Source organism: Scyliorhinus canicula, chromosome 4 (assembly GCF_902713615.1).
Source record: "Scyliorhinus canicula chromosome 4, sScyCan1.1, whole genome shotgun sequence".
NCBI classification, from domain to species: domain Eukaryota; kingdom Metazoa; phylum Chordata; class Chondrichthyes; order Carcharhiniformes; family Scyliorhinidae; genus Scyliorhinus; species Scyliorhinus canicula.
Window position 1 is genome coordinate 152847223 of NC_052149.1, and position 276369 is coordinate 153123591.

The following is a 276369-nucleotide window of genomic DNA, read 5'->3' on the forward strand; positions in this document are numbered from 1 at the left end:
TTGGTGTCCATGACCGTCATGGAACAAGGCAATCATTTGATTTCTATCCTGTTGCGGGACCACATAAAGCTGGTCCTTGATGATCACACCCTCATGTGTGGTCAGAGCGTGTCGGAACTTATCATACTGGGGCACAAAAGTCTCTTTGAAAATCTCCCTGAGATCTTCATCCTGCTTCTGTGCCTCGGCTAAATCTTTAATGTCCGTCTGTGAGACTTGAACTGCACTCACAGGGGCGCTAGCTGGTGCGCTAGCTGGGGGTGTCCAACAGTGTCCTCGCCTGGAACCTGCTTTAGCCAGTGCGTCGGCTTTTACATTTACAGGGGGGGATGACCTATGGTGGCTTCTAACTTTGATAATTCCAAAGGTCCTATCGTTCGCTTTGTCTAGGATGTGGCGGAGTAAAGGGGCTGATGGAAGGGGTTTCCTGTCTGCGGAGACAAAACCTCGTGTCCTCCACAGGAGTAGAAAATCCGTTAAGCTGTTGCAAACGTATAGACTGTCCGAATATATGTCTGCCGGGCTGGGGAAAGAATCGGGGTGGTCCACTATGTAAGCTATGGCCGCGAGCTCTGCTGCCTGCGCGCCTAAGTGACCTGGCAATTTTAAAGCTATTTCTTCGAGTGCGCGACCCTGCGCGTCCTCGACATAGATGCCGCATCCAGTGATACGCTCACCATCTAATACTGTGGATGAACCGTCCACGTATATCTTCAGTGGGTCACACGTGTCTGTGTGTTGGGGGCTTTGTCTTGGGTTCCCTATCTTCCTGGGGGGTGTCTTTGCTATGAAGGGTCCTGTGTTGTGTAGGGGTGCTACAATTTCGCATTCATGGGGCTGTCCTGGATATTGGAAGTTGTCGGCTAAAAATGTGTGTGTCCGGGTCCGTTTAACCGTAATGTCCCGTCCTTGTAAAAGTAATGTCCACCTAGCTGCCCTAATCTGGCTAACTGAACCGTCCTTCAGTCGACCGTCTAGGAGTAACTGTGTGGGGGTGTGCTCGGTCAAAATGGTGATGGGGTTGAGTCCGGTAATGTAGGAAAAGTATTGAACTGCCCAGAAAACTGCTAGGAGGTGCCTCTCGCAGGCTGAAAATCCTTGTTCTACTGGGTCTAAAAGTCTTGAGGCATAAGCCACGGGTCGTTGCTGCTCGTGCCGTTCCTGGAGTAGTACGGCCGAGAGGATTAGATCAGTGCTCGCTACCTCCATTGCATAGGGGGAGAGTTGGTCTAGGACTTGTAGCGCGGGTGCTGCGCTAAGGGCTTTCTTTAAATCTTCCACAGCCTCTATATGCTGCGGAAGCCATTCCTATGGGGCTCCTTTCTTAAGGAGGTCTGAGAGTGGGGCTGCCTTTGTCGCGAATCCATCGATATGGTTCCGACAGTACCCAACCAGTCCTAAGAACGACCGGAGGGCTGAAACATTCTAGGGAAGGGGCAATTTGACAATCGAATCAATCCTTTTGAATTCGATCTCGCGTTTGCCGTGTGTGATGACTGTACCCAAATACATCACTTTGTTTTCTAATATCTGGGCCTTTCTGGGGTTAACTTTACATCCGATCAAGATTAAAAGTTCCAGGAGCTCGGCCAGAAGCGTAATGTGCTCTGCCTTTGTGTCTGTCTGCAGTAATAGGTCATCCACATACTGTACCAGACATTCGGGTTGGGAAAATTTTACTAAACCATTCGCCAGCTGTCGGTGGAAAATGGAGGGGGAATTGTGGAATCCTTGTGGAAGGCATGTCCACGTATACTGCTGTCCTTTGAATGTGAAGGCAAATTTGTACTGGCACGCCTTTGCCAATGGGATTGACCAGAAGCCATTGCTAATGTCCAATACCGTGAAATATGTGGAGTGGAGTCCCTGTTTGAGCATGGTCTCGGGACTTGTTGCTACCGTGGGGGCTACTGCTGGGGTTACTTTGTTGAGCTCCCGATAATCGATGGTCAGACGCCATGATCCGTCGGGCTTTCTCACTGGCCAAATAGGAGCATTATTGGTCGAGGCTACTGTTCTAAGTACCCCTTGCTCCAATAAGCTACCTATTACTTTCTCTATTTCTCCCTCTGCTTCTAGGGGAAATCTGTATTGTTTCTGTGGTCGGGGGTCAGGTCCGGTAACTTGAACTTGTCCAGTCATTCTGCCGCAGTCGTGCCGGTGACTGGCAAATGCTGTCCTGTGTTTGTTTAAAACTGCTCTCACTTGTCTGTCCATGTTTAGTGTAGTCAGGTCGAAAGAATATTCGCCTACTGCGCTAATCCGATTTGCGTACTCTCCTACTGTGAGAGTAGCGGGTGCTCTGTCTGACCTTGCCATTCGCCAGACACACTGGTTTACTGGGTCGAACGACAGGCTATGGGCATTCATAAAGTCTATTCCCAATATGTGTTCTGCTGTACGGGGAAGATTTACTAAAACGACGGGGTGTTTGGTAGAGATGTTCCCTAGCTGGATTGCTACGGGGGCTGTAATGTGTCCCTGCTGTGAGTGTCCTGTAAAACCGCTAAGTGTGATGGTGGAGGTGGTCGGCCACGTGTCTGCCTGTGCCGTGGTGGTGGAATTAATAGTGGTGTGGGACCCTCCTGTGTCCCAAAGTAACTCTATGGGCTTCCCCTCTAACCTTTGCTGTGACTACCGGTCTTCCGGATTGATCCCAAAGAGTGTCACAGACCCAAGTGGGGGAGCCCGAACACCGTCAGTCCGTTCCGTCCACATTGGTCTGTCCTGACTGTATCCCTATACTATGGATAGGCTTTGCTCTATTTCTGTTCAGAGTGCCTGTCTGCTGGCCTCTCTGTGATCTTTGGGGTGCATTGCATTCCTTTGCAAAATGTCCTAATTGGCCACAGTTGTAGCATTCGAGCGACTTCTGTGGAGGGCTGTTCTTCCCTTCATTTACCCATGCGGGGCTTTGGTGTGCTCTCACTGCCTGAATGTCCGCTGCAGCCTGAGCTTCATCTGGGGTCTTTATTTTAATTTTGCCCTGAACCGATTGTTCCCAAGCGCGGGACAATCTTTTCAGAACCCATTTCTCGTTATGGGCCTCTTCTGAGGGGGTCATAGCTATTGCAAGCACTCTGTCCTGCATCTGTGGCATGGGAAATTATGGTGCGCGTCCATTTAACCATGTTGTCACGGTTCAAATGCGCTCGGTTTAAATCGCCGAAAACTGCGTTGAAATGGATCCACAGCCTTCCTGCAAATGCTGTGGGGTGCTCTGTTTCCTTTTGTCTGCATTTGTTTAGTCCTTCAACTGGGTCTCCTCGGTTATACCCTATTGCATCTAAAATGGAGGTGTGCATTTCCTCTAGTGTGCCTCCTCCAACGTTCTGTGGGTCGGGGAGGGCTGCTACTACAGACGGGTCTAAGCTCAGAACCGTGAGCTTAACCTGCTCTCTCTCGTCCAGGCCGTACATGGTTGCCTGCTGTTTCACTTTCACGAAAAATTGGTGGGGGTCTGCGGTGGGGAGAAACGGAGTGATTTCTCACACGCGTCCCTGAGTTGGGTTACAGTTAAGGGGATGGTGTAGGTGATATCGGGTGCGCCTTCTGTAGTCGCTTTCCTTTGGGTGGTGACTGGATTCATAGGTGCGGTAGCTATTTGATCTGTGGGGGGTTGGGGTGCTTTCCTTTTCTGCTGCGCTGCTGGCGCACATGTTCCTTGAACATAGCGCTGCGCTGTCTCACTTAATTCCTGCCAGTCTGGGGCATTCTCCTCATCTAGCTGTGTTCCAAAAGTGCTTTGGAACCCATTCTGTACGGAAAGCAGAGATTGCAGCTTCGCAATCTGCTTCCTACATTTGGCATGATCCACTGTGCTTTGTCTTTGCTCAGTAGTGGCAGCATGGAGTGCTCTTAACGCTGCCTTAAGGTCAGAGCATTGCCTCTGCAATGCCTCTACCTGCTTTTCCGATTCCTCTCTTATCAGGACGGCACATTGCACGTCCTGATAGGCCTTTTCGTACTGGGTCTGGGAACTGCTCAGATGGGCTAGACATGACTGATGTGCCCTCTTGGCATCATCCACCTCTCTACCCTTCTCTGCCAGCTTCCCTCTTAGTTCCATGTTTTCCTTTTCTATGTCCCTGACATCAACTTTGCTCATCCTATTTCTCTCTTCTAATTCTGCTCGGAGCGTCTGAACGACCTCCTCAGTGCCTCGCAACTGTGCCAAACAGGACACGATTGCCATCGGCTTGCGTGCTTTACTTAAGTTCTTTTTATGAATTTGAGAGAGGTTCTCCCACCAAGTATGTCCTATACTTCCGGGACCTGTCTCCTCATTCATACTGAACTCGTTCCAAAGGGGCCATCCCTTTCCTTTCAGATACTTGCGGAGTTCCAGCTCCCACACGGGACACTTACAACCCTGTTAATACGTATGCACAAAACACACTTCCGAATTATCTTTATTGGTTTGAACACCTTGATTACTTGTGATTTTTCCTTTTTCTTTACTCAGATTTCTAATTCAAATTTCTGGGTCCTTGACGGAGTGGGGGTGCCACTTGTAACCTTGTCCCGTCAGGAAGTCGCCACTAAATGTTGCACGTTTTACTGGAGTGTGATTAACACGCCTCCGTTTAAAGGCCGTGTGCTTAACACTACTATAGCTCTGCACAGCGCCCGCGAGTTTGACATGCCATCTCCCGGACCATGTACACCCATACCAGGGGCAACTTTAGCTCCTTCCTGTCCGTCCCACCGAAAACCCCCAGGACAGAGCCCTATCCATGATAATATGGTGCAGGTCACTTTAACCCCCACTAACCGTGCCAGCCTCTGACCACACAGCTGAAAGCTATCTCTAATAGGGCGTTGGCAATGTTAGTAATGTGAGCACTTCAAAGCTCACAAGAGGATTGCCATAGTTTTTTTTTTTTAATAATTTTTATTGTGAAATTTTGATTTTATACAACAATAACGCACCTTAGTAAAATACCGAAAATAACAATAATATTAACAATCATATACATTTGCCCCATCCCCATGAACAACCCAACATTTTAACAACAACGCAAATTAACACACTATAAAGTTACAGAATAAACACTACAATAATGCACCCCCCCCCCCCCCCCCCCCCCCCCCCCCCCCCCCCCCGGGTTGCTGCTGCTATTGACCCAGTTACCTATCTCTGAGCCAGGAAGTCCAGAAAAGGCTGCCATCGTTTATAGAACCCTTGTGTTGATCCTCTCAGGGCAAATTTGACCTTTTCCAATTTTATAAATGCCGCCATGTCACTGATCCAGGTCTCCACGCTTGGGGGCCTCGCATCCTTCCACTGTAGCAGAATCCTTCGACGGGCTACTAGGGACGCAAAGGCCAGGACCCCGGCCTCTTTCGCCTCCTGCACTCCCGGCTCCACCCCAACCCCAAAAATCGCGAGTCCCCACCCTGGCTTGACCCTGGATCCCACCACCCTCGACACCGTCCCCGCCACCCCCTTCCAGAATTCTTCCAGTGCTGGGCATGCCCAGAACATATGGGCGTGGTTCGCAGGACTCCCCGAACATCTGGTGCACCTGTCCTCACCCCCGAAGAACCTACTCATCCTAGTCCCGGACATGTGGGCCCGGTGCAGCACCTTAAATTGGATGAGACTAAGCCTCGCACATGAGGAGGAAGAGTTGACTCTCTCCAAGGCCTCCGCCCACGTCCCGTCCTCTATCTGCTCCCCGAGTTCCTCCTCCCATTTAGCCTTCAGCTCCTCCACTGACGACTCCTCCACCTCCTGCATTACCTTATAGATGTCAGACACCTTCCCCTCTCCTACCCACACCCCCGAAAGCACTCTGTCCATCGTCCCCTGCGAGAGCAGCAAAGGGAATCCCTCTACCTGTCGCCTAGCAAACGCCTTTACCTGCAGGTATCTGAACATGTTCCCCTGGGGCAGGCCAAATTTATCTTCCAGTTCCCCCAGGCCCGCAAACCTCCCGCCAATAAACAGGTCCCTCAATTTGCTGATGCCCGCCCTTTGCCATCCCCTGAATCCCCCATCCGTGTTCCCCGGGATGAACCGATGGTTGCCACCCAGTGGAGCCCCCTGTTTCCCCCCGATGCCGTCTTCACTGTCCCCAGATTCTTAGGGTCGCCGCCACCACCGGGCTCGTGGTAACCCTCTTGGGGGAGAGCGGCAACGGTGCCGTTACCATGGCACCCAGGCTCGTACCTCTACATGACGCCATCTCCATTCTTTTCCACGCCGCCCCTCCCCCCCTCCATCACCCATTTACGCACCATTGACACATTGGCTGCCCAATAGTACCCCAGAAGGTTGGGCAGCGCCAGCCCGCCTCTATCCCTTCCTCGCTCCAGGAACACCCTCCTCACTAGGATTGCCATAGTTGACATGCCATGTCACAGGCGAGTGTGACTGCCCAGCATCCCAATCAGTTTTTGCGGCCTGGACACCTTGCCTGAACATTGAAGGCTGCACCATCGCAAGGGCAGTAGCCACCAAGCATATACCCTCGAGCTGGGCCACAGCACTGAGGATACTCCCGCAGCCAGAGAGTGGATGTGTATCGGGGAGGGAGATGGGGTACCCAGTTCTGTTCCCAGTGGGGTCTGGTGTCCAGGCTCTCAGGTTCAGTGCCTTGGAGCCCCTGCTGTTGCCGGGGGTGTGGGTGCAAAACAGGTTCCCCCAGCACAAGTGGATCGTTGGATAGCATCCTGAGAGATGGCAGGGAATGTAAGGATGGGGGAGGTTTGGGGGATTTGAGGGTAACGGGTGGAAGCCTTAATTAATTGTCAGTCTCACACCCTGTCCAATACCTTACAGATAGAGGCATACAAAATGATCAGAGGGTTAGATAGGGTGGACAGCGAGAGCCTTCTCCCGCGGATGGAGGTGGCTAGCACGAGGGGACATAGCCTTAAATTGAGGGGTAATAGATATAGGACAGAGGTCAGAGGTGGGTTTTTTACGCAAAGAGTGGTGAGGCCGTGAAATGCCCTACCTGCAACAGTAGTGAACACGCCAACATTGAGGGCATTTAAAAATTTATTGGATAAGCATATGGATGATAAGGGCATAGTGTAGGTTAGATGGCCTTTAGATTTTTTCCATGTCGGTGCAACATCGAGGGCCGAAGGGCCTGTACTGCGCTGTATCGTTCTATGTTCTAGATACCACATTATGGATGATATTGCGAACCTGGCAGCAGCTGCCCCGCTGTGGCGTTGGCAGTCCAGGCGGCCAGGCGGCAGAGAAGATGGCAGCAGCTGCCGACAAAGGCCCGAGGTGGCAGCCCATGTGCAGGGGCCCACCCTACACCCTGAGGACCTGACCGCTCATCAGGCCAGGGACGGACCCAGAGGGGGAGGCCAGCGACGGCCCAAGGTGTACAGGTCTTTCGAAGAGATGTCGGACAGCATGTGCCAGAGGAGGCTGCGTCTCGACAAGAAGAAGGTGTCCTTGCGGACTTGGTGGGCGTGAAGGTCACTGCAGCCATGAACCTCTATGCCTCGGGGTCATTCCCAGGCTTCATATCCCAACCAACAGCCCACAAGTTCATCCGTGAAGTCACGGATGCCCTGTAGGTCCGGGCAGCTGACCATATCAACTTTGACCTGGACCAAGCCCATTAAGATGTCCAGGCATCTCCACTATCGCCGGGTTGCCCCAAGTCCAGTGGGTAATCGATGGCACGCATGTCGCATTGCATGCACCGGGTGGATCTGGAGCGCTTTTCATTAACAGGATGGGGTTCCACTCCCTAAACATCCAAGCTGTGTGTGACCACCACCTGATGATCATGCATGTGTGCACACGATTTCCAGGGATTGTGCATGACTGCTACATCCTGGGGCAATTCAGATCCCCGACCTTGTCAAGGGGCACCCCAGGATGACCAGTTTGCTCTTGGGAGATAAGGGATACCCGCTGAGGACTTGGCATCCTTGAAGTTCCCCTTCGAGGTGTTCTCTTGGATGGCCAAGCCGGGGGGGTGGGTGCACAATGGGTGGGCCGGCACCTTTGGGTGGAGATCCTGTGGGAGAATGGACATGTGGCAGTGGGAGGGAAGTGTCATGATGTCTGGCATGAACACACATGTAACAGATCATCTGTGTGGGGGATGGTGGATACTCATCTCTGCGGCGCACGCCAATCTTGTCATTAGTGACCAATCTGTCCTCGATCACCCCCCAATTCTCCAGGGCCTGTTCCTCGAAGGATTGAGGACTCTGATGTCCGGCACACTGCCGCTCGTCTGGGCCCTTTCCCATCTGTTGTGGGACAACCACTCTCAATGAGGTACTTCCACTCTATCTGATCGAAGGACTTCTCTGCGTCCAGAGGGATGATTACTTCTGGTGACTCCTCCCCAGGTGGGGACATGATCACGTTCAGTCGGCGTCTGATGTTCACCATCAGCTCGTGACAAACACGATCTGATCTTCCACGATCACTTCTGACAAGCAGCTCTCCTGTCGTCTTGCCTGAACCTTCACCAGGATCTTAGTGTCAGTGTTGAGGAACATATCTAGCAAAAGCGGGACCAGTTGTCCAGTAAACTGTTCAGAAAATTCAACAGGGGAACACATCTGGTCCTGGTGCTTTACCCGTCTGCATTAACCTAATACAACTAATGATCTCTTCGAGCCCAATCGGTGCTTCTAACTTCTGCCTTTTCTCCTGTTCCACCTCTGGGAAGGTCAATCTGCCTAAAAGTTAACTCATTGATGTGTCCCCAACTTGAGGCTCTAATCCTTACAATCCACGATAGAAAGCCTCAAATACCTCATTCACCTTCTCTGGGGAGAAACAACCCCGGCCCGAGACCCTGACCTGTACTCCCTCCCAGGAAGCTGCCTGACACCTCAGCTGGCCTTCTCACCATATTCATAGAAAGTCCCTCTCGAATGACCCCCGTTTTATTTTTAAAATATTTTTATTAGGGTATTTGTAGTTTTTATAATAATAACAATAACAGCAACATAAACATGGGACAATAAACATTTCCATTCCCATCACATTCTTCACACCCCCACCAATAAAGCAATAGTCAGGAATACTCTAAGCTTCGGGCATGCCCACAACATGTGGACATCTGCCGCGCACCTCGCACACCTGTCCTCTACCCCAAAGAACTTACTCATCCGGGCCACCGTCATGTGTGCCAGTGGACTACCTTGAACTGTATCAGACTAAGCCTGGCACATGATGAGGATGTGTTAACCCTGCTTAAGGCATCCGCCCACAGACCCGCTGATGGAACCATCAATTCACTAGACACGTGCTTTAAGATATGAACAGTGGTTTTAATCTACTTACAACAGAGCCAGCCTGTTCCGCGTTGAACTCTCGATGAACTGAACGACTGGTTCTGAGCATTGGTATTTATACAGCAGTCCAGGGGGAGGAGTCGTGGGCGGAGCCAAGGGTGGAGCCCTGTACAAACTCCTAAGCAGTCCCAGCGCTACTCCCCCTAGTGGTCGGGCAACGCAACTGCGCTTACAAATGCATGGTCTCATTACATACAGTGTGAATTACGGAGTTACATTCACCACACCCGCCTCTATCTCTCCCCCAGCTCGTCTTCCCACTTGCCCTTTAGGCCCTTTCTCGGAGTTTCCACCGACTCTGTAAGTTCTTGGTAGATATCTGACACATTCCCCTTTCCCACCCAGGTACTGGAGACTGCTCTGTCCTGTATCCCCCATGGCAGCAGCAGCGGGAAGGCCGGAATCTGCCTTCTCAAAAAATCTCGTACCTGCCGATATCTAAACCCATTCCCTGCTGGCAATTCAAATTTATCCTCCACAGCTTTCAAGCTGGGGAAGCTGCCGTCTATAAATAGATCTCCCATCTCCGGAACCTATCAACCAGTCTGCCGGTACAAACTGATGGTTATTGTAGATCGGGGTCCAAACCGATGTTCCCTCCACTCTCTTCTATCTCCTCCACTGCCCCCAGATCTCAGAGCCGCCATTACGACCGGACTTGTGGAGTATCGGGCCTGCAAGAGCGGAAGAGGTGCTGTTATCAGTGCCCCCAAACTTGTGTTTTTACATGATGCCGACTCTACTTGCTCCCACACCGACCCCCCCTTCATTTACGGGGTTTTGCCCGGCCACACTGTGGTGAATGTAATATATATATATATGATAATTCACACTGTCTTCGTAAGCGCAGTAGCGCTATCCTACCACTCGGGGTAGTAGCTCTGGGAGTACTCAGGAACTTGTACTGGGCTCCACCCTTGGCTCCGCCCACGACTCCTCCCCCTAGTGCAGCTGTATAAATACCCTTGTCCAGAGTCAGCCTGAGTCCACTAAGAGTTCATCAACGGGTAACAGGCTGGCTCTGAAGTAAGTCGATTAAAGCCTAGATTCATATCGGAAACACGTGTCTGGTGAATTGATGGTTCCATCACACATAAAGCACCTCATTCACTCATTTAAAAAAGGCCTACTGGATGAAGATGGAGAGGCACTGAAAGACAAACAGGAATCTAGAGAGGACAGTCATTTTCACGGTCTGTACCCTCTCCGCCAGTGATAGTGGGAGCATGTCCCATCTCTTAAAGTCCTCTTTCATTTGTACTACCAGCTGGGACAGGTTTAACTTGTGCAATGTCTCCCATTCCTGAGCCACCTGGATTCCCAGATATCGAAAGCTCCTACCTACCATTCTAAACAGCAGCTCTCCCAGTCTCTTCTCCTGTCATCTCGCTTGGATTGCGAACAACTCGCCAATAATGTTCAATTTATACCCCGAAAACTTGCCAAATTCCCCTCAGATCAGCATAATTACCCCCATCCCTCCAACGGGTCTGAGATGGACAGGAGCAAGTCATCCGCGTAAAGCGAGACCCGGTGTTCCCCCTCCCCCCACCCCAGAATCAGCCCTTTTCAGTTCCTAGAAGCTTTTAATGCCATGGCCAGTGGCTCTATGGCCAGAGCAAACAGCAGCCGGGAGAGGGGGCACCCTTCTCTTGTCCCTCGGTGTACTTTCAAATAACCCGACCTCAACCGGTTCGTGCACACACTTGCTACTGGTGCCTGAGAGAGCAATCGTTCCCAGTCAATGAAGTCCTCACCGAACCCAAACCTTCCCAGCACCTCTCACAGGTAATTCCACTCCACCTGATCAAAAGCCTTCTCCCCATCCATCACCACCCCATCCATCACCACCTCCATCTCCCCTCCCTCTGAAGGCATCATAATAACATTTAAGAGCCTTTTAACATTGGCCGGTACAAACTGATGGTTATTGTAGATCGGGGTTGCCTGCCTTTTACAAATCCCGTCTGGTCTCCCCTATCACCCTGGGACACAATCCTCTATCCTTGTGTCAAGTCACCCCCTTAAGGATCACCACCTTAAGTCCCAAAAGACTTGCTTGTTAGGTGATTTGGACATTCTGAATTCTCCCTCAGTGTACCCAAACAGGCGGTGTAATGTGGTGACTAGGGGCTTTTCGCAGTAGCTTCATTGCGTTGTTAATGTAAGCCTACTTGTGACACAAATAAAGATTATTATTATTCCCCATTGTCAACAACTCAAACTCCATTTGCAACTTTCCGTTCACCAATAAATCTGGCGTGGGGCAATCGAGTAATGGCGATCCACCTCAAGAATGGAGTCCACCAGCCTCTGTCTCTCCACCTTCTCTGGTTTGTCACTATGTGTCTAAGACAAGATTATCCCACCCCGAACCACCGCCTTCAGGGCCTCCCAGATCATGGGCGGCGAGACTGCCTCATTCCTGTTAAACTTAACATACGCTCCAATAGCAGAGCTTACCCGCTCACAAAACCTCTCATCTGCAAGCAGTGCTGTGTCCAATCTCCACTGAGGTCTCTGAGAGTGGCCTGGATCCAACAACAGATCCACAAAATGCTGAACATGATCTGACATCACTGATTAACCCACTCCCTTCACACTCGGGCGAAGGGACCTACCCACGACAATCAAATCTATTCAGGAGTAGAAAAAAAGGAAAACTCCTTATCCCTCGGGACCATTTAACCTCCACGGGCCTATCCCCCACCAACTGCTCCATGAAACCAATAACTGCTCTGCCATCCCTGATGGAGTCTACAACTTGGGACTTGCCCTATCCAGGCTCGGATATTAAACACAATTAAAGTCTCCCCCAATAATTAGCTGATAAGAATCTAGGTCTGGGATCGATGCCAACACTTTGTTAATAAAAGCCGTGTCATCAATTCAGTGCATACACATTGGTCAGTACCATCGGTGTGCCCGCCAATACCCCACTGACTATTACATACCTCTTTCCTGGATCCACTAGGATATTGCCCATGAGAAATCCACCCTCCTATTAATTAACACCACTCTTCCCCTACAATCTCCCAACATGTGCCCAACAATCCAAACCTGAGTCGTATACCTTCCCCATCCATCCCTTCCGCAACATCTTTTGATCTTTAATTCTTAAATGAGTCTCCTGCAAAAAAATCATATCTGCTTTCAAACTTCTCAAGTGCCCAAAAACCCGTGTTTTCGTCACTTGGCCATTTAATCCCCTCACATTCCAGGTTATCAACCGGATCGGGGGTTCCGGCCCCATCCTAACCCAGGATCAACCATATCCACCATGTGAGGCATTCCCGCAGTGCCTCCACCTACGCCAGCTCCTAGCCCACTCAAGATGGCCACCACAGCCCAAGAACCAAGGAATCATTGCCGTTAGCAGTCTTCTCCTCCCCCTAGCCTTCATCTCTCTTCCCCGAAACCAACCAAATAACAATTTTTTTTTAAAACCCTCCCCCCCCACAATTTTAACCCCCTACCCAGACAAAGCCAAAACGGAAAGCTCATTACATTACAAAAATTGTTTAAGGCAGCACGGTGGCACAGTGGTTAGCATTGCTGCCTAAGGTGCTGAGGACCCGGGTTCAAATCCCGGCCCTGGGTCACTGTCCGTGAGGAGTTTGCACATTCTCCCCGTGTCTGTGTGGGTTTCACCCCCACAACCCAAAGATGTGTAGGATAGGTGGATTGGCTATGCTAAATTGCCCCTTAATTGGAAAAAATAATTGGGTACTCTAAATTTTTTTTTAAATTGTTTAATAAGGATTCCACATGATAACAAGCAGCAGGCACCCCCCCCCCCCCCCCCCCCCCCCCCCAGCCTCTGCTCCCGTTAACTAGCTATACCACGAGTCGGGTGACTCTCACACAGGGCAAAGTCAACACAATATATCAACGAACAACAGCCCCACCCCCGCAAACCAAATTTTAATACAGAACCCGAGAGGAAAAGGGATCAATGCCCAGTTGTCCTGCCCCAAAAATCAATACTCACCAGTACAAAATATCAACTCCGCCCCGTAAAAACACCCATTAACAAGCGCAAGCACAAACCTAAATCTTAACCCACATTACAAAAATTCCCTACCAGATACAAGAACAGATGGACTTAACCATAAACAAACAACAAACTCCATTATCCTCAATCACTTTAGTTCATTGTCACTCCATGCTTTCCTGAAAATTTGTTTGCCTCTTCCCGCACATCAAAGTAATCGTCTCTGACCTTGAAAGTTACCCGAAGACAAGCGGGTACACCCAGGGGTGGATTAACCATTAAGCAAAATAAGCACGTGCTTAGGGCATCAAGGGAAGGGGGCACCACAGAAATTTTCCATAGCCGAATTTACCATGGTCCATGGGCCATATGGTGCAGTACTGCAAATGGTGCAGCTGAACCAGGATCCGCAAAAAGGGGCCCCCACATTAAATGAAAAAATTACATACAGATATATACAATAATAACAAGAGCACTCAGAGAGTGCAGACCTCCGCCAAGGGTTATGAAATCGAAGGGAAAAAAAATCTTCCCCCCCCCCCCACATAAATGAAAGCAGGGGAAACTTTGTATGCAGTCTGTGAAATTTGTATACAATCTGTACGTCAGTGGAAAAAAAACAAACACACACATACTCCGACAAAAACATAACCTCCTTGGCGGAAGTAAAAATAATAATAATAGTAATGATAGAGGTTAATGATATACATTAATCTTGGGAATACAACAAAATTAGAATCTGGTAACGGCCCCACGGTCCACGGAGGCTCACGTGATCGTTCTTGTCTAAGTCTTGTTCATGTCGGCTGTCCCGTTCAGTCGTCCACTGGGAATGAGACTGTGCAGGGGCGCTAGTAGCTCACTCAGCGTCCAGCGTGCCAACAGGCACCAACACACGTGCCAACATTGTAACTTTGTAAGTAAGCTGATTCTTTTTTTTTTGTGACACTGACAACAAATAATGTAATTAATGTTTCATAATTTTGTGGAAGTGCTTATGAAATGTCGTGAAACTCGTGAAAATGGCCAAATGGTGTATAGTGCTGCTTTTGACTATGCATGTATTTTCTATTTTTTATTTATCGCATGGTGGTGGACTGGTGGTGATAACTGAGTTTGTATTTCATTATGTCTGTCAATTTACGTGGTGCTGGTGATGTCTCCATGTGCATTTTTTGTACGTGGTGCCATGGTGGTGGTGGTGAGGACAGCGAGAGTTTTTTTCTCACGGGGTGGTGGTAGTGACTAAGTTTATTTTATCACGTGATACAAGGCGGCCTGCATCCATGTGCTGAGTGCTCCTACGCGGGTTCGAGTCCTGCTGTCGCTACTAATTTATAACGCGCCCCCAGCAACTCCACTTTTCAGTTTACAAATTCTGAGACAAAATCTGTCTATATTAATTAAAGCACAAAAGCACAAGATTCAGCTGTAAGCCGGGAATTAAATTGTCCGTATGGTTCTGCCTATGATATGTGTAACTGTGTTGATTGCCGCATAATAATTCAAACAAAATATTCTTTTTATTTCTGTATTTTACAGACCCTTACAGTTGGAGAAACAAATTCAGGAGGAGTGTGATTACTGGGAACATGTCTTGAGGCGTGTCATAGCTGTTATTCGTACGTTAGCTGAACGTGGCTTGGCTTTTCGAGGAACAGAAGAAAGGTTTGGACCATTGCAAAATGGGAATTTTTTAGGGCTGCTTGAGCTCATAAGCCAGTTTGATCCATTTTTTTAGCAGGCCACATTTCGAAATATGGAAATTCTGGCAAAGGAAATCCTTCCTTCTTACCTGTCCAAAACCACCTGTGAGGAACTCATTCAACTAATGGCACAAAAGGTCCATGCGCTCATTGTTGACGAAGTAAAATCTTCTGGTTATTTTAGTTTGTCAGTTGATTCAACACCAGATCTATCACATATCGATCAGTTAAGTGTTGTACTTAGGTACTTAAAAGATGGACAGCCTATTGAACGCTTTTTAACCTTTCTGGAAGTGAAAAGCCATACCGGTGAGGAAATGGCAAATCAGGTGTTGCAGTACTTACGTGAAGCTTGTAGGCTAAACTTTTCAAAATATAGGGGTCATTCTTATGACAACGCTGCTAACATGTCTGGGCGTTATAAGGGGATGCAGCAAAATTTTTTAGAAACAAACAAGTTTGCTATATATGTGCCCTGTGCAGCTCATTCACTAAATCTGGAAGGCCGAAGTGCTGTTGACTGCTGTCAAGAGGCAGTTAATTTCTTCTCTACAGTGCAGTTACTCTATACCTTTTTTTCAGCCTCAAGCAGCCGGTGGAAAATTCTTAAAGGTTGTGTTGGAAATGAAAGTGTCTTAAAATCCCTCTCTGATACCAGATGGGAGGCACATGCTATGGCAACAGCAGCAATTTTGAAATCTTTCCTTAAAATTTTAGAAGCATTAGAATATATAGCCGAAGACCAGTCACAAAAGGGAGATGCTAGAAGAGAAGCAAATAATATTGCAGATAAGATGCAAGAGCTAGAATTCGTTTTTATGTTGAATTTTTGGAATGAGATTTTGCATATTTTTCACAGAGTAAGCCAAGTTCTGCAAAATGAGGATGTGAACTTAAAAACATGTGCAGATCTGTATGTATCATTAGCTGACCAACTGTGCACTTCACGAGATGAATTTGAAAGATATGAAGCAGCTACAAAGGAAATGCTACCAGATTGGGAGATTTGCAGATTGGGCAGCAGGGTAGCATGGTGGTTAGCATAAATGCTTCACAGCTCCAGGGTCCCAGGTTCGATTCCCGGCTGGGTCACTGTCTGTGTGGAGTCTGCACGTCCTCCCCCTGTGTGCGTGGGTTTCCTCCGGGTGCTCCGGTTTCCTCCCACAGTCCAAAGATGTGCGGGTTAGGTGGATTGGCCATGCTAAATTGCCCGTAGTGTCCTAATAAAAGTAAGGTTAATGGTGTGGGGAGTTATGGGTATAGGGTGGATACGTGGGTTGAGTGGGGTGATCATGGCTCGGCACAACATTGAGGGCCGAAGGGCCTGTTCTGTGCTGTACTGTTCTATGTTCTATGTTCTATGTTCTAGATGTTGATTACAAGGCAGCTACAACTCGCAAACGTATCAGAAAGAAGGTACCCAATGACGGAGATGCACCAGAAGTATATCTGAATGCCAGAGATAAATTTTGTATCACCATCTTTTACACAATTGTTGACAAACTTGAAACTGAGATGAAAAGAAGAGGAGAGATATACAAAGAAATAGCAGAGAGATTTTCTTTTCTAAGTGATGTGCCACATAATGTCACTTCATCATCTACTAACATTGAAAGGTATTCTCAGTGCTGTCAAAAGCTGATTGATGCTTACCCAGAGGACTTCAACAGTAATTTCTCAGCTGAGCTTCAGCAGTTTCATTCATATGTGCGCCATAAATTGAGTGCAACAAAAAATGTAAAAACAAGATTCAGTCATGCTGAACTTTATAAAATAATTGTAGAAGACTCCCGGCTGGGTCACTGTCTGTGTGGAGTCTGCACGTCCTCCCCCTGTGTGCGTGGGTTTCCTCCGGGTGCTCCGGTTTCCTCCCACAGTCCAAAGATGTGCGGGTTAGGTGGATTGGCCATGCTAAATTGCCCGTAGTGTCCTAAAAAAAAAGTAAGGTTAAGGGGGGGTTGTTGGGTTACGGGTATAGGGTGGATACATGGGTTTGAGTAGGGTGATCATGGCTCGGCACAACATCGAGGGCCGAAGGGCCTGTTCTGTGCTGTACTGTTCTATGTTCTATGTTCTAAGACAATATTGAGTGTGCCTTTCCAAATGTAGACATTGGCTTTCGTATATTTTTAACATTAATGGTCACAAATTGCTCAGCTGAGCGTTCATTTTCTCAGTTGAAGTATATTAAAAATCCCATCAGAACAACTATGCAACAAGGCAGGCTGGATGCCTTATCTCGATTAAGTATAGAAGCAGATGTGTTACATAAAATTAGTTTTGAGGATCTGATCAAAGACTTTGCAATTAAAAAAAGTAGGAGAAAACTTTTCAAATATAAATAAAGTGGAAGTATACAAAAATAAACATTATTTTCCATCTTACTGTAAGTTTTGTTTAATTTCGATAAATAAAATTTTATTTTATGGTTTATTATTGTTTATATTTTGAATTACATATATATGGGGGCACCAAAATCTTTTAAGTGCTTAGGGCCTCTAAGGGTCTTAATCCGGCCCTGGGTACACCACAGCAAACTTTGTTCCTGTACAGCGCAAGCTTGGCTTCATTATAAGCCACATGTCTTCTGCCAGCTTAGTCCCAAGATCTTTGGGAATTACAGGCCAGTTAGTCTTACTTCGGTGGTAGGCAAAGTAATGGAAAGGGTACTGAGGGATAGGATTTCTGAGCATCTGGAAAGGCATTGCTTGATTAGGGATAGTCAGCACGGATTTGTGAGGGGTAGGTCTTGCCTTACAAGTCTTATTGAATTCTTTGAGGAGGTGACCAAGCATGTGGATGAAGGTAAAGCAGTGGATGTAGTGTACATGGATTTTAGTAAGGCATTTGATAAGGTTCCCCATGGTAGGCTTATGCAGAAAGAAAGGAGGCATGGGATAGTGGGAAATTTGGCCAGTTGGATAACAAACTGGCTAACCGATAGAAGACAGAGAGTGGTGGTGGATGGCAAATATTCAGCCTGGAGCCCAGTTATCAGTGGCGTACCGCAGGGATCAGTTCTGGGTCCTCTGCTGTTTGTGATTTTCATTAACGACTTGGATGAGGGAGTTGAAGGGTGGGTCAGTAAATTTGCAGATGATACGAAGATTGGTGGAGTTGTGGATAGTGAGGAGGGCTGTTGTCGGCTTCAAAGAGACATAGATAGAATGCAGAGCTGGGCTGAGAAGTGGCAGATGGAGTTTAACCCTGACAAGTGTGAGGTTGTCCATTTTGGAAGGACAAATCTGAATGCGGAATACAGGGTTAATGGTAGGGTTCTTGGCAATGTGGAGGAGCAGAGAGATCTTGGGGTCTATGTTCATAGTTCTTTGAAAGTTGCCACTCAAGTGGATAGAGCTGTGAAGAAGGCCTATGGTGTGCTAGCGTTCATTAGCAGAGGGATTGAATTTAAGAGCCGTGAGGTGATGATGCAGCTGTACAAAACCTTGGTCAGGCCACATTTGGAGTACTGTGTGCAGTTCTGGTCACCTCATTTTAGGAAGGATGTGGAAGCTTTGGAAAAGGTGCAAAGGAGATTTACCAGGATGTTGCCTGGAATGGAGAGTAGGTCATACGAGGAAAGGTTGAGGGTGCTAGGTCTTTTCTCATTAGAACGGAGAAGGATGAGGGGCGACTTGATAGAGGTTTATAAGATGATCAGGGGAATAGATAGAGTAGACAGTCAGAGACTTTTTCCCCGGGTGGAACACACCATTACAAGGGGACATAAATTTAAGATAAATGGTGGAAGATATAGAGGGGATGTCAGAGGTAGGTTCTTTACCCAGAGAGTAGTGGGGGCATGGAATGCACTGCCTGTGGTAGTAGTTGAGTCGGAAAAGTTAGGGACCTTCAAGCGGCTATTGGATAGGTACTTGGATTAGGGTAGAATAATGGAGTGTAGGTTAACTTCTTAAGGGTAGCACGGTAGCATTGTGGATAGCACAATTGCTTCACAGCTCCAGGGTCCCAAGTTCGATTTCGACTTGGGTCACTGTCTGTGTGGAGTCTGCACATCCTCCCCGTGACTGCGTGGGTTTCCTCCGGGTACTCCACAGTCCCACAGTCCAAAGATGTGCAGGTTGGGTGGATTGGCCATGAAAAATTGTCCAAAATTCTATGATTAACCTAGGACAAAAGTTCGGCGCAACATCGTGGGCCGAAGGGCCTGTTCTGTGCTGTATTTCTCTATCTATCTATCTAGCACGGTAGCACAAATGGATAGCACTGTGGCTTCACAGCGCCAGGGTCCCAGGATCGATTCCCCGCTGGATCACCGTCTGTGCGGAGTCTGCACGTTCTCCCTGTGTGGGTTTCCTCCGGGTGCTCCAGTTTCCTTCCACAGTCCAAAGACGTGCAGGTTAGGTGGATTGGCCATGATAAATTGCCCTTTGTGACCAAAAAGGTTAGGAGGGGTTATTGGGTTACGTGGATAGGGTGGAAGTGAGGGCTTAAGTGGGTCGGTGGAGACTTGATGGGCCGAATGGCCTCCTTCTGCACTGTATGCTCTATGTCCTGATGGCATAACCCTCTCATCTACAGTCCCTTTGTCCCTCCTCAGGTCCCACTCCTTATCCAAGTAACGATGGAACCTGACTATGACCGCCTGAGGTGGCTCCCGGATCTGGGCTTCTGCCTCAGCGATCTATGGGCCCGGTCCAACCAGGAGGAATCGAAAAGACCTTCTCCCCCACCAACTTTCTGAACATCTTGGACATATAGTCCATGGAGCTGGAGCCCTCCCCCGGCAGCCCGACAGTCCTCAGGTCTTGTCAGCTGGAGCGTTTCTCCAAACCGGCAACCTTGACCTTGAGCACCTTCCGCTGCTCCGCCAGCACCATCATCTATGCCTCCAATGAGGGAATCTGATTACTGTGATCAGAGAACACCGCCTCCACCTTTTTAATCATCTTCTCGTGTACCTCCATCCACCAGTCCAACTTCTCCATGGTCACCCGGATTGGGGCCAAAGCTCCATTGCCTTCTTTAGATCCCCAATCATCTCCTGTCGCTGCTTCCTAAATTCATCGGCCAAGACGGTAACCGAAATCTTGGTCGTCCATTGAGAAACCGCAGCCTCAGCAGAAGCCACCGCCGCTATGTTTTTCCCCCGCTGGGGCTCTAAAAGCTCCAGACTCTGTCGACGTTCATTTGCCAGACTTAAGTTTGGAGCTGCTCCTACTGGACATGGTAGGAATGGGGGGTCCTATACTACTGAATTATTCTGTTTATACAAACAAAAAAGCCCGAACATCAGGCGGAAAGCGCCGCAAAACGAGCATCCCGTCGGGAGTCACCACATGTGCATCCACTCAACACTTTGCCGCCATCGGAGGTTATACTCCCATGTGTCAATCAACGCCCTCACTTCATCTGCCGTACCCATAAGACTAGTATTAAAATAAATGCCACCCAGCCTTGCCATACTGCTCCCCTCCTCCCCCCTTCCCCAACAGCCCTGCAGCCATTCAGTGACATCCTTGACCGTGGCACCAGGGAGGCAACACACTGACCCGGAGTCACGTCAACAGCTGTAGAAACAGCTGTCTGCAGCCCTTACTATTGAGTCCTCTAAAGAAAGAGTGATCAACACAGAAATTAATTCCCAGGGAAGTTATGGCACTGTCTGAAATAAAAGATTCTTTTAAAATTTAGTAAGGTCAAAGGTGAAATCACCATAGTCCCAAATGACCATAGGCTGCTTTCCCCTTTGATGTGTGAGAGCTGACTGGCAATGATTTAACCTGAGGATCACCACACCTCAGGCGAGGGCCAAGGTTGAGATGACGGCACCTTCATGAATAACCTCAGCCGGCACGGGAATTGAACCCACGCTGCTGGCCTTGCTCTGCATCACAAACCTTGTTTAGCCAAGTGAGCATAACCAGATTAAATTTAGCACAGTTTTGCCGAATAAGCGAAACTGCACAAGCATGATTTATAGTAACTGCATTAATAGAATACATGAGTCAGTGTCTGGAAATGGGTATTCATATTTTTGATGTTATATATTTCATATTATTCCAATGTTTTAGGACACCTATGAATTTGTTTACTGGGCATCTGTCATAAATAAATGCACTAACTGCGTGGTGATTGTGGTAAATTGCCCCAAAAGATGTCAGCATTTACTTTAAACATATGAATTGCCACAACCGCATTTACAAGGCATAATTTAGTTTCTTTACTGCAAACTGGTGTGATCAACGACATTGTAGATTTACCTTTCACAGAATAAGGTGGTTAATGGCAGCATTAAAACATAAAATTTGACTCCTAGCCACATAAGGCAATATGAGAGCACATGGCCAAATGCTTGTCATTGAGGTAGCATTTCAGGATCATCGTAGAGGAGGAAATAGAGTTGGAGAGGTTGGAGGTGAGGCAATTAAAAACATGGCTACCAAAGGTGGCAGCCGAGTGATTAAAGTTGGAGATGATCAAGAGGCCAGAATTAGATTGAGCAGAAACACCAAGGAGGTTTTGGAGCTGGAGGAGATGAGAGAATGAAGGGAAGGGCAAGGCCATGGAAGGATTTGAAAACAAGGATAAGAATTTTGAAGTTGAGGAATTGCTTGACCGGGAGCCAATGTCGACCAGAAAGCACCGGGGTGATAGGTGAATGAGATTGTTGAGGCTTGGGGCCTTGAGGTGAGAGTACTGGGCTTGGCAGCAAACGGACTGGGCAGTGAGGGCGAGATTTTGGGTTTCTATGTCTTGTGAGCTGAGGGTGGGCAGGGTCAGGAGGGCCCCAACATCATTGTGGGCGGGGCTCAACATCATTGGAGCAGGGCTCGACTTCATTGGGGGTAGGCCGCCATGTCACCAGGGGGCGGGGTGTGACATGGGGCCTCCACAAAGAGGGAGAGCACGGGGCCCCCAAAAGTGTACATCCGCGTCCGGTGCTGGAGCCACAATTATTTACATATATATTAATGACTTGGACGATGGAAGTGAATGCACTGTTGCCAAGTTTGCGGGTGACACAAAAATAGGTGGGTAGGCAAATGGTGGGGATGACAAAAAGAGTCTACAGATGGATATAGACAGATTAAGGCAAAGACTTGGGGAATGAATACAAAGTCGGAAAATGTGATGTTGTGCACTTTGGTAGGGAGAATTAAGGAGCTGAATATTATTTAAATGGAGGAAGATGGCAGAAAGATGCAGAACATAGGGATTTGGGAGTCCCAACGCTTAAATCACAAGAAGCTAGCATGCAAGCTCAGCAGGTAATATGGAAAGCAAATGAAATGTTCGCCTTTATTTCAAAAGTAATGGAGTATAAAAATACAGAATTCTTGCTAACGTGATACAAGGCACATTAGGCCATACCTGTGAACATTTTGCTCCCCTATGGAAAGATACACTGGCATTAGAAGCAGTCCAAAGAAGGTACACAAGGTTGGTCCTGGATATGGAAGGATTTTTTAATGAGGAGAGGTTGCGAAGATAGGGCCTGTACTCGTTGCTGTTTAGAAGAATGAGAGGCGACCTTATTCTGACATGAAGGATTCTCAGGGAGCTTGACAGACTAGATGCTGAGAGGATCGGCAGGAATCTCCATTTGGGAGACCGCGCAAAGCCTGGTATGGAATTCCCTCATCTTTGCCATGCACATTTATGCATGGCGGGGATCACGCAGGATTCCATCGGAATTCCAGTATAATGGAGTCATTTTGAGCCGGCCACCCAATACCGAGGTCCAGGGGTGGCCTCCCTCCCCCCCCGACAACGCAAATCCTTTCCCACCTTGCTGACAACTTGAGGTTTCCTCACCCCACCACCATGGGAATAATGGGTCACAACCCCACAGTACGCGTGTATCAGGGTGACCTCACCCCTCACCGATCCCCCATCAGACTGTCCCACCAGAGACCTCAATCAGGCCCCCAACAGAGACCCCCCCATCAGGCCCCCAACAGAAACTGCCCCGCTACTGACCTATCCCTGCAACCCCATAACCCCACCTAATCCGTACATCCCTGGACACTAAGGGCAATTTATCATGGCCAATCCACCTAACCTGCACATCTTTGGACTGTGGGAGGAAACCGGAGCACCCGGAGGAAACCCACGCAGGCAAAGTGCAAACTTCACACAGACAGTGATCGAGGTTGGAATCGAACCTGGAACCCTGATGCTGAGGGGCCGCAGTGCTAACCACTGTGGCACCGTGCCAACCCTGAATCTCGGCCGAGAGCCTGGAGCAGCACGGGGACATGGAGCATCGGGCTTCCTGCCTATTAATCAGAAGTAGATGGATGCAAATGATCCATTTACATCCTCATGCCGGTGCAGGGTGCGAAGCTCGCTGCCATCGCTGGTGGGGGACCAGAGCAGCGCCAATCCCATTTTTAGTCCAACGCTCTCAATTCTCCACAGGATCAGGAAACCCGCTACTGGCAGCGGCAGAGATCCGCCCCCTTGTATCCCCTTGTGGGAGAGTCTAGGAGCAGAGGGCATAATCTGAGAGTAAGGGGTCACCCATTTAGGGCAGATGAGGAGGAAATTCTTCTCTCAGAGGGTGGTTAATCTGTGGAATTCTTTACCTCAGAGAGCTGTAGCGGCTTGGTCATTAAGAATGCTCAGATTCTTAATCAGCCAGGGATTAAAACGTTATAGAACATAGAACATTACAGCGCAGTACAGGCCCTTCAGCCCTCGAAGTTGCGCTGTCCTGTGAAACCCTTCTAAAGTCCCTCTACATTATTCCCTTATCGTCCATATGCCTATCCAATGACCATTTGAATGCGTTTAGTGTTGGCGAGTCCACTACTGTTGCAGGCAGGGCATTCCACGGCCTTACTACTCTCTGAGTAAAGAACCTACCTCTGACATCTGTCCTATATCTATCTCCCCTCAATTTAAAGCTATGTCCCCTCGTGCTGGACATCACCATCCGAGGAAAAAGGCTCTCGATGTCCACCCTATCTAATCCTCTGATCATCTTCTATGCCTCAATTAAGTCACCTCTTAACCTTCTTCTCTCTAACAAAAACAGCCTCAAGCCCTTCAGCCTTTCCTCATATGATCTTCCCTCCATACCAGGCAACATTCTTGTAAATCTCCTCTGTACCCTTTCCAATGCTTCCACATCCTTCCTATAATGCGGCGATCAGAACTGCACACAATACTCCAAATGCGGCCGCACCAGAGTTTTGTACAACTGCAACATGCCCTCATGGCTCTGAAACTCAATTCCTCTACCAATAAAAGCTAACACACCGTATGCCTTCTTAACAACCCTCTCAACCTGGGTGGCAACTTTCAGGGATCTATGGACATGGACTCCGAGATCTCTCTGCTCGTCCACACTACCAAGAATCTTACCATTAGCCCAGTACTCTGTCTTCCTGTTATTCCTTCCAAAATGTATCACCCCACACTTTTCTGCATTAAACTCCATTTGCCACCTGTCAGCCCAGCTGTGCAGCTTATCTATGTCCCTCTGTAACTTGTAACATCCTTCTGCACTATCCACAACTCCACCGACTTTAGTGTCATCTGCAAATTTACTCACCCATCCTTCTACGTCCTCCTCCAGGTCATTTATAAAAATGACAAACAGCAGCGGCCCCAAAACAGATCCTTGTGGCACACCACTAGTAACTGGACACCAGTCAGAGTATTTTCCATCAACCACCACCCTTTGTCTTCCATCAGCTAGCCAATTTCTGATCCAAACTGCTAAATCACCCTGAATCCCATGCCTTTGTATTTTCTGCAATAGCCTGCCGTGGGGATATGCCAGGAAATTGGAGTTGTGGATTATCAGTTCAGATTAGGCAGATCTCATTGAATAGTAGAGCGGACTCGATGGGCCCAATGGCCTACTTCTGCTCCTACGTCATATGGCAGGAATGCAGAATTATTCATACCGATATAGGGGAAGGAAGTTCATGACTCACCCTCCTCTGAGCCACAGAACATGACTTGAGTTCCCCAATTCTGCAGTGGTCAGGCTGAACTGGGGCAACAGAGTTGATGATGAAGGGGATGATCTGCACCTTTCTCCTGGTGTCCCTGCAAATGGGTAAGCAACAACCCCACTAATCCCCCACCCACCCACCCCATCCTTAAAACCCCCCCAATCCTTTTGTTTCCACTCGTCCCTTTTTGCGTGGCCTGGAACATTTCTGTCTGCCTTCTGTTACAGGTGCAGTGTTATCTAACGCTAATTTGAGAATTACGCAGGCAATTGTGAATGGTCGAGAAGGAGAGACGGTGACCCTGGGTTGTGTGACCAGCAGGAAGGAAGATGATCGCTTGATGCAATGGGGTTATGTCCCCACTAACTCTACAAACATCAAGTTTCTCGTGTCCTTGAGTCCGGGATCTACAGATTTTAGTCGAATGCCTGGGATCGAAAGCCGTTTTTCCGGGACCAACGAGAGCAAATTAACCTTAAAAATCGACAGCTTGAAACAGACGGATTCAACCAACTATTACTGCCAGAGTAAGGATGGCAATGGGAATGACTGGTGCGGCTGTGGACTGTCCCTGAAAGTGAAACCAGGTAAGTGGAGGCTCATTGGTGGGAAATAGTGACTGGTCTCAAATATTTATTCCTTGTGCCCTATTTGTAGGAATGTGTTAACTCCCTCCAAACAGACTCTCTTTGCTGAGGTGGAAGGGTGCTCCCCAGAGGATGAATCTGCCTACTCACCGTCAGCACCTCACGATGTGGCCACTCCCCCACATTGTGGGATTAACTCCAACAACAGGAAACAGGGTTTATTTTCAATCCAGTCACGGAATAGTTATTGCTCAGTTTTGCTCTTGTCTCACGGAGTTCCTGAAGCAATTCACTCTTTACAAGGCATCAATTCTACTCCATCCAATGCTCTATTGTTCCTGGGGTGTTCTCTTATTGTGGTATCTTGGTCCTTTCAATCAGCCACTTGGCTGTGATTTATAAGGGACATATTAATCACCGAGATCTTGCTGTGAAGGAGGCAATTTCAATTTGGGTCAATACAAAACTTGGAAGCATTATAAATTGTGAGGAGGACAGTGTAGAACTTTAAAAGGATTTTGACATGTTGGTGAAGTGGGCAGATAGGTGGCAGATGTAGTTCAATGCAGAGAAGTAAGAAGTGATGCATTTTGGTAGGAAGAACTTGGAGAGGCAATATAAAATAAGGATAAAATTTTAAAAGTGGTGCAAGAGCAAAGGGACCTGGGTGTATATGTGCTTGGGTCATTAAAGATGGACGGTCAGGTGAGGAGAGCAGTGAATGAAGCATACAGTATCCTGGGCTTTATTAATAGGGGCACAAGGTCCAAGAGCCGGAAAGTGATGCTGAACTTGTACTAGACACTAGTAAGGCCTCAGCTGGAGTATTGGGTACAGTTCTGGATGCCACACTGCAGGAAGGGTGTGAACACATTGGAATAGGTTTACAAGAATGGTTTCAGGGATGAGAAATTTCAGTTATTGTTAAAAAAAAGAGAGTACTACCCAATTCATTTTTTCCAATTAAGGAGCAATTTAGCATGGCCAATCTACCTACCCTGCACAACTTTGGGTTGTGGGGGCGAAATCACACAAATTCTCACACGGGGAGAATATGCAAACCCAGAGCCGGGATCGAACCTGGGTCCTTGGCGCCATGAGGCAGCAATGCTAACCACTATGCCACTGGGCTGCCCGAAGAAACTTCAGTTATGAGGATAGAGTGGGGAGGTTGGGACTGTTCTCCTTGGAGAGGCCAAAGCTATGAAGAGATTTGATAGAGATATTCAAAATCATGAGGAGGCTGAACAGAGTAGATAAGGAAAAACATTTCTAGTTTGGTGGGGAGAGCGAAAGCTGACCTGGCAAGGTGGGATGGTCTCCCTCTATCACTGGCGGGTCGGGTACAGGAGGTTAAAATGAACGTGATGCTGCGATTTCTGTTTATTTTTCAATGCCTGCCGATTTTTCTGCCAAAGGCTTTCTTCAGAGAGATTGAGGGAAAGATGACTTTGTTTATATGGGGAGGGAAGGTGGCCAGAGTTAGAAAGGTGCTGCTACAGAGGGGAGGCAGGCAGGAGGTTTGGATTTTCCGAACTTGATGTATTACTACTGGGCGGCGAATGTGGAGAAGGTGTGGAGCCAGGTCAGAGGAGTTGATTCCCAGTGGGTCAGAATGGAAGAGTGTTTGTGCAGGGGGTCAGGATTGAAAGCACTAGCAACAGCGCCGCTCCCGATAGCCCCGGGGAAATACTCAGGGAGTCCATTAATAATAGCTTCATTGAGAATTTGGAGGCAGTTTTGCCAACACTTAGGGTTGAGGGCAGGGTCAAGGGGAATGCCGATTCGGGGGAACCACAGATTTGAGCCAGGGAGGTGGGATGGAAATTTTCGGAAATGGGAAGAGAAGGGGATTAGGACACTAAAAGATTTGTTTCTTAGGGGTCGGTTTGCAGGATTCAAGGAGCTGGAAGCGAAGTATGGGCTAGACCGGAGGGAAACTGATACACGCAGGTTCGAGATTTTGCCAGAAAGCAGATACAGAGCTTCGCGGTGGAGCCAGCCTCCACATTGCTGGAGGAAGTGCTGACAACAGGGGACTAGAGAAAGGGGAAGTGTCAACAGTTTTTGGAGCTATTTTGCAATAGGAGAAGGCACTACTGGAAGGGATCAAAGCAAAGTGGGAGGAAGAGTTGGGAGAGGATATGGAGGAGGGGTTCTGGTGTGAGGTGCTCCGGAGAGTAAATGCCTCCACCTTGTGCGCAAGGTTGGGGCTGATACAGCTGAAGGTGGTATACAGAGCACACCTCACGAGGGCGAGGATGAGCCGATTATTTGAAGGAGTAGAAGATGTGTGTGAGCGTTGGGGGGGGGGGGGGGGGCACTAATCACGTTCATATGTTTTGGTCCTGTCCAAAGCTAGAGGATTACTGGAAGGAGGTTTTTAGGGTAATTTCTAAAGTGGTGTACGTGAAACTGAACCTGGGCCCCCGGGAGGCCATATTCGGGGTTTCGGACCAGCCAGGGTTGGAAACAGGTGCGGAGGCAGATGTTGTAGCCTTCGCCTCGTCGATCGCCCGAAGGCGGATCCTGATGGGTTGGAGGGCAACCTCTCCACCCTGTGCCCTGGTGTTGGGGGGGGGGGGGGGGGGGGGGGGGGGGGGGACCTGTTGGAATTCTTGACTCTTGAGAAGGTTAAGTTTGAACTGAGGGGAAGGATATAGGGGTTCTACAATTCATGGGCATTATTCATTATGCACTTTCAAGAACTGGATAACATTGAACATTAGTTGGGGGGGTGGGTGGGAGGGTTGGGGGGAGGGGGGCTGTGTGTGTTAATGGCGACTATGGGTGATCACTAATTCCTTTTTGTCATTTGTTTATGTGAACATGCGGGCTAATGTTTGGGGTTTGGTGGGAGGATGGGATCGTTGTTATTGATATGGAGATTGACATATTTGTTCCTGATTATTGTTTATTGTTGGTGGGTGTAAATATGGGAGAAAATGTGAAAAAGGAGGAGAATAAAAATATTTTTTTAAAAATGAAAATGTGACGGCAAAATATAGTAAAGCTACACACAAAAAATGATATCAGTCTGCATATTTTAGTTTTACAAGGGAAGGAAATGAAGCTAACTATTCTTTGCCTTCTAACCTCAGCTATCACGCCTAAACCACCTTCAGTTTATCTCCTACATCCATCGGCTGAGAAAATGACCCAGCAGACTGACAGCAAACTTGTATGTGTAGTCAACGATTTCTACCCAGAGACTGTCTCTGTGTCTTGGTACATGGGCAGCACCCAGCTACCTTCGGGGATTTTTAACTCAGGGTTACTGATGGAATCTGAAGGCAGTTACACCATTATAAGTGAACTAGCAATATCAACATTTCAGTGGGTCAGTGGGCTTCGTTACACCTGTGTTGTTTCACATGAAGCCCTGTCTTCTCCTATCAAAAAAGTGGTCAGTATTGATGGTAAGTTAAATAAACAGGCATGTGAGATCACTCACATACTATTTTTTTTAAAAATGTATTTTATACCAACATATATGGAAAGAGGTTACAACATATGTGGTGCCAGGTCTGTTGCAAATTCCTTATAAAATTCCGCTGGGTACCCACCTGGCCCTGAGGCCCTCCCTGACTTCATACCCCTGATACTATCCAGCACCTCCCTCAGCCCCAGGGGCTCCTCCAATGCCTGCCTCTTTGCTTCCTCCACCGTGACCCCCTCCTCTCCCCCCCGGGTCTGCCTCGTAAAATCTCTGGCAGTATTCCCTAAACACCTCATTTATCTTCCCCAATTCCGACACCACATCCCCAGCCCCAGTCCGTATCTGCAATATTTCCCTGGATGCAGCCTGCCTCCGCAGCTAATGCACTAGCATGCGGCTCGCCTTCCCCCCCATTCTCGTACTGCACCCCTCTTGCCCTACGCAGTTGTCCTACCACCCTCCCCGTTGTCAGCCTGTCAAACTGCCCCAGCAACTTTTTCCTCCTCGCCAATCCCTCCACAGTGGGCACCCTCGAATATTCCCTGACCACCTCCACTATCTTGCTCACGAGATGGTCATGTTCCTCCCTCCTTTCCCTATCCTCATGAGCCTTAAACAAAATAATTTCCCCCCCCGGACCACTGCCTTCAGTACTTCCCAAAAAATGGCCACCGACACCTCCCCATTCTGATTGAACTCCACATAATCCCTAATTGCCAACCGCACCTTATCACAAAACCTCCATCCGCTAACAACCCCGAGTCAAACCTCCACCCCGGCCTCTGCTCTCATCCCATACTGACCCGAATCTCCAGCCAGTGGAGTGCATGGTCCGAGATAACTATCCCCGCATACTCTGCCCCCTCCACCCCAACCAAAATCTCCCAACTCACCACAAAGTAATCAATCCTCGAATACACCTTTAGAGACGTGTGAAAATACTCCTTTCCCCAGACCCAGCCTCTCCATAAATCCCCACAGATCCCTTGCTATTTGTACCCTACCCATTGACCTGGCGCTCGACCGATCCACCCTCGATTCTAGGACACAGTTAAAATCTCCTCCCATGATCAACTGGTGCATGGCCAAATTTGGGATCGCTGCCAACAACCCCCTCATAAAACCCACATCATTCCAATTTGGGACATATACATTTACCAACACCACCGGCTCCCCTTCCTATACCCCACTCACAATCATATATCTCCCACCCGGATCCCTCACCTCCTTCGCAGTGGCCACGCCATGCGCCTTGGCGGACTTGGACTGTGAACCCACATAAAGAAACTAGGCCCCCCCCTCGATCGGCCGCGTGCCCCTGCATCGGACCGGCCCGATCTGGGGCCGACCACCCATTCCCCCCACCAAGGCGTTCGCATACTGAGTTCACAGCCGCCATGCGAAAGTCCCAACCGGCCATACCATGTTGGTTCCACGCCGTCGCGATCTCGGCCAGTCGGAGGCGGAGTATTGCTGGCAGGCCTCTGGCAATGGCCCCTCAGCCACACAGAGGTTCGGGGCCCGGAAAATCGCCGGAGCTGCGCCGGGCCCAATTCCGTCGGAAAAGTTGATTCTCCGCCCCGCGTCCAACACGATTTCGACACGGGGCTGCGGAGAATCCAGCCCATGCTTGTTGTCCAGGACACAAAACGTTGTGTCAATTGGCTTTACATATGCAGATGTACGCAGAATAAACAGCAGAAATAAGCCCTTCAACCCAATCAGCCAATGCCACCATTTATGCTCCACTTGAGCCTCCTTATCTATCAATATAACCCACGATATCTTTCTCACTCATCTGCTTATCTAACTTCTCCTTAAATGTGTCAATGCTGCTCAAATCAACTACTCCCTGTGGTAGTGGATTGCACAGTCTCATCCCTCTAAAAACGTTTCATCACAATTTCCTTTTGGATTCATTAGGGTCTGTCTTCATTAGGGCCTCTAATTATGCTCTTCTGCAGAAGTGGAAACATTTTCTCTCTGTGCCTACTGTCAAAAGCTTTTATAATTTTAAAGCCCTCTAGTCGGTCTTTGTTTCAAACCTGTAATTCCAATCTACACAGCCCTGCTATTTCCAAACAATGTTTCACTGATTCTGTCATCTGGAAAAATTGTTCTTATAAATACTGCTTTGGGGCAGCACGGTGGCGCAGTAGTTAGCACTGCTGCCTCATGGCGCCGAAGATCCAGGTTGGATCCCGGCCCTCGGTACTGTCCATGTGAAGTTTGCACATTCTCCCCGTGTCTCGTCCCCATAACCCAAAGATGTGCAGAGTAGGTGGATTAGCCATGTTAAATTGTCCCTTAATTGGAAAAAAACAGAATTGGGTACTTTAAATTAAATAAATAAATAAATACGGTTCTTTGTGTAAAACATTTTAAAAAGTAGAAAATGTGTCTGAAGAGAATTCCCCTTTCTGTGCCAACTGAAAAAATGATTGATTCACTCACATAATCTACTTGCACCAGAAGTATATTTTGATGCTGTTCATAATGCGTTGTTGCTAATTTAAAACAATGTTTAAAATTAGGAAAGGTTTGAACTAATTGAGTCCAAGTAACTTTATCTGTCATGCACAGGATTAAAGCACAAGGTCACATGTACAAATTAAGGACAACATAAAAAGGGGAATGCAGGAGGAACCTTCTTCTTTACGAGTGCAAGCATGTGGAATAGATTACTGGCATGCACGGTGAAACAAGAAACCTGCATCGGTTTTAAGAAAGAGCGGACGGTTCCATCTGTACATGTGATCCAGGGTTGTTTGAAATGCCGCATAGGAATACTGAATTGATAAACTAGACAGAACCAAGACCTTCCCTTGCTTGGAACTGCTATTATGTTACTATGACATATAGAAGCTGTCTAGAAAATATTGCTTTGGTATTTATATCGAAGTTTAGTATTGGAATAATCAAACTAATAAGATTTTATTTTCTTGAGCTACCACTAAACATTCTTCCCATTGTTATTGTGGGATTTTACTGTGTGCAAATTACAATCCCACATTTGTCAACAAATGCCTTCACTTGTTCTGACGAGCTTTGGGATGTTCTGAAAAGATGGTTTGTAAATGTATGTTTTTCCTTGAACATGATCTAAGTTCTGTTAAATACTACTTTGACCATTAACCATCTCTATTCATTTAGACCCGATTCCGCCATCCATCTATGTTTTGCCACCAACATTTGAAGAGATTGATGTGGAGAAGACATCAACAATTGTGTGTCTGGCTGTTGGATTTTATCCTGAAAGCATTTTCTTTAGGTGGCTTGTCAATAGCCAGGTTAAAGCAGCTTCCAGATCACAAACTCTACCATCGGTTCTAAATACAAATGGGAGCTATACTTCCAGGAGTGAGTTAACAGTTGCTGTAGATGAGTGGGATTCTGGCTCTGTGTACACCTGTGAAATTCAACATGTTTCACTATCATTTCCTGTGAGGCACAGTTTGAGGAAAAGAAATGGTAAGGACACTGTAGCCTAATTTTCTTTAACTATTTACTCCATATGTTTTAATTAACGTTAAATGTTCTAAAACCAAACACAATTTTACTTTCAGTTTTTTCCAAAGATTTCACTTTCTCCTTCCTGCCAAACACTTCTTTCCCCTCAAAATTTTTTCACTTTTTCTAAAAAGTCTGAGTCCAGTTAAGCATGGAATCGTCCTACTCCTTCAGGTACAATGCCCTAAGAAGGGATTGGTGACTGTGGGCTTCCATTTGATTGGCCCATGTTTATGTTTGGCAAAATACAACAGTGGTTTGCTGTTGCCTTCTGCAGTATGGCTAACCCGCTTTTTACTGCCTGCAATCAGGCCTATTGGAGGGATTTCTTCTTGCTAGCTTCCCTGTCTCGAGAGACGATAGGTATGCGCCAGTCAGTCACTGATTGTTGTCAGCATCTGGCTCTCTTTTTGCGGTGTCGCCTCATGTCTTGCTGCGTCTCTTCTCTTCGCCTCTTTTCACTTCCACCTTCACTGCTGTCCATCAGCCCTGGCGAACGCTGGCAAATTGCTCCCAACACTTGTGGTCCATGTCACAGGACTTCTTGTTATGTTTGCAAACATTTTTGAAGCGAAGGGATGGGCGGCAAGTGGGCCCGGTGCCAGTGGCGAGCTCCCTGTACAATTCATCCTTGCCATTCCCCATGCAGCTCACATGTCCAAACAAACATGTCTCAATTGGAAGGATTTACAGACTGATAATCAACCTGTTTGGCCGCAGTATGCACACACCTTCCATGGCCATCAAATCCTGAAGAGGAACTTGAACCCAGAGCTTCTGTCCCAGAGGGAGGGACGCTACCCACTACACCAGAAGACTTCCCGAAGCATGGAATACCATTCCAATATCTGAGCCGATTGAGTGTCTGTTGAATTCCTGTACATGACAGGAAGAGAAGCTGAAGAGAAATCCTCTTACCACTCTGAGCAGTTACAACCTCTCTTGGCCCAATGGGATTTTAAATTCTGCTCTTGTTAACATTAATGTTTTGTTACCTGTGTGGCAGGTAACATGTGCTACTCAATCCTTGGTTAATGATGAGGTCCTCTGAATCTCGATGAAGAAGACTCAAACTCGTCCAGTAGTAACAAAAGGTTTATTGAGTAACTATAACAATAATTGCATGAGTTCTTTACTTTAACTTTGATACTAGTGATAAGGTTAACAAGACATAACTACAGTAACTATACGTAATGCCACTAGCCATCTGAACTGCACTGGTCACAGTGCACCCAAGAGAGAGGGGGAGAGTCACAATATGGTTGCTTTTTTATACCCCTGTTGGTCCAGCCCTCTAGTGGTCATGTGGTGCTACTGATTATACATTAACCCCTTATGTACATGCACATACAGAGATCACTACATCCACCTTTTTTTTCTTGTGTTACACATTTTCTGTATGTGGTAAAGAAAATTTAACAATCAATGAATTAATCAGTCAAATGTTAATACGTTTAGTCTCTTAGGTTTTTCTTCTCGTTTGCCTGAAACAGGTAGACAAATGATGTTATGTACAAATTGTGATGATATTGATGATAATACAAAGCCAATTAATATTTATGAGTCCAATCATGATTTTAAAAATTGTGAGTCCAAATTTTATGAATTTGTTCGGTTGAGTTGCTTTCCTCTTCTGTTGTCGAAGTGGTGATGTTGATGTCGTCATTTCTTTGTGAGCGTCATCAGTGTTCTTGCGTTTGAGTGACCAACAAGTCATCATGAGGTGTTCGAATGGTCGAATCGCTTTGTTGTCTGATTTAGACTTTTTTTTTCTCTATGCTTGTGGTAGCGATTCTGTGTTGCACCGTTGTCTGACCTGGACTTTTTCCTGTGCTTGTGGGATTGATCTTGTGTGTCGTCTGCCTTGAAAGCTGGTGTGCTTGCTTGTTCTGGAGCAGATGCGAATTCATGAGATTTTTTGTCATGCCATGGCATGTTTGTAGTCTTGTCATTGTTTTGCAGTGTGCTGTGGCATTGTCCTTCATGTGCAGAGTTGTACCATGTTGTACAGGTCGTTGTTTCATTGTTGTTGTTTTTGTTGTTTCTGTCTTTGTTGTTTTTGATGTCGTTCTTGTTGTTGTTCTTGTTGTTGTTTTTGTCGTGCCTGTTATTTCTCTTTTTGTTGTTTTCGTCGCTGTTCTTTTCGTTTTTCTTGTCATGCTTGTTGTTTCTGTTATGCTTGTTGTTTTCTTTGTTGTTCTTGTTGCGAGTATGCTGTTTTTGTTGTTGCTGTTGTTGTTCTTGTTTCTGCTATGCGTCTTGCGGTGTTTGTTCTTGGTGCGCTCAATTAGTGTTCCGTGTGGATGATTTGAGTCATTGTCACAGTTATTGGTGTCAGTGTCCGTTGTGATATCTGTTACATTGAGCATTTCTTCTTGAGAATTGTGAGAATGATCTGATGTTGCATTGATGTTGGTGACGTCAGTCATTTGTGGTGGATTTGATTCCTCTCCTTTGCTTCCTTGGTGCTCCTCTTTTGGACTCATTTCAGGTTCACTTGAATCATCATTGATTTCTTTGTGCTCCTCTCCTGGAGTTATTCCTGGTTCATTTGAATAGCCAGTGGTTTCTTGGTGCTCCTCTTCTGGAGTCAAAATCTTCAAGATTTCTATTGACGTGATCTCTCTGGACTCATGAGTAGCCCGACTCTGATTGTTGAGTGCTTCTGTGCAGACAAGCTGAGATATGTCAGTCTTGCTGTGATCCTGCACATCCTGTATGTCAATTGTGATCACATTGTCACTATTTCACATACAGTGGGTAGACAGTCAGTGTCTTCTTGTTGGTTAAATGAGCTGGGTAAACTTTCATAGTCTTTTTGTTGTTCACGTGAGCTTGGTAGACTTTCATAGTCTGCTGCTGGTTGCTCAAATAAGGTGGATAGACCTTCATAGTCTTGTTCATGCATGGCGTTCGCTATGGAGTGTTTGCTTGCTTCCATTTTGGAGTCTCAACGAGCTGTCTGTGGAGGCTTCTGTCGCTCTCTCTGTGGAGTCTTTCATCGCTCTCTCTGTGAAGTCGTGAAGTGTTCTCGCTGTGGAGTCGATCTGTGCTCTCTCAACGGAGTCGTTCTGTGCTCTCTCTGGGGCATCGTCCTCTTCTTGGGTATTTGACAGGTTGCTGTTATCCGATGTATCAACGATCTGCCATGGCATCATGATAGTGGATTCATCTACCATGAGTAGAGAAGTGTTGAGCTGAGCAATCGTGTTGCTGATGCTGTGATCAGCATATCCGAATAACTCAGCCATGTCTGAGCAGTATTGTGTGTATTGTTCGATAGACAAATCATCTCTTTTTGTTTCGGAATTGTTATTGTGCTCTTCACTTTGAGTGGTGCAGACTGCTTGTTCCAGGGTGTTGTGAAAGTTATTTTCAACTGTTCGTGTAAGTTCAGGCATTGTTCTGTCTTTTGATGTAAGAAAATTGGGTTTTGCAGCTTTAAATGTCGTTTTTAAAATTTTCGTGCATTTCCTTTTTAAGTGGGCGTGGTCCGGGTCCTCTGACGTCATGCTGCTCGTGACATCATGCGCAGGGCTCGCTTGCGCATGCGCAATCCGAGTTTCCTTTACTGTGCGCTCTTTTCGCAACTGCGCATGCGCAGAACTCTATTTTGCCAGTTTGCGTCTTTTAGGGTAGTGCGCATGTGTGTACTGGCCTGAACACTCTCGCTCAAGGTGGCTGCCAATCAAAAAGTGCTGTTGCATCGAGTGAGATTCTGCCTCGTGGTGAGTATTCGCGCCATTTTTACGGATTTTACTTTCTAGATAATGATTCTGGCTTTGTAAAGACTCAAAGTATTGATTTTGTTTTTGTTCATCACTTTTTTTGTGAAAGTTCTTCCCTCAAATACTTTTCAGATAGTCCATAAATTAATTGATCCAATATCATAGCATCTCTAAAATTAGCACAATTACAGCCTTGTACTAGTACCTGGAGGTCTATAATAAAATCAGTGATGGGCTCACCATTTCTCTGGCATCTATGCCAAAAGATAAATCTTTCCAGCATCTCACCAGACTGACTTTTACAGTGTTCTTCAAATTTTGTGATAATCACTTTAAATTTAGTTTTGTCTTCACCTTCCAAGAAATTAAAGGAGTTAGAGGTCTCTATAGCTTCCTGTCCTACTCTTCCGAGTAGTATTCCTATATTCCTTTCTTCAGAGACTGTGTTTAAATTATTAGCTGCCATATATACTTGGAACTTTTGTATCAATATTTTCCAGTTATTACTTAAGTTACCGTCAGTTTTCAGCTGCATTGATACTTGAACGTGATCCATCGAATCGTTTAGTTGTCGAGGATCCATCTGTGCGAAGTCCTTCAACAGTCGAATATCCGGTCTGAATTTTCCTCAATTTTTTTGTCTAACCTAATCTAGTTAGTTCTGTTAAAGCCATACGCCTGGTACCATGTTTTGTTACCTGTGTGGTAGGTAACGTGCTACTCAATCCTTGGTAAATGATGAGGTCCTCTGCATCTTGATGAAGAAAACTCGAACTCGTCCAGTAGTAATAAAAGGTTTATTGAGTAACTATAACAATAATTGCATGAGTACGTTACTTTAACTTTGATACTAGTTATAAGGTTTACAAGATCTAACTGCAGTAACTATACGTAACTCCACTAGCCACCTGAACTAATCTGATACTGCCCTGGTCACAGTACACCCAGGAGAGAGAGGGAGAGACACAATGTGGTTGCTTTTTATACCCCTGTTGGTCCGGCCCTCTAGTAATCCTGTGGTGCTACTGATTACACATTAACCCCTTATGTACATGCACATATAGAGATCACTACAATTAGTAAAGAAGCAGAGATAAATACACAGTGGGGCAATTATGGATACAAATTGTTAATTGACTATATTTCAGTTTGAAATCTTTTAATAAGGAATCATTTTTATTAACAACAAAGTTAGTTAAAAAACAAAGGCTTCTTTAATGAGTTACTCAATTGCCTTGAAAGTTGTAAGTTTGGTCATTATTCAGGGTAGTCACAAAGGTATGGGGAAAAATATAAAAATGATAGTCTTCTATGATTTGCAAAATGGAATAATGTTCCAATGACATTGATTTCCAGCAGATTTAATTGAATAAGTTAGGAAACGTTTGGAGGATTATTTGCTGTGTTAGTGATTGGTCAGTCGAGTGTTGACAAGAGGTAGGTAATCTGCACCAAACACTGGATTGATGGACTGACAGCGACATAGCATCATTTTGAACCGCGAGGCGTGCAGTGTAGAACTCCAAAAGAATATAGACAAGTTTGTGGAATGTGTGGGTCAGGCAGTACATGACGCTCATGCAGGGAAAACCTTTCCACACAAGGGTTGGGCTCTGGAATGCACTGCCTGAGAGTGTGGTGAAGGCAGATTCAATTGATGCATTCAAAAAGAGAAACTGTGCAGGGTTTTGGGGAGCAGATCGGGCAATGGACTAAATGAATTGTTCATGCGGCAAGCCAGTGCAGTCACAATGGGCTGAGTGACCTTCTGCTTTGTCACAATCCTGGGATTCTGTGAAGTAAGAAAGATTTTCATGTTATATCCATGTATTGGAGGCTTTACTCATTTACCTTCTGGAAGACAGGAGTAGGATCAAGAGGGAAGTTTTATATTTCTCTTCTTGTTCACATTCCTAACTGGTTTATGGAAATAAGGAAGTGTTAATTGTACGTTAACGGAAGGGAATGAACAGAAAAGCCCGTCCTCCCTCCATTCTACCATGCATTCTTAGCTTATTATTTCCCAATGAGTTGTCTATTTATCAGACACAGCATAGGGTGTGGTAATCAATTCATGTCACCTTACACTGTCTGTCAATTAATCATTGGCCCCGAATTCCATCGTCCCAGGTTGGCCATACAGAGACAGGAGAATTCCGGACTTTGCGAACCCAACCTGCAAAATGGCCGCCTGAAATGTCTGATTTTCAGGCAATGAGTTGCAGGCTGGAATTGAAGTTGGGGATGGGCCACCCAGAAACTGGTGAGGCATCAGAGGCAGAACGGGCACGGGTTTGGAGACTCGGACACATTAAAAAAGCCCCTTCAGAGTTGTCAGTTCAAATGTTACTACGAGAATGCAGCACATCTATGACCAGCATGGTGGCACAGTGGTTAGCACTGCTACCTCACGGCGCTGAGGACTCGGGGTTGATCCCGGCCCCGGGTCACTGTCAGTTTGGAGTTTGCACATTCTCCCTGTGTCTGCGTGGGTTTCACCCCCACAACCCAAACATGTGCAGGGTAGGGAAATTGACCATGCTAAATTGCCCCTTAATTGGAAAAAAAAATTGGGTACTCTAAATTTATTTTTAAAAATTGAATGCAACACATCTGGTAGTCTTGGAAATGTTATTGCGTTGTCAGGTGAGTGTCAAAGCTGCAAATGTTGTCCAACTGTTAGATTACCTTAGAACTGGTGGCCCATCATGGGCTTGCCCTGTGGGACAATTGTTAATAATGCTTCCTAATCAAAAGTGTGCTGAGGACTTTCTCAAGACACAGTCGTAGAGATGGCATTTGTTTGCCACCATGACGCGATACAGATAAAGTGCAGTTATTTAATAAGCTGGTTCGACTTGGTGGATGAATGGACAGCATTATCATGTCCATTATCCTGTCCACTTGTCCTATTGTGTTAGGAAAACAATGGTAGTTTTAAAGGATTTATATTTGTATTGGTAAACATTAGAAATAAGGTTTAGTTTTAAGTGGATTTAATTTAGTGTTTATGTGTCAGGGAAGGTAAACCTATAGATAGATTCCTGCTGGACAATGGTGTTTGTATGTGTGGGGGTGTTGGTTTTGATTCAAACTGTGCTTCTGTTGTGCTTAGAGAGGTTACGGCGTGAAAAGTAATGAAAAGTTTGGAGAAGTGTAAGGTCATTACTTAATAACCGGGGGCCCTTTTAAGATAGAAAGGATTTTTCAGCTTAGTTTTAGCTGAATATATTGCAGTTGGAAATGGGCAGTGAGCGAGAAGGCAGCTCCCACCGTGCTGCTGGACGCAGTTTTTAGAAGGTTAAAGAGGGAAGATTTCTCTCAGCTGTGATTGAAGAAAGCCATACCATGGAGTAGTGGTTAAGAAAACAAGCGCAGAGAGCTAACGTCCAGCTAGTTCAGGAAACTAAAGAAATGAAGAGATCTTTCCGAGAAGCCCGAGGTTAAAGGTTGTGGAAGGGAGAACTGTTCAGCAAAGACAGACAGCTGAGAAGAAGGGTGAAATGGCAGACGGATATCCGAAGTAATTTTCGGTCTTGTGAGACATTACTACAGTTTGTGAGACATAGGCCCCTAACTTCCGCCGAGTGGCAATCTCTGGTGGAGGGGGGTGGGTCCGAGAGGGAGGGAGGGAGGGAATGGGAGGAGTCGGACTGGGTTGCACCGGGAGGGTGGAGTCAGGCCCGGTTGGATGTGGGGGTGGTGTGGTGGGTCCCCTGGGGTTCTCGCATTTGTTGGGGCTGTCCCATGTGAAGCGGTTTAAATAGTTACTCTGGAGCTAGAAGGGTAAAACTGGCAGAACCATTTGAAGTTAGCAATTTAAATTGCTTCCGTTGGGTGGTTCCTAACCCAGGGCAATTCTCCAGAGCAAGTTAGCCCTTCTGGCCAATTGCCAGGTAAACCCTTACTTGGGAATTTCCGAGAGGACTTCCCAGCATCATTGGGATGCTCTCTAAATGCAATGCTGGGGATTCAGGTAGTTATGGGCCATTATTTGAAATAATCATGAAAATCGGTTGCTGCATCCTCAAGCATTTGGGACAAAGAAATCCTGAAGAGAGAGGTGTACAACCTGAAAGTGAAAATTTGACGGAATCAGCCAAGAGAAAGCATTGCTTAAACCAAGATTTGAAAGTGGATCATTTTGGAAACGGAATTTCAAAACATTCATGTAGAAGTCGGAGGTCAGTGAGACAAGTTGGCCCATGGTATAAGAATCATCGGGGGGGGGGGGGGGGGGGTGGGGGGGGGGGGGGGGGGGGGGGGGGGGGTTTGAGGAGAAATCCACAGACATTCCCTTGGGTTCAGAGTGGAGGGTGTGTCTTACCAAGTCATCTTGAGAGCTTAAAGGGACTGTATGTTCCTGAGACCATTATTGATTAAGATATACATTGTAACCCATGTTAACCTTAAAATCTGTGTATATTTGTGAAGCTAAGAGGGAGTGTTATAACCCTGCATGGGACTCATCCAGCGGAGGATGATTGTTCCCTAGTGCTGACTGGGCTGTGAGTTAACCAGCATTAGTATAACAGGAAGGAGTGAGGACCCTGAGGTGTGTAACTGCGTCCTGTGTAAATACTGCTGTTATTCTGAATACATGTCTTTCTTATGAACTCCTTGGACTCCCCTTTACTGTTTACTTCATGGAGTAAAGAAGTATTGTGTAGTCAACCTTTTCATGTTTAATAAATGTTATACATGAGTTAGTTAAAGCTCTTGGGCCTAAGGGATCAAAGGATATGAGGGGAAAGAGGGAACAGGTTATTGAGTTGGATGATCAGCCATGATCATGAATGGCAGAACAGGGTTGAAGGGCTGAAGGGCCTTCTCGCGCTCCTGTTTTCTATGTATCAATGTTTTTTTTTCCTGTTGTCAGAAACTAATTAGCAGTCCTGTGACACTATTTCTCTGTTTTCTAAAAGAAAATAAAAGCTACAGAGCGGGATTCTCCGTTTCTGAGACTAAGTGTTGACGCCAACGCAGAATTCGGGGACTTCACGACAGAAAAACTGGCACTGCCCCAGGACTGATTCCACTACTGCTAAAGGGCTAGCACCGGCGCCACGTGGACCACAGTCGATTCTAATGAGAAACGGTGCCGATTTTGTCATTTTCACAATTCACACTCAAAGGCTGACAAGCTGCAGCCGCACATATACACTGCACTCACCACGCACTCCATCCCAGCCAACAAGATGACAGCGAGGAGAGCAGCAACACGTTCCACGGACGCAGAGACCGAGACTCTCATGGGCGCATTGGAGGAGGGGCGGATGACCGTGTACCCTGGCCCGGGAAGGAGGCTGCCAGCTGCCGTCGTAGGCTTTGCCTGGGCGCAGGTGGCAGAGGCCGTAAGCACCGTGGGCGACACCGTTCGGATGGGCCAGCAGTGCCGGAACAAAATGCACAACCTCCTCAGAGGCGCCAGGGTGAGTAGGAAGCACTGTGCCCCTGGCAATAACCTGCGTCCCGCACTCCCTGTGGCCCCTCACTGTGGCCGAGCAGAGGACCCTGGATGTGGTCAATGGCCCGGAAGGACGGGAGATCGCCGAGGTGGAGCTCGGCCACGGGCGAGGAAGTGAGACCCCGCTTAGTTGCGGTTCCCTGTGACACTTGTGCTAAACCCCCACACTACCCTCACCCCCATAACGCCCTCACCCCACACCACCCACACAGCCAACACTACCACCTCCAACCCCCCTCCCCACCATCCCCTGGCTTGCGGTCGAATCATGAGTCTTCTCTTGTGTCTTGTAGGACCTGCTGGTGATGGGTCGGGTCCATCTGGCGTACCCCACCCCCCAGCCAGTGCCACAGCCGGAGCCCCCACGTGAGCTGAGCAGCAACGCTGAGAGCAGCCCGGACACCAGCCCTCCGCCCGAGACTCAGGAGACCCTGGAGCTCGAGATGGAGGATGACGATGATTTTCCACCACAGCTGTCTCCAACACCCTCCACCATCCCAGGGACACTCACCTCGGTTGGGCATGTTAGTGAAGAGGCTCCTGGTTGGCACCACAGTTGATCCGGTACAGCAGGTGGAGGTAGGAACCCAAGGGAGTGGACGGTCGGAGGGCAGGCTGATCCCAGGGACAAGCTGCCGTCCAGACGGGTCTCGAGCTTCGGGAACAACAGTCCCATCCATAGTGGAGAAGCAGTCACAGAGCCAGGGACTGCATGACGGGTTGCCAGCGGGCATCCAGCACCTGCCGGAGCAGTTGGAGTAGTCCAACCCCGTGCAGGAGCAGGAGGTGATGCCATCAATGTGTGCCACCCAGGCCAACACCGCACGGGTGGCGTCCACAGTGGAGGCATTGGGGCAACGGTTTTGGCTATGGATCAGCATGTCCAAGGCCTGGGGCATTCTTTGTAGATGCTGGCCGAGGCTCAGGACAGGGTTGCTGCATCAAACGTGACCATGTCCCAGAGCCATCTGGAACTTGCAGAGGCGCTCCAGAGCGTTGTCCAGTCACAGCAGGCCATGGCTGGGAACGTCGGCGGCAGTGTCGAGCCGCTCGCCGACGTGGCACAGACACATGAGGGAGGTGGCCCAGTCCCAGAGAGCGATGGCGCAGTCACTGGCTGATGTGACATAAACCCAGAAAGTGGTGGCACAGTCGCAGCATGATGTGGCACAATCCCATACGGTGATGGTCCGCTCACTGTGTTCCATGGCCGTGAGCGTGCGGACCTTGGTTGAGATCAGAGCGAGCCTCCAGGACTGGCGGGGGAGCCTCAGGGGATAGTACCTCTGGCACCCCCATCCTATGGAGTAGCACGGGGGCCAACGGGTACCCCAAGGGAGGAGGAGGTGTTGGGGCCCTTGCCGGTGACTCCTGCATGGGGAGGTGCCGGAACACTGCAACACCTCGCCCACCCCCCCCACCCCCCCCACCCCCTACCCCCCCGACCTTCCCCTGCCCCTCCTCTCCCTGCCGCATCTGGTGAGCAGCAGCGGGCAGAATGGAGTGGAACCACACTCCCTGAACAGCAACCGGGTCCGGTCGCCCCAGAAAATACCCGGCAATGGTGACCACGTCGCAGGGCAGGAGTCACAGCAGGCCGCCTCCACTCCTGCTGTACCATCTGGGGAACCATCTACACATAGCGTTAGGGCCCGCTAGACACCAGTTAAGTTGGCATGGGTGCAGGGCACAGTTTAGTTATAGGGGCTAGGGCACAAATCTGTACATATCCGTTCACGTTAAACACCTGTTGCCACTGTTACAACCTGCCTCGGTGCTCTGCCTGATGGGTGTGAGGAGTGGGCCGTTCTGGGCTGGCTGGTGGTGAGGGTAATGGGCAGACGTTGGGGGGGAGGGGGGGGAATAGGTACACCCTGTGGGTGGCTCGGGCTCCCCACCCCACCCCGCGGCCTTGCCCATCCCCACCACTGCCACCCCAGGGATCCGACGGGACCATGTGATGGACTGGCCAGCTCACATGCAAGGATCACCCAGGTCGATGGTGCTACCATGGGCAGGCTTCCGGCGGCGTGATACGATGCAGAGCACCAGAACGCATTGCAAAGCGGGTTGTCACCATCCTCCATCCCATGGACCAGGCCCGCTGTTACTGCCAACCCAGGTCCTGCACCCCATAGTGGGCATACCTTTAAGAAATGGGTGTTTATCAAATAGCTGCAGTGATGTCAGAGTTTGGGTGGAGCTGGGCTGTCTGTCTGTTTTTGCTTTCGTTTTTGAGCTGGCAGCTACCGTGTGTGTTTGGTTTTGTTTTCAGAGTTGGAGCTGCATCCAACCAAACAAGGTGTAATTTTGATCTCTGCATGCAAAGAATGTCTTCAGATCACTTGCTCAGTTAAAAGTGATAACTGCTCTCAGTATAGAATTTAAACCTGATGTCTTTGTTAAAGAGGGTATTTGTCTTATGAATGTTGCTAGGAAAGATTAAGGGTTACATTTGAGTACTGTATTCTTAGGGGGGCGTATTTGAGTTGATAGTTGCTAAGATGTTTACTGTGTGTTTATAAAATGTTAACTGGATTCATTTAATAAACATTGTTTTGTTTTTAAAAGTACTTTATATCTCTGTTGCATCTGATTGGGCCCTTGTGCTCCCCATAACCAAAATCTATTAAAAGTTGTGGGTCAGGTGAACTCCATGATACACTTTGGGGATCTCTAAACCATGGCCCGTAATACAGGTATGCATCATAGAGGGAGTTGCAGGTGCGGGGTGGCTGGGGGAGGGTTAGTGAGGGAGTGTGGGATGTAGTGTCTGTGCCCCTGACCAGCCCCCCATCCACACCCCCACCCCCAAGTCGGTGATCCAAGGAGGTGATCAGAGTATCCCATGCATGTTTGCCCTCTAGAGCGGTCCAGGCACCTGAACCGCATCATCAGGAGGCTGAAGCACCGCTCGATCACACTCCAGGTCGCTGCATGGGCATCATTGTAGCGGGTCTCCACGTCAGTCTGCGTGCCAGGATGAAGGCGTCATGCACGCTGTCTGGGTATCGGGCACTGGGAGCGTGTGTCTTCCCCCGTAGCCCGGTGGTCCCAGGTGCACCATGAACTGGCAGATATGTCGCACAGTCTGTCTGCTCAGCCGGAGTCTTCGATGGCATTCCCAGTCCAGCACATCCTCAAATGATAGGCGCTGCCAGTATACACGAGGCCTCATGCGGCACCTCGTTTGCAGCTCCTCCTCCTTGACTGTTGGGCAGTCTGCTCTCCAACCTGGGCGGCTGCCACCTGCCCCTCTGCTGCCCGCTCTGCTGCCGCTCGCTCCACTGCTGCAGCTTCCGCCTCCTCCTTGAGCTGTTCCATCTCGTACAGCCGCAGGGCATCTACCAGGGCTGCAGCGACTGCCATGAACGCCATCACTGCCAGTTGAATTCCAATATCGATTGTCTGCAGGGGGTGAAAGGCCGACAAGTTAGCATAGTGCGTACTTTCACATGTCCCTCCCCTCGTACCTTGGCTCTGTCGGTGGCTGGCACCATGAGGGCCTCTGGCCCTGGCACCCATTACTGATGCCAGGGATACCATTAGCTGGCATTGCCCCCGCTAGAGGTATGCACCGCGGCCCCTGTAGGGACTACTGTGGGTGTTGTTCTGGGTGGGCCACCGGCGGTTGGCGGCAGGGGAGGGGGGGGGGGGGGGGGGGGTCTGGGGGGCGCCTATATGCCGGTATCACTCGACAGAACCAGGGGCCAGGGTGGGTGGGCAGTGGAGTGTGCAGCAAGATGGCTGCCTTGCAGGCCGCGGGAAAGGCAGTCCATGCCTGGACACCGCCCCAGTGCCGTGATAGGTCACCCCGGCCACTCGGCCTGTTTCCCCCCTCCCTCGGGCCTGGCTGCCCCCCCCCCCCCCCCCCCCCCCCCCCACCCCGGCCAGCCTAGCCAGTGTCCAGCCCGGAAGTCCGCAGTCGCTCATCTCTGTGTCCTACCTCCTCTCTCGCTCCCTCCCTCAGTAGCCACGACATCGGTTTCATGACTTTTAAAAGCACAAGTGAATCACGCCACCAGGAACTCGGCTCTTCGGAGGAGGAGAATCACGGAGGCCCCAGAAAATACCAGGTCGGGCCCACTGATGATGTGCAAACGATGTTTACTGTACGTGCATTCCGGAACGCATTCGGCCACTGCCCAGATGACGGAGAATCGCGATATGGCGTCAAATCGCTGCCCCTCACAATTTTGTCATCGGTACCTATTCTCCACCCAACCGCCTTTCCTGATGTCAGCGTCGGACAACAGAGCATTCCTCCCACAGTCTTCCGAGCCAGGATTCCACTCTGGAATCTTCCTGTCCAGTTATAACATCAACTGGGATTATAACAATTGCCACTAGTCTCTTTGGATATGCCCACATTGTGGACCCTTGAGTCGGTCCCTCACATTTGCAGTGTAGTAGCATAACAATCTGATTAGGATGGAGTAAACCAGTAGGCCTTGGTTGTTGAGCACAGCCTGTCACCTTGAATTAATAGCCGCTATATACACGGTCCCAAGTGTATGTGCAAAGCCCGTCTCTCAACCACACCGTTAGGAATATTCATAGATAAGATGGTGTAACTGGTTCGTGCACATAAGCACACAAAAGGGAATTCAAGTAATTAATTAATATGGGATCATAGATCCAGTGCTGCAAAAGGTTCAGAGACCTGTGTTCAGGCAAGGTGAGTAGTTTGGCTCACAATAGAGAGATCCGAGGGAAGAGCTTAATAAGCAAGGTCTGGCACATTCAATGGTCAATGCTGAAGCAGAGGAATGTGTAAGCAGCTCACTTAGCTGCATTTAAAATGATAGTAAATGGGCAGTGTGCTGCACAGGCGCATTGAGGAGCATTATCTCTGCATGTGTTATGTCTGAGGTTGATATAAATTCATGTTGTGGTTACGGAACAAAAGAGTGAAGAACACGAAAGTGATGGTTTAGACTGGTGGTGAAGGAACCTACCCTTGGCCCAGGCATGCCAATGGAGCAAATGGCCCTGGAGGTTGCTGGAGTGCGGAAGCTGCTGGCTGTTATTGATGGTAAATCTCCAGTAGTTGGTGGTAAAGGTGGTGTTGAGATCGCCTTAGACTGGTGGTAATGGTAGAGGTCATGCTGAGCACGCTTGGACACTGGCATTAGGAAGAGTGGAAGCATGGGGTTGAGTCATGAAGGCAATGCAAGCATGGTCAAGGCAATGGGGTGAATCAGAGCTTGACTTCGTTGTGAGAAGAGCTATACCTAAGTATCTCATTTTGTGTCTCACACAGGCCCATGCTCTGCTCACCCTCCCTCTGGGTCCACATCATCCCTGGGGGTTCAAAAAGGAGGAAGAGATGGTGCATCATCGTGTCATTCCAGCCCACACTTTGCCAAAACAGATATGAGCACATTGGATCTGAGTAGTAGCTTGCAGTCGATGACACTCGGTGAAAGACACCACACCAGAGTGCAGGGCAAGGTGTAGAGTTAGAGACATCTGTGCACAGTCTCCCTTGGAGGAGAGAGGAAAGTCATGATGATGCTTCAGTGGGCAAGAACGTGGAGCCTCAGGGGTCAGCTTTAGGGTACAGTATTTGTCCACTTGGGAGCAGATGTGTCCCTAAGGCAGTGGGAGCTCTTGGACCATGAATGGGCGAATCCATTGCCGTCATGAGCTCTACATTGTCCCCAGAGACTTCACCGCATGAGTTTTGATAATGAGAAATACGCCAATCCTGGAGAGCAGTAACATTCAGAGTGAATGCAAGAGTAGTGTCATGGCCAGGATAGGGTGCAAACCTCCCTCAGTAGCCTGGATCAGTCCACTCAGAGTATGAGTCCGGACATCCATAAAATACATGAGGAGTTGCATACCCTCAACAGCACTGTTACTCTGTTTCCACATCACTTGTTGGATTTTCCCCTTTACCTCTTCCATGTTTAACTTCCCAGGCCCAAAACACTCATTCCAGGTTAAGCAGCATTTCACTTGCACCTCTTCCAATCTGGTCTATTGCATTCACTGCTCCCAATGTGGTCTCCTCTATATCAGAGAGACCAAACGCAGACTGGGTGATCGCTTTGCTGAGCACCTTCGGTCTGTGCGCATTCAGGACCCTGACCTTCCCATTGCTTGCCATTTTAACACAAGACCCTGCTCCTGTGCCCACATGTCTGTCCTTGGCCTGCTGCAATGTTCCAGTGAAGCTCAACGCAAACTGGTGGAACATCTCATCTTCCGGTTAGGCACGCTTCCGGTCTCAACGTCGAATTCAACAGCTGCAAATGATTAGCTCTACCCCATTTGTTTTCATCCCATTTCATTTTAACCGTCTTTTACCATTTCTTTCTCTCTTGTCTTTCTTTATATATATATATATATATATATTCACCCCCCCCCTCATCTTATCCACCTTTCGTTACCCTTTCTCCCTTTTATTTCCCCATCCCCTCCCCCACATCTCCATCTGTCACAGTTTACCCTCTGATGTTAGTTTCTCTGCTGTTTGGCCTTTCACATTTTTTGTTCTCTCTGGGACTGCCATTAGCAATCTTTCCCCTTGGTATCTGTGGCTATGCCTCATCTTTCATTCGCACTCCACAGTATAAATATTTCCCACTTTCTCTGTCTTTAGCTTTGACAAAGGGTCATCTGGACTCGAAACTTTAGCTCTTTTCTCTCCCTACAGACGCTGCCAGACCTGTTGAGATTTTCCCGCCCGTCCACCAACCGAAGGCTAACCGAAAGCTGTGGCAGTAACCGAGCAGAGCGAAGGTGCCGAGAGCTCCTCCGCGTCCTCATCTTCCTTCACTCCACCAGAGCCCATAGCTGCTGCATATGTGCCAGTGACCACAGCTACCCATGCAGAGGCCGCAGTCTTCGGAGGTATCACATAGATTCTTGCACGATGAGGCCCTTTTGGCAAATAAGTGTGCAACCTTTCTCTATCTCTTCCAAGACAACATGCAAGGGCACATCGTAGGACAGGGCACTATCTCACCTGGAGCACTAGTGGATCATACGAACATTCCAATTAGGAACAGGAGTAGGTTATTCAGCCCCTTGAGCCTGCCCTGTCATTCAATAAGATCATGGCTGATCTGATTGCAACCTCAGCTCCACATTCCTACCTACACATGATATTCTTTCACCCCTTTGTTAATCAAGAATCTATCTGGCTCTGCCTTAAAAATATTCAAAGACTCTGCTTCCACTGCGTTTTGAGGAAGAGAGTTCTAGAAACTCCCAACCCTCCGAGAAAAAAAAAATTCTCCTCATCTCGGTCATAAATAAGTGACCCCTTATTTTTAATCAGTGACCCCTAGCTCTAGATTCTCTGACAAGAGGAAACATCCTCTCCACATCCACCCTGCCAGTACACCTCAGGATCTTAAAGGTTTTAATCAAGTCTCCTCTTTCTCTTCGGAACTCTAGTGGATACAAACCTAACCTTTCTGATCTTTCCTCATAAAGCAACACGCACATTCCTGACATTAGTCTAGTCATTCTACTGCTTCGAATGTATTTAAATTTTTCCTTGAATAAGGAGACCAATACTCTACACAATACTCTTGATGTGGCCTCACAACTGAAGCACAACCTCCCCACTTTTGTAATCTATTCCCCTCACAATAAACAATAATGTACTATTTGCTTTCCAAATTACTTGCTGTATCTGTATACTAGCCTTTTTGTGACTCACACACTAGGACACCCAGATCCCTCTGCATCTCAGAGTTCTGCAATCTCTTGCCATTTAAATAAGCTTCCGTTTATTCTTCCTGCCAAGGTGGGCAATTTCACATTTGCTCACATTATACTCCATTTGCCAGAGTTTTGCCCACTCACTTAACCTATCCAAACAGGTGGATGAGGGTAAAGCGGTTGATGTGGTGTATATGGATTTCAGTAAGGCGTTTGATAAGGTTCCCCACGGTAGGCTATTGCAGAAAATAAGGAAGTATGGAATTGAAGGTGATTTAGCGGTTTGGAACAGTAATTGGCTAGCTGAAAGAAGACAGAGGGTGGTGGTTGATGGCAAATGTTCATCCTGGAGTTCAGTTACTAGTGGTGTACTGCAAGGATCTGTTTTGGGGCCACTGCTGTTTGTCATTTTTATAAATGACCTGGAAGAGGGTGTAGAAGGATGGGTTAGTAAATTTGCAGATGACACGAAGGTCGGTGGAGTTGTGGATAATGCTGAAGGATGTTATAGGATACAGAGGGACATAGATAAGCTGCAGAGCTGGGCTGAGAGGTGGCAGATGGAGTTTAATGCGGAAAAGTGTGAGGTGGTTCACTTTGGAAGGAGTAACAGGAATGCAGAGTACTGGGCTAATGGCAAGATTCTTGGTAGTGTAGATGAACAGAGAGATCTCGGCATCCAGGTACATAAATCCCTGAAAGTTGCCACCCAGGTTAATAGGGCTGTTAAGAAGGCATATGGTGTGCTAGCCTTTATCAGTAGGGGGATTGAGTTTCGGAGCCACAAGGTCATGCTGCAGCTGTACATAACTCTGGTGCGGCCGCTCCTGGAGTACTGCGTGCAGTTCTGGTCACCACATTATAGGAAGGATGTGGAAGCTTTGGAAAGGGTTCAGAGGAGATTTACTAGGATGTTGCCTGGTATGGAGGGAAGGGCTTACGAGGAAAGGCTCAGGGACTTGAGGTTGTTTTCGTTAGAGAGGAGAAGGCTGAGAGGTGACTTAATAGAGACATATAAGATAGTCAGAGGGTTAGATAGGGTGGACAGTGAGAGTCTTTTTCCTCGGATGGTGATGACCAACACGAGGGGACATAGCTTTAAATTGAGGGGTGGTAGATATAGGACAGATGTCAGAGGCAGTTTCTTTACTCAGAGAGTAGTAGGGGTGTGGAACGCCCTGCCTGCAACAGTAGTAGACTCGCCAACTTTAAGGGCATTTAAGTGGTCGCTGGATAGACATATGGATGAAAATGGAATAGTGTAGGTCAGATCGGCTTCAGATGGTTTCACAGGTTGGCGCAACATCGAGGGCTGAAGGGCCCGTACTGCGCTGTAATGTTCTATGTCCCTTTGTAGCCTCTTTCTATGCTCTTCACAATTTACTTTCACTGTGGTTACCATAATTATATTAGGCACTTGCGGACTATATTTATTCCACTTCTTTATGACTCAGTGTCTGTGTGTACATTAGCGAGTTCAAAAGGAATGATACAAATGTGAGGTTGCTTCTTACCAGTAACATTGAGGGTAACATGCGGAATCGCACCTCAATGTGGCTTCACCAGAAGCAATGTTGTGACTTAATTGGTGAGGCATCCGAGAGCTTTTTCTGTCTCTGTTGTATCACATCATACTCCAGAGATCAAAAGGTCAAGCATTAAGATGCTCCTTGTATTTTTTAGTTTCCACCTAAGCATGCCTCAAAGGGAAGCTTAGTGATCTGATTCCATGATTAGATGTTGGTCAGCAATTGCATCTCAATCATGAGTGCTGGGTGCAAGACAGTCATCTGCACGGCAGTGTTGCACTTTAGCCTTGGTGTGGGCATGTGTTGTCCGGTTAATATAGCTAATTTGCTCTCACCTCTACAGTTAATGCATTGGGCGGAATTCTCTGTAGCCTGACGCTGAGATCGAGATCGGCAATCAGGCGGAGAATGGATTCCGATGCCAGAATCGGGGCAGGTGCTGGTATGACGCTGGTTCGCGATGCTCCACTCCCTACAAATCAGCATCATCGGGATGTGCACCGCGCGCTGCCGCAAGGCCATTGGCGTGTCATCAGCCGGCCCACCCGCGATGCTCTACCCCCGTTGGGCTGAGTTCCCGACGCCATGGGCCACGTGTGGTCCCAGCAGTCAGGAACCTTCTGTGCCGGCTGCGGACAGTGTCCAGCGCCACCATACTCAGCCGTGATCCGTGCCGCTGGCCAGGGGGCTTCTGCTAGGTTTGGGGGCTAGCTAGAAGGTGGGCTGTGGGGTCAGAGTGGGCGGGTATGCGGTCCAGTAGGGTCGGAGCCATGTTTTCCGGCGCAACAGGTGCAGCGCATGCGCATGCGCGGCCTAGGACCCAGCGATTCTCTGGACGTTTTTCGCACAATTTGCAGTTTTCCACATGGCGCCGATGCTAGCCCCTCACCAGTAACGGAGTCAGTGAGTGGTTTGTGCCGATTTACCCGTCATGAACCACCTGCAGATTCTCCGTTGACACCGGCACTTAACCTCAGGAACTGGGAATCCAGCCCAATGTCTTTTCTGGTGTCACAGAATGTGCTTTGCGCAATTTGCAGAGGTACATTTAAGACAGGACTGATGGATATGGCATCCAGGTCGTATCCAGGACCATGGACTAGAATGGATGTAGTAAAAGCTATTTCAATGAGTGTTACAGCACACTTATTTAATTGTGTGTGAGATGCTATATCTGCAGGGATATAGGGTTTGACCTCTTCATTCGTGTCATTATCTGGATTGTGGGCATGAGTAGGATTCCCCTTATCTCTCGCCCATAAATAAGGTCTCAGTCCGGTTCAATGTGTATAAAGGAATGTTTATTTCTTTAAGAACTCATTTTGGTACATTCACACAAAATTAAATCAAAAGACTTTTTCTGCGTGCCTTGAAATGTCCTTTTTTTAAAAATTATTTTTTTATTCTCCTCCTTTTTCACATTTTCTCCCAGATTTACACCCAACAATAAACAATAATCAGCAATGAATGTAATGTCAATCCCCATATCAATAACAATCCCATCCTCGCACCAAACCCCCAAACATTAGCCCGCATGTTAACATAAACAAATGCCAAAGAGGAATCAGGAATCACCCATAGTCTCCATGAAATGTCCTTGAGACGCCAACGAGTGAAAGCAAAAACGTCAAGATAAAAGTGACTCCAGATTTACATTAAAAGACATTTCAACAAAAGGCCCCGAAAAGTAATTTTTACGAATGCTTCAAGGATTCTCCGACGGCTAAAATTCCTCCCTCTAATCAGTCAAATGGATCACATTCTGAAGGGAATCCGTATCTGGGTTTAGCCCCTTACTTAGATTCATTGGTTCTAATTCTCAGCTGAGACCCCCTTGATTCGTTCAGGAAAGCGTCAGTCACTTAACAGGCGATTGTTTTTTTTTCGGGAAATTGAGAGTACCCAATTCATTTTTCCAATTAAGGGGCAATTTAGCATAGCCAATCCTCCTACCCTGCTATTCTTTGGATTGTGGGGGCGAAACCCACGCAAACACGGGGAGAATGTGCAGTGATCCAGAGCCGGGATCGAACCTGGGACCTCAGTGCTAACCACTGTGCTACCGTGCTGCCCTAACAGGCGATTGGTTAATTAGACGTTAATCAATTACTCCAAATTAGTTAACTTTCCCACGACTCTTATCCCACGTTCAAACTCCCTACGTCACGTCTGGTCTCAGTTACGAGATTGTTTTAAACTCGTTGAATGTACCCTCATATCTCTTACTTTCAGTCAGAGGACTTGCAGTACATTATTCGTAACATTTGAGACAGTCATGGACGGACAGTATTCAAAAGATTAGCCAATTTTATAACTTACTCATTTTAGTGCCGTTATCTTATAGTGGTGAGTACTCTGCATTGTGGCCGCAGCAGCCTCTGTTTGAATCCGAGTCACGGCAACGTTACTGTTTATCAGGGCTGGTTTAGCTCAGTGGGTAGATAGCTGGTTTGTGATGCAGACCAAAGCCAGGTTCAATTCCCGTACCAGCTGAGAATTCTGAATTCTCCCTCTGTATCCGAACAGGAGCCGGAACGTGGCGACTAGGGGCTTTTCACAGCAACTTCATTGCAGTGTTAATGTAAGCCTACTTGTGACAATAAAGGTCAATTAGTTATTTATTTCTACAAATTCAATCATTTTCAAGAGTCATTTTATATTTCAGCTAATATTTTAAAGGACCCCCTCTATAATTGTTGAATCCAAGATCTCTCACCTTTTTATTATTTTAAACTTAATAAAATTAATCAATTAATAAATGAACAATATAATAATATTGGAATATAGGAATATAAGCTAAGGAAAACACATTCACAAGTGTCTTTGATGGATGCTGTCCTTCAACATTGGAATCAGTTACAAGCATTTAAAAGAGTTACAAGCCTTTACATTAGTAGATTTAGTTAATAATATCAGGAATAAGGATTCAATAAAAGGAGCCTCCCATGCCCTGTAAAGGTATTGCTATTTCAGGGTTTCTTGTCATTCTCTTACAGATACATTTGGTTGTCATTTTTGGCAAGATATACAGCAAAAATAAGTAAAGACATCCAAAAATCAAGGCGGCAAAATACATTTTTCAAGTGGTTATTCCTCGCCTCCGTTATTCCGTATCTGGTATCTTTTCCTTTGTCTTCTCCTGGCTGGCTTGCCAGGAGGATTCCCTTTATCTCTCGCTCATAGATATGGGGCTGGATTCTCCTTTTCCGGGACTATGTCCCCATAACGTCGTGAGAACTGCCGTCAAAAGGCCACATATTCACAGCCCTGCAGGGGGCTAGCAGGGAGCCATCGGGAGGAATGGGCTTCGCTCCCTTGTGAGGAATGGGCAGACCCTTGAGAGACTGTGGCATCATGGCATAAGCATCTTTTTGTGGAGGTATGTCACCAGGGACAGTCTGATAGCAGTTGTGTTTCTGGAGACCTTGTGAAAATCTACTCCGAACAAGGACTCATCTGGCAAGCAATCCTCCTGCACAGAATCAGCCTTGGATGCCTGTCCTTGCCCCCCCCCCCCCCCCCCCCCCCCCCCCCCCCCCACTCCCACTCCCACCCCGATGCTCTACCATTGATGGCTCATCATCCTCATCTCTTTTGGGATGGCCTGAAGTGCATGATCTTTCTCCTCCTCCTGAGGTTGCAGCTTTGCCCATGGCTTCATTGTCATCTATTTGAAGGCTCCTCTGCTGCTCAAAGTTGTTCAGTGTACAGCGCATAACAACTATTCCCGAACCCTTGCTGGGGAATATTGGACAGCTCCCCCTAACCAATAGAAGCATTGGAATCTCATCTTTAAAATCCCAACGGCCTAATCATCTGGTACTCCTGTTGATGATATGGCTGCTATTGTAACTTCGCCCTGCCACTGATTGGGGATTGCTAAAGGGAATCATTTGCCCTGTTCGTAGGGGGTAGCCCTTATCCCTTCGGAGTCATCCCCAGATCTGGGTAGGTGGCTGAAATAGATTGAGGAGTTATAAATTCCTTAATGTGAAGGAGTCATGGCAGGTGCCTGGGAAATTTGCAGACACATCAGGAAAGGCCTCATTGTGGTCACAAACCACCTGCGCATTGATCAAGTGAAATGACTTGCGTTTCATGAAGGTGTGCATTTGCTGAGTGGGTCTTTATGGAAAACCTGAGTGCAGTCAATAATGCCCCACACCCGACGGAAACCTGCAATTCTGGCAGAGGCAGTGGCTCAAAATCCTGGGGGAAACTAACCTGTTTTCCCACATGAGCTTCTCCGTCCTTACTCAAATACTGTCATCTACAACAGCCACTCCTTCAAAACAAAAGTCCAGGCTATTGTATGTTTGCCAGTTAAAGTAAGCAGGTTGTAACTGGAAGGCACCCATTCACCATGTCCTATCTCTACACTTCGGAATGTCTAATTGATTCTGCTTTATTGCAAATTTATTGATGCTATGTGACCAGGAAATTCACTGCCCTCTTCTTTCACTTAACATGTTTTAAATGCATTTGATCTGATGCATGTACAAAAGCTGTAAATATTTGTTTAATCTCATATCTAATGATCTGTTCCTCTGCTGTAGATGGTTACATTCAGGAGCCTGTCATCCAACTGGTCTCTCCCCCTCTTGACGCAGCCTCTGCAGGACTAACAGTTGTAATGAGTTGTTTGGTATCAGACTTTTACCCTGCTGATATTTCAGTGACTTGGAGAGATGAGAATGGCCCAGTGGATACGGGAGTGATGCAGTTTGCAGTGGCTTTGGGCAGTAACAGCACCTACCGGACTGTGAGCCAGCTCACTGTCCCAACAGCAGAGTGGGAAAGTTACTGCACTTACTGGTGTGAGGTGAAACACGTGTCCCTGGGACAGCCGATACGGAGAGCAGTCAGTAAGGAGCTGGGTAAGGTTTATTTTGTGTGTGCATATATATATATATTTATATTTACAGGTATCTGAATGGGAGGGTGAGGTGCCTGTGTGTGAGTGGCGAGGATTGCACTGCAAGTGTCAGGACGTTCGAGTTGGTGGGGTGTAAAAGTGGGGTTGGTTTGTGTCATTGGGGCAAGGGTGGTATTGTGGGTGATGTCTGTTAAGTGATGAGAGAGTTAATCAATAACCCTGGGCCTCATGAAAATAGCCATGGGAACAATTGTACTTTCTGCAGAAGTCTGTGGTTTGAGGAAAGGGCCTCTCAAAACTGTGGGGAGAAAGCTGCTGCTGATCAAGTGTGAATATAACTTCATACGTACATTGGTTCACACAAGGCAAAATTATTCAATTGTGGAGATTAATTTCTGAGGTTTTTCTGGTGCAGTGCTAGTGTCCCTATCTCTCAGCATGAAGCTTTGGGTTCAGGTTCCTCTTCAGGACTTGATGGCCATGAAAGGTATGTTCATAACGTGGTAAAACAGGTTGGTTAGCAGCCTGTAACCCTTCCAATACACCTGATGGCAGACAGCAAGAGCAGGAGAGTTACCTGGTCAGCCATACTGCAGAAGGCAATGGCAAACAGCTGTATTGCTTTGCCAAACATAATCATGGACCAGTGCAATGGGAGTCAATGGTTGCCAATGCCCTCTTAGACCATGGTACTTGAAGAAGAAGATCAAATTAATGACAGTTTGATTGACAGATATTAGTCTACCTAAAAGTCTAACCACTTAATCCTTAATCAGGAAATTATTTCATTTCAATCATAACTCTGCCCTGTCTTAAAATCGAAATATTTCAAAATATTGTCTCCTTTATTGTATTAAAAGCAGGTGGAATCCTGAGAATCATGGCTCCGCTGTGGATTGTTGCTGTTGTGGCAGGCTTACTTTTAATTATTGCTGCCGGTATTCTCATCCGCAAGAAAACCACTTCTTCCGCCCACAGCGAGACAGGTGAGATCGGTTTTACTGCCCTGCATGCGCAGTTGAAACATTGGCACAATTTAAAGTGTTGCACCACCGTTCCTGTAAGGATTCCATCACATTCTCCCAGTTTCCCCACATCCGTCACATCTGTTCCAATGATGCTACCTTCCGAAATGGATGCCTCTCTTTTTCCTGAAGTGAGGGTCATCCCTACCCCTTCCCAGTGGTTGACAATGCGCTCAACCGTGCCGCACCCACCTCGGCCCTCAAGCCTTCCTTCTGGAATCATGACAGAGCTCCCCCTTTTTTTTTAAAACAGACAATTTTATTGAGGTAATTTCGGCATTGTAAACAGTAACAATATGCATTAGTGTGCAGATACCAATTACAAAAAACATAGTGCAAATAACAGTACCACTCTCGCAGATAGACCCGCCTATTCTTCCCCCCTACTCTACACTATTCTACCCCCCCCCCCCCCCCCCCCCTCCTTTGCTGATGATTAGTTTCCCGCGAAGAAGTCGATGAATGGTTGCCATCTCCGGGCGAACCCTGATAGTTATCCTCGTAAGGCGAACTTGATTTTTTTTCCAAGCCGAGAAAGCTTGCCATGTCCGACAGCCATACTTTGGTCTTTGGGGGCTTCGAGTCCCTCCAGGCCAACAGTATCCGTCGCCGGGCTATCAGGGAAGCAAAGGCCACAATGTTGGCCTCTACCCCCTCCAGGACTCCTGGGTCATCCGACACCCCAAAAATCGCCACCTCTGGACTCATCGCCACCCTTGTTTTCCGTACCCGAGATATGACGTCCGCAAATCCCTGCCAGTATCCCCTGAGTTTTGGACACGCCCAGAACATGTGGACATGGTTCGCTGGTCCTCCCCCACATCTAGCACACTTGTCCTCCAGCCCAAAGAATTTGCTCATCTGGGCCACCGTCATGTGGGCCCGTAACAGCCTCCCCGAACAGGTGCCGGAATGTGGCGACTAGGGGCTTTTCACAGTAACTTCATTTGAAACCTACTCGTGACAATAAACGATTTTCATGTGGGCCCGGTGAACCACCTTGAACTGAATCAGACCGAGCCTGGCACATGTTGCGGTTCCATTTACCTTCCTCAGAGCGTCTGCCCATACGCCTTCCTCCAACTCCCCACTAAGCTCCTCCTCCCACTTAAGATTCAGTTCCTCAGTCCCCGTGTCCTCCGCTCCCATAAGCTCCTTATAAATATCTGACTCTCCCCTCTCCTACCTCTCCCCTGGAAACTACTCTGTCCTGGAACCCCCTTGGTGGAAGGCGTGGAAAGTACGGGACCTGTCTACGTACGAAATCCCGCACCTGAAAGTACCGAAAGTCATTCCCTCTCGCCAGCCCGAACTTCTCCTCCAGCGCCCTCATGTTCGGGAAGCTCCCTTCCAGGAACAAGTCACCCATCCTTCCCACCTCCACCCTCCGCCACGCTCGAAACCCGCCATCCATCTTCCCCGGGACAAATCGGTGGTTGTCACATATTGGGGACCAGACTGACGCTCCCACTTCCCCCGCATGCTTCCTCCGTTGGCCCCAAATCCGCAAAGCCGCCACCACTACAGGGCTAGTGGAGTACCTGGCCGGCGGGAACGGCAGGGGAGCTGTGACCAGGGCTGCCAAGCTGGTGCCCCTGCCCGAAGCAGCCTCCACCCGCTCCCAACCCGACCCCGTACCCACCATCCATTTCCTTATCATGGCTATGTTAGCCACCCAGCAGTAGTTGCCGAGGTTCGGCAACGCCAGCCCCCCCTCGCTACGGTTCCGTTCCAGCATCCCCCTCTTTACCCGCGGGGACTTCCCCACCCAAACAAATCCCAGGATGATTTTATTGATTCTTTTAAAGAAGGAACGCGGTAGGACACTGAAAAATAAACAGGAATCTCGGGAGGATCGTCATCTTCACCGTCTGTACTCTCCCCGCTAGTGACAGCGGGAGTGCATCCCACCTCCGAAACTCGCTCCTCATTTGCTCCACCAGCCTGGACAAGTTCAACCTATGCATCTTACCCCAGTCGCGTGCCACTTGTATCCCTAGATACCTAAAACTTTCCCCAACTGACAGAGCTCCCCCTTGTCCTCACTTCTCACACCACCAGCCTCCGCATTCGAAAGATCATCCTCTTCCATTTCTGCCAACTCCAGCATGATGGCACCACCAAACACATCTTCCCCTCATCCCCCACTGTCAGCATTCCGCAGGGACCGCTCCCTCCGTGACACCCTGGTCCACTCCTCCATCATCCACAACACCTCATCCCCTTCATACTGCACCATACCTATAACTCCTCACACCTCACCACCCAAAGCCCAAACATTCCTTTCAGGTGAAGCTTATATTAAATATCTCAAATTTAAATATAACACCAAGGTTACAGACAGCCTGATTCAGTCTCAGAGCTGCCAAAGAGAGGGGCTAAATTGGTGGCCTCCTTCTGTTCTATACTTTTGTATGATTCCACTAAACCACGAATTGTGAAGAGGAAGTTAGATAATACACACTTGTAAATTATTGTAACAACATGCCCTGAATGACAGTTTCTTACCATGTTTCAATTTCTTAATGCAGCAGATTTTAGGGAGACGTTAAGCCTGGGCCCCAGACAGGAATCCGTCTACCAAAATGTCTATTACAAGGTATTTGGACAAAAGCCGTATGTTTGAATCATGGGGGACCTGTGTCTGTATCATATGTTTCAGGGAAATCTCTTCAATCTAGGACATGATTGGCATGATGGCACAGTGGTTAGCATTAGCGCCAGGGACCCGGAGTCAATTCTGGCCTTGGGTGAGTCTGTGTGGAGTTTGCACTTTCTCCCCGTGTCTGCGTGGGTTTCCTCCGGGTGCTCTGGTCTCCTCCCACAGTCCAAAGGTTAGGTGGATTGACCACACTAAATTGCTCCTTCGTATCCAAAGATGTGCAGGTTAGGTGGGGTTATGAGGTTGTGAGGATGGGCGGTGGATTGGGCTGAGGGAGGTGCTCACTCAATGGCCTCCTTCTGCACTGTAGGAATTCTATGGTTCTATTCTAGTCAATGAAGTCACGGTGACTTACTTTACACTCTATCTTGCACAGATCTCGTGAACTCTTGACAGAGTTAATTTAGATAGCAAGACGTAACTTAATGTCTGATCAATTTTTAACTGAAAATTTTACACTTTACTGTATTAACTCAAACCATTGGATAATTCACACGTTAGTGCAAAAAACAGCGATTAATTTCTCACAGATGGTACAAGTAATGTTAAAGGTTTCTATTTATTAATTGCGCTGTCCAGTCATCTGATCAATTACGCTTTTGAATGTTGCTGTTCTGTTATTCCAGTGGTTCTGCAGGACTTTAGCAGGAGCTGGGTGTGGACGGGTGGTGTAGAAAATGGGAGTGGTCCACCACATGTAGTTTGCCTGCTCTCTAACCTGCCTCCTGCCTGAGGATGGGAGGGTAATTTAGCCATTGTGATCACAGTACATTTTGTGGAACACTGCCATTGTCTGCACCTCGCTCCCACCGGAGTCCCATTAACACTGAACATATTCCTAAAATGTTGTTCTATTCTTTGTCTTAATCATGAAAAGTGGGAAACAATAGCTTGCAATCAATGCAAATTGTAAGACCAGCAGTGGGCATAAATGCGCCACCACCATGGTGTGTTTCAGAAACTCCAAGCAGATGGCAGGCCTGCCGGCAAGGCGTTAGTAAAGATCATCCCCGCAGCACCCCGAGGGGAAATTTCATGGGTGGTATTTGCGGCAGACTGCTTTTCCAGAATCAACTTGTTCAGTCAGAAGTACAGCAGAAGATTGTACCTGACCACAAAGATTCTGAGGCTACACTCCCATTATTTCGAGCAGACTGATAAGATGCCAATCCTTTATTTTGAACTCAGGAGTTGCACAAATTATTTGAGATGCATTAACATCTCCACTAAAACAGGAGGCTAGGGAGTGTCATACAAATTTGCTGGTGTGTTTATTTCAGTCCACTTCTTTCATGGCTGTTGTCCTTTTAAATAACTTTGGTTCTGTTATATAAATGGTTGCATTAGATATAATTTGGAATTATCATGCTTTTCCGTGATGCAGGATGAAAACTGAAAGTTGGGGAACCCGTACTAAGTACAGCAATGTAAAAGAGAAGACATGTTTTGGGTGTAAACTTCCCAGAGTCTCAGAACTGATATAGGGTGGGATACTTGGGCCCTTCCCGCCACCAAGATCTTCTGTCCCACCGAAGATGATACCCCCACCCATGGCAGGACTGGTGAGCCTTGCGGGGGTGGGCTGGTGGAAGATCCCGCCAATGTCGAGCTGGCTCCGCCGCCCGAAAACATGCCGTGGAAGGACCGGAAAATCCCATCCCGTTTACAAATGCTGATTTACTGTCAGTTTCCAGCACTTTCTGCTTTTATTTCAGATTTCCCTTTGTGAGCAGCTGGGTTTGAAATCGCAGTGCTAATTATTGTTTTCTAGGTTTACTTCTAAAGATTTTCTTCTATTTCAGTGAAACAGACTTGAGGGACCAGCAAAGGTTGGTGACTTTGCCGGCAACCATATTTTGGAAATAGGAATAGGCTGCATTTAATTGTACAATTCAGTGGGAAATACAGAAATGTTTGCTGATATCTTCCGACCTGTTTTTATACGTCGTTTTGGAACAATAATGGATGGACCATTGAGCCAGTCAATGAGATCATGGCTGATCTGTGATCTAACGCCAGGTAGACACCTTTGCCCCTCATTTTCTGCGAAATATATACACAGGCATTGATGGGTTAGCCTAGCCTGCGCTTGGATTTCTTCGAATCTTTAATTATGTTAAAAAGGTAATCGGTGAATGTCTCTCGTTTCTAAGCTGTAAATTTATACTTAGTTTGTGTGGGGCCCACGTGCCCAGCTTCCACCCAGGACTCTCAACCAGCTTATTGTAAATATTTACTGGAGGTTATTTGCCTTGTTTCCTGAACCCCTTGTTAGTTTCAAGTTTTCATTGCGGAATTATAAATGTGCAGGAGCATTCAAAGAGGTGGTTGGTGCATTGCTGAAAACAACAGGGAATGGCACATTGATACAGAGCTTCTATTACCAGGATTTGATTTTAGATGATATCATCATAAATTAGATCCTACTGCCTATTAAACAGAATACTGTCTGCGTTTGAGGGATATATTAGCCACTGCTTGTTGGTACTTGCTCTGTTCACAATAAAGCATTTTTTTTGCGAGGAACAATGAATATTGATCTAGGATTAATTTTCCCATTTCAATAGATGTTTGCACAGGAGATGTTAGTTAAAAGACAGGGTAATACTTGTCATGATTAATAGAAAACAATTCTAGCCCAGACTGAAAGCCTATACCAATAGGAAACAAAGAGACTGCCCCCCTTCCCTAGATGGGTGGCACAGTGATTAGCACTGCTGCCTCACAACACCAGGGACCCGGGTTCAATTCTGGCCTTGGATGACTGTGTGGAGTTTGTGCGTTCTCCCCATGTCTGTGTGGCTTTCTTCCCACAGTCCAAAGATGAGCAAGTTAGGCGGATTGGCCATGATAAATTGCCTCTTAGCTACCGAGGATGTGCAGGTTATGTTGCTGGTATAGGGCAGAGTGGATCAGTGCAGACTTGATTGGCCGAATAATCACCTTCTGCACTGCAGGGATTCTATGAATAAAGCTTGGGTAACTGTTTAGAGGTCTTAAGGATTTGATATGGTAGATACAGAGATGTTTTCACTTGTGGAGGAGACCAAAAGCAGGGGCCATAAACAAAATATATTCATTAATCTGTCCAATAAAGAATTAAGGAGAAACCTCTCTGCCCAGAGAGTGGTTAGAATGCAGAATTCACTACCACAGAATAAGTGAGAGAAATACCATAGTTGCATTTAAGGTAAAACTAGATGAACACATGAGAAATAAAGATAAAGAGAATGTTAACGGGGTTAGGTGAAGTAAGGTGGGGCACTTGTGTAGAGCAAAAATACCATCATAGGCCAATTACACACAACCACAGCTATTATGCAGTTGAGGAAAGTTTCAATAGAATGGTGATGGGAATAGTAAACAAAGTTAGATCATTTGACTCAATGGGCCGAATGGCGTCTTTCTGCACTGTAGGGATTCATTGGTAGGTCAGGTGTTTTTTTCATGCAGCACGGTAGCACAAGTGGATAGCACTGTAGCTTCACAGCACCAGGGTCCCAGGATCAATTCCCTGTTGGGTGACTGTCTGTGCAGTCTGCACGTTCTCCCGTGTCTGCGTGGGTTTCCTCCAGGTGCTCCAGTTTCCTCCCACAGTGCAAAGACATGCAGGTTATGCAGATTGGCTATGATAAATTGCCCTTAGTGACCAAGATGGGGTTATTGGGTTACAGGGATAGGATGGAAGTGAGGGCTTAAGTGGGTCAGTGCAGACGATGGGTCGAATGGCCTCCTTCTGCACTGTATGTTCTGTGTCTCGGTGCAGACTCATTGTGATTCAATCTAGTGTGCATCTATGAATAAAGAAAGCAGTAATGAAAACTATTAGAAAAATTAATACTTAAAAGGAAAAAAATGAGGATTAGCGCTCAAACCCCAAAGTATGTACAAACCACACTGATGTTAAACATGAGGGTTTCCCAGAAGGGCAATGTGGGAACACCGGTTCATAGTGGTGTACGTGTTTCTTTTGGTATAACGTGACAAATGTAGAGCCCAATGAGGAACAGTCCAGTCCTTGTGTGAACAATTATAAAGAATATTTATTAATAGAATGTAGAACATTACAGCGCAGTACAGGCCCTTCGGCCCTCGATGTTGCGCCGACCTGTGAAACCACTCTAAAGCCCATCTACACTATTCCCTTATCATCCATATGTTTATCCAATGACCATTTAAATGAAAAATGAAATGAAAAATGAAAATCGCTTATTGTCACGAGTAGGCTTCAATGAAGTTACTGTGAAAAGCCCCTAGTCGCCACATTCCGGCGCCTGTTCGGGGAGGCTGGTACGGGAATTGAACCGTGTTGCTGGCCAGCCTTGGTCTGCTTTAAAAGCCAGCGATTTAGCCCAGTGTGCTAAACCAGCCCCTAAATGACCTTAATGTTGGCGAGTCCACTATTGTTGCAGGCAGGTTATTCCATGCCCTTACTACTCTCTGAGTAAAGAACCTACCTCTGACATCTGTCCTATATCTATCTCCCCTCAATTTAAAGCTATGCAGCCTCATGCTAGCCATCACCATCCGAGAAAAAAAAGGCTCTCACTGTCCACCCTATCTAATCCTCTGATCATCTTGTATGCCTCAATTTAGTCACCTCTTAACCTTTTTCTCTCTAACAAAAACAGCCTTAAGTCCCTCAGCCTCTCCTCATAAAATCATCTCTCCATACCAGGCAACATCCTGGTAAATCTCCTCTGCACCCTTTCCAATGCTTCCACATCCTTCCTATAATGCGGCAACCAGAACTGCACGCAATACTCCAAATGCGGCCGCACCAGATTTGTACAGCTGCAACATGACCTCATGGCTCCGAAATTCAATCCCTCTGCCAATAAAAGCTAACACACCGTACACCTTCTTAACAACCTTATCAACCTTGGTGGCAACTTTCAGGGATCTATGTACATGGACACCGAGATCTCTCTGCTCATCCACACTACCAAGAATCTTACAATTAGCCCAGTCCTCTGTCTTCCTGTTATTCCTTCTAAAATGAATCACCTCACACTTTTCAGCATTAAACTCCATTTGCCACCTCTCAGCCCAGCTCTGCAGCTTATCTATGTCCCTCCGTAACCTGCAACATCCTTCTGCACTGTCCACAACTCCACCGACTTTAGTGTCATCTGCAAATTTACTCACCCATCCTTCTACGCCCTCCTCCAGGTCATTTATAAAAATGACAAACAGCAGTGGCCTCAAAACAGATCCTTGTGGTACACCACTAGTAACTGAACTCCAGGCTGAACATTTCCCATCAGCCACCACCCTCAGTCTTCTTATAGCGAGCCAATTTCTGATCCAAACTGCAAAATCACCCTGAATCCCAATAGCCTACCTTGGGGAACCTTATCAAACGCTTTACTGAAATCCATATACACCACATCAACTGCTTTACCCTCGTCCTCCTGTTTGGTCACCTTCTCAAAGAACACAATAAGGTTTGTGAGGCATGACCTGCCCTTCACAAAACCGTGTTGACTATCCCTAATCAAAATCTAGATGATTATAAATCCTATCTCTTCTAAACTTTTCCAAGACTTTGCCCACAACAGAAGTAAGGCTCACTGGTCTATAGTTACCGGGGTTGTCTCTACTCCCCTTCTTGAACAAGGGGACAACATTCGCTATCCTCCAGTCTTCTGGCACTATTCCTGTAGACAATGACGGCATAAAGATCAAAGCCAAAGGCTCAGCAATCTCCTCCCTAGCTTCCCAGAGAATCCTAGAATAAATCCCATCTGGTTTATCTATTTTCACACTTTCCAGAATTGCTAACACCTCCTCCTTGAACTTCAAGCCTCCTTCTTCCTCTTGACAAGTGATTCAGCTACTTTAGTAAAACACGGTTCCCTCGCTCGACCACTTCCTCCCTGCCTGACAGGTACATATTTATCAAGGACACGCAGTAGCTGTTCCTTGAACGAGCTCCACATTTCAATTGTGCCCATCCCCTGCAGTTTCCTTCCCCATCCTATGCATCCTAAGTCTTGCCTCATCGCATCATAATTGCCTTTCCCCCAGCTATAACTCTTGCCCTGCGGTATATACCTATCCCTTTCCATCGCTAAAGTAAACGTAACTGAATTGCGATCACTATCACCAAAGTGCTCACCTACCTCCAAATCTAACACCTGTCCTGGTTCATTACCCAGTACCAAATCCAATGTGGCCTCGCCTCTTGTTGGCCTATCTACATACTGTGTCAGGAAACCCTCCTGCACACATTGGACAAAAACAGACCCATCTGAAGTACTCGAACTATAGCGTTTCCAGTCAATATTTGGAAAGTTAAAGTCCCCCATAACAACTACCCTGTTACATTCGCTCCTATCCAGGATCATCTTTGCAATCCTTTCCTCTATATCTCTGGAACTTTTCGGAGGCCGATAGAAAACTCCCAACAGGGTGACCTTTCCTGTTTCTAACCTCAGCCCAAACTACCTCAGTAGACGAGTCCTCATCAAACGTCCTTTCCGCCACCATAATACTATCCTTGACTAACAATGCCACCCCTCCCCCTCTTTTACCACCTTCCCCGAGCTTACTGAAATATCTAAACCCAGGAATCTGCAGCAACCATTCCTGTCCCTGCTCTAGCCATGTCTCCAAAATGGCCACAACACCGAAGTCCCAGGTACCAACCCATGCTGCAGGTTCACCCACCTTATTCCGGATGCTCCTGGCGTTGAAGTAGACACACTTTAAAGCACCTTCCTGCCTGCCGGTATACTCCTGCAACCTTGAAACCTTACTCATGACCTCACTACTCTCAACCTCCTGTATACTGGAGCTACAATTCAGGTTCCCAAACCCCTGCTGAATTAGATTAAACCCTCCCGAACAGCATTAACAAATATCCCCCCCAGGATATTGGTATCCCTCTGGTCCAGGTGTAGACCATCCCGTTTGTAGAGGTCCCACCTACCCCAGAATGAGCCCCAATTATCCAGGTATCTGAAACCCTCCCTCCTGCACCATCCCTGTAGCCATGTGTTCAACTGCTCTCTCTCCCTATTCGTCGTCTCACTAGCACGTGGTACGGGTAACAACCCAGAGATAATAACTGTTTGTTCTAGCTCTAAGTTTCCACCCTAGCTCCCTAAAATCCTGCCTTACATCCCTATCCCTTTACCTACCTATGTCGTTGGTGCCTATGTGGACCACAACTTGGGGCTGTTCCCCCTCAAGGATCCCGAAAACACAATCCGAGACATCACGGACCCTGGCATCTGGGAGGCAACACACCAACCGCGAGTCTCTCTCGTTCCCACAGAATCTCCTATCCCTCTAACTATGGAGTCGCCAATGACTAATGCTCTACTCCTCTCCCCCCTTCCCTTCTGAGCAACAGGGACAGACTCTGTGCCAGAGACCTGTACCCAATGGCTTACCCCTGGTAAGTTGTCCCCCCACCAGTATCCAAATGCGGTATACTTGTTACTAAGGGGAACGACCACAGGGGATTCCTGTACTGACTGCTTCCTCCCAGCCCCCCTCACCATCACCCATCTAGCTTAATTCCCAGGAGTAACTACATCCCTGAAGCATCTATCTATGACCACCCCTGCCTCCCGAATTCATCCAACTCCAGCTCCAGTTCCCTAACACGGTTTCTGAGGAGCTGGAGATGGGTGCACTGCCCACAGGTGAAATCAGCAGGGACACTGACGGCATCCCTCACCTCAAACATTCTGCAGGAGGAACATTGCACTGCCTTCCCTACCATCCCCTCTAGATAAAACAAGAAAAAGAAAGGAAGAGCTTACCTGATATTCACAGAAAGGAAGAGCTCACCTGATATTAACTTAAAAGACAAAAGCACACAAGGACTTATAATACATTATGACACAAGAACATTGATGACTATACATACACATTACATGAAACTATCCCTTGGTCCCCAACTACCTACATTACCTGAAACTCAAGACACCTCATTTTACGAAAACAAAACATCCACTATTAAGCAACTTTGAGTGAAATCTAGCAAATAATTACTGCACCCAAGTTAAGGTAGCCATGTCTGAAAAATAGTCTGAAAAAAAAAAAAGGTGGGAAAATTGGTTACTTCTTTTGGCAGACTATATCTGCCACGGCTGCAGTTCTGATTTCAGTTATTTCTCCTTTTCCCTTAGTGTTCGAATTCAGCTATTTCTTTCCCTTTATATTATTCATCCGGTGGAGTTGACGTTTGGCAGGTAGATGTCAATTTTTTTATCACTCCAGTTTGAAGTTACCACCTCGAAAGTCTCATTGTTTTCTCTAATCACAGGTAAAATACCTGTTTTTAACTGAAAGGCGAATTTGCATCTCATCATCTCTCCAGTCACCTGCCTCAAATCACCATTTTGGGTCTTTTAAATCTCCTACGTCTTAACTGGAAAATTAACAATCAAATCAAAATATGAAGGTAGCTAGGAAACTCAGATTTTTAATTATTATTGTACTTAAATTGAAAATTAAATTTCAACACAACGTGCTATTTTGGGTTTAATTTTTTGTTGTTAGCAGTCAACCAAATGAGTATTTTGGACAACACATCTTTTGTAATTTTATCTGTATAGTTGCTGTTCCGTAATATCCCATATTTTGGTATCTGACTTGTTCAAATAAAATGGAATTTCTCAAAGGTGTATACTTGATTTTGAAAATGTTATAACTACATGAAAAACATGAACCAATTCACAAGACTGTGAGAAACTCAAGATTGAAATTGCACAAGTGGAGTGCAGCTATCCTCAGAATATCTGGTTCTAACTTGTGTTTTGCATGACTTACATTAGAATGAACTTTAAAAAATGTGTTCATGGGATGCAGGTGTCACTGGTGGTGAGCTGCCTTCTTGAATCGCCATGATGTGGAGATGCCGGCGTTGGACTGGGGTGAGCACAGTAAGAAGTCTTACAACACCAGGTTAAAGTCCAACAGGTTTGTTTCAAACACGAGCTTTCGGAGCACGGCTCCTTCTTCAGGTGAATGGCCATTCACCTGAAGAAGGAGCCGTGCTCCGAAAGCTCGTGTTTGAAACAAACCTGTTGGACTTTAACCTGGTGTTGTAAGACTTCTTACTGTTCTTGAATCGCTGCAGTCCTGTGGTGTAGGTACATCTACAGGGCTGTTGGAGAGGTCGTTCCAGGGTTTTGATCCAGCAACAGTTATATATTTCCATGTCACGATGATGAGTGGCTTGGAGGACAACTCCCAGGTCGTGGTGTTCCCATGTGTCTGCTGCCCTTCTGCTTCTAGGTGGTAGCAGCTGAGAGTTTGTAGGGCCCTGCCCTAAGGAGTCTTGATGAGTTCCTGCAGTGCATCTGGTAGATGGTACACATGGCTTGTCACTATACGATGGTGGTGGGAGGAGTGAATGTTTGTAGATGGGTTGCCAATCAAGCAGGCTGCTTTGGTCCTGGAGGTGTCAAGCTTGGAGTGCTTTTGGAGCTGCACTCATCCAGGCAAGTGGAGAGTTTTCCATCACACTCCTGACTTACACTTTATAGGTGGTGGGCAGGCTTTGTGGAGTCAGGCGAGTTACATGATCTAATCCATTGGTTACAAACTCGCTAGCTCTGACTATTGCTTGCTACTTATGTGGTTTGGCAAGCAAATAGTCCTGTGTTGTTGGTTCATCAGCGGATGACAAAAAGATTGACTGGGTGGTTACCAGTGAGTTGAGTGTCTTGGGGTTACAGGAAGATATATATGGGATATCGAATGGGCAGAAAACTGGCAGATGGAATTTAACCCTGAAAATGTGAGGTGGGACACTTTGAATACTTCATTGTCACATTACTCCTTTCAATGAATGGCATGACACTGGGAAGTTCTGAGGAACACAAGGACCTTGGTGTTTGTCCATAGGTCTTTGAAGGTGAAAGGGCAAGTTAATAGGGTGGTGAAAAAGGCATATGGGACACTTGCCTTTATCAATCATGACATAGATTACAAAAGCAGGAAGATCTGTTGGAGTTGTACAGAACTTTGGTGAGGCCACAGCTGGAGTACTGTGCGCAGTTCTGGTCACCACATTATAGGAAGGATGTGATTGCACTGGAGGGGATGCAGAGGCGATTCACCGGGGTGTTGCCTGGGTTGGAATATTTAAGTTATGAAGAGGTTGGATAGGCTTGGCCTGTTTTTGCTGGAGCAGAGAAGACCAAGGTGACATTGAGGTGCACAAGATTGAGGGTCATGGACAGGATGGATAGTGAGTTGAAGGGTCAGTTACAAGGGAACACGTTCAAGGTCAGGTTTGGGGGGCTTGAGGAATAACATTTTTACCCAGGTCTGGAATGCACTGCCTGGGAGGGTAGTAGAGGCGAGTTGCCTCACATCCTTTAAAAAGTACCGTGGCACGTCGTAACATTCAAGGCCAAGTGCTGGCAAATGGAATTAGATAGGCAGGTCAGGTATTTTTCATGCTTCGGTGCAGACTCGATGAGCCGAAGGGTCTTTTCTGCACTGAATTATTCTGATGAGCCGGAATCCATATTTTTAGGGATGCCTGGTATGTCCTCCTGCATTCTTCATTGAACCAGAGTTGAGCCCCTTGCTTGGTGGTAATGGTAGAGTGGGTGACATGCCAGACCATGAGGTTACAGATTGTGATTAAGTACAGTTCTGCTGCTGCTAGCCCACAGTACCTCATGATTATCCAGTTTTGAGTTGTTAGATGTTCAGAATCTATCCCATTTAGCATGGCGATAGTGCCATGCAACACACTGGAGGGTATCCTCAATGTGAAGATGGGACTTAGCCTCCACAAGAACTGTGCAGTGGTCACTTGTACCAATACGTAATATTGTCATGGACAGATGTATCTGCGTCGGGAATATTGGTTCACTCATCACCTACCACAGAACCAGTCTAGCAGCTATGATCTTCAGGACTCGGCAGCTTGGTCTGTAGGAGTGGTACTGAGACACTCTTGGTCCCCTAACCAGAGCATGTTTTGCACCTCGCCACCCTCGACTTTTTCTCTGAGTGATGCTCAACACGTTTCCTTGCCCATGTTTTACCTGATGCCACGACTTAATTCAACATTAAGGTAATCCAGGGCAATTTCCATTCCACTGTATACCAGTGTGTCAACACTTCTGCTGGGTCTATCCTGCCAGTGGGACAGGACATACTCCGAGTTGATGATGGGACACAAGATATGATACCGCATAATTGTTAAGCAATTGCTTGATGAGTCTGTGAGACAGCTCACCCAATTTTTGGCACAAGCCCTCATATGTTAGTAAGGAGTACTTTGCCAAGTCAAAGGGGCTGAGTTTACAGTTATGGTTTCCGGTGCCTAGTTGAATACAGGGCATTATGGTTTAAATTCCTTTTAGACTTTTTTAAAGCAGTTTTATACAACTGAGTGGCTTGCTCAGGTATTTCGGAGGGCAAAGTGTCAAACATATTTGTGTGAATCTGGGGTCACATGTACACCAGATCAGATTTCCTTCCCTGAAAGACATCAGTAAGCCAGATGGGTTTTTGCACCAACTGATAAGGGTTCCATGGTCAACCAGATATCATAAGATTTTTAATTCCAGATTTTTTTCCTGTTCAATTCAAATTCCCCATCTGCCATGGTGGGATTCGAACCCAGGTTATTACCCTAGGTCTCTGGATTACTAGCCCAGTGACTATTGTGCCACCACCTCCCAGGTACTGAGACTAAAACAAACACTTCAAACCTACTTTAGTGTCAGCACTTACGGTGTGTAGATAGAGCAGGGTGAAGTTGAAAGCCTCATGAAGACCAACATACTATTACTTTACATTAATATTTAAGTCATAAATTGTAAACTGAATTTTGAACATGTAGCATTGAATTAGGAAAGAATCCAGAAAATATAGATGAGTGGTTTTAGGCATGATGCAGAAAGGAACTGCAAACTCGATACTAGTCAGAAATGGGAAACTTAAAGCTCGAGGGATTGGGGATTGTAATTAATAGTGCAGTGTGGTGCTTCAGCTAATGGAGAATTAGCAAAGCTCAATGATGAAGAATTACCATTTTAGAAAAAGGCCTGACTAATTTTGAATATTTGATCAATTACTAGTGGGAATGTTTAGAAGTGTTGTACATGGAAAACTAGTGACGGAAGAAAATCAATCTGAAAAACTGATTTGGAGTCGATGTGAAACATAAACTTAGTAATAAGGCAGCCAAATGGCGATACATTCACATTTCCGAAAGATGGATAGGCAAGCACGTGTTTTTAGAGATAAAGGATGTCGCATTTATGAGACTCCATGTGAATATAGGTTGGCTAACAGAAATTTTATATTGAGATGCAATAATTAGAGAAGGGGATTGAATGGAAAAGGACATACAAGGACGAGTTGATTGATGAAAAGTATGGTGAAAGAACTTGCATTTATATGGCATGCTTCACATTTTCAACTTGTCCCAAAGTGCTTCATTTAAATTAAATACTTTAAAAGAGCTTACCAACAACAATAAATGTATTTTAATGATGTTGATTGAAAGGTTAACATTGGTTAGGACACCAGACGCACCCCAATACTTGTCTCCAAACTGCATCATGGGATATTTTACGCCCACCAGTAAAATGTACTCAAGCCCTGGTTTAACATTTCATCCAAAAATGGCACACCTCCAACAAGTGTAGCATTCTCAATGCCGCACTAAACTATCAGCTTAAATGCTTCAAGCTGAGGTGCAAGAATGTTGCTAAGTCAAGATTGACATTTGATAACTGGTGGTGAGAGAACCAGCAGAAAATGAAATAATACGGTGCATAAATACAAAATTATTTTAAAATATGACTGATATAAAATAAAAGAGCCAAGTATTTTCAACTGCCTGAAACACACTACCAACTAAATAAGCAAAGAAAAACTTCACTTCACCCACCTGATGTACTGTAGTGTGTCCAGCTCAAGAGGCAAGTCTCTCAGGGCTAATCTTTTTCTCTCATTTCTTTTCATACGGAAGTACATTGATATCCACTTACCTTGACAGATGGGGCATGTCAGGAAGCATGAAGTTATCCATCTTGATAGAAAGGGAGCAGTTTTTTTTTGGAAACAAGTCGAGATCAATAAATGTTGGTAGCCAGAGGGATTTGTGTCCTTGTACATGAAGCACATTAACATGTAGGGATAGCAAGCAATTAAGGAGGAAATGATGTTAGCCTTTATTGCAAGGGAATTGGGGTAAATCAAATCAATAAGACTGTCTTACTGCAGGGTGATACAGGCTTTTTAGCAAGGTCAAACCTGGTATGCCATGTACAATTTGGTCTCCTTACCTACGGAATGATATATTTGCCTTGGAACAAATTCACTCTGACCTATGAAGAGGTTGAGTAAAAAGGGTCTATATTTTCTAGAATTTGGATGAATGAGAGATGATCTCATGAAAATGTACAACATGCTTAGAGGGCTTACCAGGGTAGATGCACAGAAGCAGTTTTCCCTGGCTGGAGAGTCTAGAACTAGAGGACATGGATCATAGATCGGCCATTTAGGACTGAGGTGAGAAGTGCTTTCCCTTAAAGGATTGTTAGTCTTTGGAATTCTCAGCCCAGAGGTCGGTGGATGCTCAGTTGATTGGGAAGGCTGAGATCAAATTAATTTTGGGTACAAAAAGAATCAATGGAATATCTGAATGGAGGAGCAGGTTCAAGGGTTCATGTGGCGTACTCCTGCTCCTATTTCTTATGGAGAATTCAGAATTGATCAATTCTTCTTGATCTTTCTTGATTCGCTAGGCTTGATGTGTTTGTGACAATGTCCACACCCTGAGCTTTTTCTGGGCATGGCTGGAATATCAACCAGTTCTGGGAAGAATTCCCATAATTCTACAAATTAGGTCTCAATATTCCCTCAGTCCCTTTATCTGGACACAAAGGTCTTATGATTAAAACATATTCCATCCTCTAAGTATCATTAATATGCTCTCAATTAGTCCCAGACAGGGTGGATCCTACTCATATACAAGACTAGAGTTTCCACTTGGCACGTCTGATAACAGCATAAAATATTAGAGAATTTTAAGCAAGTTACAATGAGCATTAATCTAGTTTCTATGACTTTTAACAGTTCTACAAAATATTACACTGAAAGGGCCCCATATGGAAAAAAAAGACTGACTGTGCCTGTTAAAAAGAAGACATTTCATTGTCAATAACTTAAAATCAGATTACTCTCAGGCAGTGAGCTGAACCCTTATTAAAAATTGATTTTCTTCTAATAATCCCATTTTCAGCTGTAAAAACAATTATTCTATTTTGCTTACCGATACACTGCTTCATGGAAGATTTTACTTTTGTGATAATGCAAATGGGTGGAAACTTAACTTCACTTTGAAAAACCAACACATTTTATACCCAGATTGCCAATTGCACCCAAAGCAAAAAACTCTAGCCTGCCACTATTTTGAAAGATTTAAGTAGCTGGTTGATGCCTAAATCTTCATATGAATGCATGGGGTTATCGTTCAATTACCTCTTCTTTTGCTCCCATCCTATCCTTCATTTTCTGTAACTAGTTTAATACAATTTCTAATTTGCAGTACTGCTATTTATTAGACATTTATTTCATCCTTTCAGAGCACAAACTAGAGCAGTGTGACATTGAGTAATGTACAATAACCAAATAATCCAGATAAGGAAAGAATCTTGGCTGGGGCTCCAGAACACCATGCTCTTTTGCATAATGCCATTAATCCAACTAAAACAGGCGGACAAGCTGCAGTGTAATGTCCCCTCTGAACAGTGCAACACTAGACTCAGTGCTAGATTGAAATGATAGCCAACATTACATTTCAAATTCTGCAGTGGGGTTCGAATTCACACACTGTTATTCACTGCAGAAAAAACAGAACAAAACTAAAATATGAAGCAAGGACCATGGGTCTGTTTTGTTTTTGATATTTTTGGTTTCTACACAAACAACTTAAAATGTCCTCCCAATTCTTGCCATCTTTCTCAGCACTACAAGATTTATCACTCTTACATCTGCTAGGTAAAAAAAAAGAGATGATTCACCTAACACCATCTTTCACCAATAACAATATAAAATTTTATTGTGTAGTGTTCAGGCATAACAGGTTCTCCATTCCAGCCAACCTTCTCAACAGCACAATTTTAAACAAACAAAATAAACCAACAATTTCACATTTTATCATTTAAAGCTTGTTTTCCAACTGATCCTGGACACATCAAGGTTGAAGAAATAGTTTAAAAGCAAACAGTTTTAAACAACACTGCAATCAAACATGAAATAAAAGGAAGCCGGCCCACTTCATTAACTACCCCATTTTTCAAATCACTAATCTACTCTCCAATTTACTGCTTGTTGCAGTATCCTGTGTTTAGCTGGTCTCAGAATTTTCATATCACTTCCGAGGGGGAACAACTTGCTTTCACATGCTGCCCAAGAACTGGGAACACTTCCCTAACTAGGCCAGACATATGCTACTGATGGACAGTATAATTCTGGCCATCTGTTTGGAAGGCAAGTGATCTACCAAGGCTTCTTTGTACAACATTTGGTTCATTACAGATCAAAATCAAGGAAAAATGTTTAAACAGTTTGAATACAAAACAATGTCTTTACTAAAGATCACAGATTTAAACGAGAAGCAAGAGTACATCACAGTTCTAATCGGCAATGATTTAGTATGTCTGAATACTTTAAATACCAACACCATCTCTTAGATGTTTACTAAATACACTTGTAGATTGAAAAGACAAGAAGCTTGCTCTTAGAAATGCAAAAGCAAGTACGTGAGTTCAACTGCAGATGAAGACAAGGATCTGGATTTGACTCCAAGGCAAACTAAAAACAAGTCACTTTGCAGAAATTTAGGACAGAGGTAGAAACCTCAATGTTCTCAAATTTGATCGTTGACACCTTATCAACAGTAAAACACAATAATCATAGCTTTTGCAATAATTGTCAGGTATTAGCATTTTAGTACGCCATTGTTGTATGTTCCGCAGTTAAAATGTTTTAAAATATCTGTGCTTAAATTTTCTAAACTTTCTAAATAACCCACAACAGTATTTAGAAAATGTGCAACCAACAAAAAAACAATGTTTGAGGCTTAATTAGTCCAAAGGTGTCAAACTGTTGAGTTATTTCGGTTCCCTTGGAATTTTCAATTGTTTATTAATTTGCAAAAATATTTTGAATATCCTTACGACACAATATGCAAAACTTTAGTGACCTATGAGTCCATGCATGACACTACTGATGCATCAGTAACATGAATATCTAAAATGGAGTTGCAATTGCACAAGACTTTGGAAAATGTGACATCTGAAAAAAACATCATTCGTGCCTCTTAATTATCCATTTGGCAAGTCCATACATTGACTGCAGCACACAATACAGTGAAATACATTTAGCAATGTGACCCTCACTTTTCCATTCCTCTTCTGTCTTTGTGGGTTTTCAAGTGCCTACAATTCCAATATCCAAATTCTCTAAGGCAGTCATGTTATATGGAGACCTTGATTTCACCATGCATGTCAAATATTTTGCTGCAATCAGTATGAATGAACTGAAGTTCAAAGATCTCAAGAAGCCAAATGGAGTGCCCATACCAGAGATAACACCCTCAAAGAATCTACTTCAGCCTACAAAACACAGTAATGGGGGCTTCCAAAATACACTTTAAAAAAAATTGCATTCCAGTTTTAGAATGTTGATTTGCCCCGATTCGGTGAGGTTGCCACACATCAGTTTAGGACTAGACAAGTAAACGGAAACTGCAGTATCATGTACAGTTTAAAATCATACATTAGAGATCTTAAAAAACTGTTCCACTATTGAATCACTGACCAAACCGTCTACAATTATGACAATATGCCGCAAAAAATGGCTGTTACGTTAACTGATTCCTTGGTCCTAACGGTAGTCAGTAAAATGAGCTAAATAAGATCCGGTATAAACAAAATTCATATGACCAAGAATGATATTTGTGAAACACTCTTAATTGCAGATTGAGAGTTTGCTATAAATTATAACTGCATGTTTACCTAACATTACACCAAGTGTTGAATATGCTCTTTCAGCATGCTTACAAAAGTAAAAATGATAATGTACTTACTGTACAGAACCTTATTTCTCTGAAAAAAAAAATGAACGTTCACAGAAAAACATGAATTACTGCCAATCCATGGAGAGCGGTTTGGGGGAAGAAGAGAAGAGACATTTGCACTGTGTACATGAAGATCGCCCAGACAATGACATTACTGGTAGCTGATTTATTTTGCAGGGTGACCATAATTCTTAAATTGTTGATGGAAATTCACTGAATAAATGAGCAACTATTTTAAGACAAGAAAACAGAATGTTTTGTATTTTTTCAATGTTTATAGGTGTGTTAAAGAAAACCCTAAAAAAATTGGTTAGTTTGGGTTGGATGGATATCAACGTTGGTCCAGTATATCACAACCCAGATTACAAACCCCCTACTTATGGTTTTACAATTGAAAACATAACCGGGACAACTTAATATTCCAATTTAAACTGACATGGAACAATGATGGATGAGATTTATTCTCATTTAACCTTTCAATCATTCTCATTTGATTTCTCAAAATGGATTTCTTTCTAAAGAGTATTTTACTTTTCTCGTCACAAGTGTTTCATCTCGCCACAAACCATTCCAGATGTTTAACCAGAGACAAATACTGCATGTTAAATGTATTGGGCTTTTTAAAAAATATACAGCTGTTAACAAATCAACCTTGTAAAAATAAAAGTTTTGAAGCTTCATACTGTTAGCACTGAAGGCAACATCACTACTTTATAAAATATTTATGTAGGTTGTGGTGAGAAGCAGCTCATAGTAAGAGATGACACAGCGTTCAAGGTTGCAGCATTGGGACCTGGGTTTCACAGCTAGAGGGATATGTGGTTTGCTGCTATTGGAGTTACACTTAATGAAGCTTCAAAACGAAAAATAAACATGAACATTAAAGTTGTGACATATTATCAATGCTTCAAAACTCAAAACTTTCTTGTAGCCCCAAGTTTTTCAACATTAGAGCACAATACTCATATAAATGTTTCCAGTTTATAAACTGCAAAATGACCATATCCATCTGGGCAATCAGTTTATGTTCAATGTTTTGGGTAATACTGGAATTATGCTTCTTCATTGGTTGTTAGGTTCTTGTTCAGTTACTCCTGAATGATTTGCTGCTTCTTTTCTCTCCAGTAGTCCATAGCTTGCTTGGCCAGAGTTTTCTTTAAAAGTACAGCAGAAAAAAAAGTGTGTTAAATAGTAAAACGCCACTGCCGCAGAAAACTCTCACCATATCTGGTTGAAAGAAGATGACAAGCAAGGTCAATGGTTACAGCACACAATAAATCAAAATCCGGTTTTATTACAAATATTCATGATGAATTTTATAGTAAAAATATGAAAACACCTTTTATGAGAATTTATACAGCCAGATAGGAACCCTGATCCGCAGCAAAATGCATTGAGGATTGCATCACAATTTGCCCATTTTTTTTTTAAATTGAAGGGATAATTTAGCGTGGCCATTCCACCTAGCCTGCACATCTTTGGGTTGTGGGAGCGAGACCCACGCAGACGCGGGAAGAATGTGCAAACTCCACTTGGACAGCGACTCGGGGGTCGGGATTGAATCCGGTTCCGTGCCATCCCACATTTGCCTATGCAACAAACCAGATTTTGTTGAAACGGGCATATAAACAAAGCATGTGGCTAATAATGCACAAATAAGCCAGCAACCTGGAGCAAAGATGAGATATCCCATAAATTGTGAACTGCCACAGGTTTCTGGCAGATTTGTGCCCATTCACTTTAAGCTTTATGAAAACATCTCATGCTTAAACTCCATAATTTTCATAATTTTGGAATCTTCATGCTGATTGCCGGTAAACGTAAAGTTCAGTCTAGTAATTAACAGTGCAACGATCCTTTTAATGGTACAATGATTAATGGCTGCAAATTAATATTACTTCAACAGAGAATAAACAGTTAAAAGTGCACACTCTCATTACTTCAAGTTGAAAACTGTTTTAGGAGATTTAAAATATCGAATTTTATGGCAAATTTCTTTGTCTTTTTCTCTCATGTCTCTCAATCCAACGTTTCCATCTCTTGTACCTGACGTGACACTGAATTCACCCACCCAAATTCAATTTCTTAACCCTTCCTCTCAATCCTTTAATGTCACCGATCTTAAAGAGAAGATATATTTTGCTTTATGTTCATCAAGGTCCCAGCTGACCTTGCTGAACTATTATCAGCTCACACATCATGCAAATTTAAAACGTAAAACATAACTAATGGTCCATGCTTTACTGCAATAAAAGCAGACATATATATATATATATATAAAATTTGAGATGTTTCAGTGACACAATAGTGGGCGGCACAGTGGTTAGCACTGCTGCCTCACAGCACCAGAAACCCGGCTTCGATTCCACATCGGGTGACTGTGAAGTTTGCGCATTCTTCTCATGTCTGTGTGGGTTTCCTCAGAGTGCACTGGTTTCCTCCCACAGTCCGAAGTTGTGTTATGCTAAATTGTCCTTAGGTGGAGTTATAGAGATAGGGTAGGGAGGGAATTGTGTCTAGGTACGATGCTGTTTCAGAGGGTGGGTGCAGACTCAATGGCCGAATGGCCTCCTTCTGCAATGTAGAGATTCTATGGCAAGGTAGCACAAATACAGATGCACATTTTTACATTTCCATAAAGGATAAAAAAGTGCTCAGTTAAGCTTTTCAGTTTAACTTTTGTTGCGTTTAATTGTGATAATCCAGGTGGAAACAGCTTCTAAAACCTGTGGGCACCATGGTAGCACCCGAGCGGGTAGCACCATTGCTTCACAGCTCCAGGATCCCAGGTTCGATTCCCAGCTTGGGTCATTGTCTGTGTGAAGTCTGCACGTTCTCCGTGTCAGCGTGGGTTTGGTAATGTGTTGTTAGGTAATTTGGACATTTTCCCCGTGTACCCGAACTGACGCCAGAATGTGGCGACTAGGTGCTTTTCACAGTAACTTCATGCTGGATTTTCCAGATTTTCCAGCATTTTCTCTTCATTCAACTTCATTGCAGTGTTAATGTAAGCTGCCTAGTGACAATAAATATTATTATTAAAACCCTATCTCACCAAAAAGATATTGTTGCCAAAAAGAATGCATTGGTGATGTAATGGTTGTCTCAGGGGCGGGTTTAGCTCACTGAGCTAAATCGCTGGCTTTTAAAGCAGACCAAGGAGGCCAGCAGCAAGGTTCGATTCCCGTACCAGCCTCCCCGGACAGACGCCGGAATGTGGCGACTAGGGGCTTTTCACAGTAACTTCATTGACGCCTACTCATGACAATAAGCGAGTTTCATTCCATTTCATTCTTCAAACTGTCACCCCCCCTCTACTAGGATCACAGAGATGGTCTGAGGTATTTTATTTTTTATATGAATTACATGACTGCCCCCTTATAACAATACGAAAGTCCACACTTGGGCTACCTCATAGGGACTACCAGAGATGACAGTGTTCCATATTCTGAAACTGCCTGTTCTTATTGCCTTGCTCAAGGTGCATGAATAAAATTAGGAACTGGAAAATATTTGAGGTTTCAGTGTTTCTTATTCGGAGTTAAACTCAGGGCAGCACAGAGGTTAGCACTGCTGCAATCACCAATGCCAGGGACCAGGGTTTGATTCCAACCTCGGTCGACTGTGCAAATTTGCACATGTTCCCTGTGCCTGCGTGAGTTTCCTGCGGGTACTCCATAGTCCAAAAATGTAGTTAGGTTGAATGGCCATGCTAAATTGCCCCTGAGGGTGGGGTTACAGGAATAGGACGGGTATGTGCCCTCGTTAGGGTGGTCTTTTGAAGGGTCAATGCAGACTCGATGGGTCGAATGATTCTTTGATAAACTTCTTCAAAACAAGAGACATCTCCAAAAAGGGACACATATGGGGAAAAAATAAAAACCTACTTTCCTTAACAGCCAGGCTTACCTTAAGTCTCTGATAATGATCAACGGTGCCACAGTGAGTCTGTTTTGCTGTCTCCTCACTTGTGTAGAAGAGACAGCAGAGTTTGCAATAGTAGCCAGTTTTTGGAACCACATAATTTAATCCTGAAAGAGAGCATAGTGTATCATTGTCCTTCTGGTCTTTCTAATGCAAGTACTTAAAGAGTGCCAAAGCAGACACTGCAAATATCATTCCCGGATATGTTGCACCGCAGATACTAAGCACGTGGGTAGAGAATATATTGGCAAAAAGTTCAAAGGTAACGTAGCTCAGGCATTGCAGGCTGCATGCCATTTTACAGAAATTGCAAGCACGTAGGGAGTATTTATTAATATCTACGAGTTGGTCGGGCCAATGTGCTTCTCAAGAAGCATACATTTTTTATGAAAAAGGGAATTATCTAGGATTGCGATGAAGAAACATTTCTCCATTTTGGCACATGAATCGTTGGAATTCCCTGCTCCAGAGGGTTCTGGATGCACCATTATTGAATATATTCAAGAGTTTCCCAGAGAAAATAGAAAACCATGAAAATATTCATTTGTGTTATTGCTATATGGGTGATGTGGCAGATCATTTTACAAAATACTAAAAACAGTACCCTACTTTGCCTGACACTATGAAAGATGAAGAATTACCATTAGTGTGGAGCTTTTACCAAGCACTCTTTATTCAATTATTGACAGCATTTTTGAGCTGTAAAACTCCATTTTAACTATGAAGAATTTGCTTAAATATCTGGAACATCCAGGAAACAAGCCCTGCTTCAGATCTTGGATGGGACAAATTGATCTTTCTGGATCAAAACAACCTTAATATTAGGCTATTACTTCTTAATTCATCTGTTACTCAATCTGTTCAATGAAGAATCTATGACTGAGAAACCAGGTAAGTAAGTCTACAGCTAACTCAAAAACAGATATCAACTATGACAATGGAACAAAGCGTTTTGTCCTCTTAAATCTCGGATTTCTATTGTGTGGTCTGGTTCCTGCTCGGTGTGGTGCCATTCAAGATACACATAGAGGTTCAATTGGTATAAGAATCCCAAACAATTAATTTGGTTCAATTAAATTCAAATTGCACTCTGGAGAAAAGAACTTTACCCTATGGCCACTTTCTAAAGTTACACTGCAATTATCCCATCAATTACTCTGCAGTCGGGCTCGAGCCAGGGTTTCTTGCTCGTTCAGTTTTATTGCCGGAAAATAACAAATTGTAAACATATCAGCAGAAATCTCAGCCATGACCTCCACTGTTCTTCTAGGAACCTGCTGGATTTTGTTAAAGAACGTTGACATTCTTTTCAAAGAGATTTCAAGAGAAAATATCAATGAAACCAAGATACACCGCTATTTTTACAAGATATTTAGTAGAGGCAATTTAAGACACCCATTAGCCACAAGAATTAGGAATAGGAGTAAACTATATGGCCCCTTGCGCCTACTCCTCCATTCAATTCGATCAAGACAGTTCTCTTTTCCATCTGCTCCCCAAATCCCTCGATTTCCTGAAAGATCACAGATCTATCCATCCCAGCGGAATTGCGTTGCGATGGAGGGGGCCAGTCGTCAGACCTTGTTATTGGGCCACCTGCTCAAAATGGAAGCCCGATAGGGGGATTTGCGACGGAATCTCTCACAATCCCTGCCATGTAAAATCTGCATGACAAGGGATAGAGAATTGCCTCTGATTCGTGCTCCAACCGCAAGTGCAATACAGAGGGCGTTACATCTCCAGTGGAAAAACATAGGGCGAGATTCTCGGGTCGCCGGCGCCGAAATCATGTTCGCCAATCGGCCGTAGAATTCCTGTTCACGACCGAGTCAGAGGGGGCGCCGTTTTAGCGTTTCTCCGCACCCTCCAAAGCAGCTGAGAGAGTATGCCGCCAATCGTATCGACGCCCTCAGGACATTGCCTAAGGCCCCAACCCCGATGCTACGCCCCTGACCAGCCGAGAACTTGACAACGTCAGTAGTGTGTGGTCTCATCCGGTGGTGGCTGCAGACTCATTCCAATGCTGCCACAGTCGGGGAAGGGTCGATTCGCAGGCAGGGGGGACTTTGTCAGGGGGAGTTGTTGGGGGTGGTCCGGTTGCGTGCGCGAGCCATCCAAAACGGGGGGCACTATTCCGGTCCCTATCGGCAGTAGTCGGGTGCTCTTCACTGCCTTGGTGCTGGTCCCCAGCAAAAGGAGGATCGGTGGCGGTTTTACGCCACCATTCCCACGCCGGCGTGAAGACATAGCCCATAGTCTCCAAAAGGAGAATTCCGGCCAAAGTCTCTTATGGACAAATATTAAAATGCCATGGAATGGATTTAACTTACCACTATTTCTCTGGCAGTTTTTTGCTTTGGAGTCTTGAAGTCAATCATGACCAGGAGTAATAAGGAAACAGTAGCACTTTGCTTGTCATCATACTACCAACTTTAAGGGGACGTTGGTGGCGTGGTATTATCACTGCACGAGTAAACCAGAGACCGCGGAGAAATCGTCTAGGGACCCCAGTTCAAATCCAGCCACTGCAGATGGTGAATTTGTATTCAATGAATAAAAGTCTATTGGTGACCATGAAACCATTGACAATTTCCTAAAAACCTATCTGGTTCACTAATATCCTTTAGGCAAGGAAATCTGCCATCTTTACCTGGTCTGGCCTACATGTGACTCCAGATCCACAGCAATGTGGCTGACTCTTAACTGCTTCCTATGGGATGGACAATAAATGCTGGCCCAGCCTGTGATGCCAACGTCCAATGAAAAAAAAAATGTTTGAAGCTGTGAGCAGCTCTCTCTCCACCATACAACCAGAAGTCCTAGGTTTGACTTGGTCAGTGCTGAATTAGTTGATCTCTGGCAGGGAAAAGGAGGCAGTTATAACTTGCCCCTGAAGGTCAGGGTTAGGAAAAGGAAAATCATTCAAGGTTTATCATGTGATTGGTTATCACTGATCCTGTTGAGAAGTATGCTTGTACAGACTGAAAACCTCCAATACTGTGTAGCTTACCATGAAGGGTTAGTTTTAGGCAAGGTGCAATATGACCATGAGCACTGCTAAACCCCACTTGAAGAATCAGTGCTTTGTATGGAAAGAAAAAAACTAAGGAAGGAATTAATTAGTGTTAAGAATGCTGAATTATGTGATCCTCAGAAATTAGTCACAAATCCCACCACAGTAGTTAGGAAAATTCAATGCCTTAAATAAAAAATCCAATAAAAGGTTAGCACGTAACGTTGATTATAAATGAACGGAATTGTGGTGAAAAAATCTGGTTCACTAGCATTTAAGAAAGAAAGTCTGCCATTCCTAAATGCCCTGACCCAAGTGTGACTTTGTAACCCACAATGCGATTGACTCTTAACGGCTCTCTGAAACAGCTTAGCTAACTACTCAGTTGTATTCAAGGTGGTTCACCTTCTCAAGGGCAGTTAAGGATAAGCAATAAACGCTGGCCTTACCAGTGACACACACATCCCATGAGTACAGAAGAAAAACCTACCTACAGGATTGTTGGGTTTATATGGCCCAAGCTTGTATTCATCTGGAAGAGGAGAGAGTGCCTGGATCTGTTCACTTGATGGTTCTCCACATGTTGTGGAACTGTTTTCCATTATTTCAGTGTTTTCATCCACATTGTTTCTTAGATTATAGCTGTGCCTTTCACAATCTTGATCACCTTTGCTGACATCATCCATTTTGTCTGTTTGGACAGATTTTATTTTCTGAGCCAGGATACCCTGAGGATCATCAACCTTATCGAGGGCAAAAAACTCACCCATATATTCTGGACACCGTATGCCTTCTGATTTCTAAAGTGAAAAAAACATCACAATAGTACAAATGTCACAGGTTCACAGAGCGATTCAACAGCTTTACTGTACAGACAAGTTCACTTCTAAGATCTTTGGCTGCTCCAATGTCATTTTTGGCTGCGGTAACAGAATAATGGGACACTGGTCTTTTTGAGTTTGATGGTCCAAAGAGTCCTGTAAAGATGCATTTGTCTCAAAACCATGACTGCATAAATGTTATTTTGGGAGTTAAATCACAGCCATTCTGAAAGCAAGCAAATGAGCAAAAGTCAAATTCACAGAGCAGGAAGAACTCAAACAAAACAGGCAGGGAAAGAAGGGATGTTTCTACAGAGGGTGAAAACCATATAAAAGGTCATTTGGACTTTAGTGTTGAAATTCAGCTGGATCAATGCTGGAGCGGAGGTCATTTCTGCTAAATAGTGCTAAAGACTCCACCAACAAGCAATGAAATGGTCCAAAGGTGAGTCCACAACTGTTATAAAATAGAGATGGAGGGTCACGTGATGTGTTGTCCTGCATCATGTGGGAGCTGGTGGACCCCAGTGACATCTGTAGTAAGTGTTGGTTGTGTGAGGAACTCTGGCTCAGAGTTGATACGCTGGATTCTGAGCTTCAGTCGCTGTGACACATCAGGGAGGGGGGGGAGGTACCTGGGCACTGTATTCCAGAAGGCAGTCATACCCTTGCTGCTAACTACCTTGAATTTGTCCAGTGGTCAGGGACAGGAGGGTGTGGCTGCGAGTGAGGCAGTGGAAGGATCCTACGTTCAGGAATGGGGGAGCCTCGGCTCTTGACCTTTTCCAACAACTACAAAGTCCTTGCTCCTATGTGGATGAGGAAAAGGACTGTAGGGAGGATGAGCTAGCTGACCATTGCACAGTGGTACAGGAGGCCATTCAAGCAGGGGCGGGGGCAAAAAGACAAGTGGTAGTTGTAGGGGATTCTATAATTAGGGGGACAGATAGCATTCTTTGTAAGCAGGACAAGACACCTGCATGGTATGTTGCCTGCCCGGTGCCGGGGTAAGGGACATCTCTAACTAGCTTGAAAGGATATTGGAGTGGGAAGGGGAGGGTCCAGTTGTTGTGGTCCACATTGAGAAGAACAACATAGGCAAGAATAGAAGAGGATTTGGAACTAGGAACAAAATTAAAGAACAGGTCCTTAAGAGTTATAATCACCAGATTACTACCCGAGCCATATGCAAATTGAGATAGGAATGTTAAAATTACGGAAGTAAACAAGCGGTTAAAGGAGTGGTGCGGGAAAAGAGGGGTTCCATTTCATGGGGCACTGGCACCAGTATTGGAACAGGAGAGATCTGTACCGTTGTGACGGTCTCCACCTGAACCAGTGTTCTAGCGGAAAGGATAAACAGGGTGGGCACAAGGACTTCAAAAGAGCAAATGGGGCCTGAGGGGGGAGGGGTGAGACTACACGAAGTATAATGGTCAATGAGAACCAGAGCAGCAAGTCAGCATGCGAGGAGAAGGTAGAGGTTAATAGAATAAACAGGCATGGCCAATCTAACGTCTGCAGAGGGATAAGAAAATGCAAAAAATTAAAATATGTGGCGACTGTGGGAATAAAAGTTGGAAATGAGGCTCAATGTTATCAGAGATTAATGAAGGAGGTGAGAATATTTGAAAAGCATAGTGCACAAGAAAATCCTGTAAGGGAAAGACAAATCAGTAGGACATATTTAAAAACCTTGTACCTAAATGCACGCAGTGTTCTGAATAAGGTCAATGAGCTGACGGCACAAATAGAGACAAAGGGATATGATTTAGTGGGGATCACTGAAACATGGTTCCAGGAGAACGGGACTGGGAGTTAAATGGCCACAGGTACTCTTTTAAAAATAAATTTAGAGTACCCAATTCATTTTTTCCAATTAAGGGGCAATTTCGCGTGGCCAATCCACCTACCCTGCACATCTTTGGGTTGTGGGGGTGAAACTTGCCCAAGGGTACTCAGTATTCCAAAAGGATAGGCTGGATAGAACAGGCAGTGGAGTTGCTTTATTCGTTAAAGGTGACATCAAGGCTGTGGAATGATATTGGCACTAAGGGCCAAGATTTCGAATCTATATGGGTGGAAATAAAAAAGGGGGAAAACTCCTTGGTAGGAGGAATTTACAGCCCCCCCCCCCCCCCCCCCGAGCAATACTTCCAAAGTGAGGTATAGTATAAACCAAGAAATAATGAGGGTTTGTAAGAAGGACACAACGGTAATCATGGGTGAGATTAATATGCAAATGGGCTGCATTAATTAAATTGGCATGGGTAGTCTCGAGGAAGATTTCATAGTGAGGATGAGGGATTGTTTCTTAGATCAATTTCGGGGAGCCAACCAGAGAGAGGGCTATTTTAGATTCAATGCAACAAAGAAGGGTTGCTAATTAGTCTTGTCGTTAAGGATCCGATCACAGCATGCTAGAATTTCAATTCAAATTAGCATTCGGCAGAGGTAATTATACAGGCCTGAAGAAAGAATTGGCCCAACTACACTGGGCGCAAATAATTGAGGGTAGGACAGTTGAGGAGCAATGGAGGATGTTGAGGGAAATATCAAACACCTCTCAATTAAAGTATATTCCTGAGAAGGAGGAGGAATTGTAAAAGAGAGAAAAACGTTCCATGGTGAAACAAGAAGTCAAGGAGGACATAAAGGGAAAAACTAGGGCATACCATATTGCAAAAGCTAGTGGTATGCTGGAGGATCGGGAGAACTTTTGGGGGTCAGCAAAAAGCTACTACAAATGGAATCAAAAGGCGAAGTTGAATTACGAAAACAACCGAGCAGAAAACAAGTACATAAAGAGGAAGAGAATAGCTAAAATAAATGTTGGCTCTTTAGAGGACGATACTGGTGAGGTAATAATGGGGTACACATAACTGGTGGCGGAACAGAACCAATATTTTGCTTCTGTCTACAAGGTAGAGGATAATAAAAAAAATTCCAAGAACTGCAGTTAATGCAGAGAATCTTGGTGCAATAATCATCACTAGGGAGAAGGTATTGAATAAACTAATGGGACTAAAGGCGGATAAATCTCCGGGACCTGATGGCCTGCACCCAAAGTATTAGGGGGTGATAGCAGAGACAATGGATGCATTGGTTATGATATGTCAAAATTCCCTGGATTCTGGAAAGGTCCCGGTGGATTGGAAACATGCTAATGTACTCCCCTGTTCAAAAAGGGAGAGAGACAAAAAGTAGAAAACTATAGGGGCCTCACGGTAGCATGGTGGTTAGCATCAATGCTTCACAGCTCCAGGGTCCCAGGTTCGATTCCCGGCTGGGTCACTGTCTGTGTGGAGTCTGCACGTCCTCCCTGTGTGTGCGTGGGTTTCCTCCGGGTGCTCCGGTTTCCTCCCACAGTCCAAAGATGTGCGGGTTAGGTGGATTGGCCATTCTAAATTGCCCGTAGTGTAAGGTTAATGGGGGGGGTTGTTGGGATACGGGTTACGTGTGTTTAAGTAGGGTGATCATTGCTCGGCACAACATCGAGGGCCGAAGGGCCTGTTCTGTGCTGTACTGTTCTATTCTATTCTATTCTATAGCCCGGTTAGCTTGACCTCTGTGGTGGGGAAGTTGCTGGAATCAATCATTAAGGAGGAGATGACTGAACATTTAGAAAGACAAAACTCAATCCACCACTGTCAGCATGGTTTTATGAAGGGCAAGTCATATTTGACAAATTTGCTTGAGTTCTCGGAGGATGTAACCAGCAAGGTGGATAATGGGGAACCTGCGCATGTGGTATATCTAGACTCCCAGAAGGCATTTGACAAGGTACTGCAAAAAAGATTGATCCAGAAGGTGAGATTGCAGGGGGTAGAATACAAGATTGGATTGAGGATTGGCAAACTAGAGAAAGCAGAGGGTCGGGTTAAATGGGTCCTTCTCTGGCTGGCGAACTGTAACTAGTGGGACGCCGCAGGGTTCAGTCCTCAAACCTCAACTGTTTACAATCTATATAAATGATCTGCACGCAGGGACAGAGTGTAACATAGCAAAATGTGCAGATGATACTAAAATAGGTGGGAAAGCAGGCAGTGAAGAGGAGATACAGATTTTACAAACGGATATAGATAGGCTAAGAGATGGGGCCAAATTTGGCAGATGGAATTTAAGTCTGAGGTTATCCATTTTGGTTGAAAAAAGAGTCAGGCAAATGATCTAAATGGAAAGCAGATTCAAAATGGGTCTGGGCAGAGGGATCTGGGTGTCTTTGTTCATGAATCACAAAGTCACCTAACCTGCACATCTTTTGAGTTGTGGGAGTTGGGGAGTGGGGGAACCCACGCAGACACGGGGAGAATGTGCAAACTCCACACAAGACAGTGCCCCTGTGCCAGGATCAAATCCACACCACCGTGCCGCCCAGGCTTGCCCATTCTAGTGTTGAAGGCTGTTCCTAATCAAAGGCATTTGCCAATGTGTTCCTCTCTTTTTATTCATTCTCTTTTTAATTTGTAGAACAATCAAAGGGGACTGTGGGGCTATATTGAAACTCAATCTAAATATTGAAACTGTGGGAAACTATACTGTGAGAACACATCAGCTTTTCTGAATAAAAGTGGGGAAATATTAAATACTGAGACGATGGAAAAATATACTGTGGGAACACATCAACATTTCAAAGTCCGGACCACAAATATAATAATAATAATTGCTTATTGTCGCATGTAGGCTTCAACGAGGTTACTGTGAAAAGCCCCCAGTCGTCACATTCCGGCGCCTGTTCAGGGAGGCCAGTACGGGAATTGAACCAGCACTGCTGGCCTTGTTCTACATTACAAGCCAATAACAATATAACAAGCGCAACTAATAAGTTAGATACAAATGCAGGTATAAAATGCTGAGATGGAGCACCAATCAGGATTCACAATTCAGAACTTGTAATCCAATGGGGGCAAAGAAGGGGCAATACCAAAAACGTGCATGCATAAAGCTTGACCCTCTGTGTGAGTGGTTCTCTTCCTTGCTTTCTCTTTGTTCTCTTTCCATTGCTCTTTCTTTTGCTTCTGTTGTTTATGTTTGAAATTGTATTAACCAAGTTTATGCAGAGGACGGCGACGCTGATTGGTTGTTGCGGGGAGTGAATTATGGAATGCTGCTGTTCGATGAGTTTCTAGAACTAATATATTTCAGGGAGTGGCTAAACCCAAGACATTACACACGTAGTGTCTCCCACCTATCCTCCTTCTCTAACCAAAAAAAAAAGACTGTGGGGCGAGTTGGCGAGGTAAGCTTTTCTTTCCTTTTCCTCTCTCCACCCTTCCACCACCTCTAACTTGCGGGGAGTGTGAAAATCAGGTAAGTTTTTTTTTCCCTCTCTGTAATTGTCAAGTGGATAAATAGAAGGGATGGCAGTGCAATGTTCCCCCTGCAGGATGTTCGAGGTGAGGGACACTGTCAGTGGCCCTGCTCAGTTCACCTGCGGGAAGTGCACCCATCTCCAGCTCCTCAAAGACCGTGTTAGGGAACTGGAGCTGGATGAACTGAGGATCATTCGGGAGGCAGAGTCGGTTATAGATAGAAGCTACAAGGATGTCGTTACTCCTAAGAATGAAGGTAGCTGGGTGACGTTTAAAAGGAGGGGGAAGAAGCAGTCAGTGCAGGGATCCCTTGTGGATGTTCCCCTCAATAACAGGTATACCGTTTTGGATACTGGGGGGGGGGGGGGGGGGGGCTACCAGAGGTAAGCCACGGTGACCAGGTCTCTAGCACTGAGTCTGTCCCTGTGGTTCAGAAGGGAAGGGGTGAGAGCAGGAGAGCATTAGTTATTGGAGACTCTATAGTTAGAGGTACAGATAGGCGGTTCTGTGGCAACGATAAGAGGCTCACGGTTGGTGTATTGCCTCCCGGGTGCCAAGGTCAGTGACGTCTCTGATCGTGTTTTCAGGATCCTTAAGTGGGAGGGGGAGCAGCCACAAGTCGTGGTACACATCGGTACCAACGACATAGGTAGGAAAAGGGACGGGGATGTAAAACAGGAATTCAGGGAGCTAGGGTGGAAACTAAGAGCCAGGACAGACCGTACGGTCATCTCTGGTTTGCTGCCAGTGCCACGTGCTAGCGAGGTGAGGGACAGGGAGAGAGTGCAGTTAAACACGTGGCTACAGGGATGGTGTAGGAGGGAGGGTTTCAGTTACTTGGATAATTGGAGCACATTCTGGGGAAGGTGGGACCTGTACAAACAGGACGGGTTACACCTGAACCAGAGGGGCACCAATATCCTGGGAAGGAAATTTGCAACAGCTCTTCGGCGGGGGGGGGGGGGGGGGGGGGGGTAAAAACTAATTTGGCAGGGGAATGGGAAACTGATTTGTAGTCCAGAAGATAGCGTTGCTGGAGTTCAGGAAGTTGAGGGTAGTGCAGTACTGAGGGAGGTACCAAGGTCACAAGAGTGAACCTGCAGGCATGAAGGTGGTTTGAAGTGTGTCTACTTCAATGCGAGGAGCATCAGGAATAAGGTTTGTGAGCTTGAAGCATGGATTTGTACCTGGGACTACGATGCTGTGGCCATTACGGAGACGTGGAAAGAACAGGGGCATGAATGGTTGTTGGAGGTTCCAGGGTTTAGATGTTTCAGAAAGATTAAGGAAGGTGGTAAAAGAGGTGGAGGAGTAGCACTGTTAATCAAGGATAGTATAATGGCTGCAGAAAGGCAGTTTGAGGAGGATCTGGCAGTTTGAGGAAGATCTGTCTACTGAGGTAGTGTGGGCTGAAGTTAGAAATACGAAAGGAGTGGGCACTTTGTTAGGAGTTTTCTATAGGCCCCCCAAACAGTAAGAGATGTGGAGGAAAAGATTGCAATGCAGATTTTGGATAGGTGTGGTCATCACAGGGTAGTTGTCATGGGTGACTTTAACTTTCCAAATATTGATTGGAACCACTATAATTCGAATAGTTTGGATGGGGCTGTTTTTATCCAGTGTGTGCAGGAGGGTTTCATCACACAATATGTGGATAGACTGATAAGAGGCGGGGCCACATTGGATATGATACTGGTTAATGAACCGGGCCAAGTGTTAGATTTGGTTGTGAGAGAGCACGTTGGAGATAGTGACCACAATTCAGTGACTTTTACTATAGCAATGGAGTGGGATAGGAACATACGGTAGGGCATGGTTTATAACTGGGGGAAGGGTAATTACGATGCGATTAAGCAAGAATTGGGGAGCATAAGATGGAAACAGGAACTGTCAGGGATAGGAACAATTGAGATGTGGAGCTTGTTCAAGGAACAAATACGGTGTGTCCTTGATATGTATGTCCCTGTCAGGCACGGAGGAAATGATCGAGTGAGAGAACCATGGTTTGCAAAAGAGGTTGAATGTCATGTCAAGAGGCTTATGTAAGGATGAGAAAACAAGGTTCAGTTAGGGCACTTGAGGGATACAAGATAGCTAGGAAGGAGCTCAAGAAAGGGCTTAGGAGAGCTAGGAGGGGGCATGAGAAGTCCTTGGCGGGTAGGATCAAGGTAAACCCTGAAGCTTTTTACACTTGTGAGGAATAAAAGAATGACCAAGGTGACGTTAGGGCCGGTTAAGGACAGTAGTGGGAACGTGTGCATGGAGTCTGAAGATATAGGAGGCCCTAAATGAATACTTTTCTTCAGTGTTCACAAAGCAGAGGGACCATGTTATTGAGGAGGATAGAGGATAGTGTGATACAGGCTGGTAGGCTGGAGGAGGTAGATATTCGGAAGGAAGATGTGTTAGAAATTGAGAAGCCTGAGGATAGATATGTCCCCTGGGCCTGTTGCAGGGCCTTTGGCTTTGATCTTTATGTCCTCACTGTTTTGTTATGCTCTTGATGTAGCATAAGCTGCTTCCTTGATGTACACTCTGACAAAGGAAGGTTCAGACTTGGAGATAGCTTTAACACGTTTATTGAACGGTTAACAATTCTCCTACTTGGATTCGACTCTCCTGTTAATCCTGCTATAGCTACTCAGACTATCTAACCAGTCTGCTACAATCCAGGTTGTGGGTGTGATGTGTTTCAAATCAACCCTGTGTACTCGCTGAGAGCCTCCACTGGAAAGAGGCTGAGCATGTGTGCCGTATCCTTTTATATGGGTTGGTGTAATGCTCTCCTGTGGTAGTGTCACCTCTGTGTGTATCGTGAATGCCCATTGGTCGTATCCTATCTTACTGACCTATTGGTTGAACGTCTGTGTGTCATGTCTCTGGTGCTCTCTCAAGTGTCTATCTAGTCTACGTGTATTTACATTAACCCCTTGCCTATTTACAGTGATGCATATCACCACACTCACTGTCTACAGGAATAGTGCCAGAAGACTGGAGAGAGGTGAATGTTGTCCCCTTGTTCAAGAAAGGGAATAGGTATAACCCTGGGAATTATAGGCTGGTTAGTCTCACTTCGGTCATAGGTAAATTATTGGAACGGGTCCTGAGGGATAGGAGTTATGATCATTTGGAAAGATACAGCTTAATCCAGGATAGTCAGCACGGATTTGTGAGGAGTAGGTCTTGCCTCACAAGTTTGATTGTATTCTTTGAGGAGGTAACTAAGTACATAGATGAAGGTAAAGCAGTTGTTGTCGTATACATGGATTTTAGTAAGGCATTTGATAAGGTGCCCCATGGTCAGCTCATGCAGAAAGTAAGGAGGCAGGGCATAGAGGGAAATTTGGCCGATTGGATCAGTAACTGGCTATCACATAGAAGACATAGAAGGTGGTGGTAGATGGTAAATTTTCACCCTGGAGCCCAGTCACCAGCGGTCTACCACAGGGTTCAGTGCTGGGTCCTCTGCTGTTTATGATTTTTATCAATGACTTGGATGATGGAGTTGAAGGTTGGGTTAGTAAATTTGCTGATGATACCAAGATTGGTGGAGTAGTGGATAATGTGGAGGCTGTTGTAGGCTGCAAAAGAGACATTGATAGGATGCAGAGCTGGGCTGAAAAGTGGCAGATGGAGTTTAACCCTGAAAAGTGTTGAGGTGATTCATTTTGGTAGGTCAAATTTGAACATAAGAACATAAGAACATAAGAACTAGGAGCAGGAGTAGGCCATCTGGCCCCTCGAGCCTGCTCCGCCATTCAATTAGATCATGGCTGATCTTTTGTGGACTCAGCTCCACTTTCCGGCCCGAACACCATAACCCTTAATCCCTTTATTCTTCAAAAAACTATCTATCTTTACCTTAAAAACATGTAATGAAGGAGCCTCAACTGCTTCACTGGGCAAGGAATTCCATAGATTCACAACCCTTTGGGTGAAGAAGTTCCTCCTAAACTCAGTTCTAAATCTACTTCCCCTTATTTTGAGGCTATGCCCCCTAGTTCTGCTGTCACCCGCCAGTGGAAACAACCTGCCCGCATCTATCCTATCTATTCCCTTCATAATTTTAAATGTTTCTATAAGATCCTCCCTCATCCTTCTAAATTCCAACGAGTACAGTCCCAGTCTACTCAACCTCTCCTCATAATCCAACCCCTTCAGCTCTGGGATTAACCTAGTGAATCTCCTCTGCACACCCTCCAGCGCCAGTACGTCCTTTCTCAAGTAAGGAGACCAAAACTGAACACAATACTCCAGGTGTGGCCGCACTAACACCTTATACAATTGCAACATAACCTCCCTAGTCTTAAACTCCATCCCTCTAGCAATGAAGGACAAAATTCCATTTGCCTTCTTAATCACCTGTTGCACTTGTAAACCAACCTTCTGTGACTCATGCACTAGCACACCCAAGTCTCTCTGAACAGCGGCATGCTTTAATATTTTATCGTTTAAATAATAATCCCGTTTGCTGTTATTCCTACCAAAATGGATAACCTCACATTTGTCAACATTGTATTCCATCTGCCAGACCCGAGCCCATTCACTTAACCTATCCAAATCCCTCTGCAGACTTCCAGTATCCTCTGTACTTTTCGCTTTACCACTCATCTTAGTGTCATCTGCAAACTTGGACACATTGCCCTTGGTCCCCAACTCCAAATCATCTATGTAAATTGTGAACAATTGTGGGCCCAACACGGATCCCTGAGGGACACCACTAGCCACTGACTGCCAACCAGAGAAACACCCATTTATCCCAACTCTTTGCTTTCTATTAATTAACCAATCCTCTATCCATGCTACTACTTTACCCTTAATGCCATGCATCTTTATCTTATGCAGCAACCTTTTGTGTGGCACCTTGTCAAAGGCTTTCTGGAAATCCAGATATACCACATCCATCGGCTCCCCGTTATCTACTGCACTGGTAATGTCCTCAAAAAATTCCACTAAATTAGTTAGGCATGACCTGCCTTTTACGAACCCATGCTGCGTCTGCCCAATGGGACAATTTCTATCCAGATGCCTCGCAATTTCTTCCTTGATGATAGATTCCAGCATCTTCCCTATTACCGAAGTTAAACTCACTGGCCTATAATTTCCTGCTTTCTGCCTACCTCCTTTTTTAAACAGTGGTGTCACGTTTGCTAATTTCCAATCCACCGGGACCATCCCAGAGTCTAGTGAATTTCGGTAAATTATCACTAGTGCATCTGCAATTTCCCTAGCCATCTCTTTTAGCACTCTGGGATGCATTCCATCAGGGCCAGGAGACTTGTCTACCTTTAGCCCCATTAGCTTGCCCATCACTCCCTCCTTAGTGATAACAATCCTCTCAAGGTCCTCACCTGTCATAGCCTCATTTCTATCAGTCGCTGGCATGTTATTTGTGTCTTCCACTGTGAAGACCGACCCAAAAAACCTGTTCAGTTCCTCAGCCATTTCCTCATTTCCCATTATTAAAACTCCCTTCTCATCCTCTAACGGACCGATATTTACCTTAGCCACTCTTTTTTTAGAACATAGAACATAGAACAGTACAGCACAGAACAGGCCCTTCGGCCCTCGATGTTGTGCCGAGCAATGATCACCCTACTTAAACCCACGTAACCCGTATACCCGTAACCCAACAATCCCCCCATTAACCTTACACTACGGGCAATTTAGCATGGCCAATCCACCTAACCCGCACATCTTTGGACTGTGGGAGGAAACCGGAGCACCCGGAGGAAACCCACGCACACACAGGGAGGACGTGCAGACTCCACACAGACAGTGACCCAGCCGGGAATCGAACCTGGGACCCTGGAGCTGTGAAGCATTGATGCTAACCACCATGTCTTATATATTTGTAAAAACGAATGCGGATTACAGGGTTAACGGCAGGGTTCTGAAGAATGTGGAAGAGCAGAGATCCCAGAGTTCATGTCCATAGATCTCTAAAAGTTGCCACCCAAGTGGATAGAGCCGTCAAGAAAACCTACAGTGTGTTAGCATTTATTAACAGGGGGATTGAGTTTAAGAGCAGTGAGGTTATGCTGCAACTGTACAAGACCTTGGTAAGACCACATTTGGAGTATTGTGTGCAGTTCTGGTCACCTCATTATAGGAAGGATGTGGAAGCATTGGAAAGGGTGCAAAGGAGATTTATCAGGATGCTGCCTGGATTGGAGGGTAGGTCTTATGAGGAAAGGTTAAGGGAGCTAGGGTTTTTCTCATTGGAGCGATGAGAGGTGACTTAATTGAGGTGTATAAGTTGATGAGAGGGATAGATAGAGTGGATGTTCAGCGACTTTTTCCTCGGGTGGATGTAGCTGTTACAAGAGGGCATAACTATAAGGTTCATGGTGTCAGAGGTAGGTTCTTTACTCAGAGTGTGGTTGGGGCATGGAACGCACTCCCAGCGATGGTAGTGGAGTCGGACACTTTAGGACAGGGGTGGGCAAACTACGGCCCGCGGGCCGCATGCGGCCCGCCAAAGGCATTTCTGCGGCCCACCAAGTCATTAAAAAAAAAAAAAAAAAAATTTTTTTTTTTTTTTTTTTAAATTTTTTTTTTAAAGGTTAATAGGTGGGGGGGCTGTTGGGTTACTTACTGGTATAGGGTGGATACGTTTACTTGAGTAGGGTGATCATTGCTTGGCACAACGTCGAGGGTCGAAGGGCCTGTTCTGTTCTGTACTGTTCTATGTTCTATATGAGGCGCCCAGAATCATAACCGGGTGACGTAATTATTTTACTTAATATACTATGCGGCCCTTTGTGAATTGTGAATTTCTGAATGCGGCCCTTGCACGGAAAAGTTTGCCCACCCCTGCTTTAGGAGCTTTCAAACGGTTATTGGATAGGCATATGGAGTGCACTAGAATGATTGAGAGTAGATTGATTTTATCTTTGTTTCAGACTAGTTTGGCACAACATCGTGGGCCCAAGGGCCTGTACTGTGCTGTACAGTTCTATGTTCTAAGTTTTGCAATAAACTGAATCTCAACCGACCACTGGACCCTGACTCTTATTAGAAAATAAGAGATCCCACACAAAACCCAAGTTGAGCTCAAATGAAGGGAAGTGGCAGGTGGAAAACTGAACTGTTGATTGGATTTTTAAAATGCCTCATGCCTTTGAAATGATAGTGGAAATATAAAGCTGATAAATGTGATATTAGTCGGTTTTTGAAAAGGATCCATAAAATCAAAGCAAACCATTAAGTGAGCTGGAATGGCCTGATGGCGGAGGTGTAGTTGACGCGAAAACATTAATACAGATGCCCAATACAAAGGGATGGATAACGTAATCTCAGCCAATAGCTGTGGGACTGCTTCCCTATGGATATTCTGCCTGCTAACTGCTGACCGTATGCTGTAAAAATGCATAGCGAACTCACTATAACAAGTCATCAAGATTCCTAGCATATGTGCTGCAAGAACCATGAGGCCAGGTTATTCAGTGTAAGGAGCTCGCAGAAGGCCGAATACGTGTACAGTTTTTCTAAACTGATAGAACAGAATTTTGAAAGGAGGCAGAAAATTAGAACTGCCCCATCTAGTGATGTAACCTCAGGAGAACTAATGAGAATGATGGCTTTTTGGAAGTGGGGATACCTCACATCAAAAGAACAGTGGCAGAATCATATGGGGAATCAGAGCAATTCTCATCCACTGTTTACATCTAAGTGAAAGGAAATTTGCTGGGCATATAAGATTTCCAAGTTAATTATGCTACAAGATCACAACAAGGTGAATTTCTTAAAAGAACAACTTCTTACATGTCCACCCCCCTCCCCAGAAATGTTGGTAATATTCAATATGTATGTGAAACCTGCATGAAAAACATTGGGTGTGCCCTCAACAAGAGATTGGTGCTGCCATGTTGGTATTTAGGAGCAGCAACTCATTTCTGGCTTCACAACAGCAGAAAGATAAAGTAGATCTTGTAAAAGGGAGGGGAGAATAGGCAGATATTCTTGTGTAAAAAAAACTCTATTTCATAACTGCTACAATGAGTTTATCTTCTTAAATCTTGATTTTGTTTCTCGTGTAGAATATGGCATTACACTAAACTGAATCCAGATGGAAAAGCGTCTGAATGTAAGAATTCAAAAGCATTGATAACGCCCAAATAAAAAGGGTATGAACACTGTTAGGGAAACATCGTAATCCAAATAATGGAATTTAACACTTTAAATTGTCAGAACATTTAATTAAACTATGCACAAGCCTTAACCATTTGAACTTGATGCTTACCTTTCCTGAAAGTTGTGCTGAGATTTGAGAACCCGGCTCTGTATCATCAGCTTCCTTAGTTTCACTTTTGTTGAAGTGCCCAACTTCCATATCTGGTTCCAATTCCATCTCCATATCGTCCTCTCGGTCACCAGTTTCAGACTTGGCCTTCACTGATTCATCAGATGCCAACAGGAAGTCTTCTGCTCCATCTTCTTCGTCATTTTCAGTGTCTGGGGAAGGGCTACCTTGTGACTTTATTTTTGCAGTATTTTCTCCTTCCATCTGTTTGGAATTTTTGTTTTCCTCTAGTGAAGGAGAGCCCACCTGCGTACTTTCAAGGCCGTTTCCATTGAATTCTTGGATTTATCTTGAGCCTTTCTCTTAATGCTGGGCGATCGTGCTCTTATAGAAGGACTGTGACGAACGACCCCTTTTCCTGAAATCAAATTCCACAAAATTATGAAATGAGTATCAGATATTTCAAAAAGTACCACCATTAGTGTTTTCCTAAAGAAAAAGGTCAGAGTTTTGAATAAACTGTTGTTTGTATCAGTGATTACTTGGCTTACAAGCCCCTGGTTTTAGCTGGTATTAAGAGAACAGATTTGCCAACAGAGGGAAATTAATGAAATCCAATACACAATGGCTTTCATGCATTCATTGTAAGTTGGTAACATTGCCAGAGGCCTGGTAGCAGGTCACTCACTTGTACCTTCAGTTCATGATCACTCGAGGTATTAGGAAAATAATTAAATATAAAACAAAAATATACTCATTCATCAGCAAACCTGGGTTTGAATCGACTCATGATTGATTATATTCTCTTTGTACTCCTGTCATAAGACTGCAGTATCAAATTACAACACTGGCAGGTTGAAATCACTTTGAATTCAAAGTTGACCATAATTATGGGCTAATTAGTAATCGCACATATAAACTCTCAAGATTTAGTACCCCACCAGGGGCTGTCACCCCCACTCATTTGTGATTAATCAGCTGACATACAAATAGATGCCTTGATGTTCCATGAGAGCTCAGTGCTCGAAGGTTCGCAATAAATCTATTAATTAACCTGAAAAGAATTGGTGGGTAAGTGAGTGGAGAGTTGCACCAATTTTTAACGGTCTTTAATTTTTTCTCTGCTTTCCACATGCTGCAATCAATCTGTGATGGCTGTCACCAAACCCACAAGTCTTCACCAAAGATGCCCTGAAATTAGCAACAGAGATGCATACAACAATGCTGCTTTTGTTACCTCTGCTTAATTGCTAATATTCCAGTGACAAACTACCATCATACTCCAAAATGCGATTTACAAAAATCTTACACTGGATATTTGCAACGGTAAATTTCTAAATTAATACCTAAATAATCAGAAGTTATTTAAAATGCAGCTTAATTACATTTCCTTAACTGTCCATCAAACAAGTTTAAATAGTTACTATTAAAACTTAGCCGACATAGATCAATCGAACTGTTGCATATTTAAATACACAGCTTACCGGGTTTCTCGTTCTCGGTTTCTTAACAGCTCATCAACTCCTTTACCTTGTTTCTAAAAGAAATAAAACATCAATTCCGCTATTGTCACCCAAGTTAATTCTTGAAGCAGGCAGAGAACTCTCAAAGTACAATATTAACTCCTTTATTTAGATGAAGAGGGGCCTGCACAGTGGCACAGTGGTTAGCACTGTTGCCTCACGGCACCGAGGACATGGGTCACTGTCCGTGTGGAGTTTGCACATTTTCCTCATGTCTGCGTGAGTTTCACCCCCACAACCCAAGGATGTGCAGTTTAGATGGATTGGCCACACTACATTGCCCCTTAATTGGAAAAAAATAATTGGGTACTCTAAAATTATTTTCCCAAAAGAAATTTGGATGAAGAGGCTTTCACAATTTTCATCATTTAAATAACTTGCTTGTTAAGAGTATCACATAGTAATTTTTGAAGTTGCGGCGGAGCCGGAAGTGCAGGAGGCGAAAGAGGCCGGTGTCCTGGCCTTTGCGTCCCTCGTAGACCGGCGGAGGATCTTGCTGCAGTGAAAGGATGCGAGGCTCCCAAGTGTGGAGACCTGGATCAGAGACATGGCGGGATTTATAAAATTGGAGAGGGTCAAATTTGCCCTGAGAGGATCAATACAAGGGTTCTATCAACGGTGGCAGCCTTTTCTGGACATCCTGGCTCAAGATAGGTATTTTGGTCAATAGCAGCAGCAACCCGTGGGGGGGGGGGGGGGGTGTTCCTTTATATAGTTTCTATATTTTTTCCTACGGTTATGTAACTTAACATTGTGTTAATTTAAGTTGTTGTTAATATGTTGTGTTGTTCATTGAGGAGGGGCGAATGTTTATGATTGCTATCATTATTGTTGGTATTTTATTATGGTTGGATGTTGTACAAATTCAAAATTTTTCAATAAAAATTATTTTTTTTAAAAAAGAGCATCACAAAGTACACTATAATTCTACTACTACACACCAAACCCAGCAGCAAGCTCCACATTTGTATGAGGAGGTCAATAAGTATGTCTAGGCCAATTGTTCTAGTACACGATTTGAATATCTAATTCAATTATTTAGCTATTTAAATTACGAGTCAATGCTGCCTAGCAATACTGTTTATTGGGAAAGCGCTGGTTCTGCTCAGGCAGCAGTTGCAAGGCTTGGTTGAAGCAAATTATGCCACGGTGGCAATGCAAATTGAAACTGTATTTTTGTGTATCAGCAGAACAGTCTGATTTTGCTATCCAAATGCCAAAGTTTCAACCATATCCAACTACTCACCGGCTTCAATCCTAATAATTACAATTTAACATTAACCATATGACTTACCCTCAATACTAGGTTTCTGTATTTTTGAGACAAATATACTTTCAGCTCTCTGCCATGGAACATTAGAGGTATTTTCTTGAACTTTTCAATCATGGACATTGCCAGTTGATGTGTTTCCATTTCCAGGAAAACCTGTCATTGAAACAAAGGATCATTAGGGAAATGTAACTAAGACCTGAAAGAAATAGATGACTTATTTATTACAGGCAGCCATATAATCAATCTTTGAAAGATGTTCACTTATAGTTAGGAATGGCCATTTACCGTACCAGGGAAAATAGTATTAACACCATCTTTCCAAGGAAATATATCTTTGGCATTCCTTTATCCCATTGTTAGTTCATAGTCTATATATTAAACAGGCCTACATTTGAATCCTTTATTGATTTGCACTTCTGTAACTATTTTTGGCTTTGGGCTTATTATTACATGATACAATAATCCTTAGAAAAGATTAAAATATTTACTAACAATCAATTGTGAATAATCAGTTCTTATATCTAACAAGCATCATGCCCAATATCCCTTTATAATGCGCCTTGAGAAACAATTAATTTTCACCTCACTTAAAACGCTTACGCTTTTACATGTCTTTGATTATTCATCATAAAATGCATGGCGTTGTAAATAAATGCCTATAAACATGTGCCTCGGCCATATTGGGGAATGTAAAATATGTATGCCGGTTAAAGGGGGTGGCCACAGTTGTTATTATGAAGATGCTTGCCTGTAAATATACATGTTAATTTTTGCGTGTTTTTTTCTAATACCGTATATACTCGCTCGATCTCGCGTATCATGCGACCCCTAAATTTTCGTCCCCAAAACATGATTTTATGGTATACCTCATGTATCATGCAAGTCACTTTTTTGGAAATTAATTTTGGAAACTAAAACTTCCAAATGGTATCATTGTGTGTGGTTTCTGCAGAGTGGATTCTGCTGTGAAAGCTGTTCGCGATCGAACAGCTTTCCAGCTGGGCTTTACTAGCGTCGTTCAGCCACTTGCCGTTTCCATTCATAAAAACATGAATGGAAACGTCAGTGGCTGAACATCTTCCCATCAGAATGCTGTGGTCAAAATCTGAAGAGTAGTATTCTGATGGGAAGATGTTCAGCCACTTGACGTTTCCATTCATGTTTTTATGAATGGAAACGGCAGTGGACTGAACGACGCTAGTAAAGCCAGCTGGAAAGCTGTCGAATCGCGAACAGCTTCACAGCAGAATCCACTCTTCCCATCAGACTACTACTCTTCAGGATTTTACCACAGGCATTCTGATGGGAAGATGTTCAGCCACTTGACGTTTCCATTCATGGTTTTTATGATGGAAACGGCAAGTGGCTGAACGACGCTAGTAATGCCAACCTGGATGCTATGTGACTTATCTTGGCCAGCATTTCACACCCGCGATTTTTGTACCTCGCGTATCATGCGACCCCCGAAATTTAGGCTTCAAATTAGGTGCTCAAAAGTCGCATGTTACGCGAGTATATACGGTAATTTGTAATTTGTTGGATATAAAATATGAAAACTCAATAAAAAACATTTCCAAAAAATAAAAATAAAATGCATGGCTCAGTTGTAACTGAAGACTTAGTTCTATTGTTCCTACTTTTGAACAGCGCTGATGTCATACCACATCAATATAGATACTCTTCCATAGTTCAATGTATCTAACGATTCAAATATACTTTTACTCCTTCCCACCCCCATTTTCTGCTTACGTTGTGATGTGAATATTTCAACTTGATACTTTTTTTAAAAGAATTTACGGGATGTGGAAGTTGCTGGTTAGGCAGCATTTATGATCATCCCTAGTTGCCCTTCAGAAGGTGGTAGTGAGTTGCCTTCTTGAACCACAGCAGTTCTTCAGGTGTAGGTACACCCACTGTGCTGTTAGGGAGGGAGTTCCAGGATTTTGTCCCAGCGACAGCAAGGGAACGGCGATATATTTTCCAAGTCAGGATGGTGAGTGACTTGGAGGGGAATCTCCAGGTGGTGGGGTTCCCAGGAATCTGCTGCTTTTATCCTTCTAGAAATGGTAGTGGTCGTGGGTTTGGAAGGTGCTGTCGATGGAACCGTGGTGAATTACTGCAGTGCATCTTGCAGATGGTACACATGGCTGCCACTGTTCATCAGTGGTGGAGGAGTTTGTGGAATGTTTGTGGAAGGAGGAGCAATCAAGCGGGCTGATTTGTCCTGGATGGTATCGAGCTGCTCGAGTGTTGGAGCTGCACTCATCCAGGCAAGTGGAGAGTATTCCATTACACTCCTGGCTTGTGCCTTGTAGATGGTTGACAGGCTTTGGGGGGGTCAGGAGGCCAGTTACTCATCGTAAGATTCCTAGCCTTTGACCTGCGCTGGTAGCCACAGCATTAATGTGGCTAGTCCAGTTCAGTTTCTGATCAATGGTAGCCCCCAGGATGTTGATTGTGGGGGATTCAGCGAAGTTAATGCCACTGAATGCCATGGGGCAATAGTTTAGATCCTCTTGTAGGAGATGACCATTGCTTGTCACTTGTGTGACACAAATGTAACTTGCACTTGTCAGCCCAAGCCTGGACATTGTCCAGGTCTTGCTGCATTTGGACACGGACTTCTTCATATTTGCGGGAGTCGCAAATTCTTCATATATCCTCTTTGCCAATAATGTAAATACAAAACTTGTAGCAAGGAAGCTATTTTCTGTGATGTTGCAATAGGTAGTGCAGATGAGTGAATCAAATGCCAATGGCTCAAAAGTAAAGAGGGGAGAGGGTTGGATGGAGCACCTCCCATTTACAGTACTGGGCATATGATAGCACCTTCAGGTCCTCCTCCAAATTGCATGCCTATCCTGATTGGGATGCATTTAGCCACTTATGTGAGTGGGCGTCCTGATAACCAACACGTCTTGCACGATCAAACCAGACCTCAAGAGGCAACACGATTAGGAACCTGCCCACAATTGATGGGACTAGGTCTCTCACACCTAAGTAAATATGAAACCCGCTCCCAGCATCTACCAGCCGGCACTGTTCAGTACTAGCCCACATTTGAGGAACAGCACCCTGGGGGTTGCCCAGGCCATTGACCCTCCCCTCTCGAACGTGTCCACCTTGGCACAGTCACTGGCACTGGCAGGAGCACTGCTAGGGTGTCAAAGGTAGGGTATGGTTTGGTTTTCTTGACCAATGTGTGGAGGAGCCAACTAGAGAGCAGGTCATCTTAGACTGGATACTGTGTAATGGTTGATTTGGAGACTAGGGTGCTGAATCTTAATAAAGGGAACTATGAGGATATGAAACGTGAGCTGGCCTTGATAGATTGGGGAGAGTTACTTAAAAGGATGACAGTGGATAGACAATGACAAACATTCAAGGAACGCATGGAGGAACTACAGGAACTGTTCATTCCTGTCTGGCACAAAAGCAAAGGGGGTAAGAGGACCAATCCATGGCTTACAAAGGAAATTAGAAACAGTATCCGATCCAAGGAAGAAGCATACAGATTGGCCAAGAAAAATAATAGGTCTGAGGATTGGGAGCAGTTTAGAATTCCGCAAAGTAGGACAAAGGGATTGATTAAGAAGGGGAAAGTTGAAAGGAAGCTTGCAGGAAACATAAAGACTGACACTAAGAGTTTCTACAGATATGTGAAGAGAAAGAGATTGGTACAGAGAAATGTAGGCTCACTGCAGACAGAAACAGGGGAATACATAATAAGGGACAAAGAAATGGCTGAGCAATTAAATACACACTTTGGTTCTGACTTCACAAATAAGGACACAAAGCAGATCCCAGAAATGTTGGAGAATGAACGGTTTAGTGAGAGGGAAGAACTGAGGGAGATCAACATTAGTAGAGAAATGGTGCTGGGAAAACTGATGGGATTGAAGGCGGATAAATCCCCAGGGCCTGAGAATCTGCATCCCAGAAAGCTGAAGGAGGTGGCTCTGGATATATGGGGTACCATAGGGATCGGTGCTGGGACCCCAGCTATTCATAATATATGTTAATGATCTGGATGAGGGAACAAAATGTAACATCTCAAAGTTTGCAGATGATACCAAATTAGGTGGGAGGGTGAATTGTGACGAGGATGCAGGAATCCTACAGCAAGATCTGGACAGGTTGGGCGAGTGGGCAAACCAATGGCAGATGCAGTATCATTTGGATAAGTGTGAGGTTATTCATTTTGGAAGCAAAACAGGAAAGCAGATTACTACCCTGAATGGTTGTAAATTGGGAGAGAGGAATGTGCAGTGGGACCTGGGTGTCCTTGTGCACCATTTGCTGAAGGTAAGCATGCAGGTGCTGCAGGCGGGAAAGAAGACTAATGGTATGTTGGCCTTCATTGCAAGAAGAAGTCTTACAACACCAGGTTAAAGTCCAACAGGTTTGTTTCAAACACGAGCTTCGGAGCACGGCTCCTTCTTCAGGAGCCGTGCTCCGAAAGCTCGTGTTTGAAACAAACCTGTTGGACTTTAACCTGGTGTTGTAAGACTTCTTACTGTGCTCACCCCAGTCCAACGCCGGCATCTCCACATCATGGCTTCATTGCAAGAGGTTGAGTATAGAAGCAGAGATGTGTTGCTGCAATTGTACAGGGCCTTGGTGGGGCCACACTTGGAGTATTGTGTGCAGTTTCTCTGAGGAAGGATGTTCTTGCTCTCAAGGGAGTGTAGTGAAGGTTTACCAGACTGATTCCAGGGATGGCGGGACTGTCATATGAGGAGAGATAGACTAGGTTGGGATTGTTCTTGCTGTAGTTCAGAAGAATGTGGGGGGATCTCATGAAATTCTAACAGGACTAGACAGGGTAGATGCAGGGAAGATGTTACCAATGATGGGAGTGTCCAGAACCAGGGGTCACAGCCTGAGGATTCAGGGCAAACCATTTCAGACAGAGATAAGGAGACACTTCTTCACGCGAAGAGTGGTGAGCCTGTGGAATTCATTACCACAGGTAGTAGTTGATGCTAAAACTTTGAATATATTCAAGAGGTGGCTGGATATAGCACATGGGGAGAATGGGATCAAAGGCTATGGGCAGAAAGCAGGATTAGGCTATTGAGTTGGATAATCAGCCATGATCATGATGAATGGCGGAGCAGGCTCGAAGGGCCAAAAGGCCTCCTCCTGCTCCTATCTTCTACGTATCTATGTACCACGACCAAGTCAGGGCCTAAGGAGGGCCAATCTCACGAGGACGGCGGAGAGGTGCAGGGTGGGCATGATGGGGCCTCCAGAAGGTTGGGGTGAGGTTTGAAGGGTATAGGTCCTGGCGGCGGAGTGCAAGGGGGCATGGGAAGGCATGAAAAGAGGAGCCCTCAGCAACCCCATAGCGGGGTGTCATCACTTGGGGACGGGGGAAGTGCCTGTGTGTGCATGGGGGGAGGGCACATTGCCCAGGGGTAGGGGACCCGTAAGAGTTTCTGACGAGCCGATCTGGCCAGTGAGTTCAGCTCCCCAGTAATGAAAATAATTCTACGTCTGGGCTCGCCCAGTGAGAAACTCCCCAGGCTAAAAAAGTGACTAAGTGTGGTTAGATAGCGGTGGGGAACTCGCCGACAGCCGGGTAGAAACTCCGGGCAAAACCAGCCACAAATTACATTTCGAAACTTTTCCTTTCGATTGCGTCCATTGGCTTTCACATTGTTCACCGTCTATTACTGTAAAGACTGTGGACCAATACATTTGTTTAAAATCACCAAAGTGACCTCAGCATTCATTGCAGTTAGTACATATAAAACAGGGCGAAGCCCTTCATAACAAAAGAACATTACCTTATTTGGACTTTGTACATGCAAATGAAGCAAGGGACAAACCATTTTCCAACATGACCCGTTTTAACTAACCACACCTTTCGCAAGGGGAATTAGGATAGGCAACTAATGCTGACCTTGCCAGCGATGCTCGCATCCCATGAAAGAACATATAGTTAAAAAAACGTGCCTTTTCCCTGCACTACACACATGCCCCACTTCCCAATCCCCCACACTCACTCACTCGACAGCCTCTCTTCCCAACCCTTCACCCCCACTCACTGATTCACTCATCAACCCAAAACTCAACACCTTCCCCACCCCACCACTACTCAAAGCAGCCCTTCTTCCCAAACCATACGGAAATTCAGGCTCCACTGCTCCCCTTCCACATCTGGACCCTCACAGAAACTCAGACTCTGATTCCCCTTACCCCTCCCTCCAAATCCAACGGCAACATGGGCTCCACAGATTCCCCTCCACATCAACCTGCCAGCTCCCGCAGCTTGACCAAATGGCCAGCAGCAGAGTGCACTCTCCCGGTGGGTGGGTGACAGCAGCTGGGTACAGACTGGTGTGCGGTAACAACCCCGGACTTGCTCTCAGCATTATTGAGAAAAATGTTCTGGGATTTCTGAAGCTCTCTCCTCCCAGTGTTGGCGAGACAGAGGTAAGAAACAAATTAAAGGGACAAAACTTCCTATTCCGAAAGTCAGAATTCCACCAAACAATGCGTGTTTCTCCTCCCAGTAAGTACCTGGTCAGTTTTAAAACCTGAATAGCCAAACAAATCCTGAGTTAAAATAAATGCTAATTAAATTTAAATGAATGCAACTGTCAAATCCTAACAGAACAAAGAAGCAAAATCAAGGAACTTACAACACAGTAACTCTTTACAGATAGCCTGAAAGTGAACAAGGCGAGTCCTGTATCATTTGGATCATACAGTACAGTATCTATTAAAATCTTACAACCATTGAAATGCCAACAAGTCACACACCAGTATTTATTTGGAGGCTATTATTTAAAAAGCCATCTCTAAAATAAAGTACATCAATATACAGTCCCATTAATTTAATTGTCTTTATTACTCAGTAGTAAAATATTTCACATTACTGCTAATATTTTGAATTCCACAGTACCTGATTCTTAACTCTCATCAGTAGATAGTTGGTCACTTTTCCAAAGGGAATGCCAAGGCATACAACTTCTGAATCAGTGTAGCCAACAGAAGGTAAATTGCTGATGTGGACCACCCGGCTGCGTACTTCACCTTCTTTGCCCTGAAAATAAAAGAGTGGAAAATAACATAATTTCAACTACACAATATCCAGCACCTTAACTTAACAGGAAGGGAGCAATCACAATGTTGGGCATATAATTACAGGACTCCCAACTGCCAGCGAGAGACAGGTAGAGAGATTTTGGATAGGTGTAAAAGTAACAGGGTTGTTGTGGTCGGAGATTTTAACTTCCACCATATTGACTGGGACTCAATTAGTGCTAGGGGTTGAGATGGGGCAGAGTTTGTAAGGTGTTTCCAGGAAGGCTTCTTGATGCAATATGTAGATAGTCCAACTAGGTAAGGGGCAGTACTGGACCTGGTATTGGGGAATGAGCCTGGACAGGTGGTTGAGATTTCAGTAGGGGAACCTTTTGGGAGTAGGGACCACAATTCCATAAGTTTTAGGGTGCTTTTGGATAGGGATGAGGGTAACCTTGATGCTAAATTGGGGAAAGGCAATTTCTGATGACAGTAGACAGGAATGAAGAATTTGGATTGGGTGCGGCTGTTGGAGGTAAATCAACATCGGACATGTGGGAGTCTTTCAAGGGACAGTTGATTAGGATTCAAAAAAGTAATGTTTCTGGATTCCGGTGGCGACCATGGAGTGAGTGGTCGCACATTTGGTGGCTCCCATTCGTGGTGATTTATTCTGACCGTTTCCCCAGTTAACAGGTGGATATGAGGTGGAATATAGATGCAGGAGCGTAGAGGAAGAGATTGACCCTCTGGTGTATGGAGCTGAGGGCCAGAACCGGTCGAAAAAGAGGGAATCAGTCAGTTGGAGCTGGTACGGCACCTACAACGTACGTGGAGATGGCGGAGGGACAGGTAGCAGCCCTACCGACTCAGTGGTCGACGGACCAACTGGTGAGCTTCTGAACTGAGAAGTTCACCTAGTAATGGAAGGAGAGTCTGGAGGACCTGGCCCAGGTAGTGGATTCGATCAGGGCGGTGGTCGACCATGTGGAAACGAAGCTGGCGGCCCAGGGTCAGGCGATCCAGAAGATGGAGGAGGTGGCAGGGGAAAATGAGGAGCAGTGCGCCTCGATGGCAGCAGAGATGGAGTTCATGCACGATCAGCAGAAGCAGCTTCAGAAGGTCGAGCACCTAGAGAATCGGTCACGCAGGCAGAATATAAGGATCACAGGCCTGCCGGAGGGAAGTGAAGGAGCTCATGCTGGCACGGTATGGGGGAGGATACTGGAGAAGCTGCTCGGAGAGGATGCATTTGCACCGCTGCTGGAGGTGGATCGAGCGCACAGAGTACTAATGAGGAAGCATCAGGGGATAGAGCTGCCGAGGGCGATGGTGGTCCAGTTGCACCTCTTCCTGGACAAGGAATGAATTATGAGATGGGCCAGGTAGATGAGACGTTGTACCTGGGAGGGCAATGAAATCAGAGTGTACCAGGACCTGGGTGCAGAGTTGGCCAAGAACAGAGCGAGCTTCAACAGAGTCAAGGTTGCCCTTTAGAAGAAGGGGGTGAAGTTTGGACTACTGTACCCAGCAGGTCTGTGGGTGACCTACGAAGGCTGGGAATTGTACTTTGGATCGGTGGTAGAATTGTCAGACAATGGATGGGCAGAAGGTGGAGTTTGAATTTTGGTGGAGATTGCTGTTATGATGTTACAGTTAATTTATGCTTAGTGCCATTTCTTCCTTTTTTGGCTTCAGGTTTGTTTTTTGTCCTTTGTTAAGAGGTCTCTTTGTTTCGGTTTGGGGAGGGGTTGATTTTGGTTTGTTTGCACAAATGTTTGAGTGGGGGGGTGTAGGATGCTAGACGCCATGGGCGGGGACCGCCAGGCTAGCCGGGCAGGCTAGTTCACTGAAGCGCAATGTTTCATTCAGGGGTGCAGTTTAAAACGAAAGAGGTGGCTATTTTGGTCAATAAACAAGTGGCGTTCGAGGTGGGAAATTGCAGGGGCAGTGAATGTCAAAAATCCGGCAATAGGGGCTCGCTCTTCGCGCACTATCTGCTCCTGTACATATCGGACCTGCTGGGGGGGGGGGGGGGGGGGGGGGTGATTGGAGGGAATATGGGGTTGTTAGAGGAATTTGGCCGGTTTTCGGGCTCTCCCGAATTTTATTAATTATTACCGGTCAGCGAATATTGCGTTGGTCAGGAAGTGGGGGAGGGTTCGATATGGGAGTGGGTGGAGGCAGCCTCATGTAGGGACACAAATTTGGGGGCACTGTTAACGGCACCTCTGCCGGCCTTGCTGGCTCACCAGTTTCAAATTCCTAGGGGTACACCACGTCGACGCTCCACCAAGAAAGCACAACAGCGCCTATACTTCCTCAAGAAACTACGGAAATTCGGCATGTCCACATTAACTCTTACCAGCTTTTACAGATGCACTATAGAAAGCATTCTATCTGGCTGCATCACAGCCTAGTATGGCAACTGCTCGGCCCAAGACCGCAGGAAACTTCAGAGAGTCGTGAGCTCAGCCCAGTCCATTACAGAAACCTGCCTCCCATCCATTGACTCCATCTACACCTCCCGCTGCCAGGGGAAAGCAGGCAGCATAATCAAAGACCCCTTCCACCCGGCCTACTCACTCTTCCAACTTCTCTCATCGGCAGGAGATACAAAAGTCTGAGAACACATACAAACAGACTCAAACAACAGCTTCTTCCCCACTGTTTACCAGGACTCCTAAACGACCCTCTCATGGACTAATCTGATTAACTTACACCCCTGTATGCTTCACCCGATGCCGGTGTTATCTAGTTACATTGTGTACCTTGTGTTGCCCTATTATGTATTTTCTTTTCATGCACTTAATGATTTGTTGAGATGCCTCACAGAAAATACTTTTCACGCATTTTTGGTAGGTCAAACATAAGAGGAGAAATATACAGTAAATGGCACCAAAACACTTAGGAAGTAGAAAGTCAGATAGATCTTGGACGTACAGGTCCACAGATCTTTGAAAGTGGCAACACAAGTGGACTAGGTAGTCAAGAAAGCCTATGGAATCCTTGCCTTCATTGGACAGGGCAGCGAGTATAAAAACTGGCAAGTCATGCTACAGTTGTATAGAACCTAAGCCCGATACAAATTAGAACTACACAACAAGCACTTGGAATATTGCGCACAATTCTGGTACATTCTGGTTGTGAAGCAGATACATTAACGGCTTTGGAGAGGGTGCAGAGGTGGTTTACCACGAACTTCCCTGGTCGGGAGGGTGTTAGCTATGCGGAGGCGCCGAATAGACTTGGACTGTTTTCATTAGAACGATGGAGGTTGAGAAGTGGCCTGTAAAGGTCTACAGATTATGAGAGGGCACTCATTCCCAGGGTGGAGGGGTCAGTCACTAGGGGGCATAGGTTTTAAGGTCCATAGGGCAAAGGAGATGTGGCAGACATGTTTTGTTTACACAGAGGGTGGTGAGTGCCTGGAACCACGCTGCCAGGGGAGGTTGTGGAAGCAGATACATGAACGGTGTTCAAAAGGACATCTTGACAAATACAGGATACGTTGGGTATAGAGGGATACAGCACTGGGAAGTGCTGAGGGTTTTGGCCATGGGTGGTATCATGACCTGCACAGGCTTGGAGGGCCGAAGGGCCTGTTCTTGTGCTGTATTGTTCTTTGTCCTCAAGAAGTATGCCTTCACAAAAAAAACAATTTATCATCCGTTTCTCTCACTTCACAATCATTCCAATATTGCAAGTGAGATGATTAGATTTTGATCCCAATTGATGGACACTGGAGTCACCAAGTTTTTATCAGTCATTATCAGAGGCGTCTCGTCAGAGAAAGGCTAGCTATGAAAGCAGCTATGAAAGGGGCAGCACGGTAGCATTGGGATAGCACAATTGCTTCACAGCTCCAGGGTCCCAGGTTCGATTCCGGCTTGGGTCACTGTCTGTGCGGAGTCTGCACATCCTCCCCGTGTGTGCGTGGGTTTCCTCCGGGTGATCCGGTTTCCTCCCACAGTCCAAAGATGTGCAGGTTAGGTGGATTGGCCATGATAAATTGCCCTTAGTGTCCAAAATTTCCCTTAGTGTTGAGTGGGGTTACTGGGTTATGGGGATAGGGTGGAGGTGTTGACCTTGGGTAGGGTGCTCTTTCCAAGAGCCGGTGCAGACTCGATGGGCCGAATGGCCTCCTTCTGCACTTTCAATTCTATGATGAAAGCAAACCATGGTCTCAATAATTTTGCTGGCTCCCATGACTTTTGTTGCTACTGCTTGGGATCACAACATAGTACAACATTATGATCTGCTGTTGCCCTGGGCTATTAAGTATTGCAGGCAGAACTGCTGAATACCAATTATGTATCATTTCAGGGGACAATTCATTGGTTTTTCTGATCATTTTTTTGAGTTTTGAATCCATGCCAATTTGATTTGAAATATGATTTGTTTAACACAGTTGTATCACGGCATGTTGGCAGTGGTTAGCACTGCTGCCTCACAGCGCCAGCGAGCCATTAAACTCCGGCCTTGGGTTTCCTGTGTCTGTGTGGGTGTCCTCCAGGTGTTCCAGTTTCCCCCCACAGTCCAAGGGTGTTCAGATTAGATGGATTGGCCATGCTAAAGTGTCCTTTAGTGTCTGAAGATGTGCCGTTTAGGTGGAATTGTGGGGATGGAGCTGGGGAGTGGGTCTAGATGGGGTCGGTGCAGACTCAATGGGACAAATGGCCTCCTTCTGCACTGTAGTTCCATCTTCTATGATTGTGATGTTTTGAGACAAAATTTGTTCAAATCCAGTGAGTTTTATTGCAGACTTCATGGACCATTTAAGAAGACCTGCTCCTAAGTCATAAAGTCTAAACGTGCATAATTGTTTTGTGTCACTTCTTTAAAATATCCACTTCAGACCAATTTCAAAACATAGGGCGAAATTCTTCCAACGGGAGACAAACAGCCGACGCCGGAGTGAGCAGCGGCGCGTGAATTTTGGGCGCCAGGCCTTGACGCTTGCGTCAAAGCAGCACGGCTGGAATGACGCAGCCGGCGGCGCCTAAGTGACATCACCCGCGCATGTGCAGGTTGGCCGACGTTAACCCGTGCATGCGCGGTTGCCGTCTTCTCCTCCGCTGCCCCGCAAGACATGGCGGCTTGATTTTGCGGGGCGGCGGAGGGAAAAGAGTGTGTCTTTTATTTATTTTTTTAAAATAATTTTTATTGAAATTTTTACAAATATAAACATCTTAACTCTATTAACAAACAACCGCGGTAACACCCCAAGAACAATACCCCCCCCCCCCAACTTCAAGAGCAACTTCAAACAAAAGGAAAAAGAAAAAAAAAACAAAAGAGCACCCAAACAACAAAAGGGAAAGAAATAGCACCCGCCACATCCCACAGACCCATGTACACAGTTTTTCCTCCCCCCAATCCCCCCCCCCCCCCGGATAAACCCCTCCCCAAACCTCTCCAACACCTCCCACAAATACTCCCACTCAACCCTATCAAAGGCCTTCTCCGCATCTAATGCCACCACTATCTCCGCCTCCCCTTCCCACAGCCGGCATCATAATAACGTTGAGGAGCCTTCGTACGTTTGTATTCAGCTGCCTTCCCTTCACAAACCCCTTCTGGTCCTCATGAATGACCCCGGGCACGCAATCCTCTATTCTAGTGGCCAGGGTCTTTGCCAGCAAACTTAGCATCGGCGTTCAGCAGCGAAATCGGCCTATATGATCCGCACTGCAGAGGGTCCTTGTCCCGCTTCAGGATCAAGGAAATCAGCGCCTGACACATAGTTGGGGGCAAAGCCCCCCCTCCCTTGCCTCGTTAAAGGTCCGGACCAACAGGGGGCCCAACAGGTCCAAATACCTTTTATAAAATTCCGCCGGAAACCCATCCGGCCCGGCGCCTTCCCGACTGCATGCTCCCTATCCCCTTGACCACCTCCTCCAGCTCGATCGGCGCCCCCAGTCCCTCCACCTGCTCCTCCCTCCACCCTCGGGAATCGCAGCTTGTCCAAGAAGCACCCCATTCACCCCCTCCACCGGGGCTCCGACCAGTACAGCTCCCATAGAAGTCTCTGAAGGACCCCACCAACATCCAACTCCCTCCGCAACACCCTCCCAGCCCCATCCGCCACCCCCCAATCTCCCTGGCCGCATCCCGCCCCCGGAGCAGGTGTGCCAGCATCCTGCTCGCCTTCTCCCCGTATTCATACACCGCCCCCTGTGCTTTCCTCTACCAGAAAGGCGGAGGCTCGGTGGTCAATAGGTCAAATCTGGCCTGAAGGCTACGCCTCTCCCCCAGCAATCCCTCCTCTGGGGCCTCCGCATATCTCCTATCCACCTGCACCATCTCCCCGATCAGTCTCTCCCTCTCCTTCTGTTCCCCCCTCTCCCTATGGGCCCGACTGGAAATCAACTCCCCCCTCATCACCGCCTTCAATGCCTCCCAGACCGCCCCACTCGAACTCCCCGTTATCATTGGCCTCAAGGTACCTCTCGATACACCCCGAACCCTCTCGGCCACCTCCCCATCCGCCAGCAACCCCACCTCCATGCGCCAGAGCGGACGTTGGTCCCTCTCTTCCCCCAGCCCGAGTTCCATCCAGCGCGGGGCACGGTCCGAAATGGCAACGGCGGAGCACTCCACATCCTCCACACCAACCCCCTGCTCAGGACAAAAAAAATCAATCCTCGAGTAAGCCTTATGTACGTGGGAGAAAAACGAGTATTCCCTGGCCCTTGGCCTCGCAAACCTCCAGGGGTCCACCCCCCCCCATCTGGTCCATGAAGCCCCTCAGCACCTCAGCCGCCGCCGGCCTCCTACCCGTCCGGGACCTGGATCGATCCAATGGGGGGTCCAGTACTGTGTTGAAGTCTCCCCCCCCATGATCAGGCCCCCCACCTCCAGGTCCGGAATACGGCCCAACATACGCCGCATAAACCCCGCATCGTCCCAATTTGGGGCGTAAACATTCACCAACACCACCCGCTCCCCCTGCAGCTTGCCACTCACCATTACATATCTCCCGCCACTGTCAGCCAACACATTTAACGCCTCAAACGATACCTTCTTCCCCACCAGGATCGCCACCCCCCTACTCTTCTCATCCAGCCCCGAGTGAAATACTTGGCCCACCCATCCCTTCCTCAGCCGAACCTGGTCCGCCACTCTCAGGTGTGTCTCCTGGAGCATGGCCACATCCGCCTTCAGGTGCGCAAACACCCGGGCCCGTTTGACCGGCCCATTCAGCACCCTCACATTCCAGGTTATCAGCCTGATTCGAGGGCTCCCTGCCCCCCTCCCCTGTCGATTAGCCATACCCCATCCCTTGCCCACCCCCGGCCAGCGTCCCCCGCTCTGCCAGTTTCCCATGGCGGCAACTCCCCCCCCCTCCAGCACCCCCTGCGTCCTCCCGCTCCTTCCTGACCGTTTTCAGCAGCAACCCAGTACCCCGCCCCCCCTCCCCTCGCAGGCTAGGACCCCTCCTAGCCGCGCCCCTCCCTCCACAGCACTCCCGTGAACCTGCTAACTTCTGCTGACCCCGGCGACTCCCGCCCTACCTTCGACTCCTCCCCACGTGGGACTGCCCCTCCTCCATTGGGCCCGTCAACGGGCCCCCCTCCCCCGCTCTTGCGCGGGAAAGGAAAACAGCCAGCAACGACCCGCGCTTCTCAGCCCCGGCCCCGCCCCCCACCATCTCACAGCGCGGGAAACCCGCAGAAGGCCCGCGCTTTCGCCCTGCCGGGCCCTGCCTCCTCCAGGGCCACTCCCATTGTCAGTCCCCCCCGCCAGCTCCCCGAACTCCCCGTTTACCCCTCTGCCCGAACCCGTCCACCCGATCCCTGCTTAAAAACCCATATAGAAAAAACAGTACGACATCACCCCACCCACCCAAAGGCCAATCCACTTCTTACACGAAACCAAGCAAATGCAAATACAGTAAATATAGTATTACACAACATCCCCCATCCCAGACCCTCAGTTTGAGTCCAATTTCTCGGCTTGCACAAAGGCCCACGCCTCCTCCGGGGACTCAAAATAATGGTGCCGATCCTTATAGGTGACCCACAGACGCGCCGGCTGCAACATGCCGAACTTCACACCCCGTCTGTGAGGCACCGCCGTCATCCGGTTAAACCCGGCCCTCGCCTCGCCACCTCCGCACTCCAGTCCTGGAAGATCCGCACCTCCGTGTTCGCCACTTGCTGCTCCGCTCCTTCTTGGCCCACCGGAGCACACACTCACGATCCACGAACAGATTAAACCTCACCAACACCGCCCGCGGCGGCACGTTCGGCTTGGGCCTCCTAGCCAGAATTCTGTGGGCCCCCTCCCATCGCCGCCACCGGAAGTGTCGAGTGTGTCTTTTAGAGACACCGGCCTGACGATCGGTGGGCACCGATCGCGGGCCAGACACCCCCCCGAGTGTCGATCCTCCCTCCGCCCCCCACAGGCCCCACATGCAGCGGTCGCGCAATGTTCACGCCGGCAGCGACCAGGTGTGATTGGCGCCGGCGTGAACCGGTCGGGTTCGGCAGGCCGCTCGGCCCATTCGGGTTGGAGAATCGCCGGTCGCCATTAGAAACGGCGAGCGGCGACTTCCGGTTGCGGCGATGCAGTGCGAAGCCGCAAGTTCGGTGGCTCCCACTATTTTTGGACTTTCGGGCTCTTCTAAGGGCCTGCAACGGCGCTGTTTTGACTTTTCCCTGGGTGGGAACGCAGCCTCTGTGCTTGGCTGCCGGTGGATGGGCTGGACTAGAAGTGGAGCGACCAGAAAATCAACTTTGCAGCAGAAGAAGGTGCGAGGCAGAAAGGACAAGATGGCGGCGGGCGGGGAACCGGCAGCGTGGCAGCAGTGGGCGAGGGAGCAGCAGGAGCTGCTGCTGCGCTCCTTCCAGGAACTAAAGGCTGAGATCCTGGAGCCGTTGAGGGCATCACTTGACAGGCTCGGGGCAACTCAGACGGCTCAGACTGCGGAGATTCGGGAGCTGCAGCAGAAGGCTTCGGAGAACGAGGACGAACTCCTGGGCCTGGCGGTGAAGGTGGAGTCGAACGAGGCGCTTCACAAGAAATGGTTGGCAAGGATGGAGGAGATGGAGAATCGCTCCCGCCGGAAGAATCTGCGGATTTCGGGCCTCCCGTAGGGGCTGGAAGGTTCGGATTTGGGGGCCTACGTGGTCCCGATGCTGAACTCGCTGATGGGCGCGGGGTCGTTCCGGGGACCCCTGGAGCTGGAGGGTGCCCATCGGGTGCTGCTGCGGAAGCCCAGGCCGAACGAGCCGCCCAGGGTGGTGCTGGTCCGCTTTCAACGCTTGGTCGACCGTGAGTGTGTGCATCGTTGGGTGAAGAGGGAGAGGAGTAGCAAGTGGGAGAATACGGAGATCAGGATCTACCAGGACTGGAGTGCGGAGGTGGCTAAGAGAAGTGCTGGGTTTAACCGGGCGAAGGCAGTGCTCCACAAGGGGGTCAAGTTTGGCCTGTTGCAGCCGGCACGCCTGTGGGTCACGCAGCACGGTAGCATTGTGGATAGCACAATTGCTTCACAGCTCCAGGGTCCCAGGTTCGATTCCGACTTGGGTCACTGTCTGTGCGAAGTCTGCACATCCTCCCCGTCTGTGCGTGGGTTTCCTCCGGGTGCTCCCGTTTCCTCCCACAGTCCAAAGATGTGCAGGTTAGGTGGATGGCCATGATAAATTGCCCTTAGTGTTGGGTGGCGTTACTGGGTTATGGGGATAGGGTGGAGGTGTTGACCTCGGGTAGGGTGCTCTTTCCAAGAGCGGTGCAGACTCGATGGGCCGAGTGGCCTCCTTCTACACTGTAAATTCTATGATACAGTAGTCCCCCTATATAACGCGGGTGTTGGGGTCCAAGACAGCCACCCGCGTTGCATCCGAGCCGCGGATATCCACGATGGGGGTTTTAAATTATTTTAAAATCTATGCATGCGCTTCCCATTGTGAGTCTACGGGGGGCGGGGGGGAGAGGTCAGGACCCCCTTAGATTCACAATGGGAAGCGCATGCATAGATTTTTAAATAAATTTAAAAACCCCCATCGTGGATCTAATTAAAACAGCACAGCTGCATTTTTAACAACTTAAAAGTTGGATTGGAGGGAGAGAGCAGCCGGTAGTGTCAATTTCAGCCGCCGGCTGATTGTTTCAGTGAGGAGAGGCAGCTTCCCTCTCCGGATCAAAGTGAGCCGGCCGCTGAAATTGACACTGCCGGCTGCTCTCTCCCTCCAATCAGCCGGCAGTGTCAATTTCAGCAGCCGGCTCACTTTGATCCGGAGAGGGTTAAACGATTCCACGGACGGATGTTAAGGGAAAGCTGAACATGTTTTTTTTTAAATGCCAAGAGGACATTAATCGGCTGCTGTAAAGCGGACGTTTGAAAAAGTTGATGGCGGCCACAAAAAGTCAAATTTCATTTTGTATTATTGATTCATCTGGTAAGGTCTCCGAAACGTCATTTTGTGCCTGGGACGGATGTGTGCAAACTGAGCAAAGATTCTTCAAAAAAAGTAGCGGCCGGCTGCTCTCTCCCTCCAATCAGCCGGCCAGTGTCAATTTCAGCGGCCGGCTTGATTGTTTCAGTGAGAGAGGCAGCTTCCCTCTCCGGATCAAGTGAGCCGGCCGCTGAAATTGACACTGCCGGCTGATTGGAGGGAGAGCGCAGCCGGCAGTGTCAATTTCAGCAGCCGGCTCACTTTGATCCGGAGAGGGAAGCTGACAGTTGGGGTCATAAGCCCCCCCGCCGTATATCGCGAACCGCGGTATTGCGGAGCACGGTAATAACGGGGGACTACTGTAATAAAGACCCGCCAACTTTATTTCGACTCCCCGGAGGAGGCCTGGACTTTTGTCCAGGCAGAGAAGCTGGACTTGAACTGAAGACTGGGGAACGTTGTACGCAGCCCGGAGGTTTTGTCCTCCTTGATATCCTTTTGCTTCTTTTGGTTCTATTGGACGGTGTTTTTTTGCTGTTCTGTTTTTTCTTTTCTGCTTTTCGGACTGTTATCTGTTACTTGGGTGTTTTATCATATCATGTTGGGATTTTATTATTTTATTGGTTGCGGGTTTGGGTGGGGTTCGCGGCCCGTTGGGTCATGTGCCTGTCTTCCCGCATTTTGGGTCGGGGGGCGGGGCTTGGAATGGGCCGCGGGCTTTCTCCCGCGCTGGAGAAGCAGGGGGCAGGGTCGGCCTTGGGGGAATGGGTGTGTGACACTGGGGAGGGTAATTGGGGTGGCGGGAGTAGCCGGAATCGCAGAGTCGGCCTGACTTACGGAAGTACAATGACTGGAGGTTATGCAGCGGGGGCGGGGGGGGGGGGGGGCCTAGCTTGGGGGGCGGGGGGGAAGAGGGAAGGAAACCGGGTTGCTGCTGAAATGGCCAAGGAGGAGCGGAGCGTGCAGAGGGGGGTTGGGATGGGGGTCTGTCGCTTTGGGGAACGGGCCTGAGCGGGGGGTGGCACGGGCACGTGGCGGATTATGGAAGGGTGATGGCTAAGTCGTACGGACGGGGGGGGGGGGGGGGGGGGGGGGGGCAGGTGGCCCCTCCGATCCGGCTGATCACCAGGAATGTGAGGGGACTGAATGGGCCGGTCAAACGGTCCGCGTGTTCGTGCACCTGAGGGGCTGAAGGCGGACGTGGCTATGCTTCAGGAGACGCACCTGAGGGTGGTGGATCAAGTTAGGTTGAGGAAGGGGTGGGTGGGCCAAGTATTTCCTTCGGGGCTAGATGCAAAAAAAACGGTGGGTGGCGATTCTGGTGGGGAAGAGGGTGTCGTTGTGAGGCTCCCGTTCGAGTGTGGTGGCAGACAGCGGCGGGGCGGTACGTGATGGTGAGTGGCAAGGGGAGCGGGTGGTGCTGGTCAATGTATATGCCCCGAATTGGGATGATGCGGGTTTCATGCGGCGCCTGTTGGGCGGATTCCAGATTTGGAGGCGGGGGGGGCCTGATAATGGGTGGGGGATTTCAACACGGTGCTGGATCCGCCACTGGATCGATCCAGTTCCCGGACGGGTAGGAGGCCTGCTAAGGTGCTGGGGAGTTTATGGACGAGATGGAGGGGTGGATCCATGGAGGTTCGCGAGGCCGAGGGCCAGGGAATTTTCATTACTTCTCCCATGTGCATACGGCCTACTCCCGGATCGATTTTTTTTTCGTTTTGAGTAGGGACCTGATTGCGAGGGTAGTAGACGCGGAGTACTCGGCGATAGCCCATTCGGACCATGCCCCGCATTGGGTGGACCTCGAGCTGGGGGAGGAGAGAGACCAGCGCCTGTTGTGGCGCTTGGAGGTGGGGCTGCTGGCGGACGAGGTGGTGAGGGGGCGGGTTCGAGGATGTATCGAGAAGTATCTAGAGGCCAACGATAATGGGGAAGTCCGAGTGGGGACGGTCTGGGAGGCGCTGAAGGCGGTGGTTCGGGGGGAGTTGATCTCCATTCGGGCCCACAGGGAGAGAGGGGAGCAGAGAGAAAGGGAGAGATTGGTAGGGGAGATGGTGAGGGTGGACAGGAGGTACGCGGAGGAGGGATTGCTGAGGGAGCGGCGCCGTCTTTGGGCTGAGTTCGACTTGTTGACCACCAGAAAGGCAGAGGCTCAATGGAGAAAGGCTCAGGGTGCGGTGTACGAGTATGGGGAGAAGGCGAGCAGGATGCTGGCACACCAGCTCCGTAAGCGGGATGCGGCCAGGGAGATTGGTGGTGTTAAGGATCAGGGAGGAAATGTGGTGCGGGGGGGGGTAGACATTAATGGGGTTTTCAGGGACTTTTATAAGAGATTATATCGGTCCGAACCTCCGGCGGAGGAGAGGGGGATGGGGCGCTTTTTGGACCGGCTGAGATTTCCGAGGGTGGAAGAGGGACGGGTGGAGGGTCTGGGGGCGCCAGTTGAGCTTGAGGAGCTGGTCAAAGGGATAGGGAGCATGCAGTCGGGGAAGGCGCCGGGGCCGGTTGGGTTCCCAGTTGAATTTTACAAGACGTATGCAGACCTGCTGGGCCCCCTGTTGGTTAGGACCTTCAACGAGGCAAGGGAGGGGGTGGCTTTGCCCCCGACGATGTCTCAGGCGCTGATCTCCTCGATTCTTAAGCGAGACAAGGATCCCCTGCAGTGTGGGTCAGACAGGCCGATCTCACTCTTGAATGTGGACTCCAAGTTGTTGGCGAAGATCTTAGCCACGAGGATAGAGGACTGTGTGCCGCAGGTTACACACGAGGATCAAACGGAGTTTGTGAAGGGGAGGCAGCTGAACACTAATATACGGAGGCTCTTGAACGTTATAATGATGCCGGTGGTAGAAGGGGAGGCGGAGATAGTGGTGGCGCTAGATGCGGAGAAGGCCTATGATAGGGTCGAGTGGGGGTACTTGTGGAAGGTGCTGGAAAGGTTCGGGTTTGGGGAGGGGTTTGTCAGTTGGGTGAGGCTGTTGTATGAGGCCCCGATGGCGAGTGTGGCCACGAATAAGAGGAGGTCGGAGTATTTTTGATTATATCGAGGGACGAGGCAGGGGTGTCCCCTGTCCCCCCCTACTTTTTGCGCTGGCAATTGAACCCCTGGCTATGGCGCTGAGGGAGTCGGGGGATTGGAGGAGGCTGTTCCGGGGTGGGGAGGAGAACCCAGTGTTGCTCTACGCGGACGACCTTTAGTTGTATGTGGTGGACCCGGTGGGGGGAATGCCGGTGGTGATGGGGATTCTCCGGGAATTTGGGGATTTCTCAGGGTATAAGCTTAATTTTGGGAAAAGTGAGCTGTTTGTGGTACACCCAGGGGACCAGGAGGGGGGGGATTGGGAGGCTCCCACTGAAAAGGATGGAGAGGAGCTTCAGGTACTTGGGGGTTCAGGTGGCCAGGAGCTGGGGGGCATTGCATAAGCTAAACCTCACAAGGCTGGTGGAGCAAATGGAGGAGGAGTTTAAGAGGTGGGACATGCTGCCGCTGTCTCTGGCGGGCAGGGTGCAGTCAGTCAAGATGACGGTGCTGCCGAGGTTTCTGTTCCTGTTCCAGTGCCTCCCCATCCTTATCCCGAAGGCCTTTTTTAGGCGGGTTAACAGGAGCATTATGGGGTTTGTGTGGGCACACAGGACTCCAAGGGTGAGACGGGTGTTCTTGGAGCGGGGCAGGGATGGGGGGGGCTGGCGTTGCCCAACCTCTGTGGGTATTATTGGGCTGCCAACGCAGCGATGGTGCGTAAGTGGGTAATGGACGGGGAGGGGGCAGCATGGAAGAGGATGGAGATGGCATCCTGTGTGGGCTCGAGCCTGGAAGCGCTGGTAACGGCGCCGCTGCCTCCAACGAGGTATACCACGAGCCCGGTGGTGGCAGCTACCCTCAAGATTTGGGGGCAATGGAGGCGGCACGGGGGGGGGGGGGGGGGGGGGGGGGAAAGAGAGCCTCGATGGGGTCCCCGATACGGGGGAACCACCGGTTGTTCCGGGGAGAATTGATGGCGGGTTCCTGAGTTGGCACAGGGCAGGTGTCAGGAGGTTGGGGGACCTGTGCATAGACGGGAAGTTCGCGAGCCTCGGTGAGCTGGAAGGGAAGTTTGGGCTCCCCCCGGGGAACACCTTTAGGTACATGCAAGTAAGGGCATTTGTCAAGCAGCGGGGTTCCCTCTGCTGCCGCCGCGTGGGGTTCAGGACAGGGTGCTCTCGGGGGTGTGGGTTGGAGAGGGGAGGATCTCGGAAGCGTACCAGGTGATGCAGGAGGTAGACGAGGCCTCGGTGGAGGAGCTGAAATGTAAATGGGAGGAGGAGCTGGGTGAGGAGATTGAGGAGGGGACGTGGGCGGATGCCCTGGAAAGGGTGAACTCCTCCTCTTCTTGTGCGAGGCTTAGCCCCATACAGTTTAAGGTGCTGCATAGGGCTCATATGACCGGGACAAGGATGAGCCGGTTTTTTGGGAGCGAGGACAGGTGTATTAGGTGCTCTGGGGGCCCAGCAAACCATGTCCACATGTCCTGGGCATGCCCAGCACTGGGGGAATTTTGGAAGGGTGTAGCAAGAACGGTATCGAGGGTGGTAGGATCCAGGGTCAATCCAAGCTGGGGACTCGCAATATTTGGGGTTGCAGTGGAGCCGGGAGTGCAGGAGGCGAAAGAGGCCAGTGTTCTGGCCTTTGCGTCCCTGGTAGCCCGGTGGAGGATTCTTCTTCAGTGGAACGATGCGAGGCCCCCAAGCGTGGAGGCCTGGATCAACGATATGGCGGGGTTTATTAAATTGGAGAGGGTGAAATTTTCCCTAAGGGGGTCAGTGCAGGAGTTTTCAGGAGATGGCAACCATTCCTAGATCTCCTGGCAGAACGGTAAAATCAAAAGGTCAGCAGCAGCAGAAACCCGGAGGGGGGGGGTCTCTTTGTTTTTGTTTTGGGTTGAATCTTTGCCAACGATGGGCATTTATTTATTATTTCTCTTTTGTATATACCGGGGGGGGGGGGGGTGTTCTTTTTGTTTATAGAATTTTCTATTACTGTTTCCTTTTTTGTGAAAATTTGAATAAAATCATTTTAAAAAAAGAAACGGCTAGCGGCCTGTCGCAAAACGCGACACGCCATTTGGGGGGGGGGGGGGGGGGGGAGAGAGAGAGAGAGAGAGAGAGAGAGAGAGAGAGAGAGAGAGAGAGAGAGAATTGCGTGGGGGTGCCAGGGCGGCGTGGCGCGATTCGCCCGGCACTCCCGCGATTCTCCCACCCGGCGTGGGGGTCAGAGAATCGCGGCCATAATCTGTACTTTTTTGTACATTTTGCTCATGGTCTCCTGAGAGACACCAGATGTATTTTCTAATTCAGGCTGTGATGTTGACCATTTTTCCAGAGCAGTGATAACTTTGTGCCTGTATTTCAAATCTAAAGATTTTTATACCATTTTCCAAAAAGCAGCTGCCATGGGTGCTAACATATTGTACTGTTACAGCATCTATTAACCATCCGATCAAGCCACTCCATGGTTGTTAAAATTTGTACACAATTAAATATATTGAATATATGGCACAGAAACCACCAATCAGTCCATGTTGCCCTTTATGCTCAACTCAAGCCTCCTCACGCACTTATGAGAACACCCTTCTATTCCTTTCTTGCTCAAATGCTTCTCTTGCTTTGCCTTTAATACATCTGTACTACTTGCCTTAACTACTCTTGTGACAGCGAGTTCCACAATCTCACCACTCCATGGGTGAAGAGGCATCAAAATTTCCTGTTGGATTCATTCGTGAACATCTTATATTTATGGTCGCTAATTTTGCTGTCACACTGTTGGAAGCATTCACTCTCCATCTATTCTCTCAAATCTTTTCCTAATTTTAAAGATCTGTTACATTACCCCTCGGCTTTCTTTCTTATAATAATAATAATGATAATCACTATTGTCACAAGTAGGCTTCAATGAAGTTACTATGAAAAGCCCCTAGTTGCCACATTGCGGGGAGGCCAGTACGAGAATTGAACCCATGCTGCTGGCATTGTTCTGCATTACAAGCCAGCTGTTTAGCCCACTGTGCTAAATAAGCCCCATTCATCCTTTCCTGACAGGTATACAGGATTAGGCTATTCAGCCTATCAAGTCTGCTCTGCAATTCAATACCATCACAGCTGACTACCCACTTCATTGCTCTGCACACCATTCCCATAACCCTTTACACCAGTGTAAAGAAATGTGAATCTCTCCTTTAAACATACTCTTTTTTTTCTTCTTTTTTTTTTAGGTCATTTTCTCCAGTCCTTCTCAGTAAATGTTCCAAATAACACAGGGGTATAACCTCACTGTAACTGCTACCAACCACTCTATGCGGGACAGACTTGCAGTGATTAATTATCACAGCAGCATTACAAAAAGTCAAATCTGATGCACAAACCACATCCCCATTTTCCAGCAGGAGCATAATGGATAATTGGATAACAATCAGCAGAAATCCTGGTCAACTTTTCCCTCAGGCCTTGAGAGATGGGACTTGTTGCATTGGGTGAAGTGAGCTAACTCAACATTACCAGAAACTCTAGCTGTATGAGTTAGGTGCTCAGTCAAGGCAGCAGTCAAATTATCCATTCAGCATGAATGCTCAAATGACAAAATGCTGGGGCCAAGTACAATAGTGAGTTTCGTCCACAGGAGACCTCCCTTCCCACATCTTGATATGTACCAAATATACATATTGAAATGTTAATTCAAACGATACTGATATAATGCACCGATAACAGCATGACAAAACCATCCAGCACTGGCAGTCTCAGGTGAGGTAGTGACTAAAAAACCCTCAGTATTTAATCAGGAAGAGTGATCCTTTAAACATACTCAATGACTGAGCTTCTACAGCCCCTCCCGAAGTAGAGAATTTCAAAGATTTACAACCGCCTGAGTAAAAAATGCTGTACTCATCTCGGCCCCAAGTGGCATCTCCTTATTTTTAAAGCATGTCCCTGATTCTACAGAATAATACGGAAAATGTGAAGTTACCCACTTTGGTAGAAGGAACAGATGTGCAAAGTACTTCTTAAATGATAAGATATTAGAAACTGTAGATGTACAAAAGGACCAGGGTGTCCTCACCAATAAGTCACTGATAGCTATAGTGTGGTTCAGCTCATGTTATGTTAGCCTTTATCGGAAAAGGGTATGGGTACAGGAGTAGTGAAGCCTTACTTCACTGGCAAAGAACCTTAGTTACACTACACCTGGAGTAGTATGTGCAGTTTTGGTCCACTGACCTGAGAAAATATAGTATTGCCAGAGGGAGTGCAATGAAGGTTCATCAGATTTGTTCCTGGGATGTTGGAACTGTTCTATGAAGAGAGATTTGGGAAAGTGGACCTGTTTCGTATGAGAGGCGGTCTCATTGAAACCAACAAAATACTTAAAAGGAATATACAGGGTAAATACAGGTAACGAGTTTCCCCAGTTGGGGAGTCTAGCTTCCACCATCTTTTCAGAGAGTTCCAAAGACACACGACACTCAAGAAAGAATTTAGCCTAATCTTTAAATGGATGGCCCCTTATTTTTAAACAGTCCCTTACATCCCATATTAAATAAAATACCTTTATAGTCAACTTTTTATATTTCTGAGAGAGTTCTGCTCTGATGACATTGCCATCAACGAAGGTAGGTTTCATCTGGTAAAACTTCACCATGGCTTGAGCCGCTTCAGGATAAGCCAATTCCACAAATCCCTATAATTAAAAATACACATGTTGAATTCACAATCACCCACAATTTATTTTGTATGGCTAGCTCCAAATATAGATATTCGAACCTAATGGCAAGCAAGGGATATATCGTGGGAGATGGGGCAGGGGAAAGAACATCACACACGGAAGAGATGGAATTAGCACAGGGAGAATTTCAATGGTATTAGACGGATAAGTAGACCATCAGTTCTAATGTTGAAACAAAAGTAAAATAATTGTTTTTTAAAACTACATAATTGTCGTTTGGTAGCATAGAACTTGAGTACTGCTGAAAAAGGAGATCTTTTGTTGAAACCTTTCAGCTTGCACTCATCAGGACAATTTGCAAGAATACCAAATGTAAACGGAACAATAATTTATACTATACAAGAAGTAATGCTGACTGGTTGGCAGGTGGACTCTGATTGGTACAGTGCAACTGAGAATGCACCAGTTGATGGTGACTTGACAGTTAACTGCCAGACATTGTTTGAAAACTCAATCAGGTAGTTTGACTGATTAGTCACAGCATTGCCCTGAGGAATAGTTGTCAGTTATTTTGTTAAGTTGAAACAGGTGGAATTTGTGTATATGTTCTTTCTGTCTGCGAAGAACAGAGCTCTGTGTATTAATATATGTAGCTTCCAGTACAGGCAAATGCTCATACAGCAAGTCCGGTTGACAATCTTGAAATTGGTTGTCAGTGTAATTTGTAGCACACAGGATTGTCGACCAATCGCTGAATCACATCTAATGTTGGACACTGTTTTTATGTTTGCAAGCATATGCTAGTTGGTATGGTGTGTACTTGGCCAATTGCGAACAGCGGATGGGAATTACCGTTTGACAGGGCATAGTGCATGATTCCAAATGAAATGTCAGATTTTCATAAGCAACACAAGTGTCTTACAGCCTTGAGACCAACCAGGACATACTGTAGCCATGTAAATGGCCACCTGCAAAGGACCATGGAAATTGTGGTCAATTTGGGACACAGACAGGTACACAGCCTCTGTGTATTGTGCAAATAAACCAGACTTGGCTGAAACTTGCATCCATTGAGAATCAATTCCCATTTTCCCCAAGACAATAGCATTTGCATTAAGGACCATCAACAACTGCAAACTAACCGGCGCTGCCACCCCCCCCCCCCCTTTTTTGGAAAGGCCTACGTGCCTGGGACAATGATATCTAGGACCTGCCCAACCATCGAGGTATCCGCCCCCTAATTAGCTGAGATCGATGAGGGTGATCGAAAACCCTATTGATCCATTGGACCTGGAGTAAGGACCGCCCAATAGGGCGCCAAAGAGACTAAGGATTAAAAAGCCCTGCACACTGAAGATCGGTCTCTTTTGTGGGACCGGCCTGTGCGCGGCCAGCTGTAGCAGAACAACCAAGTTCAAGGACCCGTGACCATTTCCTGAAGTATGAGTCCAGCTGAGACGAACCCAACAACTTCCAACTGACCACGTGGACCCGGATAAAGGCCTTATCTCGCATAGTGCCGGTCACTCGAAGTTAAGTAAAGGTCATCTTAGTTGTTAGGTGTAGTTTAGTACGGATCCGCGTGTATTATTCGATAGAGATACAAGTGTTATTAATAAACTGTGTTTTTGAGCTAACATAACTGGTTGCATGGTCATTTGGTCAATATAAGAAACAGCTTGTGGTTCACGTAAAGGGTAAAAAGGCAACAATACACAGCAGTAAAGGACGAGAATAGTCATCATTAACTAGCATGACTATATCAACAAAATGCATGCCTTTCTTAATGATGGTCTATATTTGTATCCATTGGACCTGCCGCTCAACATGACCTTGCTCGAGAGCAAGCTTTAAAAAAAAATGCACGCTTGGCGCAAGAGCTGAGCTGCCACGTGATATATATGACAGGATTCATCCGCATGACTCACTGTGTTCACGTATGTATGGGCTGCCTGAGACACACAAAGTCATGGCCCTTTACGCCCTATTTTGTCTTTGACCAATTCATGTTGGGCAGATGGTTGGCCAAATTTTCTTTGACTGGTTCTGCACAACATGATTTGGGAAAAGGGTTGGCCGAATTGCTACAACCAGTTTTGAGCACGTTTTCCACACACACAATGAAGAATTCCTTCATATTTGCAAAGACCACAAATGACTTGCATATTGATAGCAATGTTGCATCCATGTGCTCATTTAACATTGCTAGCTCATTCACCAATGTTCTACTTAAGGAAGCCCACAGATATTAGCACTATATCATGGCGATCTAGACCCACCATCATTGTGTGAATAAGTATTTATCAAACTTATAAACTTTGCAACAGGCGCCGTTGAGCTCAGTTTTAACAACGCCAAGTACACCCCCACAGATGATGTTGCCATGGGATCCCCTCTCGGTCCATCTCTTGCAAACATCTGTGTTGGATTTCATGAGAAATGTGCCTTCAATGGAATGTCACCCAACCTCCTACCCCTTGCAGATTTCCGATATGGGCTACATTTAAATCTGCAGCTGCATACAATAATTTCCTTATATGGCTTAATGGGCTCCATCCTGCGCTCAAATTCACCTTTGAAATGAAGCAGTCAAATGAACTCCCTTTCCTTAAATCTCCCTTTCCGGTTGAGAAATCCACCAGGGGGCACTCAACTGGTGTATTCTCCATGGCAACCAGTCAGAATCCACCTGCAAACGCATCAGCACTCTCATCTCTTACAGTAGAAATTGCTGTTCCCTTTACGTTTGGCATTCTTGCAAAGTGTTCCAATAAGTGAAAGACAAAATGCTTCAATAAAACAATGTCTCTTTTTAAGCAAAAAAAATAGATGTTGGCATACCCGTAAGAACTGTAGAAAAAAATTAGGTTTATTGATGAGGCCACACCTTTCGAGCACTTCGTAATTTTAGTTTCCACACTTCAAAAGGGAGATACAGATATTGGTGAAGGGTCAAAAAAAAAAGAATGATGATAACAAATGTAATGTAAAATGAGGCAAGATTAACAAAATTTTAAGAAAAATTAACCAAATTTGCGAAGTATTAAATGGTTTAGATAAGGAGAAAGCAAGCAATAAATCAAGGTTAGGCTTGCCAGTAGAAGAACAGGACGGGATTGCAGCTGAAGTGGAGTCAACGAGAGTCTAAGTTATTGGCTGCGTAAACTGGGAATATATTGCCATTCCTTCACCATAGCTGGGTCAAAATGCTGGAACTCCCTTCCTAACAGCACGGTACTTACACTGCATGGATTGTAGGGGTTCAAGAGGCAACTCGCAACAACCTTCTCAAGGGATATTAGGGATGGGCAATAAATGCTGGCATGGCCAGCGAAGTCCACACCGTTTGAATTAATAAGAAATGCACCGGCAAGCTGAGCTTCAATGAGTTTTCTCAACACTAACACTAGATGGGATTGGCCAGCTCTTTGAGGGGGTAGAAGATGTGTGTGAGCGTTGCGGGAGGAGGCCCGCAAACCACATTCATATGTTTTGCTCCTTCTCAAAGCTGGAGGATTACTGGAAGGAAGTTTTTAGGATAATCTCAAAAGTGGTACACATTAAACTGGACCCGGGCCCTCGGGAGGCCATAATCGGGGTGTCGGACCAGCCGCAGTTGGAAACGAGTGCGGAGGCAGATGTTATAGCCTTTACCTCATTGATCACCCGGAGGCGGATCCTGTTGGGATGGAGATCAAGTTCTCCACCCTGTGCCCAGGCGTGGCGGGGGGACCTGCTGGAATTCCTGACTCGAAAAGGTCAAATTTGAACTGAGGGGAAGGTTGGAGGGGTTCTACAATTCATGGGCGTTATTCATTACGCACTTTCGAGAATTGGATAACATCGAACATTGGGGGGGGGGGGGGGGGGGGGGCTGACTGTATGTGTTAATAGTGACTATGGGTGGTTCCTGATTCCTTTTTGTTATTTGTTTATGTTAACATGTGAGATGCTGTTTGGGGGGATGGTGGGAGGATGGGATTATTGTTATTGATATGGGGATTGACATTGCATTCAATACTGATTATTGTTTATTGTTGGTGGGTGTAAATTTGGGAGAAAATGTGAAAACGGAAATAAAAATATATTTTTAAAAACACTAACACTTTACGTTCTTATATCATAATGATCAAACTTTATTTAAGGGAATATGTCCTTTCTGACCACCCTCATGACACTAACTTATAAATACATTCAAGAACCTGGAAGATTATGAAATTTCCACAGGCTAAACACAATGAAACTGAATATACTTACCTCACCCTTTGACTTTATCAGCAAGCAGTTTGTCACCTGTCCAAAAGGTTCAGCCAGCTTGATCAGGTCCCGATTCATACATTTCCCTCGCTGCAACTCGCTAATGTGAACCACTCGACCAGGCTCATCATTCAAATTCTACGATACAAGAAAAGGATTAGCAGCAAAAGGCATTTATTAAGCTTGAGTGCTTTGTAACATTAAGTTGTGTACTCTTCCAAATGCAATGTTCTAACCAGGTCAGGCAATGTCTCTGGTTGCAGAACTCCCAAGGTACACTATTATTAGGCATGATCACACAGTGACAATTATTTCTGCCCTTCACCCAAATTCATACCTGCAATGTGCTTAGGTCACACTGTGCTTCCCAATGCAATTGCATATATAAACCACATAGCATTTTTCATATGCGACATACTGTTCAGGCACAAAATGCTTCCTGTGCAATATTACAGTAAAGTGCCTTCTGTCACGTAACAGACATACAGGAAGTAAATTTTTAACTATAAAGAGCAGAATGTCAGAACGGTACACTCTCCCTTTTATGTTCTTTCAATTAAAGATTGAACTAAAAACTTGGATATCTATATTCACTTCTAGTTTCCAGACATAGATCTTAAAATTTTGATTCATTTAATGTGATAGAAAGAGGTTTAGTGCAGGGCTCTTCTTTAACTTTTTGCTGATGTTCACAGGTTTGTGGAAATAAAATTTAAAAATCCATCTCTCTTGAAAAATAATCATTGGCATATTTTCTTTCTTTCCCCAAAACCCTCTGAACAAACCATAAAACTATAGAATTCCTAACAGGGGCTGTTTAGCACAGGGCTAAATCGCTGGCTTTGGAAGCAGACCAAGCAGGCCAGCAGCACGGTTCGATTCCCGTAACAGCCTCCCCGAACAGGCGCCGGAATGTGGCGACTAGGGGCTTTTCACAGTAACTTCATTTGAAGCCTACTCGTGACAATAAGCGATTTTCATTTCATTTCATTTTTTCAACAGTGTAGAAGGAGGCCATTCGGCCGACCAAGTCTGCACCAACCCTCTATAAAACCACCCTACCGTAAGCCCACTCCATCGCCCTAGTCCTGTAACCCCACCTAGCCTGCACATCTTTGGACAATGTGGCGAAATTAGAGCATGGCCAATCCACCTAACCAGCAAGCCTTTGGACTGTGGTGTGGGAAGGAGAGAGGGGGGGGGAGAGAAAGAGCGAGAGAGAGAGAGAGGAAGTGGGAGTGAGAGAGAGAGAGAGAGTGTGAGAGAGTAAGAGAGAGAGAGAACTCATGCAGATATGGAGAGAACACGCAAACTCCATACAGACAGTGATCAAGACCGGAATTGAACATAGGTTCATGGCGCTGTAAGGCAGCATTGCTAGCCACTGTGCCACGTACAGTTGAAAATATAATTTGTCAAAGGAAACTGGTATAATTTAATGGCTTCCTAGTGTTGTTCAGAGTTGATACTTAAAATAATGGAATTGTTAACCAAATACAACTTCGACCTCAATGGGCATGCAACTTTGGAAAATATCATGTATAAGCATATCAACAAGCTGAACATCAGGTATATCAATATTAATAGTAGCTATCTAGTTACACATTAACTTGTCCAAACAGACATTCACCCACAGAAGTCTAATCATTTCCACCTTTTTCACAAAAGATATGAAGAATGACCACTGTAAAATGATGATGCTAAATGAAGTATTCTTTGATGCACACAAAACCCACCATTCCGTGTTCCTTCATACTGCATACACAATTTACTGCATACACAATTTTGGGGAGATAGAACATGAGAAAGCTGTGTAGATATCTGTCAATTCTGTTCTCTATTTATGCTCAATAGGCACAGAACAGTGGCTGTGACTCACCACTTGATCTTTCTTCATCCCAGACACACATGCTGAGCATTTCAACCACAATATAATTCAAGGTCAGACACTGACCACATAGATAACTACGGATATTCAGACATGATCCAAGGTATTGATCATAACCAGCACCACTACAGTGGCACCCACCTCACTATGTAAATTAGTTAAAGGTACTGATAATATAGCCATATCTCTCATCAAATCATTAACTAGCTTCTCTGAAATTAGATCTTATAAATGACAATTAGTAACTTTCATATAAGAATCTTACAGGAATATAAACACTAACCATTCTGAGTGGCTTCTTTAGCCTCTGAATGCTGTTCCCTTGCTGGTTATCCATCGGGCCTTTGCGATTTGGTGCTAAATCAGAGAAAACATCATTACCAAAAGATTTGTATTCAAGTATTTGTGTTCCTTTTATTTTTCCCTTTGTTGTCTTTTATTTTCGCTTCCCAAATAACTTTTTTCATTAAACATTGTGGCACAGTGCCAGCAGTTAGGTAAAAATTATGGACAATCAAACAAATCTAATTAATTATATCATAGCTTTGAACTGTTACATGAAGTTGATCTCAGAGGTACTAGCTTAGCAAGGTGTTGAAATACATTTTAACGTAAGATAAAAGAACAAGCTCAAAAAGATTCAACAAAATGGCTACATAAACATGCATAAAGAAGCACTATGAACCTACAGCTATCAAACTGGAATGGCCACACCGTGCTGCATATTACTTCCTGGCTGATTCACAGGGAATTTTTGAATAAGTCATGACAGTAAGCCTGCCTCTTTGGAGCAAAATAAGGACCGGCCACCTCCCCCACCTTCATTTCATCTACAGGGTATTCCCCTCCCCCATCAACAAATCATGTTCCCCCTCTATTTCATGGATTGAGGGTAACCTTATCAGTTGCTTGTCCTGCTGAGTAACAGAAAGGCTACAGCACAGTTGGATGTTTAATGAACATAGAACAGTACAGCACAGAACAGGCCATTAGGCCTTCGATGTTGTGCCGAGCATTGTCCCAAAACAAGATCAAGCTATCCCACTCCCGGATTTTCTGGTGTGCTCCATGTGCCTATCCAATAACCGCTTGAAAGTTCCTAAAGTGTCCGACTCCACTATCACAGCAGGCAGTCCATTCCACACCCTAACCACTCTGAGTAAAGAACCTACCTCGGATATCCCTCCTACATCTCCCACCCTGAATCTTATAGTTATGCCCCCTTGTAACAGCTACATCCACCCGAGGCAAAAGTCGCTGAACATCCACTCTATCAACCCTTCTCATCATCTTATACATCTCAATTATGTCACCTCTCATCCTCCTTCGCTCCAATGAGAAAAGCCCTGGTTCCCTCAACCCTTCCTCATAAGACCCACCCTCCAATCCAGGCAGCATCCTGGTAAATCTCTTTTGCACCCTTTCCAATGCTTCCACATCCTTCCTATAATGAGGTGACCAGAACTGCACACAATACTCCAAATGCGGACTCACCAGGGTCATGTATAGTTGCAGCATAACCCCACGGCTCTTAAACTCAAGCCCCATGTGAATAAACGCTAACACACTATAAGCCTTCTTTCCGGCTCTATCCCCTTGAGTGGCAACCTTCAGAGATCTGTGGACATGAACCCCAAGATCTCGCTGTTCCTCCACATTTTTTTTTTTTTTTTTTTTGCACTGAGTGCTGAGCTTGTGGCATTTGAGTGCTACAGTGAGAGTTTGGTGACTGAGGGAGTTAGGTGAGGAGGGAGGAGTAAGGTGCTCCTTACATTTCATTTCCTATATTTATCAAAGAGCGTGAAGGGAGCCAGGAGTTTAGAGTACAGCTGACTGGAAGTAGAGTCGGAGGGCGGAGGTCCAGTTGGTCCAAGGGGCAGCTAATTCTGTAAAGTAAGAGGGGATGGAGGCTAGGGCAGTTGCATGCTCCTCCTGTAGGATGTGGGTGGTGAGGGATACCACTGGTGTCCCCGCTGACTATACCTGCGGGAAGTGCACCCAACTCCAGCTCCTCAGAGATCGTGTTAAGGTACTGGAGCTGGAGCTGGATGAACTTCGGATCATCCGGGAGGCAGAGGGGGTTATAGAGAAGAGTTACAGGGAGGTATCCACACCAAAGGTACTGGACAAGAGTAGCTGGGTTACAGTCAGGGGAAAGAAAACTAACAGGCAGACAGTGCAGGGATCCCTCGTGGCCGTTCCCCTTCAAAACAAGTATACCGTTTTGGATGCTGTTGGGGGGGATGACCTACCGGGGGAAGGCCCCAGCGGCCAGGTCTCTGGCACTGAGTCTGGCTCTGGGGCTCAGAAGGGAAGGGGGGAGCATAGAAAAGCAATAGTAATAGGAGATTCAATGGTTAGGGGAATAGATAGGAGATTCTGTGGTCGCGAGCGAGACTCCCGAAAGGTATGTTGCCTCCCGGGTGCCAGGGCCAGGGATGTCTCTGATCGTGTCTTCAGGATCCTGAAGGGGGAGGGTGAGCAGCCAGAAGTCGTGGTGCACATTGGTACCAACAATGTAGGTAGGAAAAAGGGTGTGGAGGTAATAAACAAGTTTAGGGAGTTAGGCTGGAAGTTAAAGGCCAGGACAGACAGAGTTGTCATCTCTGGTTTGTTGCCGGTGCCACGTGATAGCGAGGCTAGGAATAGGGAGAGAGTGCAGTTGAACACGTGGCTGCAGGAATGGTGTAGGAGGGAGGGCTTCAGGTATTTGGATAATTGGAGCGCATTCTGGGGAAGGTGGGACCTGTACAAGCAGGACGGGTTGCATCTGAACCAGAGGGGCACCAATATCCTGGGGGGGGAGGTTTTCTAGTACTCTTCGGGAGGGTTTAAACTAATTTGGCAGGGGAATGGGAACCGGATCTGTAGTCCAGCAACTAAGGTAGACGATAGTCAGGACGCCAAAGCACATAGTGATGCAGTGGGGAAGGTAACAATGACAAAGGAGAGTACTTGCAGGCAAGGAGATGGGTTGAAGTGTGTATACTTTAATGCAAGAAGTATCAGGAATAAGGTGGGTGAACTTAAGGCATGGATCTGTACTTGGGACTACGATGTGGTGGCCATCACAGAAACTTGGATAGAAGAGGGGCAGAAATGGTTGTTGGAGGTCCCTGGTTATCGATGTTTCAACAAGATTAGGGAGGATGGTAAAAGAGGTGGGGGGGTGGCATTGTTAATTAGAGATAGTATAACAGCTGCAGAAAGGCAGTTCGAGGGGGATGTGCCTACTGAGGTAATATGGGTTGAAGTTAGAAATAGGAAAGGAGCAGTCACCTTGTTGGGAGTTTTCTATAGGCCCCCCAATAGCAGCAGAGATGTGGAGGAACAGATTGGGAAACAGATTTTGGAACGGTGCAGAAGTCACAGGGTAGTAGTCATGGGCGACTTCAACTTCCCAAACATTGAGTGGAAACTCTTTAGATCAAATAGTTTGGATGGGGTAGTGTTTGTGCAGTGTGTCCAGGAAGCTTTTCTAACACAGTATGTAGATTGTCCGACCAGAGGGGAGGCCATATTGGATTTAGTACTTGGTAATGAACCAGGGCAGGTGATAGATTTGTTAGTGGGAGAGCATTTTGGAGGTAGTGACCACAATTCTGTGACTTTCACTTTAGTAATGGAGAGGGATAGGTGCGAGCAACAGGGCAAGGTTTATAATTGGGGGAAGGGTAAATACAATGCTGTCAGACAAGAATTGAAGTGCAGAAGTTGGGAACATAGGCTGTCAGGGAAGGACACAAGTGAAATGTGGAACTTGTTCAAGGAACAGGTACTGCGTGTCTTTGATATGTATGTCCCTGTCAGGCAGGGAAGAGATGGTCGAGTGAGGGAACCATGGTTGACAAGAGAGGTTGAATGTCTTGTTAAGAGGAAGGAGACTTATGTAAGGCTGAAGAAACAAGGTTCAGACAGGGCGCTGGAGGGATACAAGATAGCCAGGAGGGAACTGAAGAAAGGGATTAGGAGAGCTAAGAGAGGGCATGAAAAATCTTTGGCGGGTAGGATCAAGGAAAACCCCAAGGCCTTTTACACATATGTGAGAAATATGAGAATGACTAGAGCGAGGGTAGGTCCGATTAAGGACAGTAGCGGGAGATTGTGTATTGAGTCTGAAGAGATAGGAGAGGTCTTGAACAAGTATTTTTCTTCAGTATTTACAAACGAGAGGGGCCATATTGTTGGAGAGGACAGCGTGAAGCAGACTGATAAGCTTGAGGAGATACTTGTCAGGAAGGAAGATGTGTTGCGCGTTTTGAAAAACTTGAGGATAGACAAGTCCCCCGGGCCTGACGGGATATATCCAAGGATTCTATGGGAAGCAAGAAATGAAATTGCAGAGCCGTTGGCAATGATCTTTTCGTCCTCGCTGTCAACAGGGGTGGTACCAGAGGATTGGAGAGTGGCGAATGTCGTGCCCCTGTTCAAAAAAGGGAATAGGGATAACCCTGGGAATTACAGGCCAGTTAGTCTTACTTCGGTGGTAGGCAAAGTAATGGAAAGGGTACTGAGGGATAGGATTTCTGAGCATCTGGAAAGGCATTGCTTGATTAGGGATAGTCAGCACGGATTTGAGAGAGGTAGGTCTTGCCTTACAAGTCTTATTGAATTCTTTGAGGAGGTGACCAAGCATGTGGATGAAGGTAAAGCAGTGGATGTAGTGTACATGGATTTTAGTAAGGCATTTGATAAGGTTCCACATGGTAGGCTTATGCAGAAAGTAAGGAGGCATGGGATAGTGGGAAATTTGGCCAGTTGGATAACAAACTGGCTAACCGATAGAAGACAGAGAGTTGTGGTGGATGGCAAATATTCAGCCTGGAGCCCAGTTATCAGTGGCGTACCGCAGGGATCAGTTCTGGGTCCTCTGCTGTTTGTGATTTTCATTAACGACTTGGATGAGGGAGTTGAAGGGTGGGTCAGTAAATTTGCAGATGATACGAAGATTGGTGGAGTTGTGGATAGTGAGGAGGGCTGTTGTCGGCTTCAAAGAGACATAGATAGAATGCAGAGCTGGGCTGAGAAGTGGCAGATGGAGTTTAACCCTGACAAGTGTGAGGTTGTCCATTTTGGAAGGACAAATCTGAATGCGGAATACAGGGTTAATGGTAGGGTTCTTGGCAATGTGGAGGAGCAGAGAGATCTTGGGGTCTATATTCATAGTTCTTTGAAAGTTGCCACTCAAGTGGATAGAGCTGTGAAGAAGGCCTATGGTGTGCTAGCGTTCATTAGCAGAGGGATTGAATTTAAGAGCCATGAGGTGATGATGCAGCTGTACAAAACCTTGGTCAGGCCACATTTGGAGTACTGTGTGCAGTTCTGGTCACCTCATTTTAGGAAGGATGTGGAAGCTTTGGAAAAGGTGCAAAGGAGATTTACCAGGATGTTGCCTGGAATGGAGAGTAGGTCATACGAGGAAAGGTTGAGGGTGCTAGGCCTTTTCTCATTAGAACGGAGAAGGATGAGGGGCGACTTGATAGAGGTTTATAAGATGATCAGGGGAATAGATAGAGTAGACAGTCAGAGACTTTTTCCCCGGGTGGAACACACCATTACAAGGGGACATAAATTTAAGATAAATGGTGGAAGATATAGAGGGGATGTCAGAGGTAGGTTCTTTACCCAGAGAGTAGTGGGGGCATGGAATGCACTGCCTGTGGTAGTAGTTGAGTCGGAAAATTTATGGACCTTCAAGCGGCTATTGGATAGGTACTTGGATTAGGGTAGAATAAGGGAGTGTAGGTTAACTTCTTAAGGGCAGCACGGTAGCATTGTGGATAGCACAATTGCTTCACAGCTCCAGGGTCCCAAGTTCGATTTCGACTTGGGTCACTGTCTGTGTGGAGTCTGCACATCCTCCCCGTGACTGCGTGGGTTTCCTCCAGGTACTCCGGTTTCCTCCCACAGTCCAAAGATGTGCAGGTTGGGTGGATTGGCCATGAAAAATTGTCCAAAATTCTATGATTAACCTAGGACAAAAGTTCGGCGCAACATCGTGGGCCGAAGGGCCTGTTCTGTGCTGTATTTCTCTAATCTAATCTAATTCCTCAGAACCCTGCGTTGATCCTGTAATCCGTATTCAAATTTTTTGTACCAAAATGAATCACCTCGCACTTATCATGGTTAAACTCCATCTGCCATTTTTTGGCCCAGCTCTGCATCCTATCAATGTCTCTTTGCAGCCTACAACAGCCCTCCACCTCATCCACTACTCCACCAATCTTGGTGTCATCAGCAAATTTACTGACCCACCCTTCAGCCCCCTCCTCCAAGTCATTGATAAAAATCACAAATAGCCGAGGACCCAGCACTGATCCCTGTGGTACACAGCTGGTAACTGGTCTCCAGTCTGAAAATTTTCCATCCACCACCACCCTCTTCTATGTGATAGCCAGTTACTTATCCAATTGGCCAAATTTCCCTCTATCCCACACCTCCTTACTTTCTTCATGAGCCGATCATGGGGAACCTTATCAAACGCCTTACTAAAATCCATGTATACGACATCAACTGCTCTACCTTCATCTACACACTTAGTTACCTCCTCAAAGAATTCAATCAAATTTGTGAGACAAGACTTACCCTTCACGAATCCGTGTTGACTATCCCGGATTAAGCTGCATCTTTCCAAATGGTCATAAATCCTATCCTTCAGGACTCTTTCCCATTAACGTACCGACCACTGAAGTAAGACTAACTGGCCTATAATTACCAAGGTCATTCCTATGCCCTTTCTTGAACAGAGGAACAACATTCGCCACTCTCCAGTCGTCTGGCACTATCCCCGTGGACAGTGAGGACCCAAAGATCAAAGCCAAAGTCTCTGCAATCTCATCCCTTGCCCCCTAAAGAATCCTTGGATATATGCCATCTGGCCCAGGGTACTTGTCGACCCTCAGGTTTTTCAAAATTGCTAATACAGGTCTTAGGCATTGAGATCAGATTAAGTAACAATATTTTTATGAGCTTTCATAGGTTAGAAGTGTTTCAAGTCCTTGATAAACTAGTACGCAGAAACTAGTACTAGGAGTTCAACTTTATGTAATAGGTCTATTGCAAGTGCACCTGCTAATTTGAGAAAATCTCTCTGAACTAAGTGGGAGTTTACATGCCAACTGACGCTAACCAATAGTGCTATCAATTCCTGACTATGGGAAAAGATTGGGACAGTTCCTTAGTCGTTTGGCTTAATTTAGGTTTGCTCCAAAGGACATTGCTTTTTCATTGATATGGATTTAAATAGCTTATTTAGCTAATTGCTAACATTGATTCCATTCACAGGATCCATTGGCTGTTTCTTGAAACTTTCCAGTATTGCCCTGTCCTGCTCCCTGTTATCTTAAAGTGGGTTAAATTGATCAACATACATTAAAACTGATACATGTTTAAAAGCCACTCAGGCCTGAATCTGAGCAGAGATTATTGTTGCGGACGAACAACCCAAATCCTATGTCCGTATAATCTTTTGTTGTTTGTTTCCAAGGGAACAACTCAAAACATAGCCAAGAGGAGTATCATTATTAGATAATTCTAAATATTTTAAAGTCTGGATTAATGGTTCATGATTGCTTGTTAAGAAAGTTTGCAAAGCTCGAGTATTCCAGCAGGTTTCTTATGCAATGAACCTGTTTTGACCCCTTTGAGGAGACTCTGAATTTTGTTCGCAGGGGAAATGATGAGGAAAAATCAATGCGTGTCTATGCTAAGATACCCGATACTATATTTGGGTGGGTATGATTGAGCAAGCTATTGAGAACTAGCTGGCAAGTGCATCTACAATGTCCAGTATGGCAACTTTGCTATTTTCCACTTAAGACTGAGGTCGCATCATAACTGGAAATTGCTTGCCCCTCCAGCCAGACTGAATAGGCAGAGATACCTTTTGGGGGGAGGTGTCATGTTACTATACCTTTAAGAAAAGTGTGCTTTATAAATGGCTGCAGTGATGTCATTGGGTGGGTGGAGCTGAAAGCTTTTTTTGGCTGTGTTTAGTTTCACTTTCAGTTGGAGAGCTGCATTCAAACCAAGCAGATGTGTATTGATTTTTCTCTCTGCAATCTAAAGAATGTCTCCAGATCACTTGATAATTTCAAAGTAATACCCGTTTCTGTAAGGAATGCAAACCTACTGTCTTTGTTACAAATGGCTTTTTGACATATGGATGTTTGGAAAGTTATTAAGGGTTATCTATAGAGTACTGTATCTTTTTGGGGGGTAATCAGTGTTGGTAGTTGGCAAGATGTTTACTGTGGGTTTATAAAATGTTAATTGGATTCATAGAATAAACATTGTTTTTGTTCAAAATACTTTTACTTCTCTGTTGCATCACACCTGTAAAGTGGGCCCTTGTGCTCTCCATAACCAAAATCTATTTAAAGTTGTGGGTCAGGTGAACGCCATGATACTTTGGTGTTCTCTAAACCCTGGCCCATAATAAATGCAGAATTTTTTCATATATCTTACATCTGAGTAATCTAGATCTGATTCTCAAAATTGACTAAAGTCATTAATGTTTATCTAGACTCTTGAGTTGCCTGTTGTGGTTGTGTAGAATAGTTGTGTCTATCTGTTGTGTGCAGCTTGGAAGTACAGTCTTTGTCGCTGGTACCAAGCTCCTCAGCTGTTGCAGGTGCCCATAATGTGTTAGCTTTGGTTTCAATGTTCTTTGCCTTGATGAGGAAAAAATCCTAGTTATGGGCTCCAGGAAAGGGGAATTAGTTACGTAGATGAGCATACATTAAGTACAAATAGCAAACACACTTGTATTGTAATAATAATTGGGCCAGAGAAAGTTAAGACTAAGTTTCATAGAAGTATTTGACATTTTGATGGTTTAGATAAGAGAAACTGTCTCCATTATTTGAGGACTTGATAACGAGAGGACACTGAAATAAATTGGCAAAAAATCCAGAGACAACATTAACTTTTTTATGCAAGGACTGGTGAGGATTTGGAATGCACTGCCCCATAGGCTGGTGGGTAGAGATTTAATGAGTCTTCAAAAGAGAATTGAAGAAAAAACTGCAGGGATATGGGAGAAGAGTACGGGTGTGGGATAATTAGAATGCTCTTTGAAACAGCCACTGTAAAATCAATGGGCTGAGTGGCCTTCTTCAATGTACTATTTTATGATTCCATTTGTGAAATGCTTACTCAGATGAGTTGATCAGCAATCATTTACATATTTAAGTTTTGGATTCAGACTAAAATATTCAACTTCATTTTTTCTTTCCTATCTCTAATCTTTCAATTTCTCTTTCTTGCCTTGCTTACATTTTTTATTGTTCATTTACGGAATGTGGGTGTCGCCGGTTATGCCAGCATTTATTGCCCATTACAAGTTGCCCTTCAGAAGGTGGTGGTGATTGAGCCGCTGCAGTCCCTGAGGTGTAGGTATACCACAGTGCTGTTTGGGAAGGAGTTCCAGGATTTTGACCCAGCAACAGTGAAGGAACAGCGATATAGTTCCAAGCCGGGGTGGTGAGTGACTTAGAGGGGAACCTCCAGGTGGTGGGATTCCCAGGTATCTGTTGCTCTTGTCCTTCTAGATGGCAGTGATCGTTTGGAAGGTGCTGTCTAAGGAACCTTGGCAAGTTTCTCCAGTTCAAGTTGCAGATGGTACACACAGCTGTCACTGTTTGTCGGTGGTGGAGGGATTGAATGTTCATGGAAGGGGTTAGCAATCAAGCGGGCTGCTTTGTCCTGGATTGTGTCAAGCTTCTTGAGTGTTGTTGGAGCTGCACTCATCCAGACAAGTGGAGAATATTACATTACACTCCTGACTTGTGCGTTGTAGATGGTGGATAAGACTTTGAGGTGAAGGGAGATGAGTTATTCACTGTAGAATTCATAACCTATGACCTGCCCTGGTAGCCAGAGTATTGCTATGTCTAGTCCAGTTCAGTTTCTGATCAATGGTAATACCCAGGATGTTGATTGTGGGGGATTCAGCAATGGTAATGCCATTGAATTTCAAGAGCTGTTGATTAGATCGTCTCTTGTAGAAGATGGCCATTGTCTGGCACTTGCATGGCGCGACTGCAACTTATCACTTGTTAGATATTGTCCAGGTCTTGCTGCCTTTGGACATGGACTGGTTCATTATTTGAGGTGGTGCGAATGGTGCTGAACATTGCGCCGTCATCTGCGAATAACCCTACTTCCGACCTAATAATGGAAGGGAGTTCATTGATGAAGCAGCAGAAGATGGTTGGGCCTAGGACACTACCTGAGGAACTCCTGCAGTGATGTCCTGGAGCTGAGATGATTGAGCTCCAACCACCACAACCATCTTCCTCTGTGCCAGGTCTGACTCCAACGAGCGGAGAGTTTTCCCCCTGATCACCATTGACTCCAGTTTTGCTAGGACTTCTTGATGCCATACTCTATACAATGCTGCCTTGATACCAAAGTGGAGAAGGCGCTGGTTGAACAGGAGGAACATCAAACATCAGTGGAGCTGGAGATGCTGAGAGACCAGCAGAAAAGCTCCAGGAGCAGGTGGGGGACCTAGAGAATAGGTCCTGCCAGCAGAACTTGAGAATTGTTGGTCTCCTGGAGGGGTCAGAAGGAACGAACACAGGGGCGTACATAGAGGGCATGTTCGAGAAGTTACTGGGGGATGGGACGTTCTCCCGACACTTGGAGGTGGACAGGGCTCGTAGAGCGCTCGCGAGGAAGCCGCGAGATTTGAACAGGGCTCTACTGACGGGGGTAGTGGACACGGGTTATTCGGCGATCACAATCTCGGATCATGCCTTGCACTGGGTTGACCTACAGGTTAGCAAGGAGAGTAGCCAGTGCCCGCACTCGAGGCTGGACGTGGGACTTTTAGCTGATGAAGAGGTGTGTGGGCGGCTGAGGAAATGTATTCAGAACTACATGGAAGTTAACCACATGGGTGAAGTTTCGGCGGCGGTGGTCTGGGAGGCATTGAAAGCGGTGGTTAGAGGGGAGCTGATCTCGATACGGATCCACAGGGAGAAGGCAGACAGAGCAGAGACGGACCGACTGATAAAGGAGATATTGCAGGTCGACAGGAGGTATGCGGAGACCCCAGAGGCAGGGCTTCTGAGGGATTGACTGAGGCTACAGTCGGAGTTTGGCTTGTTAACTACAGGGAAGGCGGTGGAGCAGCTGAGGAAGGCGAGGGGGGGGCGATTTATGAACATGGAGAGAAGGCCAGCTGAATGCTTCTGCAGCAGCTTAGAAAGAGGGAGGCAACCAGGGAGATAGGGAAAGTAAAGTACAGGGGACAGGAACCTGGTTGGAGACTCAGCAGGGGTTAAAAAGGCATTCAAGGAGTTTTACAGCAGGTTGCATGAGTCGGAACCCCCAGCTGGACCGGAGGGGATGAGGCACTTGTTAGGGGGGCTGAAGTTCCCGAAGTGGGGTGGGGGGTTGGTAGAAGGGCTTGGGGCACCGATCGGGTTGGAGGAAATAGCAGAGGGTCTGAAGGCCATGCAGTCGGGTAAAGCCCCGGGGCCGGACGGGTACCCAGTGGAGTTTTATAAAACGTTCCCTGGGATATTGGGTCGCTGTTGATGAGGACATTCAATGACGCAAGGAAGCGTGGGGCGTTTCCCCCGACGATGTCACAGGCCACGATCTCATTGATCCTGAAGCGGGACAAGAACCCGGAGCTATGCGGGTCCTATAGGCCGATATCCCTACTAAATATGGATGCCAAACTGTTGGCCAAAATCTTGTCCTCTAGGATTGAAGATTGCGTTCCGGACGTGATTGGGGAGGACCAGACGGGATTTGTTAAGCGTAGGCAGTTGGCGGCCAACGTAAGAAGGTTGTTAAATGTGATTATGATGCCCCCAGAAGATAGGGACAAGGAGGTAGTGGTTGCAATGGCCGCAGAGAAGGTGTTTGATCGGGTGGAATGGGAATATCTGTGGGAGGTACTGGGGCAGTTTGGATTTGGGCGGGGCTTCATTGACTGGGTCAGGCTGCTGTATCAGGCTTCTGTTGCGACGTATGGACGAACAGGTCAACATCAGACAATTTCAGGCTGCATCGGGGTACGAGACAGGGATGTCCCCCTCTCCCCACTGCTGTTCGCATTGGCCATAGAGCGCTGAGAGCTTCAAGGGGCTGGAAGTGGCTGGCCCGGGAAGAGTGGAACACAGTCTCGCTATACGCAGACAACCTGCTCTTATATGTTTCGGACCCACTAGAAGGGATGGAAGAAATTGTGAAGATTCTGGGGGTATTTGGCCGGTTTTCTGGTTATAAACTGAATATGGGGAAAAGTGAGATGTTCGCGATCCAGGCAAGGGGACAGGAAAGGCTATTGGAGGAGCTGCCGTTTAGGGTGGTAGGGGGAAGCTTTCGGTACCTAGGCATTCAGGTGGCGCGGGAATGGGAACAGCTACACAAGTTAAATTTGGCCCGATTAGTAGTCCAAATGAAGGACAATTTCCGAAGGTGGGACCCGCTCCCTTTGTCACCAGGTGGGAGGGTGTAGACAGTGAAAATGACGGTCATCCCGAGATTCCTGTTTGTGTTTCAGTGTCTCCCCATCTTTATTCCGCGGTCCTTCTTCAAACGGATCAATAAGGTGATCACTGGCTTCGTATGGCAAATATAGCCATGGTTAGGAAGTGGGTGGTGGGCAGAGGGTCGGTGTGTGAGCGTGTGGAGGCAGCATCATTCAAGGGCACTAGTTTGGGTGCATTGGTAACGGTGCCTCTGCTGTTCCTGCCGGCACGGTACTCCACCAGCCCCTGTGGTGGCGGCGGCCCTGAGAATCTGGGGGCAATGGAGAAGACACTTGGGAGCGGAAGGAGCATCGGTCTGGTCTCCAATCTGCAATAATCACCGGTTCGCCCCGGGAGGAATGGATGGATGGTTGGCAGAGAGCAGGGATTGAGAGGATGGGAGATCTGTTTATAGAGGGGAGCTTTTCTAGCCTAAGGGAGCTGGAGAAGAAATTTGGATTGACGAGAAGAAATGAGTTTTGGTACCTGCAGGCGCGGGACTTCCTGCGCAGGCAGGTCTCAACCTTCCCGCTCCTGCCGCCAAGGGGGGGTACAGGACAGGGTAGTTTCCAGAATGTGGGTGGGAGAAAGGAGGGTTTCTGACATTTACAAGTATCTTATGGGGTGACTTCCGGTGGCTGTGATGGATCAGTAAGCCACACATTTGGAAGCTCCCGTTTTAAAGAGATTTTTCGGCTCTTTTGAGAGCCCAAAACGGAAATTTTTCGACGTCTCCCGGTGGGGGAAGGTGTGCTGAACGACTTTCCCTGCAGTCCATGACTCGAACTCGGAGTGGAAAGGGGGAAAAAACAGCAGCAGCTCCTCAGAAAAAACGGGGGAAGGGATCCAAGATGGCCGCCGACAGAGCTCCAGAGGAATGGAGACTCTGGGCCCAGGAACAACAAACTGATCTCCTGCGCTGCTTTAAAGAATTCAAGGATGAAGTACTGAGCTCTCTGCAGGAAACGAACAGAAGGCTGTCAGAGATTCAGTCCACCCAGGGTGCTGCCATCAAGAAGTTGCAGACGTAGGCCATTGACCGAGAGGAGGAAGCCGTGGTCCTCGTGAGTAAGGTGGAGGGGCACGAAGCACTCCACAAGAAGTGGCAGGAACGCTTTTAGGAGCTGGATCACCGCATGAGGCGGAAAAACCTGCGGATCTTGGGCCTTGCAGAGGGGCTGGAGGGATCGGACCTGACAGCCTATGTGGCTGTAATGCTGAATTCGCTAGTGGGGGCCGGATCTCTCCATCTGCCCTTGGAGGTGGAGGGAGCGCACAGGGTGCTGGCCAGGAGGCCCAAGGAAGATGAACCCCCGCGTGCGGTGCTGGTGAGGTTCCACCGGTTCAGTGATCGGGAGTGCGTGCTGCGCTGGGCCAAGAAGGTGAAGAGCAGCAATTGGGAGAATGGGGTAGTGCGGATCTACCAGGACTGGAGTGCGGAGGTGGCTAAGCGGCGGTCCGGATTTAATCGGACGAAAGAGGTGCTTTATAGAAAAAAGATAAAGTTCGGAATGTTGCCGCCCGCGCGCCTGTGGGTAACTTATTTGGACCGGCACCATTATTTCGATTCCCCGGAGGAGGCGTGGGCCTTCGTGCGGACGGAGAAACTGGACTTGAACTAGGGGTTGGGGGTTGCGAGGTCGGCTGTAAGATATTAGTGCTGGATTCTGCTGTTGCTGTGTTCTCTTTTTCTTCTGTTGTTTTCTTCTTGTTTTAGTACTTTTGCAATTTTGATATGGTTATTTACGGAGGGGTTGTTCTGCTATGTTTTTGTTTTTGTGCTGTGGGACATTGTTTGGGCTGTGTATCTTGAGGGGAGGGTCGGGGGGGTATGTTGTATTCTATGCCGGAGTGGGGGTATGGAGTGGGGCTGATATTTGGGAGCTGCGTCAGAAGGGTGTGGTGGGGCAGTGCAAAAGCGCGGGCTTTCCTCTGGTTTCCCGTGCTGCGGGGCTGGGGGGTGGAGATGGTGACGGGGGAGGCGGGGCCTTAACTGGTTCTTCCCCGCGCTGGAGCGGTGCCAGGTGAAGGGATAGATTGGGGGATGATCCCACTTCGGGAGGGGTCGGGCTATTGGCGGGAGTTTCCGGGGTCAGCAGAAGTTAGCTGACCCACGGAAGTACAATGGAGGACGGTTCGCGGCTGGGAGGGTTCCTAGCCTGGGGGGGAAGGGAGGGGGGGAAAGGGGAATACCGGGTTGCTGCTGGTAGGGTCAAGAAGGAGCTGGTGGGGGCTGGGGGGACAGAGGTGAGGGGTTGTCGCTATGGGGACGGGGTCGAGCAGGGGGTGCTGGCCTGGGGCGGGCAGTCGACGGGCTATGGCTAGTCGACGGGGGAGGGGGGCGGGACGCCCTCTGATCCGGTTGGTCACCTGGAATGTGAGAGGGTTGAATGGGCCGGTGAAGCGGTCGAGGGTACTGGCTCACCTGAAGGGGCTAAAGGCGGATGTGGCAATTCTTCAGGAGACCCACCTGAGGGTGGCGGACCAGGTCCGCCTGAGGAAGGGATGGGTGGGGCAGGTTTTCCACTCGGGGTTGGATGTGAGGAACCGGGGAGTGGCGATTCTGGTGGGGAAAAATGTGTCGTTTGAGGCATCGGAGGTGGTGGCGGATAAGGGGGGTAGGTATGTGATGGTTAGGGGCAGGCTACAAGGAGAGAAGGTGGTACTGGCTAGTGTGTATGCCCCAAATTGGGACGATGCGGGCTTTATGAGGTGTATGTTGGGACGGATCCCGGATCTGGAGGCGGGAGGTCTGATCATAGGGGGGGACTTTAATACGGTGTTGGATCCTTCACTGGATCGGTCCAGCTCTAGGACGGGTAGGAGGCCGGCGGCGGCCAAGGTACTGAGAGGGTTTATGGATCAGATGGGTGGAGTGGATCCATGGAGGTTTGTGAGGCCGAGGGCACGCGAGTACTCTTTCTTCTCCCACGTACATAGGGTCTACTCTCGGATAGATTTCTTCGTGGTGAGTAGGGGACTGATCCCGAGAGTGGAGGAGGCCGAGTATTCGGCCATTGCAATCTCCGACCACGCTCCGCATTGGATAGAGTTGGAGATGGGAGAGGTGTGAGACCAACGTCCGTTGTGGCGGTTGGATGTGGGGTTGTTGGCGGAGGAGGTGGTGTGTAGGAGGGTCCGGGCAAGTATTGAGGGGTACCTTGAGGTGAATGGTACGGGGGAGGTTCAGGTGGGGATGGTCTGGGAAGCCCTGAAGGCAGTAATTCGTGGGGAGCTGATATCCATCCGGGCACACAGGGAGAGGAGCGAGAGGAGTGAGAGGGATAGACTGGTGGGAAAGATGCTGGAGGTGGACAGGAGGTATGCAGAGGCACCAGAGGAGGGACTGTTGGGGGAGAGGCGCAGCCTGCAGGCTAAATTTGATTTGCTGACCACTAGAAAGGCGGAGGCACAGTGGAGGAAGGCACAAGGGGCAGTGTACGAACATGGTGAAAAGGCGAGTAGGATGCTGGCTCATCAGCTCCGTAAGCGGGATGCGGCTAAGGAGATTGCTGGAGTGAGAGATAAGAGTGGGAATGTGGTGCGGAAGGGGGTAGAGGTGAATGAGGTCTTCAAGGATTTTTACGGGGAACTGTACCGGTCGGAGCCAACGGGGGAGAGGAGGGGAATGGAGAGGTTCCTGGACGGGCTTTCTTTCCCAAAGGTGCAGGAGGAGAAGGTGGAGGGGTTGGGTGCGCCGATTGAGCTGGAGGAGCTAGTTAAGGGGATCGGGCAGATGCAGTCAGGGAAGGCACCGGGGCCGGATGGGTTCCTGGTGGAATTTTATAAAAAGTTTGTGGATCTAGTGGGCCCCTTGCTGGTGCGAACACTCAATGAAGCGTGGGAGGGGGGGACTTTGCCCCCGACGATGTCACGGGCGCTGATCTCGTTAATTTTAAAGAAGGACAAGGACCCCCAGCAGTGTGGTTCATACAGGCCCATATCTCTCCTCAATGTGGACGCTAAGGTGCTGGCAAAAATCCTGGCCACCAGGATAGAGGACTGTGTGCCAGGGGTTGTGCACGAGGACCAGACAGGTTTTGTGAAGGGAAGGCAGCTGAACAAGAATGTGCGGAGATTGCTGAATGTCATTATGATGCCGGCGATTGAGGGGGAGGCAGAGATAGTGGTGGCACTGGATGCGGAGAAGGCCTTCGATAGAGTGGAGTGGGGGTACCTATGGGAGGTGTTGGGGAGGTTTGGATTTGGTGAAGGGTTTATTAGATGGGTGAGGCTGCTATATGAGGCCCCGATGGCGTGCGTGGCCACGAATAGGAGGTCGGAGTACTTCCGGTTTTACCGAGGGACCAGGCAGGGTTGCCCCCTGTCCCCCTTGTTGTTTGCACTGGCAATCGAGCCGCTGGCGATGGCATTGAGAGATTCAGAGAGGTGGAGAGGCTTGGTGCGAGGTGGAGAGGAACATAGGGTGTCGTTGTATGCCGACGACCTGTTACTGTATGTGGCGGACCCGGTGGGAGGGATGCCGGGAGTGATGGAGTTACTAGCCGAGTTTGGGACCTTCTCAGGTTATAAATTAAACTTAGGCAAGAGCGAGGTGTTTGTGGTGCACCCTGGAGACCAGGAGGAAGGAATTGGTAGGCTCCCGCTTAGGCGGGCAGGGGAGAGCTTTAGGTACCTGGGGGTGCAAGTGGCCAGGGACTGGGGGACTCTCCACAAGCATAACTTTACCAGGCTGGTAGATCAGATGGGAGGAGGAGTTCAGGAGGTGGGACATGCTGCCATTGTCGTTGGCGGGGAGGGTGCAGTCCGTCAAAATGACAGTGCTTCCGAGGTTCTTGTTCCTTTTTCAGTGCCTGCCCATATTTATCCCCAGGGCCTTCTTTAGGAGAGTGACTAGCAGTATTCTGAGTTTTGTGTGGGCACATGGGACTCCGAGAATGAGGAGGGTGTTCCTGGAGCGAGGAAGGGATGGAGGTGGGCTGGCACTGCCCAACCTTCTGGGGTACTATTGGGCTGTCAATGGTGCGTAAATGGGTGATGGAGGGGGGAGGGGCGGCGTGGAAAAGAATGGAGATGGCGTCATGTAGAGGTACGAGCCTGGGTGCCATGGTAACAGCACCGTTGCCGCTCTCCCCTAAGAGATTTACCACGAGCCCGGTGGTGGCGGCGACCCTAAGAATCTGGGAACAATGGAGACGGCATCAGGGGGAAACAGGGGGCTCGATGGAGGCTCCACTGGGTGGCAACCATCGGTTCATCCCGGGGAACACGGATGGGGGATTCAGGGGGTGGCAAAGGGCGGGCATCAGCAAATTGAGGGACCTGTTTATTGGCGGGAGGTTTGCGGGCCTGGGGGAACTGGAAGATAAATTTGGCCTTCCCCAGGGGAACATGTTCAGATACCTGCAGGTAAAGGCGTTTGCTAGGCGACAGGTAGAGGGATTCCCTTTGCTGCCCTCGCAGGGGACGATGGACAGAGTGCTTTCGGGGGTGTGGGTAGGAGAGGGGAAGGTGTCTGACATCTATACGGTAATGCAGGAGGTGGAGGAGTCGTCAGTGGAGGAGCTGAAGGCTAAATGGGAGGAGGAACTCGGGGAGCAGATAGAGGACGGGACTTGCGCGGATGCCTTGTAGAGAGTTAACTCTTCCTCCTCATGTGCGAGGCTTAGTCTCATCCAATTTAAGGTGCTGCACCGGGCCCACATGTCCGGGACTAGGATGAGTAGGTTCTTCGGGGGTGCGGACAGGTGCACCAGATGTTCGGGGAGTCCTGCGAACCACGCCCATATGTTCTGGGCATGCCCAGCACTGGAAGAATTCTGGAAGGGGGTGGCGGGAACGGTGTCGAGGGTGGTTGGATCCAGGGTCAAACCAGGGAGGGGACTCGCGATTTTTGGAGTTGCGGTAGAGCCGGGAGTGCAGGAGGCGAAAGAGGCCGGTGTCCAGGCCTTTGCGTCCCTAGTAGCCCGTCGAAGGATTCTGTTACAATGGAAGGATGCAAGGCCCCCAAGTGTGGAGACCTGGATCAGTGACATGGCGGGATTTATAAAATTGGAAAAGGTCAAATTTGCCCTGAGAGGATCAATACAAGGGTTCTATAAACGATGGCAGCCTTTTCTGGACTTCCTGGCTCAGAGATAGGTAACTGGGTCAATAGCAGCAGCAACCCGGGGGGGGGGGGGGGGGGGGTGCATTATTGTAGTGTTTATTCTGTAACTTTATAGTATGTTAATTTGCGTTGTTGTTAAAATGCTGGGTTGTTCATGGGGATGGGGCGAATGTATATGATTGTTAATATTATTGTTATTTTCGGTATTTTACTAAGGTGCGTCAATGTTGTATAAAATCAAAATTTCTCAATAAAAATTATTTTTTAAAAAAAAAGTATCTTATGGGGTCAGAGGAGACGCAGACCGAGGAGTTGAAGCACAAGTGGGAAGAGGAGTTAGGAAGAGAGATAGAGGATGGTCTCTGGGCAGACGCGTTGAGTAGAGTCAACGCGTCCACATCATGTGCCAGGCTCAGCCGGATACAGTTCAAGGTCATTCACTGGGCTCACATGACAGTGGCTCGGATGAGCACGTTCTTTGGGGTAGATGCTCGGTGTGCAAGGTGTGCAGGAGGGTCAGCGAACCATGACCTTATGTCCTGCGCATGCCCGAAGCTTAGGGGATTCTGGCAGGGTTTTGCGGATGTCATGTCCAAAGTATTGAAAACAAGGGTGGCACCGAGTCCAGAGGTGGCGATTTTCGGAGTGTCGGAAGACCCGGGAATCCAGGAGGCAGACGTTCTAGCGTTTTGTTCCCTGGTAGCCCGGAGACGGATTAACCATCAGCAGGGTTTAAGTAGGGGGTTAGTAAAGGTGGGACCTGCAAGGGAGGAAGACGGCTTTTGCACTATGTTTATATTTTCACGTACATTGTTTATTCTGTTGTTATAAAACCATAAATGCCTCAATAAAATGAAATGAAAAGAAAATCGCTTATTGTCACAAGTAGGCTTCAAATGAAGTTACTGTGAAAAGCCCCTAGTCGCCACATTCCGGCGCCTGTTCGGGGAGGCTGATACGGGAATCGAACCGTGGTGCTGGCCTGCCTTCGACTGCTCTCAAAGCCAGCGATTTAGCCCTGTGCTTTATATTTAAAAATACTTTATTTTCTGTATTTTTCTGTTTGTGGGAGTTCCTAATATATTGGACATTATATATTGGACATTTGCTGGTTGCCCAATTATTATTACAATACCTCCGTGCTGTATCACTGGCCTGCTATTTGTACTTTAGGTATGCTTCGGTATATGTGACATCTGAACACTAAAAACAAGATTTTAATCAAAATAAATCATCCCAACGTAGAGTCATAGATGTTGACAGCATGGAATCAGGCCCATCTTGTCCATGCCGCCCAGTTTCTATCACTAACCTAGTCCCACTTGCTCAGAAGTGATGGAGTGGGAAGGGGTCCCAATTGGGGAGGTGAAGAGGAAGTGGGAGGAAGAGCTAGGAGGAGAGTTGGAAGTCAGGGTATGGGAGAAGACCCTGAGGACAGTCAATGCATCGTCGTCATGGGGGGGAGGGGGGGGAGAGAAGAGAGACAAAGAATGAGTGAGAGAGAGAAAGGGAAGGCATTGAAGTGACTAATAAGGAATAAGGAAAGGGAATATAATGTATGGGTAGTTAGGGTTCAGGGCTGGGGGGAGTTGGGTATGTTATTGTGGGGTTTTTGCGTGTGTTGGATCTCTGTTGTTTAAAATGTTCAAATTATAAATGCCTCAATAAAATATTTTTTTTAAAAAACAATATATTTCCTGTAATAGGGTGACCAGAACTGGATACAATATTCCATGTGTGGTCTTACCAATATCATGTACAACTTCAACAAGGCGTCCCAACTCCAGTATTCAATATTCTGACCAATAAAACCTGGCATGCTGAATGCCTTCTTCACCCTGTCCACCTGCGACTTCACTTTCAAGGAGCTATGAACCCTGTATTCCTAGATCTTTGTTCTGTATCTCTCCCCAACTCCCTACCATTAACTGAGTAGGTCCTGCCCTGACCTAATCCATCAAAAATGCATCACCTCACATTTACCCAAATTAAACTCCATCTGCCATTCATCGGCCCACTGTCCCAATTGGTCAAGATATTGTTGCAATTTTATATAACCTTCTCCACTATCCACTGTGCCATCAATCTTAGTGCCATCTGCAAACTTACGAACCGTGCCTCCTATATTCTCATCCAAATCATAACAGTGGACCGAGCACCAATCCATGAAAGCCAATTTTGTATCCAACTGGCTACCTCACCCTGGATTCAGTGAGATTTAACCTTTTGCAACAACCTAACATGCAGTATCATGTCAATGGCCTTGCTAAAGTCCATGTAGACAACGTCAACCGCACTGCCCTCATCTACCTTCTTGGTTACCCCTTCAAAAATTCAATCAAATTCGTGAGACATGATTTTCCCCTTACAAAGCCATGCTGACTTTTCCCAATTAGCCCTTGCCTGTCAAAATGCCTGTAGATCTTGTCCCTCAGAATACTTTCCAACAACGTACCCACTATAGACGTAAAGCTCACCGGTCTGCAGCTCCCAGGCTTGTCCCAATAGCCCCTCTTAAACAAGGGCACAGCATTTGCTACCTTCCAATCTTCAGGCACCTCTCCTGTGGCTTTCGATGATTCAAATATCTCAGCTAGGGGACCGGCAATTTCCTCCCTAGCCTCCTACAGCGCCCTGGGATACATTTCATCAGGTCCCGGGGATTTATCTTTCTTGATGCGCTTTAACACCTCCAACATCTCCTTCACCTAACAGCATTTAATAAGTGCATCTGCTTACTTTTATAGTCCCACTCCCAAATGCAATGTTTATACGCAAAAATAAGTTATCCACTGTGCACAATAGCTGTTATAGCACACCAACACAAATAAATCATAACATAAATAATATTTATGTGCAGTAAGTCTAAATTAACATTATTCTTAACCTAAACATGAGCACAAGAGAGCCCTTCATCTCTTCCATAAGTAGGAAGAAAATAAGAGAAAATAACTGATCAACAGTCTCCTGAGCGAACAGAAATAGTTTAGTCTAAGCTAATGCAAGACTTATTCTGTGCAATCAACTATGAAGTGTCCAAAAGATTTTACTCTTTGCAAGATTACCTGGCATTGTTTTGCACCCACAGCTGTAAACAAGTCACTTTAGGCAATGGATACCGCATTTAGTTTAAAATTATATCGGTATAATTTCAATGGCAGAAAAATAAGGTTTTCTAAAAGAATACTCTTAATGGAATACTTAGATTGCCAGAGGTTGTTTTTATTACATTTGGTGCACCTTAACAAGATGCTGACATGATACAGCTATTTCTGACAAAAATAAATGGAACACTTATGAAACTATAACTGGCAACTGTGAAATTAACTTTAATGTAAAAAGTATAATGGTCATCCTTTTTTGTCTAATAAGCTTTTAACGGTGGATGTTTTGAGTGATTGGGACTATACTTCCAACTTGCTTTTTGCAATAACTACATTCAAGTTTGCAGATAGAAGCTTAAATCTGCTGCATAGTTTTCTCCCATCATACATTTTCTCATCTGGACAAATGAATTACTTAAGAGACAGCAAAGCATATTAGTTTTCAGCACTCAGAACAATACTGAAAATTACACTGTCCCCTTTAACTATAAAATGTAATAAAAGAGTTGATGATTCTTACCCCCATGGGATTCCATTCCTCTGCTGGATGGAAGGAAGGATCCAGATGGTGGGGGGCCCAGAATGCCTGGAGCCAGGTTTGTTGACTGTAAAACCAGTGGATCGGCCCTGGAAGCAATGAAGAAACTAAGTTCATACCAATACGCACAAATCATGATGCAATTGAAAATTGGGTTAGTAAATTTGCTGATGACACCAAGATTGGTGGAGTAGTGGATAATGTGGAGGCTGTTGTAGGCTGCAAAGAGACATTGAAAGGATGCAGAGCTGGGCTGAAAAGTGGCAGTTGAAGTCTAACCCTGATAAGTGTGAGGTGATTCATTTTGATAGGACAAATTTGAATGCGGATTACAGGGTTAACGGCAGCGTTCTGAAGAATGTGGAGGAGCAGAGAGATCTCGGAGTTCATGTCCATAGATCTCTGAAAGTTGCCACTCAAGTGGATAGAGCCATGAGGAAAGCCTATAATGTTAGCATTTATTAACAAGGGGGTTGAGTTTAAGAGCCGTGAGGTTATGCTGAGGTTGTACAAGACCTTGGTAAGACCACATTTGGAGTAGTGTGTGCAGTTTTGGTCACCTCATTATAGGAAGGATGTGGAAGCATTGGAAAGGGTGCAAAAGAGATTTACCAGGATGCTGCCTGGATTGGAGGGTGGGTCTTATGAGGAAGGGTTGAGGGAACCAGGGCTTTTCTTATTGGAGCGAAGGAGGATGAGAGGTGACATAATTGAGATGTATAAGATGATGAGAAGGGTTGATAGAGTGGATGTTCAGCGACTTTTGCCTCGGGTGGATGTAGCTGTTACAAGGGGACATAACTATAAAGTTCATGGTGGAATATATAGGAGGGATGTCAGAGGTAAGTTCTTTACTCAGAGAGTGGTTGGGGCATGGAATGCACTCCCAGCTATGGTAGTGGAGGCGGCCACTTTAGGAACTTTCAAGCGGTTATTGGATAGGCATATGGAGTGCACTAGAATGATTGGGAGTAGGTTGATTTGATCTTAGTTTCAGACTAGTTCGTCACAACATCGTGGGCTGAAGGGCCTGTACTGTGCTGTTCTATAAGTAGTTTCATAACATCAACCCAAAGGCAAAAATAATTAAAGCAAAAAGTGTCTGTATATCTGTTACTTTTATGCAATATAATATAAAGTTTTAAAATTGGTTACATTGAAACAAGGTAGAGCAATGACAAATGACTTGAGGCTGGTTAAAGAAGGTTTCATAATTCAGCTGTTTTTACAGTCCTTCCTCTTAAGCAGAGAAGCTGCTGCTCACTTAGAGACAGCAAGATATTATGGACTCAAATGCCATTATTAAAGTCAATAAAATTTTGGAAATGCAGGATCTTCTCTACGTTTTGAGAAAAATCTACTGCTTGAAAATTCTGCAAACAGAATTAAAGGCAGTTTTATGAAGAACTCAAGTACTTTTCTCCAAATTTTTTAAATGTCATGTCCATTGGGGTGGCACGGGTTAGCACTGCTGCCTCAGTGCCAGAGATCCGGGTTCAATTCTGACCGTGGGTGACTGTGTGGAGTTGGCACACTCTCCCCGTGTCTGCGTGTGTTTCATCCAGGTGCTCCTGTTTCCTTCCACAGCCCGTAGATGTGCAAGTTAGATGGTTTAGCCATGCTAAATTGCCCCTTAAAGTATCCAAAGATGTGGGGTTACAGGGTAGGACCTAGGTAGGGTGCTCTTTCAGAGGGTCGGTGCAGACTCAATGGGCCGAATGGTATCCTTCTGCACTGCAGGTATTCTTCAAGCATCAATTACACAAAACATACACATCATAAATGTAGCATGTCACTGAAAGGGGCAACATGTCACTGAAAGGGGCAACACAGGTGGAGAAGGTAGTCAAGAAGGCATATGGCATGCTTGCCTTCATTGGCCGGGGCATTGAGCATAAGAATTGGCAAGTCATGTTGCAGCTGCACAGAACCTTAGTTAGGCCACACTTGGGAGCATAGTGTTCAATTCTGGTCGCCACACTACCAGAAGGATGTGGAGGCTTTAGAGAGGGTGCAGAAGAGATTTACCAGGATGTTGTCTGGTATGGAGGGCATTAGCTATGAGGAGCGGTTGAATAAACTCGGTTTGTTCTCACTGGAACGACGGAGGTTGAGGGGCGACCTGATAGAGGTCTACAGAATTATGAGGGACATAGACAGAGTGGATAGTCAGAGGTTTTCCCCCAGGGTAGAGGGGCCAATTACTAGGGGGCATTGGTTTAAGGTGCAAGGGGCAAGGTTTAGAGGAGATGTACGAGGCAAGTTTTTTTTTTATATACAGAGGGTAGTGGGTGCCTGGAACTCGCTGCCGGAGGAGGTGGTGGTAGCAGGGACGATGGTGACATTTAAGGGGCATCTTGACAAATGCATGAATACGGTGGGAATAGAGGGATACGGACCCAGGAAGTGTAGAAGATTTTAGTTTAGTCGGGCAGCATGGTCAGCATGGGCTTGGAGGGCCGAAGGGCCTGTTCCTGTGCTGCACTTTTCTTTGTTCAATCTGTGCAAACTTTAATAGATTAAACTCTGTTGCGCTGCGGTGCAGGAGAGTGATAGTTATAGGGGACTCTATAGTAAGGGACACAGGTGAGCGCTTCTATGGATGTGAAAGAAATTCCAGGATGATATTTTGCCTCCCTGGTGCCAGGGTCAAGGATGTCTGTGAACAAACACAGGACATCCTGAAGGGAGAGGGTGAACAACCAGAGGTCGTAGCACATATAGGTACTAATGACATAGGCAGGAAGAGTGATGAGGCCCTGCAGAAGGAATTCAGGGAGTGGGCCATAACCTAAAAAGCAGGGTCTCTACGATTGTAATCTCAGGATTACTCATGTGCCAAGTGCCAGTGAGACTAGAAATAGGAAGATAGTGCAGCTAAATACGTGGCTGCATTGGTGGTGTAAGAGGGAAGGTTTCAGATTTCTGGACCACTGGGATCTCTTCCAGGGCAGGTGTGACCTGTACAAGGACTGGTTGCACCTAAACTGGAGGGGCACCAATATCCTGGCTTGGAGGTTTACTAGAGTCACTTGGGAGGATTTGAACTAGTATGGCAGAGGGGTGAGAGCCACAGCGATAGCTGAGAAGGTGCAATAACTGATGGGGAAATAGGGAACAAAAATAAGAGAACAACATCACCCTGTCTGCTCAAACGCAGTGGGTTGAAGTGTATTTGTTTCAACGCCAGAGGTATAGCAGGTTAGGCAGATGAATTTAAAGCACTTATCAGTATTTGGAACTACTTGTGACTATCACAGAAACATGGTTAAAGGAAGGGCAGGATCAGCAGCTGAACATTGGAGGATGCAAATGCTTCAGAGGAGATAGAGGGGGATGTAAAAGGGCTGGGGGAGGTGCATTACTGGTTAAGGAGAATATTATAGCTGTGCTGCGGGAGGATAGCCCGGAGGTCTCATACAAGAGGCAATCTGGGTGGAACTCAGGAACAAGGGTCAATCACAATGTTGGCCGTTTATTACAGGCCCCCCAACTGCCAACGATAGAGGAGCAGATAGGTAGAGAGATTTTGAATACGTGCAAAAGTAACAGGGTTGCTGTGGTAGGGGATTTTAACTTCCCCTCTATTGACTGGGACTCACTTAGTGCTAGGGGTTTGGGTGCGGCAGAGTTTGAGAGTTTTATCCAGGAAAGCTTCTTGATGCAATATGTAAATAGTCCAACTAGGGAAGGGGCAGTACTGGACCTGATATTGGGGAATGAGCCTAGACATGTGGTTGAGGTTTCAGTAGAGACTGATCCTTTTGGGAATAGTGACCACAATTCAATAGGTTTTAGGGTACTTTCGGATAGGGATGAAGGTAACCTTAGCATTAAAGTGTTAAACTGGTGAAAGGCAAATTATGATAACATTAGACAGGAATTGAAGAATTTGGATTGGGTGCGGCTGTTGCAAGGTAAATCAACATCGGACATGTGAGAGTCTTTCAAGCGACAGTTGATTAGGATTCAGGTAAGTCGTGTTCCTGAGAGAACGAAGGATAAGTATGGGAAGTTTTGGGAACCTTGGAAAACGAGGGATAGATAAGTCTCCTGAGCCTGATGGGATTTACCCCAGAATACTGAGGGAAGCAATGGAGGAAATTGCTGGTGCTTTGATTGGCATTTTTGTATCCTCATTGGCTACAGGTAAGATCCCAGAGCACTGGAGAATAGCTAATGTGGTAACGCTGTTTAAGGAAGGTAGCAGGGATAATCCTGGAAACAATAGGCCGGTGAGCCTCGCGTCTGTAGTAGGTGAATTATTGGGAGAGAGTTCACAGGGACAGGATTTATACCCATTTGGAAACAAATAGACTCATTATGGTTTTGCGAAGGGCAGGTCATGCCTCATTAACTTGATCGGGTTTTTTGAGGAGGTGACAAAGATGATTGATATGGGGAGGGTGTTGGATGTTGTTTACATGGACTCCAGTAAAGCCTTTGACAAGGTGTCTCATGGCAAGCTAGTACAAAACGTGAAGTTACACGGGGCCAGAGGTGAGTTGGCAAGATGGTTACAGAACTGGCTCAGTCATAGGAAGCAGAGGGTAGCAGTATAAGGGTGTTTTTCAGAATGGATGGTTGTGACTAGTGGTGCTCCACAGGGATCGGTGCTGGGGCTACTGTCGTTTGTAGCATGCGTAAACAATTTGGAGGAAAATGTAGCTGGTCTGATTAGTAAGTTCGCAAATGACACCAAGGTTGGTGGAGTGGCAGATAGTGTTGAGGATTGTCAGCGGATACAGCAGGACATCGATAGGTTGGAGACTTGGGCAGAGAAATGGCAAATGGAGATTAAACCGGATGAATGTCAGGTAATGCATTTTAGTAGATCTAACATAAGAGGGGAAATATACCGTAAATGGCTTAGGAATATATAAAGTCAGATAAATCTAAAGATAAAGATGCATGGCATTACGGGTAACCTAGTAGCATGGATAGAAGATTGGTTAATTAATAGAAAGCAAAGAGTGGGGATTAATGAGTGCTTCTCTGGTTGGCAATCAGTAGCTAGTGGTGTCCCTCGGGGATCAGTGTTGGGCCCACAATTGTTCACAATTTACATAGATAATTTGGAGTTGAGGACCAAGTGCAATGTGTCCAAGTTTGCAGACAACATCAAGATGAGTGGTAAAGCAAAAAGTGCAGAGGTTACTGGAAGTCTGTAGAGGGATTTGGATAGTTTCAGTGAATGGGCTAGGGTCTGGCAGATGGAATATAATGTTGACAAATGTGAGGTTATCCATTTTGGTAGGAATAACAGCAAAAGGGATTATTATTTAAATGATAAAATATTAAAACATGCTGCTGTGGGGCAGCACGGTGACGCAGTGGGTTAGCCCTGTAGCCTCACGATGCTGAGGTCCCAGGTTCGATCCCGGCTCTGGGAAACTGTCCATGTGGAGTTTGCACAGTCTCCCCGTGTTTGCGTGGGTTTCACCCCCACAACCCAAAAGATGTGCAGAGTAGGTGAATTGGCCATGCTAAATTGCCCCTTAATTGGAAAAAATGAATTGGGTACTCTAAATTTGAAAAAAAACTTTTTTTAAAAACATGCTGCGGTGCAGAGGGACCTGGATGTCCTAGTGCATGAGTCGCAAAAAAAATTGGTTTACAGGTGCTACAGGGCAGCGAATAGAGTTTTGTCCTTCATTGCTAGAGCGATGGAGTTTAAGACTAAGGAGGTTTTGCTGCAACTGTATACGGTGTTAGTGAGGCCACACCTGGAGTATTGTGTTTTGGTCTCCTTACCTGAGAAAGGACGTACTGCCACTGAAGGGCGTGCAGAGGAGATTCACTCAGTTAATCCCAAAGTTGAGGGGGTTGAATTACGAGGAGAGGTTGAGTAGACTGGGACTGTACTGGTTGGAATTTAGAAGGAAGCGGGGGGGATCTTATAGACACATATAAAATTATGAAGGGAATAGATAGGATAGATGCGGGCAGGTTGTTTCCACTGGCGGGTGAAAGCAGAACTAGGGACCATAGCCTCAAAATAAGGGGAAGTAGATTTAGGACTGATCTTAGGACGAACTTCTTCATCCAAAGGGTTGTGAGTCTATGGAACTCCCTGTCCAGTGAAGCAGTTGAGGCTCCTTCTTTAAATGTTTTCAAGATAAATATAGATCATTTTTTGAAGAATAAAGGGTTATGGTGTTCAGGCGGGAAAGTGGAGCTGAGTCCACAAAAGATCAGCCATGATCTCATTGAATGGCAAAGCAGGCTCGAAGAGCCAGATGATCAACTCCTGCTCCTAGTTCTTATTATGTACTTATGTACAGGTCCACAGATCTTTGAAAGTGGCAACACAGGTGGACAAGGTAGTCAAGAAATCATACGGAATGCTTGCCTTCATTGGACGGGACATAGAATATAAAAACTGGCAAGTCATGCTACAGTTGTATAGAACCTTGGTACGGCCGCACTTGGAATATTGTGCACAATTCTGGTCGCCACACTACCAGAAGGATGTGGAGGCTTTGGAGAGGGTGCAGAGGAGGTTTACCAGGATGTTTCCTGGTCTGGAGGGTGTTAGCTATGCCGAGAAGCTGAATAGACTCGGACTGTTTTCATTAGAATGACCGAGGTTGAGGGGTGACCTAATAGGGGTCTACAAGATTGAGGGGCATGGATAGAGTGAATGGGCCAGGGTCGAAGGGCAGTCACCAGGGGGCATAGGTTTACGGTCCATGGGGCAAAGTTTAGAGGAGATGTGTGAGGCAAGTTTTTTTCAGAGGGTGGCAAGTGCCTGGAGCGTGTTGCCTGAGGCGGTTGTAGAAGCAGATACATTAATGCCGTTCAAAAGGCATCTTGACAAATACATGGAAAGGATGGGTATAGGGGGATACGGCACAAGGAAGTGCTGAGGGGTTTGGCCACAGTTGGCATCATGACCGTACGGGCCGAAGGGCCCGTTGCTGTCTGTATTGTTCTTTGATCTACTTTTGGCTACTACTGTTAAAATGTCATTGTAGTATATAATCTAACATTCTCATTTGTTCCACCTCCAAATTGTTCAAAAAGAACTAGTCATAATAAATATTACTCACACCAAATCATAAAAACTGTTTAATATAGTGATTTATAGGTCATCTCTGAAATAATCTTCCATATATTAACCCATGAATGTATGTATAAAAAAAGCTTTGTTTCCCTTAGTAAACTTGGTTTTACTGCTGAGCTCTGCCCTGTCAAGGACATTAGGGTCCTAATGCAAAACAAAACATTTGTTCATTGATGCCAGCTTCAAACCATTTGATTGTGATTAATTGTACCGCTTTGATAAATGTTACTTGATGATTGACTTTCGGCAAACATTTTTAGTTTGCATTGCAAGAAATAAAAGGTTGCATCTTTCTGTCATAAACAGAATACTATGTGATTTATCCTCAACAATGGTCCCTTCTGGATACAAATGATAGAGAGAAAAGCAACACATTGTAAAATCAGGCTAATGATACTGCTGCACCTAGGATATGCTGATAAAGCAACACTTATGTTCACAACTGATTATGGAACTTCAAACAATCAGTTTCTAATCCTGAGAAGTACCATAGTGCACGAGATGTCATCCCAACTATCACTTTGTATTGACAACATAGCTTGATAATGTTGAGCCTTAGAAATTCTCTCAACACTATCTGAAATAGATATCCTCAAAGTAACTATAGCACATTAATTTATTTAGCTATACCTGAAAGATTGATGAAAGCTCAATATTTAAACTCTTACAAGGTCACAGGACCTAGAAAAGGTGGAAAGCACCTTTCCCACAGTACCTTCACAAAAAAAAGTCACTGGATTAAAACAAATATTCAAACATCACTTGTGTATGCATGGAGTGAACACTTACATTTGGGGTGGGAAGGCGTCTGGGTTCCATTCTGGATATCTAGAAATGAAGATATTATATATCACAACAAAGCCCCCATTATTTAACATACAGTAGATATATAATGATCATCAGAAATGAACAGCTGATACTTCAAATTTAAGTATATATCACATGCATCTCAACTTTACATCTTCGAAGAACCAATCAGATGCTGAAGAAAACATCATGACCATAGGATGACTCAAACCATTGTGTAAAATAGGGGTGAGGAACCATTGGCCCCAGGACCGATCTGGCCTGTGGAGAGATTTCAAAATCCGGTCCTACCCCTTACGTGCTGCATCCTGGGCCAGCTGCCGCCATGTTCTGATGCCTGAGCCTTGGCTGCAGTGATCAAGGCCCAGTGTTTGAGTAGAGAACAAAGCCTGAGATCCAGGAGCAGGGCAGGGACAGGAAGTTGTCGGCTGGGTGAAGTGAGTAACCCAGGGCAGGGGAGAAAGGGAGCAGGCCACCTGGCTCCATCTGCAACTGATCCACTCCCCACCCTCCCAGATCCACTGATGTCCCTGAGCAGCGGCTCAGTCCCTGCAAACTGAAGAAGAGTCCCAAGCTCCAAGCGCAGATGTATCTTCGGACTGAGTTGGCCAGAGCCTTGGGTTGTTCAGTCACAGCCCTGGCTGGGGGGTGAGATTGGGGAAAGGCGGGGGGTTTGGGGGGGGGGGGTGTGAGATAGAGACAGGGTGGGAAAGAAGAAATAGAGAGAGAATGGGGAAGAACAAGCAAAAGATTGAGCTGAATTTCAGGAGTGCTATGAATGGCACACAGAAGCTGCGCTATTTTTCATGTGTAAGTTGGCCCATGACCAATTCTGTTGATGTCTGAGTGATCCTTGGTAAGAAAAAGGTTCCCCACCCCAATGTAAAATATTTACACCTAATATTTTCCAACAAACTCTTTTTTTATATCTCTATAAGGAACCAGGTATAATTAACTAACCACACAATTCAACAATAATGTGGTTGATTAATGTGCTTAAGTTAGTAAAACTATACTGCACAATATGATCAGCACAAAAAAAAACTCCATACATTTCCACAAGGAGGTCACAAAGACGTATGTGTGTTGTACTATTTTTGTGCTGGTTCCACTCCTGTAAAGAAAGAAAAAATAACATTAAGAAACATATCAACAGGACTTAAAAATCCAATTTGCAAGAAGAAAATTTACAAGCTTTGTGACTTCCCAGAGCTAATAGGTATTAAAGTATGATATTTATTTTTAAATTTTTACAATTAAAGGGTAATTTAGCATAGCCAATCCTCCTACTCTGCACATCTTTGGGTTGTGGGGGTGAGACCCACACAGACAAGGGGAGAATGTGCAACTCCACATGGATAGTGACCTGGGGCCGGGATCGAACCCGGGTCCTCAGCGCCATGAGGCAGTAGTACTAACCACTGTGCCACCCCCATAAGGTATGATAATAAAGTGAAACTACAAAGGCAAAGATTTCAAAAGGCATTTGAATCATATTTCACCATTAGGAAGGAGAAAGGTAAATTCATCTTGAGCCATGTTCCTCACCTTAAATATTCTCTACATATTGCTAATAAAGACAAACTAATAATTTCAGTGATAAATTAGAGGAAATGTCAAGGTCTCCAGGGATTCAGTTACCCACACTGTTATTAAGGTAACTGCAGGCCACCATTGTTGCTTGCCAATCACAAAAAGCTAGGATTGACAGAATTAATCTGATTTCATGAATTTTACATGAGCTTCAGGAACTCGACAATTCTGCTTTAAATGTTTAAATCTTGCGGAAGCATAATATTCTCACCAATTTTAGAGATCACATCCTACGATATCACACACCATTCCACAATACAAGATCATCGAATTTACAGTGCAGAAGACGACCATTCGGCCCATCGAGTCTGCACCGGCTCTTGGAAAGAGCACCCTACCAAAGGTCCACTATAACCCTATCCCCATAACCCAGTAACCCCACCTAACACTGAGGGCAATTTTGGACACTAAGGATAATTTAGCATGGCCAATACACCTAACCTGCACATCTTTTGGACTGTGGGAGGAAACCGGAGCACCCGGAGGAAACCCACGCAGACACGGGGAGAACGTGCAGACTCTGCACAGACCGTGACCCAAGCCGGGAATCGAACCTTGGACCCTGGAGCTGTGAAGCAATTGTGCTAACCACAATGCTACCGGCTGTCCTACAATGCTACCACGCTGCCCTACATGCTACCGTGCTGCCGTACAATGTTACCGTGCTGGCAGCACGTGTATCCCGTGAAGGGATGTAGTATGAAGGAGAAAATCACAATAGGATTCCATTTCCTCAACTCCCTTCACAAACCACAATGAATACACTTATTAACCACTTATCTTTCCAAACCAAGTCCAGAATATTCAATTAATACTTTTTTTTTTAAATGCTTCAAAAGGATGGCCATCCAAGGGTTACCTGACTTATTGATTGAAACATTCATCTCAAGAGAGAACAAAAGGAACTTTCCAGGCTGATGTTGACTCTGAGCGCCATGTCCCAAAGTGGATTAAAAAGGATAGTTTCAAATTGAATGGGTCTTTCGGATACAAAGACACTGTTGCCTCCAGCTTTCATGGCGTTAAAACTTTCACGCAAGATATATAATTGACGGGAGCATGGTGGCACAGTGGTTAGCATTGCTGCCTACGCGCTGATGACCTGGGTTCGAATCCCGGCTCTGGGTCACTGTCCGTGAGGAGTTTGCACATTCTCCCAGGGTCTGCGTGGGTTTCACCCCCACAGCCCAAAATATGTGCAGGATAGGTGGATTGGCCACGCTAAATTGCCCCTTAATCGGAAAAAATTATTGGGTACTCTAAATTTTAAAAAAATATATTTTTAAAAAAGATATATAATTGACTTCTCCACCCAGAAAACAACTTTGGACTTGGCTCTCTGACCATACATGCTTGTTTTTAAAATAGCAAGCTGTTCTGCAAAAAACCCCATTAGGCAGCCATAGCACCAGTTGCAAGTCAATTAAGTGCCCAAGAGTCATAGATGTTTACAGCATGGAAACACGTCCTTTGGCCCAGTTTGTCCATGCCGCCCAGTTTCTATCACTAAGCTAGTCCCATTTGCCCACATTTGGCCCATATCCCTCTATACCCACCCTGCCCATGTAACTGTCTAACTGCTTTTTAAAGGACAAAATTGTACCCGCCTCTACCACTACATCTGGCAGTTCGTTCCAGATGCTCACCACCCTCTGAAGAAATTTTCCCTTTGGTCTCTTTTGTATCTCTCCCCTCTCACCTTAAACCTATGCCCTCTAGTTCTAGACTGCTACCTTTGGGAAAAGATGTTGACTATCTTCCTTATCTATGCTCATTGTTTTATAGACTTCTATAAGATCACCCCTAACTCAGACCATCAAATCCTGGTAGCATCCTTGTAAATCTTTTCTGCACTCTTGCTGGTTTAAAAATGTCCTTCCTATAATAGGGTGACCAGAACTGAACACAGTATTCCATGTGTGGTCTTGCCAAAGTCATTTACGACCTCAACAAGACATCCCAACTCCTAAATTTCAATATTCTGACCAATAAAACCTAGCATGCTGAATGCCTTCTTCACCACACTGTCCACCTGCGACTCCACCTTCAAGGAGCTATGAACCTGTACGCCTAGATCTCTTTGTTCTGTAACTCTCCCCAACTCCCTACGATTAACGGAGTATGTCCTGCCCTGATTTGATCTACCAAAATGCACTGCCTCACATTTATCCAAATTAAACTCCATCTGCCATTCATCGGCCCACTGGCCCCAAGGTAATAGGTAATCTGGTCAAAGATAATAATAAACAATCATAGAAGGAATTTCCATAACCTGCTCCAACATCAAGTTCACCTGAGAACCAACCTCCAAGAAAAATGACAAGAGGCGTCAGAATTTACTGAAAACCGTTTGTTGTGGAAGACGTTCAATTCAACTAAAGCATCAAATGAAGCTGAAGGCCTGCCATGAAAGAGAAACCAAGACAACCATATTATGATTGTATTGTTTTTTTCTTATCTATATCTAATCTGTGTGAGTGATAATGTGGATGAATAGAGTGAGTCTCTATGTTTTAAACTTTCTGAGCAAGTGTGTTGTAATAAATAACCTTTCTTGACGACATGGGGCTTTTCACAGTAACTTCATACTTGTGACAATAAAAGATTATTACTACTAAATTCGCGAAAAGTTTGCTGTTGGAAGTATTTAAATTGGGGCAATAACGCTGATGACAAAAAACACATACCTCACTTGCAAAACACACTTATCATGGGCAGTAAGGAAACACAAATTCTGACTGCGCCGTCTATATTAAACGGAGATTAACAAGTTTAAACTATTCCACGATGAGGTAGTGGAAAAGATGGTGTCCGACCAGAGTGACCAGATCGTATCTTTGGAGTTGGAGGTGGGTATCCTGGGAGATCAATGCAAGTCACTGCTGTCGAAGGTGGAGGAGCAGGACCACAGAACTTGCAGATTGTGGGTCTGCCGAAGGGAGTGGAGGGAACAATGAATTGTCGGCGGCCACGTTTTTGGAAGCTTTGAAGGCAGTGGTCCCTGGTGAGATTATTTCATTCAGGCGCATAGGGATAGGAAGAGGAAGAAGCACCAACAGCTGTTAGACAACGTAGGTGAGGTAGACAGAAGATACTCGGTGGCGACCACAAAGGTGTTGCTGACGGAAAGGAAGACGTTTGTAGGGGCAGTATGATCGGTTGAAGACAGGCAAGGTGGTGGGGCAGCTGCAGAGGGCGAGGGGCAGTATGAGCATAGGAAGAAGGCACGTCATGTTGGCCCACCAGTTGCGGCGTTAGGCGGCGTCTATGGGTATTTTGCAGTTAAGGCGGAAAAGGGGGAGTTGGTGTCAGGTGGAAAAAAATAAATGTGGTGTTCAGGGATTCTACAAGAAGTTGTACACGGCCGAGCCAGTTGGAGAGGCGGGGGTTATGGGGCAGTTTCTGGATGGGTTAGAGCAGGCATTTTCAAAGTCTGGTCGCGGCCTACGGGTGGGTGCCGGGAGGGTCGCAGAGCCGTCCATCGCGGCGCACCCGATTGCTCAGATTCGCGCACAGCAGCCGGCTTTTAACAATGTCAGTGGTGCAGTGGTTAGCACTGCCGCCCCACTGCACCGAGGTCCCAGGTTCGACCCCGATGGGGTGGGGAAAGTTCAGAAAATGACACGGAACACAGGATCCTAGGTTTTATAGAGAATAAGAGTACAAAAGGTTATGATGAAACTTTATAAAACGCTGGTTTGGCCTAAATTGGACGCTGTCCAACTCTGGGCTCTGGAGTGAAGGAATAATGTGAAGGCTTTACAGATAGTACAGAAAGGTTTGATAAGAATGGTTCCAAGGATGAAGGCAATCAGCATCCGAGTGGACTGGAGAAACTTGGGATATTCTCCTTAAAGAAAGGCAGTTCGAAAGGAATGGCGTTCAAAATCATGAGAGGTCATGGACAATAGGAATAGAAGCAAAGTGTTTCCTTTGACAAAGGGGTTTGAAGCAGAGGATTCAGGTCTGAAGTGTCCCAAGATATAATGAGAATTCTCACACAGCTGGCGGTTACAATCTAGAATGCACTGCCTGAATGTGCGCTGGAGGCAGATTAAACTGGGGCTTTCCCAGGGAATTTGGAAAGCACCTGAAGAGGGACAATATCCAGGGCTACAGGAAGAACAGGGAGTGTAAATAGTTAAATGACTCTTGCAGCAAAATTCCATGCTGCTTTGTTCTCTCCACAGTGATGTCAGTGGCTCGTGAATGGAGTATTTTTTTGAATTGTTTCTCCCTCATGTGCTTACCTAGACTTCCCTTAAACACATCTATGTTCGTCACCCGTAACTATTTCCTGGGGTAGGAAGTTCCAAATTCCAACCACTCTCTGGGTAATCTGGTTCCAAAACTTCACAATATCCTAAATTCTCCTTTAGATTCATTTTATTTTTTAAGATGGCTTGATGCAAATACAACAACGTATGTATGAACATAAAGACTTGAAATTAAGTTCCATCATAACATCCTGGTTACATGGCTGACATTTGTCAGAAGAATAAATCAGTGCATAGAGGCCTCTGAGCAAAGTACTGCTATAAATAAGCAGTTGCAACAGTGTACCTTGAAGCAGGTAAACAACAAATTCAAATTTATGTCCTAGCACTCGGCAGTGCACATAACTGCATGGACCTACAAGTGACCGAGCCGCCTTCAAGGGAATTGTTTTCAGCCTGTTTGATAGATAACCTTACCTTTCTTTACAAGCTCTAGCTCTGAAGCAAGTACCCGCTGCCTGAACAACAACTATCTGGAACTGCCAACCAACAAACACACCTCTCCTTACAAGAGGCAAGCAAAAAGGACTCTGGAATCCTGCGCATACTACTTGGCCAATTACAGCTGCTGTTCTGGCAGCGCCCAAAGTAGACATCAGCATTGGCAATGGATGGAAAAAGAAAACCTATACTGGATTTTGGAAACGTGATGTGAAGCAAACAATCACAGGAGAAAAGGAATGTCAGGAAAACATTGAAAATCGCCCGAAATCAGAAAAGTCTCATCCCAGACTTTATAAATTGTCACGACTTTTCAATCACTCTGGCGCCTTTTTGGGGGAAATTTCCATAATTATTCCAGGTCTGGAAAATCATTTACAAATTCCATGTCTTTTCCAGGTTTTAAATGACCTGTAGGAACACTTTGGAGAGACGTGGAGTTAACATTTCAGGTTGATGATCTTTCAACCAAAATCTTTCCATGAACTTAGAATTGTTTCCATAGAACTCTGCATAGTAAAGACCTCCAGTCTGTTCACCTCACATATCGACAAAGTAGGGCACTGAAAATCTGTGAACTGTTCAGAAACAGTACTAGATTTTTTTGTCCATTGGCAATGAATATTTTTTTGGAAATGCAGCCACACAATCTTCCTCAGAATTAGAGAGAGGCAGGTTTTTTGGGGGAATTCAATTCATTCTCAACAGTCTAACAATCAGAATCGAAAGCAATTCTACCACTAAGCGGGTATAATTTATTTGTTCATTGCTGAGGTGACCACAACCTGTTGCACATATTGAATTCCTACACTGCAGGAGGTCATTCAGCCCATCGGGTCTGCAACAACCCTCTGAAAGAGCACCCACATAGGCCCACTTCCAACCCCACCCTACCTTACCCCACCTAACCTGCCTATCTTCAGACACTAAAGGGCAATTAAGAATGGCCAATCTACTTAATCTGCTCATCTTTGGACTGTGGGAGAAAACCGCAGAACCTAGAGGAAACCCATACAGACACAGGGAGAAAGTGCAAAGTCCACACAGTCAATCACCCAAGGCCGGAATTGAATCCAGGTCTCTGTCCCTGTGAGGTAGCAGTGCCAACCACTGTGCCACCCAGCAATGTTACTTTGCAATACTGTTGAACCAAGCCTTCTCCCAGCTCACTGACAGTCCATGTTGCTTGACTCACAATAAAACATGATATTGGTACCCAGCTTTCTTGTCCTGGATTCAAGGCATTACTTTTTCCTCTGGCTCCTTATCTGGGTCCCTGAAATTCTATCAAGGTCTCTTTTGAGTCTCATCCAGACACTCCCTGTCCATTTTCACATCCTGCTTAAATATCTGCTCAGCTTTCTTGACCATTTGTTTCATTTTAACATTTGGGGGGTCAATAAAACATTTGACGAATGAAAATGCTGGCCATAATTTCTAATGACATCACCTCTCAGCAGCTTCTAAGCAGGGCATATTACAAGAGGAGTTAATAAAGTTCAGAGTAGGAATTATCATCATAACCAGGGGCGGTATGGTAACACAGTGGTTAGCACTGTTGCTTCACAGCTCCAGGGTCCCAGGTTTGATTCCCGGCTTGGGTCACTGTCTGTGCGGAGTCTGCACGTTCTCCCTGTGTTAGCGTGGGTTTCCACCGGATGCTACGCTTTCCTCCCAGTCCAACGATGTGCCGGTTAAGTGAATTGGCTATGTTAAATTTCTCTTTGTGTCCAAAAATGGTTAGTTGGGGTGACGGGGATAGGGTAGAGGTGTGGGCTTAGTTAGGGTGCTCTTTCCAAGGGCAAGTGCAGACTCGATGGGCCGAATGGCCTCCTTCTGCACTGTAAATTCTATGATTCTACGATTGTATGATAGCCATTGAAAAGTCGAGCAACATGGTGGCACAGTGGTTACCACTGCTGCCTCACGGCGTTGAAGTCCAGGTTCGATTCCAGCTCTGGGTTACTGTCCATGTGGAGTTTGCACATTCTCCCCGTATTGCGTGGGTTTCGTCTCCATCCCAAAGATGTGCAGGGTAGGTGGATTGGCCACGTTAAATTGCCCTTTCATTGGAAAAAATTAATTGGGTATTCTAAATTTATTTTTAAAATGAATAAATAATCATTGAAAAATCTTAATTTTGTCAGTCACAGTATTTAAATTGGCTTTTGTTAACTCGAAAAAAAAATCCTAAATAGGAATTTCCTGGGATTCTTCTAGTGGGACTTATTTCCTCCATTCAGATCCTATAAAAGCAAAAGCAAGAAGAGAATAATCGGAAAAAAGCACATAGAAACTTGGTACAGCAAACTTCTTGTCAAGTAATTTTCAATGGGATATAAGAACAGAGAGCCGAGAGTTCACGTATGGATCTCTGAAGGTGTCAGACCAAGTTATGAAGTTATTAAAATGCATACAGGATGAATGTCTTTATAAAGAAAGACAAAAAGCACAAGAGCAAGGAAATTATTGTAAATCTTACAAATCATCTGAATGGAGGAAATCTTACAAATCACTATCTGGGCCTCAGATGAATGATTCCGTTCAATAATGGGTATCACACTTTTGGAAGGCTATCAAAACCTTTGGGGATGACGTCTTTAAAAGAGTAAAATATCCCAAGGTACTTTGCAAAAGTAGTCCAAAATAAAGGAGATAGTAAGATAGGCAAGCAACTTTATTCAAAGGGAGAAGTTAAAAGGAGAACATTAAAGAGATGTAGAAAAACAGGAGTTTAGAGAGGAATGACAGACCTTAGAGCCCTGACACGCACACCAGCAATGAAAATCAAGGATGCTTCAACAGGCTAGCTCCATTAAAAAGCAAACATCCGTACTTAAAGTGAGTTTGAACAACATAGTAATTGACATTTCCACTGATTTTGAGGATTACTGTGTGTGCTGCCATCACTGCTGCCAATTAAGATGGCCGCTAATGTTGCACTGTGCGTATGCAGTGGTTCACATATGCGCTACGCAGTCAGTCATTCCAAAGTGTCCAGGATGGAAAACCATCAGCATTGATTTGTGCATGCGCGAATAACATCATTGTGCATCATCTGCAAAACGTGAAGTCAGATGCCTGATCCATTCAGTGAACCAAAAGTGGCTATGTGGCCGAATGGAAATAAATCATGGTGATGTCAAGAGGATTGCAGGTTTAAATCTTGCTCCAGTCTTTTACGCAAATATCTGGTTTAACTTCATGAAACCAAACGGTGTTCTTAGCCATGAGCTGAAAATGCTGATTTTCCTACCAAACATTGCAGGGCCCTTTGGTAAAATAATATTTTCTTTCGGTTTGTGCATGTATTTCTCAATCATGTTTTTAATTTTGTTTAGTTTCGAATTTAACAAAATCTAATTCATACCAATAAATTGTGATTAGTGTGTCAGCCATGTCACGGTCGGTAGCACTCTCACCACATCACAAAAATAGATTGTCGTGTTCACATAGTGCTATTTGTGTTCTTAAGAGTGAACAATTGAGCTGCACCATCTTACTTACTTATGCTGAATTGTTCAACTCACAACAGTGTGCCACCTAGCAATTCCTCTGGTGTTAGGCGCAGTCTTCTAGGATAATTCATGTCCATGCTCGAATGCAACATTGGTCCAGAGAAATGTATTCATCAAGGTGCGATAATCTCCATTTGGTTCCTATTACCAGACTGCTATATCAGGAAATTCGTTGGCTAAAGGTAAAAGTTTACCTCTTTTCTTTAAAAATTTTTAAAAAAAATCTTTATTGTCACAAGTAGGCCGACATCGACACTACAATGAAGCCACTGCGAAAAGCCCCGAGTTGCCAGACTCCGGCGCCTGCTCGGGTACACAGAGGGAGAAACCAGAACGTCCAAACCACCCAACAGCCCGTCCCTTGAGACCCACGGGAGGAAACCGAAACACCCGGTGGAAACCCATGCAGACAGGGGGGAGAACGCGCAGACTCCGCAGAGACAGCGACCCAAACTGGGAAAGTTTTCAGCAAATACAAAGGCAGAAGAGACCATTGCTTTCCATTCTCCTGTACTGATCACATCTGACTTTTGTCTTTCCTCTGCTCTGCCAAATACAAAGTGTGCCATCTTCTGCTTTTAAACTAATTTTAGCTGAAGATATTTGACAAGTGGACTCAGATACATTTGGATGGGAGGGGAGGGGTGAGAGAGAGAGAGTGTGTGTGTAGGAGAGAGGGAGAGGGAGAGAGAGAGAGAGACAGACCATCAGTTTTTATGCAGCTTAGTTGGTTTGAAAGCATGTTTTCCCTTCTTTATCTTTTCCAACAGATATTAATTATTTTGTAATGCTATTCAAGGAAGCATGGAGTTCTCCAATAATAATAATAATCTTTATTATTGTCACAAGTGGGCTTACTTAACACTGCAATGAAGTTACTCTGAAAATTCCCAAGTCGCCACACTATGGCACCTGTTTTGGTATACGGAGGGAGAATTCAGAATGTTCACTTCACCTAACACGTCTTTCGGGACTTGTGGGAGGAAACAGGAGCACCCGGAGGAAACCCACACAGACACGGGGAGAGCGTGCAGATTCCGCACTGACAGCAACCCAGTTAACTGCCTCACTGCCAATACTAAAGCACATACTTCATCGTGACTTATTTTATTTCAGCTTTATTAATTCCTCACCCATCACCCTACGCAACAGAAGGGCAAAGCATTGTTTAACAGCTCAATTTCTTTCCCATCTCATGCTTAGTGTCCCAACACAAATCTGATTTAAGGCACAGCCATGTCCGTGACTTTGTAATGTGTCGTTTAACATGGTATTTTCCCTTCATCATTCCTTGCAATGAATATTAATTTTCTTTGACAATTACTAAAGAAGTAGCAGACCACAAACTGGGCTGAGGGGGCAAGATGGCCAAATTGGTTAAGAAGTGGCAGGAGGATTTTACAGTTAAGATATTGGAGCAAACAGAATTCACAGTTGAGAACACATGTAAAATTTGCTTAGAGGACATTGAGCCAGCTAGCAAGTGAAAGTGGAGACTTTCTTTTAAACTTAGTTCTCTCTTTTTGAAAAGTGAAGACGACTCAAAAAGATTAGAACTGTGGGATCACATGGCACCTCCAAATACATATGTATGCAGACAAATGCAAGAATGGAAATTACAACCTGTATCATAGTATCATCTGCAAGATCAAGATTTAAAAAAAAAACAAATTTAGAGTACCAAATTCATTTTTTCCAATTAAGGGGCAATTTAGCATGGCCAATCCACCTATGCTGCCCATCTTTGGGTTATGGGGCGAAACCCATGCAAACATGGGGAGAATGTGCAAACTCCACACAGTGACCCAGAGCCGGGATCGAACCTAGGACTTCGGCGCCATGAGGCTGCAGGGCTAACCCACTGCACCACCGTGCTGCCCTTACAAGATCAATAAGAAATATGTATTTGAATGATGACAAAATTGAATAATCCGAAGTTAAAATAATTAGGCGCACAGGTAATTTGCAATTCATTGAAACTAATGTTCTCGTTTGTGCTTTGTATCTAAGTTTAAGGGAAAACATAAATAAATCTCAAGAGACAATAAAAACTATACAGGTCACATAACCTTTGAAAGTGTTGAACAAATGCTTCAAGGAAATTTTTCCTCATATGTTTGGATAAGTGCTTAGCAAACAGGCCACTTCAACTAAAATTGTACTGATACTATCTTCATAATCAAGGAAATATTTCCATAAACAGGAATTTGAAGTTTTCCATCTTTTAGATGTTTTCTTAGTCTGCTTTACCAGAATTATATTTTTAGTATGCACCATGCGAAGCAAATCTGAACAAGGCAATTGACAGTGATACTCATTCTAAAACATGGGAGCTTATGTTAGCAATTGAGAATGTTGCTGGCTCTATCTTAGTTAGAAAAATCTTAATGACATCAACCTCCAGAGCAGGGGAAATAAGAGTAGCAACCTTGTGTTGTATACGGTCATTCAGATAAATATATTGACAGTCAATATTAGTTCCAATCTCAAAGCAAACTGAAAGCTTTTCAAGACTAATCAACTATGGACTATATGGACTGTCGCTGTTTTTAAATTCCGAACCCCATGTAACATTCGCTCAGGCATACAGTCGGCACTCTTAGCCAGTCTAGTAAGGCACACATATGCTGTTCTTCTTTACTGGCTTACCATACAGCAATAGTTGTGGAGATGTCAACAAGAACCCAAGGCCTGCAAAGAGGGTTAAAACATTTTTGGAATTTTGTCGAGCAAACACAGAAGTTGGAAATGTTGCTCCAATTCCTTTTTCAATTTTATTTTCTAATTATTTATATGTTATCAATTCAGCTGAAGGAAGATCAGTCCGGTTCATTCATCAGGCACAGAAATCATGAAAAAACAGGGTAGATAAAGATAGATGTTTCTACTGGTTGGAGATTCTAGAACTGGGAGGCATAATCTAAAAATTAGGGCTAAATCATTCAAAAGAGATGTAAGGAAGCACCTCTACACACAAAGGGTGTTAAGAGGTTTGAAGTCTCTTCTACAAACGGCAATTGATGCTCGATGAGTCGTGAGTTTTAAATCTGAGATCAATACATTTTTGTTAAGCAGAAGTATTAAGGGATATGGGCCAATGGCAGGTATATGAAGTTCAGCCACAGATCAGCCATGATCTCATTAAAAGGCGGAGCAGATTAGAGGGCTGAATTACCTACTCCGGTTCGGATGTGCGTAAAATGCAAAGAAACCAAATCAGGTATGATAAATGTAGGATATTATCATATTTTATATTTTCTGGAGTAATGTCATTAAAACCCAGGTTAAGATGCATACAGAAAGAATTGCCCAGGTGCTAACAAAATTAGGATCACTTTTCCAGAAAAATGTAATTCTCTATTTGGTTTGGGATTATTGAATTTAAAGACAGAGAGTGTGAGGGCTGCTGTTTTCAGGTGACGATGTCAGTTTAATAGGAAGTGACTTGTAAAATGGCTGTTTGAGTTTCCTGGATGTTGAAGAAATAACCCTGGGTGGCTTACAAAATGTGTTTAAAACAAAACTTTTGGAATTGACCGACAGGTTGCAGTTGAATTTACCTGCAGGGACGAGGTAGTTAAAGCAATAGCCCAGCATTTAAATTTGGAAGAGATGCCAGACACACAGCTTGAGTTGTGCAAGAATCATTGAATTTAGCCACGGTCCAGTTGCAAATTAAACAATTATAATATGGTAAAGAAATGAGACAGCTAGAATCAGAAGCAAAGTAAGAAAGAGAGACAAAATTGTGAGAGGAAATGGCAAGAGAAAAGGAAAAAGGGCAGTGAAGGCAAAAGGGAGGCAATGGCAAAAGAGAAGAGTAGAGAATTTGAACTTCAGAAAATAGACTTGAATGAGAGAGGAATGAGAATGGAAAGGCCTAGAGAATATCAACTTTAAAAAATTGGAGTTAAAGGCAGAAGATAAGGAAAGTCTGGAGATGGAGAAATACCCTTGCTAGTACATCCTAGTTGGAATATGTCTAAATATATTCAATCACTGCCACAGCTTGACGAGGAAGCTGCAGAAGCATGTTTTAATCTCATTTGAGTAAGTAGCTAAACAACTGAATTTGGCCAAAAACCATGTTGGCATTGTTGGTTTAATCAAAATTAGTAGGCAGAACGGGTGAAGTGTTTGCATCATTGTCAGAGAAGGTACCCAAGGATTATGATGAGCAAGAACTCATGTGGAAGAGCAAAGGGTTAAAACTGCTTAACAGGCAGCAGAAATGACAGGTGATTTTGAATTAGTTCATAAATCAAAAGTTTGGTTTTCAGGCTAATTTTCAGTCTGCGAAGGATAGAAATTGTGGAAATGAAGAATCCACAGAAGGTCAAGGCAAAGGACATATAGTTGGAGATATTATAAAGATTTTGCCTCAGGTTAAAAAGGAAAAACATTCTCAGCCACGCTGGCCCGCACCTGCAGGAGATGTGCAACGACTCACTGAAAGGGGACACTGCCACCCATGCCTTGATCTCATTGATCTCCAAAAAGGACAAAGACCCAAAAGAGTGGAGCATACAGACCCATCTCTGTCCTATATATGGATGCAAAAGTCCTAGTGAAAGCACCGGCGATGCGTCTGGAGAGCTGCCTGCCAGAAGTGATCACGGAAGATCAAACCGGGTTTGTCAAGGACAGAAACTAACAGCAAACATCAGATGCCTGTTGAATGTAATAATTACCCCATTCGGGGAGAGGACACCAGAGGTGATGCTGCAAAAGCCTTCGATCGAGTAGGCTAGAGATACCTCTTGGAGGTGCTTGAATCATTTGGGTTCGGGCAGGGTGCATTGCGTGGGTGAAGCTCCTATGCAGTGCTCCTTGAGCGATCGTGCGGACGAACGCCACCAGCTCCGAATACCTTTGGCTGCACAGGGAAATCCAATATTCCCGCTCCTGTTTGCACTGGCAATCGAATCGCTGGCTATGACCCTTAGATCGGTGGACTGGTTGAGGACCTTCGGAGAGGAGGCAGAGAGCATAGAGGCTTGCTCTATGTGGATGACCTGCTAATCTATGTGTCAAACCCCCTAGCCAGGATGGGAAAGATAACAAGGCTCCTTCGTGAGTTTGGTGCCATCTCGGGTTACAAACTCAACTAGGGAAAGAGCATATTCTTCCCAGTGAACCCCCGAAAGCACTGGCCATCGCACCATTATCGGTCCCCCCGCCACACACTCTCCAGGTGTCGAATGGTAGTAGCTACCCGAAGAACATGGAATCCATTGAGGCGCCACTTCAAACTTGCAGAGATGTCCATAGAGGCCCCCACCTGCAGCAACCACAGGTTCACATCAGCAAGGATGGATGCCACATTTGGAACGTGGCGGGAGGAGAGAGGGACAGAGTAGAGGACATGGAAGTGATCGATAGACTACCGGACCTGGAGAAACTGTCTGAGAGGCTCCGACTCCCAAATGGGAACGAGCTACCGACCCTGGAGGAACTGTGAGAGGCTCCAACTCCTGAAAGGAACCAACTCGGGTACCTGCAGCTGCTCGACTTTCTCCGTAAGGAGACAAACACTTTCCCCCACAGACCCGGACACACATTTCTAGACACAATGGTACAGCTGGACTAATCAGGGGACAACAAGTATGGCGACATCTCCGGACTAGACCAGACGGAAATGGGGGGAGGAGATGGGTATGGAGACAAGGGAAGGACTCTGGATCGAGGCACTGTACAGGATCAACTGCACCTCCTCCTGTACCAGGCTCAGCCTGATGCGGCTCCAGGTTGTGCACAGAGCACATCTCACGAAGACACGCATGAGCGGGTACTTCCCAGAGGTGGAGGGTAAGTGCAAGTGGTGTCAGGGGGACCTGGCCAAACACATCCACATGTTCTGGCCATGCCCCAGACTCGGAGTCCTGGGCAGAATTTTTCGAGGCTATGTTCAGGGTGGTGGGGGTGAAGATGGAACCATGACTGTCTATGGTAGTCTTCGGGATGTCAGAGCACAGAGCTCTGGAGAGGGATGGGGAGGATGCCCTGGCCTTCACCTCACTGACTGCCAGCAGAGACTTCAGGTTGAAGCCACCAGTGCCACCCAGGGCCTCGTAATGGCTCTCTGATTTGGCCGAGTTCCTGAGACTGAAGAAAATAAAATTTGCAATAAATGGGTCTGTGAAGATTCCATGTGGAAAACGTTCACAAGCTTCTTCAGACATGGGTCACGACCAGCAGCTAACTAGGAGGAGAAGGAGGGGGCAGGCAGGGAATGCCGCAGGGATGAAAAGGAGCTCACAAACAGCAAAGAAGGAACAAAGAGCATGATCACTCCCAGGAGGGGACACAAGCCCCCCCCCCTCCACAGGCCAAACCGAGAAGAGACCAGCCAAACCTCTGTCGAGAACTCAAGGTGGGGGAAAACAGGACTTCCTCCCCACCAGCAAAACAAAGACAATCTGCAAACGAGGTGATGGGTCAATTTCTGGATTTGAGAAAATTTTTGCTAGGGTCTGAATCCATTGCATTGGACCGCTTCCTAAAACAAAAAGTGGGAATCAGTATTTGTTGACTCTAATGGATGCGTGTACGAGATCTCCAGAGGCCATTCCGTTAAGAAATATTACAGCTGGCTTCCAGTGGCAGTGATGTGCTGTAGTCGCATGAAAGGTGGCTCTCCCCAGGAAACTTCAACTTAGGCCCCTTTAACCCGGAAATCATTCACTAACTAACCCAACAAATCGCCCCTCATCCTGAACTAACAACCACCCATGGAAATGCCCTCAAATCAGCCAATGAGCCAGAAAGACAGGAAGAGCAGCAAAAGACAGGCGGGGAAGATCCAGACTGCAGACAAGAGGAGTGAAACAGAGCACTACATGGTGGACAGAGAGGGACCGCCAGTGCAAACGCCAGCCCACCCACTGACAGAGTATTGGATGGAACCACTAAAACATAGGGACTACATTAAGGAGGACCTCATGGTGACTGTGAAGTTGGCCATAGCCCCGTTCAAGGAAGCACTGGAGAGGGCGGAGTGGGGACTGGAGACCCAGCAGGCGCTGGTGCGGGAATTGGAAAAGTGGCCACTTACCGGAGGGATCAGATCACCTCACTCGAGTCACAAGTGGCAAAGTTCATGGCTGCCCAGGGAGCGCTCAAGGAGAAGATGGAAAGACCAGGAGAACAGGTCTCACCGCCAAAACCTCAGGACTGTCGGACTACCTGAGGGCACAGAGTAGAAACCCAAAGAATATGTGTCACAGATGCTCGGAAAGCTAGTCAGGAAAAAGCTTTCCCAAGCCCCCAGAGGTGGAGAGGGCCCACAGATCACTCCGGCAGAGGCCCAAAACAGGAGAACCACTGCAGGTTCCGTAAATTCCAAGACAAGGAGTAAATCCAGAACCGGGCTAGAAGCAGGAGGTCCTGCAAATGGGAACGGCATACGATCTGCATGTGCCAGGACATTGGAACCGGCCTTACCAAGCACGGGCAGAGTTCAAACGGGACATGGCGACTTTATTCAAGAACAGGATGCGGTTTGAGATTCTGTGCCCGGTAAGAACCTGGGGACAGACGGCAATAAGGAACATTATTTTAACATGCCAGCAGAAGCAGACGGGCTTATCCGGGAAAACGGGCTGGGAAGACAGTAATAATGGATACACATGGACCAGCAGATTAGGGATGCACCTGATGAATCAACTAAATTGTTCCTGCAAATTTATTATAAGTAGAAATTGTTGAACCAGAGCTCTGAGACAACAATGTTGGAACAAGTGTTAAACTTTCGTGAGAGTTTAAATAGGACTGTTGAGTTGGCTAGAAAGCATTTAGAATTATCACAATATGTGTTGAAAAAAAGAGGAAGGTAAGAAATCAAAACCCTGTAGTTTTCTTAGTGTGGAGAAGTATTTGCGTTATCGGTGGTAGATGAACCATTATAAGCAAGATTTAGTGGGCCTCATCAAATTGAAAGGAAATTGAGTGATGTAATGTTATTAAAACCTGGATTGAGAATGCATACAATATAACTACCAGAGCTATGATTAAAGTGTCGTAAAAGTGAAGTAATCATTGAAGTGTTCTGCTAATAAATCATGAGAACCATTTTTTTGATTAGATAGCTAACTAATGGGATATTGTTTATGTTTGAAGGACACCTGGAATGGGGTGTTGTGTCTGGTCCTGGCTAAACAAGTTAAGGGACATATTTCAGGAAGAGACAAAAGAGTGCTCTATGGTTCGATAATGTAGTTAATGTGAGGAGCCAGTGTCTGAAAAAGTCCTAGAACACTCACATGAACAGAAGTGTTTCAGTTTGGTCCAAAACAGCTCTCTCTCCAAAGATTCTGCACAGAGTAAAGCAAGTAGAGACCTGGCTGTTCAATACCACTCATGAATAAAGTTGAGATTCTGTTCGGGTCAGGTCCCGAGCTTCCCTCGCCTTCCACTAAAGGGGCTACTGGATAAAGTGATGTCAAAAGCAGGGGTTGGCGAGGGGAGAAAATATATATGGAACTGATGGAATGGGAAGGGGTTCCAATTGGGGAGGTGAATACGAAGTGGGAGGAAGAGCTGGGAGCAGAGCTGGAAGTTGGGTTATGGGACAAAGCCCTGAGGAGAGTCAATGCATCATCATGTGCCAGGCTTAGCCTGATGCAGTTCAAGGTGGTCCACAGGGTTCATATGACCATGGCCCGGATGAGGAGGTTTTTTCAGAATGTGGAGGACAGGTGTGGGGGAAGTCCTGCGAACCATGTACATATGTTTTGGCCGTGTCCGAGGCTGAGGGGATTTTCAGATGTCATGTCGGGGTGGCACATTTTGGCCTTTGCCTCTCTTGTGGCCGGGAGATGGATTTTGCTGGGATGGAGGGACTCGGAGTCTCCAAAGTCGGGGGTTTGGGTCAGTGAGATGGTAGTTTCTTGGGTTGGAGAAAGTTAAGTTCGCCTTAAGGGGTTCATTGCAGGGGTTCGCTCGGAGGTGGTGACAGCCATTCATCGACTTCTTCAAGAAGAATTGACCGTCAGCGACACGGGGTGGGGGCATGGAAGTGCCAAATAAGGGCTGGGAATCTAATGAATCTAATGTATGGGTAGTTCGGGTTTAGGGCTGGGGGGAGTTGGGTATGTTATTGTGGGTTTTTTCTGTATGTTGGATCTCTCTGTTCTTTAAAATTTTAGAATTATGCATGCCTCAATAAAATATTTTCTTAAAAAACTGAATGAAGTTGAAATAGATCGGTTTGTTTAATTGTAATATAGTGGCAGGTTTAGGAAGCCATGGTTTTCTCTTACTTGAGAACTGTTGTAACTGTCAACTGTAAAGCTATTTCTTTGTTACTAATGTGGTTAATTCTGTGTTTAAGTTAGTCTGTTTAACACAAAAGATACCTACGGGTCTGTGTTTACACTCCTAGTTTTAGGTAAATCTATAAATAACAATAAAACTTAAAAAATAAACATACAAAATTAATTTAAAAATAGTTTAAATAAAGAATTTAAAATAAATATCCTAAACACACATGTGAATTATTTATGGAGGTACTAGCATTGAATAAGCACAGTTAATTACAGTAACTAAATAACAGAAGCAACAATGACAGGACAGGCGTTCTGCTGCAGCTGTGAAATGTGAGTATCTTCGGATGCCAAGCCAATGCAGGACAAACACGTCTGCAGAAAATGTAAGTAGCTAGGAATTCTGGATTAGGATTATTGACATGGAATCTGACAATCACAAGGGGAAGAAATACCTGGATATTTTGTTCCAGAAGAATTCTTAGAATAGGGTTTTTGGTTTTGGCCAGCATCAAGAGACAGGAGAATGTGACTGCGAGTGAGGTTGGTAAAGGGACCTAGCACACAGGAGTGGAAGAGCCTCAGACTCCACAATTGTTAAATGGTGCTCAAACTTTGTGTGAACGAAAGCAAGGTCTTCAAGGTAGATGCCATGTCACTGCACAGGTTCCATTCACGAGGGGGTGGGGATGAAATTAAAAGAAATTCAGCGGCAGTAGAGGATGGTATAGTGAGGGGGTTTGACACTGTTCTCTGCAGTTAACAGCGTCAATCCAGAAGGTTGTGTTGCATACCCGGGGCCATGGTTCAGGACATCTTCTCAGGGCTGGAGAAGAACTTGGAATGGGAGAGGGAAGGTCCAGTTGTCATGGCCCATGTAGGTACCAATGACATGGGCAAGGCCAAGGAATTAAGAAACAGTACCATTTTGAGCCACCTGCAAATTGACACAAGGCAAATATAATTATAGAAACAAATGCACTGCTCAAAGACAAGTCTTGGAGATGTGGGTTCCGGTTTGTGGGTCACTGGAATCAGTGCTCAGGAAAATGGAGGCTGCCATTTGGGCCCTGAATAGTGAGTGGCATAAGACATTCAAGAAGAATAGGAAGCCAGTGGAGGGATAGTACTGTTGATCAAAGAAGGCATTGGTTCAATACTTAAGAGATGATTTTGGTTTAGGAAATCAGCATGTAGAATCGTTTTGGGTGGAGATGAGCAATAGTAGAGGAAAAATGTCATTAGTGGGAGTGGTCACAGGAACAGGACTAGGTCATTCAGCCCCGGAGCCTGTCCCTCCATTCAATGAGATCATGGCTGATCTGTGGCCAAACTCCATATATGCCTTTAACCCATATTCCTGAATATCTTTGACAAACAAATCTCAGATTTAAAATTAACAACTGTTCTAGCTTCGACAGTTCCAAACCTCGAATATTCACATCTCTCCTGAACAGTCTCGTCCTAATGTTTAGCTGCTGCCAGAGTTTTAATTTCTCCAACCAGTGGAGATAGTTTTGCCATGTGAGAGTACCTTTAAGAAATGGGTGTTTATCAGTGATGTCAGAGTGTGGGTGGAGCTGAGCAGTCTGTCTGCTTTTACTTTCGCTTTAGGCTGTCTGCTACAGGGTGTTTAGTTTTGTTTTGCAGATTGGAAGCTGCATCCAACAAGACAAGGTGTGATTCTGATTTCTTTCTGCATGAAAGGAACGTCTTCAAATCACTTGTTAGTTTAAAAGTGATAACTGCTCTCAGTAGCGAATTTAAACCTTCTCTGTGTTAAAAAGGGTCTTTTGTCTTATGGATGTTAATAAGGAAAGATTATGGTTTATTTATAGAATATTATATCTGTGGAGAGGATTGGTGTTGATAGTTGTTAAGATGTTTACTGTGGGTTTATAAAGTGTTCACAGGTTTCATAAATAAACATTGTTTTAATTTTAAAGTACTATAGATTCCTATTGCATCACACCTGGAAGGTAGGCCCGTGTGCTCCACATAACCATAATCTATTAAATGTTGTGGGTCAGGTGAATCCATGATACACTTTGAGGTTCTCTAAACCCTGGCCATAACAGTTTATCTATATCTACCTTGTCTTTTCCTGTTACTATCTTGAAAACTTCAATCAGATCACCCCATAACCATGTAAAATCCAGTGAAAACAGACCTAATTATGTGATCTCTCCTCGTAACTCAACTCCCATTGTCCAGGTATCATTTTTGTAAACCCAAGTTGCACTCCCAAGACCGATATATCCTTCCTAACATGTGGTGCCCAGAACTGCTTGCAGTATTCCAAGTGGGGTCTAACCAGGGCTTTGTAAAGCTGCAGCATAATTTATGTGTCTTTATACTCCAATCCTCTAGATATAAAGACTAACATTCCATTAGCCTTTTGAATTACTTTCTGCACTTGTTCGTGGCATTTTAAAGATCTGTGCACCTGAAACCCCCCCCCCCCCCCACACTTAACTTCTTCCCATTTACGAAGTACCCTGCTCTATCCTTTTTTGGTCCAAAATTAATAACCTCACATTTGCTTACATTGAATTCCATCTCCACAATTTTGCTTATTAACCTAGTCTGTCAATATCTCCTTGTAATTTTATGCTATCATCTAGACTTCTTGGATAAATGACTTTCTATGCCATCATCCAAGTCATCAATTAATGAGAATAATTGAAGCCCCAACATTGATCCTTGTAGTACACCACTAGTCACATCCTGCCAATAAGAGTAATTACCCATTATCCCCACTCTGTCGCCTGCCACTCAACCAATATCCTCACCATGTCAATAATTTACCCTCAACTCCGTGGGCTTCCACCTTAGTTAACAGTCTCTTGTGTGCGATTGAACAAATGCCTTCTGGAAGTCCATTTAACATCCATAGGCATTCCCCTGTCCAGTCCCTTGGTCACCTCTTCAAAAAAGTAAATGAGATTTGTCAGGCATGCCCTTCCCTTCAAGAATCCATGCTGACTCCCCCTGATCGGCTGAAACTTTGCGAGTCGCTCAGTTATGCCATCCTAAATATAGACTCCCGTAATTTCCCCACCACAGATGTTAAGCTAACTAGTCTCTAATTCTTTGGTTTCCCCCTTCTTAAAAAGTGGAGTGCCATGCAATTTTCCAATCCAGAGGCGGCATGGTAGCACAGTGGTTAGCAGCTGTTTCACAGCTCCAGGGACCCAGGTTTGGTTCCCGCTTGGGTTACTGTCTGTGAGGAATCTGCATGTTCTCCCCGTGTCTGCGTGGGTTTCCTCCGGGTGCTAGGGTTTCCACCCTCTGTCCAAAGATGTGGTTAGGTAGATTGGCCATGCTAAATTGCCCTTAGTGTCCAAAAGGTTTAGGTGAGCTTACTGGGTTACAGGAATAGGGTGGATGTGTGGGCTTGGGTAGAGTGCTCTTTCCAAAGGCCGGTGCAGACTCGATGGGCCGAATGGTCTCCTTCTGCACTGTAAATTCTATGATTTACTTCTGGTCTAAGGAACTCTGTGGATTATAGTTAGGGCATCTACAATATGCTCCCCTACTTCCTTTAACAGCCTCGGATGAAAACCGTCAGGTCCTGGAGATTTGTCGCTCTTTAGTTCCATGAATTTCCTAGTTACGATGCTATATGTTAGTTGTATTAAGTCCCTGTCCTCTATCGACTATTACTTTCTTTTTCGGGACTTCGAGCAAGTTATCCTCCTTTTCAGCTGTAAATACTGCGGCAAAGTAATTGTTGAACATCTCTGCCATTTCCCCATTATCAATGGCAATATCTAAATTTTCAGCTTTTGATGGGCCTATATTGCTCTTGACCACCCGCTTTCCCATTATATAACCATACACCCTCCTCACAATAACCACAATGGAGGACAAAGTTTACAAGAAGAAATATTAGGTGCCTGCAATAAAGGAACGGCAATAATCACATGTAATTTTAATCATACAAACAGAAAAAAATAAGACTGGCAGTAGCAGCCATAGAACATTTTCAAGATAGTTTCTCAGAGCAACACACCCTGGAACCAACCAGAGAACAGGTGATATTAGACGTGGCATTGTGTAATATGATAGGATTAATAAATAAACTCAGAATGAAGGCACATCTACATAGCAGCATTGAATTTTACATCCTGCTTGAAAAGGAGAATAGTGAGTCTGAGATTAGTAGTGGTTCCCAAACTGTGGTCCGCAGACCACCGGTAGTCTGCGAATGTACTGCAGGTGGTCCCCGAAAAAAGGTGCGTGGAGAAGAAAAAAACAAACTATTTTTAACTATTGTTAACTATTTTTGCATTTATTTTTGGAATTAAACCCTGGAATTAAAATAGTGCGGCCAGAGTTCAATGAAACACACAATCCTGCTGCAGGGTGGTGCCCTGGCCAACTGGGGGCTGGGTGGGGGGGGGCATACAGAGAAGTGACTGTTATAGTGGGAACACCAATCAGAGCTCTAAATTTGCAATACAGATCAGGCTCTGATAGGTAGGCTCGTCTTTAGAGCGGACAATTTCCCAGAAGTTTAAAAAGGTGGAGACTTAGGGCAGTTCAGACAAGTATCTCCTGAATTGGTATCAAGTTTCTCAACTTTCAGTGAGTAATGATGCAAAACAGCAACCAGGTTTCTGGTATTCGGTCTAGCAAGTAGCCCGAAGCAAAAAGTGAGATCGCTGACATAGCATCAGGGTGCGAGTCTGCGTAGCCTTTAGCAAGGTGAGGAGGTAGGACTGGGCAACAACAAAGTGACCCTCTACCTATTGGCCAGGGCTACGGATGGAATGCGACCAACCAGGCAAAAAGAATGAGGCCGTCGGGCCAGACAGCCAGAAAGGAGCACACACAGTTGTCAAGGGTCGAGGCCCGGCCACCCGAGTGAGAGCCATTTCAGCCATTTTCAGGGGCATGCCAAAGCGGCATATCTGGCAGATATTTTTGGTCACTTAAATAGGTTCAATCGGAGTCTTCAGGGAAAATCTGTGACAACTTCTCACGTGCGGGACAAAATAGAAGCAATGACCAAGACAATAGAGTTGTGGGCCAAATGACTTGAGCATTCAAATGACGACTCATTTGCAAATCTGTCCGATTTTCTAGCCAAGGCAGAAATGCAGCTTCCAGGCAGTGTAAATTATGACATCTGAGAACATCTGCAAAGTTTGAAAGCACAGCTATGTGTGTCCTTCCCTGTTCCCGACTCAAAAGTTCATCTGGATACAAAATCCCTTTTCGAGCCACGATGTTGACATCCTCACAGGCCTGGCCTCAAGGGAGCAAGATGGCCTTATGGAACTGTCTCGTGACAGTACATAGATTACATAGAACATACAGTGCAGAAGGAAGCCATTCGGCCCATCGAGTTTGCACCAACCCACTTAAGCCCTCACTTCCACCCTATCCGCGTAACCCAATAACTCCTCCTAATATTTTTGGTCACTAAGGGCAATTTATCATGGCCAATCTACCTAACCTGCATGTCTTTGGACTGTGGGAGGAAACCGGAGCACCCGGAGGAAACCCACGCAACACAGGGAGAACGTGCAAACTCCGCACAGACAGTGACCCAGCGGGGAATCGAACCTGGGACCCTGGCGCTGTGAAGACACAATGCTGTCCATTTGTGCTACTGTGCTGCCCCCTGTGCGATTGTGCTGCCCTACAGTGCTTATAAAGCTGGATATCTTTCAGAACTACCTGACTGACTTTTGGTTTAAAGCACCCAAAGGCAGTAAAGCTTCTGGTGCCTTTTCCTACAACCGACCTTTGCAAAACTGGATTTTTAGGACTTGTCGCACTGAAGACCAAATTTGGGAATAAACTTAACATTGAACCAGATCTCCGATTAAGACGGTCATCCTTGGAACCTGGCATCCAGCATTTGAAGTCTGAGAAACATAAGCCTTCTTATTAAGGGCAAGTATCTCCTGAATTGGTATCAAGTATCTTTTTTCACTGGTAGGCCCATGTCAGGTAAATGTGCTGTGACAAATTCAATGTATTTTGCAACTGTGCATCATAAACTATTAGAAATAGCTGTTTTTCTCTTGATATGTTACACAAGTTCAACATTCTTCAGGCATAAGCTACGTAGAAAATGTTTAAAACAGCTTGCGGACGTGGTGGTTCCCTTAAAGGAAAAATCTGGCAACTAGTGGAATAGATCAATAGAGCAGTGGCAGACATTTAAAGTGATATTTCAGAACATTAAGAATAGAATTTTTCTTTATAGTCAGAATAAATTTCTGGAAAAGAAATCTATGGTTAATTAACATTATGGAAAACATCACACTTAAGGAAAAAGCAAATAACACAAATGTGAGTGGCAGATCAAATGCTTAGTCGGAATATTTAAAAAAAACAGCAGAAACTGACTAAAAGGTTAATCGGGAGAAAGAAATTAGAATACATGAGGATGCTAGCTAAAAATGTATAAATGGATAGCAAGAGTTTCTACAGGTATTTAAAACTGAAAATAACTTGTTCCTTTATAGTGACAATGGGGATTAATAGCAGATAATAAGGAAATGGCAGATGAAATGAGCAATACTTTGCTTCTGACTTCACTGTACAGGATACAGAAACATTCCCGTAATAGTGGTAAATCAGGAGGAGGAAGGGAGAGACTGTGAAATTACAACCATCAGAGAAACCTTATTGAGCAAACTGATGGGAGCTCCAAGCTGACAAATCTCTGGGATCTGATGGACTTGATACTAGGGTCTTAAAGTGGTGACCAAACGAAGTAGTAGCTGAATTGCTGTTAAGTTTTCCAAAATTCGCTACGGGAAGGTTCCTTCAGGCTAGAAAGTAGCAAATGTGACCCTTCTTAGGGAGGCAGAAGACAGGAAACCATAGGCCAGTGTTAAGATTCAACCACTGAGGTTATAGCTGCGCGATGGGAAAAATTCAATGTAATCGGGAAGAGTCAGCATAGTTTTGTGAAAGGAAAATCATGTTTTACCAATTTATTGGAGTTCTTTGAAGGAATATGTGTTGTATATAAAGAGCCTGTAAACATATTATACTTGAATTTCCAGACGGTCTTAAGGTGGCACATCAAAGGTTATTAGGAAAAATGAAAGCGATTTGAGTCAGGGGTAACATATTAGCATGGTCAGAAGGTTGGCTAGTTGGCAGAAAACAATGAGTATGCACATAATTGGCAGTATATAACGAGCGGAGACGCCACAGGGGTTTGTGCTGGGGCCTCAACCTTCTACAATTTATATCAATGACACAGGTGAAAGGAACAACAGCATGGTAGATAAACCTTTTGACACAAAGGTAGGAAAATACATTGTGAAGAGAACACAAACAAGGTAGATAGATATAGTGAGTGGGCAAAAATCTGGCAGACAGAATATAGTGAAGTTGTTCACTTTGACAGGGAAATTAGAAAAGCAGAATGTTACTTAAATGGAAAGCACCTGCAAAATTCGGATGTTTAGAGAGACCTAGCTGTTCTAGTCCATGGGTCACAAAAACGTTAGTGTGCAAGTACGAGTAATTAATTAGGAAGGCAATTGGAAAGGTATTCTTTTTTATGAAAGGAACTGAACAAGGAAGGATGTTATGCTTCAGTTATAAAAGGCATTGGATTGGAGGTGAGGAAGCGCTGGTCAACTGTTGCTGAGGGGAGGACTTCAGGTGACGGAGGGCGAGAGGCAGCCGCACATTGGAGGGCTCCCGCTCGGGAACGGCATTTTCGGGGTCAAATGCACGGTCCCAGGGGTAACAGAGGCGGCAAAAGCAGGGAGAAGGCACAGTGATGAAGGATGTTGAGAACGAGTTAAAAAACAGCCGTGAAAAAAACAGCTGAAAAGTCTGGCGGGGAGTGGAAAGGTCACCGCGGGGACGGCAAGGAAAATTGAGGCTGGGGCACCAGGAGACGCCGCATTGCCCAAGGCTGAAGAAATGACGACGGTGATGGCCGCGGAACTCGAAAGGCAGTTTACAAAACACATGGAGGCGATGAGGAAGGAGATGAGGGTAGTATTGAAAGTGCTAGTGCAGGAGGCGATTGCCCCGGTGAGGGCGGCGGTATTAAACGCAGTGGCGGAGGTAGGCAAGGCAAGGCACTGAAGGAGTGGAAGAGACACTGTTACAGCACAGCGATCAACTTACCTCGATGGGGAAGGAGATGCGGAAGGTGATAGAGATCAACGAGGATCTGCGAGCCAAAATGGACGACTTGGAAAACAGATCAGGCGACAGAATCGGAGGATTGTGGGTCTTCCCGAAGGAGTGGAAGGCCCGAGGCCGACTGAGTATTTTGCCACGATGTTGGCGAAGCTATTGGAGGAGGGTGATAATCCCTCCCGATATGAACTGGATCAGGCTCATCGGTCATGGAGGCCTGTACCAAAGGAGAGTGAGCCGCCAAGAGTAGTGACTCTGTGTTTTCGTAGGTACAGTGTGAAGGAGAAGGTCCTGTACTGGGCAAAGCAGAAGCGGGTGGGCTGGAGTTGGTATAAGCATATATCAGGACTTTACGGTGGAGCTGGAAAGGAGGCGGGCTGCCTTCAGCCGGGTGAAGAAGGCGCTGTACATCAGTAAGGTGCAGTGCGGCATAGTATACCCAGCTAAGTTGAGGGTGATCTACAAATCCAAGGACTTTTGTTTCGGGACGGCGGAAGCAGCGGAAGAGTTTGCGAAGGCAGGACTGTGGCTGAATTGAGAAGTGGTCATGTACTGATGTAGCCTCATGTAACTGTATTTTTTCACTGCGGCGAGTGTATGGGCTAAATGAGCCAACGTTGTATATACTTGGACATGGGAAGAGAGGGGACTTTCACTTGCAATGAGTGTTCTTTGGAGCTTGGGTGTGTATGCAGGGTGCTAAAGGGGATTTCTTGATTTTCCTGGGGCCGGGCAAGGGGGAAAGAGACCCGGGCGGGGGCTCCGCAGTGACCGGCTACAGGAGTGAGGTGGGGGTTGGGGCTGCGGTCATCTGAGCCTGGCAGAATAGGGCCCGATGAGTCTTGCCGGGGTGGAAAGATGGGGGGAAGGCACGGAGGTTGGGGGGAGGATTTTTGTAAGGGGGAGTGGAGGGGAGGAGCCACTGGAGGGGGGAGTGGCTTGCAATGCATGGGTGTCATCTACAGTCCTCTTTCAGGGATTGGATGGCATTGAATGGGAGGGGGAGGGACTCTATAGGTTAATGGTGACCATAGGCAATTCCTAATTCCTTTCTCTTTTATTTCTCCTTTGTTTGTCCCACAGTAGGAGGGTTTGTTCTATTTGATGTTTATATTGTCAGGTGGGTCGTTGCTTGGGCTGGTGGGAGGATGGGATCGTTATTGTTGATAAGGAAATTGACTTTGTATTTGTTACCATTTACTGCTTGTGGGTGGGGTGTAAATTCTGGGGAAAATGTGAAAATGGAGACTAAAAATATTTTACAAAAAAAAAGGCATTGGTGAGACCACATCGCTAATTCTGTGTGTAGTTTTGGTCTCCTTATTTCACAAAAGATATAAATACATTGGGAGGCATTTCAGAAGTGTACTAGATTGATACCTGAAATGAGTGGGTTGCCTTATGGAGTTTAAAAGAGTCAGGGGTGACTTGATTGAAGTATATAATATCCCGAACAGTTTGACACGATGTGGAAAGGATATTCGCTCTTGTGCACGAGTCCAAAATTAGGGGACACTGTTCTAAAATTAGAGATCAACCTTTTAGGATCTCTCTCTGGTAGTCCGATTTCGGAACTCTGTCTCAGAAGGCGGACGAGGCCATGGTCACTGAATATTTTTAAGGCTACGGTAGATATTCTTGTTAGGCAAGGGAATGAAAGGTTATCAGAGGTAGATGGGATCATGGAATTAGAAACACAAACAGATCAGTCATGATCTTATTGAATGGTGGAGTAGGTTTGAGGGGCTGAATGGCTGACTTCTGCTATTTCATATGATCGTACATCCATCCCATTTTAGACCATGGAAATATAGCTGCAACTGAAGTAGAAAAGGTGAAAAAGCAAAACCTCACAATCTCATGGTTATTTGACGTTATGTCATCATGTAGCTTTTCTAAACCAGTCTTGCCATAATTTAGTTGCGTCCATGATACTTGCAATAAGTTAAAACTTCATTCTCTCAAATTATCTGGCAAATTTAAAGTTGCACAACTGCATCCATGTAATTATGAAGTTTCAAAACATTAAGAAAAATCTAGTTTCAAATCAATTTTCCTCTAAGCTTTTGAAATCACAGAGAAATATAGACCTTGCAGCAAGACATTAAAGGCGTAGTAATGAACCATTTATTTCCACCAAAAGTGCTGACATTGTTATATGCAGAGATCATGGGTTATTTATCGTGAATACTATAATCACTCACCTCTGTTGATGGGTTCAGTTTTACCACTACTTTATCACACGATGTATTAAATTGTCACCACTGGCTCCTCAACAGTCCATCTGATTCAGTTCTTACCATTTAAGTTTTAGAAGCCAAATGCTTATGCAGCGAAGTGATAATGTTTCAGGGACAAATAGTCTAATTTAATATGGACCTATGCTAAAAATATCACAATAATAGAATATAGAAGTGTTGTACTGTAAACAGAAATTCACAATTACATTCCCTTTACATTTATAAACCATGATAAATGTAAGTGGCAGAATGCCAGCCACTGGATATCCTCTTTTTAATATGACTCATTTTAGCAAAGTTTTGATTATTTTCAAAACATTTCCCCCACGTCCATGAATCTGCAATGCAAAACAATGAAAGCATCACCCATAGATCTTGGTGCAGGTGAAACTCTAATTCCTAGCAAGCAAGTACACCTATGCTAAGCAGCACAGGGAAGAAACACCATCACTGCAGATGGAAGACTTAAAGGGGCAAGACAGAAGACGGGAGAAAAGAGGTTGAACAGAAAATAGACAGTCATATAAACTGTCAAATAGTCAAATATAATGCCAGACTTTATTTTGTACAGCAAATTTCAAATGTTGGTAGCTTTGGAAAATGATTTCTGCTACCACATAAGACAGAACAGAAAAAAGTTTAAAAGGATGATAGAGCCCTTATATGGAAATATGGCTATGCTGACAGGACATCTGGTAATACTGTCTGCTCAACAAAAACAAAATTATATCTTAAAACAGATCAAAAGTAGTGACTTAGAAAACGTCATAAGGCTTTCTGAGTTTCTATACTAGTTTAATTTCAGTGATGTTGAATTACTCAAATTTGAATAAAATGAAGTTTCGTTGAAAGAAAAGATGGTGTAGAAAGATATAATTGCATTATATTTTTGAATAATGCATCAGAAGCAAAGATTATCCAGAAAGAAATCGGAGAGAATCTAAAAACCAAATGATGTTTTCCAAGTCCAAGGAGAGCAGTAGTTGTAATAGTTTTTTTATTAAGCAATTCTTAAAGAAGTTAGAGGTCACTCACCTGTACAGAATGAATGTTTAGATCACACAGCGAGCACAAATAGGGGAACACTGCTGGCAAGAAACCATGGTAATCGTTTATGTTGTTCAACGAAGGAGATCCTCGTTTTCTCTCAAAGAGAGACCTTTCATGTGTACGAGGAGAAGGAAGACGAGCAGCTCTTCCATAATCAGAATCAAATTTATTGAAATTGTGTGAGGGGTCAGAGAGATGCATTTCCTCTCTGGAGAAATCATCGGTGCCTCTTAATCGTTCACGTTCATAGTCCTTTCTGTCATATCTAGAAGTTGACTCTCGAGAAGAATGACCGTGGCTATATTCAACCACTGAGTCAAGACTGGAGTCACGACTTCCATAATTACGTTTCCTAAAGTGTCTTTCTTCCTCCCAGTCATCATGGGAGGTTCTGTAGGAACGGTCATGTCGTAGAGAACCATCACCTCTGCTGTACTTTGAAGCTGCTCCTTCATTAGCTCGTCTCCTCTTTATCTCCGTAAGAATTTCTGGCAAGGATTCAGGTGTAAGCTTATCTTCAGGGTAGTGGCTCAGTTCATCCAAATCCCTGGATGAAAGACCAAATGCAGCTAGAATATTACTGGCCCTGTCTGCATCAATCTGTTTCTGAACAGCATGAGATTGTTGATTCTGATTTCTAACTCCAAACAAGGAAGGCAAGCTACTGCTAGCAGCATCGCTGTATCGTGAGGGCCCACCAGCTGAAGACATCAAACCTTTAGATCTCTGTCCCACACCTTGCGGGCCAAAGTTCTGACCTGGTCCCATACCTTGCGGGCCAAAGTTCTGACCCGGTCCTGCACCTTGTAAGCCAAAGTTCTGACCCTGTCCTGCAGCATGAAGGCCATAATTCTGACCCTGTCCAGAGTTTATTAGGCCAGCCAAGTGTGGATTCTGGCACAATGTCCCAAGAGCTGCTTGGATATTCAGAGGTGGACCTGCAGCAAGACCTCCGGCATCTGCATCATGAAAACGACTCTTCCTCTTAGTACGCATCTGATTGCTCTGGCCTCTGCCAAAACTTGCCATTTTGGCACAAGAGAATGTCTATTTCAATACAGGTCAAAGCAGGCTAGAAGTTCTTTCTTGGTTAGTAGAAGTTCTAAAAAAGTTGATTCACTGTCTAACTTGGTCTAAAAGATGGACGATTTCATAAACTACAGGGATGTAATTTCTCCAAGAATTTTGTCAGGCTGAAAGTTAAAGAAAAACATTAGATCCAAGAATACGAAAGAATCGCAAGGATAGAGATTAGAGTCAGCTTCAAGTTCTGAAATTCAAAAATGATCTGCAGAAAGGTAAGTAGCTTAAATAAGATTCAGTGCAATATTTATACAGCTGTATGGGTAGAATGTATGGTGTAACCCATTTTTCTGCCCTTGAAATCAAACTTTAAAAATAATTCTACAAAACTTACCTTAATAAAAGGTATTTTGCAAATATGCAATCAAGGACAGAGGAGTATGAACAAAATGATATGCAATGTGCATATAACACGATGGTGTACAACCACCATTCACATATTAAATGCAAGTCATTCTAGATGTAGAAATAAAAGGCTTTAAATGTTCCACCTCGGATATTTCTAGAAGAAAACATGATTGCAGGCTACATTTTTCCCTCTGGGGCTTTAACAGCAGCATCAATCACGTATGGCTCTATCTGCCCCTTTGAATTGTGTCATTCTGGAGCTACAGTGTGGTCACGAAGTACATCACTGTAATAATTTGGTGCAGAATAGGTTGTAGATAATACTTCAACACTGCTACACATTGCTCAGGCAATTTAAAGCATTGCTCTGCAAAATACGTACTTCAACAAATGCAAACTAATTTAATTTTTGGTGATGATATACAAGTTTTTTCAGAAGTAAATTCTTTACTCGGAGTTTTAACAACATTTCAAACCAGAGGTGGTTTTGTTTGATCCTCCAAAGGATTGGGTAGATACTTAATAATCATACTAAGAGAAAATAAGCAGTTACACATGAATGGAGCAGTGACAAAAGGGGAAATATATATTCCAATGATTTTCCAGTACTCTCGTTGTATTCATTTTTGAGCAGCAAAATTAGTTACTTCAAAGCAGTTTTACGGTTCACCACCTTATCCTAATCTCCAAAATGCAAGTTACCAGCCATCATGGTCACAGAAGAAAATAGTTCTCATAATTTGACCAGTTGGGATTCGATTCAAAACAACATCTAGATTACAAGGATAAACATGATCACAATCATGAACTGGGTGGTCTCTGAAACAGGTGATATTTTTCTTAAAATATAACAAAGAACTTGCACACTGGAACGTTGAACATAAATGGAGTAATCAGAATATGTTCAATAAGAGTTGAAAAGAGGATTCATGGTTTGGCGTATTAAGTCAAATGTGAAAATGCCATCAACAAGACTAATAGCAATAGAATGCATCACAAGGTCACAAATTGAAAGTTCTTCTAATGCTACATGCACATTGGATGTAAAATGTAGAATTGTTTGAGCAATGCTGGGTACACTACATTCGGAATATTGATGTGCTGGAAAGGATTCAGGATAAGAGTAACAAGCATAATTCCAGGAGACTGGAATCTGAATTATAAAGATTCAAATATTTGTTTTCACTACAGAAAAGATAAAACAAAATCTTTTTTTTAAATGCATACAGGAATGAAAAATGAGATGCAAGTAGGATATTTAACTCGAACCATGAGCATATGTATATAAATAATGTACTAAGCAAGATATGAGATTAGAAGGATTTGTTTCCTCCTTGCACAGCTGTGGAAATGTGGTATTAACTCCCAAGTAAGTAGATAATGCTGCTTTGATTATTTTTTAAAAGCAAAGTACAGATGGAGTGAATCAAATACGGAGTGGAACATGGTTTTAGCAGAAGTTGTCATGCTTAAAATACTCCAGCATGTATGTTTTACAATGGATGATTACACAAATATACTGGAGTTTTTCTTGAAATACTTTTGACATTAGAGAAATTTGGAAAACTTTTCCTCATAAGATTAAGCTGTTCAGTTGGAGTACATGATACAATGTTAATAGCAGAAAAATGCTTGATGATACCCTTCATTGTTCCATGCTTCCTAATCTTATAATGGCTGGTGAGTGGCTAACAGTGATTTGACATCAGGTCTTTTAAAGTTTGGATTGGGGAAGGGCAGCCTTTGAGGCTGCTCTCTGCATTGACACTGCAAAAAATCAACTCTCTTATTCCAGCAATTCCTGCAGTCCAAATCATACAAATATAAAAAGTGCCAAAAGGGAATTAAATTCTGTACACTCAAAGTGGTCTGACTGGAAGAATGTGCATTTCATAACAGGCTGAACAGGTGTTCCTTTCTTAAGAGCACAATAAACTTCCAGTTAACTCAAATTATAGTCATTGCTATTTGCAACAATGTTTAGATTAGGATTATTTTGTTTAAATAATTAATCTTATTTCAACACATTAATGTTACAAATTGGAATATTGATTGCATTTCTAAAGTAATCTGTTTATCGGGAAAGAAAAATTAAAGAAATACTTGCATTATATAGCGACTTTCACAATCTGAGAATGTCCCAAACCACTTTTTGTTGACTTGAGTACTTTGGAGTTGCAGTCACTGTTTAGGAAACATGGCAACCAATTTACACTCCATGAGGTAAAGACCAGATGTTTTCAATGTTGATTGAGGATTAAATATTAACCAGGCCTTCAGGGAAAATTTCCCTGCTATTCCTCATAGATGTAGCATAGGAACTTTTGTGTCCATCTGAGAGGGCAGTTCAACATCACACCTAAAAGACAACACCATTGATACACCTCATTTCCTCAGCACTGCACTGCAGTGTCAGTCTGGAGTTTTGCACACAGTCTCTGGATTGAGTCTTGAACCAACAACTTCTGACTCAAGAGGCAAGGAACTACCCACTGAGCAACAACTGACATCTTTAACTCAGATAAAGCACTTGTTCATTATTATTTCTGCAATTACATTTCTCTTAACCAAGCATATTTGGGACATGATGCAATTAATTTGACTCTTAACCTTCAAAATTTAGTGATTTGGATTAAATTTATCAAAAATTACATAAAGGCCGCCACAGCACAAAGATGTGCAGGGTAGGTGGATTGGCCACACTAAACTGCCGCTTAATTGGAAAAATGAATTGGGTACTCTACATTTATATATTTTTTAAATTATATAAGGGAAAACTACTGAGGTGAATTTTCACAGAATGTTCACTTTGTTGCCATAATTGCAGCAGAAGGTATGGCTGCAAAGTGGAAGAGACATCATGGGAAATCATCCCATCATACGATTAATACACAATGCTACAATTTTGAACTCTGAAACCAGTTTAAATTCAATTTTGAATTGAAAGCTCTTGTCTTTATCATTTGTAAGAGAATCAAATCAAATTCAAAACGCAGCAAGCCGTTACCATATCCTAGGAGGACCCTATGTACAGTGGATCCCAAATGGTGTATTTTCCCAGCTTATTTCAGTCACTTTGAAGAGTAATTGCTGTCTTTAAGAAAATGTTGGAATTCCACCCAACTTGGTTCAATGTGAACACACTCAAACAATACATTACAATTGCGTAAAAAAACTGCATTAAAAGTACATTTGGCTCAGTAACGCTTGATAGGATTTAGGAGTATTTAGCAAAACTCAGCAGGTCCACTCAGTTTGTAGAACCAGTGAATGCCTACCAATATGGGTGGAGTGCTGAAACCAATACGTAAACAGATAAAAAGGAAAATACTGCAGATGCTGAAGTCTGAAGTAAAAACAGAAACTGGAAGCACACAGCAGGTCAATCAGCATCCATGGAGAGAATAGATAACAGTTCAGGTGTGAACCCTTCTGGAGAACTGAAAAAGAAGATGACAGGCATATTAATACGGTCAGAAAGGGGCAAGAATATATATATATATATATATATAAAAATGACAAACAAATGGAGAAGGATCGGAGTGCACTGAGAATCGATTAATTCCCAGTCAAGTAATAGAACAAAAGCACCAAAGAAATACAAGAGAAAAAAGCACATGCAAACAGCTAAGTGAGATGCGTAAGGAAAGTGCAAGAAAATGGGAGATTATGGAAAATCAGGGAGGTAGTTACGAAATTACAATAGGTTTGAAAATGAGAATATAGCTAAAGCCTGAAGTTACTAAAATCAATTCTCAGACTAGAGGCTTAGAGAGTGCATACAATAAAGGATAGAAAGTCAATGATAAGAGGCGAGAGTGGAAATGAGAGGATTGGTTTAATTTAGGCAGTTCAAAATCACACAGACAATTGACGGAATTTGGCAAAGTGTTCAGTATGTTTACATTTGTCTCTCCAATGCAGAGCAGAACACACTATGCACAGTCAATACTAATTCCCGTACCAGCCTCCCTGAACAGGCGCAGGAATGTGGCGACTAGGGGCTTTTCACAGTAACTTCATTTGAAGCCTACTTGTGACAATAAGCGATTTTCATTTCATGCTAGTTTAGAAGATCACTATCCCATAAAAGTTGTTTCTGGGGCTCAGGCAACCATGTTCAAAGTGGTGATTGAGCAGGCGTTGCATCTTCCAATTTGTATAGGGCCAGGGGGAAGGAGGGTCAGGAAACAGTCCTCTTGTAAAGTGGATAGGAGAAAATGGATTTTGCGCTTGATCATGCTGTGGATGGCAGAAGATATTCTAGTAAATATAGAGACTGCTCTCTTGGTTCTGAGAGGGCAACGGAAGAACAAAAAATGGGATTGGCCTGATCCAGGACAGTGGTGACCAGAGCACATGATGAAAATTCAGAATTTCTGGTGCAAAAGATAACCAGAGTAGATGTATTGAAATGGAGAAGGAAATGAAGCTATTACAGGAGGCAAGGTAGGAAAAAGCATATTCCATATAGATGCAGACATCAGTGAGCCTGTATAAGAGATTTATGTAAACCCTGCTGCCATAGATAAAGAGAAATCAAGGAGCAACAGAGCAAATGTAAGAAATGTACCATGAGGCATGGAGTGAGGAGAAATTGGAAGCACATTTAATTACATTCTCAAGATCAAAAGGACAGCAGAAGCGAAGTGGTGACAAGGAAGTGAACATGAAACAAAGAAATGCTGGAACCCAAGCAGCCACAGCCACCCTTTATCTGGAAGTGAGTGAAGTTAAAAGAGAAGCTGCTTAAGGTGAGAAGTAGTTCTGCCAGGTGGAAAGTGGCAGTTGGGGGCTTTTTGGGACATGATACAAGGAAGGGATAAGGATCCTGCTGGCAATGCCGATGAGGGATGGAGATGTCACAACTGTAAGTCCACAGTGACAAAAAGAGGGGTTAAAGAATTTGGCATCAGTGAAACAAATAACATCAATATTGTCATGGATGTAGGGGGAAAAGAACAAACATCTTCCTTTTAGATGGCATTGAAAAATGACCACAGCCTCTGACAATGCATGCATGTGGAGCAACTTTGCATAAGGATGTTTGCTTATGAAAATGTCTTGTGGCAGAGCAGTTTATTTGGTTATACTCTGTAACATAATAAAAATAATTTTGACAAGTGGTTAATTGGTGGAAGCAGGTTCAATTAAGGCATTCAAAATGGAATTAGATGGTTATCGAAAAAGGGAGAATGTGCAGGGTTACAGAAGGCTGGGGAATGATACTAAGTGAATTACCCATTTAAGAGAGAGCTGATGCAGACATGATGGGCTAAATGGCTTTCTGTGCTGAAACAATTCTGTTAACTGTGGATGAAGGGTACTGTTGGGGGCAAAGGTCCTAATAAAATAAACATATAGAAGTTTTAGCTTAATCTACTGCAGACAATGAAATACTGCAACCATGTGGAAAAAGTGACAAAACTGAAAGTGGACATCTCTTTCACATCAGCAGCTTTTTTCCAATTTGTATATTCGGTAGATTGTTTAGTTACAACGGTGTATTTGGAGACTATTTCTCAGGTATAAATGAGTTCAGAAGTGTTTAGTCACTGAATTTTCTAAAGGCAACCCATGGTAACAAACTCTAGTTGATCTCCTCACTTTGTACAGCAACAATCTTGTTTTACAGATCTTTCAAACATTTAAAAGTTATCAGCACTGATTTGATGGTAATCACTGTTTAACACTCCACTTTAAATCCATGAAACATTCAGTGGAAAACATAGGCCAACACGTATAAAACTGGTTTCTGTCACAGCACTGTAAAAAAACTGATGAGGCATTTTCTAAAAGGTGTCCTTGCTTCATAAAGCAGCAGAGGTGTGCCTGTCATTAATAAAGGTTTGTCTTAATATAAATGCTCCCAGAATTTACTGATTTAAACAAAAAATTCGAATTCATTATGCACTTTCTTTCAGGTGTGTAAATGAAAATAATTTGACAAAACACATTTCAGAGCATTTCTTTTTTCAAAATAAATGTCAATGTATTCCAGCCTATAACATGCATCCCCATCAGCTGAAATACACCCATTGCATTTGCCACAGCTTCGACATAATAAGTCTTCCAAAAAATATCATGCCCATTTAGGATAATAAGAGTGCTCCAAATCTCCACCGGAACTTTTAAAGCAGATTAGAATTGCAGCAAATGCAACTTCACTACTAATGCCAATTTTAAAAAAAAAATTTAGAGTACCCAATTCATTTTTTTCCCAATTAAGGGGCAATTTAGCGTGCCCAATCCCCCTACCCTGCACATCTTTTGGGTTGTGGGGGCGAAACCCACGCAAACACGGGGAGAATGTGCAAACTCCACACGATCAGTGACCCAGAGCCGGGATCGAACCTGGGACCTCGGTGCCGTGTGGCAGCAGGCTAGCCCACTGCGTCACCATGCTGCCTACTAATGCCACTTATGAAGAAAATGTAAAAGTAATGACTTTGAAAGGTACAAACCCATTTTTCATTAACAAAATTAAAATAAATGTACTTGTGAAAGAAATAAGTTTTGTATTTCATCCTCTGAGAGCCATCACTACCATGATTCCATCTCTACCATGATCTCAAGCCACTTCAGTAGCATTTACAGGCAGTGCACACCCCAAAAAGGCTTTGTTTTATTAGCACCATAATCTCTCTAGAACAATTACCCGTGAATATGTTTCTGAATACAGTAAGCAGTCCCCAGCTCCTAGTGGCACAATTGGTAATTTCACGGATCTGTGTGCAGAGCAGCAAGGTTCCAGATCTGATCTATATTCTTTAAAATGCACCTACATATATGTCAGATAAAGACAACTTTAGCTGTACTAACCAGTATTGTAAATTAGCCAATGTACATACTTCTGGACATCAGGTGAAGCTAAAAGTATCTTGCATTGAACACTGCTTCACCATAACCATGAGCAATGGCTATTTGAATGAGGTACTGGACATGGCCAGCATGTAGTGTGTTATGCATCACCTTTGGAAAATGATTTAAAGGAGCAAAGAACAGAAACACTACAAAACAAACAAGGGCGATTAAAGCAGCTTTGCAAGTAGATAAGAGTTGATCAAAAATATCTTGCCTTAATCAAGATACCATCCCCACGATTTTGAGATGGGAAATACTTTATGAAAAATGGATCTGCACTCTGAAATACGCTGTTTCTCAAAAATATTCAATGTTTGATGACAGTAAATGCCCCTCCTGGCAGCATACAAGGCAGCCTAAAATCAGAGCCTATATGCTGATTTTGGAAGTAAAGTGTATGTGCAAATGTCACTCCCATGATACAACCCATAACATTATTAAATCCATATCCATGAGGCTAGTACATAAGATCATATTAAGTCAACAATGTCATAATCCACCTTCAAAAATTCAAATTTCTTCAATTAATCTAATTTTAATTGGAAATGTAGCCTATAACGTTTAATCATAATAAAGCTGTTCCACGTGATCAATAATGTTAAGTCTGCAACCATGTCTATTGTCACATTTAGTAAAATAGAATTTACCACAGAACCGTAGAAAAGTTACAGCACAGGAGGCCATTCAGCCTATCTTGCCCATGCCAGCCTGGGGACACCCAGGTGCCCTTTTTAACCCCACCTTCCTGCACCCGGTCCATAGTCCTGTAGCTGAGAGCACTTACGGTGCAAATCCAGGTACATTTTAGGAGTTTAGGGTCTTGGGGTCACTGCCTCCACCACCAATTCGGACAGCGAATTCCAGACTCCCACTACCCTGCGTAAAAAAGTTCTTCCTCGTGTCCACTCTTCACCTTATGCCACTTTATTTGAATCTATGTCCCCTGGTTCTAGAATTCTCCACGAAGAGAAACAATTTTATCCTAACTACCCCATCTCTTCCTCCCATAATTTTGTACCCTCAGCCTTTGTTCCAAGGAAAAGTTATCCAATCTCTCCTCGTAGCCACATTTTCACATTTCATCCCACCAGCCTCCGTATGCAAAGCATACTCCTCCGCCATTTTCGCCAACTCCAGCGTGATGCCACACCAAACACATCTTCCGTTCACTCCCTCTGTCAGCATTCTACAGAGACCATTCCCTCCGAGATAATAAAGCAAAAAGTAGAGGATACCGGAAGTCTGCAGAAGGATTTGGATAGGTAAAGTGAATGGGCTAGGGTCTAACAGATGGAATACAATGTTGACAAATGTGAGGTTATCCATTTTGGTAGGAATAACAGCAAAAGGGATTATTAGTTAAATGATAAAAATATTAAACCGCGCTGCTGTGCAGAGAGACCTGGGTGTGCTAGTGCATGAGTCACAAAACGTTGGTTTACAGGTGCAACAGGTGATTAAGAAGGCAATTGGAATTTTGCCCTTCATTGCTAGAGGGATGGAGTTTAAGACTAGGGAGGTTATGCTGCAATTGTATACGGTGTTAATGAGGCCACACCTGGAATATTGTGTTCAGTTTTGGTCTCCTTACCTGAGAAAGGACGTACTAGCACTGGAGGGTGTGCAGAGGAGATTCACTAGGTTAATCCCAGAGCTGAAGAGGTTGGAATACGAGGAGAGGTTGAGTAGACTGGGACTGTACTCGTTGGAATTTAGAAGGATGAGGGGGGGATCTTATAGAAACTTAAAATTATGAAGGGAATAGATAGGATAGATGCGGGCAGGTTGTTTCCACTGGCGGGTGAAAGCAGAACTAGGGGGCACAGCCTCAAAATAAGGGGAAGTAGATTTAGGACTGAGTTTAGGAGGAACTTCTTCACCCAAAGGGTTGTGAATCTATGGAATTCCTTGCCCAGTGAATCAGATGAGGCTCCTTCATTAAATGTTTTTAAGATAAAGGTAGATAGTTTTTTGAAGAATAAAGGGATTAAGGGTTATGGTGTTCGGGCCGGAAAGTGGAGCCGAGTCCACAAAACATCAGCCATGATCTGATAGAATGGCGGAGCAGGCTCAAGGGGCCAGATGGCCTACTCCTGCTCCTAGTTCTTACAATCTCGTCCATCATACCCAGTACCTCTCCCATCACCCATGGCACCTTCCCATGCAATCGCAGGTGTAACACCTGCCCCTTTACCTATTGCATGCTTATAATCCCAGGTCCAAAACACTCATTCCAGGTGAAGCAGCATTTCACTTGCACCTCTTTCACTTTGGTCTACTGCATTCGCTGCTCCCAATGTGGTCTCCTCTATATCGGAGAGACCAAACCCAGACTGGGCGATCGCTTTGCTGAGCTTCTTCGGTCTGTGCGCATCGAGGACCCTGACCTTCCGGTTGCTTACCATTTTAACAAAAGACCCTGCTACCATGCCCACATGTCTGTCCTTGGCCTGCTGCAATGTTCCAGTGAAGTTCAACGTTCAACGCAAACTGGAACAACAACATCTCATCTTAAGGTTAGGCACGTTACAGCCTTCTGGTCTCAACATCGAATTCAACAACTTCAGATGATTAGCTCTACCCCACCTCAACCCATTCGTTTTCATCCCATTTAATTTTAACTGTCTTTTACCATTTCTTTCTTTCTTAATATATATTAACTCCCCCCCCCCCCCCCCTTTTATCCAGCTTTCCTTACTATTTCTCCTCTTTGTTTCTCCCTTCCCCTCCCCCCACATCTTCCGTTCACCCTCTGATGTTAGTTTCTCTGCTGTTTGGCCTTTCACATATTTTGTTCTCTCTGAGGACTGCCATTAGCACTCAGTGGCCATTAGCATCCGGTTTCCTTGGGTTTCTGTGGTTATGACTCATCTTTCATTCTCACTCCACAGTATAAATATTTTCCACTTTCTCTGTCTGTTAGCTTTGACAAAAAGTAATCGGACTCAAAACGTTAGCTCTTTTCTCTCCCAACAAATGCTGCTAGACCTGCTGAAATTTTCCAGCATTTTCTCTTTCACTTCAGATTCCAGCATCTGCAGTAATTTGCTTTTATCCACTTTTTTTTAGCCCTGGCAACATTCTTGTAAACCTCCTCTGCACTCTCTCCACAGTACTAACATCCTTCCTGTAATGTGGCGACCCGAACTGCACACAATACTCCAGTTTTGGCCTCACCAGTGTTTTATACAGTTCTCGCATTATATCCTTACTTTTACATTCTATACACCTGCCAATGAAGGATTCTTGAACTGCTGCCTTTAGGGACCTGTACGCCAAGATCTCACTATCTATAAATAAATATTTTGATTGTCAATCCAAGCTAGGTGCACCAGACAACGCCCTCAGCAGCAATGCCTAAATTATTGGTTAATTTACAATACTGGTCAGTACAGCTACTACCCTCAACCTAAACTCTATGCTTTGCACAGGGTTTGGGGCACCCATAAGATAATATAGACATTCAGCCAATCAAGTCTCTGGAGGCTCTCTCAAAGCAATCCAGTTAGTCCCACTCCCCTCACTTTTTTTACATGTCCCCACAATTAATTTCTCCCTCAATTCTCTTCCGAAGGCTACAAGTGAATCTTTATCCATCATCTACCAGGCTATACATCCCACTTTCTAACCCTACATTGCAATAAAAAGGTGTTCATAGGAACAGAGGAAATTAGGAGCAGAAGTAGGCAATTCACTCTTTCGAGCCTGCTCCGTCATTCAATCAGATCATGGCTGATCTCTTCCTGGTCTCAAAGCCACCTCCCTACCTGTTCCCCATATCCCTTTAACCCATTTTTAAAATTAGAAATGTATCTATCTCCCCTTTGAAACCATTTAATGATTCGGACTCCACTGTACCATGGGGCAGCGAGTTTCACAAATTCACCACCATCTGCGAGAAGTGGTGCCTCCTCATCTCAGTTTTAAATCTACTGCTTGTCAACCTACATCCGTGACTCCTTGATCTAAATGGCCCCACAAGGGGGAACATTTGGTCTTCATCTACTTTTATCAATCTCTTTTAGTATTTTATATACCTCTATCAGAACCCCTCTCATCCTTCTAAACTCCAGGGAGTGTAAGCGGTGGTGATGTGTACATATGCCTGTCTGTATATAACTACATACCTGTACCAATGTATATGACTGTATATAATTGTACCAATGTATAAAGCTGATCATCAATACATGTAATGAGTTATAACCTCCTGCCAGTAGGTGGAGCCATATATACATCAGGTGACTGACGGGACAAGAGCAGTTGGTAGGGCACACAACAGGACAGCCGCATCTCACCGTAGCTCTCCAGTAACTTATATACAATTGTCTGGACTTAGGTTTGTTGGTTACCTGTCCACCTGTTAATAATAAATACTTGGTACAGCTAACTACACACATTCTATGCGTGTCTTCATGATCAGGGAGCCATAGAACACAACATGGTGCCAGGTGTGAAGAACTGAAGGTAACTGCAGACAAGATAATGCACGCTGCAAAATAGGAGAATCTGAACAAACAACTTCTCAACCAACACGGTGAACTACAGGGTTTATGACTCAGCGCAACCCAAGACGGTGAAGTGTGAGATGGATGGTTTAAAGGCACCCCAGCAACTTTAAGTGTCGGGTAATCTGGACACAAACTGGCGCATTTTTAAGCAGCATTTTGAACTCTATGTTTTGGCCCGAGGCCTCCAGGTGTTGCTTGATGCAAGGGACAGCCATTTTGAGTGCACCGTTGCGCAGCCGCACGAAACATATGGTCGCTGTGCGGGTGGCCATTTTGAGCGCACCACTCCGCAACATCGAAAGAAATGTGGTCTCGATGTGGGTGCCCATTTTGGGCAACAAGTCCCATCCGCCATTTTGCACCAACAATGTGGCAACAGACACTTGCCGTGGCAATGCTCTGCTTTCAAAGAAAATTGTCACGAGTGTGGCAGAATGGGTCACTTTGCCCGCCGATGCACAGTTGTCCAGACAGAAAAAGGGGAGTCCGGACAAGGACAAAGGAGGCAACAAACAGGCCGACATGAATATGTTTTTGAATCATGACTCAATCAGTTCAACAAGCCGAAACATAGAAGTGACGCTTCTAGTCTGCAGTCACAGTGAGGCAACTGTAGGAACTATTGAGGACAGATGGGCGTTAGGTAATGCTCAATGGAACGCCAAAACTCGATACGGGGGCGAGGGCCAACCTAATCCCATTCTCGGCGATGCAGCGGCTGAAGGTAAAACCTCACATCACTCCGGGAGGACTGCTTCTGAAAGACTACAATGGTCATTGGATTCCAACTTTGGGAGAATGCTAGCTTGATGTCACCATCAGGGAGGTAACACGCAAAATACTATTCTCCGTGGTGCAGAAGGAGCGTGAATTGTTCATTGGGGTGCAGGCATGTGAAGAGCTCGGGCTCGTCAAGAGGGTGTATACCGCAGTATGCGTGACACCTCACCAACATAGCTTGGTGGAGTCGATCTTAAAGACACACCCAGAGGTATTTCAAGGGTTTGTTACCCTACCCTTCACTTACCACATACAGCTAAGGGAGGACACGAGACCGGTAGTGCATGCGGCCAGACAGGTGCCTGCTCTGCTGAGGGAGAAGGTCAAAGCTGAGCTGCAGCGAATGACAACCCTGAGTGTAATTAGCGCATAGAAGAGCCCACTGACTGGGTCAACTCCATGGTATGCGTAAAAAAAATGGAATGGAGACCTGAGAATTTGCATGGACCCAAGGATCTTAACATAAACATTAAAAGGGCGCACTACCCAATCCCAAAGAGGGAGGAAATTCTGTGCGAAATGGCCAGAACAACATGCTTCAGCAAGCTGGACGTGTTGCAGGGTTTCTGGCAGCTCAAGCCCGATGAGGCGAGCACAAGACTGTGCACCTTCAACACACGCTTCGGCCATTACTGCTTCCAATGGATGCCGTTCGGCATTATCTCAGCATCAGAAATCTTTCATCGAAGGGGCAGCCAGGTGGCGCAGTGGTTAGCACTGCTGCATCACAACACCGAGGTCCCATGTTCGATCCCGGCTCTGGGTCACTGTCCATGTGGAGTTTGCACATTCTCCCTGTGTTTGCGTGGGTTTCGCCCCCATAGCCCAAAGATGTGCAGGGTAGATGAATTGGCCACGTTAAATTGCCCCTTAATTGGAAAATATTAATTGGGTACTCTAAATTTATTTTTTAAAAATAAATCTTTCATCGAGCCATGGAGCACATAGTGGAAGGACTGATGGGTGTCCGTGTCTGTGTCGACGACATTATAATCTGGGCGTCCACGCGTGAGGAGCATGATGCAAGGTTCTTTCCAATTCTCCAACGAGTCAGCAAGAATGGTCTTAAAACTCAATCAGGCGAAATGCCAAGTCGGCATTGACACTATTACCTTTCTAGGAGATAGGCATCAAAAGGTATGCAACCAGGTGATGAAAAAAATCAAAGCCAACATCAAGCTGCCACGGCACACGGACAAAAAGGGCGCACTGTGCATTCTGGGCATGATCGACTTTGTGGGGAGTTCATCCCCAACCTTGCCCCCAAGATATCACAGCTCAGGGAATCCATTAAAAAGGATGTTGTTTTCCAGTGGTCACCGAAACACAAACAGGAATGGAAAGCGCTGTTTCGCTACGTTACCTGTCCTGGCTTTTTTTGACCCGGCCAAGAAGAACAAAATCTCCACTGATGCATCTCAGGACGGGATTGGGGCAGTACTTTTGCAGCAGAGTGCAAATGGGGATCAGGTGGCATATGCTTCGAGGTCCATAACAGAAACAGAGCGCAGATATGCACAAATCGAGAAGGAATGCCTGGGGCTAGTCACAGGCCTCAAAACATTTCACGGCTATGTATGTGGGCTGCACACATTTTTGGTTGAGACGGACCAGACCGTGGTTGCGATAATCCACAAGAGTTTATGTATGTTCCCAAGTATATGATGACTATGATGAAACTCCAGCGGTATGACTTTAATAATAATAGTCGCTTATTGTCACAAGTAGGCTTTAATGAAGTTACTGTGAAAAGCCCCTAGTCGCCACATTCCGGCGTTTGTTCGGGGAGACCAGTACGCTTATGCCTTATTCTGCATTACAAGCCAGCTGTTTAGCCCACTGTGGTAAACTAAGCTGATCTACACGTCAGGCAAGTTTTGGCTGCTGCTGATACTCTCGAGAGCTGACAAAGTCCAGCTACACGTCGACATGGTGGCTGCGCCACTGCCAACCTCTGACGAAAAAGTCAAGGCTAAATCAAGGCAAAAATGGCCATGGATCCAGTGCTTCAAAAGGTCAGCAGGTGTCTCAAAGAAGGTTGGCCAAAAGGCTCCTGCTCTGCATTATAATGTTCACGCCGAGCCCAGTGAGGTGAATGGTCTTCTTTTAAGGCAGCACAGGATTGTCATCCCGCTTTCGCTGAGGCCACTCATGAGAAAAAAGCTTTACGAAGGGCACCTGGGCATTGGAAAATGCAAGCACAGGGTCCGGGACACAATATGTTACTCCGGCATTACCCATGACATGACAGGCATGGTTGAGCAATGCGGTTCCTGTCAGAAGTTTTGCTGCAGACAGAGTAAGGAACCCATGCATGTGTTCCATGAAGACGTAGTTGCCAGCCCATGGCAGAAAGTCGGTATGGACTTGTTCCATTTTCAGGGGAGAGACTACCTGGTTGTAGTAGACTACTTCTCCAATTACCCAGAAGTGGCACAGTTGTCCAACGTGACAGCTCGCTATGTAATTCAGCAGGTCAAAGTGATCTTTGCCCGACATGGCATGCCATCTATTGTCATGTCGGACAATGGTCCGTGTTTCAGTAATCATGAATGGACTGAGTTTGTTCGATGATATGACTTTAAACACATAACCTCGAGCCCATTCTATCCCGTCGACTGGGAAGGTGGAAAAGGGCATAAACGTAATTAAGCCAAATGCCCTGGACAGCCGGGAAGACAAGTATCTTGCCTTACTCAGCTACTGTTCAGCCTCACTGGCAAATGGCCTGTCACCAGCACAGTTGCTTATGAAGAGGCAGCTGCGAACAACCCTGCCTCCATGGTGGCGCTTATAGTCATTCGACGGCTCAAGAGGAATCTGGTTCTTCAAAAAAGCAGAAAGAGATCTATGATAGGTCTGCAAGACACTCCAGCCCTTGCAGATAAGGGACACTGTTAGAATAGAGGACCCCAATGGCAAAGGAAGGCTAAAGCTGACAACAGTTGAGTTCAACAAGCGGGTCCGCACTCATATATGTTCAATGTGGATGGCTCACTTCTGCGCCTCAAAGTACAACGACCTTTTGGGCTTAACCCAATAGATGAGTCTGGGTGTAATCCCAAGCTGGAGAAAGACAGACTGTCCAGCACAGCCTGGCATTACTGATCCATCTGCAGTGCTGCCGGGGGGAAAGGCCAACGATTAATGAAGGTGGGGCGCGCTCACCAATCCAGCCGTTGCTCAGAATGTTGACCAGAATTAGACGAAAGACTGATAGACTGAATTTGTAACCGAATGTTCAAGAAATACGATTAGAAATACACCTTTCTCCAAAGGAAGGGGGATATGGTGCTATGCGCTTATGCATCTCTGCATATAATTATACCAATGTATATAACTGTATATAATTTTACCAATGTATAAAGCTGATCATCAATACATGCCGTGACTGTTATGACCTCCTGCCAGTAGGTGGCATCACATGGAGCCAGATATGCATTAAGTGACTGACGGGACGAGGGCAGTTGGTAGGACGGACATCTCACCGTAGCTCTCTAGTAACTTAGATCCAACTGTCTGTACATAGGTTTGTAGCTTACCCATCCACGTGTTAATAATAAATACTTGTTACAGCTAACCACATGTTCTATGCGTGTCTTCATGATTAAGGAAGGCATTGAACACAACATAAACTGTTTAATCTCTCCTCATACGTAAATCCCTTTATCCCCAGAATCAGTCTGGTGAACCACCTTTGATGATATGCTTCCAATTCCACCACATCCTTCCTCAAATAAGGAGACCAAAACTGGACACAATACTCCAGATGTGGTCTCACCAACACCATATACAATTGCAACAATACTTGTCTACTTTTATACTCCATTTTCCTTCATGTTCTTTTGCCAATCACCTTAATTTATGTCCTCAAGACATGGAAACAATTTTGATTTATTTATCCTATTTAAACCTTCATGATCTGGTTTAGCACAAGGCTAAATCGCTGGCTTTGAAAGCAGACCAAGGCAGGCCAGCAGCACAGTTCAATTCCCGTACCAGCCTCCCCGAATGGGTGCCGGAATGTGGCGACTAGGGGCAATAACTTCATTTGAAGCCTACTTGTGACAATAAGCAATTTTCATTTCATTTTTTTTCATCTTTAGATACCTATATCAAATTTTCTGTTAACATTTTCTGCTCTAAGCTTCCCCCAGTCTTGCTCACTCTAATCTCTAGAAACATTCAAGTTAATCTCTGCTGTATCTTCTACAAAGTGGTGCCCAAAACTGGACAGAATATGCCACCTAGTATTTGCAGGTAAGGTATAAAGTTTCCTCTGTCCTGTCTCTCTTTCAGTTGATCATTGCAATTGTGCAATGTTTTTTCCATTTCCCAAACCAGCCATCTGGTGTCCTCTTGGAGTAAAACATCTAATTGATAACTACTTAAATTTATATAGAGCTTTTAATATAATAAAACTTCAAAAGGCATTTCATAGGACCATTACAGAACATGACACACCCAGCTCTGCAAGGAAATATTAGGACAGTGACCAAAAGACAGCAGTTGTCAAGAATATCTGAAAGACAGACAGAAATGTAGAGGAAGCAGAGGGGTGTAGGGAATTCCAGAGCTTAAGATCTAGGCAACTGAAGTTATAGCCTCATTGTTGAAAACCAGTGTTGAAAAGATCAGAATTAGACCAGCATAAAGGGCTGTGGGGCTGAAGGTGATTACAATGAGAGGGTCGAGGCCATGGAGCGATTTGAAAATCAAGATATAAAGCTAACACAGGAGAATTTTATGCTCTAGCCCAAGCATGGGTTTAAGTTAATCCAAACTGAATTTACTGTGCTACAAAGGGAAACTTTCATTCCACCCATCTGGGCTTGATTTGAATTGGGTTTCAATTGCTGGGGGTAAGAATAGAATTGGCCCCAGAGGCATCATAAAGTTACAATTCCATTCTTACCTACTTTTGTAACTTCTGTCCAAAACTACAATCCCATTTTCAGGTTACTCAGAGGACCTTATGACCCTTATTAAAATACCAGTCAAAATTTATGATCCATCTTAAACCAGATTGGCCTGGTTTCTTTTCCGGCATTTGCAATATTACACAGGGTCACCATATTGCAAGTTTTGAGTTGATATGTGATATTACAGCAGATATCATTCCTGCTGCTAAAGCTCCAATTAATCTGGGCCAAGAACCATCACTGATATATTCAAATACCAGATAAAATTCAAAATGACAAAGAGACATAAAAAGTCAAAATATGGAAGATATCTATTTAACTAATTATTTTTAAAGTCCTATGTTGAGTCCTGCTTTCATATTTAAACTAGTCACTATTTTATATATCCATATTCAGGTCAACTTAAGTCTAATATGTATTAATTCTCTTTTACTTTTATTACTGTTTTGCTGCCATATTACTGCACCTTTCCGTAAGCTTTGCAGGTTCAAACTCTCTTACCAGATCTCCCATACCAGATCATGATCTTCTAACAGATACTCTGCTCACTAATCTGCTGGGAATATTTGTTTCCTTAAAGGATTATACCTTTATTTTCTCATTCATAAATTCATTGCACTGTTTCTCATTCAATTATTACTGCCTAAAGAAATGTTTTATATATTTTTCCTTGTACTATGAATTTGAGAAACTGCACTTTATAAGTGCTTGTGTGGGCTTTCAGTAAGCAAAGAGTTAACTATCTTCGAGTAGGGATTACTGCTTGCACTGTTTAGGTTAAGTGTAAAATAAAGGATGCCACATGACAATTTACGGTAATGGTGTTGAATGAATGTTAGAAGCAACAGGTAAGAAGTTATAACAATTTAAAATTATTAAATGCAAATTAGAACAATTTAAAATGCTTCCACCAGTCTGTGGAATGTAGTTTGAGACAGTATGAGACAGGAAAGGGACGATTCAAAATGACTAGACTGTTCACATATTTTTGATCTTTTTGCAATACTTTGATTTTAATTATGTTACCAAAAAACTATTTAGGTTCAAAATCATCAGCATACCTTCAACTTTATTAATTGTCGTTTAGGGTATATCATTTGATCGGTGTTTCAATGGTCGATTGATCCGTGGATGGTGTATTGATCATATTAAGTGGTATGAATAGTGTGGGTCAATTGCTTTTACCAAATAAGTAGGAAAAATTTTGGATACTAAAGCTACAGAGAAGTAAAAAGGGCTCTCCGAAGGATGCAACAGACAGTTGCACTGTTTCACAGAAGAAGATATAACAGAGAAGAAAAGAAACAAAAAAAAAGTAGTTAGACCAAACCAGAAGCAGCATCAACCTGTGTCCAAGCTGTTCTGGAGAATAAAGGCAGTGTGTGGTGTGCAAACTATCACCCGGTTGCTAATTATTGTTTTTTATTTAATAAACCCTCTTAATTTGTTACGCCAAAACTGTCACCTGCCAACTTTGTCTTGTCAAGAACTTTATTAAAGATACAAGTAACTTTAGAACACGTTACAAATTCCAAGTTAATGCAGCACGGTGGTGCAATGGTTAGCATTGCTGCCTCAGTGCCAAGGACCTGGGTTTGATCCCAGCCCTGGGTCACTGTCCGTATGTTGTTTGCACATTATCCTGGTATCTGTAGGGTAGGTGAATTGGCTACGCTAAATTGCCCCTTATTTGAAAAATAATAATTAGGCACTCTAAATTTGTATTTCAAAAAGTTCAGATTCATTACTAACCAACTCTTTAGCAAACTTATTGCAACACCCACTCAGCTGCAGATTCATTATGGCCCTGTTCTTGTTCACTCATCCTTGTTTAAATCTGTTAACTGACTCACTCCTTGCACTTCTGAAATTTTCTCAAGTGTGACAAATGCCATTAAACTTCAAATTCATCTAACACTGGCATTTCCCCACCCCTAATACCACCCACCCGTTGATACCTTCAGGCTGCTGGTTATTTTGAGATCCCTCTGAACCACACTGCATTCTGTAGTTTCTTTCCATTTAAGATATTTTGATTTTCTGCTCATCTTATCAAAGTGGATAACCTCACACTTTCCCACATTATACTCTGCCATTTTTTTTTGCTAATTTACTCAATCTATCTATATCCCTTTGGAGGCTCTTTGTATCCTCCTCTGACCTATTTTTATATCGTGAGTAAATATACTTGGTTCCTTCATCCAAGTCGTTAATATCGATCGTAAAAAGTTGAGCAGTAACCCCTGTAGCACTCCACTACTTGCAGTTTATTAACCTGAAAATTACACATTTATTCTGATTCTGTTCGCTGATAGTTAGCCAATCCGCTATCCAAGCTAATATATCACCCCCAGCACCATGAGCTTGTGTGCAATTTACACCACATCTTATTGAATGCTGTTTGGAAAACCAAATACACTGCATCTACCGATTCCTCCCTTGACTGTCTGCTTGGAATTCCTCAAAAAAATAATACATTTGTCAAATGCTATCTCTTTCATAAAGTATTTTCATGCTGCTTGTTATTTTTTTCTAATAGGTCCATCAACTACTACTTTCAATAATGGATTCTGGTATTTTCCAATGTCAAATGTTAGGCCAACTGGCCTATAGTTTCCTGCTTTTTTTCCTCACTCCCTTCTCAAATACTGGTTTTACATTTGCGACTTTCCAATCCACTGATATCTCTCCATAACCTGGAGAATTTTGGAAGATTACGACCAAGAGCCAGTGAGCTTGACATCAATGATAGTGAAATTGTTGGAAAAGATTCTCTGAGATAGGATCTATGCACATTTGGAAGTGAATGGTCTTATTAGCGACAGGCAGTATGGTTTGTATGAGGGAGGTTATGTCTCACTAATTTAATTTAATTTAATTTAATGAAGAGGTGACAAAAATGATTGACGAGGGAAGGGCTGTGGATGCTGTCGACATGGACTTTAGTAAAGCATTTGATAAGGTCCCTCATGGCAGGCTGGTGCAAAAGATTAAATCACATAGGGTCAGGGGTGAACCAGCTGGGTGGATTCAGAATTGACTTGACCATAGAAGATAGAGGGTAGCAGTGGAAGGGCGATTTTCTGAATGGAGGTACGTAACCAGTGGTATTCCGCAGGGATCAGTACTGGGAACTCTGCTCCTTGTAATAAATATAAATAACTTGGGAAAAAAACTTTGCAGGTCTGATAAGCAAGTTTGCAGATGATACTAAGATTGCAGGAGTTGCAGATAGTGATGAAGATTGTCAGAGAATACAACAGGATATAGGTAGGCTACAAAATTGGGTAGAGAAATGGCAGATGGAATTTAACCGAGACAAAGAGGGTGGCGGTGGCCTGGAATGCACTGCCAAGTGAGGTGGTTGAGGCAGATACGTTAGTGACCGTTAAAATTTTATCTGGATAGGCACACGAACAGATAGGGTACAGAAGGATATAGGTGGTTTGTCTAGATGGGACCCGTGATCGGAGCAGGCTTGGAGGGCCGACGGTCCTGTTCCTGTGTTGTTCTTTGCTCAATGTGCCCACTACTGCTGCATCCAGTTTTTCTAAATGCTAAGGATGCAGGATATCACGTCAAGGGGTCTTATGTACCTTTAGTCCCAACAGTTTGCCTAGTATATTTTCTCTCGTAATAATGACATTTAAATTCCTTCCCCCACTTTTACCCAGTTCCTGTTATTGGAATACTTTTAATATCTTTGGCTGTTAAGACAGATACAAAATGTTTTAACTCTTCTGTTTGTTTGCCAGTTCTTTGTTTACCATTATTAATTCCTAGTCTCATCCTCTAAGCGGCCAGTTACTTTTAGCTATGCTCTTCCTTCTTACATACTTGTCAAAGCTCTTACTGCTTGCTTTTATTTCTTACTAGTATCCGCTCAATTTGTTTTTCCCATCATCTTATGAGTCACCCTTAGCTGGTTTCTGAAATTTTGGAATCTTCACAACATTGTATGCAGCTGTTTTTTATTTCATAATACCCTTAACTTCCTTTGTTATCTATAGATGATTCATCCTTCTCATAGTCTTCCTTTCTAAATGGAAGATATCTTTAATTCAGTTTTGGAATACTAATGGGATGGCACTGGCCATGCTAGGATTTATTGCCCATCCCTGTATCTTTATTACTCTATTTTCATGTCTATCTTGCTCACCATCAAACTGAATGTGAAATTCAATGCCATGATCACTCTAGAGCATCATTTACTGAGATCATAAATGAATCCGGTCTCATTATCAGGACTAAAATAAACCTTTTCTTGGTTAGTTCCAAAAAAACTGTCCCGAATACACTCTTATGAACTTATCCTCACAGCTACCATGACCAATTTTATTTGCCCAATCTATATGAAACCTCCATTATTTTTTTCTTTACACGTGCTGTACCAGTGCATTTAGCGTTAGCCCGATAGGTTACTCTAAGTGACATATTTCCCATGCTATCTCTTATTATCACAAATTAATTCAACTGTTGATGTTCCAAACCAAGATCATTTCTCACCTGTACTGATCTCATTCTACATTAACAAAGGTACCCCAGCTAAAGTAGGGTGCTCTCTCCATGGACCGGTGCAGACTCGATGGGCCAAATAGCCTTCTTCTGCACTGTGAATTCTATGAATCTATCTCCTTGCAAAGGCCTTTGACAGAATTCAATTGTCCAATTTTGGTCTCCTCATAGTGGTTGAAAGGTTAAGAAAAGGCTAGAAATATACATACTGTCTGCTCTGCTGAATGTTTCCAACATTTTCTGTTTTTATTTCAGATTTCCAGCATCTGTAGCATTTTGAGGCGCCTCTCATTTTCACAACTGAAAGACCTTCAGTGCAGTATTGAGAGAACGCTGCAAGATTAAATCTAAACACCCGGATAAACACACGAGACAGGGGACATTGAGAAATTGCCCTTGGGAGCAGATGGGGCTACAAATTATACAAGTTTGTTTTCTCGCTCAGGTTTGTTGTTCTCCGCGATTTAATTTTTACTCCTCGTGGTACATCTCTTGCTCTTGGAAGGGGGGTCCTAATCCCCTCATCTCTCGAGATTTGTTATTCGCCACCTGGATTTATTTCTTACACCTCATGGGATTTACATTTGCTCCCTGGGGCCTACGCTTGATTACCTGTGGTTTATTTACAGCTCCATTAGATTTGTTACTCTATGAAATGTATGGGTCGACCCCGCTGATTAAATTTACAGCTCGCCGAGTTTTTTTTGTTTGATATTGCTCCTTAAGATTAATTTACAGCTGCTTTGGTGCTACCTGAAACGGATTTGTTATGGGGTAGGTTTGTGCACCCAGGCGAGGGTTTTATTTTTGTTCTGGAGGAATATTCGAAGATCCCTAAGGAGGTTCTTTTTGTTCTCGGATATATTAGTTGCTCCCTGAAGCAATTTTCCCCTCCCTGATTTTTTTTTTGTTTGGTCCCGAAGGTGAAGTCATTGCTCGTGGAACTGTTAATCTCCGCCCCGCGGCAGGCCTATCACTGCTCCCTCTTATTCAGTATTTTCTCTGCGTGTCTACTGCAGCCTTTCCCTTTGATACAAAATGGCGGCGGCTGACAAACTGCCGCTCAAAGTCGACCGGCCTCCATGTTAATCAGCAGCGGCCTCTGTGGAAACTCTCAACACACACCTCCCTCGTCCGCCTGTCGGGTACTTTCCGCTCGGCATATTCTCGGGAAAGGATTTTTAATCCCTAGCCGTCCCTCTCTTTCCCCCCCTCTCCATCATATCCCTCTCACGCCTCCTTCTTACCTCCAACAGCCGCTCGAGCGAGTGAAGGCAGGCCAGACAAATCCCCACAATGCACAGCGCGCTCGCTGCTCCCGTCCTGCCAGGACCTCCCACAATCCAGCGGGTTTGCCAGGACTCCCACCCTCCACTGCGCGGCAGCCCCATGCTGCACTGCGAGGCATCCCTCCACGCGCATGTGCAGTGGGTGGTGTTTCGTGCCACAATCCCACACCAGTTCCAGGCGGGCTGTCAAGCACGTGAAGTAACCCGAAAGAGTCCCAGACCTAAATATACAGAAACAGTTCAAGGAATGGTGCTCAATTGAATTCTGTTTCATAGGAGGGGAGTATTATTTTATATTGCAAGCATGCTGACGACCTTACAAGAGGACGGATTGTGCCGAGCATTAGGGAAAACCGCACATCTGGAGCAATGGGCGACTTGGCAATAATCAGAGAGGCTGGGGTGAGAGCAATGCAAGTGGCAACGTGTGGGAGAAGATTCTGCAATGTTTCCAGGTCTGCTTTCTGGAACAGCATGGCTTTGGCCCATGGTCTACAGGGTTTCAGCTATGAAGAGCGGCTGGTTAGGCTGGAGTTGTTCTCCTTGGAGCAGAGAAGGCTGAGGGGGATTTGATTGAGTTGCACAAAATTATGACGGTAGATAGGAAGAAACTTTTACCCTTTGTTGAGGGATCAATATCCGGGGGCATAGATTTAAGGTTAGCAGCAGGGGATTTAGAGGAGAGTTGAGGAAAAACTTTTTCACCCAGAGGGTGGTGGAAATTTGAAACTCGCTGTCCGAAAAGGTGGTAGAGGCAGAAACCCTCACAGCATTTAAGAGGCATCTAGGAGCGAAGTGAGGGGAGAGCTGTGGGAGGTTATGGCAGGGGGGTTTGGTTCTTCTGGTGTCTTTGTTTTGGGCTTGGTCTGGGAGAGTTGGCCTTTCTTTGTTAGGGGGAGGTGTGGCTGACGTCAAAAGATTTTAGCAGTAGGTGGTTGGAGTGGATGGTAGTGGCCATCTTGAGTTGACCCGGGTAGTGGGCAAGACAGGAGCCTGGGGGAGTCCACTGAAAGTTGGGTATGGGGCAGCACGGTGGCGCATTGCTGCCTCGCGGCGCCGAGGTCCCAGCTTCGATCCCGGCTCTGGGTCACTGTCTGTGTGGAGTTTGCACACAACCCAAAGATGTGCAAGCTAGGTGGATTGGCCACACTAAATTGCCCCTTAATTGGAAAAAAAAATGAATTGGGTAAGTACTCTAAATTTATTTTTAAAAAAGAGCATTTGGCTATGGCTGATTGGGGGGTGGGTGGAGCTCCCCCGAACAGATTGGTCATATGGAATGTTAGGGGTCTGAATGGACTGATCAAGAGGTTCCATGTTTTCGCTCATTTAAAGAACTTGAAGGCAGATGTGATTTATTTTTAGAAAATATTTTATTGAAGCATTTATAGTTTTCACAGTTTTACACATTAACATATCTTAAACAACCGCGCGGGCCGACACACGTACAAAAAGGAAAAAAAAACAACCTGCAGAACAACACCCCCTACTCCCCCCGTTCTATTCCCTAGCTGCCCGTAAACTATATTCTCTGTCCCGTTGTAACATTGCCATGCCTCCTGTTTTCCTTCTCCCCCCCCCCCCCCCCCCCCCCCCCACATTTTGTCATTCCCCCCTTACTGCTGATGTTCAATTTTCCTTGAAGTAGTCTATGAACGGTTGCCATCTCAGGGCGAACCCTTGAATTGATTCTCTCAAAGCGAATTTCATTTTCTCCAGACTGAGAAACCCTGCCATATCATTGACCCACACTCCTGACTTCGGGGGCTCCGAGTCCATCCATCCCAGCAAAATCCATCTCCGGGCCACCAGGGAGGAGAAGGCCAGAACATCGGCCTCCCTCCCCCCTTGGCCCCCAGATCTTCCGATACCCCAAGTACTGCCAATTCGGGACACGGAGTTACCCTCCCTTTCAGGACCTCTGACATAATGTCTGCAAATCCCTGCCAGAATCCCCTCAATTTTGGACATGCCCAAACCATAAGTACATGGTTTGCTGGGCTACCCCCATACCGCCCACATCTGTCCTCCACCTCCTCAAAGAACCTGCTCATCCGGGCTACCGTCATGTGGGCCCTGTGGACCACCTTGAACTGAATCAAGCTAAGTCTGGCACACGACGAGGATGAATTGACTCTCTTCAGGGCTTTCTCCCACAGCTCGAATTCTATCTCCCCACCCAGCTCCTCTTCCCACTTCCTCTTCACCTCTCTGATAGGGGCCTCTTCCCACTCCATCAACTCTTTGTACATCTCCGAGACACTCCCCTCTCCAACCTCCGTTTGTGACATCACCTTATTTTGTCACCCCCTCAGGGGGAGGCGAGGAAAGCCAAAACCTGCCTCCGGACAAAACCCCGTACCTGGAGGTACCGAAACTTGTTCCCACCTGGCAATTCAAGCTCCTCCTCTAATACCTCCAAGGTAGGGAAACCCTCCTGAATGAATAGGTCCCCAAATCTCACAACCCCTGCCCGCCGCCATCCCTTATAGACCCCATCAAGCCTCTCCCCCCCCCGCGGCACACCGGTGATTGTTACAAATCGGTGACCACACTGGCGCCCCCTCCAATCTTACGTGTTGCCTCCATTGCCCACACACCCTAAGTGCTGTGTAGCCATCTAAGATGGACACTGGGCTACAAAATGGAGAACTGCTAAGACTGCAGGGAAAAATAGTCATAGTGAGAACAAGCAGCTTGCAGAAGACTGTTTTGCATTCTGCACGTACAGAAACCAGTTTCTGGCCAGGTGCAGAGTTTCAGCCAAAGGTGCAAATGGGAAACAGATCTGCATAGTAATGAGGTGATCCAGATCCAGACCCCGGACAATAGAAACATTTAAGTATCAATGGATACTTCTCCATAGACGCCCAGACAGAATGGCGCCAAAGCAACCAGCACAAAGAGCCGTAGGGACCGCCCCACCCATCGAGGAACGACCCTCAGATTGGGGAGTTTGAAAGATATCGATTGGGAAAGACCCAATCGATACCTGGCAGGTGAAAGAACCCGCCCCAAGAGGCACGGACTTCTAGGACCTATAAGAGTAGGTCCCGCACATGGTTTGGTCTGTTTTGCTCCGGCCCAGATCTGCTGTTGTTTTGCTCCGGCCCAGACCTGTTACATCGCATCCTGACTCCAGTTTCATCGCCGGCCGTTGAGCATCAGCCATCGAACTGTAAGTGCCAACACAACGATCGCTACATGATCCAGACCTTGCTAGATCTTGACAACTTTGCGAATCAGAAAGTTGCAGACCAAGAACGGGACGAAGGCCTTGTTCCCTGACCTTGCCTGTTCCTGTCTAGATAAGTATTTAGTTGTTTAGTATTAGAAGTAAGTTAGTCTCTTTAGCGTATGCATGTGTATTTATTATATTTGTTATAATAAACACCAATTGTTTGGACTTACTAATCGGTGTACGGATTTATTACTTTGAACCTGACCTTGATATACTTGTGACGGTGTCTCAATACGGCACCTGGCGACTCCAAGCATAATTACACATACAGAGCCATAGTAGTGTTAAGCACACGGCCTTTAAACGGAGGCGTGTTAATCACACTCCAGTAAAACGAGCAACAGCTGCCACCACCACAGGGCTCATAGAGTACCAAGCCAGCGAAAACGGCAGGGGCGTCGTCAGTAAGGCCTCCAAACGTGTACCTTTACAGGATGCCGCTTCCATTCACTTCCATACCGACCCCTCCCCCACTACCCATTTCCTGACCATTGATATGTTGGCCGCCCAGTAAGATTTAATAAAGCTCGGGAGGACCAAGCCCCCCTCTCCGCGATGCCGTTCCAGGAGTGCCTTCTTTACTCTCGGGGTTTTACCCACCCACACAAAATCCGATATTGCCGCGTTCATTTTCCTGAAAAAAGTCTTTGGGATAAAATCAGAAGACATTAAAAAAAGACGAGCAGTGTCAGAAGGACCATCATCTTCACCGTCTGGACCCTTCCCGCTAGCGTCAGCGGGAGCATGTCCCATCTGCGGAAATCGCTTTTCATTTGATCCACCGCTTTGCCCAGATTTAACTTAAGAAGCTGCCCCCAATCCTTAGCCACTTGAATCCCCAGATATCTAATACTACTGTCACTCACTCTGAACGGCAACTCCCTCAGTCACCTTTCCTACCCCCGTGCCTGGATCACAAATATCTCACGCTTTCCCATACTTAAGTTGTAACCTGAAAATCGCCCAAATTCTCCTAGTATCTCCATGATTCCAGCCATCCCCCCCCCCCAAACTGGGTCTGCGACATAGAGCAACAAATCTTCTGCATATAGAGAGACACTATGCTCCACACACACCCCAGTCCCACCCCCTCACTATCCCCCGCCAGGCATTTGATGATCTAAGGGCCAGTGCCAAGGGCTCTATGATCAGGGCAAACAGTAATTGGGAGAGCAAACATCCCTGTCTTGGCCCTCTGCAGAGACTAAAATACTCTGACCGGACTCAGTTGGTTCTTACATTTGCCATCGGAGCCTGATATAACAGCCGGATCCAATACACAAATCCCTGTCCGAACCCAAACCTGCCTAAAATGTCCCATAGATACTTCCTTCCACCCGGTCGACAGCCTTCTCCGCGTCCATGGCAACTACTACCTCCACATCGCGCCCCTCCGCTGGCATCATTATGACATTAAGAAGCTGTCTAATGTTGGACGTCAGGTGCCTGCCCTTCACAAGTCCCGTCTGATCTTCCCTGATTACCTCTGGGATGCAATCCTCTATTCAAGTGACCACGGTCTTTGCCAGCAATTTAGCATCAACGTTCAGCAGGGAAATTGGCCTGTACGATCCACAGTTCTCCGGGTCCTTATCTCGCTTCAGGGTGAGAGAAATTGATGCCTGTGATAGCGTTGGGGAGCGTACTCCCAGCTCCCGGGACTTGTTAAAAGCCTTACCAGGAGTGGCCCCAGTAACCCAGAGAACGTTTTATAAAATTCCACTGGTAATCCATCAGGTCCCGGGGCCTTACCCAATTGCATCGCCCCCAACCCATCTATCACCTCCCCGAGCCAAATTGCGCCCCCCAGGTCTTCCACCAGCTCCTCATCTACCTTCGGGAACTCTAGCCTCTCTAGGAATTGATTCATACCCTTCTCCCCGACTGGGGGTTTCGACTCATATAACCGACTATAAAATTCATGGAACATGTCATTAATTGCCCCCGGGTTGTAGCGACCTGGGTTGGCCACTTCCTCACACAAAATGGAAGAACGCAAAGGTTACAGGGAAAATGGACAGTTGCAAAGAGACAAGCAGTTTGCAGAATCCCCCGTGTATTCTAGCTGCTAAAGAAACCAGACAGCATTGTAACTAACGAGCTGCGCATATTAAGTGAGCGATTCCCGGTGATTCCCAGGCACAATGGACACAACAATTAGAAGAGATTGAAACATTCAATAGAAGGTCAGACATCCCGGCACCAGTGGAGTCTGAAACAAAGGACACAAATAAGGTGGAAAGAACCGCCCAGTGATCGAGGAACAGCCCCGTTATTGGGGAGAGACACAATCGATTGCAAGTTTATAGAGGGTCCGCCCAGAAGGGCGCAAAGCCCCTGGGACCTATAAAAGTCTAGTCCCAGGACTGATTCTTCCTTCTTGACCAGCCGGCCCTCCCAACAGAACACCTTTGCAGCAGAAGACCTTGAGAAGGAGAGGCCTGGTCAGCAGCCGCCATCAAGTAAGTGTCATACAACGCACGCTACGAGAGTAGACACTCCTGACCCCTTTAGTCCACACCAACTGGAAGCCTGCGGATCCAGGACAAAGCAAGAGGCCATTGTTCCCTGATCCGGCAGTTCCCTTATTCCAGATAAGTATTGGCCTATTAGGAGTAGGAATAGTTTAGTCTTAGTATTATATGCATGAGTAGTAAATAACTGTGTTATAATAAACGTGTCTTGTTTTGAACTTACTAACTGGTGTATTGAGTCATTGATTTGAACTTGAGCCTTGTGGCGGTATCATAAAGATACCTGGCGACTCTAGAGCTAAGGAATAAAACAGAGCCAATTGAGTGTAAAGCACACTCACCCAGAACGAGCAACAGGGTCTATCACTACCTTCCCTCTCATATCCTTTATTTTCCCTATTTCTCTCGCCACCTCCTGCTTCCTCAGCTGATGTGCCAGCATCCTGCTAGCTTTCTCCCTATATTCATATATTGCCCCTTTTACCCTCCTCAGCTGTCCCTCCGCCTTACCTGTGGAAGTTCCATTTGGAGTCGTTGACACTCCTTCAGGAGCTCCTCATTCGAACTCCACATACCTCCTGTCCACCTGTAAGATTTCTCCTACCAATCTGTCCAGCTCCGCCCGCCCAGCTTTCTCCCTATGGATTTGATTTGATTTATTATTGTCACATGTATTAGTATACAGTGAAAAGTATTGTTTCCTGCACGCTGTACAAATAATGCATACCGTACATAGGGAAGGAAGGAGAGACTGCAGAATATAATGTTACAATTATAGCAAGGTGTCGAGAAAAGATCAACTTAATACGAGGTAGGTCCATTCAAAAGTCTGATGGTAGTAGGGAAGAAGCTGTTCTTGAGTCGGTTGGTACGTGACCTTAAACTTTTGTATTTTTTTCCTGACAGAAGAAGGTGGAAGAGAGTATGTCCGGGGGGTGTGGGGTCTTTAATTATGCTGGCTGCCTTTCTGAGGCAGCGGGAATTATAGATAGGGTCAATGGATGGGAGGCTGGTTTACGTGATGAATTGGGCTACATTCACAACCTTTTGTAGTTTCAGGACCCATATCATTTGGCAGCATCCAGTGCCTTCAGACATTTCTTGATATAACATGGAGTGAATCGAATCGGCTGAAAACTGGCATCTGTGATGCTGGGGACCTCTGGAGGAGGCTGAGATGGATCATTATTTAGCAAATACTTATCTTTTGCACTGGTGTGCAGGACTACTCCATCATTAAGGACAGGAATATTTTGGTTCATTGTCCATCACCATGCAGAACTGGATGTGGCAGAACTGCGGAGCTTTGATCTGACCCATTGGTTGTGGAATTGCTTAGCTCTGTCTATCACTTACTGCTTATGCTGTTTGGCATGCAAGTAGTCCTGTGTCGTAGCTTCATCATGTAGACATTTAATTTTTAGGTATACCTCGTGTTGCTCCTGGCATGCCGCCCTGCACTATTCATTGAATCAGGATTGATCCCCTGGCTTGATGGTAATGGTAAATAGGAAATTTGTCAGGCCATGAGATGACAGATTGTGGCTGAGCACAATTCTGCTGCTGCTGAAGGCTAAGAGCACTTCATGGTTACCTGGGGTGGGATTCTCCGACCCCCCACCGGGTTGGAGAATCGCCGGGGGCCGGCGTCAATCCTGCCCCCGCCGTGTCCCGAATTCTCCACCACCAGAGATTCGGCGGGGACGGGAATCGTGCCGCACCGGTCGGCGGGCCCCTGCGGCGATTCTCCGGCCCGCGATGGGCTGAAGTCCCGCCGCTGACAAGCCTCTCCCGCCGGCGGGAATCAAAACACCTACCTGACCGGCGCGGGCGGGCTCCGGGGTCCTGGGGGGGGGGGGGGGGAATGGGGCATGGGGCGATCTGACCCCAGGGGGTGCCCCCACGGAGGCCTGGCCCGCGATTGGGGCCCACCGATCGGCGGGCAGGCCTGTGCCGCGGGGGCACTCTTTTCCTTCCGCCTTCGCCATGGTCTTCACCATGGCAGAGGCGGAAGTGACCCCTGCGCATGCGCCGGGATGACTTCAGCAGCCGCTGACGCTCCGGCACATGTGTGGACTTATGCCGGCGCCAAAGGCTGTCCACGCCAGCCGGCGGAGCGCCAACCACTCCGGCGCGAGCCTAGCCCCTCAATGTGAGGGCTTGGCCCCTAAAGGTGCGGAGACTTCGGGTAGGGGAGAATCCCGGCCCTAGTCTTCAGTTGCTGGATCAGTTTGAAATCTGTCCCATTTAGCAGTGTTGGGATATCAGACAACACAATAGAGAGTGTCCTTAATGTGAAGATAAACTTTGTCTCCACAAGGACTGTGCAACAGTATCCTACCAATACTGCCATGGACAGATGCGTCTTCAGCAGGCAGGTTGGTGATGATCACGTCAAGTATGTTTTTCTCATTGACTTCTTTGTGGTGGGGAAAACAGTGCTTCCAGGCATAGACAAAGTGGAATACTCCGCAAGTGTGATATCAGACCACGCCCCACACTACATGGACGTACGGCTGGAGACGGGAAGGGCCCAGCGCCCCACATAGAGGTTGGACGGTGCCTTACTAGCTGACAAGGCCTCCAGCGAAAGGATAGCGCGGGCCATAGCGGAGTACACGGAGAACAACCAAAACGGGGAGGTATCATCCTCCACGTTCTGGGAAGCGCTTAAGGCCGTACTAAGAGGGGAAATCATTGCCTTCAAAGCACGAAGAGATAGGGAGGAAAGGGTGACTAGGCAGAAGCTGGTCGACTCCATACTGGAGGTAGACCGTAAATACTCCGAGGCCCCGACCGTAGAGCTCCTGGCGGAGAGAAAAGAACTACAAAGGAACTTTGACCTGCTCTCCACCAGGAAAGCAGTGCACCAACTCCGCCAGGCGCGCGGGACCCTGTACGAACACGGAGACAAAGCCAGCCGCCTGTTGGCACACCAGCTGAGAAAGCAGGCAGCCACCAGAGAAATTGCGCAAATCAGGGGTACCAGAGGCATGTTGGAAACAGAACCAGAGAGGATTAACAAAACCTTCAAGGTCTTCTACCAAGAGCTGTACACCTCAGAGCCCCCAACGGGGAAGGCTGGGATGAACCGGTTCCTTGATGGACTGGACATACCAGTCGTGGGAGAGGGCAGGAAACGGGACCTGGAAGCACCACTAGCACTGGGAGAGATCATGGACAGTATCAGCTCCATGCAGACGGGGAAGGCGCCGGGACCGTCGGATTCCAGGCGGACTTCTACAAAAAATTTGCGACAGCACTGGCCCCGCACCTGCGGGAGATGTTCACAGACTCGCTAGCTAGGGGCACACTGCCACCCACGTTAGCACAGGCCTCAATCTCGCTGATACCTAAGAAAGACAAAGACCCAACGGAATGTGGGTCATACAGACCCATATCTCTGCTGAATGCAGACGCCAAAATACTGGCCAAAATCCTAGCCAAAAGGCTAGAAGACTGTGTACCTGAGGTGGTCACAGAGGACCAGACGGGCTTCGTCAAAGGTAGATAGCTCACCTCGAACATCAGGCGCCTGCTGAACGTGATAATGACCCCCTCCGGGGAGAGAACACAAGAGGTGATCGTCTCCCTGGACGCAGAAAAGGCCTTCGACAGAGTCGAATGGAAATACCTCATAGAGGTACTGGAGCGGTTCGGGCTTGGAACAGGGTTCACCGCTTGGGTAAAGCTCCTATACAACGCCCCCATGGCGAGTGTACAGACCAACAATACCAACTCCCAATACTTCCAGCTGCACAGGGGCACCAGACAAGGATGCCCACTGTCCCCGCTGCTGTTCGCACTAGCAATCGAACCGCTAGCAATCGCGCTCAGGGCAGTAAAAAATTGGAGGGGGATCCGAAGGGGAGGCAGAGAGCACAGAGTCTCACTCTATGCAGATGATCTGCTCCTCTACATCTCGGACCCACAAAGCAGCATGGACGGAATCATCGCGCTCCTGAAAGAGTTTGGAGCCTTCTCGGGCTACAAACTCAACATGAGCAAAAGCGAGATCTTCCCAGTACACCAGCAAGGGGGGGGGGGGGGGGGGGGGGGGGGGGGGGGAGCACTAAAGGGGCTGCCGTTCAAACAAGCCCAAAATAAATTCCGCTACCTGGGGATCCAAATAGCCCATGACTGGAAAGGGATCCACAAATGGAACCTCACCAGCCTGGCGGAGGAAGTAAAAAAGGACCTGCAAAGATGGAACACACTCCCACTCTCCCTCGCGGGGAGAGTCCAGACGATCAAAATGAACGTATTGCCCAGGTTCCTCTTCCTGTTTAGATCCATTCCGATCTACATCCCCAAGGCCTTCTTCAAAGCGCTGGACAAACTTATCATGGCGTTCATATGGGGGGGGTAAAAATGCTAGGATCCCAAAGAAGGTCCTACAAAAAACAAAATCCAGGGGGGGGCTAGCCCTCCCGAATCTACAATTCTACCACTGGGCGGCAACAGCCGAGCGAGTAAGGGGATGGATCCAGGAGCCAGAAGCCGAGTGGGTGCGTGCGGAGGAGGCCTCCTGCATGGGGACCTCCCTCCGGGCCCTCGCCACGGCAGCACTCCCATCCCCACCCAAAAAACACTCCAGCAGCCCAGTGGTGACAGCCATCCTCCAATCCTGGAACCAACTGCGGCAGCAATTTGGCCTGACCAAAATGTCGGACAAGGCTCCCATCTGCAACAACCATAGGTTCAAACCAGCACTGACTGACGCCACCTTCAAAAGGTGGAGGCAGGACGGGGGGACACTGACAGTCAGGGACCTATACACGGACGACAGGATCGCAACACTGGACGAACTGACAGAGAAATTTCGGCTAGCTGGGGGGAACGAGCTACGGTACCTGCAGCTCAAAAACTTCCTACGAAAGGAGACAAGGACGTACCCACAACCGCCACGACAGACACTACTGGAAGACCTACTGGACGCAAGTATCCTAGAGAAAGGGAACTGTAGCGACATGTATGACCGACTGGTAGAAAGGGACGACACCGTACTGGACGCAACAAGAAGGAAATGGGAGGACGACCTGGGGATGGAGATAGGGTGGGGACTCTGGAGCGAAGCACTGCATAGGGTCAACTCCACCTCCATGTGCGCAAGGCTCAGCCTGACGCAACTAAAAGTGGTACATAGAGCCCACTTAACGAGAAACCGTATGAGTAGGTTCTTCCCGGAGGTGGAGGACAGATGTGAACGGTGCCAAAGAGGCCCGGCCAACCATGCCCACATGTTCTGGTCTTGCCCCAGACTTGTGGAGTACTGGACAGCCTTCTTCTAGGCTATGTCCAAAGTGGTGGGGGTTAGGGTGGAGCCATGCCCGATAGTGGCGGTCTTCGGGGTTTCAGACCAGCCAGATCTATTCCTGGGGAGGAGGGCGGATGCCCTTGCCTTTGCCTCCCTGATCGCCCGCCGTAGAATCCTGTTTGGCTGGCGGTCAGCAGCACCGCCCAGAGCTGCAGACTGGCTGTCCGACCTCTCGGAATCTCTCCAAATGGAGAAAATCAAATTCGCCATCCGAGGGTCGGACAACGGCTTCCACAGAACGTGGGAGCCATTCATGCAACTGTTCCGGGACCTGTTTGTGGCCAACGTACAAAAGGAAGAATAGTCGGGTGGCCAAGAATCAGGGGAAAATGGACGGGAATCGGGGGAAGGTAGCGGGGGGGGGGGGGGCAACGGGTTCGTTACGGGGGTTTGATGGCTAGCTAAGGCCCAAAACCAAACTAAATAAATGCCAATAAACATGTGCCTCGGCCATATTGGGGAATGTAAAATATGTATGCCGGCTAAAGGGGGGAGGCCACAGTTATTATTACGAAGATGCTTACCTGTAAATATATATGTTAATTTTTGCGTGTTCTTTTTTTTTTCTCTCTCTCTGACAATTTGTAATTTGTTCAATATAAAACATGAAAACTGAATAAAAAACATTTATAAAAAAAAAAGTATGTTTTTCTCTCTTATTGGTTCCCTCGTCACTTGTTGCAGATCCAGTCTAGCATCTGTGTCCTTTAGGACTCAAACAGCTCCCGTCAGTAGTGGTGCAACCGAGTCACTGTTGGTGATGTCCACAGAGTACATCCTGCGCCTTTGCCACTCTCAGTGCTTCCGGTGGTGTTCGACATGGAGGGGTCGGTATGTGGCAATCAGCAGGAAGTTTGCTTGCCATGTTTAACCTGATGCCATGAGACTTAATGGGGTCCAGAGGTGATGTTGAGGGCTCACAGGGAAACTCCCTCCTGAGTGTATATCCCTGTCCCGCTGCTACCTCTTCTGGGTCTGTGCTGCTGATAGGACTGGACATACCCAGGAATGGTAATGGTGGTGTCTGGGACATTGTAAGATATGATTCCATGTGTATGACCAAGGAAGTCTAGGGATATGGTAAACAAATCATCACAAAAATGCCAACAAAGCACTAGGATCAGTTTTCTACTTGTGGTGAATGTAATTCACACTGTATTGTATGGTATTGTGTCCTTTTGGGCTCTGTGAGCCATTGCGCGGCTCTGCCCACAGGGGGAGATGAGGTACTTGTACAGGGCTCCACCCTTGGCTCCGCCCATGGCCCCTCCCACTACCGGAAGTATAACGTGCTGCAGCCGTGTGAGCCTGCCCTCAGTTCATCTGGTCGCAGGCAGGCTCAGTTGTAAGACTATTAAAACCACAGTTTACTTCCAATCGTGTTCCAAGTGAATTGAAGGTCGCATCAATTTAATAGTCTTAGAAAACTACTATGGAATCAGCCCTCAAACCTGATCGACTAGAACTCGACCCGAAGGCTGCAGAGGCGAAGGAAATCTTCCTACACTGGCTTTGGTGTTTCAAGGCCTACCTGGCTGAATCGATCACCTCCGAGACTACAGAGGAGCAGAAACTCAGCCTACTGCACGCAAGGGTGAGCCATCGCATCTCTACGCAACTCAATTGTACCGACTCCTATACTGAGGCCCTTGCTATGCTCGACCAATTGTACGTGCGGCCGGTAAACGAGGGCTACGCGTGGCACATTTTCACCACCCGCCACCAGCGCCCCGCAGAGTCGCTGGAAGACTCCCTGCGTGACTTAAAAGCCCTTGCTCGGGACTGCAACATTCAGGCTGTAACTGCCTCCCAGCATATGGAACTCGCTGTCCGTGATGTGTACGTTGCGGGGCTCCGGTCTAACTATGTGCGCCAGCGACTACTCGAGAAAGGGGCCCAGAACCTGGAGGACACGGTACAGCTAGCAACTACTATGGAGGTCGCGTTCCGAAGTCTAAACTCATTCCCCGCGGACCAAGCGACCCCATCGTGGACCCCCGACCAGCGACTGCCCCAGGCCTGCGCGCGCGGCCATCCACTCACTATGGAGCGCCAGCGTGCCATTTTTGAGGCCAGCCCCAAAACCCACGGCAGCACTGCCCGGCCCACAACGCGACCTGCAGCAGCTGCGGTTGAAAAGGACATTATGCCAAAGTATGCCTGGCGAAATCAAAATCCTCTAACTCCGCCGCAGTCCAGAACAATCGCTCCCCCAATTCGCAGGCCCCGCAACGTTGCAGCGTGTCTGCCGACTCCGCCTCCACCCGACATGTGCGACTCATGGGGGCCGCCATCTTGGCAATCCTACCCCACGCGGCCGGCCATGTGCGAGTCATGGGGGCCGCCATCTTGGACACCATCTTACTCGCCGCCCGCCACGTGCGATCCACGGGGGTGGCCATCTTGGACGCCATCTTCTTCATCACCCGCCACGTGCGATCAACGGGGGCCGCCATCTTGGCCATCACCCGATGTTCACTTCGACGACTACGACCTCCGCGGACAGTCATCACGGGGCCACTCCAGCACTGCTGATCGAGCCACCGACTACCCGCAACTCAACGCAGTCACGTTGGACCAGTCGCGTCCGAAGCACCTCCAGAGCTCGATGATGTCCGTTCAAATCAACGGATACAAGACACCGTGCCTCTTCGACTCCGGGAGCACCGAGAGCTTCGTACATCCTGACCTGGTAAGACGCTGTTCGCTCCCTATCTTCCCTGCACGGCAAACTATCTCCCTCGCCTCGGACTCGCACTCGGTCCAAATACAAGGGCGCACCGTCGCGACCCTAACGATTCAGGGCGCCAGCTACTCTAATTTCCAGCTGTACGTATTCCCCGACCTGTGCGCCCCACTCTTACTCGGGCTCGATTTCCAATGCAACCTCATGAGCCTCACACTCAGCTTCGGCGGACCCCTATCTCCACTCAATATATGCAGCATAGCGACTCTAAAAATCGACCACTCTTCGCTAACCTAACGGCTAAACCAGTAGCCACTCACAGCAGGCGGTACAGCCTGCAGGATACAGTATTCATTAGAACCGAAGTCCAGCGGCTCCTGCATGAGGGAGTCATAGAGGCCAGTAACAGCCCCTGGAGAGCTCAGGTGGTGGTCGTCAAGACCGGGGAAAAGTTCCGGATGGTGGTTGATTATAGCCAAACCATTAACCGGTTCACGCACCTCGATGCGTACCCCCTCCCCAGAATTGCAGACATGGTCAACCAGATCACCCAGTACCGCATATTCTCCACGGTGGATCTGAAGTCTGCATACCGCCAGCTCCCAATCCACCCGGGGGATCACCACTACACGGCGTTCGAGGCAGATGGCCGCCTCGCCCATTTCTTCCGGGTCCCCTTTGGCGTCACGAATGGGGTCTCGTGTTCCAACGAGCAATGGACCGAATGGTGGACCAGTACGGGCTGCGGGCCACGTTTCCGTACTTGGACAATGTCACCATCTGCGGCCATGACCAGCAGGACCATGACGCCAACCTCCACCGATTTCTCCAAACCGCCCAGAAACTCAATCTCACCTACAATAAGGAGAAATGCGTTTTCCGCACTACCAGACTAGCCATCCTCGGCTATGTCGTAGAAAACGGAGTCCTAGGCCCCGACCCGGACCTCTTACAACTCCCTCTCCCTCATTGTCCCAGGGCCCTCAAGAGGTGCCTGGGATTCTTCTCTTATTACGCCCAGTGGGTCCCCCAGTATGCGGACAAAGCCCGCCCACTATTTAAGACCACACTCTTCCCACTGTCAGCTGAGGCCCGCCAGGCCTTCAACTGCATCAAGGAGGACATCGCCAAAGCCGCCAAGCGGGCGGTGGATGAATCCGTTCCCTTTCAGGTGGAGAGCGATGCCTCAGAGGTCGCTCTCGCCGCCACTCTGAATCAGGCAGGGAGACCAGTCGCCTTCTTCTCCCGAACCCTCTCCGCTTCGGAACTTCGACACTCCTCAGTCGAAAAAGAAGCTCAATCCATTGTGGAAGCCGTACGGCACTGGAGGCACTACCTTGCAGGTAGGAGGTTTACCCTCATCACCGACCAAAGATCGGTTGCCTTCATGTTTGACAACTCGCAAAGGGGCAAAATAAAAAACGATAAAATCTTGCGGTGGAGGATCGAACTCTCCCCCTATAATTATGACATCATATATTGACCGTGGAAGCTCAACGAGCCCCCAGATGCCCTGTCCTGCAGCACATGCGCCAGCGCGCAAGACGACCGCCTGAAGGCTATCCACAACGATCTCTGCCACCCGGGGGTCACCCGGCTCGCCTACTACGTCAAAGCCCAAAATCTGCCTTTCTCCACCGAGGAGGTAAAAGCCATCACCAGGGATTGCCCGATCTGCGCGGAGTGCAAATCGCACTTCTATAGACCAGACAAGGCCCACCTGGTAAAGGCTTCCCGGCCCTTTGAACGTCTGAGCATCGATTTCAAAGGGCCCCTCCCCTCAACCAATCGAAATGTGTACTTCCTCCACGTCACAGACGAATTCTCCCACTTCCCCTTTGCCATCCCGTGCCCCGATATGACCTCCCACACAGTCATCAGAGCCCTGCACAGTGTCTTCACCCTGTTCGGTTTCCCCAGCTATGTACAGCGACAGGGGTTCATCCTTCATGAGTGACGAGCTGCGTCAGTACCTGCTCGACAAGGGCATCGCCTTGAGCAGGACTACCAACTACAACCCCAGGGGGAACGGGCAAGTGGAGAGGGAGAACGCGACGGTCTGGAAGACCGTCCTACTGACCCTCCGGTCCAGGAATCTCCCGACCTCCCACTGGCAGGAGGTCATCCCCGATGCGTTCCATGCAATTAGGTCCCTCCTGTGCACTGCCACCAACCAGACCCCTCACGAATGATTATTTGTTTTCCCTCGGGGCACTACCACGGGGGCTTCGCTCCCATCTTGGTTGAGGACACCGGGCCCGGTTCTCCGGAAGCACGTCTGGACACACAAAACGGACCCACTGGTAGAGAGGGTACTACTGCTACATTCGAACCCACACTACGCCTTTATTGAATACCCCAACGGCCGTCAGGACACCGTTTCCCTTCGGGATCTAGCGCCCGCAGGATCCACCACGACCACCGCCGAGGTACCCCTCACACTACACCCCACCCGACCCCACATGCCCTGCGTCCCCGCGCCTATAGGTTTCCTGCGTCTCCCTTCGCCCATCTTCCGGACCGTCACGTTCTCCCTCTCCACTTGCCCGTTCCCCCTGGGGTCAGGAACGAAGCTTGGATCGAAACACCCCCAGAGTCCACCCTCATACCCACACCGACCGTCACCACCCAGCCACCCGAAGAGGCTGCAAACCCGGTGCTCCGCCGATCCCAAAGGACGACTCGGACACCGGATCGGCTCAACCTGTAGACCCGTCACCCTCTATCCAGTTAGGGATCATTAATGTCTTGTTTAAATTAGACAACATTTGAGATCCAGGACACTTACTATGTGAAGAAAACCACAAGATTCCACCAGTTTTGAACTAAGAAAAATAAAGATTGCTATACATAGTAAGGTAAAATAATTTACAATCTCCATAAGGTAAGTATGAGGTACACACTCTTTTTCAAAAAATATTTATTTAGGGTATTTGTAGTTTTTATAATAATAACAATAACAGCAACATAAACATAGTACATAAGACATTTCCGTCCCTATTCCATGCTTCGCACCACAATAATGAAGCAATAACCTAAACCGCCCCCACTTCTAGATTTCTGCCTCTGCTGACAATTTCATTTTCTCCAAGAAAGTCGACAAACGGCTGCCACCTCCGGACGAGCCCCAACATTGACCCTCTTAGGGCCAACTTTATTTTCTCAAGACTGAGAAACCCAGCCATGTCACTAACCCAGGTCTCTAATTTTGGGGGCATCGAGTCCCTCCACATTAACAATATCCGTCTCCGGGCTACCAGGGAGGCAAAGGCCAAAACGTCAGCCTCTCTCACCCCCTGGACTCCCGGCTCTTCCGACACTCCAAAGATTACCACCTCTGGACTTGGCACCATCCATGTTTTTAGCACCGTGGACATTGCCTTAGCAAAACCCTGCCAAAACCCTCTAAGCTTTGGGCTTGCCCAAAACATGTGGACATGATTTGCTGGGCCCCTCGCACACCTGTCCTCCACCCGAAAGAACTTACTCATCCGGGCCATCGTCATGTGTGCCCGGTGAACTACCTTAAATTGTATCAGGTTAAGCCTGGCACATGATGAGGATGTGTTAACCCTGCTTAAGGCATCCACCCACAGACCCGCCTCTATCTCTCCCCCTAGCTCATCTTCCCACTTGCCATTTAGTTCCTCTATCGGAGTTGCCTCCGCCTCCATAAGTACTTGGTAGATATCTGATACCTTCCCCTCTCCCACCCATGTTCTGGAAACTACCATGTCCTGTGTCCCCCATGGGACCCGGCCACACGAACCGCGAGATCACCTTAGTCACCTGTTTAAAAAAGGCCCTCGGGATGAAGATGGGGAGGCACTGAAAGGCAAACAGGAATCTGGGGAGGACCCTCATTTTCACGGTCTGTACCCTCCCCACCAGTGTTAGCGGGAGTATGTCCCATCTCTTAAAATCCTCCTTCATTTGTTCTACGAGCCGGGATAGGTTTAACTTGTGCAGTGTCTCCCATTCCCAAGCCACCTGGATTTCCAGATTGCGAAAGCTCTTTCCCACCATTCTAAACGGCAATTCTCCCAGTCCCCTCTCCTGCCCACTCGCCTGGATCGCGAACACCTCACTTTTCCCCATGTTCAAGTTAAACCCCGAAAACCTGCCAAAATCCCCTAAATTCCTTCTAACGGGTCCAAAATGAACAGGAGCAAGTCATCCGCGTAGAGCAAGACCCGGTATCATATCCCCCCCCCCCCACCACAACCACCACCGAACCAGCCCTTTACAGTTTCTAGAAGCTCTCAACGCCATAACCAATGGCTCTATGGCCAGAGCAAACAGCAGCGGGGAGAGAGGAGACCTTTGCCTTGTCCCTCAGTGCAGTTTAAAATAGCCTGACATCAACCGATTTGTGCGCACACTTGCCTGATACAGGAACGGCACCAGTGAATGAAGCCAAACCCGAACCTTCCCAACACCTCCCGCAGGTAATTCCACTCCACCCGATTGAAAGCCTTCTCCACATCCATCGCAACCGCCACCTCCATCTCCCACTCTGAGGGCACCATAATTTTTTTTTTATAAATGTTTTTATTCAGTTTTCATATTTTATATTGAACAAATTACAAATTGTTAGGAGAAAGAAAAAAGAAAAAAAACAAACACGCAAAAATTAACATACATATTTACAGGTAAGCATCTTCGTAGTAGTAACTGCGCCCCCCCCCCCCCCCCCCCCCCCTCAACATGTTTATTTAGTTTGGTTTTGGGCCTTAGCTAGCCATCGAACCCCCGTAACGAACCTGTAGCCCCCTCCCCTCCCGCTACCTTCCCCCGACTATTCTTCCTCTTGTACATTGGCCACAAATAGGGTCCCGGAACAGTTGCATGAATGGCTCCCACGTTCTGTGGAAGCCGTCGTCCGACCCTCGGATGGCAAATTTGATTTCTCCATTTGGAGAGATTCCGAGAGGTCGGACAGCCAGTCCGCAGCTCTGGGCGGTGCTGCTGACCGCCAGCCAAACAGGATTCTACGGCGGGCGATCAGGGAGGCAAAGGCAAGGGCGTCTGCCCTCCTCCCCAGGAATAGATCTGGCTGTTCTGAAACCCCGAAGACCGCCACTATCGGGCATGGCTCCACCCTCACTCCCACCACTTTGGACATTACCTCGAAGAAGGCTGTCCAGTACTCCACGAGTCTGGGGCAAGACCAGACATGTGGGCGTGGTTGGCCGGGCCTCTTTGGCACCGTTCACATCTGTCTTCCACCTCCGGGAAGAACCTACTCATACGGGTTCTTGTTAAGTGGGCTCTATGTACCACTTTTAGTTGCGTCAGGCTGAGCCTTGCGCACGTGGAGGTGGAGTTGACCCTATGCAGTGCTGAGGGCACCATAATAACGTTTAAGAGCCTTCTAACATTGGCTGTGAGTTGCCTGCCCTTTACAAACCCCGTCTGGTCTTCCCCTATCACCCGCGGGACACAATCCTCTATCCTTGTGGCCAGTACCTTAGCCAGCAGTTTGGCGTCCACATTCAATAGAGAGATTGGCCTGTATGACCCGCATTGCTCAGGGTCCTTCTCCCGCTTCAGAATCAATGAAATCAAGGCCTGCGACACTGTTGGAGTAAGGACTTCCTTCTCCCTTGCCTCATTAAATGTCCTCACCAGCAGTGAGCCCAATATCTCCGAGAACTTCTTATAGAATTCCACCGGGTAGCCATCCGGCCCCGGGGCCTTGCCCCGATGCATGTCCTCCAGCCCTTCCATTATTTCCTCAATTTCAATTGGTGCTCCAAGCCCTTCCACCAGTTCCTCCTCCACCCTCAGGAACTTCAACTGACCCAGGAACTGCCTCACCCCTCAACCCCAATCGGGGGTTCCGACTCGTATAATTTACTGTAGAAATCCTTAAACACCTCATTCATCCCCACTGGGCCCAGGACCGCCCTCCCACCTCTGTTCTTTACTCTCCCTATTTCCCTGGCCACCTCCCTTTTCCTAAGCTGGTGCGCTAACATTCTGCTTGCCTTTTCCGCATACTCATACACCGCTCCCCTTGCCTTCCTCAGTTGTTCCACTGCCTTCCCTGTAGACAACAGCCCAAACTCCACCTGTAACCTCCACTGCTCCTTCAGTAACCCCGCGTCCAGGGCTTCTGAATATCTCCTATCCACCTGGAGTATCTCCCCAACCAACCTGTCCCTCTCTGCTCGTTCCACCTTTTCTCTATGGGCCTGTATCGAAATTACTTCCCCTCTAACCACTGCCTTCAGAGCTTCCTACACCGTTGCTGCCGAGACTTCCCCTGTATAATTAATTTCCAGATAATTCTGGATGGAGTTGCTCACTCGCCCACAGACCGCCTCATCCGCTAATCATCTTCCATCCAACCTCCAGAACGGACGCTGCCCCCTTTCCATACTGAACCATAGATCCACTCAATGTGGGGCATGATCCGCCACCGCGATTGCCGAGTACTCAGTATCCACCACCCCCGGCAGTAGAGTGCTGCTCAGGATAAAAATGTCAATCCGAGAATATACCTGTGGACATGTGGAGAAAAAGAAAATTCCTTCGCTCCTGGCCATCCAAACCTTCATTGGTCTATTCCCCCCCCCCCCCCCCCCCCCCCCCATCTGCTCCATAAACATCTTTAGTTCCTTCGCCATGGCTGGTACCCTGCCCGTCCTGGATTTTGACCGGTCTAATCCTGGATCAATGACTATTGAAATCTGCCCCCTTGATCAAATTATGCAACTCTAAGTCTGGGGTCTTACCTTAACACCTGCCTCAAATTCCACATCATCCCAGTTTGGAGCATATATGTTCACAAGTACCACCCGCATCCACTCAAGCCTTCCACTCAATATTATGTCGTCCCCCCCCCCCCCCCCCCCCCCGTATCTGCCTCGATTCTCCCTGCCTCAAATGCCTCCCGTTTGTTAATCAGGATCATAAAATCCCTGGTCTTCGAGTCCAGACCTGAATGGAATACCTGTTCAACCTACCCCTTCCTCAATCTGGTCTGATCTATAACCTTTTGGTGTGTCTCTTGTAACATTGCCACGTCCATCTTGAATCCCCTCAGATGCACGAACACGCGAGCCCTCTTAACCGGCCCGTTTAGCCCTCTAACGTTCCAAGTAATCAGCCTAGTCTCCCCCCCCCCCCCCCCCCCCCCCCACCCCCCACCCCCAAGGTTCCAGCTCGCATCCCTCGGCTCCTCGAGCCCACCCTCGGGCATCCTCCGTTCTCGACCTCCCTCTTGTCCCCCAGTAACAGTTCCTCCTCTGTCAGCAGAACAGCTCCCCCCCCCCCTCCCTCCCCCCTAGGAACAACACTAAAAACCCAACCCCCCCCATTTTTGAGGCCAGCCCCAACACCCACGGCAGCACTGCCCGGCCCACAACGCGACCTGCAGCAGCTGCGGTCGAAAAGGACATTATGCCAAAGTATGCCTGGCGAAATCAAAATCCCCTAACTCCGCCGCAGTCCAGAGCAATCGCTCCCCCAATTCGCAGGCCCGCAGGCCCCGCAACGTTGCAGCGTGTCTGCCGACTCCGCCTCCACCCGACATGTGCGACTCATGGGGGCCGCCATCTTGGCAATCCTACCCCACGCGGCCGGCCATGTGAGAGTCATGGGGGCCGCCATCTTGGACACCATCTTACTCGCCGCCCGCCACGTGCGATCCACGGGGGTGGCCATCTTGGACGCCATCTTCTTCATCACCCGCCACGTGCGATCAACGGGGGCCGCCATCTTGGCCATCACCCGATGTTCACTTCGACGACTACGACCTCCGCGGACAGTCATCACGGGGCCACGCCAGCACTGCTGATCGAGCCACCGACTACCCGCAACTCAACGCAGTCACGTTGGACCAGTCGCGTCCGAAGCACCTCCAGAGCTTGATGATGTCCGTTCAAATCAACGGATACAAGACACCGTGCCTCTTCGACTCCGGGAGCACCGAGAGCTTCGTACATCCTGACCTGGTAAGACGCTGTTCGCTCCCTATCTTCCCTGCAAGGCAAACTATCTCCCTCGCCTCGGACTCGCACTCGGTCCAAATACAAGGGCGCACCGTCGCGACCCTAACGATTCAGGGCGCCAGCTACTCTAATTTCCAGCTGTACGTATTCCCCGACCTGTGCGCCCCACTCTTACTCGGGCTCGATTTCCAATGCAACCTCAAGAGCCTCACACTCAGCTTCGGCGGACCCCTATCTCCACTCAATATATGCAGCATAGCGACTCTAAAAATCGACCACTCTTCGCTAACCTAACGGCTAAACCAGTAGCCACTCACAGCAGGCGGTACAGCCTGCAGGATACAGTATTCATCAGAACCGAAGTCCAGCGGCTCCTGCATGAGGGAGTCATAGAGGCCAGTAACAGCCCCTGGAGAGCTCAGGTGGTGGTCGTCAAGACCGGGGAAAAGTTCCAGATGGTGGTTGATTATAGCCAAACCATTAACCGGTTCACGCACCTCGATGCGTACCCCCTCCCCAGAATTGCAGACATGGTCAACCAGATCACCCAGTACCGCGTATTCTCCACGGTGGATCTGAAGTCTGCATGCCACCAGCTCCCAATCCGCCCGGGGGATCACCACTACACGGCGTTCGAGGCAGATGGCCGCCTCGCCCATTTCTTCCGGGTCCCCTTTGGCGTCACGAATGGGGTCTCGTGTTCCAACGAGCAATGGACTGAATGGTGGACCAGTACGGGCTGCGGGCCACGTTTCCGTACTTGGACAATGTCACCATCTGCGGCCATGACCAGCAGGACCATGACGCCAACCTCCACCGATTTCTCCAAACCGTCCAGAAACTCAATCTCACCTACAATAAGGAGAAATGCGTTTTCCGCACGACCAGACTAGCCATCCTCGGCTATGTCGTAGAAAACGGAGTCCTAGGCCCCGACCCGGACCTCTTACAACTCCCTCTCCCTCATTGTCCCAGGGCCCTCAAGAGGTGCCTGGGATTCTTCTCTTGTTACGCCCAGTGGGTCCCCCAGTATGCGGACAAAGCCCGCCCACTATTTAAGACCACACTCTTCCCACTGTCAGCTGAGGCCCGCCAGGCCTTCAACTGCATCAAGGAGGACATCGCCAAAGCCGGCAAGCGGGCGGTGGATGAATCCGTTCCCTTTCAGGTGGAGAGCGATGCCTCAGAGGTCGCTCTCGCCGCCACTCTGAATCAGGCAGGGAGACCAGTCGCCTTCTTCTCCCGAACCCTCTCCGCTTCGGAACTTCGACACTCCTCAGTCGAAAAAGAAGCTCAATCCATTGTGGAAGCCGTACGGCACTGGAGGCACTACCTTGCAGGTAGGAGGTTTACCCTCATCACCGACCAAAGATCGGTTGCCTTCATGTTTGACAACTCACAAAGGGGCAAAATAAAAAACGATAAAATCTTGCGGTGGAGGATCGAACTCTCCCCTATAATTATGACATCATATATTGACCATGGAAGCTCAACGAGCCCCCAGATGCCCTGTCCCGCGGCACATGCGCCAGCGCGCAAGACGACCGCCTGAAGGCTATCCACAACGATCTCTGCCACCCGGGGGTCACCCGGCTCGCCCACTACGTCAAAGCCCAAAATCTGCCTTTCTCCACCGAGGAGGTAAAAGCCATCACCAGGGATTGCCCGATCTGCGCGGAGTGCAAATCGCACTTCTATAGACCAGACAAGGCCCACTAGGTAAAGGCTTCCCGGCCCTTTGAACGCCTGAGCATCGATTTCAAAGGGCCCGTCCCTCAACCAATCGAAATGTGTACTTACTCCACGTCACAGACGAATTCTCCCACTTCCCCTTTGCCATCCCGTGCCCCGATATGACCTCCCACACAGTCATCAGAGCCCTGCACAGTGTCTTCACCCTGTTCGGTTTCCCCAGCTATGTACCGCGACAGGGGTTCATCCTTCATGAGTGACGAGCTGCGTCAGTACCTGCTCGACAAGGGCATCGCCTTGAGCAGGACTACCAACTACAACCCCAGGGGAAACGGGCTAGTGGAGAGGGACAACGCGACGGTCTGGAAGACCGTCCTACTGACCCTCCGGTCCAGGAATCTCCCGACCTCCCACTGGCAGGAGGTCATCCCCGATGCGCTCCATGCAATTAGGTCCCTCCTGTGCACTGCCACCAACCATCCCCTCACGAGCGATTATTTGTTTTCCCTCGGGGCACTACCACGGGGGCTTCGCTCCCATCTTGGTTGAGGACACCGGGCCCGGTTCTCCGGAAGCACGTCTGGACACACAAAACGGACCCACTGGTAGAGAGGGTACTACTGCTACATTCGAACCCACACTACGCCTTTATTGAATACCCCAACGGCCGTCAGGACACCGTTTCCCTCCGGGATCTACCACCACCACCACCGCCGAGGTACCCCTCACACTACACCCCACCCGACCCCCCATGCCCTGCGTCCCCGCGCCTATAGGTTTCCTGCGTCTCCCTTCGCCCATCTTCCAGACCGTCACGTTCTCCCTCTCCACTTGCCCGTTCCCCCTGGGGTCAGGAACGAAGCTTGGATCGAAACACCCCCAGAGTCCACCCTCATACCCACACCGACCGTCACCACCCAGCCACCCGAAGAGGCTGCAAACCCGGTGCTCCGCCGATCCCAAAGGACGACTCGGACACCGGATCGGCTCAACCTGTAGACCCGTCACCCTCTATCCAGTTAGGGATCATTAATGTCTTGTTTAAATTAGACAACATTTGAGATCCAGGACACTTACTATGTGAAGAAAACCACAAGATTCCACCAGTTTTGAACTAAGAAAAATAAAGATTGCTATACATAGTAAGGTAAAATAATTTACAATCTCCATAAGGTAAGTATGAGGTACACACTCTTTTTCAAAAAATATTTATTTAGGGTATTTGTAGTTTTTATAATAATAACAATAACAGCAACATAAACATAGTACATAAGACATTTCCGTCCCTATTCCATGCTTCGCACCACAATAATGAAGCAATAGCCTAAACCGCCCCCACTTCTAGATTTCTGCCTCTGCTGACAATTTCATTTTCTCCAAGAAAGTCGACAAACGGCTGCCACCTCCGGACGAGCCCCAACATTGACCCTCTTAGGGCCAACTTTATTTTCTCAAGACTGAGAAACCCAGCCATGTCACTAACCCAGGTCTCTAATTTTGGGGGCATCGAGTCCCTCCACATTAACAATATCCGTCTCCGGGCTACCAGGGAGGCAAAGGCCAAAACGTCAGTCTCTCTCACCCCCTGGACTCCCGGCTCTTCCGACACTCCAAAGATTACCACCTCTGGACTTGGCACCATCCATGTTTTTAGCACCGTGGACATTGCCTTAGCAAAACCCTGCCAAAACCCTCTAAGCTTTGGGCATGCCCAAAACATGTGGACATGATTTGCTGGGCCCCTCGCACACCTGTCCTCTACCCGAAAGAACTTACTCATCCGGGCCATCGTCATGTGTGCCCGGTGAACTACCTTAAATTGTATCAGGTTAAGCCTGGCACATGATGAGGATGTGTTAACCCTGCTTAAGGCATCCACCCACAGACCCGCCTCTATCTCTCCCCCGAGCTCATCTTCCCACTTGCCATTTAGTTCCTCTATCGGAGTTGCCTCCGCCTCCATAAGTACTTGGTAGATATCTGATACCTTCCCCTCTCCCACCCATGTTCTGGAAACTACCATGTCCTGTGTCCCCCATGGGCCCGGCCACACGAACCGCGAGATCACCTTAGTCACCTGTTTAAAAAAGGCCCTCGGGATGAAGATGGGGAGGCACTGAAAGGCAAACAGGAATCTGGGGAGGACCCTCATTTTCACGGTCTGTACCCTCCCCACCAGTGTTAGCGGGAGTATGTCCCATCTCTTAAAATCCTCCTTCATTTGTTCTACGAGCCGGGATAGGTTTAACTTGTGCAGTGTCTCCCATTCCCGGGCCACCTGGATTCCCAGATAGCGAAAGCTCTTTCCCACCATTCTAAACGGCAATTCTCCCAGTCCCCTCTCCTGCCCGCTCGCCTGGATCGCGAACACCTCACTTTTCCCCATGTTCAAGTTAAACCCCGAAAACCTGCCAAAATCCCCTAAATTCCTTCTAACGGGTCCAAAATGAACAGGAGCAAGTCATCCGCGTAGAGCAAGACCCGGTATCATCCCCCCCCCCCCAACCACCACCACCACCACCGAACCAGCCCTTTACAGTTTCTAGAAGCTCTTAACGCCATAACCAATGGCTCTATGGCCAGAGCAAACAGCAGCGGGGAGAGAGGAGACCCTTGCCTTGTCCCTCAGTGCAGTTTAAAATAGCCTGACATCAACCGATTCGTGCGCACACTTGCCTGATACAGGAACGGCACCAGTGAATGAAGCCAAACCCGAACCTTCCCAACACCTCCCGCAGGTAATTCCACTCCACCCGATTGAAAGCCTTCTCCACATCCATCGCAACCGCCACCTCCATCTCCCCCTCTGAGGGCACCATAATAACGTTTAAGAGCCTTCTAACATTGGCTGTGAGTTGCCTGCCCTTTACAAACCCCGTCTGGTCTTCCCCTATCACCCGCGGGACACAATCCTCTATCCTTGTGGCCAGTACCGTAGCCAGCAGTTTGGCGTCCACATTCAATAGAGAGATTGGCCTGTATGACCCGCATTGCTCAGGGTCCTTCTCCCGTTTCAGAATCAATGAAATCAAGGCCTGCGACACTGTTGGAGTAAGGACTTCCTTCTCCCTTGCCTCATTAAATGTCCACACCAGCAGTGGGCCCAATATCTCCGAGAACTTCTTATAGAATTCCACCGGGTAACCATCCGGCCCCGGGGCCTTGCCCCGATGCATGTCCTCCAGCCCTTCCATTATTTCCTCAATTTCAATTGGTGCTCCAAGCCCTTCCACCAGTTCCTCCTCCACCCTCAGGAACTTCAACTGACCCAGGAACTGCCTCACCCCTCAACCCCAATCGGGGGTTCCGACTCGTATAATTTACTGTAGAAATCCTTAAACACCTCATTCATCCCCACTGGGCCCAGGACCGCCCTCCCACCTCTGTTCTTTACTCTCCCTATTTCCCTGGCCACCTCCCTTTTCCTAAGCTGGTGCGCTAACATTCTGCTTGCCTTTTCCGCATACTCATACACCGCTCCCCTTGCCTTCCTCAGTTGTTCCACTGCCTTCCCTGTAGACAACAGCCCAAACTCCACCTGTAACCTCCACTGCTCCTTCAGTAACCCCGCGTCCAGGGCTTCTGAATATCTCCTATCCACCTGGAGTATCTCCCCAACCAACCTGTCCCTCTCTGCTCGTTCCACCTTTTCTCTATGGGCCTGTATCGAAATTATTTCCCCTCTAACCACTGCCTTCAGAGCTTCCTACACCGTTGCTGCCGAGACTTCCCCCTGGTCTTCGAGTCCAGATCTTAATGGAATACCTGTTCAACCTACCCCTTCCTCAATCTGGTCTGATCTGTAACCTTTAGGTGTGTCTCTTGTAACATTGCCACGTCCGCCTTGAATCCCCTCAGATGCACGAACACGCGAGCCCTCTTAACCGGCCCGTTTAGCCCTCTAATGTTCCAAGTAATCAGCCTAGTCTCCCCCCCCCCAAGGTTCCAGCTCGCATCCCTCGGCTCCTCGAGCCCACCCTCGGGCATCCTCCGTTCTCGACCTCCCTCTTGTCCCCTAGTAACAGTTCCTCCTCTGTCAGCAGAACAGCTCCCCCCCCCTCCCTCCCCCCTAGGAACAACACTAAAAACCCAACCCCCCCCCCTATCAAACTTATCACCTACTCTCCTCCCCCCCCCCCCCCCACTGTGCTTCCATGAGTTACCTACCCTACCTAACCTAGTAGCTCCCGCCCATGGCCCCCTGCTTGGACATACATATTCAAAGCAACACAGTTTCCAGTAAACAAACAGTAGAAAAAATCCCACCACCCAGCTCCCAATAGAACGAGGTTAACTTTAGAAACAGAAATAACCCCTTGTTACATAGAGCACTGTATATTCAGAACAGCACAAAAGTGATTTTCACCAAATCGCCACCACAGTCCCCTCCCCCAAGGTTCAGTGTCTTTAGTCCCCAGCTAGTCTTTTGTCCTTGATAAAATTCATTACTTTGTCTGGTGATTCAAAGTAAAGTTCCTGGTCCTCAAACATGACCCAAAGACGCGCTGGATACAACATCCCGAACTTCACCCCTTCTTGAAGAGGGCTGATTTTGCCCTATTAAATCCGGCTCACCTTTAGCCAGATCCGCGCCCTGATCCTGGTAGATGCGCAACTCACAGTTTTCCCACTTGCTGCTCCGTATCTGTTCGGCCCACTGCAAAATCTGTTCCTTGTCCAGGAATCGGTGCATTCGCACCACCATCGCCCTCGATGGTTCATTCGCTCGCGGCTTCCTCGCATGCGCTCTATGCGCTCTGTCCACTTTCAGGGGTCGAGTAAATGCCCCATACTCCATCAACGTTTCCAGCATACTTGCCACATATGCCCTCGCGTCCGAACCCTCATTGCCCTCAGGGACGCCGACGATCTTCAGATTTTGTCTCCTGGGCCTGTTCTCCAAGTCCTCTAGCTTCTCCTGTAATCTTTTCTGGTGGTCCTTCATCAGCCCCACCTCGGCCTCCAGCACGGTTACATATTCCTCGTGCTTGGACGCCTTTTACACCACCTTCTGAATCGCCCGTTCGTGGGTTTCTAGAACCTTCTCCACCCAATCAATCGATGCCTTAATCGGGTCCAGCATGTCTTTCTTATCTTGGCGAAGCACTCTTTAAAGAACTGCACCAGCTATACCGTCGACCACTGTGCCACCTCCCCAGGGCCCTGTGTCTCCGCCATGCTTTCCTGCGTTGCCGGCTCTACCTACGTCTTCCTTGCTTGACTATGTCTCCTTACACGGCAATTTCTAGTCCAGCTCTCCATACACTGGTGGTGGATTGCTCCTCACTGTCTCACACTCCGATTTATCCAGTGAAATTCTGAAAAAAACAGGAGAAAAGGTCCAAAAATTCTGTCACAAGCGGGAACTACCAAATGTGCGACCTACTCAATGGCCGCCACCGGAAGTCGAGGTACACATGAATCAACAGGCAAACTGTAGTCAGATGGACCACATTACACAATAAATGACAGATGCATCCAAAGCAGGTTCCATGGATTTCTCAACAACCCATCCTTACATTAGTCACACAGTGTGATAGCTAATCTCATTGAAATCTGTCTTTGAATGAGGGTTTCCAAACTTCACCGTCAAAGAATTGCCTTGGAATCTACTTCAAAAGTCGCACCAATCCGAATGCTTCAACGATGGCCAACGTTGCAATCTCGCTGTCCAAGATCCCATTTCCCTGGAGGTGCAAGTGCATTCATTAGCTTACAAGTTCAATTTCAGCTCTTCAGCTGCGCCAAGCAGACTATCACTGCTTCAAAGGAGTATTTTGCCCCAATTGCCCATGGCACAGAGTCACCTTGACTGATTTCATGGACCTTCTGGGCTACTTCACTTGAAGCCTGCTCCCCGCAGCCCTTTCTCTAACTTTGAGCCAGTTCCTCCCACCTTTCTTTTAACTCAGCTGGCAATTGTTTCTGCCCATGGCATTTGTCCCTTCACTTGCTGGCTGACTGACTTAAAAACTGACTGCTCACTGAACTTTGAACTGATCTGCTGAACCAGCAAAACATTCCCAAGAGGGTTCTGTCCTTGCTAAAAATGTAACAAGGAGTGGAACGTTCTGTTCCTTAGATGTTACAATATCTACAGTTTGCTAACTTAGCACCTGGAAACACAGAAAGAAAATAGATTTCACAACAGAAGGTGTAGGTGATATTTCTGTTTTTCCTACCAAAACAAATCACCTGGCTTTTAAACAGGGGCTGTTTAGCACACTGGGCTAAATCGCTGGCTTTGAAAGCAGGCCAGCAGCACGGTTCGATTCCCGTAACAGCCTCCCCCGAACAGGCGCCGGAATGTGGCGACTAGGGGCTTTTCACAGTAACTTCATTGAAGTCTACTCGTGACAATAAGCGATTTTCATTTCATTTTTTTCATTTTTCTATGTTCAAGTTCATTTGCCACTTAGTTGCTCTGTCTGAAAGTTTTCTAATACCTTCTTGCATTTATCTAACCATGTCCCCCTGACGTTGAATGACATTCTCATCGATGAATTGCCCCGTTATTAACATTGTGGGGTTACCATTGACCAGAAATTGAAATGGACTAGCCATATAAACACTGTGGGAACAAGAGCAAGTCAGAAATTAGGAATTCTGTAACTCACCTCCCGACTCCCCAAAGCCTGTCCCCACTCTATAAGGCACAGGTCAGGAGTGTGGTAGAATCCTCTCCACTTGTTAGGACGAGCGCAGCTCCAACAACACTCAACACCATCCAGGACCAAGCAGCCCACCATCTGAACTGCAGCGGTTCAAGAAGGCATTAAATGCTGACCTCGCCAGAAACACCCACAGCCTGTGAACAAATAACGAAAAAAATGTTGCATTTTTAGCTATTCGTCCAAATTTGTTATCATCCGGAAATTATGATATTTAGTTATTTCCTACCAAATCAAAATCATTAATGTAACTTATGAAGAAATTGCTCTCTCCAAGGTGGTGCACATGAAACTGGACCCTGGTCCCCGGGAGGCCATATTCGGGGCGTCGGACCAGCCAGGGTTGGGAACGGGGGCGGAGGCAGATATCGTAGCCTTCGCCTCGTTGATCGCCCGAAGACGGATCCTGTTGGGATGGAGGGCAGCCTCTCCACCCTGTGCCCTGGCGTGGCGACGGGATCTGTTGGAATTCTTGACTCTTGAGAAGGTTAAGTTTGAACTGAGGGGAAGGATGGAGGGGTTCTACAATTCATGGGCATTATTCATTAAGCACTTTCAGAACTGGAGAACATCGAACATTAGTTGGGGGAATGAGGGGGGGGGGGGGCTGTATGTATTAAGGGTGACTATGGGTAATCCCTGATTCCTTTTTGTCATTTGTTTATGTGAACATGCGGGCTAATGTTTGGGGTTTGGTGGGAGGATGGGATCGTTGTTATTGATATGGGGATTGACATATTTGTTGCTGATTATTGTTTATTGTTGGTGGGTGTAAATTTGGGAGAAAATGTGAAAAAGGTAAATAACAATATATATTTTTTAAATGAATAAATTGCTCTCTATGTCTTGTGTATGATACAATTAAGGTTCATCAGATTGGTTCCTGGGATGGGATAGTGTCCTCAGAAGAGATGCCTTCTTAAACTGGCAGTCCATGTGCATAGGTATATCCACAATGCTGCTGGGGAGGAAGTTTCAGGGTATGATCGAGGGGGCACGGTGGCACACTGCTTAGCACTGCTGCCTCATGGCGCTGAGGACCCGGGTTCGATCCCGTCTCTGGGTCAATGTCCGTGTGGAGTTTGCACATTCTTCCCGTGTCTGCATGGGTCTCACCCCAACAACCTAAAAAGATGTGCAGGGTAGGTGAATTGACCACGCTAAATTGTAAAAAAAAACAATTCAAAAAAAGGATAGAGGGGCCATATCTGACATATGAACATAAAAAATAGGAGCAGGAGAAGGCTACCTGGCCCCTTGAGCCTGCTCCATGATTTAATACGATCATGCCTGATCTCGCTAAAGTACATTTTCTTGTCTTATCTCTGATAACCTCTAATCTGCATCTCACTTCCCCACAAAACCTATCATCATCTTCCTTTTTTTAACAAACGAAGCAACTCCACTTCCTGTTCCATCCTGTCTATCCTTGCAGAATACTGAATACCCTTGAACATTCAACTCCATGTTTCAGTCCTCCTGCAACCATGTTTCAGTGATCCCCACCAAATCATACCCATTTGTCTCAATTTGTACCGTCAGCTCATTGACCTTATTCAGAATACTGCGTGCATTTAGGTACAAGGTTTTAAAATATGCCCTACTGATTTGTCTTTGACTTGCAGGATTTTCTTGTGCACCCCACTTTTCACACATTCTTACCTACTTTACTAATCTCTGATAACACTCAGCCTAATCTCCAACTTTCACTCTTACATTTCGATTTATTTTTAAAGTTTAGAGTACCCAATTTTTTTTCCAATTAAGGATCGAATTCCTTACCCCCCCCCCCCCCCACTTTAATTGTCCCTTAATTGGAAAGACCAATTACTTTTAATTTCATCATTATTTTTAGCCCCTCTTTTCCCCTTTGTGTTCGTTTGTCTTGTGTGTGTGCGTATAGAGGGTAGGGAGGGCAAGTTAAAGAGGGAGGGTAAGGAATTAGATAATAGTTAATGAGTTGTATTTTCTGCATTTTAATTATTGTCATTAATTTTTTTTAAATGGTGTTTAGATTTACAAACCTGGTGACTGTAGTTATTGGGCAGCTGAGGGCGAAAGACCTGGGGGGGTCTGTATTCTCCATTTCAGCGGCTAGGTGCTGATGCCAGCAGACCATGTGTGGTCTTTTACAACCAAAACATCTGCGTGAAATCCTCACCGATTCCAGTATCGGTGAGGGGCTAGCACCGACGCAGGTGAAACTCCCGGCTCCCACGCCGGAAACGACATGAGAATTTCCGGATCCCTGGCCACGCAAGTGCACGGCTGATGACTGTAGCGGTCACACCATACAACATGGCACTGGCCGTGCAAGGACCCAACCCGTCATCTGCGACCCCACAGCCCCCTCCCCCCCCCCCCCCCCCGGCCACCCCCACCAGTCCCCCCAGCCTCACAGAAGACCCCCCTGGCCAGTGGCACAGATCCCGGTCAAGTGTGGCGGCACTGGACACAGTCTACAGCCACTGCACCGGGTTCCCGCTCAGCTGAGACCACAATGTGCCCCGCGCCGTCAGGAACTCGGCCCCATCAAGGGTGGTGCATCACGGGAGGCCTGGCCGATGACGCACCCACATTGTTGCAATGGTGCATGATGACGCCATTTCGGAGGGGCGGAGCGTGGCTGACCGGCGCCGGCCCTGATTTAGGCCCAATCGCCGATTACGATATCAGCGTCTGGCAACAGAGGATCCTGCCACTTCGGTATTTTTCTAATTATTATTTTTTCATTTCAATTGTGTTGTGACTCTGGGTCAAATGGGGCTGGAATTGACCACATTCTAACCCAGGGGGTCGTAACCAAAGACTCTGCTTCCACCACCGTTTCACAAAGGGAGTTCCAAAGACTCACAACCTTCTGCTTTTTTTTTCTCATCTCCATTTTTATGCCCTTGGTCTGAAACAGTTACTCCTAGCTCTAGATTCTCCGACAGGAGGAAACATCCTTTCCACATCCACCCTGTCAGGATCACTCATCAATTTATGTTTTAATCAAGCTATCTCTTTTCTTTTGAATATTTTTTTATTCTCCTCTTTTTTCACATTTTCTCCTAAATTTACACACAACAATAATCAGTAACAAATGTAATGTCAATTCCCATATCAATAACAACAATCCCAGCCTCCCACCAAACCCCCAAACATTAGCCGACATGTTAACATAAACAAATGACTAAGAGGAATCAGGTGTTATGGGCCAGGCTTTAGAAAACCCCAAAGTATATCATGGAGTTCACCTGACCCATGACTTTTACCAGATTGTGGTATGGGGAGCACACGGCCTACCCTACAGGTGTGGTACAGCAGAAATCGAAAAGTATTTTTTTTTAAGCAAAACAATGTTTATTCTATGAACTCAAGTTAACCATTTTAAAACATACAGTGAACATAATAGCAACCATCAATTCAAATACAACCCCCAAAGAATGCAACACTAAGTAATCCTTAAGCTTTCCTTTTAACATCCATAAGATGTAAAAAAAACTTTTAACAGAAACACATCAGGTTTAAATTCACTACTGAGAACAGTTATCACTCTGAATTCATCAAATGATCAATAGATAGTCTTTACATGGCAGAGAGAACAACATTACACCGTCGGTGGCTGGCTACAGCTCCAACACTAAAAAGAAACCAGAAAAAACAGACACGTCCAGGCTTTTCTCAAAGTGAAACTAAAAGCTGACAGACAGCCCAGCTCCACCCACACTCTGACACCACTGCAGGAACATGAGCAGACAAACATTTCTTCAAGTGACATTCTCATGACACCTCCCCCCAAGAAAATTAAATAATCCATCAACTTCAAGATGGTTTCATTTATCACCTTTTCACTATCCTTTAAGAAATGCATACAGTAAATATACTTTTCCGTTTTAAAAAAAACACGCAAACAGGTATAATAATATAGTCTATTTTTTTTTTGTTCTTCTTCCTCCAACTGGAATCCCTCTCGATTGACAGTCTCTTTGAACAAGAAGGCCTCTGCACGATCCGTCCATTTCTCTATGCCTTGGCATGTCTTTTTAAAGTCAGATATTTTAGTTCAACCTGATCACAGAGTCCTTTGTAATTCTCCAACACAAGAGCATTGGATATCACAGCTTTCAGGCAGTCAAATGCCTGTTGAAAGTCCGCTGTCCACTGAAGTTTTTGACGTTTCTTCAGCAAGTCCATCAGTGGAGCAACCACGCTACAAAGATTTTTCACAGATGTTCAATCAAATCCACGCATGCCAAGAAATCGCATTATTTCCCTTCATCTTAAGGGTATCGGAAACTCCTCAATAACTATTGGTTTCACATCCCATGTGACCATTCGACCCTGTCCGATTGTATGGCCAAGGACAGTGACTTGGGCTTTTCCAAATTCACTTTTGGCTAGGTTTATCACCAAACCCGCCTCCTGAAATCGATCGAATAACTCCATCAGATGTTTTAAATGTTCTTTCCATGTCTGGCTGAAAATGACCAGATCATGATGTATACCGCACAATTGGGTAATCCTGAAATAACTTTGTTAGTAAATCGTTGAAATGTGGCTGGAGAGTTTTTCATGCCAAATGGCATAACTTTGAATTGGTATATACCATCTGGAGTCACAAAAGCTGAAATCTCCTTCGCCCTTTCAGATAAAGGTACCTGCCAGGAACCTTTAAGTAAATCCAATTTGGAAATAAAAGCTGATTGTCCCACTTTCTCAATGCAATCCTCCAAACGTGGGATAGGATAAGAGTCCGTTCTTGAAACTGCATTAACCTTTCTGTAGTCTACACACAACCGTTGGGTACCGTCTGGTTTTGGTACCATCACTATGGATGAGCTCCATTGGCGGTAACCCACTTCAATTATGCCATTTTTAAGCATACTCTCCATCTCTTTGTTAACCTGTGCCAATTTTAAAGGGTTAAGTCTGTATGGATGTTGTTTAATTGGAACAGCATTTCCCACATCTACATCATGTATCGCCATTTTAGTGCTTCCTAACTTATCTCTACAAACTTGCCCATGTGATATCAATAACTCTTTCAGGTCAGTCCGTTTTTCCTCTGGAAGGTAACGTTACAATTTATCCCAATTTTTAAGGACATCCTCATTTTCCAATTTAAGGAATGTCAAATTCAAAGTCATCTGGATTTGGTTTGTCACTGAGTTAGAATCATTAAAACCTCCTCTTGTTTCTCTCCTTCCTTTTAAGCATATTCACATGACACACTCGGTGAGTCTTCCTTCTATCTGGCGTTTTTTTTTTCACAATTTTATTGAGGAATGTTAGGCATATAGAAAAAGTGACATTGTACAGCACAAAAAAAAAGTCAAGACACAAATTAAACTTAGTGTAAACCACGGCTCTATTCACGCAAGAACCTGCCTCAATATCCCCCTACTCTACTCTACCCTCCCCCCCCCCCCCCACACCCTGCTGACGCTTACTCCTCTGCGAAGAAGTAAATAAAATGGCTGCCACCTTCAAGCGAACCCTAATAGCGAACCTCTCAAGGCGAACTTGACTTTCTCTACGCCAAGAAAGCTCACCATGTCCGATAGCCATACCTCAGCCCTCGGGGGCTTTGAGTCCCTCCATGCTAACAGTATTTGTCGCCGGGCTACCAGGGAAGCAAAGGCCAGAACGTCGGCCTCTCTCTCTTCCTGGATTCCCGGGTCCTCCGAAACCCCAAAGATTGCCACCTGAGGTCTCATTACCACCCCAGTTTTCAATACCCAGGACATGACATCTGCGAATCCCTGCCAATACCCCCTGAGTTTAGGACATGACCAGAACATGTGTACATGGTTAGCCGGCCCTCCGGCGCATCTAGCACACTTGTCCTCCAGCCCGAAGAATTCGCTTAACCAGGCCACCGTCATGTGGGCCCTGTGCACAACCTGAAACTGGATCAGGCTGAGCCTGGCGCATGTTGCGGTCATGTTTACTCTGCTCAGGGCTTCTGCCCAGATACCGTCCTCCAGCTCCTCCCCAAGCTCCTCTTCCCACTTAAGCTTCAGGTCCTCGGTCTGCGTATCTTCAGCTCCCGTTAGTTCCTTGTAGACGTCTGAGACTCTACCCTCTCCCACCTTCCCGCACCTGTAAGTATCGAAAGCCGTTCCCTCTCGCCAGCCCAAACTTCTCCTCCAGCGCCCTCATGCTCGGAAAGCTCCCTTCCAGAAACGGTTCACCCATCCTCACAATCCCCGCCCTCCTCCACAGTCGATACCCCCATCCGTGTTCCCCAGGGCAAATCGGTGGTTGCCGCAGATTGGGGCCCACACCAATGCTCTTACCTCCCCTACATGCCTCCTCCACTGGCCCCAGATCCGAAGAGGCGCCACCACTATCGGGCTGGTGGAGTACCATGCCGGCAGAAGCGCCGTGACCAGGGCTGCTAAGCTAGTGCCGCTGCACGAAGCAGCCTCCATCCACTCCCAAACCGACCCCGCACCCACCATCCATTTCCTTATCATCACTATGTTGGCCGCACAGTAATAGTTGCTGAAGTTCGGCAACGCCAGCCCCCCTTCTCCTCTGTTCCTTTCAAGCATCACCCTCTTCCCTGCCCATACAAATCCCAGAATAATTTTATTCAGCCTCTTAAAGAAGGACCGCGGGATAAAGATGGGGAGACACTGAAAAACAAACAAGAACTGCGGGAGAATCGGCATCTTAACAGTCTGCACCCTCCCCGCCAATGATAGCGGGAGCACATCCCACCTCCTCCCTCGTTCCACCAGTCGGGACAGGTTGAGCTTATGCAACCAGTCCCGCGCCACCTGAATCCCCAAATATCAGAAACTCTCCCCCACGAGCCTGAACGGCAACCCCTTCAGCCTACTCTCCTGCCCCCTCACCTGAATTACAAAAACTCGCTCTTAGCCATGTTCAGTTTATATCTAGAGAATCGGCCAAATTCCTTCAGGGTTGCCATAATACCATCCATCCCCACCATTGGGTCCGATATATATAACAACAGATCGTCTGCATATAATGAGACTCTATGTTCCACTCCCCCCCAGACCAGCCCTTTCCAGCCCCTAGAAGCTCTCAGTGCAATTGCCAGCGGCTCCATGGCCAGCGCAAACAGCAGTGGGGCGAGAGGGCAGCCCTGTCTTGTCCCACGGTGCAGTCTAAAGTAGTCCGATGTCGTCCTGTTCGTCCTTACACTCGCCTCCGGGGTCTGGTATAAAAGCCGAACCCAGCCGATGAACCCCTCCCCGAACCCAAAATGCCCTAGTACCTCCCACAGATAATCCCACTCAACCGGTCAAAAGCCTTTTCAGCATCCATGGCTACCACTATCTCTACCTCCCTACTCTCCAGGGGCATCATAGTCACGTCGAGCAGCCTTCTTATGTTGGCCACCAGCTGCCTCCCCTTTACAAACCCGGTTTGGTCCTCCACAATTACATCCGATACACAGTCCTCAATTCTGGTTGCCAAGATCTTGGCCAGTAACTTGGCGTCTACGTTGATCAAAGAGTTTGGCCTGTATGACCCACAAGCCTCTGGGTCCTTATCCCGTTTCAGAATAAGCGAGATGGTGGCCTGCGACATCGTCGGGGGTAAACTCCCTCTGTCTCTTGCCTCGTTAAAGACCCTGACCAGCACCGGCCCCACTATCCCGGCAAATTCTTTGTAAAACTCCACCGGATACCCGTCCGGCCCCAGGGCTTTATCCGACTACATGACCTTCAGGACCCCCAATACCTCTTCGATCCTGACCAAGGCCCCCAGTCCGTCCACCAACCCCCTCCCCACTCTTGGGAAGGTCAGTCCGTCCAGGAATCGCCTCATCCCCCCCCCGGTCCCCCGGGGGGTTCCGAAGTGCACAGCTTCCTATAAAAGTCCCTAAAGACCTTGTTCAGTCCTGCTGGATCACCCAGTAGATTGCCCTCCCCATCCACTACCCTCCCTATTTTCCTAGCCGCTTCCTTCTTCCTCAGTTGCTGCGCAAGCATTCTACTGGTCTTCTCCACATGCTCATAAATCGCACCTTTTACCTTTCTAAGCTGCTCCACAGCCTTGCCTGTAGTCAGCATCCCAAATTCGGCCTGCAGCCTCTGTCGTTTCCTGAGTAACTCTGGCCTCGGGGATTCCGCGTAACTCCTGTCCGTCCGTAGAATTTCTTTAATAAGTTGGTCCGTCTCTGCCCTGTCTGTCCTGTCCCTGTCGGCCCGGATTGAAATCAGCTCCCTTCTCACCACTGCCTTCAGTGCCTCCCAGAGCACCACTGCCGAGACTTCTCCAGTATCGTTCACCTGCAGGTAATTCTGTATCCATTTCCTCAGCCTCTCACACACCGCCTCGCCCGCGAGTAATCCAACTTCCAGCCTCTATGGTGGGCGCTGAAAGCTGTCCTTGCAAAACTGCAGGTCTACCCAGTGCGGAGCATGGTCCGATATGGCAATTGCTGAATATTCTGCCCTCACCATTCCGGCCAGCAGGTCCCTACTCACAACAAAGTAGTCAATTCGGGAATACACCTTGTGAGTGTGAGTAGTACGATAACTCCCTTGCGGTCGGCTGGCTAAATCTCCACGGATCTGCTCCCCCCGTTTGCTCCATGAACCTTCTCAGTTCCTTTGCCATCGCTGGCAATCTGCCCGTTCTTGAACATGACCGGCCCAGGCTCAGGTCCAGGACTGTATTAAATCATGATTAGCTTACGCGAGTCCAAGTTGGGGATCTTCCCTAGCATCCTCCTAATAAAATCCACATCGTCCCAATTAGGGGCATACACACTGAGCAGGATTACTCAGCAGGACTTCGAGCTTACCCCTCACCATAACGAACCTGCCACCCCCCCCCCCCCCCCCCATTCACGACTGTGCCCTCCGCCTCAAATTGTACCCTTTTATTAATCAGGATCGCTAACCCCCCCCCCCCCCCCATCTTAGAATCAGGCCCCGAATGAAAGACCTGACTGACCCAGCCCTTCCTTAACCTAACCTGGTCTGTCACTTTCAGGTGTGTCTCCTGCAACAAGATTATGCCCGCCTTCAGAACCCGCAGATGCGCAAACACGCGCCCTCTTGACTGGCCCATTTAACCCTCTAACATTCCAGGTGATCAACCTGGTTGGGGGGCACTTCGTCCCCCCCCCCCCCCCCTTTGCTGATCAGCCATCCCCTTTCCTTGGCCAGCCCCCGAGCCATGTGTCGCGCTTCATCAGGCCCGCCTCCAGACCAGCTCCACCCATGACCTCCTCACTGTTGCCATGCCCAGTTTCCATCCCCGTCAGCAGAGTGACGCTCTCCCTCCCCCCCTCCCCCCAGCAACACCATCCTATCACCTAACCCCTGCTCTATCTATGTGCACACCCTCACCTCGGCTTCCGTTGACTAGCCCCACTCAGCTACCCTGGGGCTCCCAGCCTCAGCGCCAGCGCGTCTCCCACTCATTGTTCCCAGTCATCCCTCCCCCGACCTATCCATACCACTTCCCCAGATCAACCCTACTTAAGCAAACACTATATACAAGTCATAAACAACCCCCACAATAGCACAATTCAAGTTAAACAAGAAACAAAAAGAGATAAGAAATAACACGGACTCTCAGTCCTTCCCATACAGACACAGAAAAAGATTGCACAAAGTTCCCCTGAAGCATCCATCTTAACTCAACCCTTTTAACTGTTTTCTTTATTATTTTCCCCCCAGCCAAGCTCCAACTAATCAAAGAGCCCAAACAGGAAACATTCAGGTAAACCACGCAAAAAGCACGAAAAAAAAACACATCCCTAACACCTTCCAACACCCTAAAATGGTCAAAAAAAGAAACGGCAAAAACGGACCCAAACATACAGGCAATTTTCAAAACGGGAGAGACACCACATATACTTAAAAGTTCCAACATGAGTCCAAACACCCTCAGCTCAGGGCCAGCCCTTGCTTCGTAACGAAGTCCATCAACTCTTCAGGTTCCTCGAAATAGTGGTGCTGACCCTCATACGTAACCCACAGTCGTGCCGGAAAAAGCAGCCCAAATTTCACCTTATTTTTATACAGTGTCTCCTTCACCTGCCTGTAGCCTCCCCTCCTCCTGGCCACCTCAGCGCTCAAATCTTGGTAAACACGCAGGGTGGTATTGTCCCAAGTACAGCTTTGTGTGCTCTTTGCCCATTGCAGCACCGGTTCCTTGTCCAGGTACCTGTGACAGCGTACCACAATCCCTCGTGGGGGACCCCCTCGTCGCGGCTGCCTCATCTGCACTCTGTGTGCCCTGTCCACCACGGCGGGTGCGGGAACACCTCATTCCCCAGCAACTTCTGAAATATACCCTCCACATACGCGGCAGCGTCCAGCCCCTCTGCCCCTCCGGGAGGCCCACGATTCTCATGTTCTGCTGGCGAGGTCTGTTGTCCAGGTCCTCCAGCCTTTCCAGAAGCACTTTTTGCTGGTCCCTCAACCTCCGAATCTCCACATCCGCCACCGTTTGAAAGTCAGCCTTTGAGAGTCACTCCTCCACTGACTTCTCCAACTGCTGGAGCTTCTCATCCTGATCATCCAGCCTTTTTCCTTTCCGATCATTCGACTTCTATAGCGGTTCCAAGTTGTCACGCTTCAGAGCCAGAAAGCACTCCTTCATAGTCTGCAGCAGCTGCTCCATTGTGGGCTGGGCTGTCGGCGTCTTGCTCTGAACATCAGCCATGCTGGTCCCTCTCACAGCCTCCACTGTGCCCTTACTCAACCACTTCTTCTGCTGTTTACGGTCGCTCCGGCTTCTTAGGTCCATACAATTCTGTGTGGGTCCTGAGCCTGAGTACTATTGCTTTCCAGTTCCGTGCTCAAAAGCGCAAACAAGTCGAAGGAAAAGGTTCAAAAGTCCGACCGAAACGGGAGCCACCAAATGTGCGACCTACTGCCTCATAGCCGCCACCGGAAGTCCTATCTGGAGTGTTTACCACATAATTCACCTCACTTAATTTCTTTTCAATCTGATAAGGTCCTCTAAACCTTGCCTTTAAAGGTTCACCTAGCACTAGTAACAATACTAAAACTTTATCTCCACGGGCAAAACTACAAACTTTGGATTTCTTGTCCGCTGCCCGTTTCATCACATTTTGTGCAACTTTTAAATGTTGTCTAGCCAATTCACCTGCTCTATTTAATCATTCCCTAAAATTTGACACGTAATCCATTAATGTAAATTCTGATTTTTCTCTCACCAATTTTTCTTTAATCAATTTAAGTGGTCTTATTACCTTGTGACCAGAAATTAGTTCCAAAGAGGCAGCACGGTGGCACAGTGGTTAGCATTGCTGCCTACGGCGCTGAGGACCCGGGTTCGAATCCCGGCCCTGGGTCACTGTCCGTGAGGAGTTTGCACATTCTCCCTGTGTCTGCGTGGGTTTCACCCCCACAACCCAAAAGATGTGTAGGATAGGTGGATTGGCTACGCTAAATTGGCCCTTAATTGGAAAAAATAATTGGGTACTCTAAATTTTTTTTTTTAAATAAAAAATTAGTTCAAAAGGACTGAATTTGGTTGACTCATTAGGTGCATCCCGAATTGCAAACAGTACGAATGGAATTCCTTTATCCCAAACCTCTGGATAATCTTGACAATAAGCCCTCAACATTGTCTTTAATGTCTGATGCCACCTTTCTAACGCTCCTTGCGATTCTGTGTGGTATGCAGTTGATTTAAATTGTTTTATTCCTAAGCTATCCATAACTTTTTTGAATAAACTTGAGGTAAAATTTGATCCTTGATCCGATTGTATTTCTGTGGGTAGTCCATATCTAGTAAAGAATTTAAGTAACTCCTCCACAATCTTTTTAACTGTAATATTACATACTGGAATGGCCTCTGGAAACCTAGTAGACACATTGATTATAGTCAAAAGATATTGATTCCACTTTTCGTTTTAGGAAGCGGTCCGACGCAATCAATTAAGACCCTTGTAAAAGGTTCCTCAAATGCTGGAATGGGTATTAAGGGCACTAGTTTTATCATTGCTTGAGGTTCCCCTATCACTTGACATGTGTGACATGATTGACAAAATTTAACTACATCTTTATGTAGTCCAGGCCAATAAAAATGTTTTTGTATTTTAGCTTGAATTTTCCTTACTCCCAAATAACCTCCCACTGGTACCTCATGTGCAACTTGCAACCCTTCCTTTCTATACCCTACCAGCAATACTACTTGATGAACTTCTGCCCACTTTTCACCTGCCTGCAAATGTAAAGGTCTCCATTTTCTCATCAAGTCATCACTTTTACGGTAATAATACTCTGGTATACACTCAGATTCATCTTCCCTGTATGCTTTCTGATACATCCATTTTATTTCTACATCTTTCTGTTGTAACTCCACCAATTTCCCTGAACTAAAAATATCCGCCTCATCCTCCACCTGTTCTTGTTCTTTTTCAACCACCTGATCAAAAATTGTTTCTGATAATTGCACTTCCACTTCATCTTCACTCTTTGATTTCTCCTCTTGTCTTAACCTGTGACTTTGTGACCTTGTTACTACACAATCCGGAAAATCCTAGGGTATTTGTCCTTCAACACTTCAGTTGTCTGATTTTCCACCGGCTTATCAACCACAGTAGGCATCACTCCCACCTGCGATCCAGCTATATCATTACCCAAGATAAACTGTATTCCTGGGCAAGATAGTTTCTCTATTACTCCTACTACCACTTCACCACTCTTCACTGGACATTCCAATCTTACCTTATATAATGGAACATTACTCCTCTCACCCTGAATTCCACACATTCCCACCTTTTCTGGCAATATTCTTCTCAAACTACATAACTTCTCATCTCTTCCCATTAAACATTGACTAGCTCCCATATCTCTTAAAATTGTGACTTCTTTACCTGCTCCTCCTGATACACATGAATAAACTTAACCCACACAAGTAAATACTTTAAAGACATCTGGCACCTTCTTGTCAATCACCTCGCGATCAGGCTGTACAATCTTTTGCATCTCCTTTGCTTCACTTGGGCTTTCCTTTACGACTTTAACATACCCCACTGTCTTATCCTGTTTTACCATATCAGCCTTCCCAGTGCTTTTCTTCAACCACCAACACTGTGACTTTACATGGCCTACTTTATTACAGTGAAAACATTTGAAACTTTTCATTTCTTTTCCACCAACCTGGATTTTGTTTTTAATCTGAGGTACCCTCTCCTTATTAGATTAGATCCCATCAGATCTCCTTTACCTCTACCACTTGAGTATTTCTCATGTCCCCAGTTTCTATCCCTCACAGGCAGAAACTGATGTCGTAAACCAAGCTTTGATTTTTGAACTAATTCATAATCATCTGCCATTTCTGCTGCTAATCTCGCAGTTTTAACTCTCTACTCTTCCACATGAGTTCTCACTACATCAGGAATTGAATTTTTAAACTCCTCCAAAAGTATAATTTCTCTGAGAGCTTCATACGTTTGGTCTATTTTCAAAGCCTTAATCAACCTATCAAAATTACTCTCTTTGATCCTTTCAAACACCATGTATGTTTGACCAAATTCTTTCCTTAAATTTCTAAACCTTTGTCTGTAGGCTTCAGGCACCAGTTCATATGCACCTAAGATATATTTTTTCACCTCCTCATACGTCTCAGATACCTCCTCCAGTAGTGATGCAAACACTTCACTAGCCCTACCTCCCAGCTTTGTTTGAATCAGTAATACCCACATGTCCGGTGGCCATTTCATTTGTTTAGCTATCTTCTCTCATACCTTGGCAATACTTGGACATATTTAAATAGATCCCCACCAAGCCTTCGACTATGCCGTTCTTTCTCAATATCCTCATCACTATCATCCAACTGTACATTTCCCTTTACATCTGCCAATTTTAACTGACTGTCATGTTTCATGGCCTTTTCTGAAGTTCAAACTCTCTCTCTTTATCTTTTTCCCTGATCTGTATCTCCCTTTCTCTTTCGTTTTGTTCTGCTAGGGCTATTCTTTCTTTTCTCCTTTCTTCTCCTTTTCTTTTTACTCTCTCTTTCTTTTACCTCTCTCTTTCTTTTTCCTCTCTTTCGTATTCAAGCTGCTTTAATTCTTTCTCATGTTCCATTTGTTTAATTTTTAACTAAATGTTTGCCATTTTCAATGAGTCAAACTGTATCTCAGACAACTTTAAATGCTTAGCCGCCATAATGACCTAATCTTTTGTATTTTATCAGGTAATGTTAACTGCAATGTTTTTGCCAAATCTAACAGTCTGCTTTTAGTCTCTGTCCGTAAAGTACTGCGTGTGACCGTCTCCAACCCCAAAAACTTCAGAGCCTCTAAAAGAGCCATTGTCCACAAAACACTCCCTACTTAACTGAAATACCACACCTGAAAAACAACCACAATATGCTCACCCCTCACTGTCTTTAAGTTCACTCAGCCAACCCAATAGATAGACTTATAATCCCCTGAGTCCCCAATTTGTTATGGGCCAGGGTTTAGAGAACCCCAAAGTGCATCATGGAGTTCCCCTGACCCACAACTTTTAATAGATTGTGGTATGGGGAGAACACGGCCCACTCTGCAGGTGTGGTACAGCAGAAATTGAAAAGTATTTTTTAAAGCAAAACAATGTTTATTCTATGAACTCAAGTTAGCCTTTTTAAAACATGCAGTGAACATCTTAGCAACCATCAATTCAAATACAACCCCCAAAGAATACAACATGCAGTAATCCTTAATAACTTCCCAAATAACATCCAAAAGCCAAAGAAACACCTTTTAACAGAAGCACATTAGGTTTACATTCACTACTGAGAACATTTATAATTCTAAATTCACCAAATGATCAAGAGATAGTCTTTTCATGGCAGAGAGATCAACAGTACAGGCTTCAGCTCCAACACTGAAAACTAATCTAAAACACACCCTGCAGCAAACAGCCTAAAACAAAAGTAAAAACCCGACAGACAGCCCAGCTCCACCCACACTCTGACATCACTGATAAACACCCATTTCATAAAGGTACATTTCTTAAACACCCATTTCTTAAAGGTACTCTCACATGACAAGAGGAAAAAGCTGCAGATGGACTTTCACCTGCTATACACCAGGAAAGCAGTGTACCAACTCCGCTAGACACGGGCGAACTTCTACGAACACAGTGAAAAGGCTGGCCGCCTACAGGCTCACCAGCTGAGGAAGCAGGCAACCACGAAGGAGATAGCGCAGGTGAAGGATAGCAAAGGCAGATTGGTAATTGAGCAAAAAGAGGTCAACCGAGCATTTGAGACCTTCTACCGAGGGATGTACACCTCCTAGGTCCCCGACGGTGATGAAGGGATGAAACGGTTCCTCAATGGACTGGACATGCCAGTCATGGGGGACGATAGACGGGGTGGGGGGGGGGGGGGAGCTGGAAGCACCAATGGAATTGGGAGAGATCATGGCGAGTATCAGCTCCATGCAGGCGGGGAAGGTGCCGGGACCTCCGACGGGTTCTTGGTGGACTTATATAAGAAATTCGCACCAACCCTGGCCACAAACCTATTGGAACATGTTCGCAGACTCGCTAGCGAGGGGCACCCTGCTTCCTACGCCAACACAGGTCACTATATCACTGATATCCAGAAAAGACAAGGACCGACGGAATGTGGATCACACAGACCCATTTTGCTGCTTAATGTAGACGTGAAGATAGTCTCAAAAGTCCTGGCCAAGAGACTGGAGAACTGCGTGCCAGAAGTGGTCGCAGAGGACCAGGCAGGCTTTGTCAAGGGTAGGCAGCTAACTGCGAACATCAGTCGGCTGCTGAATGACTAACACCACCAGCTCTGAATACTTCCAGCTGCACAGAGGCACTAGGTTGGGATGCCCACTGTCCCCGCTCTTGTTCGCCCTGGCATTGAAACCCTGACGATCGGTTTGCGAGATGCGAAAGGCTGGAAGGGCAGAGAGCAAAGAGGAGGCCGACAGCACAGAGTGTTGCTGTATGCGGATGACCTGCTCCTCTGCATCTCGGACCCACAGAATGGCCGAAAAGCAATCACTTCTGAGAGAGTTCGGAGTCTTCTCGGGCTACTAATTCAATCCGGGCAAGGGCGAGGCATTCCCGGTGAATCCGAACGGGGAAGGGACAGAGCTGGAGGGATTAGCATTCAGACTAGCCAAAAACAAATTCCGCTCACTGGGGATCCAGATAGCCCATCACTGGGCACAGATCCACAAGTGGAATCTGACCAGTTTGGCGGAGGAAGTTAAAAAGGACCGACAGAGATAGGATGCACACCCGCTTTCCCTGACAAGGATAGTGCAGATGATGAAAATGAATGTACTGCCGAGGTTCCTCTTCCTGTTGAGATCCATACCGACCTTCATCCCCAAGGCCTATTTCCACAAAGTGGACAAAATGATTACGCCATTTGTGCGGGGGGGTAAGAACCCAAAGATCCCGAAGTTGACAGTGCAAAGGTGTGGTGGATCAAGTAAACCATCTGAGGATTCTACAAAAACATGGAATCAAATGAGGCAGCATTTCAGTCTAACTGAGATTCCTCCATGGCCCCCAATCTGCGATAACTACAAATTCCTGCCAGCCATGCTTGGTGTCACCTTTATAAAATGGAGACAGGAAGGGTGGACGATAGCGATTCGGGTCCTTTACATAGGGAACAGACGCGTGACCTTGGACGAGCTGATGGAGGAGTTGGACCTGTCAACGGGACAGGAACTCGGGCACCTCCAAATTAAACACTTTCTAGGCAAAGAAATGGCAACATATCCCAGGACCCGAGAGACACTCTGCTAGAGGAATTAATCAGCATGGACAGTAAAGGGGGGGGGAACTGTGGGAACAGATATGGATGGTTACTGGATAGGGAAGACTACCGCTGGACGAAGCCAGATGGAAATGGGAGGACGAATTGTGGATAGAAGTGGAATGGGGACTCTGGAGTGAAGCACTGAGCACTGCCAACTCCACCTCCTCCTGTGCTTGAGGAGCCCACCTAACTAGAACCCGAATGAGCAGGTTCTTCTCGGAGGTGGAGGCCAAATGTGAACAATACCAGAGAGGCCCGGTCAACAACGCCCACATGTTCTGGGCCTGCCTCCGATATGGGTTCTGGACAGTCTTCTTGAAGGGTTGTGGGGTGAGGGTGGAGCCGTGCCCAAGAGTGACAGTCTTCGGGGTATCGGACCAGTCAGATCTTCATATGGGGAGGACAGACATGCCCTGGCTTTTGTGCCCCTAATCGCACACCGGAGATTCCTGCTCGACTGCCGGTCAGCAGCATCACCTACAGCTGCAGACTGGCTGGCAGACCTGCCGGAATTTCTCCACCAGGATAAGATCAAGTCCACCATCCGAGGGTCGGACGAGGGCTTCCACAAAGCATGGGGACCATTCATCAGCCTGTTCCAAGACCTGTTCAAGGCCAACAGCGACTAGGTGGGGGGGGGGGGGGGGGGGGGGGGGGCGGGGGGATGAGAGGGAGGAAGACAAAGGAAGGCACACGCAAGAGAAAGGGGCCGAGAGGGGAGGGGAGGGAAGGGAACCCAAGGGAAGCACAGGGGGCAAGGGGAGGAGGGGAAGGGCCACGCAGCTCCAACAGTAACAGCTAAAAGCCCCAGCAAAAAGAAGTGGAGGACAGTACGTGGCGCCCAGGGCAGATGGCGACATTAAGATGGAACGTAACCACCAATGAGGGAAGGGAGGGGGGCCTCATGTAAAATTATTGTAAATAAGAAATGAACTTATTTGTAAATACCAGATACACTTGAGCTGTTACTCTGTAAAAAACAGAAAATACCAATAAAAATATTCCTTTTGAAAAGAAACGGAGAATGCCACCCCCCGACTTTTGTGTTCAATTCCCCTCACAATAAATTATAACATTAAATTAGCTTTCCTAATTACTTGCTGTACCTGCATTCCAGTGTTTTGCAATTCATGCACGAAGACACCGTCACCAAATGATAGCACACTATTAAATTAATGCATTGTTTTTTGAACAAGTAAAATCAAATTGTCATGTATTTTGTAAGCCATGTCTGGGTAGCAACCAAGAGAAAGGAAAGAATAGGGAACAGGGTGCTTTTTGGAATTGGTACATTTAGCCATCAGAGGACTGTGAGCCAGGAAGCAGGGTTGTCACAGATGAGGTGTTGAAGGAGCAACAACAAGATAGAGGGGGGCAGCCAACCTCAGGAAACAGCTCAGCTACAGATGAAGTGCTGAAGGCAAAAAGTTTGTTTCTGCAATAGTTTTCTTCAATGAACCAAAGACGATTGCCAAGTCCTGGTCACGTAGGCTGAATGATATGGTAGTCACTAGCTGTACTTGACCAATAGATTCATGGTTTCTGTTTGGCAAATGCAGGGGGCTCAGTGGAGCAGTCAAGGGCATTCAGCCTCTGATCTCCGGGTAAGCGTTCTCCAAGGCAGCCTTCAGGACACGCGACAACGCAGAATCGCCAAGCAGAAACTTATAGCCAAGTTCCGCACCCTTGATTACGGCCTCATCCGGGACCTTGGATTCATGTCGCATTACATTCACCCCCCCACCATCTGACCTGGGCTTGCAAAATCCTACCAATTGTCCTGGCTTGATTGACCCAGGGCCGCGATTGAACCTGGGTTCTCGGTGCCGTGAGGCAGCAGAGCTTTTTAAAAAATATACATTTTATTCCAAACTTGTATAAAAGGTTACAAAATAATCAATTCGAAGAACGACCCTACCCCCCCAAACACACAGCTATACAGTGTGTATGAAAGTTTCCCCTTTTCCCCCACTCCTCCCCCCCCCCCCGCGACAAACAACTCTTCAAACACAGCCACGAACATCCCCCATGATGAGCCATCAATTGCATGAGAGACGATTGCTATACAAAAGTTAGGCTTTAATAAGCTAGAACTTAGCCCTGCGGTTGTCTACAATAAAATGGACGACCGCCGGGCGCTTCGACTATTTATACTTCGGTAAGGAGGCGTGGTTAACTCAGCCTCTCAACCAATCGGAGAGCAGTCACATGACTGGTCTCAACCAATCGGTCGGGAAGCACATGACCGACAAGGGCCAATGGTAAGCCGGTGTTCTGCACCAATGGCAGAAAGCTATGCAAATCATATCACCACACCCCACCTTGCATCAAACCCCTCCACTGAACCCATTAATTGGCATTTGATCTTTTTCAGCTGAACAAAGTAATATAATTCACCCAGCCAGGCTGCAGCCCCCCGGTGGTGTTGCCGACCGCCATTCCAGTATTATTCTTCGCCGGGCAATCAGACAGGCGAAGGTTACAACGTTGGCTTTTCCCTCCATTAGCTCCTAGCTTCTCCTATATCGCCCAAATATCACCATGAAAGGGTCCGGCTCAATATCCTCCACCACTAGCCTGATAAGCGCCCTGAACAGTACCGCCCAGAATCTCTCCAACTTTTTGCATCCACAGAACATATGTCTGTAATTTGCCGCTCCCAGCCCACACTTCTCACACTCATCTGTCACCCCCTTAAAGACCCCACTCATTCTAGTCCACGTCATGTGTACCCTGTGTATGACCATGAACTGTATCAGGTTCATCCTTGTGCACGAGTAGGTCGCATTTATCCTTCGTGACACCTCACTCCATACTCCCCAGATTATCTCCCCTCCCAGCTCCCCCACCCACTTCGGATTTACCTGCTCACCTCCCTGCTCTCTCAGCCACCCACATACGTCCACGATCCTATCCTCCCCTTCCACATCCGGAAGGAGCAATCACTCCCAACCGGGTGTGCCTCGGTAACCTGGGGAACCTCCAAACCTGCAGGTACCTAAATTCACTTCCTCTTGGCGGCTCTATCCTCTCCTTCAGTTCCTCTATACTGGCAAACCCCTCTTCCAGGTACAGATCCCTAACCTTAACCAGCCCCACTTTTCTCCACTGTATACCTATCATCTATCCCCAACCCGGCTCAAACCGTGATTTTCGCACAGCGGCGCCAACACCGACATCCCTGCTATCCTGAAATGCCTCCTCAGCTGGTTCCAGACCTTTACTGTGGACTTTACCACCGGGCTCTCCAAGTATTTCCTTGGCGCCATTGACAACGCCGCCGTCACCATCGCCTTATGGCTGGACTCCCGACAAGATTCTGCCTCTATCCAAACCCATTCATTTTTTAAAAATAAATTTAGAGTACACAATTCATTTTTTCCAATTAAGAGGCAATTTAGCGTGTCCAATCCACCTACCCTGCACATCTTTGTATTATGGGGGTGAAACCCTCACAAGCACGGGGAGAATGTGCAAACTCCACACGGAGAGTGACCCAGGGCCGGGATTGAACCTGGGACCTCGGCACCGTGAGGTAGCAGTGCTAACCACTGCACCACCGTGCTGCCCCATCCTAACTCATTCTGGCCCCTCCCCTTCGCAGCATCACCTCACCTTCTCCATATTCGCTGCCCAGTAATAGTGCAGCGGGTTTGGCAATGCCAACCCTCCCTTGCCACCTTTGTCTCTGTAACAGGGTGCTCGTAACCCGTGGCACCTTCCCTGCCCATACAAAGTCTGAGATAATCATATGCAGTTTTCGAAAGAAGGCCTTCGGTATAAAGATGGGAAGTGTCTGAAATATGAACAGGAACCTCCGCAAAATGTTTACCTTCACTACTTGGACCCTCCCTACCAGAGTCAACTGCAACATGTCCCTCTTCAGATCCTCCCTAACCTCCTCCACCAGCTTTGTTAGATTCCATTTATATAGCATCGCCCATTCCCTCGCTACCTGAATGCCCAGGTATCTAAACCTGTCTCTGGATACCTTAAAGGCAACCCCCCTACGTTTGCTTGCTGACCCAACTCATTCACCGGGAACACTTCGCTTTTCCCTACGTTTAACTTATATCCCAAGAATGCCCCAAACTTCCCCAACAGGCCCATGATCATCTCCAGCGGGTCCGAAACATACCACAGCAGGTCGTCCAAGTATAGCGACACCCGATGTTCCCTACGTCCCCTTGTAATCCCTTGCCACTGCAGAATCCCAAAAGCCATTGCCAGAGGCTATATCACCAGCACAAACAGCAGTGGCGACAGCAGGCACCCTGCCTTGTTCCCCTGTGCAGTTCAAAGTTACATGAATCCATATCATTGGTCCATTCACTTGCCACCGGGACCACTTACAATAGGCGCACCTATGCCACAAACTTTGGCCCAAAACGAACATTGCCACGACCTCAAACAGGTACCTTCACTCGTCCATGGATACCATTACATCTGGTACCTGGGCTCTCAACGGGATCATAATCATGTTTAACAACCTCCCTATATTACTAGAAAGCTGCCTGCCCTTTACGAAGCCTGTGTGGTCCTCCGCAACCATCCCCGGGACACAACCTACCATCCTTCTCGCCACCAACTTAGCCAGCACTTTCACATCCGTATTGAACAGCCATGATGTGGAGATGCCGGCGTTGGACTGGGGTGAGCACAGTAAGAAGTCTTACAACACCAGGTTAAAGTCCAACAGGTTTGTTTCAAACACTGGCTTTCGGAGCACTGCTCCTTCCTCAGGTGAATGAAGAGGTACATACCTCTTCATTTTAACCTGGCGTTGTAAGACTTCTTACTGTATTTAACAACGATATGGGCCTGTATGACCCACATTCCAACGGGTCCTGTTGTGTTTGGTCTTCTATACCTTACGAAGAAATCCACCAAAAACCTCGATTTGTCCATGATGCGACCATCAATTCACTCAGAGACACAAGTTGAAGTAAACTGTGGCTTTAATCGGCATACCTTCGCAAAGTGTCCTTTCCGCCCGCAGCTGCTGCAGGTCGCGTTGCGGGCCGGGCAGTGCTGCCGGGGGTGTTGGGACTGGCCGCAAAAGTGGCACGGTAGCCCTCCATGGTAGGCGGGTGGCCGCGCGGCGCAGGCCTGGGGTAGACTCTGGTCGGGGGTCCACGATGGGGTCGCGTGGTCGGCTGGGAATGAGTTTAAGCTTTGAAAAGCGACCTCGCGTTACTGTGTCCTCCAGGTTCTGGGCCCCTTTTTCGAGGAGACGCTGGCGCACATAATTGGACCGGATACACATCTCGGATGGCGAGTTCCATGTGCTGGGAGGCTGTCACAGCCTGGAAGTTACATTCTCGTGCTAGAGCTTTCAGGTTGCGCAGGTAGTCTTCTAACGACTCTGCAGGGCGCTGGCGGCGGGTTGTAAAAATGTGTCGCACGTAAACTTCATTTACGGGCCGCACGTACAGGCGGTCGAGTATCGCGAGGGCCTCGGTGTACGAGTCGGTACTATCAAGTTTTTTTTTTAAATTTAGAGTACCCAATTCATTTTTTCCAATTAAGGGGCAATTTAGCATGGCCAATCCACCTAGCCTGCACATCTTTGGGTTGTGGGGGTGAAACCCACGCAAACACGGGGAGAATGTGCAAACTCCACACGGACAGTGACCCAGAGCCGGGATCGAACCTGGGACCTCGGCGCCGTGAGGCTTCAGGGCTAACCCACTGCGCCACCATGCTGCCCCGGTACTATCAAGTTGAGTTGAAATACGATGGCTCACCCGTGCGTGTAGAAGACTGAGTTTCTGTTCTTCAGTAACAGCGGATGTAGTCGACGCAGCCAGGTAGGCCTTGATGCACCGAAGCCAATGCAGAAATATTTCCTTCACTTCTGCAACCTGTGGATCGAGTTGCAGTCGATCGGGTATGAGGGCTGATTCCATGGTAGTTTTTTAAGTCGATTAAATTGATGCGACCATCAATTCACTCAAAGACACGAGTAGAGGTAAACTGTGGCTTTAATCAACTTACAACTGAGCCTGCCTGCGACTAGCTGAATTGAAGGCAGGCTCGCAAGACCGCAGCACTTTATACTTCCGGTTGTGGGTGGAGCCCTGGGCGGAGCCAAGGACGGAGCCCTGTACATGCTCCTCATCTCCTCCTGTGGGCAGAGCCGCGCAACGGCTCACAGATGGAGCCCACAGGGACACAGTGATATACAGTGTGGATTTATATTATACATTCACCACAGTCCAAACCAGAATCTTTATTGAGTCTCGTGTGTTAAGGTAGCAATCTTTTACAGAGCACGTTATCACGGAGTCTGCTTATCACTCCTCTGGAATTTGCACCGAGCACTGACCAATCATTTGTATGTCTTATTACCCTCTCAATCTTAAGGTGGCCGGATATGTCTCCCCTTATATGGGTGTCACTTGTCACATGACCTTGGTCTTGAGACCGCATGGTTTGTCTGCACTGCCACCTGCTGGTTGGAGGTCGCACACCATCCATCTATGATGCAGCCCAGTGTTCTTCAAACTCGGGGTGCGACCCGCGGGTGGGTCGCGGGCAGGTGTCGGGAGGGTCGCGGAGCCGTCCTTCGCGGCGCTACCGATCATGCAAGCGGCCTTCAAAATGGCCACAAACATACTTTTAAAAATCGGCTGCATTGCGCATGCGCGCCCAATTATCAGTGCGCATGCGCAAAACTATATGCTTGCAGTCGGCGTTATTAAAAGCCGGCTGCTGCAGAGACACAGAAGATTTTTTTACCTAATCTACCTAATCGTCCTGCCTAAAGGGAGGCAGAGGGCAGGTCACGCCCCCCGAACGTCGAAGTCACGTGCTTTGGGCACGATTGCGATTCCTCCATTTTGTTAGCAGCAAACAAGCAACAGGACAGTAAAATTTAAAATGGATCGTTTGGTTATAAGGAAGAGAGGACCAGAGACACAAACAGGCCAGGATCTCACAACTAAACCTGCTGGAGAGAGTGGCTCAGGAGAAAAACAGCAGGACAAAGCAGTGCTGGTGTGAGCTGTTCAGGAGGGTCCACAACAGGACAAAGCAGTGCTGGTGTGAGCTGTTCAGAAGAGTCCACAACAGGACAAAGCAGTGTTGGTGTGAGCTGTTCAGAACAGTCCACAGCAGGACAAAGCAGTGTTGGTGTGAGCTGTTCAGGAGGGTCCACAACAGGACAAAGCAGTGCTGGTGTGAGCTGTTCAGGAGGGTCCACAACAGGACAAAGCAGTGCTGGTGTGAGCTGTTCAGGAGAATCCACACCAGGACAAAGCAGTGCTGGTGTGAGCTGTTCAGGAGGGTCCACAACAGGACAAAGCAGTGCTGGTGTGAGCTGTTCAGAAGAATCCACAACAGGACAAAGCAGTGTTGGTGTGAGCTGTTCAGGAGAATCCACAACAGGACAAAGCAGTGCTGGTGTGAGCTGTTCAGGAGAATCCACAGCAGGACAAAGCAGTGTTGGTGTGAGCTGTTCAGGAGAATCCACAGCAGGACAAAGCAGTGCTGGTGTGAGCTGTTCAGAAGAGTCCACAGCAGGGCTGGGGTGAGCTCCAGGGCCTCCGGTGAACAGCCTATTAAGAAGAAACTGAAATCAGGCACAAAGCAGTATAAAGACGATTTTTTAAGGTATGGATTTATTAATTGTGCCAATGCAAATCAGGATGCAAGGCCCATGTGCGTTATAAGCAGGGAAGTGCTGGCAAATGAAAGTTTAAAACCCTCAAAACTTCCAAGGCATTTGAAGACTAAGCATGGCGATTTCGAGGACAATACTCTTGATTTTTTTCAAAGGATGCAGCGAGAACTTAAATCGTCGGCTGAAGTCCTCAGCAGAAATGTTACAGTGAATGACAAAGTACAATTAGCCTCTTACATGATAGCTTACCGTGTAGCTAAAGAGAAAATGCCCCACACTATAGCAGAGAGATTAATTCTCCCTGAAGCATTAGATATAATTCGTATGGTCATAGATGAGAGGTTCGTTGAAAAGGTGAAATGCATCCTACTTATTAATAGTACAGTGGCTCGCCGAATTTCTGATATTGCTGAGAATTTAGAAGCCCAGCTTATTTCTCATTTAAAATCAGCGTCGGCATCATTCTCAATACAACTAGATGAAAGTACAGACATTTCAGATTTTGCAACCTTGCTAGTATACATTAGGTATGTTTGGCACAATGAATTTGTTGAAGATTTGCTGTGCTACCTGACTTTAGCAACCCACACGACTGGCGTAGAAATTTTTGAAGTTTTGAATAGTTTTGTGGTTGGAAAGTGCGAACTCGCATGGGGTAATTGCAGAGGAATCATAAGTGATGGAGCAGCCAACATGATTGGGAAAAACAGCGGAGTTATAGTAAAGATTAAGGAGGCAGCTGGTCAGGACATTGTTTGGAATCATTGTTTTATTCACCGTGAGGCACTGGCATCGAAAGGAATTCCATCCAATCTTGAAAGGAATAGTGAAAGTTGTGAATTTCATTAAACGCAGCCCACCCAATACCAGACTTTTTGACACTCTGTGTTCCGAATAGGGGGCTGAGCACACACATTTATTGTTCCACACAGAAGTATGTTGGCTGTCAAAGGGTCGGGTGTTACTCAAAGTTTACGAACTGAGGTATGAAATCCACGCTTTCCTCCTCGAGAAATTGTCCCCTCTGGCTGATTCGTTTGCTGATGAAACTTGGATGCCAGCAATGTCTTACCTTGCAGACATCTTTTCAATTCTAAATGAAGTAAACCTCAAATTGCAAGGGAAGGATGATGATTGCTTTCGGCACTCTGAAGAAATCGAAGCTTTCCAAAAGATATTGAAAGTTTGGCAATTGTGAGTGCGAAGCCAAAACTACTACATGATTCCCACACTGCTAAGACACATTGAAGAAAACAGCATTAGTAAGGAAACTGTAAATGGATTGGCAAGTCTTATTGAGTTGCATCTGGCTGCCCTGATCGACAACTTTGGTCGCTACTTTCCAGAGTAGAAGTTTAAGATTCTGAGAGAGAGGAGGTGGGTGAAAAATCCCTTTGAATTTGAGACCCCAGAATCAGTTCTTAACTTTCAGCTGCCTCCAAAAGAAGAAATTGAGCTTATGCGTCTCAGCTGTGACAGCATATTAAAAACACGGCACAAGTCAATGAGGCTGTCAGCATTCTGGAGTAACATCTCTGAGGAGTATCCGGAGCTGAGTAAAACAAGCATTTTGTTGCTCTTGCCCTTCACAACGACTTACATGTGCAGGGTTCGATTTTCCGTCCTCACAAAGATGAAGACGTCACAAAGGAAGCGGTTGAATCCTTCACCCGATATGCGCATAGCCCTCTCTTCCTGTGAACCTGATTGGAGTGAGATCATGAGGACCAAGCAGGCTCACCTCTCGCATTAAGAGAAAATGGTGGGTCGTGAAGGCCGGCCGGGTTTGGTCCCAAATGTTGGCCGTTTGGTAAAAATGGGTCCCTGGAAAAAGAGTTTGAAGAACATTGATATAGCCCATTGGCAGATCACTACATTTCCCTTTCTTTGGTATCAATAAAGTAAGAAGTCTTACAACACCAGGTTAAAGTCCAACAGGTTTGTCTCAAACACGAGCTTTTGGAGCGCAGCTCTTTCCTCAGGTGACTGGAGACATACCTCTCCATTCACCTGAGGAAGGAGCTGCGGTCCGAAAGCTCGTGTTTGAAACAAACCTGTTGGACTTTAACCTGGTGTTGTAAGACTTCTTACTGTGCTCACCCCAGTCCAACGCCGGCATCTCCACACTTTGGTATCAATGTGATCATTGCCTGCGTCATCATCTCCAGCAGCTCCCCCTTCTACAACACCTCATTAAACGCCCCCAAGAGATGTGGTGCCAGGTCCTTAGCAAACTCCCTATAAAATTCCACTGGGTAGACCTCGGGCCCCGGGGCCTTCCCTGATTTCATACCCCTTATACTGTCCGGTACCCTCAACCCTAAAGGCTCCTCAAGCGCCTGCCTCTTTGCTTCCTCCAATTGTGGAAACCGTCCCATGTCACCCTCTTCACTCCCCAGGTTTGCCCTGTCCAGCCCCTTATAATAATCCCTAAACACCACTTTTATCTTCTCCGGCTCAAACACCACCTCCCCTGCCTCAGTCCGTATCCACAATATTCCCCTGGACATGGCCTCCCTCCATAGTTGATGCGCTAACATTCGACTCATCTTCTCCCCGTATTTGTACTGCATCCCCCTGGCCCTACGTAGTTGTCCTGCCACCTTCCCTGTCGTTAACATATCGAATTGCACCTGCAATTTCCCTCCTCGCCAGTCCCTCCGTGGTGGGCAGCCTCGAATACTCCCCATCTATCTCAACTATCTCGTTCACTAACCACTCATAATCCTCCCTCATCTCTCCCTCCGCATGTGCCTTGTACGAGATAATCTCCCTTTGGACAACCGCTTTTAGTGCTTCCCAAAATGTAGCCGCTGACGCCTCCCCGTTTTGGTTCAATTTTGAATCATTTTTAACCACAGCCTTTACTTTATCACAAAACCATCGAACTGCCAACAATCCTGAATTGAGCGTCCACCCTGGCCTCTGTTCCCATCCCGATTAAAGCCAAATCTCCAACCAATGGGAAGCATAGTCCGAGATTACTATTCCCGCATAATCTGTCAACTCCACTCCAACCAAAACCTCCCGGCTCACCACAAAAAAGTTGATTCTTGAATACACCCTGTACACATGTGAAAAAGAGGAATACTCCCACCTGGGTTTTTAAAACGCCACGGGTCCACCATACCCATCTTTTCCATAAACCGTCCCAGCTCCTTTGCCATTTGTATCCTATCCATCGATTTATGGCTCGATCTATTTACCCTCAGCTCTAGGACACAATTGAAATCTCCTCCCATGATCGACTCTTGCGTGGCCAAGTTTCGGATCGCTGTCAGCAACCCACTCATAAAACCTACATCGTCCCAATTCGGTGCATACACATTCACCAGTACCACTGCCGTCCCCTCCAATACCCCGCTCACCATCACATATCCCCCACCTGAGTCCCTCACTTCCTTCACGCTCATCAGAATAGCCCCCCCCCCCCCCCCCCCCCCCCCCCGTGATTTTGAATCAAACCCCGAGTGGAATACTTGACCCAGCCAACCCTTTCTCAGAGTAACCTGGTCCTTCACGTGGAGGTGCGCCTCCTGCAGAAAGACCACCTGCGCCTTTAAACTCCTGAGGTGCATAAAGCCTCAAGATCTTTTCACCGCTCCATTGAGCCCTCGTACGTTCCATGTTATCAACCTTACCGCCGGCTTGTGCCTCCATTCCCCTCTTACCATCCACCATCCTCCCCTTTCAGCTCGATGCCCCTTGATTTCACTCTACCTGGCACATCCAAGGTGGCTCCTAACTCCGCCCGACCATGCTTCTTCTCCAACCTTGCCGCATCTCCCTCCCTTCCCCCTTATCACAAAACCTTCGAACTGCCAACAATCCTGAATTGAGCGTCCACCCTGGCCTCTGTTCCCATCCCGATTAAAGCCGAATCTCCAACCAATGGGAAGCGTAGTCCGAGATTACTATTCCCGCATAATCTGTTAACTCCCTGCCTCACGGGCCTTGTCCAGCACCCCCTCTGCCATCAGCATCCTCGAAATGCACCTTGTGGCACTCGCACCCTCCACTCTTTCAGGCAGGTCGACTATTCGCAGATTTTGCCTTCTCAACCTATTTTCCTGCTCCTCCACCTTTACTCTCAGCGTTTTACAAAGGTCTCCTATGAGCCCCACCTCCATCACCAATGCCACCACTCTATTGCTGTAATCTGACTTCACCCACTCAATCTCTCGGATCTGCGACTCTGCGCCTCCAGATATTTTTACACCCACTCCATCGAGCCCTTCAAGGGTGCCACAGTCCCTTCGATAGCCTTCAGTCGATCCTCCGGCATCTCCTTCCTCTGCTGACAGAACTGTTCCCTGATGAAAGCCATCAACTGTTCCACCTGGGGCCTTCCAACTTGCACTGACCTTTTCCGCTGCACCATCTTTCCAATAGCTGCTGTGCCACAGGTCTCTTCCAACTCCTTGGCCAAGTCTTTCATCTTCTTGTGTCAGGTTTGGTAACCAGCAGACGTCAGTGTCAGGGGGAACTTCTCCTCTGACCTTCAGTTATATTTTCCTGTCAAAGTTGCAGCCGATTTCAGGTAAAATTAGCTCTTTTCTACACCTTCAAGCAGGAGCTGCCCTGTGAGCGACCACTCACATCATGGCTGCCATCGGAAATCCTTTTGTCAGGCAGTAGTGCTAACCACTGCACCACCGTGCTGCCCTGAAATAATACTTAAATGTTATCAGGGTCTCTGCCTCCACCACCTTCCAGGCTGCGAGTTCCAGACTCCCACCACCCTCTGGGTGAAAAGGTTTTCCCTCGCATCCCCATTAAGCATCCTGCCCTTACCTTAAAGCAATACCCACGGTCATTGGTCCTGCCACCAAGGGGGAAGGTTTCTTCCCGTCTACTCTATCTATGCCCCTCATACTTTTATACATCACAGTCATGTCCCCCCTCAGACTCCTCTGCTCAAAGGAAAACAACCCAAGTACATCCAATCTCTCTTCATATCTAAAACTGTCCAGCCCAGATAACATAACTGGTAAATCTCCTCTGCACCCTTTCCAGTGCTTTCTTATCCCTATAGTATGGATTCCAGAACTGCACACAATACTCTAGCTGTGGCCTAACCAGCGTTTTATACTGTTCTAGATAACCCCCCTGCTCTTGAACTCTATGCCTCAGCTAATAAAGGCAAGCATACCATGTGCCT

General features: G+C 46.5%; 2 protein-coding genes and 1 gene segment (V, D, J or C); 2 read left to right on the forward strand and 1 right to left on the reverse strand.

Moving 5' to 3' along the window:
• Positions 1 to 7369: 7369 nt before the first annotated feature.
• On the forward strand, positions 7370 to 21131 carry LOC119964265 (zinc finger MYM-type protein 1-like). Its single transcript, XM_038793542.1, is given in 7 exon segments — positions 7370 to 7434; positions 14657 to 14719; positions 14831 to 15020; positions 15023 to 15067; positions 15069 to 15990; positions 16364 to 16731; positions 21030 to 21131. Coding segments are annotated over 7 exon segments (1755 nt in total).
• A 3787-nt stretch (positions 21132 to 24918) lies between these two features.
• LOC119965091 lies at positions 24919 to 61432 on the forward strand. The segment is given in 8 exon segments: positions 24919 to 25030; positions 25154 to 25513; positions 28615 to 28932; positions 32106 to 32423; positions 55423 to 55743; positions 56603 to 56728; positions 59299 to 59366; positions 61232 to 61432. Coding segments are annotated over 8 exon segments (1563 nt in total).
• A 13028-nt stretch (positions 61433 to 74460) lies between these two features.
• Positions 74461 to 216858, reverse strand: LOC119965092 (matrin-3-like). Its single transcript, XM_038795375.1, is given in 17 exon segments — positions 74461 to 77663; positions 80419 to 80540; positions 83937 to 84246; positions 97825 to 98147; positions 98150 to 98225; positions 98227 to 98242; positions 99309 to 99361; positions 100642 to 100773; positions 107534 to 107674; positions 125638 to 125769; positions 130012 to 130149; positions 132183 to 132256; positions 154085 to 154191; positions 161958 to 161996; positions 163028 to 163089; positions 192476 to 193683; positions 216758 to 216858. Coding segments are annotated over 16 exon segments (2835 nt in total). The 5' UTR covers positions 193520 to 193683; positions 216758 to 216858; the 3' UTR covers positions 74461 to 77597.
• Positions 216859 to 276369: the final 59511 nt, after the last annotated feature.